At 36.5% G+C, this 262,263-nt stretch overlaps 1 protein-coding gene across 2 annotated transcripts; it reads right to left on the reverse strand.

The window, feature by feature from the left end:
• Positions 1–71,957: 71,957 nt before the first annotated feature.
• SNTG1 (syntrophin gamma 1) lies at positions 71,958–233,015 on the reverse strand. Of its 2 annotated transcripts, XM_050891932.1 has the most exons (17): positions 232,958–233,015; positions 225,622–225,756; positions 213,870–213,926; positions 206,807–206,864; positions 204,113–204,156; positions 203,964–204,005; positions 182,008–182,110; positions 180,504–180,586; positions 177,371–177,501; positions 171,378–171,507; positions 143,182–143,220; positions 122,987–123,103; positions 118,414–118,485; positions 103,106–103,258; positions 96,988–97,080; positions 82,186–82,296; positions 71,958–72,147 (listed from the first exon to the last, which is right to left on the reverse strand). In XM_050891932.1, the coding sequence occupies exons 1-17, from the start codon at positions 232,982–232,984 to the stop codon at positions 71,989–71,991; spliced, it is 1,554 nt and encodes a 517-aa protein (XP_050747889.1). In that variant the 5' UTR covers positions 232,985–233,015; the 3' UTR covers positions 71,958–71,988. The 2 variants fall into 2 exon arrangements, with proteins under 2 accessions (XP_050747889.1, XP_050747890.1); XM_050891933.1 differs by lacking the exon at positions 82,186–82,296.
• Positions 233,016–262,263: the final 29,248 nt, after the last annotated feature.

Raw genomic sequence — 262,263 nt, forward strand, 5'->3', positions numbered from 1 at the left:
CCATTTCCTCAGTATAGTACAGCTCTTTCACTCTTGCTGTTGGTGCACTTGTATATTGCACAATGTATTACTATATTCTCTTTCTTTCTTTTTCTCACATAAGGAAATGCAGCAGTCTAATGACTGGCAATAATACACTATAAGAATTAAGTGAAAAATTATGCAGTAGTTTAAAGTAGATTTGAGCACCTGAACTTTGGATTTAGCTACTGGAGAAAGTTACGAGGCACTTAGATATTCATATTCTTATTTTAAAATATATTTTGCATAGATCAATGAGTCTTCCTCTTTAAAATACTAAAATTTGTCAAATAATAATGGATTGGTTAAAAATTTTACAAATATAATATTACAAATACACAGTTCTGCAGAAGTTAGAATGATTTTGATCAGGATAGCTTATTGTATTTCAATATTTGTATCTGCAGTTCCAAAAAAGTGTCCTCTACATCTTTTCCACCTGATTACTCGTTACAGTGTCCATACTCTTGTAAGGTTTTGCTGCATTTTTTATTTTGGAAGCACCATTATAGGACTTGGTTTAATGAAATGTGTTGTTTTCAAGGCTATTCTCTAGAGTTAATATATTGATTTGTGGGGCATTCGAATATTTATCAACCTGTAAGTGTTTTCACTCCTAAATTCAAAATTGGCAAAGGCACTTAAGGCTGAATAACATGATCCAATAATGTCATATGGAAGCTTACAACAAACTCAACATTTTCTCCTGTGATTCTGGCTGGAAAATTAAAATGGGTTTTTCCTTGATAGATTTTATTTTTTCCCTAAACACCTTCAAAAATACGTGTAAATTCTAGGGGCTTCTTGTCCCAATATGTACGAAAGCTGTACTCCTGTGCTAGTTGTGATCATCAGATCAAATGGATTCAACTTGATGAATCACAGAATCAGTCACAGAGTGGCTGACACTGGAAGGGACCTCTGGAGGTCACCTGATCCAACCCCCCTGCTCAAGCAGGGCCACCTCGAGGCAGTTGCCCAGGACCATGTCCAGATGGCTTTTGACTGTCTCCAAGGATGGAGACTTCACAACCTCTCTGGGCAACCTGTGCCAGTGCTCAGTCACCCTCACAGTAAAAAAGCGTTTCCTGACGTTCAGAGGGAACAGCCTGTGTTTCAGTTTGTGCTCATTGCCTCTGGTGCTGTTACTGCGCACCACTGAAAAGACCCTGGCTCCCTCTTATTTGCATCTAGGTATCTTCATGTATGTATGTACACTGATGAGGTCCCCTCTGAGCCTTCTCTGAACAATCACAGCTCTCAGCCTCTCCTCATGGGGGGGTTGCTCCAGGAACAAATACTGTTGACTAGTTCTTCCTAAAAGGGACCTCTCTAGGGAGCAGAAAGCTAGAGAGGCACTGTCTGGATGGAAACGGGCTGTAGATCATAATCATAAAATCCTCTCACCCATCCCCAGAAGCTTTAACAATGCCTTGGTTATGAGAGCAGATGTAGTGAAAAAGAGGGATTTTGCAGGATGAAGCAGTAAAACTAGTCCATGAGACAGAGCCCTATGGCTCTATTTTGAGGAGCACCTTCCATTGCAGGAATTGACTATGTGAATTGGATTGCCCTCTTTCCACTTTTTCTTTTCTTTTTATTCTTTCCTACTTATTTTCCTTAACATCAATATTGGTATTGCCTTATAGTTAAGAGTTTTAATTGACAATTTGATACTATGTTAATTTTTTTTTTCATAAAGGCAATACAATTATATGATCCAGTTACAATTTTACATTTCTCTTTTTTCTTTTTTGCTTTACGTAAGTACTGAAAATTATAGGTTAACTTTAAAAATATTAGAAAAATAGATATTTAAAGAAAGTCATTCCCTGACCTCAGAGAATTTTTAATTATGCAAATGGTTCATTGCAATGCACAAGCTGAGAAAGTGCAAGAGCATGAATTTTTATTGCTGTTAGTTATTAATATGAACGGGATAAATTTATTGAAGATCTGGATTTTTTTTTTACTTCAAAGACTTGATTCCATAGGAGGCCCAGCAACTTAATGCACAGTGTTACTGTCTTGCTTCAGGTATTTATAGGAGACTTTTCTTAGCAGTGATTTCCGTATAATCCCCACTACATTCATTATGAAAAAGGTGGAGCATATGAAATGATTGTTTCCCTTCTTTGTTCATTCCTGAACTATCCAATGTGTCCCAGTGTGCACAGTTCAATCAGGAGAAGAGCAACCCATACAAGATATCTGTAAATGTAAAACTACAATCACAAACTGCTAATGAGGAAACTGCATCTAGCATGCTGGAGCTGTCACTCAGTGGTCAAGCTCCACTCGCTGCACACAGACAAAAGGTCTAATTCCCATTCTTCAGGCATTCATACGTCTCCCGACTTTAGCACAAGCTTTGCGTGTGTAAAGAATGCAAGATGAGCAGCAGGAAGCCCAAATTAAACTACAGTGCAATCTCTTTACTACTGCTCTTGCAACATTACTGATAAATATCACCATATTGCCTTAGAATGGAGAATGGACCATAACAGCAGATGGAAATAATGTAAATGGATGAATATATGTGAGGAGCTGAGATTAGAAGTCATCCTGATTATCATTTTTAAAAAAGAACAATTGACTCCTGTGACATTATGAAATGTCATATAAGCAGCTGTACTGAGAGCTGTGTAGGAAAAAGATTACACATGAGATACTGCTTGGTTCACATAAACTTCTTCCCCAGCAGCACTGAAATCAGCTAAAAGTGCTTATGTGTTTTTAATGAAAAAGAGGAAGGCTTACAGCCTCCGTAGATAGACAGGTTCATATAAATGCATACATTTATATAAATTCCTAATAAAATCCTGGTGACCAATGTAGATTCACAGAAATCCTGTTGTATTCCTGTGCATCTGATTTCATGACCCTGTTTGCAAATGTCCTTTAGTATAACAAGCAGTTGCATATTTTTACTAGATTTCACTTCAGGCTTTCTAGGCATAGTATATAATTGAAAACTCTGAGAATAATTATAAAAAAAAAATGCTTTTAACTGAAGTCACAAGCTGAGGTCAGCAAAGCCTATTGTACAGCAGCCTTGCAGTAATAAATTAATAAAAGAAATTTAGTCAGAGATACTAATGAAGTCATTAATGGGGAAGGTTCAATGTTGTAGCATCTTCTGAACTACTAGGTCTCATCAGTCAAATGAACAGATTTTCCTAGTCAGAAAACTAAACACTCTAACTCTAGCATGACTCCTTTCCTATTTAAAAAAGTCAAATTAATTGTATGTATGTTTTTTACTTCTTGTGACTAAACCAAACATATGAATTCATTTCAATTCTTTCATGATACTCTCCCTTGGCAAATGGGGAAAAAAAACCAACTTCATTTCTAATTTGCATAAAGACAGATTTATATTTTTTTTTAATAACCAAATAAGAAAATTTCCTTATTTTTTTATTCTCTCTGGGAGAAATTCAGAGAGTTTCACTGTAGAAGCTAGCTGTTGTAGACGCAGATCACACCAGCTTTAACCTTGTTATTGTCTGCAATATCCATCATAGGAGTCCTCTCCCTGGATATTAGGAAGCATTTCTTTACCGAGAGGGTGGTTAAACACTGGAAGAGGCTTCCTAGAGAGGCTCCAAGCCTGTCAGTGTTTAAGAGGCTTTTGGACAATGCCCTTAATGACATGCTTTAACCTTTGGTCAGCCCTGAAGTGGTCAGGCAGTTGGACTAGATGATCATTGTAGGACCCTTCCAAATGAAAATATTCTATTCTATTCTATTCTATTCTATTTTCCAACCTATCCAAAGCTAACAGCACAGACCAGACTTCCTTTTGGGCTTACACCTTATATGTCCATCTGTAAATGTGCAAATGAATCAAAAATACTGTAAAACTTAAGCTTATGGGTAGCCAGATAATGTGAAATATTTGATACAAATGAGTTGAAATTATATGTAACTGTGTGTTATACATACACATATATAAATATGTACATACAGTAAGTATATATTTTATATAATGTATTTGTAATGACTAACCTACCTCATTTAAATATTTGTTTCTGTTTATCTTGGAACTGATCTGCTTCTAATATTGGACAGAAAGCTCCTATTTATCTTTGAGCATTGCATATGTAACAGTACTAGTTACCACTCTCAGCTTTGTAAGTTAAATTAATCAGTTATCAAGATAAACTAAAAGGTCTAGACTTGTGGGAACCAGAATATTATAGGCAGGGGATACTTTCCTTTGAAACTATTTAATTCTCATGGAAAACATTAAATTTTAATTAAAAAGAGTAAAGGAACACTGCTGTGGTTCTCCTCCTCACTGGAGTATAGGACTCATGCAGGCTGGGTTTTGCAGCAATACATTTGGGACATGCAAACTCTCCTCTGGAGGGGAGAACAGAGAAGAGTTGAAAAATATGGGAGCCATTGACAAAAACAGACACTTGACCATCACAAAATTTTATGAAACTGCTCTGACAGAAGCCTGTATTCAACTTCTAGTGCCAAGTAAACTCTGATTTGTTTTTGTGTGTTTCCCACTTTAATTTCTGAAATGATGCAAAAGAAAAATGCTATGTAATCTTCCAAGTGTAAATGCAGTCATTAAATATATTCAACCATCTGGAGTATTTTATTTTTGCTTTCTCATGGATGCATTTCTTATATTCTACAGGCAATATCTGTGTAGGAAACACTGAAACTTGTGGAGATGTAATTTTCCTTTTATTACTGCACTCATAGTCTGGTTTGTTTTTCATCAGCATTACTTGCTACCCAGACTTTCTTTTTGTGTTCATTTGCTGCCCAATTTGAATGTTATGTGAGGTGCACAATTATGTCAGTTTTAGTTTGAATTATCAATACAGCTCTCTTAAACCCTTGTTACCACTTACCAACACAAATAATTCTCATCATATCCACAGTTAAATAAGGATGAGTTCAAAAGTATTTCCCAACATCCCAATTCATTCACTCCTGATATTGGAAGGATCTTTTTTGTGTACAATTATTTACTGTCTTATTTCATGCTTTTATAGCATGTGACGAAAAAGTGTTCCTTGAGGTGCCAGGAAGAGTGGTTTGTGTTTTGTCTGCGTAAGAAACACAGACTGTTTGTGTTTTCAAAATCATGGCAGGTAAGTAATGATATTATCAGATCCTTGAAAGTATTTGTTTGTCTAAACAAATCTCTCTGTTCCTTCAGGTGTGCCAGAAGAACGTTTTAATACTTTTCTGTCAGCTTAATGTCAAAGATTAGCATCTGTCCTGGTTTCAGCTGTGACAGAGTTAATTTTCTTCTCAGTAGCTGGTACAGTGCTGTGTTTTGGAGTTAGTGTGAGAATACTGTTGATAACACGCTAATGTTTTAGTTGTTGCTAAGTAGCGCTTATCTTCAGCCAAGGACTTTTCAGTTTCCCATGCTCTGCCAGCAAGCAGGTGTGCAAGAAGCTGGGAGGGAGCAGAGCCGGGGCAGCTGACCTGAACTAGCCAAAGGGGTATTCCATACCATGGAACATCATGCCCAGTATATAAACAGGGGGGAGTTGGCTGTTTGGGCATCGGTCAGTGGGTAGTGAGCAATGGCATTGTGCATCACTGGGTTTTTGTCTTTTTTTTTTCCCCTCTTCTTTTTTTGTTATATTCCTTTTCATGACAATTATTATTATTATTATATTTAATTATTATTATTGTTAGTATCATATTAGATGTTACTTATTAAACTGTTCTTATCTCCACCCACGAGTTTTACCTTCTTTCCTGATTCTTCTCCCCATCCCACTGGAGCGGGGGGGGGGGAGTGAGGGAGCGGCTGCATGGTGCTTAGCTGCTGACTGGGGTTAAACCATGACATGCATCTGACATGCCACATCAGGTTCTTCTACCTTTCCTACTGCATCTGAGCCAATGAGACCTCATTTCTAATTCTTAGTAGAATTTATATGTTTTACAAAAAAACCCACACAGACAAATTTGGAGTGAAATTCATGGAATCAACCTCTAAGTTGCAGGTGACTATGATTAGATGTACTGCCTTGAAAAGATGATAAGCTGCTTCTTGTCAGTTACTGAGCTAGAATATACAGATAGGAAACTTGTTCTCCTCCACTGAGCACATACAATTGAATGGAAAGCCTTCTTTTGAACCTTTTCCTGTGAGCATAGCATTTTCTATTTTCAAACCTACTTCAGCAGTTTGAAGACATTTTGTAAGCAAGCTAAATGAAACCTGAATAATCTAGCAAAGGTAATTTTTTTTTTTCTTTTTTCATAAGAGAGAGACATAATCTCTTAATGAAAGGATGCAGATAAATTCTAATAAGACAATACTAGGGAATTATAAAGTCACCCACCATGTGACTGAAAGAAAATAATTTTCTCTATAAAATGAACATTTAAAAGCTAATTAGTTAAAAATACCTATATATTTTACATTTTAGTTTTTGCATATTAATAACAATTAAATTCATTGCAAATAGAGGTAAAAAGTAAGGGGCTTTGGCTACACCATCTATCATAAGGCTCAAAATTCAAGGATTTACAGAGAGATGGAAGTTTAATTTTAGGCATTTTTTTCTTTAAAATTTGATTTCTTTTCATGGTAAATTCAAAGGATTGGTTTTATTTCCTCCAATTTCAGGATCGAGAATCAGTGTTTTCCCTTTTTTACCTACACACAGACATGTTGTTTCTCTAGAGAATTGACTTTGGCTCTGAAGAAATGGAAAGAACTAGTTCAAGTAATACCACTGTACCCCAAAGTTGCGTGTTTCCTGAATGAGTGCTTCGGATTAGATCCCTCTCACAACACAACTGGTTCACTATAATACTTGCTCAGTATAATACTTTCTAAAGCTTAGTATAATTAATTCCAAAACTGTAAGTAGATGCACAATAATTTTAAGAATAGGAAGTTGATCTTTATAGAGTAAAACAGATTTTCCCCTGAAATAATTATGACATTAATTCAACCAAAGTGTAATTAAGAAGCTATTATTTAAGATTAGTATAGTCATAATATATTCAGAGTATCCAGTACAATTCCTGTTCTGTCTTACATTTTCTTCTATATCGAAAGTTAACTATATTCTTCCTTCCTTCCACCTCCCTTTTTTTTGTGGGGGAGGAAAGAAGTAAGTTGCTATTTGGAAAAAAAGCATGAGCATTGAATATAAAAGCTCTCAGTTTTCTGAAATGCAAAAGACAACCATAAAAAATATTCCATCTGTGTTATTGTTGCCTTTTCTGACGATCTAGACCTGAGTCAGTGGTAAATTATTTTCTTTTGGTCTTTGATTCTGAGTCCTATGTAAATTAGTTATTCAAAATGAAAATTCTTTGTACAGAGGTTATTTACTATGAGCTGTATTCATCCAAGATTAATGAGTTTTCTTCTTTTGAGTAAATGTAAATAAGAATATCAGTTTGGTCTTAATTCTTGTATTTTTTTTTAATGTTAGTGTTACCAACATCTTTTACATAAGTTTACACTGTGTGAATCATGAGAAAGCTGGCATACCATATTATTTCATTTGCTTTTTGGCAAAGTCAAATTTATTTTTTAGTTTGAAAGTAACATCAAATTCAAAAGGAACGTATATTATTAACTGAAATAATGTTTCCCCATCATTTACAAGCTACCCCAGATGTGCAAAGGACCTTGTGTCTTCGTCGAAATAAGTAGATATAATTTTGTATGTGTACATATGCATACACACATATGTATGCCTCTGTGTCTGTATATCTCTATAGATATGGAGGTAAACCTATATCTATACATATAGCCTGTATCTATCCATAAAGCCATACGCATACATTTTCCTTAGAGCAGATATATTGTTCCCAGTTCAAGTGACCTAATTTTCTTCTTTCAGTAGAGATGAGCTTCTTTACAATTAGCACTAGGGAAAAGGTTATTCAGAGTATGAACTGATAAAGTAGGCATCTAACTTGTTCTTTAAGTTCATGAAAAAATTGGTAGGGTAAATTATTTCTGTACTGAACTCCATTTGGGTTGATTTTCAACATTACTTTAAATAATTTTTTTATGAGCCCAGAACATGTGTCCTACTTTCTACTGTTTTCATAGGGTAATAGTATTTCCAGCAAAAATGGGACAGTGCTTGTGCACAGGACCGATTTTACTCTGACATAAATTGGCACAAATCCATCAGCCTCTAATATTTGTGATTCCCATCTCAGTGTAGTCAAGTGCTGTCAAATAGCAGATGGAGGAAATTAATTATTAAACGGAGCAATAAATAAAAACTGTAATTTTTTATTAGTAATCAAATTAACGGGAAAGATTAATCCTGCCATATGACCATTTGGATACCTGAGGGGAAAGAAGAATTTTCAATTAATATCACATTCCCTTGACATAACAATTTGGGAGAAGAAAGGGAGGAGGGTTCTTCTAATTAATCAAACACAGCAAAACAGAATTATAAAGCAGCAGATTACTTTTCTGTTAATTTCTGCCTTGCTGTCCACAAGGGAGAGTCTCCTTTCACACACACTTCTGCTTATGTTCTATTCTGAAGAGTTCTAGTCAATAAAAAACCTTTTATTTCTTGGAATTGGCAAAAAATCTGTTATCGGCTATGATTGAGCAGCTTAATATTCTTCTAAAACAGAAAAAAAATTTTGTTTTTACTCACAGAATACACCTTTGACTTTCTTCAACGCATATCTTTGGCTGTGATGTAGAAGAAACTCAGCTGCAGAGGAAAGTCAAAGGTGCAAAAATGAGACACTTGAACCCAGACGTATACAGACATACACTTCAATTCCAGCCGTGAACACTGTATCTACAGTGTTAAGAATTCTGTCCTGCCACATTTATTGGTTTTGATCTGTCTGCAACCCCATTCAATTTAATAATTTAAATATTGGCATATGTGATAATATTGGCTAACTAATATACATGGATATACAATTTGCTTTCAGGTTGTGAGTCACAATGCACAAGCATAAAGGTAATAGCATCATATAAAACGTCTACTTTTTCCAGTGAAACTAAACACAATTTTGGAAAGAAAACACTGGGTCTGTAAGTCATGATATTATCACTAGAGCAGAACAGACTCCCCTCCTCCCTTGTTAGGTTGGCATTGGATGAAATGGAAGCTTGAACTACTTTCTCTAAAAAGCAAAACAGAACACCTTTGTTTCATGTTTGATAGGAAGAATATAAAATATAATTAAAAAAGCAAAAATAGTGAAAGTTATAATGATATTTATCAACAAATTTTCACCCTTATTTAGATATATATATCCTAAATTTATACATGTATGCATACAAAGTTTTGAAAATGTAACTTTGAAGGTGAAAAAGTGATGTTTCCATAAAGATACATCACGGATCTTCTATCCATTTGTCCAATCAGCTATGATATGATTATTCATTTAGTGAAAATAGTCTTGTAAAAACAGAGAGTGGGGAAAAGGATCATTTAAAAAAAAGTAAATCCTTTCTCTTTCCTGGTTAAATTTCAAAGCTGTTTGGGGTTTTTTGTTTGTTTTGTTTGGTGTTTTGGGGTTTTATTCTCTGAGATTATATACAGATTTTTACCATTTAAATAACTTTACTCTGTAAAATGAAACACTTTCCTCACAGCATGGAACAGAGGAAAAGATCAAATGCTAAATTCTTCCTGCTGTGAGACATTCTTGAAGGCTGAATTTCAACCTTCTGATCAGCTTCATGCAGGCATGTGAGAGAAGGATTGAAAAAAGAGGTGTTTGAGTGGCAGTCTCTGAAACAAACACTTGAAAAAATGTGGGATGGAGAAGTTAATTATTTTCATTTTTGTGCTCTAAGTATGCTTGCCTTTTTATTGACTTTTAGTCTAAACACAAACAATAACTGTCTTACAAGCACTCTAGAAGCTTGACTAGCTATAGGTGAGCTTTAATTTTACTGTATTTGAGGAGCAGAAAGACTAAAATAATTTTCAAAGCAAGGCCTCTCAGGAAAATATCTTTTTATTAGAGCAGTAGATGGTGGAAATAGAATTTAGCAAGAAGCATTATCTAAATTACTTTCAGCAGTTAGTTGTACTGCAGTGTTTACTACAGTGCTTAGTGACTGCAATTGATTGAGACTTAATTATGTTGATAAAATAATTATAGCGATGACCTCAATCACAAGTATCTTGTGCATAGTTCTCACTCTCATTTTCAGCATAGGCTGAAAATCAACTCCATCACAGTTTAACACTTCTTTATAAAGGCCTGTAAGAAGGGTTAAGAAGAAGATCACACTGAGAAAATGCCTAAAGATTACTAGTGAGACAAGATTTTAAGGTAATATCTTTTAATAATGAATAACTGATCTCAAAAAAATTGTCTTTAAATGTATGTTTGTGAAATAGATGATGCACAGAAAGCCTTCATAGGCATAAAAAATTGTAAACAAACATAAATTTTAAAATCTGATTAGACATGTTCAAAGGCACTTGTCTTCCATTTTCTATTTTCATTCACGTTTCCTAGCTGTAAGCCTAAAAAGAATCAAGAGAGTGGTAACTTAATTTTACCTGCAGAAATTTGACAAGAAACATGAATTGAGTGCATTAGAGTTTTTTATTTTCTGGAGTTTTTTTGTCCTTCCTCAGTCTGAATAAGACCTAAAAAACCAGACTTTGTAAAACGTTTCAGTCCTGGGGAGAAGTAAATAGAGTCCTTGATCATAACAGTAACTTTTTGCTTTATTTAATGAAAGCAACAACAAAAAGGAAGATGCTGGAAATTTTTTATGTCTTTCTAACAGCCTTGCTTTTCATTGCTGGATATAGAAAATGCCATGATCTATCTGAAACGATCAGCAGCTGAATAACAGAGGCTGACTCTCTGAATTACTCATAGATCTTCTGTATTTTCAATGGGGATATAATAAATAAAAACATATAGTATGTCTGCATATAACTGGAAGCCATGCAGGCCACTACGAAGAAAGAGGCCATCTGATTTCTTATCTCTTTTAGAGAAATATCACTACTGCAATGTGCTTTTAATGGATCTCAGATTCTGGCATCAGTGTTACACACTCTCTTTAAAACTGCATTGCCATCAAGTAGTCCATAATCGACTGCCGTTGAAGACAGTGGGAGCTGTAGGGCTCACAAGAGGATGGAGGAAGAACAGATGGACCAAGACTGGAGGCAGCCAACAGCCAGTCACATAATGAACAGCTCTCTTGCCAGGCCATGTCCCAGTTTTTCAGCTGTTGGGCTGTAATATTCATTTCTTCTATCCTCATGAACTACACAACTGTTTTGCCCAATATTTGCTATATGCCTCCTGGGCAAGCTGCCTCAGTACCTGCAGAAATAAAGCGTTCATGAGGAAAAGCTTCTGTTAATGCTGTGTTCCCAGCCTAAAGCTGGACTCATGATACAAACTCTTAAATAACTCTTTTCTTATAATTACGCTCATTGCTTTTATACCAGAGAGCATGGGACATGGACAATGGTAACTGGTTCAGTGTCCCTAGTCCCTGACAATTTGTTACACTAACTGCAGCTAACACTAGAAACCACATTGCACTAGCATTAGTGAGCCACTGGCAATGGTGACGTTTGGTATTTAGATGTGCAGTTTTCCACAAGGTCCAATGTCTTGGAAAATCAAGGTGGTGCCTTACACAAATTACGTTAGGGCACCTCCTACTCAAAAGAGAATTAGAGTAAGTATACGCTGAGCTGACAAGAGAATATGAGAAAAGCAGCCATGGGGGCAATACTTTCTTCTGCAATATCAAAGAAAATGTTATTTGGTCCCAGTGGCACATAAAGGTTTCAGCCAGTTACTCTATATTGGTTAATCAACTACCTTAGTGCACTGGATCACAACCTCTAATATGAAATGTCAGTCTGCATGTTTCAAAGACATAGTCACTATAGATTATTTATAATAATATGATATATTATTATATAAGACCTCCTATAGATTATTTCCTTTCATACTAGGACTCTTAACCACAGTAAATAGCAAAAAAACCCTGCTTGCCAGGGTGGCTCACTCTATTTAACCAGTTCTTCCTGAAGAAATGCTCTCTGTCACTTTTTCTACTTCTATTTATAATTGTTCCACTGAATTTAGGACAATAAGAGGTACAGGGAAGGGAATGAGAAAGATGGTGAGCCTTATGGAAGGAGAGGGTAGATAGAAGTCTTAAAAGCAAGTAAAAATCAAAGACAAATCTTCATGATAGGCAATGACATGTCAGAATATGCCCTCACTTAGAACATACGTCTAAGTTCAGAGTAAATTAAAAATACAAATTTAAGCTCTGATATTATCTACTTTGAATGAAGTCAAAGAAATTATTCAAAAAGTTAAATTTATGCTCTACCATTTACAGAGGTATCTCTGTAAATTTATTCTCAGGTTCCATTGGTGTAACTGTACAGAAGTTGCTGCTGACATAGTTACCTCTTCATTAACGTTATACTTGGTTTAGTACCTGAACAGCAATTTTTCTGTAAGTGGAAAAGGAAATATTATTCAAAGTGGCAATGTTTCCTGCATGAAATGATAATATTTATAAAAAAAACCACACAAGCTTTCTAATCCTTCGCAACTTGTTTGTGTATGTTCATAGGCAAAAAAGTTTAAGTCTTTAAAAACAACTGGGAAAGTATGTTATTTCGCGTGTTGTTTGGAGCTGTATTATTTCAGTAGTTATAGATTTACTTTATTGACAATCATTTTGCAACCAGTCAACTGAAACTGCAATTTGTACAGACTGCCATTCTGTGTCAACATGAAATATATTAGAAAGGCATGTGAGGTTAGTACTAATGTATACAAAAGATTCATAGCAGTCAAAACAGTATAACAAGGTAGAATGAAAGCCTTGTGCATTAATTTGCCCCAGCTTCACACAGAAAGTTATCTTCTGCTGTATTTACTCAGTGAATGCAGTTGGTAGATAGATCCATGCTGATGTTCACAGCTTTATAAGAAAACAGAAAGGAAAAAAAAGTTGTGAAGTAACACTTTTTAAAAATCTCAGATTTGAACAACATATGGTAATTATAGGTTCCCTTGTTAAAGTTTGCTTTCATAAATGATGCAGCAGTAGTGATAGGCTGTTTCACTTTTGAATGAAACTATCCCAATAAGCTTGAAGAATGCTGTTTCTCAACTATTCCAGCAAAATGAGAGATTGGTGTTGATTTCATAGTAACATTCAAAGTATTAGAGCTTTGTCTTGTGTGAGCAAACAGCTTGGGCAGTATGCACTTGTAAAATGTAAATGTAAAATTAATCTTCATCTGTTTTCAAAGGAAGGTTTCACATTAAACCAATAGTTTCTTTGGTATAGCCTGATTTATAGAATGTTCTTTTCCTCCAACAGTTTGTAGCAGATTAATTCTACTCAGACTTACATCAAGCCCTGTATAAGTGCCTATCGGAATAATGAGAAGAAGTATTATGAAAATCAGACTAATAGAGTATAAAAGCTATTGATTTTCTATTTAAATTGCAAAGACAGAGCTAAATATTTTTAATCCATACATTTTTTAGTTACCAAAACTGTTTAGACGACTTTGTAAGAATATCACTGGAGTAATGAATATGTACAACCTGAGTGAAAGATTCCTTTTTTTAATCATACTGTTCATGTTCAGTTGTCCAATGGCTGCATAATAGTTGCAAAACCATTCTATAGAAGCCTAACTGCAGACCAGGTTGATATATCCCCACAGTATAAACTGTACTGTACTCTGTGACCTTAGAGACTCAGGCTGTACTTGATTACAGTAGACCATTGGTGACATATTCTTTTTGTGGTTTATGTCCCTATTCTCATTTTATGTTTTTATAGGTTCATATATATTTTGTTTTATCCATGATTTGCTTAATCCCTGTTATCCTCACTTTCCTCATAACTCCAGATAACTTAGAATTGATTAGCAGAGTAGTGTTACCAACACAGTTATCTCAATAAAGTGTTAGGTTTCTTCTTCAGCATTTTCCTTCAGCCTTCACTTTCAACTACGCATTCATAAAATTAGAGAAATGATATCACAGCATGCCCTCTATATAGATGCCAAAATGAACTGTCAAGAAATCAGTCAACTGTTACTTCCAAAAGCATCCATTCATTAGCAACTAATGCTTGAATTCCTTGCTTGAATCAGTTTGCAAATAGGTGCTCAATGAGGGATGCTCGCTTTTGAATAAAAGCCACTCCAAGAAAATGAAGTTTAAGCCAAGGCAGCTGCCTTAAATACGAGCCACCAGATGGCAGCACGATTGGCAGTTCTTCCGTACGAAAGAAGGGGCTATATTGCAGAGAAAAGTACCTGGTTGGTGCGATGCTCTTCTTCATCTTTATGCACCAGTAAAACATATTAGTTACTTGTAGCTCTTTGCCTGGGATTGTTGCTGCATGACAGAGCTCCTGCTCACAGCGGAAGGAAGTCTTAATGCTCCTGCTTTTTATTCCAAAACATGACATGTGAGCTTGCTCTTTCCAAAAACACCAGTCCCTTGAGATTTCTTTTTTTTAATCATATTTCTCCTTCTTCTCTGAGGCAGAAGGATCAGAATCCTTTCCGTAACATCTTATGCTGAATTTGGGGGTTGTTTTTTCATCATTTAAAAATAATAAAAAGAGCCAGAATCAATCCGGCATCATTTTTCCCCAGAATTTAATCTCATAAGAAAAGAGCCCACAGAGCATCCTCTTTTTTTTTTTTTTTAAATGTGTACTGAATTTTTGTCATAGATAAGGCAGTTTTTGTGTCAGAGCTCAAAGAACCGTCACAGCCTCAACTTGGTCGTCAATAGTTAAAAAGATGTAAGGAATTATGAAGTGTTAAAGGAAGGTCTTCACACCTCTTATCAGCCCTCGTTCTGTGTCTGTCTCTGTGCATTTCCTCAGTGCTCACCAGCACTTCTAATAAACTTGCCCTCTTGGCCTTGCTAAATTTCTTTCTAGAAATCAAGGATCACTGTCCATCTCTTTAGCTTTATACACTAGCTCTGTGAACAGCCTTCAGAAATTATCTGGATTGTGTTTCTTCACAGGCTGTGGACAGACAATAACAATCTATTGACTACTCCTGCTTTAATGACTTAACTGCTCATAACTGTATCCATGTGAAGTGGCTACGTGGCTTTCACTAACCTGTTGCCTTTGCAAAACGCAAATGTTAGTTTGAACTACAACATGTATTTCCTATAGTCCAGAGAAGTAAATTGACTTCTCTGGAAGTAAAGGTAATCTTGAGAGATACTCTGATGTTTTAGAATTCTTATTTCGATTATTTGATTTGCACTGATGAAAACCACTTTTTTTTTTTTCTGTTAGACATATTTAAACACCTTCATTTTCTCTCTTATTTGTTTACCTAGGCTTTGGTAGAAGTCTTACCTGGTGTTTAAAAGAAGACTGTCATTGCCACTGAACAGAAGTTGGAAAGCTAGATTTTTTCCTCTTTTCTCTTTGACAATGTGATCCTTTGGTATTGTGATTTCTTGTGATAGCTTCTCTTCCTCCACATAAAAAAAATATATCCTAAATACTGTAACTGCATTTGTAATGGTCTCCAGTGAAATCTTAATCTAAACTGCTCAAATAATTCATACACTGGACGAACTGTGAAAAGTACCCATATCTCCAAAGACCCTGTGTGCTGTTTCAGAAGTGACACACTCAGGGATTTGCATTCCAGTTCTCAGCACTTAGCTCCCTTTGGCTCTTCATTTATTTATTATTACTTGCATGACACGGCCTGCAATGATTGATTTGAGCACAACCAATTGTCCCAACACCCAGTGAACAATATAAGCCTCTGTCAGACTGGGGAGAGAGAGAGACATCTACCAAAATGTGCTCTCTCACACAGAAGTGGACAATACCTGGCCAATGGCCCATTCTGACTCAGTTCAGCTGGAAGTAAGTATATTAAACACTATACCAGCAAAAGCTTACTACATTCACTACCACTGTGTAATAGGTTTAGTAAAAAGACCTTATCTTTCTGCCTCTGGCCTCTACAGTGAGCTTTTGGCCCCATGCAGAACAAATTCTGTTGTGTCACTTGCCCTGGCATTTAAAAAATCTTGAGTATCGAAAAGTGTTACTTGGGCTACAATTAGGAAAAAATGCTGAGCTTGGTTTGTTGGAAACAAGGACAGAGATTTTGGACAAAAGAAAAAGAAGGGGAAAGGACCGAAGCTGCATGCTGTCTCTCAGGTCAGGACAGGGAAGTCTAAGTGGTGAGCAAAGGTAATCATGACCCTGAGGGCAGATCAGGGCAGATCTCTTCGTCCGTTAACTAAAAAGACCCAGCTGAACTTTGAGACATCTGTTTCAGTTATCTTGTGCTAGAAGTTGCTGGAATACTGTCTCCTAAGTGAGAGCATTTAATTCGTAACTCAAATAGTCTCCCTCTGCAAAATATGAGGTGTTCTTTTCATATATATGAAAAGACATTTACTGACAGCTTTTCCCCCCCTCCCCCCTCGTTCAATAGTGCTACTCACTTTATTAAATCCTGCAGTGGAGAAGCTGTCCACTTATTTTTTATGTCTTTTTTTGCATTTAATGAGGATGGATGCTAGATGTCATGCTTTCTTGTTTGATATGATGACACTTACTGATAGGTTTCAACTGAAGTGTATATCCTACTGAGTAGAAGGACCCAGCTACAACACACTATTCGCCTGTCATGCTTCCATGTTGCCATTTAAATAAAACTGACCTATGTGTTAATGGAGCTATAACCTCTGCTTTAGGGTAAACTGCGGCTCAATCAAAAATAGAAATGGAAAAAAAAATATACTATGCAGCACAAGAGGTGAAATATTACTGTGGAAGGTAATACTATAGCAAAATGTTTAGAGCTTGGCAGCACATCAAAGTACTTGCTGGAATCATGGTTTCAAATTGAGCTGGAGTTTTTCAGGACAGTGTAAATACATATGTGTAGGTGCCTTAGGTCAGATTAAAGATCCATCTTTCCCAGAATCCTGCCTCTGAATGGGGTCAGCATTGCTTAGGGAAAACCTCCTTTTAACAGCACAGCAATGAAAAATTCTGGCAACTTGCAGCTTAGGGACTACCTCAGCCGGAGGATCTGTGTTTAATAGCACTTTCTAGGGGTATTTTTTCCATGCATTTATCTAATCTTTTATGAACTTATTTATGCTTTTGGATTGTAAACATCTTGGCAAGAACTTCACCTATTGACTGCTTGCTGCTTGAAAAACTGTCTTTTATGTGTTTGCAACTGTCTGATCGTTTTATTTGGTGTGTTCTTGTACGGTTAGAAAAAAATGATCATTCTTTTTGCTTTCATCCCACCACTTAAAGTGTCAATAATGCCTTTTCCTGGTCATTTCTCTTCTGTGATGAAGTGTCATAGTCTATTCAATGTCTCCTAGTACCAGTGCCATATCACTCCCTTGATCAGCCTTTATAACCCTCTATATATCTTTTCACTTTTTGAGGTTCAGGGACAGCACACAAATATTCAAGACTGGGTATGATCTAAGTGTATACAACACTGTAATGGCATTTTCCTTTTTATTTGCATATGAAGTCATGCCTACTGTTCACATTCTTTTGACTGAAGCTGATTATTGAGCCAACTTTTTTCATCAAACTAGTCACAAGACTTGTGAGATGTTCTCGAAGTAACACTAGCTTATTTATTGCTCATCATTTTCAATGTATGTATCTAAAGTATACAAGTTTTTTCTAATCTATGCAGATTCCTTTAAAAATATGCCTCTTACTGCTCTGTCACTCAGGCAGTCTGCTGGAAATTCCAGAAATATTTAGAAATGTCTCAGTCTTCCAGATTTTCCAAGCTTTCTTCATCACTACTAGTGAGTCTTCCAGTGTTGTAAAAGATACATTGTTAATGAAATGTAAGTTTAACTACAGCATGAAGCAAATGGTTCTTAAAATTCAAGTAAAGCATGCTGCAACTGTATGAGCAAATGCAGTAGCCCTCAGTAGGACAGAAATATAGAATTTCCCTTAAAAGGATTGTTTGTCACACAGGGGAATTAATCCTATTTAATTTTAGCCATCATTTTATACGGTTATGCTTGCATTCAGATCTATAATAAAATATGCCCTTCGCAGACAAAATTTTTGCTAGGTTTTGAGTACAAAGTTATGAACATCAGAGATAAAGAATCATATACATTAAAATTCAAAGAAAATTTCAGGTAATTTATCAGAAGCCATCACCCCACAGTGTTTCAAATTTTCTGCCTTCTTTATTTTAATGTAGACTCCATTTTTTGTGGCTTTTCCTTATGTCTCTGACAGGAAACAGAAGCCAAAATTTTTGTCTCTTGGAAAGTTCTACTTCATGATGAAGCAAAACCCTCAAATTTCCTCCTTCTATGTTTTCAAGGTTTAACTAAATGATTAAATTTATAAGAGGGTATTTTGAACTGCAGGACCGCACTAACATTTTAGGTGCAAATATTTAAGTAAACTGAATGTGTGCTTGGATGCATCTAAGAACATAACCAAGGTAAGGTTTGTATTAAGAAATAGTTTCTTTAGTTGAGCAATTGATATGATTGGAAAAATGGACAAATTCTCATGATGAGCCACCCGCTGGTTCTGACAGGCAGAGAAATAATCAAGCCAATCCAAGACCAGGTTGAGAACAATAACCTGTGAATTATGTTAATTCATTATACACTTTGAGGTAGAAAATTAGTTAGTGATAGCATGGTATAATGGGATACAAACAAGCAAAAAGATGACAGGTTCAGCAGGGGTGTATACAAGCACTTTGAATTTGTGAGAGAATGAACTTTTAGCAGCGGGTGAGAAACGGGAAAACTGTTGTGGTCTTTTGATATCTCCAGTCTCAGCATCATCTACCTTATGTCCACAGATTTTAACATTTAATAGAATTTTACTCTCCGTCTCATCTATTGAAGCTGCTCTGCAGATCTCCCTTAAAGATTCAAATTTTGAAAGCTGAGATAGATAGCATAGCTGTTACATGAAAAACATTCTTTGATTGCTCCTTGTGTGCTCCTGTCCCTTATAAGCTGTTTGCGTGAGTTCATCTAGGCAGCGGCTGGAGGATTTGTGTATGATAGGATACCCTTACTGATTTTCATGGATCCTACATAAGCATATTGTTTTCTTTCAGAAAGGTGAATTAACACACAGAAACTGTACCAGTGAAATTGCTGTGTACCACAACAAATTCTTACAAACTATCTGTAGAAGTTAGACCACAGAGTTACTAGTGAAAGAAAATTTTTCACAAAAATACCTCTCCATCTCTGACATCTCACTCCCGGTTGTCAAGGAGATGTCAACCTCTGTCTCTGTCTTTGTTGTGCAGCGGCTGAATACTTTCCTTTCCCAAAGTTAAGGTTATTGTCCTCAACTTATTTGATCCATCTGTGCCAGACCTGTTGAAAGTTAGTGTGCCTGAAAGTTGTCCACTTTTACAACTGTGTCATCTTGTTTGTTAGAAAGATACTTCTTACCAGCTTGGCCTTTCTAACTGCAATAATACTATTGAATGTTTGATTTGCCATTAGTTTGCTTGTTTTACAATCACAGCATAAAAAGCAACAAAACCTAGCAATTTAAAAGGAAGTCCTTAAAAAAAGCTTCAAACAGGTAGTCCTGATAGCAAAAGCCTATATCTTAAGGATGTTATATGTTTAAATGGAGTCCAAATACCGAGAAATGTTAACTGTATATTCCTTGCCTGGGGGGGGAGAGAGAGAGAGAAAAGCAGTAAGGCCCAATTTGCTGTTCACAAAGTGATATTTACAAATGGAAAAAAAAAAACCAAAAACAAATATTTCGTCATATTGCTTACCTGGTGAAATACAAAGGCAATATCAATAATGCAGAACATAGCAGAAAGATATCCAAGTAATTGCTGTTTAGGGAAGTAAATGATGAAGCATGAATTATTTTGAGAATGTAGAATCTGACTTTCAAGTGGACGCTGGCCTAAATGCTTCAACTCACCATGTAATTTTCAAGATTTCCAAACAATTAAGAACCTTGTGATATTGATTCTCTTATCATGAACTCAGCCAAGACAGCTCAACTTCACAATTCCATGAGAATAACCGTTTAACTTACTAGCAGTGAAATCATCCTAACTGAAAAGAATAGAACTAAGGCAAAGCTATAGAAATGTTACAGACTTGATCTTGTAAGGTGTGGAATATTTTTAATTCTCAGCAACTTAAATGGCAGTTTAGAGAGCTCAGCACTGCACAGGATAAAATCCTGTGTGTCTTTAAAAGGTGGCTAATTGTAGAGGATTTGAAATGAGGAAAGAATATAAGCTACATTAGAAGGAACATTACTTTTACAGTTTGAAATAAATTTACATTAAGGCATTAAATTAAATTAAAACTGCAATATCTGAAAGTAATATGGTCTTTTTGCAAATTAACTTAGAGTTGTTTTCTCATTAGTTCTTACATACACTGAATCTTTGTATTTTCCTTCTGCATTAGAAACAGCCCTAATATAGAGATAATTTGCATAGATGTGGAAGTATAAAATACAGGCAAATTGATGACTTTGCTTTCAATGGTTCCATCAAAGCATTATTCATGCCCTGTCTAGATTTATAAAAATAAGTTCTCTAGAAGCTGCTCCCCTGTAGTGAGAGTTGGGTTGTTCATCAGCATGAGGACAAATGGAAGGACCCTGAAACCTCTGCACAGGCTGACCAGAGCATGGTATCAGGCACATAAGAATAAACAGTTATTCACTGGTTAGTTTGCTTCCATTTGTCCATTGCATTGCTGATATTTGGACAGGTGGCATGATGTTACAGATCCCCAAGCGTTCCCTCTTTTGGTGAGAAGAAAGATGCAAGGAAGGGATTATGATTCAAAGATGTGCCCACCAGTCATAGCCTCCTGGAGCTACACTTTGGAAAAAGTGTGTCATACATCCCTTCTTGCTCAAGATTGTGCCTCAGGACTAGATTTTCCCTTTAAAATTAAGATGCACAGCAGGAGGTTCTTTCATACAAGTCAGAGAAAGTTTGGTGATAAATACAGCCTTCCTGAAAATAAAATACTCTTCAAAGTATATCACTTTATTTTATGTTACTTCTTCACACATTGCTGCAAATTCTTAGTGTTAGGTTTGAGCTATACTATATTGTAAAGAATGAACATGAATGTATGATTCTTTTTGTCTCTTTCCCCTAAAGATGATTGCAATTATTGAAGGATGGATGTGAGAATAAACAGAAAATATTAATGTAGTGATATAAATTTAAGAAGATGTGTGGATTTTTTTTATATATATAGCTATTGGGAAGCTCTAGTGATCTCCTGCCCCTGCCTCCCCCCTTCACCCCCATCAATAGTGGAAATATCTATTAAAAAGTGGCTTCAAACTTATAAAGACCTAGGCATAACTGAAATTGTCAATGGGACTGCTCAAATTGTTTAAAAGTTAATCTGTATGTAACTCTTTGCAGAAACAGGGCCAATAGCTGCATTGCTTTCTGTTTGACCTACAGTTTACACCTCTCGTTTCCATCAGTTAGAAACTAGAAATGATTAGAAGATTAAAAAAAAAATCAGACCAAAAGTGGTTCAAACAATTACTCTGTTAAAACATGTTCCTATATTTCTTGCTCATTCTAATTTAATTCCTTTTACATTGTCTTAACTTTTCAAAAGAGCTTTTTAGCTTCTTAACAGTCTGTTACTGTTAAAAGGCTATATAGTTATCCTATAAAATAATGGCTAAAGAGAGGTCCAAAAAGTTTCTAATAACTTCCATAGTTTATTGCCATGGCTTAAAAAAGATACCATTGTATTGGAGTGGCAAAACTCAATACTTCAATATATCCTCTAAATACTAGAGTTAAAAATGAAATCACTAATTAGGATTTTAGACAGCACGGTAAAAGCAAGCTGAATGTGGTGTGGTTTGGTTTTGTTTTGTTTTTTTCTTTTTACAACAGTTTTCACAAAACAAGCAGGAAAAAAAACCACCACGACATGATACAGCATGTTTCTGTTGTTTTTCGTAACATTTTTGCCAGATCTGTCACATCCCTGTACAGAAAATTCATAGTTACCACCCAGTCTTCAGATTTTCTGTCCAGCATTGGGAAAGGCTAAACAATCCAACCAAACAAAATACAACTTGTCTGCAGGGGAAGCAAAACATCTTTATTGCAAATAATGGGCAATAAAATTTTATGAAAGAAAATTGGTAAAAAAGCCACCTGAAGAGCTCCAGCTTTCAGCTGTTGCTGACAAAAAAGCTCTAAATTTGTTTCTGATGAATTGAAAGCTGTGTATGGTCTGTAGTCAGAAAATTAAATTCCTGCTACAATGTCAATAAGTGGCTTCTATTAACTGTCACACAATGATTCTGGAAAAATGGGTCAGTCATTAACATAATAAACATAATGCTCATTTGATATACAGTGAGTGCAAGATAATTACAAACTGTTTCCAATAATTGATCGGTTTTCAAGATCACTGAGTATCTATGCAGTTGTGAAAGCTAACAAATAAACAGAAAACATCAAAGCATATGATTTGCACAAGCTGGTAAGAAAATTCAGCATTCTCTACTTGAAGAGCCTAGGAAAAAGATTTCAAAGATGTTATCAGTTTCCATCTGTGAGCAAGGAAATGAAATCAGTCATCATACAATAATCGTCAGGGCATTCCTTTACTGACAACTACTTCAAAAGGTACCAGCCAAAGTTATTCTGATCTGTTTGACTGATGAAGTTGCAGAGACCTCAACAGAAAATCAATCAATCAGCCTTCTCTTCTGCGTACAGTACAAGTGATACAAATTTTGTTGAATAGCAAATCTAGGAAACATGTCATGAGCAGAAGCAAAACTTGCATACAAACTTTGTGCCTTATGCGAGCTTTGACTCCATGGGCGGAGATGGTCTGCATATGATGATGATCTTATGTAAATTTGATGATCTTATGTAAATTTTGATGATCTTATGTAAATTTAGCTGCCTGAAAAGTCATCGACATCTTCAAATCCAGAACACATATGTCCTCAGTCAAGGGTACTTATAAAATAAGCTTGCTGTTTCAAATACACTTAAATAGGGCAATCTATTAGCTGGACACTCTTTAACATCATGTTTGCCGCACTGTTGATCTATGCTTTCAAAAACATAAATTGTGACATCTACTTGCAATATGATTTGGTGAATCTGCATCAACCACTTTAAAAGAAAAATATAATTAGAACAACTGTGATGACCAAAACTGCGCAGAGATGATGTGGCAGTGTAATTCAGATGATGAAAGAATCCCTGAGGATTACTGTATGGAGGAGTCTCATAGTACAGTCAGATGAAATATCATAAAAGCTATCACAGTGCTAATCTTGAATCATATAATGTAGCACAGCTCTACACTGAGGATCCAAGACCCATTCCAAAGGCCACAGGTCAGTTCTCCAACATTGATAAATTCTGAGGGTGCACTTGAGGTCAGAAGTAATTTGAATTCTGCACAGTGCAAAGCAAAACAGGAAATCAGAACATTAAAAAGCAAGTGTTCAGTAACGTGTAGTTTTACCCATGGGTTGTTCTGCATATTTTGAAATAGATGAGCCCTCTAAGTAAAATAGCCAAGGGAAACAGGCAAGAGTTTGCTCATTAATTCTGATGGAATATTCTTCCACACAGTGAACTAGTGTATATGTTACGCCGAGTTGCTTCTAACAAACCTAAGTTGAATGCAGATTAAGGTTTAAATCTGGATGCCAGTTGTAGAATGGATTAAAATCCATGTTAGGACTCAGTCACTCCTCTCCTCAAGGTAATTGTATGGAATGACTTACAAGAAAGACATTTCTAGAAAGTTTTCCATATTTTGAGTTAAGACTGGAATCAAAGAGTGAGCTATGAAAGGAAGCCCTGGGGCTCACCCTACTCCCACATTTGATCAGCTTCTATCCTGGCTCCTCCTTCCACACAGACTCTCAGGTCCTTGGGCAATCCTCAGTGGTGTCCTAGAAACAGATCCTGGAGGGTGCTGTCCTGAGACAGTCTTTCTCACTGACAAAAAAATCTGTCTGTAGGTGTATGGCCATGCATATGTGCTCTTTGCAATTATGTATCAAGGTTCCTTGAGAAACATTTAGGATTTTAAAAGCAGCATAAATATTAGATCACTGAGAAAATTTATAAACTCTGATTCTTCTAGCTTATTCCCTGATTAATTCCAACAAATTAATTAGTTTTTCCTCTTACAATTTTTCTGCTCACTGGAGTTTTACATCCAAATATATTTCTTCTTTATAAGTTAACTTCCCACTCAGTAGGCTTTTTGGTGGATTCTCATTTTGCAGCTATTGTACAGTGTTTCTTGGGATCCTGGTCCAGATTTTAAAATCTGGCTTGGTAGCACAATATAGAGCTGACCTGGTGTTTTTCTAAAGTGTCGTAAAATAAATTTGCATATAGAATCTATAGGCTTCTTATATACTGCATGAGGAATACTGCAAGTTTAAGTACTAAATGCACAGAAGTCCTTGCCCAGTAAATGCATCTGAGGAGATACCTATTTGCAATCTTCACCACCAGTTCCAGTTTCCATGCCTCTGTTCTTAATATTCACTTATTATGTATTTCTCTCTAATTATGCATCTTCTAAAATACACATCACAACTACGTCATAGTTTGATTAACATAATTTTCTCTTTGACTTCGAAGTATGTCAACTTCTGTACTCAAAATGCCACATAATCTCTCCTCCTTTCCTTTACCTCCATTATTCATCCTAAAAATCTCATCATGGATGGCTGTTCTCTCAATGTAATGCATTCTGGTTTCTAGGACATCCTCATCTTTAAAATTTTCACATAGTCTTATCCTGGTTTATATCTTTGCTTTCATTTCCTTCTGTGACTGTCACAGTCCCAATGTTCTCCACAACCTTCCCACCTTATTGCTTTGCTCTTCTTTATTCATGTTTCCTTCTGACTTTTGAGAAGGTGTCTGTCATATGCCATCTGCCAAGCACTCCTCCTTTAAACTTGGATTTGAACGCTTTTGGTTCTTTAGAAGTTATTTTCATCTCTGGTAATTTCACTGTGAGCATCATTGTATTGTAAACTCAGTTAAGTGTTGGGATGCCCAGATTCTTTGTGTAGATGTCATGTCGTTATTATTGACATCTAATGAAAGAGATAAAATAACTTTTAACTACCTGCCATCAGTTAATAATCTTCTTTCTGTTTAATTTTTTATTTCTTTGCCATGGGAGACTGAGTTTATTAATGGTAGAGGATTGTTTTCCCTTATAATGTGCTAATTTATGTTGCTATTAGAATGAATAGACTGACGAATTAGTCTGATGAATACCTAATCATCTTGTTCAGTACTTATATACTGCTTTATAGCAACATAAGCCTTATCTTTGGAACCTGCAGATCAAAACTAGACCCACTGCCAGGTTTTAGTTTGTAGTAAGGCTACCTAGGTCAAGATTTTTTAACAGAACTCCTCTAATTAGCAGTGGGTTATCAAGACAAAACCCCAGTGCTATCAAATAAACGTTTACTGGTCTTGCTATATGTTACTAATGTAAAAACTGAAATGAACTTTATGTCACATTGTTGCTTGTTCAGTGCTAATGCACCAAGGAATTTAGTTTTTTTTTTTTTCCCCCCTTAGTTGAGTTGATCAGGCAGATGAGAAATGGACTTGGTAGTGGATAATTGAATAACTAGACATGGCCTGAGATAATCACCAACAACTCTCAATGTACATCATTTTGACGCTGCCTGGATCTAAACTGATAACTTAAAGATGAAAAATTATTGAGTCCAGATTCATCTTCAGGCACTTCCAATTCATGCTTACACAAATGGTTTTGTAGTAGTGAATTTCTGGCCTATTAAATAATTCACCTCTCTATGCATGCTATTATTCTATTACACAACTGCAAAACCAGAGAGGTACTCATTAAAAAAAAAAAAAAAGGTGTTTAAAAAAGTTTATAAAAAGTTTTTATACATGGAAATAGTCCATGTTTAAATGTATTTTGCTTCATAGCCTGCTGTCACCCAGGCTGTTAACCACCAAGAGAATGCCAACGCCTGTCCTGTTAAGTTATATGTACTTATGAGCTTAGAATGCTCTGTTTTAAAGATCTGCTTGATGTTCACTGGAAAAGCTAAACAAACAAGCAAAAGGAAGGTTTTCTTTTCTGATGTCTATTAGGTTTTTTTTTTTTCTTTAGTTTTAGTGTTTGAACTGAGGTAGTTATCTTCCTTTTAGATTAGTTACCAAAGAGCACTAATTTGTGAAACTAGATATTGCTTCTTCCTTACCGACAACGCTGCAGGATTTTTTTTCTTTGTTTAGTTCTTTTGGAGAACCACTGTCTTTTCAGATAAATAGAAGAGTATTTTCAGTTCATCTCCCACAGTCACTCTCCCAGTAATATAGAACTATAAACAGGCTTTCTAACAATAATACTAAAGTACAAAGAACTATTTCATCAGGAAGTACCAAGACCTATTTCATCCAGTATTAATTATACAATCATTTAAAAATGCAAGATTTATTAATTTACAGGAGGCACACCATAAAAAAATATTATTTTTATGTGTATACTTTTAAAAATTTGGATCAAATTCAAGCATCCTTTTAGATAAATCGCTTCTCATATCCAAGACTGAACGAGTATTTCAGGGGAATTTTTCGAAAGATAATTATCCACTCTCACTCTGTTTCCTTCTTCTCCCTTTCCTAAGGCAAGCTGATAAAAAGCAGAGCAATGCCATCACTGAAGAAAAAAAAAAGACATAGCAATTTCACAGTTTAAAAAAAAATTGGGTTTATTTTCACTGTTAATACTCACACAATAGAGCGAAGACACTCTGCCCAAGTACACTTGGAGGCATTTTCCTTACAAATTTATTCATTCTTTCTTTGTTGTTTTATTTGATCTAAAATAGCAGTAATCTGGCCTGTAAGTACATGTTTGCGCATCGTGAATGGAAAACACAGCAGCAGCCATTACTGGTTATTTTAGGGAAAAACTAGCATTTTGTAGCCATTTCCAGCAGGTTAATCTTCTTTCCCCTTAGATTTAGCAGGAAAATTGGCTTCTGTTCTGTATGAAATAGCAGATACACTACTTGGGTTAGTCTAGTAATAAATACAAAGAACTACTTGTATTTTTCTCTTTAATGCATCTCTTTATTTAAGAAATCTTAATCTTGTGAAGAACCATGCATTGAGGGGCAATGTTAATCAGTAAACTACAATAGGAGGGGAGGATATAAAGATAATGTTTGATAATACAAATGGAAGGGAGAAATAGGACCCCAGAAAAATGACTAGTACAAAAATAACAGCAGACTTCAATCATCAAAAACTGAATTAATCAGTGTAAAGGGTTTTTTTCATATGCACACGTTTTCCTTATAACTTGTTACATTCACAGTTTAATATATATGCTGTGTGAGCTCTATGGGTTGAAAATACCCTGTATTTAATAAAATAAGAATGAAATCCTACAAAATCATGCTGAGTTAGACTCATAGCAAAACAACAGCCAAAATCTCTATAAACTTAATCAATCTGTCTGACCAATACAGACATTCAATTAGTCAACAGCAATTTGTTTGGTGAACACACAACAATGTCTGATAGGTCAGTAAAGTTCGATTGTAGTTATGCATTTAGTTACAACTATTACACAGTTTACAGTCTGACTCAGTGCATGTTCACAGATCTACCCAATTTTTAATAAGAATCCATTCATGTTATTACTTATTGCCTTCCTCATTTGAAAAACAGTTTTCTGAAAATAACTAGGAGCTTGTGGAAGGCCTTCCACGGTGTCAATAACCTTGGTAACTTTGAATTCAGTTGCAATGATTTGCATCATCAGAAAAGCAATATGCTATCAAAGACAATACTGTCTTGAAAATTTAGGCAATGCCTACATGGCACAGTATTCTGTCAAGAGTCAAAGACTTTCAAATAGAGATACATAAGTCAGAAATACAGGGTTTTGAAAACTTATCAGCACTTTAGAAGCAAGTGTGTAGTATTTACCCTTGCTTCTTAGCAGAGAAATGCCCTAGCTGAGTCCTAAATTAATACACTGTACTAGTTCCTGAAGTTAAGTAAGTATTTTTTAAACCTGATTCTGATATTTCTATGGGCAGCCACTGAACTGTGCAGTTTTATTCTCAGTGCACACTGTTAAAGTGTTGAATATTCTCCACAGCACTAGATCTCTTTGCAATAAACACTTTTTTAGTGCCAGATGGAAACAGCTAGGCTGCTCTTACATGCACAGAGGTACTTAAGACATACTTTTCCTCAAATGGTACATGGAAAAAAATAAAATCTGGAAATCTTCTGTCTCAAAAGTACAAATGAATTTGAATGGGGATGTGTGTGTGTATATGTTATGGGAACAGTTGGCCATTTGTGAAACCAGTAGGCAAAGAAGACTCATTTTTGTGGCATGCTTTCAAAAGACACCTTTCAAAAAACATGCGTCTTTGCTTACAACGTGTCTGAGAAACAAGGTATTCAACATATCTTGTTTGTGTCATTTGTTTTATCTTTGCTCTGAGTGAACTGAGTCATTGACTTGATTGGGATGTTATTAGCATATGTCTGGAATTTAATGTGAATGCTTTATTCAGTTGTGATTTCCCCAAAGCATGTACACATCGCCTAGACGTGATACATTTTCATGAAATATTTATGTTACGTGGTAGCATTCAATGATTTCTGTTTGAAGAGATTTAGCATTTGAGAAAACAAACCAAAAGTATAAGTGTACATAGACTTTTTCCCTCATCTAGTCTTCCACTAGTACAATGGGAATAATGTAAATCTTGAAACTGAACGTTTTTCAATTCTAATCTCAGAGTTGAATCATTATTCATTCCAATGAAGCATAATCTGATGACATCAATGTCACTCTCAAAAGAAAGTGCCTCTTATGGGAAAAGATAATCTATAAACCTAGCGAATAAGAAAAGGAGTAAAACATAGAATTTGTGAAAAGTAATAGCATTGTTTAGAAATTAGACAGTTGATATTGTGTTGTGATCTGATGCTAAACAGGATTAAAACCTATTTTTTCATACAGCCTATTAAATACTGAGTACGCTATAGTACTTAAGCAGAGAGGGGAAAATTATTTTTTTAAGATTCACTTCAAAATGTAATTTGTCCTATGCTTACCTTTGATAATCAACAAGAATCCCTATAATCTCTAAACTACATTTTTAAAATGACAGATGAAGAAGCAAGATAAAACTTTTGAAACTGATGTAAGTGCTATTTTCAGTTCAGTTGTTGTCCTTTGACTCTTAGTTTCCATTAATTTTCAATGAGATACAGATAACCAAGTGCTCAAGTAATGTCTGAAAATGGTTCTAAGAAACATTTTGCCAATAAAAGCTTTTAGAAACTTGACCTGCACATCTTAATCCTAAATTCTTCTAATCTCTAAGCAAATGCGTTATCTCTCTTTTCAATAAAATTACATCTTCCAACAGAGAAAGTGCATTTGGCCCCAAGAAATCATGCTGTGCTTATTCCCAATACATTTCTAATAACCTTATATGTGAGCTGGAGTAGATTTGGAACTGCTTCTGGACTGGGTGGGACACATACGACAAAGGTGGTGGAATAAAAAGTCACTTTTTAGCACTTTTATTTGTACCACAAAAATGAATCATTTAAATCCCTGGATTTTAATAATGCTTTGTAAGCATAGTCCAAAGATATCGTTTTTGTAATTCTATCTGAGTAAAAAGTATTTGTTTTGGATAGTCTGAACACATACTGATTTTGTAGAATAAAAAGGAGATGGGAGGAAGCATCTGTAAATATTTGATAGGATTGTGCACAGTGGAATGGGAAATCTCACAAAGTACTTCTGAATACACGTTGAGTAAGAGGAGAATCAAGTGCTGTCTAAAGCACATGCAGACTCGATTTTTATAGGCAATGGAATTGTACAGAAATACAATTGATAAGGACAGTAAAGTTTCCATCAACTACTGTTCTGCCTGTTTCTTTCTTCCTTCCCCTTAACTGAGGTTTACTCTGCAATGTGATTGTCACAGGATCTCAGAACTTGGTTATGATTCCATGTAGAGACAAAATCTGAGAAACTCAGGCAAAAGCCTTGTAACAACATGAAAACATCCAGAGTTTGTATCTATACCTTTTATATATTGATCTGAGCAATAATTAAAACAAAATAGTCAACTATTTAAAGTAACCTAACAGCACATCATTGAAATAAAAAACCTTGAAGTAATGAATTAATCCTTGTCAGTCACCCCTAAGACTACCATTAGGATTTTGCACTCAGTGTAGAATACACACAGCTTTCCATTCTGCACAGAGCAGTTCAAGCTTGAGCACTGATCCTGAAATACCACTGTCCCAAAAACAAAGATTTCCCAGATTACCCATATGCCAAAATAGGACGCAACACTGCTAGGCATGTCCTGGTGTGCTTTATAGGACCTAGCTCTCTGGTTCCCATCTTAACCCACAGGCTCTTGAAATTATACTAACAGGTAGGTAGATGAAAAACTAAGTGTCAGAATTATGAAGAAAAATGACAGGAAACAGAAATAAAGGCAACGTAATCTCTACTCCATGTTCACAGGGTTCTTGAAGACATCTTCAATTTCTCTAGAAATCCCTAGAGTAAGTCTTTTACTCTTGTTTTTTCACATATGGCAAATCATAATTCCATTAGGAAAGAGTGAAAATTAATGTGAAATTTGAATATGAAGTGAAATGTGTTTTTCTAAGGCAACTTCGGTGCTAATGATACAATTCTTATTTTATTGCAGGAGAGGAGAACATGCTACTAAAGGCACCTCATGAAGAGTTTCTATGAATGTTCCTTTTTTTTCCTGTGATCTTGCTGCTGGCCAGAAGGAAAGTTAGTCTGTCAGACCTGAAGGAAAGAAGCAAAGCTAAAACTCAGCTGGGCCCAGAGTGTTGTAAACAGTAGCGCAAAGTCCAGCTGGAGTCCAGTAATCAGAGTTGTATCCCAGGGGTCAATACTGGGGCTAAATACTGTTAGAGCTCTTTGTTAATGACCTGGACAATGGGACAGACTGCACCATCAGCAAGTTTGCAGGTGATAAAACGCTAGGAGGAGTGGCTGATATACCAGATGCTTGTTCTGCCATTCAGAGAGACCTTGACAGGCTGGAAGTTGGGCAGAGAGGAATCTCATGAAGTTCAAAAAGGGGAAATGCAAAGTCCTGCCTCTGTGGAGGAATAACCCCATGCAACAATACGTGCTGACTGGCTGGAAAGCAGCTTTGCTGAGAAGGACCTTGGGGTCCTGGTGGTCAACGAAGATGACCACGAGCCGGCAAGGCACCTTCATGGGAAAGAAGGCCAACAGCCTCCTGGGCTGCACTTGGCAGAGCATTGCAAGAGGTGATCCTCTCTCTCTGCTTTGCACTGTTGGGGCCACATCTGGAGTGCTGTGTCCAATTCTGGGATCCCCAGTACAGGAAAGACAGGGACGTACTCAAGTAAGTCCGGTAAAGCATCACAAAGATGGTGAAAGGGACTGGAGCTTGTTTCACGTTCTTTTTACAGTCTGGATAAGAGAAGGCTCAGCAGGAGCTTATCAATGTGTTTGATTGATGAATGAAGAATGAAGAAGAGGGAACCAGACTCTTCTCAGTAGCACTCATTGACAGGACAAGAGGCAATGGGTACAAATTAAAAGACATGAAACTCCATCTGAACAAAAGAAAAAACTTTTTTACTGTGAGGGAGATCAAGCATTGGAAAAGGTTTCCTAAGGAGCTTGTATAGTCTCTATCTCTGGAGATATTCAAAATTTGACTTGACATGGTCCTGGGCAATCTGTTCTAGCTGATCCTGCTTGAGCATTGAGTGGGGGTGGCGGGGGGGGGTCTAGATGATCTCAAGAAGTCCCTTCCAACATCAATGATTCTGTGATTTTGTGATTCTGTGATTCTCTAAGAACAATTTTCCAATAATTTTTTTTATAGACCAAATGGCTTGCTTGTAATGATGTCATGAAACTGTGTCAAGAGCTCTACTAAATCCAAGATATATGACATCTACTGGCTATTCCCTGTCCATAAGGTCTGCTGCCCTGTCACAGAAAGAAATTAAATTGGTTTGATATATGTTGTTCTTGACAAATCCAATTTGGCTACTACTCATTTCCTTGTTCCCTTCCAGGGACTTACAAATAGTTTTTTGATCATTTGTAGTAGTACTGAATGTTGTCTGGCCTGTATTTCCTCCTTTTCCTCTTTTCAAATAAAGAAAGAAATGCTCTTCCATTCTCCTGGTGCCTGATCTATGTGAGATCTCAAAGATAACCCATAAGGATTCTGAGAACTCAGAAGCTATTTCTTACATACCCCAGGGTGAAATTCTTCTAGCCTGCTTGTTCTGAAAGCTTCTTATCTAAGCACCCAGTATGCTATAGAGTTTTCACTGAAGGCTGAGCTCTTACCCTTTTATTGTGGGAATTCATTCTATAAGTCAATTGATCAAAACTGACCATTTTATTAAGGTTTAATGTAAAAAAGATCATTAAACTTCCTTGGTATCACCTGTAGATATTATACCATTCCCACTAACTTATGATCATGAACATCCAAGTACTTTATTTTTTCTCTATATTCTCATGCTGTACATTCACATTTAATTGTAACCTACTTTCTGCTCCCTGTATCTTACTTCTTGAATATGCTCTTTCTCTGGAGTGAAAGAAGAGCTCATGATTTAGTCCAGTTCATCTCCTATCCACTTGCTATTTTTCTTCTACATTCGGACAGTGTGCACTTGTAACCTTAGTATGATTTCTGTAAGAACCTGCCAGTTCTCTTTCTCCCTTTGAATAAATTTTCAACTGAGAGGCTGCCAGTTTTCCAAGTTTATTGAAGTCTGCCTTCCTGAAATCTATTGGTTTTCATTTTCCTGTTATTACTTTTTCCTTTCTTAAAGATTACGACCTCTATTATTTCATGATCACTTTTACTCAATTTCCCTTGTCTGGTTCTTTGATGTTAGTTAGAGCACAACCTGAGTACTTTACTTATCATTAACTATGCACTGAACATATATATGTGTGTGTGTGTATGTACAGAGAGATAATCCCCATTTTACAAATAAGGGTATTGATATACATACAACCAAGATACAACGCTATCGTAACATGACTAATTACCAGGGACGTTTACCTTAAAAGTGTTGTCAAAAGTGTATACCTGAGCAGTGGTTTATGCAATTTATTCCTGACCTGCCTCTTTCCAGATAATTGTCACATCTGAGTCACATGGGTTGACAGTGCCTCACTAAAGTTTCAGTCATATTTCTACTTTTGACTTCAGCATAGTATTGTGCAAGAGCCTGCAGCAGAGCCTGCAGTAGTCTCCTTAGCTAGGCACTAAATAGTGCTTGCCTATAATTAACAACAGTTGTAACTATGCACCACTTGTTATCTGTAGAGGATCATCCATACAGCCTCTCCAAAACAACAATGATATGTCATTATCCAGAAAACTTAATGGGAAGCTTTATCAGATTTTATTTAGTTGTTGCATTGAAAATTGGCAATGTATGGTCACTGACCCATTAATAGATAGTAAGCACAGCTAAACCATTAGCAGCTCCCCTTAAAGAAATGTCCACCTCCAGAAAAACAAAACAAAACAAAACAAAACAAAATAAAACAAATCCTAACTTCTTTAGCTATCTGGCAATATCTGTGTGAGCTTATTCACTCGTGAAAAGTGACATGCCAGTCCAATCACTATGTTCTTGAAGAATGGCAATATCCAGAAGACGGAAAAAATGAACTCAATCTTTATCTATTGGTTTGCAACATAGGCAGATCACTGGTAAGCCTGGCAAAGTTTCTGATGGAACCAGGTATGGAGCCAGGTATTCATGATGCAAGAATTCCCTCTGACAATGATAGGCCTGATCTATAATTCTGGACTGGTTGAGCTGAAAACAGAACTGAAGAAAACAATACCTTGCTTGCATAATTTCCTGCTGGCCAAGAACATTTACTTGCCCAGTAAATTGGATGACCTGAATTAAGGTCCTGTGTCTGCCCAGGCTGATCTGAACTTACATCTCTAATTGCTTTAGGGAATGCCTTTAAACCAACTCTTAGATGAAAAAAGGAACGTTTTCTATTGAGGCTGTCATTGTGCTAAGCAAGCAAGAGTGATGGAACCAGAGGGAAGAAAAAACCAAGGAAGAACATGATTACAGCTTCACTGTTAGAGTTCTTACTCAAAATGAGATACACAACTTTCAGATTTGCTTCCAGGATTTGTTGTTTGTTTGTCTGCTGCCTACTTAAAATTGTGTGACTCACTTACTTAGGATCCAGAGAAAGGAATCTGGCTTTGCTCTCTCCCATCATGCAGTCACTTTCGTTTTCCTTCCTCCAGCCCCATGACTCTTTCTACATCTGACTATGCTTCAGCAACTGGGGAACTCAAAAGGGCAGGTATGTCCAGAACAGCTGAAAGCCTGGTGTTAGATAGGCACCTTGACAGTTATTACATTTAATTGTTAAATGCACATATTTCTGATTCTATTATTCCTTTGTTTAAGCTGGGAATTGGGGCAGACAGGGTAGGTAATTTTTTACCAATCTTCTCAACTCTGCCGTACAAACAAAGGAAGGATTTTTGCCAAATAGATATATGGAATGGCATGTTCATCATCTAATTCAATTAAAATGTTGAGCTAGAAGGGCTAATGCCGGAAACCATTGTTTACTTTCTTTTAGTATATTTGACAATGAAAAATGCTTTGAGAATAAGTAATGTAATTACTGCTAAATGCATTTCAGGGGTGTGGAAAGTACTTGTCAAGGAGAACAAATTGTATAGATATAAGACTTTACTCTTGATAACTTCACTTTTGTTGTTGAAGAATGCAACAATGAAATAAACTGTTGTAAAATATAATTTTCCAGGGATTTTACTTTTCTGTCTCAGCTTCACTGACTGGGAATTGCATTTCATTTTCAAAGAATAGGCAATTTCTTACATGTTATACAATTTTTGCCCTTGAAAACTGTCAGTTGCAATATCGAGGGTGAAAATATATTTTTAGTACCCAGAGAGCACGCAAGAACATGTTTTTATATATGGACTAAAATGAGGATGCCACCTGGGTAGCAGTAAGTATGTAAAATATATCAATTCTATAGCAATAAAATTTATTTTGGCTGAGAAAAAATGACCAGAAAATACTATATCTTCTACTAGAAAAGTCTATAATTTCTACAAAAAAGTGTAAAATAGCTTTATGGCATGTCTTCATTTAAATGCACCCTTCTACTCATTAATAAAATAAACTAATTAAAGATACATGATCACTTACTTGCTAGAGTTCTCGAGAAGCATCTGAAGGGCTCTTATCCTTGTTTAATACTACAACAGCTTGCCTGTAACTTTTTGTTAATGTTAAGGTTATGCTAGAAAAAAAGATTAACTAATTTCGGAAGCCTAACCCATGTACACAATGTGTATGGAATTTTCCACACGCCAAACTGGAAATTATCAGACCAACATAAGAGGGAAGTTAAGCTCTGCCTGTCCAAGTGTGAAAGCCATTTAACACACAGTAGCACTGCACAGCAGTCTACATTAGGAAAGCAACTTGACAGAGCAGCTAGGCTTTACCAAAAGTGTAATTTTACACTAATTCTAGGAATAAAAATCTGCCTCTGGGGAAAGTTGTCAAGAGCCTTTTAAGGATCAAATGTGGTCAGAGTCCCACTTTAGCCCTCATGGTGCTCATTGACATAAACTTACCATATCATTAGCAGCTATCTCAAGGGGATTTACCAAATTAAACACTGCTCTTTCTGATCTTTCGAAACATGTACTGTTTCGATACCATGTGCTGCAGAAAAATGTCAGAGAGCCACCACTGCTGAACCAGACACTTGAACCCTCAGATGTTTTATTACGTGTTATTCTTTCCATTTATTCATTTTGCTAGCTTTGACCTCCATTGTTGTGCCACTTGTTCAGAGAATTTTCATTTCATTCACTTCATCTCCTGTAATGATAATGGGAGAGAATGGACATCTGTGAGACCTAATGGCTGCTTGAAGAACAACAAAGAAATGTGTGAGTGTGGGGGTGTGCACAGATTAGTTCATGGTGATGAGAAACTCAGAATAAAACTTTTGCTCTGGGACCAAACAGACCCAAAACTAGTAGGGAGCTGAGCCCTGTTCAGCAAGTCACTGGCCAAATATTAGAGTCCAGAGCTCCTGTATAATGAGATCTGCCTCCTGGATCAGGAATGCAATGGACATGGAAGAAATTATATGGCATATTACAATAATATCTCTAAATAAGTAATACATGTGCCACAGTAAATCCTGTGCCATGACTGTGCAAGTAGTTTACATGGCAGTAAACACAACTGCAGAATAAGAGGTGATACTTTAGTCTCTATACCTGTGCAATTAAGAGTAGTTCAGCTAGATCTGAACTGAACTGAACACTCACAATCACATACGGATTGTACTCCTATTGTCACAATGACTTTTTCTTGCTCTCCCTAGGCAGGATTATCTTCTGGACACGATCCCTCTCTACTGTTCTCCCTAGGATTCTCTCAGCTGCTCAGAGAGTTCTGGATCTAAAGGTCTGGAGCCTGTAATAACACATTTACTGTTCACCGCACTCTGACCTACAAAAAAGTCCCTCACAACATCCTTCCGAACAAGTTGTCCAGCTGTGAGATGAGCAAGTACATGGTGCGCTGGGTGAAGAACTAGCTGAAGGGCAGAGCTTAAAGGGTTTTAGTGAATGGGGCTACACCCGACTGGTGGCCAGTCACCAGCGGTGTTCCTCTGGGTTCAATTCTAGGGACAGTTCTGTTCAATATTTTTATCAATGATCTGGATGCAGGTGTTGAATGTACCATTAGCAAGTTAGCTGATGATACTGAACTGGGAGGTGCCGTTGACTCTCTTGAGGAGTGACATGCCTTGCAGAGGAATTGTCCTGGTTTCAGCTGGGATAGAGTTAATTTTCTTCCCAGTAGCTGGCATAGTGATGTGTTTCAGATTTAGTAGGAGAATAACATTGATAACACACTGACGTTTTCAGTTGTTGTTAGGTAGTGTTTACACTAAGTCAAGGATTTTTCAGCTTCTCATGCCCAGCCAGCAAGAAGGCTGGAGGGGCACAAGAACCTGGGAGGGGACACAGCCAGGACAGCTGACCCAAACTGGCGAAAAGAATATTCCATACCACATGATGCCATGCCCAGTATATAAACTGGGGGGACCTGGCCAGGAGGGGCGGATCACTGCTCGGGAACTAACTGGGCATTGGTCAGCGAGTGGTGAGCAATTGCATTGTGCATCACTTGTTTTGTATATTCTAATTCTTTTAGGATTGTTATTGTCATTTTATTATTATTATTATTATCACTATTATTATTTTTCTTCTATTCTGTCCTATTAAACTGTCTTTATCTCAACCCATGAGGTTCGGTGGTTTTTTTTTTACTCTCTCCCCCATCCCACTGAGTGGGGGGAGTGAGCGAGTGGCTGCGTGGTGCTTAGTTGCCGGCTGGGTTTAAACCACAACAGAGATCTAAATAGATTGGAGCATTGGGCAATCATCAATGGCATGAAATTTAACAAGAACAAATGTCAGATTCTGCATCTGGGATGGAGTAACGCTGCACACAAGTATAAATTGGGAGAGGAGTGGCTGGAGAGCAGCCCTGCAGAAAGGGATCTGGGGGTGCTGGTCAACAGCAGGCTCGATATAAGTCAGCAGTGTGCCCTGGCAGCCAGGAGGGCAAACCGCATCCTGGGGTGCATCAAACACAGCATAACCAGCCGGTCAAAAGAGGTGATCATCCCGCTGTATTCAGCATTGGTGCGGCTGGAGTACTGTGTGCAGTTCTGAGCCCCACAATTTAAGAAGGGTGTTAAGGTACTCGAATGCATCCAGGGGAGGGCAACAAAGCTGGTGAAAGGGCTGCAAGGCATGTCCTGTGAGGAGCGGCTAAAGACTTTGGGCTTGTCTAGTTTGGAGAAAAGGAGGCTGAGGGGCGACCTCATTGCTCTCTACAGCTTCCTGAAGAGGGGAGGTGGAGAGGGAGGTGCTGATCTCTTCTCCCTGGTATCCAGTGATAGGACACGTGGGAATGGTTCAAAGCTGCAGCAGGGGAGGTTCAGACTTGACATTAGGAAGCATTTCTTCATGGAGAGGGTGGCCAAACACTGGAATAGTCTTCCTAGAGAGGTGGTGGATACCCCAAGCCTGTCAGTGTTTAAGAGGCATTTGGACAATGCCCTTAATAATATGCTTTAACTTTTGGTCAGCCCTGAAGTGGTCAGGCAGTTGGACTAGATGATCATTGTAGGTCCCTTCCAACGGAACTATTCTGTTCTATTCAAATATAATTTAGATATATTATTTTGAGGTCATAATTATCATTGCCTGCCATTATAAAATTAATTCCTTTCTCGCTTGCTTGCTTGATGCTTTCCTTCTACTGCACTTATATAGCTACTACACAAACAACGTTCTTCCCATCTATCATATTTACCTGGTGTTTCTGCTTTCTTTTTGTTTCCATGGAAACAAAGATGATTTTTAAGGAGATAGAAAGAAATGCAGGTCATCACAAAGCCATTCCTCAAGAACAGACATCTTGAGATATTCTAGTTTTGTCCAAGAATTCCCACCTTGCTACCTCCTAAGAGGCATATTTTCCCCACAAAGTCCTAGCAGTTCTTTTTGTGTTCTTCTATTCATACAGAAATTAACATGGCACCTTAGAGAGTCCCAACCTAATTAGGCAATGATATACTATATTTAAGTCTGAATAAAGAATAACACAAAAATCTTTACAGTTCAACCTTATTTACATGCTCCTACATATAAGAGAAGAGCCCAGGGGACTTCAACTAGGTGCCAGGGCAACTGAGAGTTGAGCACCAGATTGCTCATTGCTGCAACTCCTCACGTTCAGTTTGGCCAAAGTGCTCTGATGCCAAGTGGAATGTTAAATGTGAAGTTACCAACCTTATTTCTCCATCCAAATGTACTTAATGATGTTGTTTAAGTGGGATGTTCAATTTCTGTTCTCTTATTACCTTGAGCAGAGACCTGCTAGAAAATCCTTCTTTCCCTGACGTATCTTGATTTACTTTTGGTTGAAACTGGGACATCAGGTAAGGTGGAAACAGATGGGGAGAGATGATACATCTTGACCAGTCCCATTATACAGTCTGGATATAATTAAGCTACACCTGAAGTCTGGTATCCTTTCCTGGAAGCTGGGAAGCCCTGGTGAGTCCCACATCTTGAATACGTACTAAAAATTCCAGGATCCTGAGCATTTCCTGGGCAATAGGGATGTGTTTGCATTCCAAATGCCAAAACCAAAATGTTTCCCAATAGGTCTGAATTAGACAATTTTGTGACACTGAGATTCATACCCTGGAAGTAAGGGTGCTCTGCCCCTTACTATTTCACTATTCCAAGGTACAGGAAGATCAGTATTCAAGACTTTGCATACCATGAAGATATTCAAATCTGTATGTCCCTATTGTATACTCTAATGGTAATAATTGATGGTAGTAATCGCAGCTCCTGCTTCAGTTGTTCTCCTCAGTGCCCTCTCAGGGGTTTCCATTTCCACACCAGCTGCTCATGAAGTGGTTGCTGACAGTTTAACAGTTACAATACTGTCACTAATTTTAGGATTTCTTTATATAACAGCATGTAATTTTCAGTGATTCCAGAGATGCTAAAAAAAGAAAAAATTTAAAAAAAAAAAGCCAAATGAGACCTCACTAATATATTGCTCAGGATGGGAATTTAGTTATTTCCAGGTAAATTGACCCTAATTCAAAATTTTTGCCAGTCAGTAAGAAATAAAAGCCTTGGGACAAGGCAGGAGAATGATCAAGACATGGGAATGGATGTTTTAATGATATACAGCTATAAGGGACACCAAGGGGATCTGGGGATTCATGGTCAGAGCCCTTGCATCTATTAGAAAAGAAGAAAGAAATGCCTTCTGGGCAGCAAAATTGCCAGCAAGGGATTTCAGAAAAGGGAAAAGAGAATATTCTGTTTGGAAGGGTGTTCCTAAAATAATTCTTAAGGACTAATCTTGGATATCACAATAGACAGCCAAGTGAAAAATGCATAATGCAGTTAAAAGGAAAAAAAAAAATTAAAAAAAAAGAAAATTTAGCAAAATGAATAGTTCAGAGAATAATACAGACAAAGCTTTAATGCAGCTACATGAACCTATGGTAAGATCTCATAACTACTTGTATCATTTCAGACAGTACTGCTATGTGAGATGAGATTCAGAGGAAGATATCTTTTTCAGAAGTGTACTCAGAATAATTAATGTCAGGAAAAAAAGTGCTTCTTATTACAATATTTGTTTGTCTTGTCACCCCAGGACAATCTCTTTGATTTTCTGTGTACCTAAAGCCAATGAGCTGCTGTTACCTGGCTCACTGTCACCTTCTGGCATCTTGCCCTAAACGTGTTAGATGGATGTAAAGTCACTGAGAGTTCATCTGTGCTTGTTTTGTTTCTTTTCTGTGAAAACTTAAACCATTAAAGCAGAGCAGATACAATCCAGCTTTTTTGGGGAAGCCTCTCCCATGACAATTCTTTCTGCTCACTTTGTTTTTCCAGCACTTACCAGAACCGTCTAATAAGTTAGAGCTGGGCAGATGCAGTCAAGATCTCACTTACTGAGCAGTGCTTTCTGGTAGGCTTCACCCCATGACGGTAAAACAGTGTTGTTTAAAAAATGAAGCTCTCTGCAAAGTTGATGCCTCTTTTGCTGTAGATGTGGAATGAAATGGCACAAATGAGATAACCTTGCTGGTAAAGAAAGGATGGTCTTATCTTTGAAGCAAATGAATTATGACTGAAGAACTGGTTTCTTTCTGTCTTTGATACCATTCCTTTCAGGCTACTGAAACCAGTGCAACCCAGTTTTGTATTATGTGCACCTCATTTCCTGGGATTCTGACATTAGGTCTGAGTGGCTTGTTTCCAAATTCCCAAGTGCGCATACTCGTGGCTGATCTGAGAGAGTTCTGCCCTGAGCACTTGCAGATTTGCAGACTATTAAATTGTCCTGAAAGACTGACACCAAATGTGAGTGGACAATTTTTGCTTCTAATCATTCTGTCTTCAATTTGCTGCCTGCAAACAAGTAAAATGCATAGTGGTCTTTCAGTACCTTGTGAAAACAAATCTGTTACTATTTCAGCAGTGTTCAGATATTATAGCGATGAGTACCATAGGAAAACCCAGGAGATTTAATAATTGTCTTTTCAGAGTGGATTTCAAGAGCATGCAGTAAATAAGGCGTGGACGAGACTCTGAATGATGAGTAAAAAACAAAATATTGAATAGTTGTTCATCAAGCACTCTTCATTTTGTGCTCTGAATAAGACAGGAGACCTCTGTAACAAAGCAGTAGATGATAATGTAATTAAAGAGACCAGAATTTTAGTGTACTTAATACTACAATATCAGTATTGCTCTTTTAACAAGAGGGTTTTGTTGGGTTTTGGAGAGTTATTTTCTTTAGTTTTGAGGTATGGAAACTTGTGGTTACCACCTATGAAGGTAATGAAGAAGAAGAAAAAAAGTTGAAAATACATAAACAATATGTAGTAGAGAAGATAAATTGGGAGTTTTCACTCTGTCTTACACTCTAAACAGACAGGAGCAACCAATGAGATTTAAATGCACCAAGTTATGTCTTTTTTTAAAAGTCTGAACAATGAATAATTGCACAGCAGGATGAGCTGGAACATATCACATTGAGGTCAAGGATGTAGCAAGTTTCAAAGGTAGATTAGACATTGATATAGTTTAAGGAATATATAAAGTTCCATGTTTCAGTGTTAGAGCCTATCTCGAAAGGGGATTGAAAATGTACTTGTCTGGTAGTTGGTTCATAAACCAGCACCTACACAGATGTCAATTTTTTTGTGTCTCCCTTTGAAAACCATGGCCATTGACAGAAACTGTCTGAACTGTTTGTGACAATTCCAGTGTGAACTGATTTTATTTTTAAATTTCTTTTCCCATAAATTATCTTTATCTTCAGATATTTGTAAAATACATTTTCTATCTTCTTTCTTTTCTGCTCTATTATTTCTTAATATGGACAAGGTATAGGAAAGTTCTGTGATGATTTTTTACAGATGGTTAATTTATTTAAGGAAGTAAAAACATTAGAACTGAAAATCCTTTATTAATGAGAAATGTTTTATTGGGAACCTCATTTGGAGCACCAGACTTATCTTTAGACTTAATTCTGTGAATTATGCTGCTATTTTTCAGATTTTTATAAAACCTCTTCCTTTATATTTATTTTGGGCTAAAAAGTGCATGTCATTTATAGAAGGTGATATTTATGTGAGCATACAAAGTGACATTAATAATGTTCAGTTGTTGCAAATGAATAAAGCAGGCACATCACAAAAGTCAAGCTTTTACAGGAGTTATCAGACACATCTTTGAACCTATCAAGAAGTTCACATTTTCCATTAATAGTACCACCATGAACACCATTAAACACCTTGAAATTATCAGTTAAAATCCTCACTAACGGAACTGTCATAGTACTTTTCACATATAGGCTGCAGATCAGGTATTCAGGGGAAAAACAGACAAATGCTATTGTGTCCTTAAGGCAGATATATGTCTGACAACAGGGAAGTACATCTATTGTTTAATTCAGAGCATAAATTACAGTACATTGCAGAAAATGGAAATTCAAGTAAATTTACTCACTTATGTCCATCCTCTTTTATTTCACAGCTCAAACATTTAGGATTTGCTGCCTTAGCTGCTCCAAATCCAGGTGCCATAATTGAAGAAGGTGTGCTTTAGTTCCCAGGCAAAGGGGCTTAGGAATAGAAAGGAGAAAGAAGCAATACAAGTTATTAATGAAGAATACTAATGAATAAATGCACCCCTAGAGTAACAGCAGACAGAATCTGACTTTCCAGCTGTCAGTCACTCTAAGTGAGCTTGGACTCTATACTAACCATCACTCACTGCTTTTCAATCTGCCTTGGAAAGGTGGGGAAAAGGAATAGTGACGTAGGATATGTTGGGTCCTCGTTACTTGGTATCTATCTGCTAGTCGCAGGTAGCATCAAAAAAGGCTTTGAATTGCAGAGTGGCAGAAGGTTATTTTGTCTGCTTCAACTTGTTGGCATTTGTGGCACCATGGCTCTGCCACGGAAAGGGAAAGTCTCAGCAGGCTGCCGCTGCCAAAAGCCATTCTCCTTTAATACTTCCACTCTTGCTGCCTCTGGGGACTGGTTACAGAAGCGCCCTAGAAGAGCTGATGAGAGCTCGAGCCTATTGTGAGCACCATAAACATTTAAAAACCATCTACTGTGTAAAAGCCTAATTTCCCTAGCCCATTGGTTTTATTTTTATTTTTTATGTTTATGTTATTCCACAAAGCACTGTGTACCTCTCCCCCAGAAAGCAAGTAGAAATTAAAAGACAAAATACTGCTTGAAAGTAGCTGAGTTCATAAACTCTGAACGAAACATTCAAAGTTAAGTCAGAATTACTAGCGCAGTCTCCACTCATAACACATGCTGGTTTATTTTTCGGTTCTGCTCATTTAAAATTTCAATCATGAAGACTCTGCTATTCACTTGAATAACTGTTCCCCTTTAGGTTTGCTTCCAACACCCAAAAAGTAGTCAAGTTAGGACAAAATGATAGCTTGGAGCTTATAACTTGCTGCTTAGATTTCAAGAAACTTGACATATTAATTTAGCCACATGCCTGCTGTGATGTTAGAGCTGATCTCAGCCGTTCTCAAGTGAAAAAAACCGGTCTGTAACACATCATAAGACAGTGGCATGAGTAGGAGATCTAGGTCCTAGCTTTCCTTCCACATTAAGCTTCCAGAAGGCTGTAATACATTCTTTAAATGGAAACAAAAGATGATGGTAGATGTTAATTCATTGAAATATGTTTCAGATGAGAGAACTCTAATTACCAGCCGCTGTCACATTTTTTGATAACTCTATTACAGATTTTCAAACCAGTTTATGTACAGACTTTCCTAAGACATATTTGCTCATCCTGTATGGCCATGACCATAGCTGACATGTTTTTGCCTATGATGTCTTCAGCATTTATTTCAGGAGAATACATTTTAAATATATGTACAAGGATATGGATCACAATACTATTGTGACAGTTTCCCTGAGAAAGGTTAATAGCTTTCTCATTAGGCAGAAATAGTTTATCTGCTGGAAACACATGGCTGCATTTGACCACCTTTCACTTTTTTTGTGCTAGTTGTACTCATTAGTTGTCTTGCAGAAAGCTGTTAAATTATTGCATGTTTTTAACAACTTTAACTAGGGAAGATTTACAGCACAGTTGATGATAACAGTTTTAATTTTATTACAAGTGCCATAAGGTCATTTTATACTCTGAAGAAATCTATTGTGATTGAGTTTTTCTTTATATTTCCAGTAAATGTACTTATCTCCCTAGCCGAGTAATTAAAACACTTTGATAATAATCCAATGGGACCAGGAAACAATTTTGTGTATAAAGTCTACTGTGATTGCATTATTGTTACATCATATCCCAAGTCTGGTAAGATAGCATAGTTATCAGAGCCATCTGTAGTGTTATTTATCTTCTGTTCCAGTGGGATGATAGCAGACTTTCTCTGAAGTCTGACTACACAGGCTGCTCCATCTTCCAGAAGGGTGCAACAGACCCTTCTAGTGTAAAGTCCTGGGTCCCTTCCTTCTCTTCATACTCTGTTTTCAAACACATTTGATATATCCAAATGGATATAAAGTTTCTGTGCCCCTTGAGCAGCAGAAGAGACAAAACTCAAAACTTATATGATTCCCCATAAGAAAGGTCTGACCCAATGTTTTCATAATAGAAGACATATTGTAAGCCTTGACAGTAACAGTCACATTTTAAATGCGAAACAATGACCAGGCAGCCACCAGTTTACTGCGTAAACACATTAAGATATCAGTAGACAGGGATAAATTAAACTAATGCCTTGTTTCTAATTAAGCCTTTGATTTCTGAAGTGATTTTCTGTTAATATACAGGGAAAGGCCTCCAAGGCTACATCTATCCTACTAAATTAAACATGCCCAGTATTGTTTTCTGGCACTGAGACAAGCTGGCATGGAGTAGCCCTCACACATGCCACTACACTCTCTCACCCTCCAGAACAGGATGATGACATTCGATCTCCTTATGGCGAATGGTCCTGCTCAGTGCACACTCTGTAATCCTACCTGGAATTGCGTTGGAGACAGCCTGGGCCAAGTATGTGCCAGGGATCGTTTTAATCAATCATTTAACAACATCAGTAGGAGTATAAGACCATAATGACTGAACAGTGAAAGCAGTTCAGTTCCAGTGCCCAGGAATGTTCCTCAGCATCACTTTGCTTACATCACCAGCATCACTTTTGCTGAGAAACTTTCTATTTGTTGGCTGACTACCCTGCCGTCTATACTAGATATGTGTTTTCTCTGTCACTTCATAATAAAGGTCTAAAAAAGCAGAGGCATTTATTCAAAGTACTGAAAACTTGAAGGGGATTGTATTCCCTTGAAGTCATAAGAATTGCCACATCCCCCTTTTACAAGGGGAACATGACAATATATGAAGTCACATCAAATGTCTGGTTTGCTTGCAAACATTGTGATATGACTTGAATATGTCAAATGTATTACCATGAAATTCTATTGTATAGATATGCTGATATTTATTTAAAAAGGAAAAAAAAAAAGAGAGAGAGAGAGAAGGAGAAGTAAGTACTTTTGCAGCACTATCTTACCAAATTGGCAAAATCATTTTTACTGTTAAAAAAGTGGTCCGCCAGCATTTTCTGGTAAGGAATCCACTTAGAGATAAATACCTCATTTTTATTCCTATGTTACCACTATGTAATCCCATGACATACTTAGCTAATTAAATTGATTTTCTCCCAAAATAAAATCCAATTGATTTGTCATTCATAATCCCACATACTTTTCTCAAGTGGGAGCTGAGGTCCTTAGTTTGGGAACCTGTCTTTTGGGGTCAACTTTTGTAGCCTTGGTGAAGTAGACTACAGAAATTTTCTTGCTCATTTACATTGTTTGCCACTGATACGCACTTAAAGACAATATTAAAATTCAACATTTGTTATCATTCCACGTTGTTATTATATATACTGTTCCATATGTCCTGAAAATTGTGGTAAGATAAGATGCTGTGGTACAATACCATTTACCATTATAGTACAGTGAGTGCTCTCATAACATTACAGAGGTTTACTTGGCAATATGCATACTGAAAAGAACTCTAGGCAGAATAACTGCTTTTTACATCATGGGAGCCTTTCCTCCACAACTCAGGGAGCCTTTCTTTCTCTTTGGCTGAGAAGCAGCAAGTTTAATGTATTCTTGAAGTTTGGTTTCAAACTTGGTGAAACTTGGTGGTTTCAAAATCTACAGTTAAACTGAGGAGAAAAAAGTGATCCAAACTCTTCTTTCACCTACTGCTCAGATGGTCCCTTATATTAGATAGAAACCCATCTTGGTTGTTGAGGGAGACACTGCTGTATGCTAAACAATCTTTTAGGACCTTGCCCTACAGCTACTATCCTTGTTTGACTCTCACCAACCTCTAAAAGATTGATGAACTATTACATTTTGAAGATCAAATGTAAGATTAAAGTAATTCTTCACATATAATTTTGAATTTTGGCCCCAGTTCTAGAGTCTACAATGACAATTTATACAGATTGCTGAGCAGATGCAGAGAGCTATTGATTTCTGCAGGACTCATCAATGCATTGTTGCTGCTGTGACTCACCTAGAGCTACTCTGAAATAATTTGATAATGCTGTAGGCTGACCTAGTGGTTTCTATACAAATATTTTGACTTAAGTGCCTCTTACTTGGAATTGTCTGAGATGGGTCAAGCAGAAAATAGGAGATGACTCACGATACCCCACAAAAGGGTCATTAAGAGATAATGCCAGAACTATTAGATTTGATGCCTCTGGCCTCTGTGGACTTGACCTGAGGGGGGATAAAAGCCTGCCAACACAAACAAAACAATGAAGACTCCTTTGTGTTATTCAAAGGGACATCATCTGGGGCTATGACTTGATATCCAGACTGGAAAGAATCTGCCCAGATACATACAGAAACGTAGTAGTGTGTGTGGATTAGTCAGGCCTTCTCATGACCTACACCACCATTGTCATAGAATCATAGAACAGTTTGGGATGGAAGGGACCTTTAAAGGTCATCAAGTCCAACCCCTCTGCAATGAGCAGGGAGATCTTCAACTAGATCAGGTTGCTCAGAGCCCCATCCAACGTGACCTTGAATGTTTCCAGGGATGGGGCATCTACCACCTCTCTGGGCAACCTGTTCCAGTGTTTCACCACCCTCATTGCAAAAAATTTCTTTGTTATATCTAGTAAATCTACCCTCTTTTAGTTTAAAACCATTACCCCTTGTCCTGTCGCAACAGGTCCTGCTAAAAAGTTTGTCCCCATTTCTTATATGCCCCCTTTAAGTATTGAAAGGCTGCAATAACATCTCCCCGAAGCCTTCTCTTCTCCAGGCTGAACAACCCCAACTCTCTCAGCCTTTCTTCACAGGAGAGGTGCTCCATCCCTCTGATCATTTTTGTGGCCCTCCTCTGGACCTGCTCCAACAGGTCTATGTCTTTCCTGTGCTGAGGACTCCAGAGCTGGATGCAGTACTCCAGGTGGGGTCTCACCAGAGTAGAGGGGCAGAATCACCTCCCTCGACCTGCTGGCCACTCTTCTTTTGATGCAGCCCAGGACATGGCTGGCCTTCTGGGCTGCGAGCGCACATTGCCGGCTCATGTCCAGCTTTTCATCCACCAGTACCCCCAAGTCCTTCTCGTCAGGGCTGCTCTCAATCCCTTCATCCCCCAGGCTGTACTGATACCAGGGGTTGCCCTGACCCAGGTGCAGGACCTTGCCCTTGGCCTTGTTGAACCTCATGAGGTTCACATGAACCCACTTCTCGAGCTTGTCCAGGTCCCTCTGGATGGCATCAGGCATGTCAACCGCACCACTCAGCTTGACGTCATCTGCAAACTTGCTGAGGGTGCACTCAATCACACTGTCTATGTCATTGATGAAGATATTAAACAGTACTGGTCCCAATACGGATCCCTGAGGGACACCACTTGTCACCGATCTCCATCTAGACATCAAGCCATTGACCACTACCCTCTGGATGCGACCATCCAACCAATTCCTCATCCACCGAATAGTCCACCCATTAAATCCATATCTCTCCAATTTAGAGAGAAGGATGTCGTGGGGGACCGTGTCAAAGGCCTTACAGAAGGCCAGATAGATTACATCCGTAGCTCTTCCCTTGTCCACTGATGTAGTCACTCCATCATAGAACGCCACTAGGTTGGTCAGGCAGGATTTGCCTTCGGTGAAGCCATGCTGGCGGTCTCGAATCACCTCCCTGTCCTCCATGTGCCTTAACATAGCTTCTAGGAGGATCTGTTCCATGGTCTTCCCAGGCACAGAGATGAGGCCGACAGGTTGGTAGTTCCCATTTTAAAAATGGGTGCAATGTTTCCCTTTTTCCAGTCACCAGGGACTTCACCTGACTGCCATGACTTTTCAAATATGATGGAGAGTGGCTTGGCAACTACATCAGCCAATTCCCTCAGGACTCTGGGATGCATCTCGTCAGGTCCCATAGACTTATGTATGTTCAGGTTCCTCAGGTGGTCACGAACCTGATCTTCTCTTACAGTGGGAAGGACTTTGCTCCCCCAGTCCCCGTCTTGTGGTCCATCCACTCGAGAGGTGTGGGAAGAGAGGTTGCCAGTGAAGACTGAGGCAAAAAAGTTGTTGAGTGCCTCAGCCTTCTCCTCGTCCGTTGCTACCAGTTTTCCAGCCTTGTTCATCTTGGGGACACGCTTTCTTGGACCTTCCTTTTCTGGCTGACATAGCTATAGAAGCCTTTCTTATTATTCTTCGCATCCCTTGCCAAGTTCAGCTCCAGCCGTGCCCTGGCCTTCCTGACCCCATCCCTACACAACTGAGCAGCGTCCCTATACTCTTCCCAGGATACCTGTCCCTGCTTCCACTGCCTGTGCATTTCCTTCTTGCCCTTTAGTTTGACCAGCAGGTCTCGACTCAGCCATGCCGGTCTCTTGCCTTCCTTTCCTGATTTCTCACACCTGGAGATCGAGAGCTCTTGTGCTCTATGGAAAGCGTCCTTAAAGATCTGCCAGCTCTGTTCTGCTCCCTTGTCCCTGAGGGCAGTTTCCCAGGGGTTCCTATTGACTAACTTCTTGACCAGCTGGAATTTTGCTTTCCTAAAATTCGGGGTCCTGACTTTACTCTTTGCCTGACCCATATCCCTCAGGACTGTGAACTCTACCAGTGCATGATCACTGCAGCCAGGCTGCCTCTGTGGCAGGTACACCTGCCCTGATAGAAAGCGAAACTTCTTGGCCGTGGAAAAGAGAAAAAAACTAGAAGCCACAGTTTGGCGGTTGATCCACCGCACCCACATTGTGGAGTCAAGTTACGACCGTCAGGGACACACTTTGGTCAAGAATAGGGAAGTGTTGGCCCTCGGCCAATGAGGACTAACATGACTTTATTCGACCACAGATCCAATTCGACTAGGGTATAAACAGAGCCCCACCGGAGGGCAAATTGAGTTGGTCCTCCTTGGAGCAGCGGGTCTGCAGTCAGGGACTCTCCCCTTGAGTCAGGACACTGCCCAGGGTAACTCCTCGAGGTTGAGAGCCCTCGTCTTTTAGGTGAGTGATATGCACTTTTTTGGGTCATTAAGAATTCTTAAGTTGGTGGTGTAGTATTAATTTCCCCTTACATCATTGAACCTGTGGTTTACTAACGTTTTCCAAGTTCTAAATGATTTTGATTGAAGGATAAATTTCATTGAGTTTAACACCTGTTTAACTTGATTATGTGAGCCTCCACAACAGCCTCCAATCTTGATGTCACCAACTAGCTCACTTGTGTTGGTGACCATCAGGTCCAGTATTGCATCCCCTCTGGTAGGGCTGTCTATTACCTGGCTTAAGAAGTTATCCGTCAATGCATTCCAGGAGTCTCCTGGACTGCCTACAGCTCACTATACTACTTTTCCAGCAGATGTCAAGGTGGTTGAAGTCCCCCAGCAGGACGAGAGCCTATGAGCACAATGCCTCCTGTAGCTGGAGTAAGAAGGCTTCATCAGTAGGCTCCCCTTGATCGGGCAGCCTGTAGTAGACACCAACCACAAGGTTCCCTTTGTTGCCTTCATCTCTAATTCTTACCCATAAGCTTTCAACCTGCTCGTGGCTATTCTTCAGAGACAGCTCTTCACACTCTACCCATTTCTTGATGTAGAGGACAACCCCTCCACCCCTCCTTCCTTGCATGTCCCCTCTGAACAGCCTGTAGCCATCGATAGCCGCACTCCAGTCATGGGATTCATCCCACCAAGTTTCAGTAACGGCAGCTAGGTCGTAGCTTTCTAGCAGCACGGTGGCTTCCAACTCCTCCTGTTTGTTGCCGATGCTGCATGCATTGATGTAGAGGCACTTCAGCTGGGCTGTCAGCCATGTCACCTTCTTAGAGGAACACCCCTTAATTCCTTTGAGGTATTTCACTGGTGTTTCCCTGTTGGCTCCTATTACCTCAGGAGCCCCTGGCTTATCTCCGTAAGACTTCAAGTCCCCTCCAGTGTAGCCAGAACATCTCAAGCAACAGGCTGAGGGCCCTCGATAGCATCCCATCCCTCTAACCTTGACGTGTCATCCCACAGCTTGTCACGGGCAAGTCCGATATTATCCCCCTCCCCCTTCAAGTCTAGTTTAAAGTTCTGTCAATGAGCCCCTCTAGCCTGTGAGCAAAGACCCTCTTCCCCCTTTGAGAAAGGTGAATCCTATCTGATGCCAGCAAGCCTGATGCCATGTAGGCCATCCCATTATTGAAAAACCCAAAACTGTGGGGGTGACACCAGCCACGGAGCCATGTATTAATAGAGTGGGTGCGTCTGTTTCTTCCAATGTCGCTGCCCGCAACTGGAAGGAGAGAGGAAAAAATCACCTGTGCTCCAGATTCCCTTACCAACCATCCCAAGGCCCTGAAGTCTCTTTTGATTGCCCTTGGACTACATGTTGAGGCTTCATTGCCACCCACATGGAAGAGCAGTAATGGGTAATAGTCCAAGGGCCATACCAGGCTAGGAAGTTTCCTAGTGATGTCCTTAACCTGGGCCCCAGGGAGGCAGCAGACTTCCCTAAGAGGAGGGTCTGTCTGGCATATTGGACCATCTGTTTCCCTCAGAAGGGAGTCACCCACAACTATAACCCATTTTTTCTTCCTTGTGGAGGTGGTCGTGATATGGGGGGTAGGCCATTCTGATGTTGGCAACACCTCTGGTGTAGATGGACCGTCATCCACATCATCCATTGACTGGCCTTCCTTATCCAGAGCCTCATAGCTGTCGTACAGAGGCACCTGGGAAGGCAAGGTGGGCAAGGAGCGGATTCGCCTGCCGCCCCCAGCGTGGACTTGCCTCCATTCACTCCTTTTCTTTAAGCTGCTGCCTTCAGCCTGGCAGCGGGGGGATACAGGATCCCCTTGATCTTGGGTTTTTTCTGGTGGCTGTTCCTGTTTCTGTCTCAGAGAGGGCCGGCTCAGGAGCAGCTCCCCTCAGTGACTGACGATTGTCATTTGGAAAGGCATGAAGTAAGAAAACAGGCATATAAATTATTTGATACCTTATAACCCCTACTTTTTATAAAGCATTTTGGTAACATCTGAATAAAAGCACTCTGGTTTAAGAATTATGTTGGGTTACCTCAGCAGACACAGGATCATAAGGGAAGAAATGTAAATGTTACAAAACGCAGTGGGATATAGTCTTGCACAAAATAAGAAGAGATACTTCCAGTCCAAGAAAGTGGCCTTAATTCTGAGATTAGTGCATTTCACAACACAAGGAAAAAAACATGGCCACAAAATTACCACATAGTTAAGAAATTTGTTTTAGGTTATCCACAGAAAGAACAGGATCTATATTTGTAGTACATCTGCTATTTCTCTCCCTAATATTCCCATTGAAGCATGAGAGACTATTATTCATTATTAATGTTTTCTCTGCCAACTTCAAAGACTCAGACTTCCCATAAAATTAAAAGACACGGTCCCCCAATCCCTTTTTCACGTCCCTCTTGAATGTAATTGCCAGTCACCTCCAACTTATACGCAAGTCAACAGAATATTTCACCCTTCCTGTTCACTGATTTTGGTGAGGTACCTATTTGCCTTTAGATTTGCTAATATCTAGGAAATTGCCATCTTCCCACAGAGAGAGTAAACAGTTCCCCGACTAACGCTATCCCTTTATGTTCCCTCGTAGTTTCTTTTTCCTATATGCCTTCTAAGCATTTTCCTTCTTAATTTATCTTCTACTCCAATTTAAGCTACAATGGCAAGGAGAGAGCTGAGCTACCCGAGAAGGAAAAAAGGCATGCAGAAAAGTTACACAGGGCCATGAGGGAAAAGCTATGGGAGTATTTATTGCATAACTTGCACCAAGCCTTTTATTGTCATTATCTGGCCATACCTCCAGCATCACATTTACAGAAACACTGTGAAGGTCAGCAAAATTTTCACTGCTTGGGGCACTCATGAAAAGGATGACCTGAAAAGGAAAACATATAAAAGCCTCTTCTTTTCAGAAATAAAAAAAATATTGGCATGTGACACATCTGTTTGTTTATATTAGATCAAAGAACCATGACAGAAGATGTCTGGTAGAAGCTTGGAGGGAAGTAGAAAGTGTGTATGTAACCTGTTGACCACCAACGTGAAGCAGAAATATCCACAGGATTTACTCTGGAAACTTCGTCATCCTTTTTCTGCTCTCAGAACTCCAAATAAGAAATCCAGAAGGACTGGATTTAGGAACCTCTTTATTTCATAACTTTCATTAAATACATTTCAGACAGTCAGGTTATTGATCTTCACAAATTCTACTCCATTCAGGCTTTTTAAGGTGGTTACCAGTCTAGTTAACTGACTGCCTTAGCCATGTAATTTCTTCCATAGGTAATGGAAGGACAACCAGAAACAACCATTTTGGCTTATAATGTGGTAATCTGTGGTGACTTGCTGAGAAGCACTAAATAGTAAAAGGTGACATAAAAGAAACTGAGTTCTTCAAAAGGCTCATAGTTTGCATGCATTTTATTTTGACTAGGCTTCCAGAGATAACACTGTACTTTCTTGTTCTGATTGAATTGTGAACATATAGATTTCATTTTATAATTACTGATATTCCAATATTACTGATATAATTACTGACATATTGAAGTTATATCAAATTTCAAAGGTCTGACTGACAGCTGAACTTGGCAAAACTGTGGGATGTTAAAAACGAAAGCATTTTTTATTTAAAATGACGTTTCAATTTGCATTCTTATAAAAGCTTGTAACATAAGTTAGCTTATTAAGTTATTTCAAAAACAGATGTTCATTTTATGACAGTGTAGCTCAGCAGAATGATTCAAAATCTTCCACTTCTGAGTAAAGATTCTCCTTATGCTTAGTAAGGAGACTGTATTAGCGACTAAATTCGTAATACATATCAATAGTCATTAATATACCCCCCAAAAGACATATAAACAGGTTTCTAAAAGCTTAACAAAGAGGTACTAATTTTTTTCCTTAATTCTTTAAAAGTGGAAGAGATTGACAAAAAAACTATTTTCCTCTTTTTCAAGATCATTAAGGATCCAAACCTCTGAGTTTGCTGAAATGTCTTTATGAACAGAAGCATGAATAAATTTGCACAGGGCAGAAGATGATGAATTTTATTCATAGAGAAGTTTTTATTCATGATGAAAACACCGTCAGTGTTTTATATTTTTAATACAAAATCCTGTTACTTTTTAAGTACAGATGGATAATTTTATATCTTTCTCTATCATTCTGACTTACATAACTTTGATATGATAGACTTGGTTGAAGCAATATATGTCCATTCTCTTAAGTAGGCATGATCACTATTCTACAATAGATCTCAAAATATTTTAAGCTGGTATGCTCATTTTTGAGGTAAAGAAAATTAAGCCATGAGGCAGGTAAATTACTTGCCAATAGCAAACAAGTTAAAAGATTTATCCCACTGTATTCAGCACTGGTGTGGCCTCACCTTGAGGCCTGTGTGCAGTTCTGGGCCCCACAATTTAAGAAGGGTGTTAAGGTACTCGAATGCATCCAGAGGAGGGCAACAAAGCTGGTGAAAGGGCTGCAAGGCATGCCCTGTGAGGAGCGGCTAAAGACTTTGGGCTTGTCTAGTTTGGAGAAAAGGAGGCTGAGGGGCAACCTCATTGCTCTCTACAGCTTCCTGAGGAGGGGAAGTGGAGAGGGAGGTGCTGATCTCTTCTCCCTGGTATCCAGTGATAGGACACGTGGGAATGGTTCAAAGCTGCACCAGGGGAGGTTCAGACTTGACATTAGGAAGCATTTCTTCATGGAGAGGGTGGCCAAACACTCGAAGAGGCTTCCTAGAGAGGTGGTGGATGCCCCAAGCCTGTCAGTGTTTAAGAGGCATTTGGACAATGCCCTTAATAATATGTTTTAACTTTTGGTCAGGCAGTGGACTAGATGATTGTTGTAGGTCCCTTCCAACTGAAGTAGTCCTGTTCTATTCTATTCTATTCTGGAACACATTCCTATTTTCTTAAGCCCACAATTGCAATTCTTACTACATAGCTGACCCTCATGAGAAGCAAAAGGTTTTCTTTCAGAAAACATCTAATTCTCATTTCTGGTATTTGTCAGCTTTAATTTAATCCTACAGAGAAAAAATTAAAAATCGTATAAGGTACTACTGGTAAAGCAAAAGAGCCTGTAATAAACTACTGACTGCTTCCAAGAAGTGTCTCCTGTTCTTTCTTTACACCTCATATTGCTTTAAGTGTAAAGCAGCAGTTCTCAGACTGTGAGCTTGGCACCATGGGGAGACTTTGATCTCCTGTAGGGGAGAATACAAATAAGACAAGTGAAAAGAGAAAAGAAATGTTTTTACTTACCCTCCCCAATCCCCACTCTCCGCACTGAATTTCTGCCATTTAGGACTTGCAAAAAACAGAAGCCACTTGTGGTACATGGTATATTTTATTTCCCTGCTTCAACTTAGAGTGGATTAAGATCTGATAGCTAACAAGCATAAAAATGTTTCTATACATGGGCTTACAATGTTAGGAAACACTTCAGGCTGTGGTCAAAAGTAAAAAGTAGTGACATACATAAAAAATAAGTCCAGAATTTGTTTGCATTTTAATAAATTATTGACTTCAAACAGTTAGGGACACGGACATAAAAATTACTTCCAGGGATAAGAGAGAAGCTCAATAAATTCTTTGAGTCTGTCTGGGGATTTGGGGGAGATTCCCACACCTAATGCAGTGGTGGTAGCAGATATGTTGCAGGAGCAATAGCAATTTGAGAGAAATATGCAGGTGTGAAACCAAGGAGATGTCACCAGGATAAGATGGCAATCACCCAAGGAACTCAGCTGTAAAACTGAAGGACTATGGCAAAGGTGGATACCATTACAAACTGCCACTGAGACAAATACCAGCACTTAGCTCATCTCTAGTTTCCCATGTTTGCATCTACAAAAAAGGGCTCTGAAGGCGATCCTGGGAGCTGCAGACCACTGAGTCTCACTCACTGCTAAGGTGGATGAGTCTATAATAAAGAATGACATTACTGAGTATATGCATAAAATAGTATGCTGAGGAAGAGTCAAAATCTTCTGAGAAGGGAAATGCTGCCTCACTGACCTGCTGGACTTCTATGAGAGTGTCACTTAGCCCATGGATAAAGGAGAGACCATGGAAATCATATAACTGGATTTTAAAAAAGACTTTGATGGTGTTCCACACCCAAGTCTATTAAAGAAACTGCGCTGTCACCAGGTTGGAGGAAAGGATGTTTTAAAGATAGGAAGCAAAGGCTAGAACTTAATAATTTTCCCAGCTGGAGAAGTCAGCAGTGGATTCCACCAGTGACCAGTCTTATTCAACATTTCAGGACATGAGGAAGGGGCTATGCAGTGCATCTACAAGTTTGTAGATCGTATTAACCTCTTGCAAGTAGTCAAATGCCATACTAGCAACAAAGTACTGAAAAAGGACTCACCAAATAAATGCTTGGACTAAAAGGTACTACTTAAGCTTCAGTGGACATAGATATATGAAGTAATTTATCTAGTCTAAATTGTGGCTCCGTGAGACTGAATTTGGAACTGGAACTTAAGAAAGAGTCAAGGTTGAAAGTTTGCCAGATAATTGGCTCCACCTGCAGCAGCAGAAACAAAAGGTACCAGAATGGAGTATGCTCAGGATGGATACTGAGAGGAAGACAGAGGGTGTAATTTTGCTATTAAATGAAATCCTGCTGTCCCAGACCATAGCATTGTATATAGTTCTGGCCTCTACATCTCAGAAATGACATAATCAAGTTAGATAAGATACAGAGGACGCTTAAAACAACGAGGATAGAGCAGCTTCTGTCTGAGGACAGACTGAAGAGGCTGTGACTCTTCAATTTGGAAAGGAGGAGGCTGGGTGGGGAATATGACTGAGGTTTAGAAAATCATGGAGGTGATGGACAAGGTCATTTGAGCACCAAATCCAACTGGGCTGAAACACAGGCTTTTGATCAAACTAATATTAGGTTGGTTTAAAACATACAAAAGAAGGTAATTCTTCACATAATGAGTTTCTGGAATTTAATGTCACAAGAGTTTCTGGGAGCAGACAATATTGGCAAATTTAAAAGGGATTAGGTAACTTCATGGACAACAGGTCTAAAAAGAGTACTAAACAGACAAGGCATGGATGTGTCTTCCATCATCACCAATACAGCATTTCTGGATGGTGCAGAAGTATGAAATATCTCTAAATATCATTTCTTATTTCCCATCCTTACAGATTTTCCCTTAGGACTGGGCGTCTGACTGATAAAAACCTCAAAGCCCTCCTTGAGAAGGGGTAAAGGCTAAGGGAAAAGAAATCAGCAAAAAGCCAGCAGTCACAAGGAACAACAAATGAAGAAAAGGAAGAGGGTAAAAGTAAAAAATATAGAAATAAGGAACTTCAGAGAGACTTTGCACAAAGCACCCTACCAGAACCCACAGCTCCCTCATGACATCCAAGGAGACAGTGGATTAAGTTCATACAAATGTTCATTAACAAAAAAGTCAATAGTTGTCAACAGATACCATACAGTTAGGGACTCAAAATAGTAAGTTATTGATACGTAGGGAAATCAGTTAGCAAAAGGTTTATTTTTAATTGTGACCATCATAGAACTGAAAAAAAAAAAAAGGGAAAACAGATTTTTTTAGTGTTTTAAAGTGAACCATCTTTTGTACAAAATGGCTTTTGCTACTAGGTTTAAAAGAATCTAAAAGAAAAGGAATACTTTAGTCTCTTGCTTATTGATTGATTTTCTTCATGAAAAAAGTAGACATCTTTATCTGAAATAAGTCTGGAAACTTTTTTTTTCTGTTGTCTCAAAGGTACTTGACAGATCAATTTGAAAAATGTGAATAGGATTAAGTAGAGGATTTGAGAGTATAGGCTTATGACTCATCACCAACATATTAACTATACTTTTTTTTAAAGCAGTCTCTTTCCAGTGGAAATGGGTATCTGTCCTGGGATCCCTGGGTACGAAATTCCAGTCCACTAATAAGGAAACTATTGAAAAGAGCAACACATTAGGAGAAAAAAAAACAAAACAAAACAAAACAACAAAAACCAGAAAAGTGCTAAGAGAAGTTAATGCTCCAGGTAAAGTTATTACTGAAAAAAACCCCTAGCAAATGGTGTCATCAGCATCAACACATGTAGGAAAACAGTTTAATGAAAATAACATAACTTAGCTGCCAGGGCCCAGGGACTATTGGAGAGAGCACAGTGCAAACCAGAGAGATTGTCTGAAGAGATTCTGAAAGCATGAGATTTGCAGCATTTTTTCTTACGGAACTTGAAAGCTTCATCTGCCCATTGTGGTACTGGAATTCCACAAAACACATGAAAGCGCATAGCTTTTGGAATAGATTATCTTAAGTTTTCTTTTACATCCCAGACATATTTTTCTGACCACATGTTCACACAAAATTTAGTAACTGAAACAAAGTAAGCAGTAGAAATAAGGTGAATAACAATAATTTTGTGGCTTCATTTGGTCCCAGGTTGTCACACATTGTCTCAGAATAATACTTCAGCCTCAGTAAATTGCACATAAAGGTCAATACTTTGCAGGGTTGAGTCAACATAAATAAATAAATAAATAAATAAATCTGTAGCCCTGAGGAAAAAAACACATTTATTATCTTAACATACACAAAAAGGATCAGAACTCGTAAAAGAAAATACAGTCCCATTGACAATTTTTTTTAATTTTATCTCAAGTAAAAACATCAAGAAATGTGATTTATAATTTTACAGAGAGCAGCAATCATTTTATCTGTTCTTACCAAAACACACCCTATCTCTCCCCCCCTTTTTCAAACACTATTCAGAATATAACAGTGTGTAACCAAACCAATCTAAGCTGAATGTAACAAACATCCTTTCACAAAATTGAATGGAAATACTAAAAATCCAGAAGCTATCCCATAAAAACTGTTGTTTCAGAAGTGGGAGAGGACAGATATATGAGGGCAAAATGTACAAGAATCACGATAGCAATATAATATATGAAATTATTCTAATTAAAACATTAGCATATAATAAAACACAGCATATCTTATTCAAGTTATAGAGACAGAAATCATATTATTAAAGTTTAGTATTTAACAGGAAAGAGTTTATAAAAAGACCCTCTTTCTTTTCTGCCCCTCTCATGCAGGAATGGACTGAAGACTTCCAATGTTCCTAAAACCAAGCGTAGGTACTATCTATCATAAAGCTGGAGAATTATAAAAATAACTTTAGGATTAGAAAAAAAAAAGGATGTAATACTCTAACATCCTCTCATCTGGGGGCATGGGAGTTTGGAGCAGATGCCTTCCTGAACTAGCCTATGACACTACGATTGTCTCTCATCTTTGCTCAGTTTTGTGAGGCCAGTGTTTTTTCCCATAAAATAATGGAAGGGAAGACCAGAAGTCCCCCTCACTCAGATTAGAAAGGATCAGATTGACACAGGCCTTTTTGTGAAGGACACAGGAACAGGACAGCCTTACTCTCAGAAGGTGATGGTACTCGCTTGTACCAATGGACTCAATAGACTTCTCATGCATCTGCTCATGGGCTCAGCTGCAATACCTCGCAGCGGCCAAATGGCAGGCGTGTAACACCACTTTGAACAGCCATCTATCGTTTTACAATAAAGCTACCACACTGTATTTGATTTAAGTTTAGCCAAATTTATGTATTTACTATGAGGCAGTCTGATGTATTATGTATCAGAAGTTATTTTTCTTTCTATAGAAACAGCTCATAACTCATACTTTAAAGCTAACGCTGAATATATATATAAACGTAAAATTTAATGTTCCTGTTCATTAAAACAAATGCTGTTTTGCACAAGCTATTAATAACTTCAGATAATTCCCCAGACTGCTAGCTGAGGTTAATCCTTGCAAATCAGTTTTTTGTTGATTTTGTATTAATTTGCACTTCCGCTTTTAAGAGTTTAAATGTATTTACATTAAATAAATGGACTCACAGGAGTTCATTTATGCACAGGGAAAAAAGGTAATGCCATTGATTCATTGAGCTTCACCTGCTCCTATTTAAAAAGAAAACAAAACAGAACCAAAAAAAGAATACTCCACCCATTGAAACTTTTAAAATTCTTTGTTGTGTTATTTGTGTTCCAAAACCTCTGCTCACCTAAAGTGAGAATGGGCTTTGAAAAATGTGACTTCTCTGGCCCAAACAGAAAGAATTATATAGAATCTAGTGCTGATTTTGTCATTGGAGTTCTGTCCCAGCCAAGGCTGCCTGAATATAATCCAACTGCAGGGGTTAAAAAAAAGAAAGATTAATCACTCAGAAATAAACTGTCTGATTGCAAAGATGGAACAAGACTTGATAAATGCTGGAGATATTTTACCTCTGGAAGACCATAAAGAAAAGGTTTCCTATGAGCCTTTCATTCTTTCTCCTTTGCCCTTTACAGGGCTTTTTATTTTCTTCTATTCAGTCATGGCTGGAAGCCAAAAGATGTGGAAAGGGAAGGACTGGCATATAAATCCTCTAACCTGCCTCCCAGAAAAAAAGATTTGCATCCAAATCTGCATCTTTACCTTACACCCCTTGGAGCTGTCTCACTGAAAGCTAACTCTTAAAATGATGGCTCATTTCTCTCTGCCTCCCCTTCCCCATAGTGGAGCAGGAAAAAAGAGAAAGACTCCTGGTTTATCTTCTGGGTGATAAACTGACCTGTTCCTATACCCCAACCTCATTACTGATGAGCTGAGAGCTGATCACACGACTGGAAGAACAAGTAGGTCCATGATATACTAGCTTTTCACAAGATGCCTGTGAGTCACCAGCGTGATGCAGCCATGGAAATAACTCATGCAACCAGTCACAGTCTTTGCAGACAGTCGACAAATATTATGGCCATAGGGCAGGACATAAGCGAGATCATATCTGGAGCATGGTATAAGGTGCAGAAGTATTCACAGTCAGGGAAAAAAGTCAAATTGGAACAGATTTAGAGTAAGACTGCATCCCATTAGGACGGTATGGAAACAAGCCAGGCAACCTGATTAGCGAATGTCTGCACTGAGCAATGAAGAGCAGTGCAGAAAGCCCTGAGCTGCCATGGACTTTAACTGCTCTAGAAGCAGTATATCACAGTGTGGTGCTGATGAGCTGTATTTATTATCTTAAACTGCATTAAAGTGGATGAACTGCTTCTGGCCCTGAGCTGGTATTGCTGCAGCACAACAGGTAGACATATCAGCTGGAGTCAGCAATAGCTCAGGAATCTCTGCACCAAATTTCACTGCACTGCATAGACATCTTCTGTATGAGCTTGGCTTGTGTATTCAGGCAAAATGAAAGCTGTCAGGGCATATGACTGCTTGCTATAAATATATCGAGGAGAGGAGGGGAAAGGGGGGACTGACACTAGCGCTGGAAAAGAACTATTTAAATTAGGGGATAATGCTGGCACAAAATCAAATAGATATAAACTAGTTACAAATAGGTTTAGGCTGGAAATTAGAAGACAGTTTCAAACCATCAGAGCAGTGAGATTCCAGAAGGCTTTCCAACAAGAGGAAGAGGGCCAAAAAGCCTAATTACTTTTAAGATGAAGTTTAAACATTTGTGAGAGGGGTTATATGACATGACTGCCTGAGGAAGCTGGATAAGATTCAGTGACTCAGGCTGTTCTTCCTAAATTTATATTCCTCTGAACATCTTCCTACCATCTCACAAGCCCCTTGGTCCTTCACAGTAGGTCACTAGGTTCCCCTAATCCTCTCAGACAGCTCAGATCTCTTTTACACTACACCAGCACTGGGGCCCTCGGCCTCCCTATCAGGGAAGAGCCCCGTGCATACTTCTGTGAAACTGCTCCCAACCACATGAACCACCCAGATATGAGTTCCCTTCGCCTTTGAGTTTCCATGTTAACCATAGTCTGAGCTCCTGTTTCTTGTGAAATGACGGAAGGCCTTAACCTCATGCTTCTTTCAAGTATTTGTCTTCTGGCGTGAACAGAATGTAAGTTGTTTGTGATGTTGCCCTGCTCTGAGCCTTTGCTGCACGCGGTGGTATTGCAGTGCAAAGACCACAGCCAACCACCCCACTCTTTCTCTTCCTTGCTTCCATGAAGGGGTTTGACCTTTCTGAGACCCTTTGTCTTCCCTCACTAGCCTCTTGAAGCAAAATAAGAAAAAGAAAGAAAAAAAAAGACATCTAGCTAAAAGGATTTTGTATCTGTTCAAAAGAGAAAGGTGAGAGTTTGGATCTGGCCGCATAAGAAGTTTATCTCTTGTCTTTTCACTGAAGCTCATGGTACTCAATGGAGCTTTTTTTGCCTTTTTTAGAACCTCAGTTTCTAGACATATCTTCACATGGCAATATCAGCAACTAGTAAAAATCTTTCTAGTCCTCCACCCTGCAACAAAAAAGTCTGAGAAAAGTTCAGGTTGCACCTTAGGTAGTCCAGAAAAATACAGAGCAGGTAAAACACTATTATCTTCTATGCTTACAATTCTTCAAGGCCAAATCAGAGAGTATGGAGTGGCAGCGCTGCCACACACCCTCTTCCAGCTGCTACTGTTTCTATGCTGTGTCATTTAGGAAGAAGAATAAATCTCTGTTTATGGCCTCTTGAGTTTTAAATCATCTCCAGACTGGTCATACATAGCTGCTACCATAATCACTTGGGCCAACCAATGTTTCCTTTTCACCATACCAGTGATGCAAGTGTGAATGCTCTGAAGTTCACTGGTTCTCTCTGAAATCAGATTTTTTTCCCCATCCTTCTAGTAATGAGCGAAATTTATCTTTTGATTCACAGTATGTTATTGAAGGACAATGAAACATACTCCCTTTTCCTCGGTCTCAGCACCTTAAGCTCTTTCCTACATCAGAGGTACTCAAAATTTTCATCCTCACAACAGTGTATTCAGTGCTTTATGAAACTGGGCTCTTAGTGTAGCCTCCTTCATTTCCCATCCTGAGCCCCCTGGACAGCAGGATCTGATCTACACCTATCAGTTTTGCAATTGTATCTTGGTTAATTTCCCGAATGTGTCTGTATAAGGACAAAAGGACCATGGTGCACTGAACGAGCATGGACGAGCACTGAACCTCTAAGGAAGGCTCCGTGGTGGCATGGCTATGGTTCAGCACACTGGGGAGCCTCCACTTTGGGACCAGAAGCAGCATAGGCTCATCTGTGCCGACTATGTGCCCCGTGCTTAGACAGTCCCCTGAAAACACTGAAATTTCCCTAGAGAAGATGAAGTGATTATCCCTTACGGATCAGTGCCTGAAGTGTCAAATATTGCAGTTACTGTACTGCCATAAATGCATTTACCAAGTGAATGCAAAAAAAGCAAAAGAAAGCAACTGTCCCTAATACGCTGGTAACATTTTTATAAAAGTGCTGTAATTTGTTAGAAGGGAGATTACAGACTGGATTCCTCTGTGCTCAGCCATTTAAGGTTTTCCTTATATCTTAGTCTCCTTGCTGAACTTAATAACAGATCTACCTAAAGGAATAGCTTTGGAGGGTTGAGGTGGTAAATGGGCCATACACAACACCCAACTTTTCACGTGTTGGGTTCCTGAAAGGTCAGACCAGCAGAGGAAGGTGAGACCGCTGCCAGGGGAAGGAGCAGAGGGAGAAGGGTTGCTGCTGGGGGACTGGAAAGGGGCTGGCTGTTCCTCCCAGTAGCAGCAACAACAGCTCCCACCAGCAGGACATCCAGCTCTACGATTTGCCTTCTGGTCTAGTCCTTTCTCTTCCTGTGACCAGATTAAACCTCCCTACCCCAGCATTTTTAGACTAATAAAATTTTGTCCACAGTGTTAAGGAGTCCTGAGCCAGGTCTGGTAGCAAGCACCCGTGCCATACATGGCAAAGAAGGAAAGGGCTGGGAAGAAATTCTGCTCAGAGTTGCAAGAAGAGCATGCACGCAACGTACATAAAGCACGTAGCCAGCAAACCCCAATACTCACTGTATGGTAAATCCCTCTCTTCACTTTCGTGAACAATTGCGTAGCAATATTAACTATACCACTATGGAGACTAATTTTTTTTTCTGATAAGGAAATTAAGTGATATAGTTTTCTATTTGTAAAGGGAATTGTGTTTGAAGAATGCTTAAAAAAATAAAATGCTACTACTTCATAGGCAAATGTAAGAATAGCTAGTGTCAAAATACTGAAAAAGAAACACTAGAACTGTACAACTTAATCATTGATAAGATGTGAATATCATACTGTGCTAACTTTTATTGATCAAATGCACAGGTAAATAGATCACAATTCATTTTAAAAGTTGCAAGAATAAATTGTTGTAGGGCTTGGAGAACAAGTATGTTAGCTGTGGAACATAAGTACTGTGAATTTAAAGAAACTCATTCAAGGACTGTATCTTAAGACATTTTGATTACAAGAATTTTCATTTGAGGTCAAAATCTGTGGGGAAGACGTAAAAGATGCTAGATTAAAAATGATAATTGAGAAGAAAATAAATATTTCCAGAATGAACAAATCTTTCTGTTCTATGCGAGTTCATGCTCCCAATATAAAATGTAGCTCCTATTTAAAGGGCAAATGGAAACAGTAGCTATAACAGGATTCCTGTACATTTGGAATATACTTACTTCCAAGATTTTCCTAACTTTGTAATAGTCTATGGTTCTCTTCACCTCTTTTTTTAAAAACCTCTCTTTTCTCATTTTTTTCCTGGCCTTCCACTTAAATGTGGTATAAAAACAAACTTGAGACACAGGAAACTAACTGAAGTGGTGTGACAGAGGTACATATGTTTGCTAACCCACATCAGCTGAATCACATCTGGGAATGAGGACAGAGGATTTTTTCAGCATAAAGTGTTCGTCACACTTATAATTACAACAAACTTCATATTTTTTTCCTTCTCTTCATGATGCTGAAAGAGCTGGGGCCAGCAAGGGAGATTTCCTTGGACACAGAACTGAGGAAGGCAACCCCAGCCTGAGGTCCAAGAAAGCCCTGGTGACTGCTTGCGGAGTGGGAGAGAAAGGTGACAGCAGCACTATCACAAGGGAGCTTACCTGGCTTCTCCACACTGGGAGCACAAGGAAGGCACCAAAAAAGTGCCTGCGAGATGTGCACTGCAGACTCTCACCCTAAATTGTTGAAAAGGTACAAAGGTGCCTAAATAAAAGCAGGGGCTCCCCTTCTTCCAGCTTCTCTTCCCTCAGTCAGGGAAAAAGACAAACAAAATTGAACTCATCAAAGTTGGTTTTGTTCTAGTAGTTGCAGCACCATTTGAAAGTTGTTTGATTGCAAAGATGTAGCAAAAAATACCTTCAAGCACTGCAATATCAGGCCCAAATTCATTCCAACCAACACTAAGCAATTAAATGTCAATGGTATAATAATCTGGTGGCTGTGTGGCAAAATAATCTGGTTGTAGGTGAGCTTCATAGCCAGGGGAGAGGTGGATATTTCCAAAATCCTAGTCAGACTTTAAGCAGGTGACATGCCTTGTGGAATGATCATACAAGTAAAGAATCGTCATTATTTCTATTAAATAAACAGTTAAACATGGTGTTGGGAAATAACTTTACTACCCCAGGTTCTTCAAGTATTTTCTTGATCTCTCAGACTTGGCTTTCAATTATATAAAACTCATACACTGTATGACCGAATGCAAAAGATTAGTTAAAAAAGTATTTATTTTCTATTTTTTTCTGTTCTGTTCCATTACAAAAAGAAGCAAAACAAAACATAACAAAAACAAAACAGAAGATAGCATTTTATTAGTGATACATTAATGAGCTTAAACAACTAGGTGACTTATGTTTGTCACAAATACATATTACAAACAACCACAAAACCATAACTAAAAATGAAATAAATAATTTGAATAGTTTTTCTTAAATTTTTAATATTTATAAAATATATAGCACTTTCTATTACATTTTTTCAGTCATTTTTATCCGTAACAAATTAAAACTTATGACATATATCGCAAATATGCTGACGGTTTAAGAATAATTAAAAAATCAAAGTTCCTGGAGGTATGAAATAGTAAATCGGTTAATGTTTATCAATTTATTATCGTATATCCAGATTGTGCATATCCTGCAAAAATAGCCATTTCTTCAACTAATATACATATTTTTCTTTATAATATTATAAGTTTTTAAATGTAAAGCTTCATGGATTTATGCTTCTGTTTTATAGTTGTGCCTAATACGTAACTTTCATTAATATATATGGAATATCTTCCATTAGTATATACTAATATACACCCACACACACATACACACACACACCCACACACACACACACATACACACTATGCATTATATATTAGTATATACTGAATAATAAAAGAATTTCTATAATATATAGTTGGGATTCTTGTGGAGAAAGTTGTTGAAAGTGGAAGGCCTGTACACCATAGTGAAAACTGACTAGGTTATGTAAATGAAAGCATTTAGTTTTACATTGTTCAGTGTATTTTAATAGATTAGGTGATGTACTGTAATAATATACAGAATCCAAACAGAAATTTCTTTTTATTTCAGTATTCCTATGCTTTTCTCTATGATTCCAACAGAATATGAACCGCTATCTCTGCTAAACTTCCTGAAAACAGAGCCAAGCAAGTAGAAATCTGTTGACATTACAGATCTTATTCCAGGAAAATACTAAAATTGCACTTAAGAACCCTCCAAGTCAGGAAAGCACTTAAGCTCAGATATGACTATTTGCTTTAACCTGAATGTTAATCACGCACTCAAGCACTCTTACTGGTACACGGATGCCCTTGCCATAATCCTTAATACGGTCCCTTGACTGTGTAAGAGGTTTAGAGGCTCTGTTATGTAGCTGAGAGTACAGTTTTGCTGTCTGAGCAAAGCGGGTGAGGGGACAGGGAAGTGTGCTTGGGGACCTCAGAGCAAATATTCAGGTGTGTATCTGTGGTAGATGGGGAGAAAGATGCAGCAGGGAGAGGGCTGACCAGCATGGAGTAGCCTGCTTGCAGTCAATACTGTCCCGGTGTGGCAAGGGAAAAAGGTGATGCACCTGCCCTGGGCACCCATCAGCCACCTTCAGCTTCGTTCTGCTCCTTGCCGCAGCGCAGCATCCCCGTTCAGGCACTAAGCTCTGGCGGGCTACACTGTGAAGCTCAGCTTTCTAGGGTCCTTCAAGCACCCACGGTGCATGAGCAGCAGCTGCTGCAGAGACAGAAACGACTGGCACCAGGACCTGGCAGCCTCGCTGTTAGCACCTCAGAAGGTTTTTTTCCTCTGGACTCATTTCAGTTGGGTCATACGCTCTGAAAGCCCATCAGGACCTGGAACTCATATAGGTGTGATGCATGTTTAGTTTCATCCTAAAAACCCAGTTCATGTGCTTAAAGACTGCTCTGCGATATGAAGAATAGCACAGTCAGTGGCAGCAGGCAGGAGCCTGGCTTCAAAAGCACATTCCTGATAAAATGAAAACACTAACGTAGAAGCACCTCTGGCTCCTTAGAGAGAGACAGACACACACGCATGCACCTTCACAGATCCTAAGCTATGTTCCTGCCTTGTATTTCCCTTTTGAGAGCCTCAAGTCCTACCTTAGGCATCTAAGACAGGTACTTAAATTTTGGGAGCTTGAGTGAGTCTCTCATGCTTCCTATCATGCAGAACTGGTCAGAAGTGCAAGTCCAAAGTAGGGACTCATAATTGCCCAAGGTTGAACATTTTAAACTCAGCTTAAACTTTTTTTTAGATGCTACTCTTTTTCAGAGACCAGTCCCTGTAAGGAAATGGAAAGTGCAATACAAGGATTAGTGTTTAATATTAATAAAATTATGTTTTCCAAAAGGTTCCTTGGAATTGCCATACCTGAACGAAAACTGGTCTTTCTTTTTGGCATAGGGAATACTCGAGGGTACTTAGACAATATGTAGCAAAGCTGCTGAATTTCTAAGGGCAGAAGCTGAACATTCACAAGATCTTCAGGCTTTTTAATATTTTGTTTGATGTAAGAAACATCTTAAGGCATTGAATAAACCAAATCACATTTAAAGTAATAGGCTGCAGTATTGACAACTACCTACTCATGTTTAGCTCTCCACTTTGAGGTGTTCTGATAAAGTCTACACGCACAAAGTAAATACATTTTTGTGGAATCAAGGACTAATTTAGAAAATAATATTTTTCATTATTCTCATCTCAAAGCATATTGATACTGTATATTATGGATTTGCATTCTTATGAATTCTAGTTTGAATAGACAAAACTTCAAATTACTGGTTTTAAAAAATAACCCACTTACAACTAGTTTGCCTCCACAAACTTCTTGCTGCACTTAATTAACAAAATAAAATGGCCAACATTTAAAAATATGCTGATTTTTATTTCAAAGGTGCCTTCATGGTACTGGAATGCAAAGCTCTCTTGAAAATCTGGAACTATATTTTTAAACAGATGTAGGAAATTAAACCTATTCATTCACTGATGAAATCCAGAATAACATGTATTCAAATCGGTGACACTTTCATAATAAAATTATGCTAACACTATAACCTAGCACATGGTTAGTTCTGTGAAGGTCTGATCATCTAAAATTTCCATCATAAATCAAATCAAATCAAATCAAATATATTTAGTTATACTTAAGAGTACATATTTTTGGTATACTATATTACATCACTTCAATAGGCACAGTACTATAAAGAATTTTTTTATTGAACTTATTTAAGAATATCATGACATAAAGAGAACAAATTACATTTTATGCTATGGGTTGGTTGGTTTGCTCTTTTTTGTTGTAATATTTGCTTTCACTTGCATACAGATTTTTAGCAAAAGCTGATAGCTCATTATAATTGTGTTTTTTCATTGTCACTGTGTTGACTTACAAAATACTTATATTCATTATATGTTACGTGTGAAATGAGAGGCTGCAACACAAAGCCTGGGTTTTGACATATGTGTATGAAGTCCACTATGCTTTAAATGGGAATCTCCTGTAGGTATGTAAATAAAAATATAGCCATTTAATATGTTTGTAAATTACATTTTGCTATTTCAGGATTAGTTATAACACAGAGTTTAAAATTTTCCCTCTTTGGTTCAAGACTGAATTTCCGACCAACTTGCTTTAAAAGGGCAAGCCTGGACACAGTGTCACCTCTGAATATTCTGTGAGGCCAGTGCACAAACCCCTGCTGCATTTACAAACCAATGCTGACCTGCAGTCAAGGCTATGGCATTTTATATTCTTACAATATCCCTTTTATCTTCTTGAAAATAAAAGTATTGATTAAGTCCCACCAGTTTAGCTCTTTGAAATATAGGCATTTAGAAAAACAAAAAAAATCAATTTACAGGCTAATGTTTGTCTCTCAAATGTTGCGTATTTAATGCCCAGTTACAAAAGTCTCATTGATGAATACAGCAGTTCTACAAACAGAATACTTGACAGAGATCTTTAGGATACCCTGGTGGAGTCCCAAAAGTTCATGTCATTAGCTCAGTTCTGCAGAAGGAGCATTTGTTTAAAAAAAATCGGGGCGGGGCTTTCATATCATGGAATCCCTTAATCTACAGCAATTTGCAATTACATACTTTCTGCTGTTCTGGGTAAATGTTATGTTCATTTAAGCACATTAAACAACGTCCGTTAAACAACTCTCAGTTTCAGTGGTACAACCGTGCACATAACATGAACGTTTGAAGGAAAAACATTCAACTGGCAGCTGATTAGTTTTAGATTCTGCTATTACCAGCAGAGCATTTACTGAGGTGTTAGCACATGCCAGCACTGTGATAGCTGAATGCCACAGCAACGCACTAAAAGGAAGGAGATGATTCGGGAGCACAGAGGAGGAGAACTGTCATTAACAGATTTCGGGCTTCTGTTTTCAGCGTTGTCAGTGCTCTGTCAAAATTTGTGTTTCCACTATATGCTTTCTTGACAAGGACAGTGCCTGAGTTACCATCGCTAAACCCCTTAGACTGTTGTAGCTTTGGATTCAAAATATCTGGAGCTTGTACTCTCTCAGGAACAAACTCAAGATCCCATGGACAGCCACGGCAGTTTTATGTGTCGTTCAGAGACCAGGATGTGACCCCCTTATTTAGGGACAATTCATATAAACAAACACAGGATGATGACTATGAAAAAGTTGGATTTTGATGACACTTAAAGCGTTTAATAGCTGGATTACAACATCATTCCATTGTATTTAGCATGGAAAATAAACGTGTAACCCTTGGAGGTGTGCTAATAAGAAGTAAGCATGTACTGAAAGTCATTTGAAAGTGACAAAGTCCCCAGAAAATATATTTTCAGATTATTTGGAACTAGTATCAAGTGCGATCAGCTATACTTCAAGGCAAGGATACTCTCACACACATAAATCCAAAGACTTCTAATGCAAAGCAAAATAACAGAGACATGATTTGCTCCTACAGTTCATTCATCTTTTGTTCCTGCCTTGCATTTTGAATTGTTCCCATTTTGAAAAAGCTTTCCTCTGGCTTCACTTCTGAAGTTTTAATTATCTTAATACGTAGAAAGGGATGTGACAGAACCAGTCTTTCTGCTAAACAAGGCAGATGGTGTCCGTAACCCTTATGTGCCATGTGCTTTTCTAACAAGTCTAAGTGGGGAAAAAAAAAAGGGGGGGAAGTTTTGATTTCAATATAATAAACAGAAACCCCACAAAGTACTATTTAAAATGTTATGCACACACTGTAGCTGCACCAACTGTTCTTCCTGCAGTTTTTTAGGTTCTCTTATCCTGTCTGGCAAAAAAAATCCCTCACTTTTTCTGTTGTTTCAGCTGTATCCTACACATGCTCCCACCATTTTTCCATCTTCACTGATGTGTGTAATAGCACAAAACTAAATTATTTTGCAAAATGATATTTAAATAAAGTTATTCATTTTAAATTTACAAATCCCTCAGATTTCATCATTAAATGATACTCTGGAACTTGTATGTGGTCCAGAGTGATGTAATATTCTTAACATACAGACATTATGCATTCTGTCATCTATTCTTTACAGGTTACCTAATTTATTCCTGTCTTTTACTAACAATAAAAAAAAAAAGAAATTATTAAGAATTCAAAGGGTGGACTCATTTTTCAAGCATAACGTAGAATGTCTATTTTGTTGAGAGCCTGAGTGGAACAGAGGTTCTACTTATGATGTGAAATCAAGGTTAAACATGGAAACAATGTATTAGGTGGATTGTCTCTGAAACAAGTTCAACAGCTAAGTCTTGTGAACAAAGACTATTAGATTTACAGAATTTAATTCTTGACAAAAAAAAGGAAGTAAATAGCAGACATGATATTTTACGCACTTGCACTTAATTTGCAATTAAAATTATATTCATATCACATTATTTTTACTTGAAGAAGAGAGACTTAGTCATGGAAAGGTGTTTTGCTTTTTGTGGCTTGTTTGTTTGTTTGTTTGTTTTTAATGTATCAGTCCAATATGGCTATATCTTTGTTGTTGTTATTGTTAGACTAAAAGAAAAAATAGAAAAAAGTAGCATGATTCCATGTCTGGACACAAGTATGGATTTACAACAGTGCTTAAAGTGCTTTCTTATTTAAGGAGATACTTACACAAATGCCTTTTCATGCTTATCTCCTTGTCACCATGTACTATATGCTTGTTGCTTGCTCTTATGTCATTTATAATATAATGATAGGGTATTAAGTTCATACTCAGAGTTTAGTATATTGTCATAAAAAACATCTGAAAACAGGAAAATGACAATTCTATTTGTGTATTATTACAGCAATTTGAAAATTTTATTAAATACTGAAGTGCTTCATTTCGTCATTTATTCCTTTGCTTCCAGTGTTGCTTAAAGCACTACGTAAGTACAAATAGATCATACTAAAAGCATATCCATCCTATTCTGGGGTTTCAACTAGGATTATTTACTGATGTCTTGCAGAACAGAGATGAATTTATGATCCCACGTGACCATTTATCCGCTGATGCTGCAAGATGTCTTGCCTCCAGGATTGGTTTCCATGTACATGGTTCACCAAAGGTCTACATCTTATGAATATTTATACATTGTTATGTCTTGTTGTTAAGCGGCAGTGCTCTAATGTGAGATGTCAAGTAGTATACTTTAATTTGCCAGTACCAGAAGTTGTGGGAGCAGCAGAAGCTGTGGCTTGACTGCCTACATACAAAGGGTCCAAACAAGCCACTTTGGCTGCAAAGAATGAGTGGATACAGTGAAGGACTGCAAACAGGTTGGAAAACTCCAGCTCCTGGAAGTCAAAACAAAAAGATTAAACATGAAACAAAAGAACAGCTCACAAACATATACCCAGGAATGAACCGCTATTCAAATAGCAATAATTTTAATAGTTTGGTGTAATTCTGCTAATGTGCCTGACAATTCACCGTTATAGGGACTTAGACATTGAGCTATCCCCATTCAGTAAATAATTGTTTGGAGGCTAAGATGGACAAATTTCTGAGGTAAGTGCCTCCACAGAAATATGAGATCCTACTGGCTAAAGGGGAAATGACACTATATAATATTTTTTTTGCCTCAGGTTAATGCAAATGGCACTTTTGCAGGTTAATTTAGATAGAAATTGAATGACTGCACCGTAACAGTCTACACATCTCTGGACTGCTACTGTATACGCAATGTACCCACAAAGATCAATAATGTTGAGTTCCACATATGTTACATTTGTCATCACAGCACCTCACACTGGTAGCTATCATCTTACCTATGTTGATTCTTTAAACAAAAAAAAAAAAAAAAAAAAAAAAAGAGACACATTTTCAAAAAGTGCTACTATCACACAGTGATATTCTGGATCTGTTTTCATTGAGAGGGTTACTGTTATTGGACCGAAAAAAGGAACAGACTCCATGTTTTAAACTTATTAGCAATATTAGACAAAAATCCTTCTTTTTCTACTTTAATTTACATTTCTTTACAGCTCTTCAGCATGTGATTAGACTAGCTGGGACTCTTTTAGACACCACTACAGAGGAAATAAATAAAAACTACATTTTTTTACATACATAAGTTTGCTCCTTTGTGTCTAATTGACTTTATCTGATCAATCTTTTTTAGGTTATCTTCAGTATGTGTTTTTGGAGTTCGCATTTAATCAATAAATATCTGTTGTCTTTGAAAGCAAACACTGAGGTATTTGAATACAGGTAAGTGTAGGGATGGTGGCGCAGAGTTGCCATCTTTCTGCTTTGATTCACTGCCTACACAGATTTCTTCATTATAATATGAAGCCAGTAATAGATATCTGTGCTATATTCTATTTGTCTTTCTGTCCAGCACTGGTATTTCCAGGCTATGTAGTGCCAAGGGTTTTGCTTTTTTGTTTAGAAGAATATTGATAATGTTGTAAATTCAACAAAAAATTGCTGGAAGTCTCAAAATGACATTAACCTGCAATTTTCTGCCTCTTGAGATTTCCTGGAAGATATTGCTTCACGTAATTCATGGAGACGTTCACAAATCCCTCATGTGCGAGGGGGAACAACTGCTTGAAAGCAGACAGCTGCATGTGCAGAGTGTCCAGTGATGTACTGAATGGGTGGAGCTTTGTTCAGTTCTCTTACAACCTGAGCAGATGTCCTTCAGACATGCTCAGAAATGAATTTATAACATCCCATGAGCTTCTTTAAAGTCCCCTAACTACCAATTCTCAATAAAGAAGATAAAGTGTATGCCAAGTTTCACAAACCTGCCATCTGTGTCCATTTAAAAAAACCTGTTTAGAGACATTCTCATTTTTAAACACTGGGAAAAGGGCAATTTTATCACTATGCCAAAGGTTTTTTTCCTCTCATATTTCAAAATAAGAAAATTTATCATAGATAGGAAAACAATGGAAATTCAAAGATGAGGAAACAAGGAATTATGGAAGCTATTTCAGGATAAGAACCATCAATCAGTCATTCAAATTAAGTTACTTTTCAGTTAAGTCCTTTTTATTAATATAACATTATTTATCCTTCTGGTTCTATAAAAATAAAACTGATGCTTAAGATGAGAGAATAAATATTTAGTGGAACAGTGAAATATTTGTAATATCAATTCCATGTGTTATATGTAGAAAGACTACATTTCCCCCTATGTCTCAACAGGATAAGCCTATTAAAACAAATATTACAGTTTGAGAATTGTTCAAGTCAATTAGGTAACCCTACTAGCTGAAAGTTCTTACTATCCTAATTACGGCTACTGGACACTGAATTTTCACAGTGCATTAGTACAATTATTACCAACAGTTATCACACGAGTTTCTGCAACAGTAACACATTGGGAAGATCCATTGCTCAATGGACCTTCAAGGAAAATGGGTGAGGCAACAGAACAGCCTCTGAAGGTCCCATTGGATTACTATTATTGATAGTAATGATGCAACGCAGAAATTACCTTGACTGCAAAGATGAGCACTAAGAAGTCAGCAAATGCTAGATTATTATTTGCCATGAAACTTTATTCCTATTTCAATGTAGGAATGCATATTTAACTGGAAATTAAAGTAATGTGAGGCACAGTAGGCTGACTGGTATGTGGTGAGTACATACAGGCCTGATTAATGGCTGCAGCTCAATTCACAGGAGCCTGATTGATGGAAACGGGATCTATCAGGAACAACACTTTTCTGGCTTATTAGCCTAATCACAAGAAAGCTTAATGAACAGATAAGACTTCATGTAGAGCTCCTGACAGACAAAACGTTCCCTCACTTCCGCTGAGAACTTGCACTTTCAGCTGCCCACAGCTCTGTGCTACTGCCAGTAGAGAGAGGGGAACCCACAAGCTTTTGTGCATGCCTGGCCACCCCTGGTTGCTTTCGTATATACTTTGTCATCAGTCATCCTCTTGTCTGAATACACTTTCATCTAGGCAGAGTATTGTGTATTGCACACCCAGCTTCAGATCAAGTTTCAAATAAACAAACAGGCAAACCCTAAGAAACCTGAAGAAATATGCAGTGAAGGCATTAAAGTTGCTACCAGTAGGGAAAAGCAAATGCTCTGAATCCCAAAAAAGCAAAGAAATCCAAACTTAAGCCACATCTACTTGTCCATGCACAAGTACGCTATTTGCTATTATTCCAGTTTCCAGACTGTTGTCTGTATACCTCACCTAAGACCCTGTTCTCCTAGGAATATTAGTGTACCCTCTGGTCTTCAAATTGTCTTTCTAAGCTATCTCTTGATCAAACTACTCTCACCCTACACTGCTGTCATTATACCAGACATTCCCAGATTATTAATATGAACATTCACAGTTTCTGCCGAGGACAATGTAAGTGGGCAGAAAGGTATGTGAGAAAGATGCAGTCACTGACCATGGTCAGAAGTGTATGGGAATTCTAGTAACCTTTCACAAAGACAGTCTGGATTGAAAGGGCAGAGATGGAAAGAGAAAACAGAAAGAGAGTGCCCCCAGATGAAACAAACCCCAACTCTTACTGCATTATAGTAATGATACAACTACATAAACAATACATCTACAAAATCAAGCAATTTTAAGTTTGTATTAATGATACAGTTAGAAAAAATCTTTTCTTTCATCCATATATAAACTGCTGATATGAGAAGATATTTGTTCTTTCATCAAATGTGGTGTTACATGGTCTCTCTATATTAGCATAGAATCTGATCTAAAATAGATATTAAACAGATAATCCATGTGCAAGACATGGGGAAACTAAAAATTGAATCACACAAACCTACACAGGTCAGAAATCTGAACTCAGAATGCAGTCACTGCAATTGAGCAATCACTCTGTAAAAATCCTAAGGAGGTATACTTAAAACCCATTTAAAGATGATATTCTAAATTTGAAGAGCACTGTGATGCTCACCGAAAAACCCTCAAGGCTAAGAACAAGGATTAATTTAAAATTATATTTTGGAGAATATACTTGAAATGAGCAGAAATGTCAGTCTGGAAAATGGTGCAAGCACCCATCAAGACACCTTGCAACACTTGAAAGCGAGCATTTTGTTCACATTACAACAGCAGTAACTCAGGCTATTTGTCTTATTTTAGATTAGATTTCTATACAAGATAATTTCAAGTACAAATTAATTGGCATTAATTACTATTAAGGTAGTATTAATTAATTCATAAATATTAATGCTAAAACCTTGAAGTTACACTTCTTCCTTTGCTGATACCATATTTCTGCCCTCTTCTGTTCTCTATATTCAAATAGGCAAAGACAATTGACTAGATCTTCATCCTGATGTGCTGATTTTTGTATTCACTGCGGTTTTGTAACACTCAGCTTAGGGATTCAGCTAGTCTGTGAACAAAAGCTAACCTGATGCAGCACAGCTGTGTGACCTCGCCTGAGTTTTTCTGACAAAACTGTTGAGCTGTGAAAAAGCCCTGCAAGTTGAGAAAGGTGAACACACAAACCGAAGTGTAGCTTTTGAGTTATACATATGTTTTACAAGGCACAGAAACTCTCAGTTCACAGAAATTACTGACTGGTGCATTTACCTACAAAATTCAAATGGAAATTGCATGTAATAAAAACAGCGCTGATGATTTTTATATACATTACATACTCCTGTGTTTGGGACCACATATATATATCTCTCTCAACACAGGATCTCTCATAGATTTAATACACTCTTCATTTTTGTCAGAAAACTATAAAGCAGTTTCTATTGCAGTGGTCCAATACTTAGCCAGGTAAAATTGAAGAGCGCAGCACTCTGAGTTTATTACAGTCCTGAGATTGTGTTAGCCTCTGGAAGCTGCTGTGATACTGGGGAGACACTAATGGATCATTAAACTATAGCTAAACAAATAGGTAAATAGATAGGTAATGTCCTGGTTTCAGCTAGGACAGAGTTAATTTTCTTCCTAGTAGCTGGTATAGTGCTGTGTTTTGGATTTAGTAGGAAAAGAATGTTGATAACACACTGATGTTTTTAGTTGTTGCTAAGTAGTGTTTATACTAAGTCAAGGATTTTTCAGCTTCTCGTGCCCAGCCAGCAAGAAGGCTGGAGGGGCACAAGAAGCTGGGAGGGGACACAGCCAGGACAGCTGACCCAAACTGGCCAAAGAGCTATTCCATACCATATGACATCATGCCCAGTATATAAACTGGGGGAGTTAACTGGGAGGGGGGATCGCGGCTCGGGAACTAACTGGGCATCGGTCAACGAGTGGTGAGCAATTGCATTGTGCACCACTTACTTTGTATAGTTTAATTCTTTTAGTATTGCTATTGTCATATTATTATTATTATCATTATCATTGTTTTTCATTCCTTTCTGTCCTATTAAACTGTCTTTATCTCAACTCACGAGTTTTTTTCCTGATTGTCTCCCCCATCCCAGGGGTGGGGGGCAGTGAGCGAGCGGCTGCGTGGTGCTTAGCTGCCGGCTGGGGTTAAACCACGACAGGTAACTAGATAGGAAGGTGCCTAAGCGGATCCCTTTGTGTCTTATAGAAAAGGAGAAAGCTTTGCCCTTCTGTGCTTGGTTTTTTCAACCCAACCCCAACAGCTCAGTAAGAACGAAAGAGGCTCCACGTTCTGCCAAGCCGACAGCTCTATTTTCTAGCTCTCAGTCAGAAAAATTCTGTCTGACTGTGCAAACTTGTGCAATATCTCCTGCTGAGTGACAGCTGGGAAATAACCTACAGATTGGAATGTCTATATGGGGTATCAGTGATTAATGTTGCCCCTAAGTGGTTTCCTTCTCAGAAACCACTTAGACCTTGCCTTAGAAACCTTCAAAGTTAGGTGTTTGCATCCAGGCACCCTGCCATGGACCCACTGGTGTGACCTATGGTAATTACTGTTCAGATTTTTCAGACTGGAATTGCTTATATCTACAAGGAAACACTTCTTTTATACTACACTATATATCTTTAGAGTCACACGATATTACTTACAGAGAAGCCAAACAAAAGCATCAGTACAAAGTCTCTACAGAAAAAAGGGCACTATTTCAACAATATCTGAGAGAATAATGCAAATGTTTAAATACCTTAAATTATTTTCAAGCTGAAAAGAAGTATACCTGGTTAAACTGTACCTAAATCCATAGCACATGTTGTGTGTCTCAAAGCATGCCATTTTGAACTTTGTTAAGTCAGGCATGAAGCACACTGTAAAAAATTTTGACAGCATTATAAAAATATTAGTTAATCAGTGTCAGTGAAGGACTTTCTATCACTTAGGAATATAAACTCTGGTGGCAAGAGTGTTTCTCAAAAAAAAAAGCTGACTGATGAATGGATGTGGTTCTGCATTTTTTCTCAAAAAGTATTTTTCCTAGATTCTTCTAACATTAACAGTGATATCTCTGTATATTCCGCCAGAATACAGAGGAGATGCTGGACAATTATGAAGAGAGTATGGCTAAAATTCAAAATGCTGCTGCATAATTATTTTTTTCCAAGCAACGTCCATGTACAAGTCTGAATGTATTTCTAGAATAATAACAAATTTATCTAAATTTTGGATCAAAATTCAATAGCTAAGCACTCTGACAGTCTTAATTCTCTAGATAATGAATAAGTGTTCTAAAGCTAAAGGATGTTATCGCACAGATATAACATGCCTTAATCACACATATCTGGGATAGCATGAGATACACAAAATGTGCAGCATTGTAAATGAAGGACGACAGGAAGCATTTGGATTTTGATAACTCATATTTCTACAGGAAGGAATTATATAAAATCATAGAATCATTTAGGCTGGAAAAGACCTTTAAGATCATCGACTCCAACCATAAACCTAACACTGCCAAGACCACCACTAAACCATGACCCTAAGTGCCACATCTACATGTTTTTTAAATACCTCCAGGGATGGTGACTCAACCACTTCCCTGGGCAGCCTGTTCCAATGCTTGATAACCCTTTCAGTGAAGAAATTTTTCCTAATATTCAATCTAAACCTCCCCTGGCACAACTTGAGGCCATTTCCTCTTGTCCTATCACTTGTTACCTGGGAAAAGAGACCGACACCCACCTCGCTCCGACCTCCTTTCAGGTAGTTGTAGAGAGCGATGAGGTCTCCCCTGAGCCTCCTTTTCTCCAGGCTAAACAACCCCAGTTCCCTCAGCTGCTCTTCACAAGACTTGTTCTCCAGATCCTTCACCAGCTTCGTTGCTCTTTTTTGGACACGCTCCAGCACCTCAATGTCTTTCTTGTAGTGAGGGGCCCAAAACTGAGCACAGTATTCGAGGTGCGGCCTCACCAGTGCCGAGTACAGGGGGACAATCACTTCCCTAGTCCTGCTGGTCACTCTATTTCTGATACAAGCCAGGATGCTATTGGCCTTCTTGGCCACCTGAGCACACCGCCGGCTCATATTCAGCTGGCTGTCGACCGTGATGAAAGCAACATTATTTAAAGAAAAATAAACAACAACAACAAAAAACCTATGGCCAGACCACCTCACATTTGCGGGGAGTAAGTGAATTATAGTGCATTAAATACAGTCACAGATTCCGTCAGTGCCATAGCTGAAACTCGGAGATGGAGGAAAACAGACCTTGGAGGCAAGAAAAGAAGGAGTTTCAGATCAGGTAGGCATATGCCATAGCAGGTTCTGCATAGAGTGTGTTAGTGTTAATGATGAAGGGGAAGAAAGCACTCTCAGTTCTAGTGACTGTCTTAAGCTGTATCAAAGTTACCTGCCGTGCCCTGCTTCCACATTACTGCTTGGGGATGCAGAAGTGAAGAGCCCTAATATTCTGGGGCAATGGCTCTCCAGATTTTTGGTTTTGTTCTCAGCTGTGAGCTCTCATTTCAATATATTCTGATTATTCCCCATGTAATATAACTGGCAAAAAATTATCTTTATGTAAAGAAAATGTTACATTGTATTTCCCCTTACAACAGTGGGTCTCCAGGCCATCTGAAACACGGAGCTGCATTTAACAGGTGACGATAGCTGTGGCCATGAATATTCATCACAACCTTTAACAGATGTTTCACAAAATTCCCATCATCTGATTCCAAATGAAGCCTCCATACCGCATGCACGAAACCTGGCATTACAAGCATTTCTGAAAATCTGATTAACATTTCCTAATGACTCAAGAGTTCCCAAATAGCTATACCTCTAACTCTGTAATGCTGGTAAAGTCCAAAAAATAGAGGCTAGATTTTTCTACCTCTTCTCATGCTGAATAGTGCTTTAAATCCATGAAAGGCTTAAAGGATACTGAAGGGGCCTATCCACAGAATTTTAAACCAACCAGAGTTGAAAAAAATATGACCCAAGAATCTTCACATTCATTTTATAGCCACATTTATCTATATTTCTTAGACTAAGCAACATACTTCATATGTAAACAAATTGGAATGGATAGAAGTGCTCACTATAAATGCCATAGCACCTTCCAAAGGCAACATAATCTGACGTCTTTTGATCATGATATAATTGGTATACTTTGATCACCAAGAAAATGAATTAAAAGTAACAAATTTTTATTTCCAAATTGATCAATGTGAAAGTTTAAATTTATAATAAAGAGAAGCAACCAGGGAACATGACAGCACATTAATAAGCATGCTATCAAGTTTCTGTAATATTCTGCCTTCATAAGGTAGAAGGTAGAATTTCTACCTTGATAAAAGGTAGAAAGATGAAATTTCCTAGAAATAAAGCTATATTCAGTTTGAGTGGGAATAAAAATAGGTACGATAAAGGTACCAGGATATCTCTAAGGCTTATAAAGTGATTTGCATGACAGATTCAATGTCAAACATGAAAACGTTTTGATGCAAACTATTTTTCTTCTTCAAAATCTATATTTCATACTTTGTTTTTAAATTTTTTTAAAATTAATTTAGTAGTAAAACTATATTCTAGTTTTACAGAAAAAAAGAAACACTGTTCCATTCTTGGATTCCTATGAAATTTCTTTAGTCCTAAAATCATGTGTTAATATAATGGCAATAGCAGACAGATATTAGAAAAATAATGATGAGTTTCATCCTTCAGGTGTACTTAGGAGCTGAAAGTTTCCAATTATTTGCTCAAGAGAAAAACATTAGGTTGTTAAGTTATGTTTTCTTATTAGAGACAAAAAGAAATTCTGTACTATTAAAACAATTTCTGAAGGAAATCAGAAGTAAGAAAATATTTATCTTTGAGATGTAGCAGAACATGAAGATATTGAAAGCCACAGTCCACCACATTTCATTGCTGTTGATTTAATGCGAGCTTTTACATACCTTTATTGTATTGAATACAACATTCAAAATCAAGTAAATAGCTGTTAGGTAGAAAATAATTAATACCAAACATAGAGAGACATGCAGGAAGGAAAAATAGCTGCTTAATGTAGCTGTTTGCATTTAAACTCATGACTGCCCCTGACACAATGCCTTTTTTCTTTACATACTTTATTATGCTGTGCATATTTAGCCCTTTTAGACAATTCATTTAACCATTTCCTTTTTGCTCATGGAACTGTATTGTTATCACATTCATTCAGCAATTTTCTCTCTGACATGGTCAGGAAAAATGGTATAGCAAATGCTTCAAAAGCAAGGCTTAAAGACGGCCAAGAAAATAGTGTTTAGGTTCACACAAAAATTGGGATTCTCATCAAAAAGACCTTCAACTGGTACTCTAAGGCAGGTCCAGTTATCAAAGATCCTGGGAGATCACTTCTCCTCACACACATTTGGACAGTAAATGCCCTATTCTCAAAAGACATAAATCAAACTAAGCATAAATCTCTCAGGGTTACTGTTTTCACAAATTAACTCTTGAATCAAAAGCACAACTGAAAATACAACTTTTCTGATTTTGAATCAGACACAGACACAAAGCTTCAGTCTTGTAAGGGAATATGTGTTTAATCCACACTTTCTTGCTCTGAGAAATAAAAATAGATTTTAGACCTTTGCTGGGTTTTGTCCCCAGGTTGACTTAAGGATATATTTTACATCATTTCTTCACGATATGAGTATAAGCTGAAAATCAGGGCATTCAAACTCTCAGCCGGCTTTGTCAAAATGATAAAGAAGAGAGTTGGCAAATGTGCCTAAAACCAGATATAGCGAGTCCTGGTTTTAATTTTTTTTTAATGTAATTACACCTTTCAAAAGACTTTAAACTTGCAAAAATCCAAGCAATTGATTCAGTTTTCTTTTCTTGGAATTTCTTTGGTTTTCTTTGCATTCTTTGACTTTGTGCATTAACCTAATATTTCTAAGTAATTTAGTTTAATTTACTCCTCTGTTCCCCTAGCTGCTTTGATAACTGCTTTTAATGTACATTACCTTTATAAAACAAACAATGTATTGTTTTTACCTTTGCTTCAATTTGTTTAGTATCTTGGTTTTGGAACAAAAATTTGATTTTGCTCTTCCCATCATCTGAAGAACCTTTGAGCTGGGAAAACTTGTACCTCCAAAGTACGGCCTAGAGGAAAAAAAAAGAAACATAAAAAACCATACACAAGCAAGTCAGTGTAGTTATCATTGAAAATTGTATTAGAAATAGCCAATCTCCTTCCAAGGGAATTTTTAACCCCTCTGTGGTAGATAATTAAATCAATTTAGTGTTATGTGGTCTGATGTCCCTTTGATCATATGGATGTATTATACTTTGGCAGTGTCTGATTCAGATCAGTCAGATTACATTTGTGAAATTTAGTCTGAAATTCCCTTATCTATATTTAATCCTGACTAAACAAAAAAAGAGAGGGTTAGTAAATTCATTGTCATGCCAAAAATCCAAGATTTTTTTCCACTGACTATCTGTGGATTCCCTACTCCATCTGAAGTGATAACTTGTCATAGAAGTCCTCTCTTTTTCTTTCCACATTAAAAAATCTAGTTGTATTAACATAAAAGGCATATCAAATTAAAAACAAATATCTATTTTTAAATGATAAAATAACAAAAGGAAACCCTGTAATGAGAACTTATTTTGAGTTTACTTATGAGAGCTCTAATCAGGAATTTGAGCAGATCATTAATTCTAAGCATATCAGTGGCCTTTCAAGTAATTATATTATGAATTACATTGTGTCTTGTTGACAAAAAAGACAGATTGCTGTACAGAATAAACATGCAATTAATAAAATTTACAGCTGGCTAGAAAAACATCTTTTTTTTATATCTAATGTGGATTTCTGTAGAAAAAATACATTTCAAATTACTTTGCTCAAAAATGGAAAAGAGCTATTTTTTATTGTAGCTATTTTTATTAGCCTCTTTTAAAGATATCCCCACCACAACCCTCCAGATATTTTGAAGCACTAACATTTTTCATTGTGATTTCAGTAGTATTTCACATAATTATAAGGTCATCCTTACTCACATTGTGCTGTTACTTTGAGGAGACATTAATTTCACATGCATCGGACAACACAGAAACTTAAGGCAAGAAGTGGTGTTCCATTTTCTTTTGTCTAAGGGTTTGTAAATAACTTCCTCTCAGTGGCGTAGGATGACACTTCCATCTGTGCCCTTTGTCTATATCTATGAATGATTTAGTATCTACTTGAAATTAAACAGAATATGAGGGGGGTCAAATTTTTAACTGTCCGAAATCTATGCAGGTCCCTTTGCTTCAGGATGTGTTGATCTCTTTATGTTAATGACTGGCAAAAATCTCTAACCTGCACCAAGCTAAATAAAGTTAACTGTGTTTGTTTGTCTTAGTAACTTGAAGAGGAAAAAAACCAAAAGGACAATATCTTAACTGTGCACAGTACACAAAGCAAGTTCTAGAATTATTTTCCCCAAAATTCTCTCTATAGATTTGCCCCTTCCAGATAAAAAAACCCCCAATCTCAGCACCACTTTCATTCTCTGTGTGTATGTGACAGGTGAGTTCCCATCTACCATAAACAGAGTTAAGGACATTCTGTTTCAGATAAACTAGAGGAATTTGGCGATTTATGTGAAACTATATCATATTTGTTTCAAATGCTGTCCTCCTGAGCCCACCAATCTGAGCTACAGAAAATAGAATAGCTTCCCTTATCTCTAAGTGTGTGCAATTTCTTTCACCTTGTTTGATCAATGATGTTTACTTATGTCCTGTAGATAGTGAGTTAACAAAACAAAACAAAACAACCCAGTATACCATTCAGGTGGCCATACTTCCTATTTACATTGTAAACTCCTTTTTTCACAGACCTATGTAACTCAACAAATCTTGTCAGAAGATCAAGACCATTGCCTTTCTGCAGGAACAGCAAATCTATTTAAGCATGTCATTTCCTAGATGAGAAATGTAAAGGGCATTGATGGTCTCTTTATCTCTGGAGAACAACAATCAAAGAAACAAGCTATCATCTTTCTCTTCTCTGATAATGTACAGGGAGGCCAGGAGAGAGGCGGAATAGTAACAAGGACCCTTAGATGGGCAGGCAAAATCCCAGGGTACCTGGCCTTATTCCCAATCAGATTAAGTTCGAGTGAAGATGAAGGATGTACAGAACTGCAGCACTTTGGCATTTCCCATGCAGTTTTGCCACTCGCTTCATTCCCACTCAGAGGAAAGAGAATGACAGTCATACCAAACCACAGGCGTAATTCAAGAACACACTTCAGTTTATGCATAACATTGGTTTTGGAGAGCCCTACTTAGCAATGGCTCTTACTTAAGTATATTGCAAAATCAGGTCTATAGTGTGGAGGGGATGAAATCCTTCTTGAGACTAATCCCAACAAGACTGCACTTCTTCCATCAGAATATCAAAACAAGTTCCTAGAACTGACAGTTCAACAGCACACTTCGCAGAGACTATTAAACACTCTTTGTCTAAAGTGTAAGGAATAAAAATGCCATTGACAACGCATAAAATGATTCCCAAATGAACGAACTATCTGTTTCTTTTGAGTGATTTTCAACAAATTGCACACATTTTTTCCCAAAGATGTTCACATGAAGGAGGGTTCTTTTTGCAAAAATAAGAGTGGGGAAATGTTGTGAGTTATAAGCGACTAGGTCAGGAATACAAAGTATTTCAAACATTCAAGCTAGTCATCCTGGCTACTTCTTTTGTTCTAGAGAATTTCTGAATAACAGTTCCTTCATCCTGGTTTGAACTGGGATGAATACTGGTTCACTCTGATACACTCTGGATGTGTCTACACCTCAATGTACCACACTACATTAGAAGTGTAACAACTAGCTTAAATTAGATGTCCTAATTCTAGATAGCTAAAATTGGGTGCATTAGTTAAGCATATGCCCAATAAGACCCATTTAATTCCTTGTCTCCTACCAAAGAAGCCGAAGTGCTGCCCTGCGTAGCCAGAACTGCACATTTTGCATGATAGGTATACATGCATGTAGCAGATATACAAGATGATGCAGAATGCTGTGACCAGCAGTCAGATCACTCTCTTAAAATACAGTATCTTGGGGATGCCTGGGTTACTTCCTCTTGTGGTTTCATATGTTCTGGGTGGGGTTTTTTTCTTTTCATTTTCATTACTGCAAAATGCATAAGCAATGGACAGGGACCAGACCTATCCTTTTTCAATTACTACCTCATAGGGCCAAAGTAGAAAGGAGAAGCAAGACCCACTCACCTAAGCACCCAGTTTCAGAGAGATGTGTAGCTACAGCAGCGACATAAACACGAGAGAGAGATTCACATGTTGTTATCTTTCATGTTCCTATGGGTTGACTTCAGTGTCGCAGTGCTCGCTGTGGTGACTGTTCTGAATTCTAATTTTAAAGGCTAATTCTCCTGCATTAGGAATGGGCACCCTTGGGGATACTGATTTATACCACTGTCAAAGCCAAGTGAATGAATTTTTCATGTTTTTGAACATCACAGTTCCTCAGAACCATTTGTTGAATGCTTGCCTCAGAAAGTTAACATAGGCTGATATAATTTTGTACAAATATGTATCTATATTTATGTATAGATTGACTTCTAAGCAGTAAGTACATTCGTAAAACATGTTGGCTTTTTCACAAATTGCCAAAAAACTAAATGTGTGTCATATAAATTATTCCTAAATCAGTTTTTATTAATTATAAAATACTGGTTTGAAGGTGCAATGTTACTGAGCTCTACACTCTATAATACATTCTGATAGGGCTTCTTTCAGTTAATAAAAGCAGCCTGTTCTCTTCAGGTGCTTTCCTTGTATAATCCTCAGTAACTGTGTGTAACCTTCATCACTGAGAAGATTTTACAGGACTATATATAGCATTTTTAGGAAGCCGTAAATTTTCATTTACCCTAAAATAGATTTGACAGGTGGACCAGGTGGCAATTCCTTTTAAAGCACAAATTGCGACCAAATTCGAAAAGATTCTGTGGTAGATGCTGGCATCAGCTACTCGTGAGGACCCTGAGACACTTCTCAAGTCAAGGCACACAACCTTATCGTGCCTTGATGGAAGACCAAGATGAGAACTCAGTATGCACTATTTATTGCCTTTAAAAGGGAACTCTCAGTCCATGAGTAGAGACAGACCTTGTGAGTAACAGGAAGCAGTCCGATTTAGAAACTGGGGACCAAGGTAACAGCATATACTGAAAATACCACCAGCTTCACAATTTGAATACATCCAGTGTGGTCATGGAAAATCTGACATAGTTAATCCATGTTTTGAGAAATGCACTGTAAGAAGACAATCTCATTGAACAAATACTGTATGTATCATGCATAACATTGAAAACAACCAGTAAGATATAAATCATTTTCCCAATTATCATTCATATATCGCTTAGGCTACTTTTTACGTTTTATACCATTTAATAAAATTAACTTCAAAGAATACCAGAATGCAATGCAAACAAATAAACAGTGCAGACAAGCTGACAAATTAGATTTAAGACTTCTCTTGAGATGCTATTAAATTATTGTAATAAGAAATCATCAAAAAGTGAAATCCTGTCTTCACTGAAATTAATAGGATTTTTTTTCCTTTGACATATCTGGGACCAAGATTCTCCACCAATACTTTTTAATGAGAAATACTCTATTTATAAGTAATCATCTAGGACTCATTTGTTCTAGCATTTGTAACCAAATTACTGCCTATTATCTTCTGCTAGTGTTATTTCGCTATAATTACCCAAGGATGCTCTCTGCCTGCATATTTTTATTTTATATATGGGACATAATAATAATACAATAATAATGCAATACATAAATGGCACATGGAAGAAAAGCTATTGACTTCAGTACCTGTAATAATTTGCTGATGTTCCCCACAGTCATACAGATGAAGAAAACTATATTGCTTCTATTCTGAGCACTAGTGCTAAATCTAGAACACATATTTTGCAAGGGACCTTAGAAAATATTTTCACATTCATATCATATGTCAGTTTGCTACTCATTCTCATCATTTCAGAATCCTGGACTAAACTACATACAATTTTGATGAGATGCCATCAAACAAAATCACTTCCCATCTAGATAATGGTATCAGAAAAGTGGGAACGCATCGTAATTATCTTAGTTTAGGGTATGATCAGGAGTGTTTGTTAGGGTTTTTGTTTTGTTTTGGGTCAAGGAGCTTGATTTACCCTAAACAGAGACTGGATTACCAAACAAACACAGAATAAATAGGTGCGTCCGTATTTTTCTTACCATACTCTAAGGAACATGCATAGAAATACGAGTGTCTGACTAGTCCATGGCTCTGTGATAGCTATACGATTTAGCAAGGATATACAGGGCATTTTGCATTGGCACTAGGAAAGAAAATCTGTATTTTGTCAACCTGAGAGTCTCCAACCAGAACAGAATTAATTTGTGTCCTATGGCTTCAGTGATGAACTACCTTCAATTTATTATTAAACAGTCTTGCCTCTTCTATATTGGATTATGCACTGTGGACCAATTCTGTTCTTGCAAAAAGACCATTTACACTTAACAAACTTGTGAAATAGTGTTTGCACCACATACTGCAACGGCATCATTTTACCAGCCAGTGCACATCACCAAATACAGGTTTCCTCTACGCTTTCCATTGACATGAATCATACAGGTTTTATTATGTAATAGCAAACCAAGTCTGGCCTTCAGTAGGATGCTTGGAAAAAACCTGGAAGAGTCTGTCAGTGTTTTATAATGATTAGACAGCTACAGCTCAGACCATCTGTAAATGGTGGAGTAAATAAAGAAACCATCTTTATTAAGGAAAGGATGTCAGAGGTCACTTTTCAAATATTAGTTTCAGCAAATCCCTTTGTTGTCTTTTCCATCACATCTTCAAAAATCTGTAGCTGTACTTTTCCAGCACTGCCTCCTTTTTTTCTTGATACTCTGACTGATTAAATCATTCTTCTATTTAGCTTTTTAAGGCAATTTTTTATATTATATATATTACAGAATTATGCTAAATTTCAATGGACACCTTTCAAGCTACTGTTGTTTGTCATCTGACTAAAATAAGTGGTACTCCTACAAGTCAAACTAAATCAAGAGCAGATGCCTTGTAGGTCCTTATTTTCAAGAATAAAAGTAATTGGGTCTTCGGGCACCTGGGATACACCTTAATTTGGCTGTTTGTCTCACACCTAATTGAGAAAGATTGCGTTCTTGCAAAGTGACACTTTGTCCATACTGATAGCAGCAGTAGGGAACTGAGTAGGATTAAGATCTTGTTCTTGCTCAGTTCTACTGTGTTACCGATCTCTGGAGAGTGTCTTACTACAAAAGAATTATGTTCCAAGGCAATTTCCTTTGTCAACTGCTGTGGCTTTATAACTGTAAAGGGAAAGACAGGGGAGGACACAGAGGATAACGAACAAAAATGAGACAAAGGAGAAAAGCAAGAAAGTCAGCCCTAATAAAATAACTGTTCTTGTCCATTACTGAAGTTACATCGAATGTTAAAAGACTACATTTTATTTGCTTAGTACTGATGGATGACCTACCAACATTTGTTTGTTTCTAGCCACAGTACATAAGACTGTACGAACCATGCTTGATGGCTTATATTAAAGTTATAGTAGCAATTTGTTCAGCATTTCAATTTCTAAGCATGGAATAAATATTTGTTCACAAGAGTTACATTATTAAATCTCCACCTTGAAGCGAGCCTGGTTTCCTTCTCCCTTCTCTATTACTGAACTTTGGATATCAAGGGGTTTTTTACACGTTGTTTTATTTCAATATGTTGTATGAGTATTAGCAGCATGAAGAGACAGACCTTAAGGTATACATCCCTAGAAAACATGGAGTTTGTTCCTAAAGAAATTAAGAGAAATTCTGTTCTGTGTTATTTAGTAGCCTTTTGGTATGAAAAACAAATTAAAGATATCTGCAATGCTATTTATTGTTTACAGTGTATTCTCTTTTTTGATGAAGTGCGCAAGGTGTCTGCGAGAGAACAGATGACAGGTACACTGAGCTTTGTTGATATGCACCTCGTGGGCCATTATGGAGCCTTTTGTTACTTTGTTCTAGCATCACCATATAATTCAGCAGCACTTTAATTTATTTTCAGTCCTATAAGGGATGATATTTTTCTCTTCTGACAAATATGTATTTTTGACTGCTGCTTTAATGAGCAGTAAATGTAATGGAGTACAGACATAGCACTTTGCAGAGGTAGGTGTATTGCAATGTACACTCACACAAACACATACATATATTATTCGTACAAGCTATGATGCAAATATGCACATTATAAAACAATTTTAATGAATATGTCCATTATAAACAGAAACATATATAACATACATATGTCTATGTATATACACCCATACACTTGAAGTGTAGGCAATTTTTTTGTTAGAAGCATGTTAGAAATAAGTTATTGAATGCCACTTGAGTAAGTAGTTTTATACATTGGATTGCTTTCAGAACAGTAGTTAGATGAACTTCTGTACATGTCTTGTTATGCTTTTTAATCTATCAGTTTCCATTCTTAATTCTTAAGGTGGTTACACTGGCTGCAAAACCTTATTTATAAATGCTTTTCATAATACCTGTGTATGTCCCTACCTAATATAAATCGTCCACAAAAGAATTACATTTGCTCATTTAAACATTGACGTCTATATACTATCTAATGTTAGACAAATGTAGGACGTGAATTGATGTGCTGTAATTGTGTAGGACTTGGGAAAAATGTTTTCCCCAGTAGACATTGATACACAATGCTGCAAAAATGGCCTAGGGTAAAATTTGGTTCATAACTTCTAACACCTGCAACAGAACTTTTTGCATCTTTTTAGAATTTTCATAATTAAAAAAAAAAACCATTTAGCATCTAAAACATCACAAAAGAAAAATTATGTCTGGAGTAGATGCCGTATACTAAGACACCTTGTAGTGCAAGGAGTAACTAAACAGAATCTGGAAAACTTGATTAGGCAGCCAAGAGAAAGAAGAATATCTAACTTGTATTCACAAAGACTAATGAAATTCACTTTTGGTAGAATACTAGCAAGGAAGAAAGAGGGAAGTTCAGTAGGATGTTATTTGACATCCTGTATTTCAAATAACGCAAATGAAATTACATTAAAGCTGGCGGACATTTTTTGAAGAAGTCCCCAGTGGAAGAGATGCTGTGGGGACACTCTCTAATGATCGGATTTAAACTTCCACGTATGCCAACACAGGAGGCAGGTGGCCTTTTCACTCCAGGTATATCACTACTGCAAATGAAGGACCACATGATAGAAATTAATCATAGTCAAACATTTGCCAATGTCTGCTTGGCCTACGTGTCGCAGTTCCCTTTCAAACTATACATCATTAATAAGAAAAAAAGATGACATCTCGCACTGGAGCTTTGGCCCTAGAGAATGCTACAGAAGAACAAGAGCACAAGTATACATATTATTACTATTTAATGTGCAGGGAGAGAAATTTTTTTGTGTCTGTAATTACAGTTGGTAGTTTACAAACTGTTTAGCTGAATTAAGAAATTATTTTCTGAAATGTTGGAAGAATCTGATTTAACTAGGTAGTCTTAAAAACTTCATTCTCCTTTCAGGAAATCACAATGGTTTGTTATAAAGCAACATACCAAACGATCTAAATGATAAACTACTGTTGGCTCTACGAGCTATCAGTCAGAAAATGAGTAAGAGAAAGCAGGGGATATGCAGCAGAAACGGCTATGATTTATGCTAGTGCTGTTATAATCACATCACAGTACAGATTTGTTCTGAAGAACTCAGGTTAATACTTTGTGTACTCATATTTATCATAGGTCTGTGCAGACATAGAAACAATGTTTTAATCGAACTATGATGTGTTTGACTTGAAATACATTTAGCACAGATGACAGTTTTTAACCACTAATTTTGACTTATATAGTTAAGTATTATATAAAGATTAAATGACAGTAAACAAGGAAACAAGCCACCCAGGGTTGTATGCCTTTTGTCTGGAAACCATAAGCATAATGAGAGTCATTACCCTCTATAAACTTGTTCATGAGCATTGGTAGGGAGTTTGCATTTTAGAACGTTTGTGAAATTTTGACTGCAATTTGTCAGGCATGTTGGTAAAAAAAATCTATTAACTTGAAATGTAAGAGGGAAAAAACAATTTAAATATCATTTCATTTATTAAATAACTTGAATATTGGAATAGCTGAACAACTGTTAAAATCATGAGTTGAAGAACTTGGCTTCACTTCAGTTTATTAGTGATTATTCACTATTAAAAATAGTTCACAGTCAATTCAGTAGTGATTAAGAAAGAAAACTTAAAATACCATGAGCACAGTGCTAAGTATAATATAGAAATTGCCTGAAGATTTACTGAAGACCCACTGCATCAAAATATAAGACAGGACTTCTCAGGTGTCCTCAGAAACTACTACTTAAGCTTTGTGTTCTGGGAAACATGAAAATGTCATAAATAAATAATAAAAATAAATGTTTAATGATATTCATTAGATCTGTCCTCCAAGTACTTGTCCAAGACCCCCTTTGAATTCATTAAAAGATTTTGCACCTGCAGTGTTATTCTGGGTGAAGTGAGAGATGGACTGAATGAATTACCTGACATTGAACTCCGAAGTCTATAGAATATGGCTTAGAGTTAAGATTTACCCAAAAAAGAGTGGTTGAATTTGGTATGACTAGTGGCAAAATAATAGAAGTGAACATGTACAAGAAAGACATGGACCTGTTAGTGCAGGTCCAGAGGAGGACCACAAAACAATCAGAGGGCTGGAACACCTCTCCTGTAAAGAAAGGCTAAGAGAGTTGAGGTTCTTCAGCCTGGAGAAGAGAAGGCTCCAGGGAAACCTTATTGCAGCCTTTCAATACTTAAAGAGGGCTTATAAGAAAGATGGGGACAGATTTTTACCAAGGCTTACAGTGACAGGACAAGGGGCAATGTTTTTAAACTAACAGAGGGTTGGTTTAAATTGGACATAAGGAAGAAATTTTTTATGATGAGGGTGGTGAGACACTGGAACAGGTTGCCCAGAGAAGTTGTGGATGTCCCATCATTGGAAGTGGAAAGATAATAGTTTGTACTGATTTATCAAATACTGATTGTAAAAATTCATACAATTTATAAAGAATTAGATGCAAATATTTTTTTCATGAACAGTATGACATTTTAAATAGCGTTTTTGTCTTTAATACTGAGTTTGTTGATTCATGTGACAGTTGCTAGGACTTCTGTACAGTCTTAATGCACAAATGTATATGTAAATATTAATAAGATATAGATAATTAAATTTAAATTTTGTTCATGTTTTCCTTATCCTGCCAACTGTTTTCCATTCTTCATTGTTTTCTTGGATCCTTCTTAGAAAAGAGATTTTGAACTCCTGCTTCATATGAACTCCTTCATTAGGTGGAGAAATAATACTTTTAGCTTATGTGACTAAACACTTCTAGTTTATGTTTCAGTTTATGTGAATACAGCAATATTGTTGAAGAACATTACCAGCATAGACACAACCCACACCTGACATCATCATAATGAACATATCTGAATAAATTTTTGGCTGAGAGAATTGTAATCTTTATCTTTCCATAAAATGATGGAGACTAGGTAATGGTTTTCTTATTTAGGTACTCACTAAAATGTAGTTGACACACTTAGGGCAGATTTGAGACAAGTTTTCATCCTATGGCTTGTTTGACAATTTCAACTGTAGCAGTCACTTGGCAACAGATTATGTTGCATTATACAGTATTGTTTCTCTTCTAATGCAATTGCATTAGAGCCATCCTTATCATCTTACACTGCCTAATGCCTGATTACCTAATAAAACAGTATGTCCTCTTTTTTATCCATGGTCTATACTTTATTTTAACACAGAAAGTAATTAAGGTGCAACACTGCAGGTAGGTTTCTGAGGATACTAACTGCATTTTGCTTACAACGCTGAAAGTTTTAAGGTAACACAATCTGCTTCAAAATAATATGTAGAGAAGTTAAAAATAGTATTTTTACCTCTTTTATATGCAAACATTTTCTCTGTAAAATCTTTTTTGTGAATGCTATGCACTAGTTTACTTATGCTTACACAATTTATTTAAGTGACTATATATCAGAAGCCTGAAAACATTTTTTAAGGAAACTGTTGACAACATAAATACTGTTCTATCTGATTAGAAAACTTGGAGAGTTTCTCATTTGATTTGCTTATGTACAACTTCCATTCAGGTCACAAAAATCTGTATCCGTATTTGTGTGTACAAAACCTTAACTTTGAAGGGAGCTGCACAGCCTTTGTTGGTTTTGTTAGACTTTTTTTATTTCTAGATGATGTGCTTTTTAATTGGTAACAGAAGAATATAATGAGTTTTGGGGCACCCAAAGACTTGCATTATATGTTCCATGAAACATTTGTGAGATGGATGAAGGAGTCTTCCCAAAGACTGGTGAACAGTGATAGGAAGACCTGCAAGACAGTATGACTAGCATATGTGACAGCTCTTAATGACAATTACCAGAAGAAGATTCCAACAAGCTTTTGCATATTGCTTACAGAACTAAAATATTTATGATTCTTGTGGGGTTTATGCTTTAAAGGCTCCATTTTGGGAGGTCCGGATTTGTAAGTGAGGAAAAAAAAAGGTCTTGAGGTCTTCATATTATAAGTCTGTAATATGTTTAATAGTCTCAGTTATTGCTATGCATTTATCTTCTTGAATTTCCAATGTACAGGTTCTCCATGCCTACTGAATGGATTAGTAAGTGGCATATCTCTGGTATGCATGCTATCTAATAGATCAAGTATTTTTAACACAGTGCCTTTAACTTAAACTGTACTCTCTGCTTGCCTGCCTTTCTGTATCAAAGAAAAATGAAACAAACCCTGAAACCTTCAGGATTCTCTGTGTACTGACTCCTGAGCTTTACCAGCATGGTCCCTCCCGCCATTCAGGAAAATAAAACCCACTTTTAAAAGAAAAATCAGCAAGCATTAAGGCAAAAACGATTTTATCGCTCCAAAATGAAAACACAGAAAGTGCAAGAAATACAGAGAAAACATGGACAGTGCCAGTGGAAAAGGTGGAAGGGAAACTAGGAGATAAGTGTAGCACTGAAAAATGGGAAAGGGTATTTTTTCAGGGTGAATCACTTCTGCCACAGCGTGCAGCTCCTGGGTGGTGTCAGGAGCTTTGAGGACCAGAGTGACACAGTAGGGGGTTGGTGATAGATTTGACAGATCAGCAGGAGCCCCCTGCTCTTCCTTGCAGCCTGTATGTAAGTGTGGTGAGTGAGTGGTACCAACTGAGAGATTTCTAAGGCTGGTCTGGGTCCAATAAATGTTTTATGGGCTGCTACCCACTGCAAGACTGGCAGGAGAGAAGGAGGAGGAGCAGCACTGTATGTCAGTTGCAGATGACGCAAAATGTACTGCACTTTCTCTAGTTACAACTACAGTCTATTCACTGCAATAAAAATATCTTTCCTCCATTTCATGAGGAATTCTACACTTGTCTGTTCTGTTCACATAATGCCTATGAAGCCCTTCTCTTCCTGAAGGAAATCCTTTCATACATCTGCTACTCTTTCACACTTTGATGAAACCTCTTAGATTCTGTAAACGTGTCCTCTTTCATCAGTATTTAGACCCTCAAGATCCCCAGACACTCAGCTGCGGTTAATGCTTGGCTTAAAATTTCAGAACTTTTTGGACGCTGAGGCTAGATGCCACCCCAGAAGGAACAGGTTCATTCCATGGTTTCATGGCTTTACAGATGAAGGGGAGAGGAAAAAGTAAAATTGCTTTTTTTTACTTATGTAAACTCTTACAATGCTTTATGGGCCTTCTCAAGCTTGGGAGACCTGGAAGATGGAAAATTCCTTCTTGGGTTTCTTCTGGTTGTGATCAAGTCATCAAAGCTTCACTCCAGTGGCCTTGCATCGTGGATCTTCTGCTACTTGGTTGTGCAGTGTGGTTTTAGTTTGAGTAGGTTCTCAACCTACCCAGTCAGGACTCTTCTGGCTTGAAATGGAAGTCAGATGCTAATTTTTTGCTGCACCTGTTTTAGTGGAGTTTATAACGTATTTTTAGTACTCCTTATGTGACTTGGTAGGGAACATGGGGCAGCAGGAAGAGAAGAGCTGAATGCAAATCTGCTGGCAATGCTAACAATTACCTTAGTGTTTCAGTAGTCAATTTTAATACTGGAAATACTTTTCTGCTCTTTGCTATGAAAGAAAAAAAAATTAAAAATCTATTTGTGAGGGCAAAGAAGAATCTGTTTTATAAGTAATATTGTTCACCAAGATGATGTCTCCAGAAATTTCGCACAACTGGAAAGGCACAATGACTTATTTGAGAAAGCAAGACAGTGAAGTTATAGCTCTACTAGGCTTTTTTCTATATCTGGAAATCTGCTGTACATGTTCTAAGGACATACCAAAAGGGTACCACTCTCTTCAGCCATGGCCACATGTATGAGGGCAGGTGTGCTTGTGCTTTGCTATCTGAAATTTGGTGTATGCTTGTACTGCAGATAATGGCTTTGAAAGAGTCTGAAGTCTTTTGAGAATCAGAGCTGTGCAAGAGCTTTGAAGGAGATGCAAACTATCTTTATACAAAAGCATTGCTATAATATTACTGGAGGGGGCGGAAACTTACACGTTTTTTTCTGAGCCACTGCATTTTAATTCTGTTGCACTGATTTTTTGTGTAATACCTCCTAAGTTGACAGTTATGTATTTCACTGATGAATCATGCAAGACTATTTGCTTAACAAAAAGAAATATGTATACACAAGTATTTGAATTTCAAATTCACCACATCTTGTGCGGACAAACAGTAGAATGGAGTGGGAAGAATAAAAAGGTTCTGATTAGTGGAGTAATGTGGTGGGAAGACTTGACTTAAGGTAGAGGATAGGAGCATATTCTGGAGAGAAAAGGGCATTTTCAGCCATTGCTGGTGGCAATGCTGCAGCATCTCAAAGGAAAACAGGTATGAAGAGAAGTGGAACTCAGAAAAAATATTTCACGTTCTCCCATAACAGCAGTGTCAAGTAGTAGCAATAAAGCCTGCTTACATTTAGTACTTGTTAACAATTAGTGCAATTGCAAACATACGTAGGCTCTTGATGATTTTACTGAGATTTGGATTTGCATTAATATAATCTGGAAATTGATGCCATATTATTCACTTCATATAGCAAACTATTTCATCAGTTGTACTGAGCTTTTTTAAGGCTGATGGGAAAAGCATGAGACATACAGACCATGGCTGATTTCTCTTTTTACAGACACCTGAGCAAAAATATCTAAAACATAAACTGAGAATTGCTGTAACAACACACACTCCCACCCATGACACCGGAGAAGAGAAAGGCAGGTTCTTTCCAAAGCTCACAGATCAGCTTGAAACCAAGAAGATCATTTCCTCTCAAAACCAGGGATGCACCAGCGAAAGAAACATCAAACTGAATCAGTCTGGGCTTTCATGTGAAATTAAAGAATGAAGACTTGATGCTTGTTTCAGATTGATATTGGTATTGACTTTTCAATAACAAGCACATAACAGAATACAACTTCTCACATCATTTAGAAATCACCCCCGAGTTTAAACTAAAGCACGAGAGATTTGACAAGAGATGATCTGTTGCGGTAACAAAAAGAAGTACATTTTAAGGATGTACTACTTATCCCAAAATATAAGAAATAACGAGGAATAATAATAATGTGATGGAAACAAGTCTTAGAACTTTACCTTTGTGGCAGCATCAAAACAGACAAAGCCCATGCTAAAGTCGATGGTAAGTCCCATAAGATGACTCTCCAAAACACAGGCATATGTTTTGCACTGTAAAAGAAAAAACAGAGAAGGTAGTTACCACAGAACACATTTCTTCAAATTCTTTCTAGGACCAGTATTTCTGTGTCTTTATAATGTTTATATATCTCAAAATTATTATCATAACTAAGTCATTTGTGTGTAAATAGGTCAATTTATTGCCAGTGTATTTCAAATCAAATAATTTGTATCAGTGATGAAGTTTTCTAAGTATTGTAAAAAGAGGCTTTGCTTCCATTAGGGAAAAAATAAATTAGAATGAGAATTGCCTCAGTAGTTTACTAATGACAGCTGTTAAAAGGCAAGTTTCATTATTTTTTAACTCTCTTATTTGTTTTGGTAGCCGGTAACTTCCTCTAATGTTAATATATTCCTTTTAGCTTTTTAAAAGAAAATAAATGCATTTGTAAAATATCTCTTTGGTATGCTGTTTATTGTGGTTCTGTGTTGTCCTAAATCTTAGTTGAAAAGGTAGTATTTCATACCATGTAGTAATTGACGTAATCACATGAAATATCTTTTTTGCTTCAGCTAGTGGACCAACATATCTCAAAGGTTTCTATAAGAAACCTTGAAATCCTGAAAGACTTTCTCATTCTATGATTTTTTTAAATCTATGCATCTATTTATTTCCATAACATCACACTTCAATACATGCTGTGAGACACCTATTAGTGTTGTTTTCAGGATCAAAACTATTGCTGTGCCTGAAGGCTGACTTCAGGCACAAAATGACAAACTTGTATTTTTCATCACAAAATATGCAAAAAAATTAAAACATTTCCAAATCTGATGTAAGTTCTTTAAATAAACCATTCTTATTTTACAGAAATTTTACCCTCCAGATTAAATGAAATATAGTTATATTCTTCAAATGTTACTGTAGCCACTAAATATATGAAATGAGAACAAAGACTTCCATGATCTATAATGCGTCAAAGAACCAAAATATAAATTGTAAAGATGGGGACAATGGAAGTTACTAAATTATCAGTGTTACAAAAGTATGTATTATTGTTTTTGGCATTTTGATTATCAAGGATAAATCACATGCCTTTACTTATATATTCTTTGGATGGGCTCTTTGGATTCTAAACGGTCTTCCCCAAACACAAGAAGCTGAAAGGCTCATTAACAGCTTCTAAGAGTTGAAACAGACATTGTAGTGAAGGAAAACGGAAAAGTTCATAGCTATATAGATTCTTTGGTTATTTTAAATTTGACTTTCTTACACTTCAATATAGATTTCTTTTCTGGAACTGAAATATTTGAGTGAATTGCTTTCATTGATCAAATCAAGTCTCAACTACATACAAACAGTTGTTGGTTAATCTTTGTGCACACACCTTGGAGCTCTAGAATCCAGGTTTCAAACACAATGATATCCATCACTGAAGCTGAAGGACACTCCCTGTTATTTTTCAGTGGGGCACAAGGGCAGTATTTAAGCCAGTCTACAGACAAAGCATGGCCATCTATAACTCAGAAGTAAAAACAATCCATGACATGTGCCTTACAAGATCATTTTGTGTTATTGCTGAGTAACAGTAAATCATACATTACTGTGTGATCCACCAAAGGTGTCCAACAGCTATAACTGTCCATTAGTAAATGAAAGGTTTTCTACTGCTGCTGTTGAGGTGGAAAGCAGTGACTGGTCTATTCTTGTAGCTTCCAACACTGAAAGAACTTTACGTACTTCACCAAATGTATAAAATCTGAATTCATACAGTATAGAGGTGCACTTGGTCATTATAAGTATTAATGCATAAACCTCCCAAATTTTTAATTACAAAATCAATGATTCAGCTCTATGGTGTTGCAGTCATATGGTATTTCTGTTTATGTTAGCACATAAAAGTGGCTTTTTTTTGGAGCGGCTACACCATAAAACTGCAATGAATATGTAAACTTTGATCGTAAATCAGTCTTGTTAGAAAAGGAGAGCTTATTGCCTTTGGCAACATCTCATTAGTAGAAGAAAAGAGTGTAAAGTAATATATTTCACAGTGACTTACTACTTAATGAATTCACGTATGCAAAAATGTTCAGGTTTTGCATGCAAAGCAAAAAATGTACAGTTTTGTATGATTATCTTGCTAATTTCCTACAAGATGCAAACTACATTTTTATTTGTAGACCTCCAAGATATCTAGAACAGACACAGAGCCTTTACTGAGAATTAAAATTTGGCAAGGAGAGAGTATATCAGGTTTAAAATATGTACTGCCGTCTAACTCATCTGACCTCGCACCTCAACACCAGAGGTCAACCTACAATGCGCATTGCAGCACCACGCTGAGCTGGCACAGCTACCTCTGCTTAACCAAAGCACTGTGCCTGGGCTAATTAGCCTCATTGAGAAGTTAAGATTTATGAGAAACAGGACATATCAGTCTTGGTTCAGTGCTGCACTGAGAAAGCAACCTGCTTCCCAGACTGAAAGGTTTCTACAAAAGGCAGTGCACAGTTTGTGGAGAAATATCATGTAGTTCAGCTCAATGTGGTTATCGGTAGGAAGAAACTGCATTGTAAGGTGCAGACCACCAGAAGTAGCTGATTCTTTACTTATTCTTTACTTATACATAAGACCAGTCTATGCCTTTGGACTATGTATTCCATGATGTTCAAAACAATTCAGAGAAGCAAAAATGTGAGAACAACAAAAGGATCTCTGTTACAGCGAGATTTTAGTTTCTTTGGGGAAGAAATGTCCTTTGCTTTATGCATGTGTTGTATGCACTTGTACATGACTTTGGTCACAGGTCAGAGCAGGAATGTGAACTTCCTGACACTCGTTAACTCTGTTAAGATTTTTCTCATCTTTATTTTCTTTCATTTGTCTTTTAATTCAGACATCTGGAGAAAACAAAAATGCAGAAATTCTTCCCAGGAGACTTGATAATTTAAAATTTCTTATACATTTAACAAAAACTTTAAATCATTAAAAGTGACTATTAATAATATATACTGTGGATGTTTGGCTTTGGTTGCTGATTTCTCACATAGAGCTCATGAAAACCTTATCAGAACTGAAGCATCCCCCTCCCAAAAGAACCAGAAGATATTTCAGCACTCATTTCTTGTTCTCTCACTGAATATAGAATCTTCAATTGGGTTTATGAATAATTCAGCGGGTCAGGCAGGGGCTGAAGAAGACAACCCAAAGTTGTTCCTTAGATTCTACTCCCTCAATATACACAGTTTAAAATATGGAAAGAATGATACGTTGTAAACCTAGTGCAAGCTATCTCTGAAGCTAAGGGAAACCATACTTTAAGTCCAAGATTTAATTCAGACTTTCAAACTCAGATTCAACTTCAGTGGAGACAAACGTTGAAGTACTGTAACACAAAGCAGCTTACACAAGAATCCTTATATTAGGGAACAAACAACTACAATACAAACAAGAAGGACGGCAAGAAAAAAGTTCATGATGGAAGTGGTAAAAATTTTAGCATAAAGTAGCAGGAACACAAAGGGAACCTGACAATCATATATAATTGCCCATCATTATGCAAGCTATAGTAGTCTCAGATTCTTCATGTAACAATGCTGTGAGATAGTAAGGAAAAAGGATCTCCATTTCAACTAAAATTTTTTTCTTTTGATAGGTAATTATGAAAATGGATCAGCATCTCTTACTACTCTGAAGAAAACTAACTAAAGAGTAACACACCACAATGGCACCACTACAATATTGTACCACACATTACTGCTAAACTATTATCAGCTTGACTATCTCTCCTCTAATATATTTCTTTCCTAAAAAAAAACTGCTTAATTTTTATTTTAGATATACCTCTGACAGAAGCTATGAATTAGGCTTAAACAGAATTTATTAAATATCTGTAGTGAGGCATTTAAAAAATATTTTAATTTGTGATGTATTCTTTAGAATTACATCAGAATAGGGCCCTGATTAACCTCTCGTGGAGGTTAATGCCAATTTATACTCATTGAGTAACTCTGTTATTATTTGTATGATTATGGAACAGTACACAACACATTTGAATAATTTTAAATGGCAGTTTTAAACTGCAGTTATATTTTCAAAATTATATGATTTCATAGTAAGACAAACCTGCACACAGCTGGATTATCATTCATATGAAATATGAATATTCATAGGAATATGATTGCATAAAACACAATTCTAGTAAAAATGTACAGCTGATGATACCTTGATTTTGAACCTGTCACCTTTTTTTCTCACAGAGCAATGAAAGAACTTGTCGGAGACAAACTAGTCAAAACAGATTTTATCTGAATCTGCAAATTGGTGGCTGAAAGCAGTAATGGATTGCTGAAAGAAAAATGAGGAGGCCAAGACCAGTTATATTAAAAATTAATATTCTATTTTTTTTCCCAACTGAGATATAGAGAGGCAAGAAAATAAAGAAAAAAAGGTGAAATCATAAGTGTGAGTTCCACAATAATAATCTATCATGAGAAGCCTGTTTGTTCACCTTCACAAATTTGCTATAATCAATTAGTATCAGGAAATCATTACTTTTGAGTTCATAATTGCTACTCTGAACATCAGTAGAGTGAAAAGAAAGGTGGAAAGGTTAAGGTTAATCTGAGGTTAAGATTATTAAGGAAATTCTTTTTGGGAAACATGGGAGTAATTTTGAATAAATTAATTACAAAACTCGAGAGAAAAATCTAAACTAGGAATGCTACAGTATGAATCAATATTAGAGAAGAACAAATACGAAGTGGCTTCTGAAGAAAATTGCCATATATTCTTTTACTGACGGCACAGTACTGCTTCTACAAACAATGTTGCAGTCAGGTTATATGAGAAAGACAAAGCATCTCAAATATTTAGTAGCAGAGGATATATATTGTTGCAATTTTTATACAGAAAAACTACACTTACATTTTTCAGCACGACAATCAGAGTTCAAAAGGTAAGAATAGCTCCTGTAAAAGGCAGCAGAGTGCATGAACTTAAAGATAAAAGTTGAACCTTCTTCGACTCCTCCTCCAACAAAGGTAATACGCATCAAAACTGACAGCAGTGTAGTTTTTGCAAAATGGATCGTCATTAGTATATACCAATTCAGTTCATCTGCATGTGTTGGTTTATAGGTCAGAAGAGGGCTACTATATAACTAACAATTTGTCTAAATAAAAAACTGTCAGTGCTTGCATTCCCAGGAGGACGCAGAAAACGAGTGCAGGGAAAGTGAGCATTAGCTAATACTTGCACAGGCTAATATGCTAATATGACTTTTGTAGGCGTGTATACAGAATAACTCGTGGCAACATCAACTAAGGCTGTTCCAACCACATGTATTTTTTATGATTAGAACATCCATATAACAACTAGGATTAGGTGAATTATAATTGTGGGGGGTATTTTGTTTCTCCTATTTTAAATCAAAAAAACATGACTTTTTAGTCATGTGAGTAAAACAGAGCTGTCTTTAAACACTCTGATATGTAATTTTGCTATAAAAATTCGCTAGTAATCTGTACCTCAATGTCAGCCATCTCTGCTCTGTCATCTGACAATTGAGTAAATACACAAGAAACAAGAAATGTGTGAAAAAAGAATAATGTATATGAGGTACAATTTTGTTCTCGTTTGCATCCAGTAAGTACTTCTCACTCAGTGTACTCTCATTCCTGATTATTACAAGGACAATTTAATTCCTGCAAGGTTCTCTTGTGTTATCCAATATCAAATAAAGTAGCATGTAAGACAGTATGTAAGAATATCTAAACAGCTGTTTATGTCCCTGATTTATAGATTGTTTTATTCTTCTGTCCATGAACTTTAGTTAACAAATATGTATCACCTAGTCGTAATAACTCAAAGATTGTATTTGAGGTGATCTCTTCTGAATGTTAGATTGCAAGCTGTTTGGGAACACCAAAAGGGTTTTTATGCAATGACATACATAGAACAATAATAATGTGAGAGCTGCAGGAGATCAGAGAATTTCTTAAATTGCATCATTATTTCATATAGACCTAATTTGTTAATGTACCAAAAGGTAATCATCAAGGCAGTTGTTCTCACCTGTATCCGTTCAACTTCTAAAAAAGTTGCTGTTTGGAAGGCTTTTTCCCATACTGTTAGGTCAGACTCTAGTTCCACAGAAAAGTAAAGATCTTCTCCAGATTCAGACTGGACACTGAAGCAATGTTTCCGTCGGTCCAGGAGATCACTGTCCTGATGAAAACCTGAAGTTATATAATCTGGCATACATCAATTAATATTTTTAATTGCAAACATCTATTGCCTCAAACCTAGCATTTTTAAATGGCATTTTTAATGATCTAACACTGTAGTAACTACTGAGAGCTGAGGGACTGAAAATTAGGGGTTTGGTCTAAACATTGACATTTCAATGAATTTTAAACAGAACACCTATATTCAAAACGGTACAGAACAACATAGCATATCTGGCATAACTTCCAATATTTTAACAAATCACTTCTCAAAAATGTTATCAGCTATACACTTTTAAATTAGATAGATACGTTCTATAAAAGGTGTCCACTTCCTATTCACGTGAGAGGAACACAAATATCAGCTTCTCTGACCTGTTTGACTCACCCACCCTACTCTAGAAGGCTGGCCAAAGGAAGTAAGAGATTTATTTAAGCAGTATGAAAAGTCCATCTGTCCTATTTTCCCTATAGAGGCTAGACAAAACAAGTTCATATTTCAGGTGGCTTACAAAATCCAACATAAAAATTGTCTATAGCTGCATACTGCCAGTAGAGACTATAGTGGCTGCCAGTGGTTAGGTTGCTGGCTTTGGACCTGGAGGAGGAAGTTACTTTTGGCTTTACTTTCAACACAACACCACACAATGGATATCAGGTTGTAAATATATAATATTTAATGATTGCTAGCATTTGTAATTGGCACTAAATCAAAGAATAACCAAGTTAATCAGGAAATCCATCACTAAAATGTTTTTCAATTTATTTATTTTTTTTTAATACGGGATGCTTTATGCTAAAATTCTGGCATGCAATTTGTCCTTGTGAAAAATACACTTGCAGAAACAGTTTTAATTAATTTTGTCCCTATTACGGCAAAGCAGCTGTCACAAGCCACAAGCTCACCAGCAGCCCTTGCAAATACACCTGGAAATTTGGGTATATGGAGCTTGGGTGCAATTTCTACAATGCTACCCCATAGCAGAGGGCACAGTTGAGATCAGTAAAGGAGAGTCACAGGACAGTATTGCCTTCTGGTTATACACAACTCGAATAGACCAAGGGCACCATAACCAGCTGACACAAGCTGGAAGAGCACCTTACATTGTTCAAGCCAGCTCTCTCTGGAGCAGAGAACCAGGAACCTAAAGCTGACCGAGAATGGAAATATATAAAACAGGAATCTGTATGAAACTACTACTCTCAGGCAGATAAGTAGGTAATGGTAAAGTAAGCACAATTTTCCTCTTTCTTTTCATTCAGTAGACATGTGACAGACCTGCTCAAGAAAGCCAGTACAGCATGCATTCAAGAATGCTCCTGGTTCAAAACTGCTTTACAGTTTCCAGAAGAATCAGCTATGAAGGCAACACACCCTCTCTTTGCAATCACCATGACAAAACCGAGTTGCTCAGATTTTAAAATGAGCAGTCACTGTGGAACAATCTCTTTCCTTACTTCCATCAAGTCCTAAGCTTAGTAGCCTAATAGCATTGTCATGGATGGAAAAATCAGAGTGAACATAGGCTGTTAGATCTTAAAAACAGCATTTCCAAAAAAATTAGTATTGTCACAGATTTTTTTTCTAAGTGTTCAGAGGGCTGTGTAGTTGAACTAGCTAGATGTAGCTAAATAATAGCCTATGTCCTATGACAAATGCTTTTGTCTCTTTTTTCTTTTTTTTTTTTCTTTCCACTCAGGCCCCTCTGCTAAAACTAAAGTGCCAATTCTGCTCACAGTATGTTTTGACCAGCATTCAAAAAGGAGGTCATAATGTCTAGGCTGCTGTTAATGACACCTATGCTCTACTGCACGCTCAGCCTCAAAGCACACAGAGCAGCAGCAGCACGGTGATGAATGTTTAATCTTGTGGATGTGTGCAGCAACATAAAACATGTCATCTAGCACCTGACTATACAAATCCCATCAATAGGAACTGGATGAGTAAAAGCACTGGCTGACCCTCACTCCTCCAGGGAAGAAAAGCTACTTTGTATAGTATGACAGCACTTCTTGCCTAACAGGTCTTAAGCGGGGTCTTAAACTCATTACGCTCCCAGAGCTACACCTGATTGAATGGGCTTGTTGGTCCATAACCAAATGGACCTATTCAGCATGGAGTCTGACAAAACTCATGTGTAAGGTACATATCTTTCCCAGGGAAGGTTTTAGTTCTTCATAGCTACAACCTCAGAAAAAACTACAAATATTTTGAACTCATCTTCACCTATTCTTCACAACAGTCAGTAGAAAACAATTAATTATTACTAGTGCAAACTCTTAACCCTTATTTGAAACAAGACTATGGCACTATGTGGGATCACAGGAATCACTGTCATTAAAGCAATTGAAGTAATAGCCCCTGTTTTTAAATGGGAGGAAGTTTAGTGCAGTGCTCGGTTCCAGAATGCATATCTGTATTTAGTTGGGCACAGTTAAGGTTTGATGCTTTTAAATTACATTGTTAGACTCTCCCACTCTTACAGGCTTTTTTCCTATTGAGAAGAGTATGCTGGCTATGAAAAAGGGATGAGGTCTAGCGTAGACTGTGAAAAATGAAATGTTAAAAGTTTTACTGAGATTGATCTCTGTTAAAATGTGTTTGAAAAATACAAAAGTCTCAGAAAAGTCTTTGAAGTGATTTAATAAAAGCTTGTGTATTTTATTATCAACTTAGCTAGCAATAATCGTACTAGATTTTACTAAGCATTACATCAAACCTAGAGGATGAAAAGAGAAAGAAGAGCTAAATGGGATCTACAATATTAATCCATGTTTTTGCTATTTGTATATGAAAATGAGAACATTCTTTGATTTAGAAAAGATCTAATCAATACTAGGTAGCATTTCCCCTCAGTGGTTTATATATAAAAAATTTAGAATTTCAACTACTACATCATATTGTGACAAACAACACACCCAATGTACCCATTTATTATTGGAATTCACATTTTGTGAAGTTCTTATTTGGAATGAAAAAAAATTCAACATTTCCACAGAAACAATAATTTTCCACAGAATAATAATTTCATTTTTTGACTAGTTCTAATGTATGTACTTGTGATTTTGATATCAATGTCTATGGTTGAGTACATGGCAAGAAAAGTTCAAGTCAAATATATTTAAATGTTGTACTTTAGTTTTAAAAAAAATGCTGATGTACATATGAGGTATTCCTTTCCTTCTTAGTGGTATTTCATTCTACCTGTAAAAATAATTTGGTGCAAGGCTCCCTTTAGTACTGCTTCTGCTCCTTTTTGCTGCAAGATCTTTCTTTAGTTTTTCATTTGTTCTCAGGCATTTAAAAAGTTAAATCTGTATTCCAAATTTCTAGATCTAACCATGTTGCCATTTGTACAATGGATAACTGCAGGAAACAATATGTAGGCAAAGCTAAAAGATAGCTATCCAAATGTCCTTGTAAAGGTTGGAATTTAAAGCAAAATTTTTTCTTAGGAATCCAACTGAGAATTGTCCAAAAGTCTCTGCAAATTTAAAATAAACTTGTCAGGAGTCTCAAAAACCGGTCTGGATTAAGCAGGAATCTTCATTAATTAACTTTTACCAAATGGTTATTTCAGCTAAAATATAAAATGTCATTCTACCCATTTAAGAATCTGCTATGACCCTGTATTTTTACAATTACTTACTAGTCAATGACAGACATGAGACAATTTGATGTTCATTTTTTAAGAACTCTTTCATACCATTAATGATTAGCTGTACCATTTGCCCCTGATGTTCTCAATGTGAATTAATAAAGATTCTCTGAAGAGGAACAGTCACAAAACTTGTAGCAGTATGCTAATTCCCTACGGGAAGGAAAGTAGTCCTGCTGAAGGATGGGCTGTGAGGGAAGTCCTTGGCTCACACCCAGCTTCAGGGTAATCCAGCATCTCTGCTGACAGGATGGTATGACTCCTGCTTGCCTAATTAATAATGATGTCCATGTTAAGTGAGAGTAATAAATTTGTCTAAGGGAACCAAGCATGGCTCATTAGGCAGGTCCTTTCAAATTAAGGCAGAATGCTTCTTTATCACTAAGTAGTGACATCGCCTTCTCTTCTGCAGAGGTAATCTTTTCTCTTTTGAAAGACTGCCCTCTCCAGAAGCAGTACTGCTCCTTTTCGATTACTTGTGTTTTTTCATTTTATGTATGATGAATGCATTAAATACCCATGTTTTGGCTATTATTTAAATCCGCTAAGATGCAAGAGACCCTCAACTTTTACTATGGTCAGTGACAGTTGAGTCTTCTATTCTACAAAGGTCTGTGCAATAGAAAAAAAAGCTAGGTCTACCAGTTTCATGCTCATGGCATGATTTTTACCCAGGTAATTTGGCAATGGAACAGTAAATATTAGTGACACTGGCGAGCAGTTTTTGACATGAACAACAATTCATGTAAGATGTTCAAAACCATCCTAATCAGTTGTATACCTAAACAGACAAAACAGACCTTGACTTTTGAGATAATTTTATTTCAGCTGTTAAAATGAGGTAAATATTCATGCTTGTGTTATTAATTATAATAATTCTTAATAATACACAGATGAGAAAACAAACAAAACCTGTTTTCTTTGTTGATTACACAGTCCTGCAAAAAGAAATCTGTCCTATCATAACCAAGATTCAAACCTAGCACCTAAATTCTCTGAAGATAAAAAGCATTCTCCCATCAATTCAAGAGTGCAATAACTCCAAGGCAACTGTAAAAACTAATTACATCATGACTTTACACTTGCTGGCATCAGTGCCCTGATTATTTTACTGTTTGTGTCTCCTTTCACTTATAAACTCCATCTACATAAACATACATCCTTCTTTTGAAGGGATTCTAATGATCTACCACTTTATCTGAAACTTTGGGTACACTTTTCTTGAGCATCACTGTTAGTTGCTATGGAAATGGTTCTAATAGCATTTACAGGCAGCAGGGAACAGACCCACTCCAGAGTGAAAAAAAGATACTGCTTCTCCAACATATCCTCATTAATCAAGTAATAAATAAAAAACAATCCAGGCAGGCATGCACGTGTTTGTACATCTCTCATCTTATTTGGACACTTCTGAATTTTGATGTTAAAAAATGTAAGAAAAATGTTGAAATTGCATGTATTTATATAAACCAGCATATTATTATATATATTTAAATAAACACAGAATGACAGCTAAACTAAAACTGGACAGAATATTTTTTAATGTCCAAATTTTATGAAAATACATTTTCTCAAGTGGAAAAATAATTATAATTACAGGATAAATTTTAGTTTCAATTAAATTTCCATTAGACAGATTTGTCTGATTGCTTGAGGAAACAGAAATGTTCACTCCCTGTAACCTATTAGGTACAGCAGTAAGCTCGAATTTCTTTCCTATTCTGCCTGAATAGGAAAATTAATTTCCTATTCTGCGTGATTAAAAGATGATGCAATCTCAAGGACCCTCATCTGAATCAGAGCAAGAGTCTGAACACAGGTTTCTCCTGGGCCAGTGCCATAATTGTGCCTATTTCTTAATGACCTCCACTCAGAAATGTGTTTATTTTAATGCCGTATGAGGAAAATTTTCAAAGTTTTCATAAAACAGACTAATGTTTTGGGGAAAGAAATTATTCTAATACTTTCCAGAGAAGCATTGGTGGTTATTTTCTGCTAAAGAGAAATCAGAGACTAACGTAATTACAAACAGAGATTAAAAAATGTGTTGATCATCTCTTTGGAGAGTTATTAAGGTTTTGTACCTCTCCAAATTTTGAGGCATTATTTGCTGGAAATTTTAAGAACAGATCCCAGAACAGTAAACATAATGATAATAGATAGCAATGCTAAAGAGTGATCCTATCTTTTTATTCTGAGCCCTTGTTTACAACTTTCTCAAATTTAAATAATTGTAGCTGGGTTTTTTTTCCGTATTAGTTGCCTACCTGAGGATATTTTTTATTTTCACGTTATAGTTAAAACAGCTGAATCTTTTCTGTGAAATAAATGAGGAAAGGGAATGAAATTGGTTTGTCCATGTTAAAAACAAAGAAACAAGTAGACAAGCAGAACCACCTCCTGAAACTGCTTTTTGGGTTGCTCTGGGGCCTCTGTTCTTTGGAACGGCAACTACTGCTTCGGGGGGAGGAGAGGAAACTTTTGCTACCCTTGAAAAAAAATACAAATTAAGATCTACTGAAAAATTTAGATGTTCTGGGCAAAATTTGGCTGTTACTGTTTTGGAGATTTCATTCTGAACATCCTCCATCCCCATGGTGTATAGGAAGAGAAGAACCTTCCCTACTTTTCCCAGCTGTTAGGAGATGTTATGCTACTAGCCATGGGAAATGAGAACAGGATACACTATTTCTCCTTCAAGAGGCTATGTACCTCTTCAAGAAGAGAAAAAAGCACCCGACTCAAAAACAGAAATGGACAGAGAAATTATGTGGAAGAAGAGTCCTTATAATTCTCACATGGTGAAATTTTTGTGGGTTTTTTGGCTTTTTTTTCAACTTTAGATGCATTTGTTTTAAAGGTAGGAAAAGGCCTTTTAAAGGTCTTCCTCATGAAGGACACAAATAATGGAAGGATAAGAATTAAATCTGATTAAATAAAAGGCTGGAAAATTACTGGATTATTCATTATAATAAAAGCATTACTTACATGACTGCATACTCTTTTTCTTTTTTTTTTTTTTTCCCCAACAGAATTCCTTGCTCAAATAGCTTGTCAATACATTATGGCAGGCTGAGAATAGATTAGGGTAGCATAGTGAAAGCATGTGTGTTAGATATCAATATGTCAGCAAATTTGTATCAGCAAATGTGTAAAAAATGATATTTTACGTGTACTTGCTAATAGTGCTCTGAAAAAAATTCGAAAGTGCCTATGGAAAAGAAGATCCTATCATCAAACAACAAGATAAAAATTTGTTAGGAAATTAATATTTCTGTTTTCAGTGACGGCTCTGGCTGTTGAGAGTAAGTAATACATAGACCTCCACTGTGAAGAGAATGTGCCAAAGGAAATTTTGAATAGTTGACGCTGAGACAGGAACAATTTATTTCATATAAGGAATGGAACAGATCCAGTGAAAAAATACAGTGTGACCACTGTTGCATGAAAGCCTGTAGTCCTAAATTCTTTATGCAATAAAACAGCAAAATCTTATGCTAAATTTAATTATTGCAATAGTCAGAAAGAAAGACAGGAAAAAACCTCAAATAATTAAAGAATGTGACCAGATAATAAGAGAAAATTGATAAATTAGAGAAAAATGCTACACAAAAATCTACCAAAATTGATGCATCAGAACATATTAGTGGATAAAATACTGACAATCATGCATCACTCCAATCTTGAGGAATGATGATTAGACTAAGTCAATGAAAGGAAACCTTCTGAAACTTTGGATAAATCTTGAACATCTGGGATGTAAGACATATACTTGTCTTTCCTGAGTATTCTCATTCAGTATGTCTATTTCACACTTTATTTCTGTTCTTTTTCATCATTCTTTTTGCCTTATGTTAAAAGTTGAATTTGGCTTTGCCTTTCAAGGATGTTGCAACACCACTGTCGGTTTCATAACTAGACAGGCAGCAAAAAGCAATTTCTTAAAGAAGAAAAAGCTGATGCCTTTAACCAACAGAGAGGTTGCAGGAGTCATTTAAACATACATTTTCTGTATCTGTTTTTCTTTTCCTCTGTGTGCTTATCTTGTTATTTCTTCCAGGAAGCAGGATCAGACTCTGAGATTGGCAGCCCCAGCCCAACACAACTGACTCATTTTTTCCCCAAAAGGTGACAGTTTATATTATCCTAATATTGCATAAAAAATGTCAAAAAAAGTTTTTTTCTTTAAAATACAAAAGAAACCTCTTTAAAGTTAAACAGAAAAAGCCTTACTTAACTTTACATTTAATATATTGTTTGTCCTTCTTTTTCTGAATCAAATAAAAAGTTAACAAGCCTTTATACAGTGGCAGTTGTCATGCATCTATAACACTGCCTCTTTGCTTTAAAAAAAGACTCTTACATGGTGCTGTACAGTTACAGGAACATCAACTTCTTTAACACACAGGGCCCATTAGATTTATCCAAATTAACACACCACAGATTAGGGATTGTATCACTATGTACATGTTGAAAAGAAATGAACTGACATCACATACAGACTCACAGAAAATACGGATGATCGGGCCAGAGGTGTGGTCATCTACTGCATATCTCTATGTGAGGCAGGAGCAGCTACACACCAGCTTATGCTTATAAGGATCCAGTGATGGAAATGCAACGGCCTTGTCAGGAGCTCTATTTCAGTACTGAATGATACTAGCACCTGAGAAGTTTTTCTTTACTGTATAACTGAAGCCAACTTAATGATGGTCTTAATGTCAGTGGACTTGGAGATCATTTATGACTTTCACTATTTTTCTTCGCTTATAAGGCAACTGTAATTCTAGTTAGAGTGGGAACAGATCCTCTTTTCTTCGGAAACATTAAATACTCCTAAATTTAGACCAGGAGGCAAACCAAAGACTGAAAATTACTTCAACTGTTTAGAGCTGAAACACTCAACAGTTTAGCACTTTTTCAAAGAACTGGAACCTGGCTAAACCCTGGCTGAAAATCTAATTTTCCCTGGATGCAGCATTAACCTATTCATAAAATGGATTCATTACTTATGCCTCCTAAGCAGTTTTGAGTACGTGTGAAGTACTTTAGTGGAATCACATCAGGATGCAAGTCTCAGCCATTGAGCAAACTATGTTAATGACAGACCTCAAAATACGTTCTGTACCTTCACTTTATATGTTTATGTGTCTATTGGCATTAATTTTAAAATTTATCTGAATATATAAACATTTTCTGTAGCTTCCCATGCTTTCTGTATCATCCTTTTCCCATACTTGACTTACTTATTGGAAATGAAGAACAAAATTTAAGTGGGAAAATCAACATAACTGCATTTGAGGATTTGACACACACTAACAGCTAAATAAGGAAGTAAACACAAGTATTCTGAGACACCAAGCTGGTCCTGATTAAGATAGTAAGAAAATTATAGCTGCACTGATGTGAATGATGCCAGCTATAAACATCAATGATTCACCGTCCTTACATATTGCTGGCATAGACTGCCTTTCACAATTATCCTCACATTTCATTTCAGAGCTGATTTGACACCTGAATATGATTCCTGTTTTATGCTGAATAAAGTATGCTTTTTATTGTAAATCTCCAAATATTTTTGCATGACACATTGAAGATAGAAGGCAGGTGACTGAACTATAGAAAGCATTTTCTCAATTAAAAGGAGATGCTTGGATGAAGCTGAAGAACATTAGTAACTCAAGCAAACAAGGCAAACTTGCTTGCAGAGAAGTGCAATCTTTTATATTATTCTTCATAATTTACGTGAAAAATTTAACAAACTTTTTTCTACCCCCATATGGAAAAATCGCTTAAATATTTAAGTTATTTACAATTTATCAAAGATACTTAAATCTTGTTAAATTATACACACTTACACATGCATGCACATGCATACTCACTCAAAACACACATGTTAAAACTGCATATCAAAAATACAAGAGGTACCAAAAAGACATATACAGTTCAACCAGCTTTGAAGTACTGAACAGGACAAGGCCATCTGCCCATTTCTGAAGCTAGTGATATAAGTACCTGCTTTTCTGGAGTATTGAAGATTTGACCAATCCTAGCATTGGATTTAGTTGGCTGTTAATGGGGCTTTACCCCTCAAAACAGGGGACAGGGTGAAACAAGCTTCTTCCAGAATAAATCATAAATATTTATTCATAGCAAATTCTACCACCAGTTTTGTTGAAAGTTACTCATAGGTACATTTTAATGTCAGAAGTGGTATCATTAGATTAGCTTGACTTGGATCACGGATTTTCATCCACATGCTAGTGTTACTGTCCCACTAGCATTAGTTTGAATAAAACTGGTGGTAAAAGAAGAAAGTTGTTTAAAAGCTATCAACTTCTCTTACCAGTACCTTCCACCAATTAATCATCAGAACTTTTACAGTTTCTAACTTCTTCCCAATTTGAACTTGCCTGACTTTGATTTCTACTCACTCTTTCTTTTTACCTGTTTCTTTTTAGGGTTAAAGAGTTCTTCAGTGCCTTGTATTTTCTCTCTGTTAAAGTACTTCCACCCCATAATCAACAGACCTATTGAGTTTTTAATAAAATACTTCATATGCTTATCAATTTATGTATTTGTCACCCCAGGTCTTAAGTTATTTGCATCTCCATAAATGTTCCTGTTACATCAAACATAGCCCACTGCTGTTTGCCATTATTTCACAATGAATAATTTAATCCAATATAATTAAAATGTGATTTTTGTACTTAGCCTGCTTTACCTACTTTGTGTGTCAAAAATTATTATTTCAACCCAAAAATCTTGACAATGAAGAGCTTTATACTTACAAGATAGGTATTTTTACATGGTATTTTGAAAACTTTCTACAGAACCTTTTTTTATGATCCACTATTGTTTTGGTAGTATACGAATGTGATTGTTAGGGTTTGGGGTTTTTTTATACTTTTTTACTATCTAAAGTAGTAAATACTGAATTAGGGGATCAATGCTCCTTTGCTGAATTTATGTCAATAAAACTGTTTTTCACACAGTCAAAAGAGAGCTTTTTAAAATCTACTTTTATGCTTCAAATTTTAATGGTCTTCCTGATTATTTAGAAGGTCTTAATCACGGTAAGAATAGTGACTTATTGCCTTGCTTAGGGCAAGTCTCCTCCTCTTTCTTTTCCTTTTAATCTGATGGAAAAACAAACAAGAAAAAAAAGAATACAGTAACAACAAAATAGTGATTTACTAGAGGACTATTAGAAATGTGAATCCACTAGTTATAAATCACATAATAATCTCTGACATCTCTGATTAAGATGCAGAAGATCCTGCCTTTTAGGTGCTTGAGGCTGAGAGAACCGCAAAATTGAAAACGGTGTCCCAGTTTCTTATATCATTCATGAGAAGAGTCAGAGCCTTTGGAATGGATGCTAAAAGAGCAAGCACACTCCACACATGCAGGCAACTATGAAGAAAACATTGACCATGGTGGCAGATGAGTTCTGAGTTTTATTTAACATGTTTGGACTATATTCCCTTCCTGACAATTAAATCAGTGAAGTCCTCTGCTGGGTGTAGACATTAAGTGTTTTAATATTTTCACTGTCACCAGAAGTGGTAGTATTCTCTCATACTGAAACACTGAAATATTAATGTGTATTCAGTAGGATCTGGTAGTTCATATTCTCCACTGTAGCACTTCTGTCATGAAGAGAACTTAGAGAAGTCTCTCTGAGGAAAATTACAATTCTATTTAAAAAGACAAACTTAAGGTAGTAAGTCTCTCTAATCAAAACTGCTCTTGTGAAGTTCATCAGAATTTTAGTCAGAATTAAAGAATGGAAGAAGGAGAAAAAATGCTTTCAGACAGATTTAGTAAAGTCCTGTCCTTGTGGCATGAGGGACAGTTATTGAAGTTGCCCGTATACAGCAGGAGAAAATACCATCATGCTTGGGTGAAAGTTGCATCCTAGTTTCTAATGATTATAAGTCTAAATATGGAAAAAGGTTTTGAAACTTCTCATTCCAATCTAAGCAAGCCATGTAATGCAGATACATTTTGATTAGTAAGTGTTGTGATAACATTTAGTAATTCACTTTGACAAAGAAGACATGACCCAAGACCCACGTTCTTTCTAGCTCTACAGAGGTGTTGTGGCAGTCCTGACCAACACACTCAGTCCTGCACACAGATGATAAATCTTCTGCTCCTTCTCAGGACACCCAACAGCCTGATCAATATAGAAGGAAATATGCTTTGGAAACATTAATTCTAAAGGACTACTTCTCACTCCTGGGCAAGTTCGTACGAAGGTTAGCACAGACCACTTGCAAGTCCTTCTACTTAACGTGAAAATTAGCCACAGCAGCTGTATCTATACTAACAAATTAAGCATGTGTGGGACTGTTGACACTATATCCAGCTGGCAAGAACTAGACCACATCCATACTATGAAACTCTTTATCCCCCTAAAACAGGGTGCTCACATGCAACAGTTCATTACAAATGCTCCTTTGCCCATGATAACTCTCAAGCTATGCCAGGAATTGTTTGGGAGAGTGCTAGATGGTCCATTTGGCCCAAAATCCATGGTAGTGATCATTCTAAAATAAGTTAACAATATAGATGATGGCGTTCCACTGTCTGGGAATGTTCTATGATATTTACTCCTAGTGAAGCGTAGACTGAACAATCTGAGTTTAGCTGAGATTATGGAACTAAATCCACTTAAGAGACACTGAATGATGATATTGTCCTGCAAACAGGCATTACTATCTTCCTGGATTTATCTCGGCCCAATGACATGTGATTGTCTCTTCTGAAGTAGAAACACAGAATAATTCTATCTATCTTCTCAATTTTCCTGGAAAGAATGACAAGAACTCAGTCTCTGCTATGGAAGAACAGAAAGTGCAGGAGAGGGAACACTCTGCAGTAGAAGAGCCCAGGTTTCTTTTCTTCATTTTTTCATTAGGTTTCCTGAGCTATCATGTTATCTATCAATCTCTGAGAATATAATCGCTTCAAACCCTCTTAGCCTGCCCTTTTGCCTTTCAACTCATTCACCAAGGAAAACAAATTTATAATGAAAGTAGCATGTGAGGTACTATAGAAGGGAAGAAGTTTGAAGGCTATCACAAAGCACCAGAGTAACTTTTTTTAAGTTGCCTCTGATTCAGTAACATCCATGGGGCTTGCAAAAATGTGTCTAGAAACATGCACTGCTAAAATGGAGACATATATGATGCTGACATAAAAGCTGAACAAAACCTTGACTCTCTACAGAGGTTCAATGTAGTAGTAGTAATGGCAAGCTGTTTTTCTTGGTTTTACTTGCTTTTATATTTAGTGAAACCATGGTTAAGTCCTATCGTACCTGCTGCAGAAAACTAGAATATAGTGAAGATTAATACTCCGATGTCAGAAGCTGTAATTTCATTGCAATGATTTTTCTACTTCCATTTTTTATTATTTACAGGTTTTAGTCAGCTAAAGAACCCATTTGAAACATTTCAACACTTCATAAGCTTGACCATGTTTACAGACAATAAAGGAATAACTGAATATGAATAATGTGATAAACAAACACATAAATGATATTCCTATATCACTTAAACTGGAATTGCCTCTCTGCTGGGATGTCCTCTGTTAATACAGACTGAGAATGGAGGATCTACACCTCTTCCTAGACAGTTTGGAGAGCTGGATGATAAGAAAAAACCAGCATCTTTGCACTCTTTTCTGAGTTGCCACACAACAGTGCCAGGAAGGCATTGGTTTAGGTTTTACTACTTTGTGGACTGACTCCTCGGCTGTAACTAACTTCTGCTACACGGCTGAAAAGAGAAAAAAATCCCTGCATTGGTATACAAGAACAGAGGATAAAGGAGAAGGGGAAAAAAGAAAAATCGCTAAAAATGAGTCAATGAGAAGTGTATCAACAAAGGAAAATGGTAGAAGAAATGAAAAGAAGGACCTTTAAATTACAGAAAACTATATGGCATAGATTCCGTACATTTCTATTCAAACAGTATAATAAAATCTTTGGATAAGACACATGGAAGAGTCCTCCTGGCTCCAACAGGCTTACTTCTCAGAGAAAAGCTATCATGGTGCTTACTGTTTTCCAGGCTCAAGGCCTGAAGTAATCAGAGGTTACTGGGAAAAAAAATAAATGTGCATGCCACAAGTGAGATTTTTCATCTCTCTCAAAGCCTGACTGTGCTCTAGGAGCATTGTTCTTACACCCTCAGTGCAATGTCCTCACAGAGTGACTAACTTTTCCTGTTAATTCTCTCCCTATGTGGCCACTACTAAAGAGTCAATGTTTGCATACACTTGGTAGTTAAAGGACATACCACAGCGACGGGATGTGTTGCATTTGGGATGTTCTACTCCTTGATGAAGACTCCAGACCTCACAGCCAACATAGCAGTAAAACAACTCCTTTCACTTTTCTGTTCCGTATTGCTAGCAGAGAGGTTTTTTCCAGAGGAAAAATTTGGTTTCTTATTTTTGAAGTCTCTGATGTAAAAAATTTCTGAATTTTATGGAGCTGTTCCATCTGTAATCTGCCTCCCTAAGGAAAGTATAGTGAACCTATGTGACCTACAAAAACTAGGAAATGTACCATGTATGTCAGTATAAGGTCTTCCCAATGGGAAATACTTTTTTAAAATATGGTTTTTCATACTTCTTTTTGATACTAGTCTATCTTTGCCTAGATGAAACTCCAGAAAAGACCAAATTACCCTTTACATAATTTTGACCCAAAAAACCCAAAAGCAACATACACAGGAAAGCACTTCAGATGAATGGAGAGACAATTTTTTTTCATCTCTTTTTCATCTCCTTTTCCTCTTCTCATGTTTTAGATTGAGAAATGCTGAGCATCTGGAAAACTGCTTTTCACTATTTTTAAAACAGAGAGACGACCATATATATTAATTCTGAATGAATTCAGAATTAAAAATTAAATACAATGTACAAAAATGGCCCTATTCAATTTGCTACTCAGAGCTTTAACTTTCCAAACATATTTCATTATCTCTTCCCATTTATTACAGTTAAGGCAAACTGAAGAAATTGGAAAAAATAAGACAAAAGTTTTCAGAATGGTATTGCATATTTTAAGGACTCTGCTCTCAGTCTTAGTGAAATTTTACATTGCAGCCACTGTTAGTTGCATCAACATATTTGAAAGCAACCAAATTGATTGCTATTTCTTTAGCTCCTCAGTTAGAAAAAGAAATGTTATACTGGCTAAATGTGACATGAAAGTAAAGCTATAAAACCCACACAGCATTATGGAGAAATAAAACAGTTTCCTAGCCAAAATCAGTTTATTTCTTTCCAATTTTGCCATGCCTTCTAGTTTGGCTCTGTGCCTACTGACACCAGGACTTCTGATATTGACTTCAAAGGGAAAAAAAAAATTATCTCTTTCTGCAAGGAGGTCACATGCAGTTTCCAGTTGCAGTGTTATGCTCTGGCTTGTCAACTGGTCTGACAAAGTGGTAATTTATTTTATACTTTCTCATCATACCTTGAGAATTTTGCACATTATCTCATAAACTGAAAATGTTTTCTCAGCTCGTGTCCAATCCCAGGTTGTGACCTTGGAAAAAAACAAACAAACAAACAAACAAACAAACAAAACAAACAGGAAAAGGAAGTAAGTTATTTTGTCTATATCAAGAATTAAGTTTATTTAAAAAAATAAAAATCTATCGCTAAACCATTTACATCCAGTATGATGTACACAGAAAGACCAAGCACTGCCTCAGAGCACTAACTACCAGGGACCAGACTGTTCCATCCAGGCAGTGCTTAGGAGACTTCCTGCCTGTCTCCTTGTGCTTACGACACAGTGCCTTTGCATGCAGGCTGCTCTGTGCTGAATGATGAGGCTTCCCCTGGGAACTGGTGGGGGTTGCAGTGAGATCCTGAGAGGATGCAGCCCTCGAATTCCTCTCATAGAGCCTTGACTATAAGAAGGCATCTTTCTCACCGCTTCTCTCCTTGTAACTGCATGCCACAATTTGCTCCCAGTCACCCACATTGTTTGCAAATCCATAAAACCAAAGTCTCCAACCTTGCAACGTCCCAGACACTGACCCCACATGCCTTGAAATCCTGGGGAAAAAACTAACAGGAAACAACAGAGGCAAATATACAGTTTCTTTTTTTCTTACCAAGATTAATCTACTCCTAAATTCTAACAAACTAAGATTTGAAGAATAGTCTATTTCTCCTCTTTGTCTTAGGATCTGACAATTGTTTTTAACAGTATTAATTTTAAGCAATTATTTTACACAAAAAATTGCATAGATAAAAGAGTTCAATAAAATCATGCAAGGGTAAGGGTTAAGACTTAAATAAGACAGAAAGGGATAGAGTCAAGGCGATATCACAGCAATCTACAAATAACTTTCCAAGGAAACTGCGAGAAGGAAAGAGGAGAATTATTCACAGTCTCCAAAGACAGAACACACAAAATAGAATGAAAATTGAGGCTATATATGAAAAAAAATAATCTTAGTGGTAAGAAGTTTTGAACAGTGGCCTAGCTCCAAAGGAAGACAGTTGTATCATTACAGCTGTTAGACAAGATGAAGAGGCTGATGAAGACAGAAGTTTATTTGGTTTTCAAGATTCAAGAATAGAAAGTTCTTTGAAAAATGTATCATAAAATGGTACCCACAGCATATGAAGAAAATATTATATGAGACCAATTTATCTTTTATCTAAAGAGAAAACAATCATTAATAGACACAACATGGCTGAGAAGCATCTATCGGTTTGAATGCCTTGGTATAAAACTGTCTTGATCAAAATTATTTTGGTTGTGTAAGAAAATTCTATCCCTAACTAATTTTTAGTTACAAACACTATTGTAATTGAAACTGTTTTGAGGAAATCACAGTCAGGAATGAAAAGTTCAAAAATACAGTGTTATAGTTCCTCTTGTATTAGAATTTTATTTATTTGCAGTCATCCTCAAACTCAGTATTCACTGTCTTATTGAAGTATGGGTATTAAACCAGATTTCTAAGGAAGGGAATGACTAAATACTGAGAGTCAACAAATTGTTTGATATAGAATAAGGAAGTAAAGAAATATTGGAAATATACAATCTTTATGCCTGAGTTTTAAGAAGCTATTCAGAGATATAATGAACAACATGTAAAATGCTTTTGTCAGGGAAAGGAAGAAAGGTAAAAAAAAAAAGCTGCTCTTTCTACTGTGGACAAAAAATTAACTTTCTCACCATGAATAGAGAAATGGGGAGAGGAGTCTTGCTACAGCTCCACTGAGCCCAAAACACCAGCCACACAAGCTGAAGTCATATTGCTCCATCAGGGCAGGTAGTTACTATTGCTGCTGAAGCACAAAGCCATTCGGAGCTATATTTAAAAGCTTACTGTAGGCTCCATGCTTTGGGGGAAAATATCAGAGCTCCCCCTTCTCCCCTAGTTTTCTGCTTTTGTTTGTACTTATAGAGGGACTTCTTTTCAGGTCAAAACAAAACAAAACTCTTTCTATATAAAGATATGTGCAAAGCAAAAGCAACTGTAGAATTAAGACACTCATAAAAATTGCTTGCCCTGTTCACTTTTAATATTTTAATTTAAAAGCTTGAGTAGTGAGAGAAACAGTGTTAGCAGCTCTTTCTCAACTGAAGTCCATTCTCACTGAGATTTCCAACTATGAACTGTAAGAAAGTGAAACCCACCAAACTTGACACACTTAATAATTCTAAAGGAGAAAATGTACCAGGAAATAACAGAAAAAGAAAAAAAGTAATTTTCTTTAAAGCTTTCAAAATGCAAATAAGATACGTTAGAACTGCTCATTTATCCGAGCATGGAAAGTAGAAGTACTATTGATCAAACAGATAAAAATAGAGGCAGGGGGAGCCCGCTGATATACACTGTTTAAACACATGCTTTCCTAATGTGTTAGGCTTTGGCAGAGACCAGGGAAATACTTTCATTTGATTTTCTGGTTAAAAAGTTGGCAGCACATCTCTGTTCAGAAAACAACTTAATCCAAGGAGTTTACACTGCAAATATAATTAAAACTGTTTTTCTTCTTATAAGTACACTTTACGCATCTCATAAATAGAAGCTCTGAAACTGCGGCATTGAAAGTTTGTTCTTAATCTTTTGTAATCCCTGGAAGAGATGAACACATATACCTGCAGAATAGCAAACATAACTGTATGTGTAAAAGTCTCCATATAGGAAACAGGATTTTAGAAGTCCTTTTAAAAGGCCTAGTGCAGTCTTTGATAAGAAGATAATTTTGCTGGGCTTATAAGTGTGCAATTATTACACACATTACATGTTTTTAAGGTAGCTCTATAGGAACTCTTCCTCTGTTTGTCCTTTAAAAAGCATGTTTGTCATTGTGCTTCCCTCCTACTCCATGGAGAGAAAATATTTTTCTCTCTGTTTGAACTGTCTTTCTATTTTAGAATAGGAACCAGAATCTGGCAAAACAAAATCATGTTGTGCTTGCAGCTCAGCTGAAACAAGACCTATAAAGACTTCAAGGATCGGTGGCTTATCTCATACAGCAGCAGCTTGCCAAAATTGTCCTAACTCACATCACCCTGGTTCACAGCCCTATTACGAACATGTTCCTCCCACACCTATTAATCATCACCCATTACCTATTTACCAACCAGCAGCATATTACTCCTGGAGACGTATGATTGAAGCCTCAGTAAAGAGGCTTGTAGTTCCTTCCATAGCACTTAGAAAAGAATAATCTTCCTCTTTTGTATTGAACGGGAGCTCTCAGCATTGTTTGTGCTTCTATCCAGTGTCTAGAATGGAGGTGGCTTTATTTGACGGGCAGCAAATGCTCGAGGTAGGTCTGCCAAAGCCAGGAGAGCCGCTTTTGAATTAAGGTGCTTGGCAGCATAATCTGACATTTTAATCTGATCCTGAAAAATATCCACCAACAAAAGCCAAACTCCCATTACTAGCCATAGGAGAGCCAAACTCCTACAGCAGTGAACTAGTGCACCAACACTGAACACACAAAGTTTTCAGTTCATACTTCCTTTCTTCATGTCTTTCACATGTTCTTAAACACTTTGCTAAACAAACATGAACAGTGACTGATGAATGATGTAAAGACTTGCAAGCTGGCTTTGAACTACCTCAGGAACAGGCTGCCCAGGGAGGTGGTAGACGCCCCATCCCTGGAAACATTCAAGCTCATGTTGGACAGGGCTCTGAGCAACCTGATCTAGTTGAAGATGTCCCTGCTCATTGCAGGGGGGTTGGAATTGATGACCTTTAAAGGTCCCTTCCAACTCAAACTATGCTATGATTCTATGATTCAGGCAGGAAGGAGCTACAGCCTGGATCTGGCAACACAGGGTTTAGCAGCAGTCCGAGAGGTCACCCAATCAACAGAACAAATGAATCCACACCACTCTCCTTGCTGCCGGTATGGGACTGCTACTGGCTCCTTAGCTACTGGCTTAAACATTAGCTAGAGGATATCTCTGTTTACTGCAGTTTAGAAGTACCATAAAACGGTGAAAGTAAATTGCTGAGTATGAGACAACAGCTAAAATTTTGCCTAGTGTTGCCAGTCAGATTGCAATTAATATATTTAACCTAAACAATTTCATTTGCTTCCCTACCTTCCTTTCGGTGCTCCCAAGCAGCACAAAAGTTACATTCAGGATGAAATCTAAATACAGAGATATTGCCATTTCCACAGCACGCAAAAAGCTTTGATATTTCCCCAAATCTCAGCAGTTTGACTAGAATGATAATTCAGTGTAAAGCTAACCATCTTGCTTCAGGCTTGTTCTGCCTGCCAAAGGAAAACGAAAAGCCCCCTTTTAGCACAAGTAGATTTTTCTTGTATTTTTCTAAGTGGGGGAAAAGAAATTCTTGTTAGATACCCAATCATCTGATGAACAGCTATTTTCTATCCCTTCTATACCACATACCCTGGAACTTTTCAGTGCTGTAAGTTGCAATCCTGTTAGCTCAATGAGTGATATCTCATTGTGAAAGCCTTGTACATATTACATGAAATTATTTTATTTAATAACATTTACTCCCACTAAGGATGAGAAATATACTTACTGGAGGTGCTATAAATTTATACAGGGAAGATCCCCTCAGTGCTAGAAACTTTGGTGTGTACATTCGATCCTGAAGGGAGTCTTGTTCCCGTTCTTCTGTCCAGCCCATGTAGACTATCTGACAGCAAAATCAATAGTGTTGACAAATTCCTCAGACACTTTCTTCAAATGAATTACAAATATTTCATGCAAGTAAGTTGATGTTTGTCAAATTTTACATAGCTGCAAACTTTGAACCACTGAAACAATATGGTGTATTGCCAGTTCACTTACAATCACATACTTGTATAAAGGATGCCTGTTATGACAATCCAAAAACATCAGAACAAATATTTATTGTACTAGCAACAACACAAAAGCTAAACCACATACTCAGTGGATGTTGAAGGTCTATTATCTCATTAAAAGCTCCCTGAAGTAATTCTACATATTTGCTGACAGATCAGGTCAGAGAAATTTAATGCAAGTGAAGTGTAAGGAACCACTAGGCAGGAATACAAAATCAAGTAACTGTTGTTACACTGCAACGTAGATACAGTATCCACATACAAGTTCACAATTATGCATTAAACAAAATGATCTTACAAATTTTATTTCCAGATAATGACAAGCTTTTTTTTTTTCCCCTCTGAAAATCCGTATGTAGGAGTTTTGAACCTCTTGCTTAGGAATAGCAAATTAACAGACTGTTTTCAGACACTATTTTGAACAGACTTCATCTACAGCTAAGAAGTAACCAGAATGCTGTCGACTCTTACCACTACTTGCAGATCTTCCGACATAGATGTATGAACTAGAACTTATTCAAACCCATTTTAGGATCTAATTCCCTACCTATCCATCTATTAAGTTTGAGTAATTTAATATCAAATCCTCAAAGAGTAACAGAGTATGAGTCACCGCTATGCTAACTTCTGGAGAACATCTGAACAGGGAGTAGACACATGCAACTTCTGATTTATAACCATGCCATTAGTAATAAAATACAATTTCCAGTGTGCACTGGTACACTACTGCTATGGAAAATAGATCGACCCATATTTCATACAGTGCTGCTAATGGAATAGATCTATTTTTAAATCTCTTTGTGAAACTGATTTCTACATTAACTAGGCATGGGGCATGCTCTGTCTTAAATGTCAGTAATGAACATGTAAGGAAAACAGTTTAGGAAAAATAACTACAACCATATTAATAATCAATGAGTTAGTAAGTTTACCAATGGTATAAATGTACGTAAAATGAATGTTTGTATGCATGTTTTATCCTTCGAGATTTTGTATGTCACATACTTTTTAAAAAGCGATTTACACAAGTTTATTTCATTACTGTTGGGAAGAGGATCTTCATCAACAGTTCATGGAATACACATTAAAATAAATGGGGGGGGTGTCTGTTGTTTCTTTTTTTTTTTCCCCTGTCTTTTTTTCTATTGCATTGTATTGTAACACACTGGAAATTAATGTTTTTTTCAAATCCCCATGTATGAAATGTACATTACTACTCTCCATCACAGTTTATTAGATATTTTATGGTCTATAAACAGAGGCAGGGAGAAGGTCCATTCCTCTAACACTTACTTACAGTGAAACCTCAACATTTAATTCTTTTGCCAATAGCAAACACTAATACTGTAATATAGTTTCAGGTCCAATGAATAACATGTGTTTAAATATCTGCTGCTTTGGTGATTAAACAAGTTTATAAAACTCAAAAAGAAGACAGAGCTGTATCACAACACTCAAGAATCAAGCAGAGTGCTCAACACTATATTGTCGTGCAATAACTAAAAAGCCACGTTCTCCGAAATCTCATTCATTCCTGAATGAATAAATAGTCAGAAAAAAACCCAGCTGACAGGTACAGTAAGAGAAGTTTTAAATTATTTCAATTCAATGTTTTTTCAGATTTCCCTCATTTCTGCTGTTTCGTATGTTATCCAATGCAGGATAACATATGGATCCCCATCCCTCTGACCTGGTAGGAATTGTAGAGCTCAGTGACTGAGAGGGGCTACACAGAAGAGTAAAATTAGTATAAAAAATTGTTCTACTATGTGCAGAAGTTTGGCACATTTTCCTCTCTGTAACTGAAAGAGAATAAATGATCTCTAATTTCTAGCAATTGAGACATCTATGTTTTTAAATTAATTAAACTGAATTGATTTGGTTCTATCTTGATTTGTTTCATTAAAATCAGACATGTAGTAAGATATCATCTTGCCTGATGATATTTAATATCACTGTAGCACTGTATGTAATCTGTTTTCAGTTAGTGTTTTTCTTTTTCACATTCCTCATTTCTCTTTCTACTATTCATCAGAATAACAGGATACAGTCACTCATGCTGTGCAGTTGTATTGATATTTCACATTCGATTGCCTTAATACTAAGGCAGCCATGAGATTTAAGGCAATTGCTCCTTTAGATATTTCTCCCTTGCCTCTGTAGATCATGAGGAGAAATTAGATTGATTTTTCAGACAACCTGCTGTACCAAGGTTATATTAACAAAAAGGTATTTCTCCCTCAGACTAAACACCTACTATTAAACACACAGAACTGTTAAGCAAAGGCTGTATGATTATAATTAGGAACACTTACAAAGTTGTTTGAGTGCACATGCATATTCACGTGTGGATTAAAATAGCATGGGCTAGATTCTGGAAAACAGGGCAAAACTGAACAAACACTTGATAACTATTTTACTTATGTGTTCCTAAAGTGGTCTCAGTTTATCTAAACACACTGAACATGTGAAGTTAGAGAAAATATTGTAATATGAAGCTGAGAAACTGTTGAAAATTTTTCACTTATGAGATAAAATAGAGGCCATGTTCTTGAGACTTTTCTGTTACTGGTAAACATTTTGACTTCTAAAAAAGCTTTGACTATGAACAACTTCAAGAAAATTATTTATTTGGAAAGGGATCTTAACTTTCCAAATTAATAGTTCATGTGTATATATGTACTGAAATAGTGGATGAATACGAAATTTGACTTGTGAGTTTTGGAACATATCTTAATGCTGTACATGTGGACTTGGCCCAAAATATGGAATTTCATGAGATTGTATTTGAAAAGAAATGTTTACAACCACAGACACATGATGAATGGAAATAAATGTGAATCACAAATAGACAGTGCATAGCATGCCCCTTTATAAATTTAAAAACCAGGTTAGTTTTTTAATCTTAGAAAAGTTCTTTTGAGTCCCTATAAACTGCTGACCATTATCAACAAAGGTGGCAGTGATGGGGAAAACAGATTTTATTTGTGATAACATTCCACTTAAAAGATAATTTTTGCAGTCCTGGTTTCTAACTTACCTGAAGCAGCTCATTCTTCAAAATCAAATGGTGACACAAATTAGTTAACTTAGTGGCTGCTGGTTCAGTAACAAAGATTCAATAAGTTATTATGGTTTATGAGTTAAATCATGTACAGTTTAAAAAAATCTATATCTAAATGATAAATGAAACAGGACAGTTTCTTCAGTCAAAAATCCATAATCTCCTAATTTAGTATGTACTTACATCACATGAACATCCTAATCAAGCAAGATAAATTGCCATAAGTTGCCATATTTCATATCAGTCCAACATACTGCTAAAATGACTTAAATCGCCTTGACTTTCAGAGAGACCTATCCAGAGTTTTTACACACATTTTATTATATTTTAGGAAGAGCAGTGAGGTAAAAATACAAGAAAATTTCCCCAAAATGAAATGTAAAATGTATGTGACATTAAATGAGTGAGGTGATTCAAAGATCAGAACAGATGCACTGACAACTTTTTATCTTGGAAGTCTCATATTCATACTCACATTATGTGAAACAGTGCTGTAGGACAACAGGATATACATGGAGTCAGAAGACAAATGAATATGTCAGACAACACAGGGGAAAAATGATGAGGGATGAGGAACTCAGGTAATGCTCTCTGCCCTGGTTTTAATATCGTTTTCTCTGTATCACAGTCTCAAAATGCATTATAGTCAACTGTTAGCAGGAAAAAATAAAACCACACTAAAATGGAACAAAAAGTGTGACCGTAATGCAATCATTGGCAAAAACAGTCCTGTATTTAAAAGGTTCAGGATTTTTATGCTAAGTAAGATTTTTTTTTTCAAAGTCAACAGAAGAACTAATCATATACAATTTTGAATGAATGCTAGAAAAATTTTGCTCTACTGTACATACAGTCAAAATCTCTCCTATCCTATTTTTCAGGTTTGTGAAAAGCCTGGTAATTTTTCATAATTTTTTTTTTTTAAATTCCTCTGAATTATTTTCTATCTTCTTCACAAAGTCCACTAAAACAAGGCAGTCTGCATAAGAAAAATAATCTCAAAGAAAGAGAAGACAAATGGCAATGAAAGATTGTTTTACATATGTTTCAGATTAGATTTAAAATAATTCAAAGCCTCATTTGCTTCATTATATTTTGTGACAAATAAACATCAGTAATGGTCAGTATTTTCTAGAAAATTATGCCACGAAATTATTAACAGCAAAGGAACAGCTTTGGCAAATATCCCCTTTGACTTTTATTTCTAAACTTCAAAATTTAGACATGAACTATTTTTGGTTTGAAATCTGGATGGACATGGTCCTGGGTAACCTGCTCTAGGTGATCTTGCTTGAACAGGGGGGTTGGGCAAGATGACCTTCAGAGGTTCCTTATGACCTCAACCATACTGTAATTCTGTGAAATAAGAAAAATTATGAATGTATAAAAACAGAAAATGATTGCTTGCAAAATAGTTTCCCCCTTCAGTTCTCCTCTGTTGTATCTCCTCCTTTCTATTCTACGTGTTTTAGAGCTATCACTGACAAAGATCACCTTCTTGTTTTTGAACCACCTACCTACTAATAGATTATTCATTCTCCCAGCATTTCACTTATTATTGGAGATCATAAAATTATTATGGGAAATTATAAGACTACACATTTATTGTATCTCATATAGCTTAATTTCCTTCTGGCTAAGAACTCATGTTGTCATCTTGTTACCAGACCAAGGCTGAGTACAGGTTTTCCATTTGGTTTTGTCCTGTTCTGTTTTTTAAATGATCACACAAAAATTAAGGAAATATTTAGGGGTCTTAAAGCAAACACTACCAGAGAAAGCAGAAAATACTTCTTAGTTATGGAAGATTCTATTTCCCTTATGCTCCAGATAACTGAAAACTGATATCAACAACTGAAAACAGAGTATATTTGCTTTCTTAGCATACAATATCATAATCAGAGTGAAGACACTTGTTTAGGGTTACAAAACTTGCCTGGACCTCTGCAGACATCCGTCCAACATTAACAGCACTGCTTGAAAAACCTGCATTGCAGTTTACATTACATCCAACAGCATCTCATGAGAAATCACCTACTGAATTTACGAGCAGGCATGAGGAGGGCTGTAAATATTAATCCAGGATAAATTTCTGGGTTTTTTGAGGGTTTAAACTGATAACAGTGCAACATAGAAAGCTCAACACTCAGGTGGCAAGAAAGTAAACATCATCTATTCTAAAGCCTAGTATCTTGACTGTGTTTAGGACTTATCTTTTGATTAATGACTTTTTTTTTCCTCTTCTAAATGTACACAGTAAAAATGTAATATATTTTTAAGGCTCTAAAATATAAATGGGTCAAACAAAAAAATATTTCAGATAATCGAGCTGGAGGGCACGGCCTCTCCTTTCCGATGAACAATGTGTCACATTCATCTTTGTCACCTCAGGTTAGACTACTGAAACATGCTGAATGAAGAAAAAGATCAGAATATTACAAGTCACTAGACAGTGTCTTTCAGACTTTTGATGGTGCCACCGAGCAACCAACTGACGTATTTGTCTTTCTCAGGTACCAGTGCGAGTGAATCACTTACGGAAACATTTATTATCATTCTTAACTCACCCCAGGAGTAGTTTTCAATTAGATTTCAATGACTGGTTCCAGATATTGTTTTGATTTCCATTTTCTGTTTCTCTGAAAAGGACTGGTAAGCAGAACTTGGACAGGACTAGTGCAATTTAGGCTGTCTGGCTGTCTCTGTGAGATCATACTACTCATGTAGCTGCTTTGCTCACATCCTGAAAGCCTGCTAAATCTCTGCTTTCTGAGCTCCATCCAAAGGAGAAGGTAATGATAAAAGTGACTGACTATACAGAAAATGCAGTCAATGGGTAATAGGTTAGACTTGTTTGAAATTACTTTTAGTAATACATGTTTTGAGTTTGCATAACATTAAAATCACATTTCTATAGAATTAGATGTTTACACTTCAAAGTGCTCACAAAGCCAGAATAAAACTGCAAATACTCAGTGTATACTTAAAGCTGTCTTTTAAGTCTCTGGTCTTGCTGCTTGCAAAATAAACATATCTGACAGAAATCCCTTTTTTGGTAACAATGACTTCACAAGATCTGACTTGGAAATATTTTTATACCTTTGTAAGATTGATGTTTGAACTATTCACAAAATTAGCAGTGCAGATATATATGTAAGTATACAAAAGTCTGTTTAGACTTAAAATATTATATTTAAATACTTTATCCTCTGATGAAATGAACATCAAAATTCTATGGAATAATGCTATTCATGGCTACTGGGTGACAACTACTAGGGAACCAAATTTTTACTTTCCATTCAAATGGAAAGTAAAATAGTAATTTAAATGGCAATACTTACAAACTGATTAAAATAGCTATTAATGTTTGGAAAATCTCTTTTGCTATTTATACTGAGAAACAATTACTTTTTGTCCTATCTGATTATCAAAAGAAAAAGACTTCTGCAAGCTTAGAGTGTTCTTAAGGTTTTCACAGGGCTCTCAGAGAACACAATTACTACTTATATACTCCCAGAATAATAAATATAATCTCCAAAAATATTTTAATAAATTTAGACTAGAATTACATTGCCTTTTAGCAATTCATTCATTTTTTTAAGCAGTCAATGCATGTAACTGAAAGAAGAAAAAGTCATCAAGAGGTGAAATTTTATTTTCAAAGTACAATCAGTTTTCTGCATAAATCCACTGGTTTTCAGCTTTCATAATCCATGTTCAGTTAATGAATTGTTTTGAATGAAGAGTGTGACTGAAGAAGTAGGAGTAGTGACATGGGTTTTATTTCCTTCTTTACCAGCATCATGATTTTGCTGTGAGAAAGAAGGTCTAGGAAAGGTCAACTGGTGGTTAGGTAACTTCTTTTTATTATGAAAAAAATTGGTAAAGGTTCAAGGAAAGTTGCTAATTTCTAAGAACTCACAGCATCAAGGGAAGGACTGCACTATTACAACAAGCTAAAACACTATTTGAACCCAAGTTTCACATTCACAGAAATGCACAGAGTGAAGCAACTATTTGAGCCAATTCAAAAATAATAATATATATAATTCTTCAAAGATTAACGACTACTGCAATCAGAAGCATGATGGCAAGTGATACATGACACTGTTGGGTACGGTGTTGCCAGCATTTCTTTACAACCATTAATGGGGATGGATGTCTCTCTCAAGCAAAGTTAGCTATTGAATTTTCTTATTAAATTTCTGGACATCAGTATCTCCAGCAACTGCCAATCAGTGCATAGCAGCAAAGTTTACTAAGAGAAGGGAAATAATGAAGAAGTCTTATCTACTGGTGGATTAGTCAGAAATAACTGAAGGCCACACAGCTCTCCTACAGAATGTGAAAATCTACAGATGAGAAGTTTTGATGCATCTGCACAGTGTCTTTGGTGGATCAGTAAAGAATACTCCCTAAGGTCAGTCTAATGACCTGAATGCCATTAGGAAATCAAGCATGTATTTATGCTTATTTCATACTTCCTAGCCACATATCATCTGAGTATTCTGAAACCCATAGATTTTTCAATTTTTTTTTTTGCTTTTAAAAGGATTTTCAGTGGATTTTGAATGGCTTATGAAGACTACTTTTGAAAAAATTACAGCTGAATGGATAAAACTTGCAGCATTTTAATAAACTGGTCCCAAAGAGTATTCATCTTTCACTACAGCTAAATAGAGATAACATTATGGGTCACTCCTTTTCTCTTTCACCTGCCTTCAGAGTTTGAACTTTCAATCACAACAGCCTGAAAAATAAACTATTTTTATATATAAAAAAAAATATTCTGCAATTGAAATCCAGAGTATGTATCTTGCTAAATCTACAGAAAGAGATTTATTCACTATGTCTGTCTTGTGGCATTATGGCAAAGAAATCATGTATCAAAGCACATTTGATGTCTTTTAGTACTTAAAAAATACTGAATTGAATTATTTCTCTTGGCAAGTGATGTTACGAAATCTCCATTCTTAAAGATATTCAGAACTTGACTGGGGAAAGTCCTGAGCAACTTGATTTATGTTGGCCATTCTCTGAGCAGGATTTTGACCAGATGACCTACAACTACTCATCCAATCTAAATAATTCTGTGATTCTGTGAGTCTTTGATCTCAAAGTAGTCATATCCATCTTTGAATCTGTTTTAAAATAGTCCTGACTTACTATTCTTAGCAAACCAGCTTCAGCACTGCTTTTATTACAGTGCCACATTATTCTTCGGTGGCACACACAGTACTACATACCAAATGCAGTAGTTCACATTTCATAATCCATTTGTAGCTGTCCAGGATTTTCTAAACTCACCCATTTTGTATCTACCCTAATTTTCAGTGGGGCAGGGTATCAAACTTCTCACTGCAGACTTTCATCCTTAAAATACACTCTGGAAAGGAATTTTTAGTACAGACTGCTTGCAGGTAAGGCACCCTTGAGATTGAAGACAGTAGGACTCTTCTATTGCTCATAAGCAGCTATTGAGAAATGAAAGATTAATCCTATCATCCCTCCTCAGTTGTTAATGGGGCGGGGGGAGAGATTGGTTATGATTTGTGAAGGACCTTGATATTCTATGGAGATCGAGGAGGAAGGGAAAGAGGAGGTGAGAAGTCAGATGAGAAGAGAATGGAATTGGTAAATATCTTGAAATTACTTGAAATTCAATTGACTTTCTAAACAGAATGGAAAAGCTGGCATGTAAAGGACTAAAGTAATGATGTATAACTTGCACCCTTACACATTCTTAAAGTAAATATAAATCTTCCTAAATTAATTACTAAGAAAGAAGGAGAAGTGGGCCTACTCTGGAATGTACTTTGGATACCACTTTATGTATCAATTTTCAAACAGTGGTATCCAACTACAGCTGTGTTGAGAAAGAGAACCAGAACGCAGTCCCATTCTGAAAGACAGTAAGGTAGAGGAAACCTACTGCTAAAATACCTCCTCCAGGAGCTAAGAAAAACCTTAGGGGATGATCAGATCAAGAACATGATATTCAGTATAGTCTACATAATATTGTTTTCATGCTTCTCTTCATAACTTATTTTTTAACAAGCTGATCTTTTTTGCTTTGTTACAATAAAGCCTGTTTTAATTTGCCTGGTGTTTAGATTGAACCTAGGCTATCCTGAAGGATCTTTTGCTGGTCATATGTCAGCTGCAATGGCAGCCTACTTCAGCAGGAGGGGAAGGAGAGGCTGCCATATTATCTCACCTACCACCGTTAGGGCAGGCTTGTGGGAGCAATAGGTTGGAGTGATGAGTGACTACTGCTTCTGTTAAGCAAGCACCATAAACAGTAGGCTGTTAAACAAATAATGGGAAGCAGCGTGACTTCTGGCTATATATTTAAAGAAAGCAGTTAGAAACTGCATACTGCTGTATCTTGATCCTGCTGGACTTCAGGGGTACTCTCAGCATGCCAGTTGGATTGAATGCTTCTGGACACTCAGCACTTACACACCACCAGAGCCATCAGGTAGAGACTTGTTTTAGAGAAAGAAGCCAGATATCTGTCTGGACCTTGGTCAGAAGTTCGGGGCCACAGGATTGCCCATCTACTGCTTCAGGCCCTTTCGCCTCTCCAGACCTGCACCATTTTCCAGAATCATTCTTCATAAGTAAAGGTGGACTTTTTTTGGTTCTAAACCCAGCGTCACTGAGAGATATTCCAACAAGGAAAATGGTTTTTATTAAATAAATAAATAAATAAATAAATATTTTTTTCAGTTGTCAGCTCCTGAGAATAATTTATCTATTTGCCGCTGCTAAATTTCTATTTGCTGTGTCACAAAATAGGATGGACTTAATAAGTTTTGTTTCCCAAAATAGTAAGATTGAAAGCAAAAGTTCTCTAATGTGTTAAACATATAACAGATATTACTCACTAAACAGTGTCTCCTTACCAGGAAATATAACTGATTAAAAGGACAAAAAAGTGTCCTCATAGTATGAATTTCTAGGGGATGTTTCTGTATTTGCAATTCACTACATTTTTTAACATGTCCCATCAATTTTATTGTCAGTTTTCCTTCAGACATTTTCAGTGATTAATACTTCTTGGGGTTTTTTTCCTTCTTCATTTGTAGGTAACCCATAAATTGTCAATTGCTTTGTACTATTTTACACATCAACTATTTTCAGAAATTCAGGTAGCAACTGTATCACCAGTACCATGGACTATTATTGTGATGAAAGGGAAAAGATCAATGACCATCTATGGTCCACAGAATTCTGTTTAGCCCCTTCTCTTAGAAGTTCAAGAGACTAAATATTTTTCCTTTCACAGGGTATGATATGAAGCACCGTTCATCTGCATAGATGTAAAATAAGTGAATGACAAAAAATGAAATGCTTATTCACCTCTCCTCTTGAACTAAACTGTAATTAAAAATACTTTCTGTAAGCCTTTTGAGTCCCATGTGCTCCTTCAATAGAACATCTACAGTTAAAGTATATGCTTCATTGATTCCAATTAATATATTTAGATGATACAATTCCCTGAGGAATAATGTGTGTATAGGCTTACTGAACACCTTCATTCTAATCTACTAAAATTAACGTTATTCTTGGGAACTTTCACACTCACTTGATGCAATAAAAAAGACATTACAATAAAGCCTTGCAATGTTTTTATTTCTAGCCTCAGCCTCCAATGAAAATCCTAAAATGGCCAGACAGAACAAATTCATATCTGGTAAGCTATAGATATTAACAATTCCTGATTTAAGGTGAGGTTAGAGAAAAGAAAAAGTTTTCCCCATACTTAATCTTTCTAAGTATAACTATAAAAAAAAGATGACATATCTTTTGTGGGTATGGTGACTCAATTTCTCTCCTTTTCTTATTTCCTCTCTTTGTTACCACTTTTCAGGAACTTGTCAGATAGCAAAGAGGTACAGGACATATGCATCATTCAAGGCATCTATTTCTAAAGAAGGATGCTGAAATTTGTTTCCTGTCCTCCTGCTTTGTTGGCCTGTTTGGATAGCAGCTAAAAATCCTGTCTAACAATAAAATACATGAAAAAGATGCAATCATTTATTCTATTAGAATAAAAAATGGCCCTTTCTTGATTTAACATTTGCTACTTATGCTTCCAGTCTCAGACATCATAAATACCCAACACCCCCCCCCACCCACCACCCCCAAACTGTCTTTTCAGTTGCAGGTATCCCTTTCACTGTCCTATTTATGTTACACATCCCATTTCTTGGGTAAGTGGCAAAATATCAGATCCAAATATGTTTAGAAACTTAAAGCAGGATTTAATTATGTCATGCATATAAATAGAACACAAGGATAAAATGATGCAACAAAAGCAATCCCTTTGATTGCTATTTAAATTCAGTGGTTTCTCACTGTCTGACCTCATCACAGATACAGAATTATGCTTCTGGGAAGAACTGCAAGTATTTATCCATATTAAGGCTTTATGATAAATCACGAAGCAATGATTCCTCTGCCTAAAACTGCTGGGGGGGTTTCTGATTTGCAAGAACCCTGGATGCATACAGGCAGGGTCAGGTTCATTAAGAAATGTTAAGATCATATTGTTGCAAAAAATAGCAGCTGAAGGGAAAGCCCTTATTATGGCAACCCAGCAATTACAGCACTCGCAAAGTCAGTGTGTCAAACCTGTATTTTTCATCTTCTAACCTAACCATCAAGCTAAAAGCTGAGGTATACAGCTCCTGTTGAAGCTATGACACTATGCAGAAAGATGTGCAAGACCTGTGGGATCAGAAAGAGTCTGATTTCACACCTGAGAGGAGCGTAAAGCAAGGTGAAAGATCTGGTAAGAACACCTTAATCTGGAAAGCAGTAGATCGAGCTGTCCACTTACCAGTTTAATACTTTTAAGCCATGACTGTCACCCAAAAATAGGCATAAACATTTTATTTCGTAAAGTATATGTATTTATTTATTTATCCATTTATCTATCTATATATTTATTTAGAGCACTAACTTCCATTAATTTCTTAGAAAGAGTCTTTGTGGAAGCATTCAGAGCTTTGAACCTGACATGAATGAAGCTTTGACTCAGACCTCTAAGCCACAAAGAGAGAAGGGCTATCAGACTTGTCCTTGTGAGCTGCCCGAGGTAGTGCTACACCCCAGCTGTTTTGGATCTTATCCCAATGGTTCTCTGTTCTTCAGGAACCAAATGGGTAACAGCTAGGCATCACATCACTTCCCTGCAGACTCCTAAGTCCTCTCTGTAATCTACCCTTGAAATGTCACTAAAATACGTACAATATCTAGCAACTCTTCTTCCAGAACCAGAAAATAAGTAACATTTGTTTATCTGTTTATCGATTTAGGATTCCACTTAATAACACCTAGTTGCGGAACATGTCTTTTTATTTCACTCAATTTTAAATGTCTACAATAGAGCAAGGCATTTAGACTCCCCTCGTTCACCTGCCCTATTTAAACCTTTAGTGGAGAATACAGTACATTCATCCCTGTATTGACTAAAATCTGAACACAGACCTAACACGTATCTGGTCACTAAATCTGGTCAGGCAAAACCTACCCTTACTGAAAGCAATTTTCAGGGAGTGACATTAATATTGCAGAGAAAAAATTAACTAACTAATACTTGTTATACTAACGAGTTAGTATTAGGAAAAAAACATGAGAAGATAAATGAGAAAAATATGTAAATGAGGATGAAATCTATACTTGAGGCAAAATTGAATTTGCTGGACATGCAGAAATGATTTGATACACAGCTTGAGACTTATAGTTTGAGATTTAAATAAGAACTTAGTCTAATCACTCTTTTCTATCATCTAAATTTCCAGTGGGTGTCCAAATTACTTCCATCCTCTCATGAGCTATAGGGTATGCAGCCCTAGGATATAAGTGATGCTATCCAATAACTGCATCAAGTGACTCACAACATGAATGTTATCTAGCTCATTGGGTAACCCACTATCTTCAGGAAGCAGTGTGACCTTCCTTTCAAAAGTCAACATGGTTTCCTCAGCCTAAATTCTCAAACAATCTATGGTGTGTATTGCCCTTATAAAACTTTTTTATGTCCTGAAGTTCAAAAGCTACTCTGGACTACAATGTAAAGGGAAGAAAAATCTTTTATTGGCCACAGGAAGCATAGTTTTTACAAAAGAGAGTGCCTCAGAAGCATCTAAAACAATTAAAGAAACTGCTCAGTGAAAAATATTTCATGTCAACCAAACAAACATATTTAGATAGATAGATAGATATTCCTTTTATTTTACAGAAAGCTCAATACAGTATTAATAAGCAATATAAGCCTTTCAAGGGTTTATGTTATGGAGTAATAATCCATGCCGAGTGCCATAGATGGCTGACAATACAATGTGGGGAATTAGCACAGCATAATTTACACCCTATTGTGCACTTCTGCTTAATTTAACAGCAAGAACTCAGATCCCCCTGTGTGTTTCTATAAACATTTAACAATAGAAGCTTCATTCTAGAGATTTTCCTTCAAAATAAACCTGATCAAATCCTTACTGTGACAACAGATGGTGATAGAGCAGATGTACCATAGGACCTGAAAGTTCAATAACTGTCAGTCAAGAGCTTCAGAATGACTACTGTGAGGAACTACAGTAATGGCATATTGAAAAATAATTAATTCAGCAGTCATGCAAAATCAGGAAGGGAAAAAAAATTTTAAAAGGCAACAATACACCTAAGGAGAGGGAACAAAACCACTGTCCTTAATGTACTTCTAGAGTAATTACTTGATTTATTTTGAGGACTTGTCACCTTTCAGTAGAACACACTGTTTAATCATTCCACTTTAAAAATATTAATACAATAGCAATGTCATCTTGAAGGTTATTATTCTGCAATTAAAAAAAAAAAAGGCATGTGCTGTGTTTCATACAGATGTTGATCACTAGAACAGATGTTGTCCTATCAGTCCACCTGAGCAATGCAATTCACCTTTTTAAGTGTAATAGAGATGCAACACATCTGCAGCAAAGGACACTAGCTTGAGTGACAGGCAAGCCAGCCACCGTGACATTTGCGTGTATTCACATTTATACAGCATTTGTAAGTTAGGTTTTATTAAATAAACTCACTAAGCTGAATTTTTAGAAGTGATTTTAAATGAGATTGTTCTAACTGCATAACTTTAACCAAGCTTAACAGCAGCCTATTAAGCCAGAATATGAAGTGATATTACATAGCTGATCTAGTACAACTGCATGGAGTTGTTTTTATTAGATTATATCAAAAGCAAGAGAAAATGGGCATATCCATGTATATTTGTCAACGTCATCAAGAACGTAAATATGCCTGCAAAACACTGGGATTCATGACAACTGAGTGCTGCGGAATCTGACATGCACAATTATAGCCCAGTTTCTTGCCTTAGTGTGGCATCAGTTCTTTATGCCATGATGTTGTTTTAAAACTGAGTTAAACACAGCTGTGGAAATGGAAACACTCTCTGTCTCATTCTCATATAATTCTCATTACAAACTGTTAACTTTGAACAGGACAGCTACCAATTCTTTTCCCATAAATGCAGGAAAATTCTAGAGGGAAAGATTCTTCTTAAAAATTAAAATTAAAATTATTTAACGGAATATCTTATCTTCTGTAGAGACAAGATAAATCTTTCAAAAATGCTCATGCTGCCTGTGGATAGAAGAGAAATAGTGTTCAACTTAAAGGATTATAGCATTCTTCCCCATTATCCTTTTTTTGTGAATTCAGCATTGATGAAAGGTGGAGGGTTATACCCTTTGAATTCATCTTAACACAGATGAGACATATAGCATGGAAAAAGAAGTTTTAAATACACTGCTCTGCCAAGATATTCTAATCTCTGTTTCATGTGAAACCTTGAGGCTCAACTTTTGTCTGTGTAGTAGAGAAGCAAGAGGCTATTTATTGCATTTGTGAACATGTATGTGAACACAGCCATAATCCAATAAAATGGAAAATCAGCTCCCCGGGTTTGCCAGGTACTGAATCTGCTTTGTACCGCTAGCTTGTTCAGTAAAATAAGTTAAAAGTGCAATCAGAAAGTTATGACTTTCCCAACCGCAACTTATAAACATTGTAGTTACTTGTACATGTAGGGACAGGAGGAGGTGAACTGAAGGGCAGACTAAGATTTAGATCTAAACCTTGAATTCCACTGCATACCTAAACCAGATGTAACCAATTCATCCTCCTGGCATGGCAATCAGTAAATGCCAAATCCCAATAAAACCCAAATAGCAAATGAGGGTTATAATGTGTCGTAAAATCTCCAGTAGCTGGAGCCAATACATTTGGTTTCCCACCCTGAGAAGGATCAGAAGATTTTGTAAGAAAGACTATCTAATGCTGATTTCCCTAGATGCTATCAATTCGATTTTCAGCTGAGATCAGAACATTTGCAAACTCATGGTGGCTCACGTAAAGACTGGGAATTGAAAAGGAATGGGCAGGGCTTGTCCTCAATACACCACCACAGTTTATTGAGGTAGGGTGTTATTTTCCTGTCGTTTGGAGCTGACATTTGCTGTAATCAGTGCAACAGCTGAACAGCAGTGGAGTTCCAAGAAAAGGAAACATGCCTGTGTTTCCTCTCCCATCTTGGCTGATCAAATAGAGAAGTCTCTGGCTGAAACCTTGAAATATTCTATTCTTCATGCCTCTCTGCTATGAGGTCTTTATCGTTTTTCCTCTGGAATTATGGAAATTTTGTCTACCACACAGTATTATTTTTAGTGCATATTTAAAATACGCATTATGTTTTCAGTACCAAATTATTTAAATTTTTTTTCTCAACTACTTGCTGATATTCTTTTAGATGGTACTACATGTAGCCTGTGCATATAGTACCAATATAGAAAACACAACCAATATTCTCATTTTTTACCACCTTCAAGTGTTCTTTTAATCATTGTCAGCTCAGAAAGGGGAAACTTTATTTCCCTCTTCTCCCACAATCTTCTTCAACAATATTTTGTCTGTGTGGTCCTCTTCCAGCATTTTTCGCATCATCTTTCTACCACTATTAAATGTAGTAACACCATTCTCAGAACTTCTTATTGCTTCATGCTGTCCATATAATTATTACTTTCTTATCAATACTCATCATCTTTGAACTTTTAATTTCCAATAAATGTATCTTATCTTTCTAATAATTTTCCAGACAAATCTACTTTCACAACTACTGCCTTAAAGGAAAGGTGCTACATTATGTGCAGTCAACAAGTCTTTTCTAATCACTTTTTCTCTTCTCTTTTTAACTTATTGCAACATTGAGACATTTGGATAACACTGTCAGTGTTACAGTAGCTTCACACCTATATAGGTTCATTTGTTTCCTTATTGTAATGCTAATGGATCTGTCTGTGCCAATATTTTCTTCTCCAAATCAAGAATAAATTCATAAAGGAATTCCAACTGGATTGATTCCTTGACTCTAGTTTGACAACTGCCTTCCCCCCTTTACCTTTAACAACTAATTAAAATCCACATATATATACAGATACTTATATACATATTAATTTTATTTATATATGCATATGCACATATATATATAAAAATTCTAAGTGAAAATAACTTTCAATTACCCTGCTAGTGCTCATAAAAAAAACCATAGGTATTTGTTAAGTGAAATTAAGTATCCTTTTTTTTTTTTTAAGCATTATAGGATGAAGACAGCAGTCAAAAGATTAACTTGCAATGTTGCCACTGTTGATGGAAAATTCTATGGAAAATTTTGCTTAGACAGACAAAGGTGTAAAATCAAAACCTTCACATGCATTTCTGATACTAGTAATATCTAAGTGTGAGAAAGATATTAATCCCCTTAGTAACTGGATATTTAGCAAAAGGAGGATATTTGAGAGAAAAGGTTAAATACTGAAATTTATTGGTATCTATCAGGAATCTTTTAGATATACGGGAAAGAAATGTAAAATATACTGTACAAATTTTGTCACTGAGGGAGAACTGAAAAGCCACATGATCATACAAACCTTTTCCACCTGTATTGATTAAAGATAGTACTCTAAAAATTCTTAGTCAATAGACGTTTTTCAGTAAACTGACTTTGAAAACGTTTCGTTATAGGTGCTTAGAAACTGTCAAAGTTTGTCTTATTACTGCTTTATATTGAACAAGATGCATAGGGCATACAATAAGACATAGAAGCATTTCCATCCTAAACAGATAATGCTTGTAGTTTGGACTAATCATTTTAGGCAAAATATATTGTAAGAAAAAATCTAGAAGTAAAATCCCAATCAGATCGGTTTCAGAGTTCAAGTTCATGATGTGCTTGCAGAAAGAAGTTAAAACTAGCTATTCAACCTCTTAGAAAAAACGTATTTTATTCAAATAAATGTCAAGATGACAAAAGTATTGAAGATGATAATTTAATATTCAGATAAATAATGATGTGTTATTGTAACAAGTAAAAAGGTCTGTTCCTTCCCTGGATATCATGTTAATGTCTGCTGCATATCAGAAGACAGAAATTAACCTTACATCCATGTAGTCTTTTCTGACTCTTCTCAGAAATACCTTATTTAACTTAAATTAGGTGATATTTCCTAGCTCCTTCTACAATAAAAACCCACAACCCTCTTTACATAAGGTAAACCCAAAAGGGAGTCTGCTTTTGAAATTAATGTTCCCTAAAATTTCAAGACATCCACAGATCAATAAACCTTTTTCTTTTCCAGTATTTGATGGGCGGTGAGACCTTATCAAATCGGCCTCTCTTTTCAGTTCGATCTCTTGGCTGACTTTCTTGAAATGGTCCATGGTAATTCCTTTGGAATATAGTGATTGATGCTGATGAGAGAAAAATGCATTAACTACAGGCTGCCCTAACAGATAACATGATCAACAAGCTATTCAAGCCAAGAAAGTTATTTTTGCTTTCCACTGGATTCCTAATGAAGAGGAAAATGCCTTACTGACCACAGATGCCAAGAGTTCCAAAACAGCAGAGATCACTGAATTAATATGTTAGCTTGGTGGGACATTATAGCTGTTGTTTAAATTTTTTTTGTCTTTTTTTACAGTAATAAAAGCAAAGAGATAAGTTCAGAGTAAATCATAAGAGTGAAAATGGAGCTAGTTAACTATTTTTTTTTTTTACTAAGCATTTTGTCCTTCCTTCTTTTGAGACAGGAGCATTTCTTTGCCACTGCCAGCAACTGATGTTATAGAAACTGTTCTGAAAATGCCCAGATGGAAGTGTTCCCTTCAATTGCTGAATGTGACAAACCACTTCCTTTCTGTGACTTCAGGAGGCAAGAGTGAGATAAAAGTATCTTAAAATCTGAGTAATTGTAGTGCAGACGAAGAATTCAGAATCAAGGGCAAATGAAAATGTAACTAATTGTTTATTATGTTTTATTTATTCTAACTTCATTTATACATATCCATATAGTTACTACTATTCTTATTCTTCTTATTGTTATTATTGTCATTCATTTAGTATGATTTGTGGACCTTCTCATGAAGAAAGCACCCAACAAAATAGTAATATACCCCTCCCTTGTGGGTTACACTCAGCACAATTCCATATTAATGATTCCATAATAAAGTTGGACCAGAGACAGGGAATTGAGAAGTATGTTGACTGGCTGAAGACGTGGTGTAAGGGAGGTGAAAGCACTTTTCTTCCTCAAATCTGTCCTCTTGAAGTTTACAGCTCAGTCCTATACACATTTCTCTCCTTCTACAAGGAAGTAATTTGTTCCTTCTGATGAATCAGATTTCTCTGTTTCCCTTTATTACAAGTTTCTTAAAAAGAAACCCCCATTATGTAATAGTTGTCATACACAACACATGCATACTTAATTAACTGGTTTAATTTACCAGAAACGTACTCTGTGATAAGTAGCCCACCACAAAATGGTCACGTTTTCACCTGTTGTGCTGTATCACAGAACAATTAATGGCATTACTGTAGTATGGGAACAGACTATGTTCCAAATGAATCTTTGATCACTTTACAGTGTACTGAGCTTTACCCTGAATATTTTTATTCATGCTTTGTTTACACAGTTTTCTAAAATATATGCTGATCCTTTTGAGGAGGTGTGGCTGTTGTCCACTCTTACTACGGTCTCTGGCAACTAGAACCTCAGAATTTCAGCCTTTAACTTCGAGCTGCCTGTAGGTTTGCTTCTTCAAAAAAAAAAAAAAATTGTGGAAAGAACAGATTTCTCAAGACATACAGCTCTATCCCTTTGTCCCATGGATCCAATCACATGATACACAGCTGCAGAAAAGAGCAGCAATTGCGCTCATGATGCATTTTGCAAGAAACCATGTCTATTCAAAGAATCTTACTCCCTTTTTTTAATACATTGCAGCGCCTTCCAGTAATATGAGACTGCCAATGGATGACCTTGGAGACAGTCAGATGATTCAGTTTGTTCCAAATTCTGCTACCGGCCTGCTCCATAACCTTGCGTAAATATTATTTTTTTATGCCTTCATTTGGACAATAAAATTCATACATTTTTAGAATTTTAGAACATTGATGGATACTGGCTAATTCTGTAAAGCATAACAATCCCATTCCCCCTTTTATAGTAAAATGGGTAAGATGCAATCTGAAGAAAACTTATATATATATATATATGCATTAAACAGGTTAATTTGAAAAGATTAGGAATGATCTTACTTTGACCAAACAGTCCAGTTCCCTTTGACTTTAGGAAAAAAATACCTATTTTGAGGCAGCAAGGTACTCTCTAAAGAAAATCTACTGAGAATTCTTGAGCTAGAATAATGCACAGCTACCACACAATTAAATACAGTTGAAATGAGAACTATAAATGAAGCAACCCCAAATTTTCTTTTTCTTACCTGCTGGTTTACGGGAAAATTCCTGTTGATTTTTTTTATCTGTAAAAATGAATAAAGAAATAGATTAATACTGAGTCATTAGAAAAAAACCAAAAGACTGGATTTTAGAGACATATATCAGACACTCCCTTCCAAATTATATATGTTTAAAAAAAAAAAAAAAAAAGAAAATCTCCTGCAGTAAAGGGACTGAAATCTTTGACAAGCTCATGTGAATAATGGGACATTTCTACGGTCACTGTGTGGTTCATTCTGCTGTTCAGAATACAGGAAAGAAGAATACATGCAAAATTATTTCTGAATTCTACAACATCACGTCTTTTGCTTTTTTCTGATTAGAATCTGTAACATAAAATAGAGTATTTAACTATATAAGTAATTCAGAACAACTTACTGCCATCCACCAAAGTCATCAAGCTTTATGCAAATTCCTTTCCTTAAAGAATGATGGAAAACTGGGCTGTAATAGCCTTTGAAACATCCCTTACTCTACCCTTGTATCCTAGGTGCAATATTAAGTGTGTAAAATCAGCTTTGATAATTGTTCAAGTTGTTTTTTCTTAAAACTTTCAACAATACCTCTAGGTAAAAACTAAAGAGAAAACCAGTCTGAGACACCTGATTCATGAGGAGTTTGTATTTAGCCCTGCAGATCATTGACTCCATCTAAATAAACATTGCCAGCTTTCTGACACAAAAGCGTCCAATACAAGGAGAATTAAGTGTGGAACATACCCATTCCTGCCAGTAGTAGAACAAAAATGTTCTTTTTTATTTTAATCATAGGCCTGAAAGCTTTTGAGCAAACTTAGTAAATCTACCATGTGCATTCATGACAGATACTTAATACCTAGAATTTATTTTTTGCTCTCTTATGTTAACTCTTCACAATTGTTTTTGTAGCTATGGGTAAATGAGTAAAACACATCTTTAAATTAAAGCCATTGTCAACTAGGAATCAATTATACAGCTCTGAAAGCCCTGAAACCACAGTGTAACATTTATACTGCTTCAACTAAAGGTATGATATCTTTTTAGAAGAAAAGAAGAATCACCACTGAATTTCCTCCAGTGTTTACAATATCATCTCTAAACAACTATATGCAGAGATGTGAGTGGCACTGTGTTTTGCAGACTTTAAAAACAGACTTTGCTGCAGTGGTAACCTCTGCATTCTTCATGCAAATACTGAGCAAGTCTGTAAGTCTGTCACTGACATCCCACAGTTTCACTATCAAAGGATAAGAGTCACTGTCAAGAACATGCTGACAAGCAATTTCAGTTGGTTTTCAAATATATCCTGAATTAAAAGTGTCAGAAGAACATTTCCACCCTCCCTTCTTGCAGGTACCTCAGCTTCAGTTTCCTCCTTTCTTCAATGTAAGTTAAGGGGAAGCATTAGACGAGCTAGGACATTTGGTGGACAAAGTATTAAAATAAAATGAATCCACACTTTATAAGATACCAACTATCTTACACGATTTCTTAAAAGAAAAGGTGGATGAAAACCACAGGTTTTTGACAGAAAAACAGAGATTTCAAGACTTCTGGGATTTATTCCTAAATCTGACATGAAATACTTCAGCATGATAAATCCTGGTTTGTGTTAGTAGGTGCTATTAAAATCCTTGTCAAAACTGTGTATTTCCTTCCAGTTTAAGCAAAGACTACAGACAATACTGTGAAAAATTTAAGTTACGAAAGAACATTGTCAAGAAAAACAGATTTTACTGTTCTAAACAAAATACTGAAAATATCTCTTTAGGGGCAAGTTACAGTTACGTATTAAATACTTTGATAGTATTTTTGTTTATTTCATATATAGAGATTAAATTTTTCAACAGAAATAAAGTATATTAGGAGCCTTGTGTACTTTTAAATGCTGCTGGGAAATGTAAATGCATGATCCAAACATAATTTTCTCATTCACAAATTTCCAGCTAATTTTTTAAAGTACGATGTAAGCACGTACATTGCATAGTTGTTTTAACTGTTGTTACTTTGACGAATTAAAACAATCATGTTTATCTTTCAGGTAATATGGTGATGATTTCTTGAAATGTATTAATTTTAATTACATTATAGTTTGCAAACTGCATTATAGATGTTCAGTTCTACCTGGAACTAAAAATTGTTAAGTTTGATTAGTTTTAGGAACACCCTAAATGTGTATCATTCACATGCATAAATATTGGACGTTACATAAAAACCAAAAAGTTCTACAATTAGGTAGCAGAAGTCACTGATCTTTAAGATTATGAGATATACTCTCTTGAGAATAAGGAAAGAAAAACATTAGCCAACATTGTTCTTCCCAGCATGTTAAAAAATACACTAAAATTTAATCTACAGATGATCTAGATCCACCAATCCTTAAGAATCAAAATCTAAATGTAAATATTTTTCACAAATGAAAAGAGAAAAAAATATCTTCTGTTACCTGATAGATATGCTAAAAGAGAAATGTTCCTTCAGTCTTCCATAACGTTACTGAACTCATTGTGATACTATTATTTATTAAACACCATCACAGCACACAACACTATGTAACTGATGCAAATGAATAATGTTTGTTTTCATCAGAGGACACCAGTACAATATACTGTAAACATATATGCACGTAATATTTTTAAATAAAACACCCTGACAGATACTACACTAAGAAAGAAAGGCAGGCGCTCTGAGAACATTCTTTAGAAAGATGTGTTTATCCAGAGCAATAAAAAATCAGGAGTGGCACAAAAGGAGAAAAAAGGAGAAGCTAGTAAACAAGTTCTGTTCTGAAGGCAAAGATACAGGAAGCATTATGAAAGTTGAATTGAAGCTAGCAAGAACTACCTGCTTCTACTTCATGTTCAAAAAACAGGTGCTGAGGGGTGAAATTCTATTCTGGTTCAACTTCCATGAATGCAGATTAGGAAAAAAAATCTAAGAACACTGTAGAAAAAGTAGTTTGGGATTTGGTGATCACCTAAACATGGAAGGAGGAAGAAGGCATCAAAAATAAGGTCTCTGCAGTATATTGCATCTGACTAGTAAATAGGCAAGTGATGCTGCCTACAGGACCAATAATGGAAGAACAGATTTTAGTGGAAGCTATGACAGAAGAATGGTTTGAAGCATAATTGATTGTGATAAGGGTACAAACATATATGACTAGATACGTTCCAAAAATTCAGCTGGCCAAATATGTTAGGAGATCATAGCCATGAAGAATATTGGACAGGGAGATGATATGAAGTGAGACATAGAGAAGAATGCACCATGGCCAAATTCAGTTAATTTTGTGTACTAGATGTTGCCACCACAGATGGATAGTTTTCACAGTGATGGCTGTGCCCGCTCTGCAGAAGAAACAAATAAGAACATGGAACACATCACTCCTTAGCAGGGTGAGCAGATGAGCAGGCTTTGGCTTCAGGTGTGCACAACGATTGCAACTTTTTGTTTTTAATTTAATTTTATTTTATTTAATAGTTTTCATGCCAGAGAAGCAGTAATCCAGAAGAATACCCTTCCATACTATTATCTTTTTCTGTGAATTGTACCCTATTATTGTTGCCCTCTGCTGGAATGCAGCTGATGAAGCTCACAAAAACTGGGTTTTAAACTTTCACATCTGGTTGAAACTGAACTGAATTGTTCAGTCCTCTGAGAGATACTATTTCAGACTTTCTTTGAGCAAATAGCACTGCAATAACTATTTTCAGTTTGCATAACAGGATTTTAAAATGTAATCTCAAAACTGCTATTTATTAGGGGTTTGTTTGACCTTTTTTATCTATTTGTTTTAATGAAATTTGCTATTCCAATGTAATCAAAGGATCCTCATGAGATGATGAGGAAATGTGCCTTTCAATGAGCACATACCACCCTAAGGACTCTTAAGGGCAGTATGATCTAGAGATAAGGGCACTGATTCCAGGTTTTTCCAATTCTTAAAAATTTAAATAGAAGCAATCATATGTTTGAAAACTCTATGTGTCCCATGCTTGCTTTAATCCTATTTCCTGAAAAACTGTATTGTAAATGAGAGGCTCACAGTTCTAATGTGATACTGGGAAAGATGATTAATGACAGTGTGAGTCTCAGGTATCACAACTGGTCCTCTGCAAGAAGCAATAATATAGCAAGTGTTAGTTGTCAGGACAGAATGCTTGACGGAGACCATTCCCTCGGAGTACCTACAGGAACAGCCAAGACTGAAGGGCAACATTTGGAATGAGTGGGCACCAGCTCCTGCCCAGTATTTTGTTGACTGAGACAGTAGATCGGATTCTCCCACACTTTCACGTATGACTTAATCTACCATTTTCTTGCAGCCTGTAGATGTCATGTAACTTTGCAGGTCTCCTTCCCTATCAGAAGTTTTCCAATTAAAAAAGAATCCTTTATTATTTTAATTTATGCTGGCCATATATCTGGATTTCCCAAACAATTTAGACTCTGTAGCCTTCTTCAGCAATTGTTTGCATTACACAACTGCTGATTTACATTCATTAACAGCTAATTAAAATATAATAGCTTGACAAGAATGTAAATTCATTAAATAGTTCTTAACTTTATCTCGTGCATTACAGCAACAATACACTTCATGCCATTGGGATGTTAAGTGATTGCGAATAGGTAGCAAGATCATTACAATTTGGAGCACTTTGGAAAAAAACATGAATCCATGCTGTGATAATCTTATGTTAATGAATGAGTAAATAACTAACATTTGGAATTATTAGTTGGTTAGTCTTATTTTCTGCCCTTGCTAGGCTTTTGTTTGCTCAGTGTGATAGGTAAGTTGTGGTAAGGTTGTGAAATTTTGTTATCCACGAGTATATGTGCATTGAAAAATGCAGGGAATCGGAGAAAATTTGAAAGAAGCATGCAACAGTTCACACGAAATATATCATATGTTGGTGAATACATTCAAATATATGTATAACTGCCTATAGACTGAATGTAGGAATTCTTGATGCTGGTTTTACAAGCTGTAGTAGATTTTAGAGTTTAGGCTGAAAATCCATATAAGCTATGATATGCAAAGTGATCTGGCGATGTGTTCTGGAAAATATGGGAGCATAGGAACTATTTAATGCAACATTTATGTCTGCCTCCTGACCGACCAGGGATGACGCCATTCTCTGTTGTCTGTTGATCACATTTTACCCGTTAAATGGTTCAAAGGACAGAAAGATTGGGATTACTGCCATGATTTCTAGTATTTTCATGCCTAACTCAGATTTTTCTCAAGACTGGATTGCAAATGCACTCAGCCTGAACGGACTCAGCATCAAGTTCCTTTAAGGAAGAAAGGGAAAAAACAGAATATATGAACATTCATATAGAGAGGCTTGATACAACACTGAATAATACATAAGCATAACCATGACGTCTGCTTTAGAGTCTGTTCCTATAGATTCCTGTAGGCTGAATCATTCTCACTATGGTTTCTAGAGGAGAACAAAAGCGAGAAACAAGATGATATATGTTCCAACTTATATAATAAATGTTATAAAATCTCTCTTAGGAGTCAAAAAAATTGCAAAAAGAGATCAAATACTTTTAAAGAGTCTAGACAATTAAGACACAGGAGGCATAATTCAGGAAGTCCCTTATCAGCTGACTGAAGAAGTCCCAAAGTAGCAGTTGGCTGGAAAGACAAAGGGAAATACAACTATACTTCTGCTATTGCCAGACACAGGACTAGATGGATCTTTCTTCTGGTTAAATATTAGCAGTTAAAGTTCTCGTGGATCATCTTAATCCATCTGGAAACTACAATTTTTCCTTTGAATCCTACATATAAGTAGAAGAAGAAAGCCTGAGATAGTCTTGAGGTCTCATCTGGAAAGCAGTCCTATAATTCTACAAGCCTCCTTTTAAATTCTTGTACTGACTGCCCTTGTATTAGTCAGTTGTACAAAGTATACAGAGAGCTTGCATGTTTTGGTGAGCTCCCATACCTGCAGATATTTGATAAATACTTTTGGAGACAACAAAGCATAGCTAGTAAGACTCAGGAGTGCTCTCCCAAAAAGCAAATCAGCTGAATACAAATCATTCCTAACAGAGGTCTTGAACCGATGTATGGAAAAAAAAGATTTGTATATTGAGTTATTATCAATTTATGGCATGGAAGAGCACTATCAAAGGACAAATGGCCATCTGAACTATGACTGCAAACCTGCACACCATCAAACTTCTTTTATTTGCTTTCTCACTCAAAAGGATTCAGTGATTCATTGAACACCACCAGCACAGCAGTAATGCACGGATATTACAAAGAAATACCAGATCTGTGCCTATTACATGAAAGTATAGTGGGAGCCCTAAGGACAAAAGCACAAAACCTAGTCTTCACACATCTGTGATGTTCCAATAATAGGACTGCAATTACTTTTACTTAAATTTAAAAAAAAAAAGGTTCACGTAACAGATGACTGACTTCATTTAATCCTGCAATATTTAACACCTATTCCTAAGTCTGGACATTACCTTAATGATAATATTGCCATTGTGCTTCTTTAAAGAAGATACTTGTGTTACAAACAACACAGTTTCACAACAGTGAATCTCCATAATTAAAATAGAGCAGCAACATGCATATTATTAAAGGGACAATGGTAACAACCGAAAGCCAGTGCCTGAAAAAGCTATTATGGTCCCATCTGAAAGTGAGAAACATACGTCTCTCTACTAAAGATTTACTAGAAAGACTGTGAACAACAAGAATTGAAAAAATATGAAAAAAAATGACCCAGAAGGAGATACAAGAAGCATTGCTTCAGATAATGAAATGCAACTGGATAATTGTGGTTTATATCATAATAGTGGTTGCTCATTGGAGTATGATTACTGCAGTTTCAATCACACTAAGAGTAAAAAAGCTGGTGTAGGTAATCATCAGTAAAACATCTACTCACAAAATAGTGAAATATATTCCTCTTGAGTACCTCTTTCATTTGCAATTTAAAACAATTTTACTATACACCAAAGAAAAACAGTTTGCAATGGAAATCCATCTGAATACTTCATAGGTATTCAAATCCATTTTACTTCTTGTTAAGAAAACACACATAGATTCCCAAGTAAAGATGTACTGTGCCCAGCAACTTTCAATCCAGTATTCCTTTGAAGATATCAGGGACTTCCATCTGAAATATAACTATTCCAGATTCCCCTAGCTAATCTTTTTAAAATTATGATTTCTAAGTCACTTGTATTCAAAATACTTTAAATAGAAACCTTATGTATCTTCTGTAGCTGGAAATACCAGACTCTAGAAGCTGTCAGAGGCCTCCAGAATACATATTTTATTATTTTTCTCTCAATTCTCAACATTCAAGGGAAGTTTTGTTGAAATTCCACACTATTTTTCAATAATGTTTTACTTAGCTGTTTCTATATTCTTCCTCTATACAACAGTGATTAGGACTTATGTTAAAAATTAAATACAAGAAATTCTAAACTTTCAAAACTCTCACTGCTAAAAGAAAAATACAACAGGGAAACAAGTTTAATAGTTGGAAGATACTGCTTGGCACCAGAAATCTACAATTCGTTTCCACAGACTATCATTGACTTATTGTGTGATCCTAAACTTCCAGACTTTACTACATGAGTTAGTTTAAAATAGCATGCTTGAGTTATTATACTTTAGTTTAGTTTGACTGAGAACACAGCAAAATAACATTTAAAGTTGAGAATACAGTAGGAGTAGCAAGTCATAATGACTGGTTTAGTAGATGACAAAATGCAAAAGAAGCAGTTACATCCTCAACACGTTACTAGATCAAAACACCAACACCCCGGAGCTTCAAGTTATCTGCACTTGTCAAAAGAACAAGGTTAAGGCAAAGAAAAGAACTAGATTTTGAAGTAAGAGCACAGTGAAGAAAACCCTGGTTCACTCTCCTTCACAAAATCATGACAATAATACACATCTGTCTGTACAAACACCCATGAGAAATGCTTGAATATAAAAACGGTTGAAGAGGAAAATAATCTTACTAAACAAGTGTGCTAGACATCATTAAGAAATGTCATTGATCTAGTTAGAATTTTTTTTGGAGGTGGAATAATCTTTTTCAAAGCTGATATATAGACTAGGGCGATAAACGTAGTATGCAAGACTGACATTTATTTAATGCACTATAATATTTGTGCTTGTTATGAAACTTGGATGACAAGAAACAAGACAATATGCATATAGAAAAAAACAAGGCTGGGTGTTTCTGTCTTTTGGAAAGTATTTATTATAATTTTGGTAATTGATAGCAGCTAATAAGGGAGTTAAAGTCATGAAGGAAAAATCAAATCTAAAAATGAATATGCATTGTATGTACCTAGTGTTAGAGTGACACAGCACTCGAGGTGATGAGATTGGTATTTAACAAGGATAGGTTTCAATGGGAATAATTATCTAAATGCAAATAATCAATCAGATGGTTGATTATCTGGTTTAGATGGTTGACTAACAGCTCTGAAGCTCTTAGCCCCTCTGTCCACCAGTTATTACTGCAGAATAAGCAACCTCATGTCATTCTTCCAGCAGAATCCAGATTATTAAATTGTTAAAAATTGATCTATATGTCTCTCCTAGTTTAAAACATCAGATTTCATACTTTCTGATTTCTCAAGGAAATTAAATAATGTAGATAATTTCAATTTCACTTTTCACTTACCATTTCATTACACCAAAACATTTAGACAATATAATATCTAGTATATAGTATTTACTTTCAGAAGTTTTCACACAATGCCAAAGAAATGGAGGAAAAACTTTAGTCTAATGGTAGGCATACTAGTCTTATCCTAGCATTTCTGAATGCAGTTGCAAGCACTGATATGAGTACGTTCACTCTATGATAATACAAAACAATAGAAACTTATGGCTGAAAAGCAACTCAATAGATCAAAGCTGTCTGCCCAATCCATTTGTGCAGTCCTGCCATGATGGCACTCTCAATGCCTTATGAATCAATCTATTAGCAAGTAGAGCTCTACTTAGCATTGGAAGTTTTCCTTATATCAAAACAGACTCTGGTTGCAGTTTAAGCACATTACTTCTCATGTAATCCATCACAGAAACAAAGAAGAAACTGCCTGCTCTTTGTGTAGCTAAAAGTTGAAACATTATTCTTTTCTTCAGGCTAAGTAGTTCCATTTCACCCTGTATTTCCTTGCAAGTTCATGCTATTGTCAAAGAAGCCAAAGCCCTCTTTGGTGACACTGCTTCTGCATACAAGCATTGTAGGACGCATTTTTCCTGCATGAGCAGGAGGATTGACTAGCACATTACAACAGCTCTGACCCCCTCAGCCTTGCTCCAAGAGTCTCGTAGTCACTTCTGATCTGCTTAGAGTCACACTGAAATCAGTCATGCCCACATGAATGAGCAATCCCAGTTAACTGTCATTTGGCTAGATGGCTTTGGCAACATCCCTCAGATTTAAGCTCCTAGGAGACAGAAGGCTTCCCACAATGTTAGGTCCAGTCACTAGACTGAATTTTTCATCACATACAGGAGTGAGTCACTCATGACCAATACATCTCTTCCTCATGGAAGGTGATCATTAATCTTACAGCTTTTCCAGCCTGTCAGGTTTTCATTCTATTTTTTCTCCACTCTGTCATTAGGCTTGAAACTTCAGTTACTGCGGGCAGCATTGTAATGCATCACTGCCTGAGAAGGGACCATTTACCTGTGAAGAAGACCTGCAAGTAGAAACGTCTTGTTAGCCAGGTTTTCCTCATTCACAGTAGGTGCTATTGTGGATCTTCCTGGCTTGTTGCCAATCATCTTATCGACACCCTCCGATTCCAGATTTCACTCAGTTTGACAGCTTTCTTATATAATTTCTCTACCTACTTCTTGAGGGATTTCACTAGCAGGTATGCTGCAATTGAGGCATCCTCCTCCCTCCTCAGCCTTCTTTGGGAAGGGAACTGCAAACCATAACTCCTATAAATTCAGTTTAAGATTTGGATTGAGACTTCTATAGTTTTGGTTCCCTTCTAAAGTTTCCACTTGCATCATTAGCAGGTGCTGGAAGAAAAATACCTCATAACAAAACATATTCTGATCATCAGTTTGCTCTGTATACGGTATACTTGTGGAAGCTCCTTACTTTCCTTGTTTTCCTTCCCCCTAAGAGTCCTATTCACAGTTTTTGAGTTGCTTCTTTACTCAGTCACATGGCTCCTTGCCTTTTAGGTCCCTCTTGCCAATCTGGTCTTTTCACTCTGACCTGGCTGAAACAGAATGAGGGGCAGTTTGTTGAAGACTGCAGCTAAACCCATTTTGTTCCTACGCTCTCAGTCTATCAGGAGGCTTCTGACCTTGCCTATAAAGAGCTCACAGTTTGCGAAAGTTTGCATTATTTCAGGACTCCTCACTTTGGTAGAGATAACAACATTTGCAGTTCACGCTCTGGCATTTAATAAGACAAAAGGGGTAGTAAAATGGCAGAAGAAATGGGCAATTTTACACAATTACATATAACACATGAGACAATTAACCCTCTTGACAGAACCTAATGCCCCGTAGAAATGTAGCTAGTGATTTTTTAAAATACATTTAATACTTTTACCATAGCATGTTGGTCTAAATGAATTCCTGCTGGCAAAGTTCAATAAATTGGCCAGTTGCCAGTGGCATAGACAAATACCTTTACCTGAGGCAATGAAGTTAAAGAGGCTTTCTGTAGTCTTTACAGGTATTATATTTTCCACCACCCCACAACCAACCCAAGTTTGTTTACTTTAGTTTGAGTGGATTAAAAATAAAATTATAGAAACACCTAGTCTTTGTTGTATTGTGTCACATTTCACTTTTTCTGTCTAAAAGAATTACACACTTTTATTCTCTTGGAGCTCTCAGGAAGAACAGCAATATTTATGAGACAATTTGGCTGGCAGCAGCAGATAACAAACTGCTTGTGAGTATGCTAAAAAAATCACCTGGTATTACATTACTTAAATAATTTGGTTGACATAATATGAAATGTTGAGACATTAGGTTCACATGATAATGAACAAGGTATTAACACAATTGCTAAATTTTATACTAAAAAAATAATTAAATATTTTCATATGTTACTGTGAGACAGGTATAAAAACTTTAGTTTTTCAGTACTTGTTTCTGCTGAAAGCTCACCATTCATCTGTATAACTAATCATTTTAAATTTCACTTGAATCACTATAAAATTACTTTGTAGTACTGATATATTTAAAAGTCATGTCCTCATATTATGTAAAATACTTCTGGTCCCTCCTCCTTATACACAATGGGGCTCACTGCACTCTGCATTCAGATTAATCACAGACTCACTCTAGCACTGTACTCAGTTATACTCTGAGCTGGTTTTCAATGAGAAACTCTTCTGCAATAAAGCTTCTGCATTGCCGTAAGTAGGAAAGACCGGACTCTCCTTAACCTTCTTTCTCTTAACAAGCTGCTGAGCCATTAGCTTGAAAAGTCTCGAATTTAGTTCCCTTCTAAAGAAGGCAGTTCCGTCTACGTATCTCCAATTTCACCTCATAACTAAGAACTCATTATAAAATACTAAGCAAAAGTCCTCGTAAATACGGGTTTTCTCAAGTCTCTTCTGGTATTTCTGAAAAGGAATGCTCAAATACTGAGCAATATGGTCATATACAAGCGTAAAGAGCTGTGTATCTGTGGGACCATGGCTGAAAGGCAGGCCCAGGGGTAGAATATGTCAAAGTACCAAAAAGGGTGGGGTACAATTTTTTGCAGACACTAATTAATTTTCAAGCTCAGATTTTTTTTTTTTTTTAAGAAGTGTGTTAAATACTGAACTACATTTGAGGACTATTTCAATTTTGACAACAATAATGTTAAATTGACATAGTAGTAACAGATGGTATATTTTTCTTGCCTTGGATATGACCTTGTAATCCTTAAGAGTTTTGAATAATTAAGAATCAACAGAATTTTCTACAACCTCTCATGAATTACCAATTTCTTGGCATTAAGAATGAGTAAGACAAGCACTGAGGACACTGCAAGTAAATTTAAAGATGACTTTTGCTTTAATGTGCATTTCAGACTTGCCTATGAGAAAACTATGAACTTTTATTGAATTTCACTGCAGTATACTGGGCTAAATATCATCTTTGAAAATCATTTTTCAACAGAGAACAAAAAAATAAAGGTAAAACAAATTTCAAATCCATTTAAAAATGACATATTTCTGCATGAGTGAGAGTTGTCACATGGTATATAAAGTTCAAGAAACATTTTTAAGATCTTTCATTGAAAGTGCATCTGTGTCAATACATTTCAGAACAGCAACTCACTGTCTAATTGCATTTCAGCAGTAAAACAGATTGTTTAGTTAAAAGTATAGATTTTTGCTATATCAATAGTTCTTGTAGTCCAAAGGAAAACATGATGTCATAAGTTAATAAATGCATTTTTTCAAGATATCAACATGTGTCAACTTCTCTAAGTTTCAACAATAAAAAACAGTATCAAAGGAAGAATCATTCTTATGACACTTCAATTACTGGAATAAATTAAACTAATTATTAATTTTTCCACAAAGCCTTCTCTAATTGCTCTAGTGAAATTTTAGTTATCAATCATGGACATTATCTTTCCTGAAAGAAAAAGGCATGGCACACACATGCCTAGAAAATTACTACAGCACTTACTGTACTATTACTACACATTATTACTTACTGTATTATTACTACACATTTAAAAGAAAAATCAGGAAACACATTATTCACCAAAGGTATAATGAACCATGAAGACAGTGGCATGAGTAGAACACAAAAGCTATAATCTACAACAAATGAAACGCATATGTCAAGCTGCAACAAAAACAGATGATGTATAATGAGTAAAATTGTATGTGGTTACATTGTTATATATTGTAACAATGTGGGAATTAGCTGTATAAACTTGACATTATAATAACACTTAAAATCGTAATATATATCAGAATGGTGTGTTATTTGGAAAATTTAGAACTGAACAAAGCAATTAAATATCTGAATAATATCATGCCTATTCATAAAGCACAGGTTGCTGTGAGAACATAAGCTCAAAGCCCAAGAAGAAAAAAATCCCAAAGATAAATGAAGGCAGAAATTCCTGTATCAAATATAGAATTACTCTTTCACTATGAGTACTAACTGGTTTTAGCAGTAATTAGGTGGGTATTAACACATACAATTTGCAAAAGATTTAGTTTTGAGCTGGTCATGACTGAAGAAAATAGTAATGAAATTAAGTCATAGCTATATAAAGACAGTTTTCACCCTGAAACCATATTCATTGGGTGTTCTAAGTCACACAAAATTTATCATTTCTACTTTACTACTATTTATTTCATCTAGAAAATTTCTGTACCTAGCAAATGGATTTAGAACAGAAGTTCAATCTTTTGTAGCTTATGAGTAATGTAATTAGGACACAGTTGGAATTATAGAGAATGCGTATATTTAAAACTCTTCTCGTTAATGTATAGCTAGTCCCCTGTCTGGTCTCCAACGTGTTCTGACATTATTCAAGATTGTCTCACACTTATAAATGGTGACAATCATCTGTTTACAACTGACCTTTTGAGTAAATTCTGATCCAAAAGAGCACTCAAAACTTTGACTTTCTTGTCATTGCCTACCAATAATTTTCTTTTCAATATGCAGTGAACCAACCCTTTCCTTGGCCTCTCTGTTATCACTGGTGTATGTCAAAACTATTTCTTTTCACCCTTACTGCTCCCCAGCTGAGGAAATCTCATCTAGTCCTACCACCTTTCTGGTTCTACATACGCATGTGATACTTCCCGAGCCCACTCTTACTAACAAATTCTACTCTGCTATTTCTTTCCTGTTTGAGGTTAATGAAGAGTTCATCATTTAGCTATGTCCCTTCTTGCAATTTCTGTTCTTTCCAGTGGACTAGTAGAGTATGCATCTTACAGAAAATATGGCTCTCTATTGATTTTTGGTTATACAAGTATTCATATATGAAAATGTAAAAGAAGTTCTTTAGTACCGGTAACACTGTATTGGTAGACTCCCCTGTGCTCTACAGGAAATACTACTGAAATAACAGTAGTAAACAGAGCAAGAGACAAACAATATAGAGAACTGCTAAGAAGGTGATGACAGACTGATAAAAAGAGTGGCGGTGTTGAAAATAATCCCATTATTAGTATTAACTTTTCTTGTCTTCCAATGCTTGGGATAGAAGACACCAACACGCAAAAAATGTAAGATTTTTTTTTAAGCTGAAAGGTTAATGCTTCTGGAGCTAAAGGTTTCTTGTCTATTCAATTCCAAAACAAAAAAAAAAAATGCCTCAGAGTTGTAGTTCTGATCAGATAAAAACAACATGGCCAGTGGAGCTACACAAACCAGTAATGCAGCAAGTTGATTTTTTTATTATTTCCTGATGACCTGGTCAAGACGCAAACTGCCTTCTAAGTCACTCCATTGTAAAGAATGAATGGTATTATAACCAGGAGCAAGTGGGAAGTTCTTGTGAGTCTGTCTTTAGGGTTTAAAAAAAATGTAAGCATAAAATGCATAAGCTGTGATTTCTTGTGATTTCTTGTGATTTGTCCTATGAACTTACAAAGGTAATGGGAAGTAGGTTTTGGATCAGAAGACTAAATAGAGGTCAGACAGCTATAATTGCTTTAAGCTACGTTTGGCCTGCAACCTATCCAGCTATGTAAATGGCAACTTAATTTACTCGTAGAACCATCTGCAGGTGTCAGAGAGTTCTAGTTGCTATCCAAATCTAGGAACTATTCTTTTTTTATTCAAATTGCATACTATATTTTCCTGACTTCTTCTCATTACATTTTGAGATGAAAATGCTATTTATGGTTACTGTTTGGTAAATGAATGTGCTAATCTCCATACCGCTGCAGCAAGAGTAGCTAGCTTAATTAAGGTGCAGGCATACTTTGCTAAATAGTCAGGAGAGGTATACTGACTATCTCGTTAGGCAAATAACTTTAGAAATAATCTGTTTAAAACAGCTTGTCAAGAGCCTTTTAGAATTTTTTTTGCTATAGCATTTTAAAATTTATAGATTATGTTTATACAGCAATATCAAGATCCATTTATGTTAATCTGGTGCAAAAGGAAATAATTCTGATGTTAAACATGTATACAGACTATAACTTATCAATTATTTAAAGAGGAACTGAAAAAGAATGTTTAGCTCCGCAACTCCATAGGGGTTATGTCAGCCTAAGGACATATTTCTTCTTGTGAAACACCCTATTTATGATGTTAAAAAAAACCCCTTTAAAATTAATATTGCTACTGTTACAAAATGAGGCAAAAATTTAAATAGAATGCACATACTATTAAAATACAACTTTATGAGTAGCCTGTGTTCTTCTTCCTGGCAAAGAACAAAAAAAGTGGTAAAAATAATATATTCCCTCCCTCTAACAAGTGCATCATATAAAAATATGTAGAGTTGAATGACACTGCTCACTGCTGAAAGCCCAAACATCTATGTAGTCATTGTTCACTTGTACAATATTTAATAATCATAAAGGTAATGTCATTCAAGTTTTGCTTCTTATTTGCATTTGCATTTCCATGACTCCTCTTACAATAATAAACTGCAAGAGTTTCTTTGTAGACATCTGGAGTGTCTCAGGAAAACTCATGAGGAGAAAAATCTTTGCGACACCTCAGAATACTTCATGTAAGTGACTAACAATATTAGTACAGTAAAAAGAGAATCTGAAACAGTAAAAGAGGTGTCTGAACGTCAGTTCCTTTTGTCTCTTTGGCAGTACCTTTCCTCATGAATGGTCTTAATTGAAATGATATTCACTATTCAGTGGACATTTTCCAATAAAATCCAAAATTTTCCAAAAAAAATAAGTACCACATATGAGAAAAGGAGTATTTTCTTCTTCTGAATAGTAAAGCAATACAATGGACACTAGTAGGAGTTCTTCTAAATCTACACAGCAGCTGTAGGCTGGTATTCCAGTGAAGAAATATTAAGAAATGTCCAGTAAAACTCGTATTTTCCCTATACAATAATAAGGCTATTATTTTCCCCAGGTACATCTGCACCTGGGAAGGGAAAGCAGCAGCCACAATGAATGGGAAGGCAAACAGGAAAAGGAAAACAACAAATATTTTCATTTACACCCTTTATTCAGCAATGACAAAGTCCATTGCTCATAAAGAAAAAAAACATTTTGCATCAACCTGGCTTCCCCAAAGCAATGTGGGCTAGTTTTGCAGTAATAATTATGCCACAAATTAAGAAGCCTCAGCACTCCAGAATGGTGGGGAATACCTCCTGTGATGCGAGAGCATCTCAAGCATGGATTTTAATTTGATCTCAAAACCTGAGAGACATTCTTGTTAGTTTTTAAAACTTTTGTGGATTGCAAAGGAAGATCTAAGAAGACAGAAGAAGGCAAAAGGGTAAAGCAGGCGTATCTGACTACAACATTCACAAATATAGAAAATCCCCAGTTGCTCAGTTGAAGACATCTACTTAAGGCCTGTTTTTGCTGATCTTTCTCTTTCAAGGCAGACTTGGCTGCAGAAGTTTGTGCTGACTTTTCTCTTCCTGCCTGTATATCCAGCCTACGTTCCCAGCCTTTTAGTTGTTCTAAAACTCTTTGGGGGATTGCACTGTTTACGAGATTAGTGAACTGAGTTGGGTTAAAAAATCTGCAAAAATAAAAGCTGCACTGTAGCATAGGGAGTGAAGTGTCTGTGTCCAATTTGGTCATGGTAGGTAATACCAGAGTACCCGCCCATGATATGGGACATACGGAACTCAGGCTGCAGCAGATAAGCACATATCTGCTGCACGTAAGCAATACTCCTACTGGATGAATCCTACCGGATAGCCTGGATGAGAGCCCTGCCTCCTGCTAAACAGCATTGGCATGAATTTTACATGTGGTTCAATGGACAGCAAAGAGAACAGTCTCTGGAAGGGGCGGCAGAGCCTCAGCCCTGCTCTGTCTCCGGACATCCTTTGGCCAGGGGTGAGACAGATGGCACCAGGCTTGCAGGCTGAGTAGCATGGAGAGCTCCTGTCTCTCATGTCAGGGTGACTCTTCCTACCTGTAGGCTATTATGCTAAAGTACCCTCTTGCCATTTCCTATTAGAAGTGGGAGAGGTAGATACTTAATTCAAGGAGATTTAACTACCCTCTGGAGATGTCTGCATTCTTTATATAGTTAATGGGATAGAAGCAAGTGCCTAAGTTAGGAGGACTGGTTCACTTTCTTCAAGTCTTAAAGACATTTTCTTCTATCCATTGATTATGTAGGGAGTTTGGGTGGAGAGGATCTTGCCTTCTCAGGGACAAACACCTAACATTTCTGTGAGCTCACTTAATTTAGGCAAATTAGATTGAATTCCTACATTTTTACAAAAAAAGTAGTTACAAAAAGAGAAGTCTAGTTCCTTGGCAATCAGATACCAGGAAAAAAGAACTGCTAAAACTCCTCTGACAATGTTAAATCAGCTGAATTATGTGAGAAGCCGCAGCATGTTGACATGCTATAGGAAGTTTTTCATCCTTTTTATTACCTTACAAAATTACCTTAGGAAATAAACACAATGAAAACAGTATTTTCTGCTAGGCAGGCAACGGATTCTTCCCTGGAGAAAACTGCCATAAGTTTGCGTGATCATTCACCGATAGACTTATAAACATTTTTGGAATTCGGACATATACTATTTTACTCTGCTTTTTTATTAAGACTCCTTGTCTGTACAAACAGGAAACCTACGAAACATGCAAATAAATCACCTCTACCTAGATTAGTTGCACATATTCAATCCACCTCTGAACAATCTGATCTAAAGAAAAAATCACTTTATCCTGTTATCTAAATGGTTGGTGTATTATTGACACAATGGGCTACAAAAATACTTTTTACCGATACTCTATGTGGTTTCAATGCATCACGCTGGAGAGTAGTAGAGTATCCATCAGTAATTTGAAATGGAAATAAAGTTTGTCTTACGACATTTGAAAAGTAGCCTTATGAATAAAACTGGAATTTATCATGTTGAAGAGCTAAATTGTGTATCTGCATTGACCTTACATCATCTTTCTGCTAATATAGCTAAAAGTAAGTGTAAGGATTAATGAGCATCAAGTTCTTCCTCAGTTGCTTTTTATGTTGTATTTTATGATACTGAACCATTAAGTAGTCACAGGTGAGATGAACAGGCATTCTTTAACTACCTGGTTGCCTCCTTTCCAGAAGTGTTTTATGATTTCCTCATTCTCTATATCTAAAAATTAGTGACTACCTTTCCTACCACAGGAGATCACATATCAAAATAGAATTTAGGAACCCAGTATGTACACTTTAGTCATAAAGTGCTCTCTTGACAGACTACCCAGGCATAACTGATAATTGGCTCATAAAAAAAGCAAAATTGGGGAATAAAGAATTGATTACCTGCATCAAATATAAAAATGTATAGTCATTTAAATATCTATGAAATATATGTGATTAATACCTTCTGAGACATTATTCCATATAGCAAAGGATTGCAGGTTTGGTTTCAGAAAGAAATGAAGCAAAAAAAAAATTGTTTTATACATTTTTTTATAGATTTAATACATTTTTCCTTCTTAACATTTAACACCTATTAAAACTTATTCTCTGTGTACGTATTTGCATGTATATGTACATATATACACACACACATAACATTAAAGCAGTTTACCTCTTTTTTTCCCTTAGTCTTAATGATGAGGTTTAATTCTATGATCTCATACTGTTCTTTCCCCAAGGTGAAATAACCCTGATGAAATTCAGGATTCTATGAAGAACACTGCATCATTGGGACCTCTGTTTCACTTATTAGCAAAGTTCAAAGTTATTTGTATTGAAGAATCAGGACAAATCCAGAAAAGCAAAAAGGCCCTCATGTTTAAGGCAGCTGCATTCCCCAATAAATCTATTTTTATCCACTCTTTGCCAGCAAGTTCCTAAATTAATTCAAGAAAGCTATTTAAACTACACATTTTTATTCATGAACAATAACTTTTATAGGATTCCTAACCTGAAACACTATCAGAAAGGGTGGAAAATCAGGCAATTACAAAGAAGTCAATGGAAGCTGTGCTTTATGTTACTTTCTAAGTTAGGGTTAAGATCAAAGTTGTCTTGAGTGATTCCATAAATGCAGTAAAGAAAATTTTCCTTTGTTTCACTGTACCACAGTCCTGATGAGTACAATTAGGAAAATACCTTTTTTCAGCCTGTAAAATTGTTAAAAAAAATTTTGAAACAATTAAAAAAAAAAAAAGAAAAAAACCAGAAATCTCTCATACGGTCATTATAAACAGTTCAAAAAGGTAAAAATCCCCAAAGGAAATTAATAATTCTTCAGTGCAGCAAGTCACAGAGTACCATGCATCGGGAAATGAGAATGAAACAAAGTGCTTCACTGTCAATTTTTCAAGCTTGACTTAATGACCTCAATGATAGTCTTTGAAATAAGTTTTGTATGCAATTACCTCATTTTCTGAAATAAACAAACTGGTGAAAAAAACCCCAAAACAACCCTGCAATCATGGTGATGCCCACACAGGCGATCAGCACGGCTATAATTTCAGACTTTCCAGACTTTCCTCGCAGATGCCTGCCACTTAACTACGCGAAGTATTTTTAGGAGATAAGAAACTTGTCACAGAGTTTCATAACGTGTTTTGTTAGCAGAGAAATGGCAAGTCCAAAGGATTTGGGGCTCATTTCCTCTGCAGCACATTCTGCCTAGTGGTCATTTGTTGTTTTGCCTATTTCCCCATCAGCTGGGCTTGTTTGCCCCAACCTCTTGAAACTGTCCCGAAATGACTGAAATTCCTGTGTTCTCCCCCAGCCCTCTGCCTCTTCCTCCGAGTCCGTTCTCTTCCTCAGGTGAATATAAGCTGTGCACTACCAGAATGCACTGGATGTCTATAGCACTTTATGAAGCAAGACAACCAAATGGAGAAAGGGCTTTCAACACATTAGCCTACTAATGATGTATTCCCTGAGGTGTTTTATGGCTTTTTGAGTGCATTTCAATTTCTTTTAATTCCTTTTTTTCTTTTTTTAATTGGTTGTGGAAGAAAGGCAAAACTTTTGATGTAACCACCTTTTAGAAATATATTTTAAAACAGAAAAGGGATGTAAAAACAAGCTAATCTTGCTTTAAAATACAAATAATGATATTCATGTTTGGTTTTTTTTTTAAGACAGCAAAGAGGAGGGATACAAAAAGAAAGGTTATTGTTGCCTAGCCTCCCAGTTCCCAGTTGCTGTTTTATCAACAGCGGTTCGTGATTCAATGGCCCCTTTTGACACACTCTTGCTTAAAATAAACCAATTGTGGAATATTGAACAGTTTACTGCACAACAAAAACTAAGTTTAAGTAGCTGGAAGTCTCCAACTGCAACTGAAAGGGCAGCTTGGCATTTTGGCAGGAAAGGGCAACTTATAATGCATACTTTCTTTTTCCATGTGCTACCTCTCTGCAAAAACCCAAGCGGCTTACCTGTGTTCATAGTCAGACTGCTCCTACTTCCTTTATTCTTTTCATCATTTCTATGCCACCTTAAATCAATGAAGAGATTTTTTTTTCTCCCCCCCCCCCCCCAATTACAGGTTCCTTGCTACCTTTCACCAGGGTGGGATGTTGAGAGCAAGTATGAGATCCCTCCAGAGTGTCTCGTAACTAAACAGATTATAGTCTTTATTATAGTGTGTCAACTTAAGCCTTCAATAATAATGGAATGAAGGAAGAGAAAGAGTCTCAGAGCTTAATATAAATCCTACATAGATTAAAGAACGTATTGAATATTCTGATGTTTTGCTTTTATTTAAATACTAGTGCAAGGCTACAATTTAATTTGACTCCACACAAAATTGGATGAATCAGATAAAGTGCAGGGATTCTTTGCTGTGTGACAGCATCACATATAAAACTGCAAAAATACTCTCTTTGCAATAATGTGGCTTTCTTTTTTAAGGCTTACATTTAACAGGTAAATTGTGGTTCTTCTATTTGAGAATATTTAAAAAGAAGGGCTTTGATTTTATTGTCTCTAAGGACATTTTTTCTCTTAAATTGTATTTTAGAGCTGTAGAGTGGTAATTTATAGTAATACAGATGGTAATATTTTTATTACGTATTACTGACCACTGTAGACTTGTGATACTATGTACAGCAAAACTAGAAAGATATTACTAAAAGTAGCATTAATAGATTTAACATTTGGGAGAAGTTTGGCACAGAAAGGCAATTGAAGTTTACAATGTATATTCCAAATCAAGACTGAAAGACTGCATGTCTTAATGATGAGTGCTGTCACCATAATCAGAATGTGTCATAACAAATGCTCCAACTATGAAGACAGAAGTTTCTTGCTACACACTTCCCAGATAAGCTGACTATTCTGGAAGAAATATTCTGGAAGCAATATTTCCCAAAGAAATATTCTTTTCTTGCACTGTTCTCCACATGCTAGACATTGTCCTTTAAACTCAGGTACATAATAAAAGTGTAGATGAAACACACTGGAGCAACAGCAGTACATTTTGGCAAGACTTATCTTTTCTTTGCAGCTAAATCAGTACACCCAAGAGGATATAAAATATCTCACAATTCCTCAGTCAACAAGATACAGGCAACAAGTTAGTAAAATAAGACATGCAGCAAATTGCCCCAAATGTAAGTAAATATGAGACAAGGCCATATGCAACACTTGATAACAGTGACATAGAAACAGATGTGGTTTTAAATGTCAGACTGGTAACATCCCACATTAAAAAAGGGAGGAAAAATAGGAGAGATTTGATTTATGCAATTTTGATGCTGCACTGACTACATTTATTCACTTAGATCTATGTGCCTTAAGAGAATCACATATGGAAAAGAAAAATGGCAGCAGTATGTTACAAGCATATCCAGTTCTGAGTTTTAAATGTTCCTACAGAGACCTAAATATCAGTACTGGAATGACTACCTCTATAGGCTCCTTTTACAAGGTCGAGAATGGGATGAAGAACAAAAAATCAAAGTGTCAGAACTCTGTAAACAACTGAATGCCTAATACTGCTTAAAAAACAGTTGAATGTACATTTATTTAATAACGCTTAGTTTATCTGAGTAGTTCTGTCTTGGGAAAAGTAAATCATAGATGTAAAAAATATTCTATTAGTAATACTTTGAAGACTTCCTATAATCCTCTGTTGTTTTGGCCTTCATTTTAGAAGGCTTTCAACTTCTAACTTACAGACAGTATTTGTCTTTTGCACTACTACAGAACGGATCACTGGATGAGGTTTGATAACAACGTTCATCTTTTTGGATTTGCTCCAAACATGCATAGCTTAGTAACCAACAAAAAGTTAAATATTATTGTAATACACAATTCACAGGGCATCTAAGAGCATAAAATCCCTGAAAACTCCAAAATGACTAACATCAGAGCATCCTGATGGTCTGCCACGGTATTTCAACTAAAAAATTAAAATGTGAAATCTGTTCACTTCATATGAGTGACATTGATTTATTCATGTAATATAACATTCCACAGTATGTTCTTACTGGTGGTAGCATCCACCAGAAAAATGAGGCATGTACTACTAATTTATTTCAGTAACTTACTGAACACTGAATGTGGTCCTGTGATATTTTACTCTTCCCACAAGTGGAACAGATCATATTATTCTAATTGGTTTTTTTCCTCCTGTTTTGTACTTTTTTACTCTCCTTCTACCCAGTGACTTACAGAATCCCTATACAATTACCCAAACTTCAGCATTGTGAAGATAAGGTATTATTGTTCTCTCTTCTCCAGTGAAAGTGAGAAACTTAGTAGCAGTTTCTTTCATTAGGCATTACATTTTAAGCATATGATTAAAGCCATGATTTGAATTGAACTTTTGAACTTTGTTCAAAATAAAGGCTTAAATTCAGGAAAACACATACATTGTGCCAAACTCATAGTTTGTAGACCTCTTAATCCTACTGCTTTCACACCATTGTCATGTTCCACCATTAACGTACGTGTGCCTCATTAATTTCACAGATACGTGTTATTTTACCTAGAAAATGTACCATGATGGAATAAAGTGAAGTTAATGTGAACTAAATCTTGCAAGATCTTATGGATATTCTCAAGATAAATTTAAAACGAACTTTTTGTCACCTCCTGCTTGGCAACCTTACCTCAGTTGCCTGTCATTCCTGTCTGACGTTCATGTTGTTTCTTCTCTGTCAAGTGCTAGCTTCAAGGTAAGAAGCATAAACGTGCAACTGTGTCCTGGTTTCGGCTAGGACAGAGTTAATTTTCTTCCTAGTAGCTGGTCTAGTGCTGTGTTTTGGATTTAGTAGGAAAAGAATGTTGATAACACACTGATGTTTTTAGTTGTTGCTAAGTAGTGTTTATACTAAGTCAAGGATTTTTCAGCTTCTCGTGCCCAGCCAGCAAGAAGGCTGGAGGGGGCACAAGAAGCTGGGAGGGGACACCACCAGGACAGCTGACCCAAACTGGCCAAAGAGCTATTCCATACCATATGATATCATGCCCAGTATATAAACTGGGGGGAGTTAACTGGGAGGGGGGATCGCTGCTCGGGAACTAACTGGGCATTGGTCAACGAGTGGTGAGCAATTGCATTGTGCACCACTTGCTTTGTATAGTTTAATTCTTTTGGTATTGCTGTTGTCATATTATTATTATCATTATCATTGTTTTTCATTCCTTTCTGTCCTATTAAGCTGTCTTTATCTCAACTCACGAGGTTTTTTTTTTTCCTGATTCCCTCCCCCATCCCAGGGGTGGGGGGGCAGTGAGCGAGCGGCTGCGTGGTGCTTGGCTGCCGGCTGGGGTTAAACCACGACAAACTGTTGCAGTGTCTCCCAAGGAAACGATGGAAGAGGAAAGGGAAAAGAAGTATCATTGCACTCACTATATAAAAATCTGCCACAGAGAAAGCAGTGGGCAAGAGTGACAAATACTGAGTCGAGAGGATAAATTCCCAAAGATTCTATTAAGCTATATCCTAGAAGATGCTAACTATAATGTACTTTTTAATTATTCTTTTGTTACAAAGACTTAAAGCTTCTGGGTATTTTTTTTTCTTTTTTTTTTTTTCTTTTGGCAGCACTTGAATAGAATATTGTGGCACCCAAATAATTTCCAATTGAATCAAGTTTGAAAAAGACCTTGGGTAAAATCTCATCCCTGCTAAAGCCATTAAAAATTTTGCCTTTGAGTCCCTTGAAAATTGTACCACATAAATTAAGGATGTATTGGCAACAGGTGGATCTTTATAGAGCACATGATTTTGGAGTATTTTCTTAGACTCTTCCAGGGTGCAGTTTCTTTAAAAGTTATGCGACCTACTGGATACTGTCATCATAAAATTCTTTAACAAAACAGATGGTAAAGAATAGAAATCAGTATCAATTATCACAGAAATTAATACAGTTTAAATGTTCATGGAAAGGCCAATAGTTCATAGCTGAATTGGAACAGCAGAACTGAAAATTCCTAGTTGGAGCATGGGTGAGAAAAGGTAGAAGCAGCAGCTTGTTCCCCTTCTAATCATCTTTGGCCTGCCACCCAAACTGCCAACAAAAAGAGGTAAAACCCTCTTCTACCTCATCAATTCATAGAGGAATTAGAGTTCCCAAGTCTAGGTTCAATTTAATGTATTCAGATTTCAGCACATGAACTTCAGTTTCAGGATTGCTTAGACTAAACTTTGGGTTTAATATAAACCCTCTGGGTTTTGAGGCTATTGCTAAAACTGATGAATTTTTAACACAGATGCAGCTCAAGTGACTCACGTTAAAGAGGAATCCATCTTCAGAAATGAATGATCTTTATGGATTCATCACATCATCATTATAGTGTGATATTAAGTCACTTCCAACAGTGCATTTCTACAGTATGCATTTTGGTTGCATACCAATATACAAGTCAATTCATGTTTTGTAATTTTAAAGGGATGTATTTCATCTCATATGTAATCTTTCCATGGTTTCTGGGGAGCTAAAGAAATGAAAATTAGCAGTATCACTCTTAGTATTCTGCAAACAGTGGAGGATACTAGTTCTAATTTACTGAATATGAAGAAAAAGAGTGCATATCTGAAATCTGTCTTTTGATGAAAAGTCAAAACGAAGTCAACTAGATCAGTCAGCATATTGATATTTTTATTTAATCTCTTCTTTAATAGTCAGAATATATTTTTCTATATCTCTGCATTAAAACGGTAACTATCTTGTTGCATAATAATACAAGTTTTATCTCACACTGTAAAATGATTGATAGTCTAACCACTGCACGCAAAATGTGTTTGCCTGCAGACACCATCTTCCAGCCTCCATTACGTATATTCAGTTAGCAACACTGCCTTTCAAAGATGATGGTGTCAAGATATTTTGGTTTTGCTTCTACTCCTGTCTTTTTGTTATCTTCTTGCTCTCTGGTAGATACTGGCTACACTGATGATTCTGCAATTGAGTCACATCACCTTTGTGTCAGATGTGGACATATTAGATCATGAGAGAAGAGATTTTGACATTATCCTTATAAAAATTTAATTGAACTATAGACTCAAACATGAGATTTTGGAGACAGGGACTCACATTTTACAACTGTAAGATACATATGGGAACACAGGGAGAGAAAGCCATGTTATTGCCACATACATTTCTGGGGTTTGAACCATGAGATAATTTTTTTCAGCCAGCTTGTGTGTGAAAAAGTAAAATAATTCGGATTTTCTGCTTGAGACTAGTATGCTTTTTGTCAAAATATCCAGGCATTTCTTTGGCAGATTTATTCAGAGAAACTCTCTCTGGCCCCTCAAAGACACCAGTGATAGGATATACATATCTCCTCAGGTACGGAAGTCTGAACTCACCACCTTAAGGTCCCTTACCAGTCAAAGGAAAGAAAGACACGTCCTGAGGGAATTAATCTCATCATAAAACAGATGTCGAAAGTAAATCATAAGGATCACTCTTCAGACATTCTGCTTTAAGACATCAAAAGTTAGGCAAGATAAATCCCACCCAAATCTACAGAGTCCAAACTTGACACACTGGTAAAGGAAATGCTTTCAGAAACAATTTAGTTTTTATAGTCTTTCTTGTTTTCATCTGCTTCCTTCTTTTTCAAAAGGTACATGTGAGAAAGAGCATGTAAGTTAACATTTCTATGAGCTACACGGTATTTAAATGGAACAAATTATTTTCCGTAACCTCTAGATAGAAATAAGAAGTTAATTGAAACTAAAAATCAGTCAATTTCTCCAAAAGTTCAAATACAGTCCTACACTCTCTTTGTTTCTTTGGTACTGGATGCCACAGTAAGGGATAATGACTGTGAATAAATGCCTCTCTCAGACGAAAAAGCTAACATCAACAGTATGTGTATGTCAATAACCATCTTGTGAAGAAAGAAAATATAGGGACCTCTCATCACATCTAATCATTGTTCCAAGCAACAATTTGGGTTTTTTCCCCTTCTGTGTTTCTAATGTTTCTTATATTCACTTATCACATATGCTGTCAAATAACTAATTCTTTCTGGCAACTGACAGTTTAAAAGAAAAGTATATTACAGAAAAGACAGTCTCACTGGTTTCCATAAATTCATATGGACTATGAACAATTAGGACAGTTCTAAAAATAGATTCATGGATAATTGTCATCAGCCTTAACTCTCACAGTTACTTTACAGGATGTCTTTGAAATAAAGTAAATACAAAGATTGGCATAATAGTTGTATAATTTACTATTTCCATTTTATAAAACTTCAGATACATTGTTTCTGTATTTTATGGAAACTAGTGTAGAATTGTAAACTGTATTCATTTTTAAACTGAAAATATATCATGTAACAACAGTGCATTACCAAAATTCAAGTTACACTAAGCAACCATAATTATAGTCTCATCAGAGCTACATAAAGCATTATCAGATAAAATTTAGGTGCATCTATCTATTGTTATAAGTAAACACACTACTTCAGGTAGCAAGAATCATTAATAGTCTGAACTAAAGATGGCAAGAGAAAAAAACAGCACCCTCATTTGTCAGGACGCCTAGTGAGACAAGGAAGGTTCTATACAGCAACAGCATTGTAAGGATGAATAAATAGCCATAAAGTTGGCTTGTACTGAGTGGAACCTTGCAGATGGTGGATGAATTCATGTCTGTCACGTTTTTATAATACAATGACTTTTACATATTGCTGCCAGATGGAACATAGTTTTGCATCTTGAATATAAATCTCCAAGAAATACAACTTCCTTCAATGTGTTCCCTGTATCTGAAACAAAAGCAAATTCAGAGGCAGGTTTGGGAGGCTAAAGCAGATTTAAGGAAATCTGAGAGAATATAAATTAAATCCTCAAGGGCTTCCTTGTTATAACTCAATTCAAAATAATGGAGTTACCCATGTGTTCTTTATTTTTTGAGGAAAAACAGGAAAGGTATCATATAGACTTCTACAGGAAAAACTACATGTCATCTATCAAATGCAAAATACATCCTAGGCAGGTCCAGAAGACCTTTCAATCAAACTTACTAGTAGTTTGGCAAAACTTTTGCATAACATTTATTCTTGCTTCAATAAAAAGAGATATCTATGCCACAAGATCAGATCATAAAAGTACAGTGCATGAAGCATAAATGCATTTAAACTTTGCTGATAATGAACATCTGTATCTATACCACAGAAGCACCTTGCCCTTCTCCTTGTGTTAAATGATACCTAAACAGACCTAGTATCTAATTCAGATCTGATTATACCAGTCTTTATATAGATGTGCTTTCTCAAACTAGCAAGAAAGTACAGAATTTTTTTCTTTTATATGTGCTTACTCATCACACCTGACTTTCTCCTGTGTGTCTGGTCTTTGTTTCTAATCCTAGCTGGTATGGCTAAGAAGCAAATAACTCTGATAGCAATGAAGTGAACTATATGACTGTAGGGGAGAATATTTTCCCATTCAATGATTTCTCACAAAGTCTGATTTGATGACAAACTTGAGTTGACTTCTCTCAGACAGCCTCAAGCATTGTTTATATGCAGATAATTCTGTGTGTGAACCCATTAGGCTTTTACGACAGTTATAATCAAATATGATTGGGAAACCTTCTGGCTTACTTGGATCCATACTTACATTGTGCTTTGTGAGGTTGGAAATGTTACTCGCTATTGCTTGTAGCCAGTCAATACAGTCTTCAGCAGAGAGACACTGAATTATTCCACTGCAAACCCCATCCACAGCAATTACTTGGAACGCATTTTGCCTATAGACATGTCATAACAGATCAGGTCAGAAGAAAATTTCATCTGTTCTAGCATATCATCTTAACAATACTTGTAGAAATGCTTTTCTTTCAACTACAATGAAGGTCAGCCACTGAACACTGATAAATTGCTGGTTTCCCTGTTTTATAAATACCTGACATATTAAAATGATCACGCTAAAAGGTCAACTCAGACTATATTAAGTTTCCATAAAGCTATAAAAAAATTCCATAGACTAGCTCCACGGAACCTTGACCGACACTGCGTGACTTCAGAAGCTAAACAAGTGAAATAGCTGATGCATACCAAAGAGTTAATACTTTAATACTGCAGATCACAGAGAAGAAAAGTGTGCATTGGACACTGTAGGCAACCATTTGCGAAATTCAGTGGAATACCAGTACCTTTTTCTCAACAATTTTTCTTTCATTTTTCTAATACATTGTTTAAACATAGTAGGACTCCTGTCTGGATACCCCTTGTTGGCTGCTCTTGGTTATAAAATTTTGATCCTCTTCTAAACTACTGACAGAAAAGCTGGAGAATTCAAAATCGATCAGGTAGCATTAATGATTTTTCCATTTGAATTTCTGAATATAGTATCATTAGCAAAATACACTGGAATGCCAAGACACATCCAATGACAAAAGCAGTGGCCACCTGAATGCCTCTACCCCAGCACCAATCTGGGCACCTACACAATAATCTGTCATGCATTACAGACTGACTTTCCACAGCTGAGTGCTGAGCAATTACAGAACAAGAGAAAACTTTCAGATGCTAAAGCACTAGCAGACCTAATTTCTTCAGTAAATAGCCTTCTTGGCTAACAGCCTTTGGAAGGCTCACAGGTCTCTGGCTTCAGAACGAAAAAATCTCAATATTAATCCATATCCCAGAGTAAGATTACTAAACATACAGAGAATACTAAGTTCCACTGCTGGCATTCTGCTATAAACCCATCCATTTTAGTGATCAATTCATGGTTTAAAATTAAGTACATCATTCAGATTCTTTGAGAACAGCTCAGGCAAAGTGAGTGTTATCTTCAGTGTAAAACTGAGTGTCACTGATGACAGTTTCTGACATCTCAAGAGAGATATCCATTCTGCAAAGTTGTTGGTTTGTTTTGTTTTTTTTTTTTACCTCTTGAAATTATATTCTAGTGGTATAGAATGTAGAGCTAATAACTATCTCTACCATAAAGGTCTTTGCTGCATCTATGTCAAGTACTGGCTTTTCCTTCAGTCAGGAGAAGCACTAAACATGAATTAGAGCCATGGCTTTGCTTTGAGACTCCCATCATGAGAACTAGCTCTTACAGGAGGATAAAGATTATATATCCTAACATGACCATGCAGAGACCAGTGGTTTATCTAAATCCATCAGCTAACTTATCAGCTTAGTTGCCTTTTCACACAGGTAGTGATTTTTCTTTAAAATCCCGAAGGTACAAATTGAGAGCTACTTCTTTCAATGTCTCATTTTTACAATAATTCAGGTAAAGTTTTTGAGAAAGATTTATTTAAAATATCTTCAGGTAATGTAGCTAGCATTTATTTACTATATCCTTTATTTCAAATGGCTATAAATATAAATAGTAAATTCTTCCAGCATAAAATTCTAAGTAAGTCCTTACATAAAGAGCATAGCATGATGCTCAAATTTGTTGATTATCTCTTTCAAGAAAAATAGCATTATTTTCAGGACTCCCCTTCTTTCTACTCAGCCTACTGTAAACCAAACTAGGAATCCAAGGAATCTATTAATGTGTGACACTAACCTGCACAAGCAAAGAAAACCCAGTATGTTCCAGATTCAATCCTGATGCACAAATTTCCCTTACACTACAAACACAGTGAATCTGATGTATTCGGGGCATCAGATTGTTCCTACTGTTTCTAGGTATTGGATACGTACACATACAAAACCATTCGTCCAGAATGTTCTTGCCCAAGTATCAACAAGCACAGACTATAAGAATGCATGGCTACCTAGTAAGTTATTCCTGAACGTGTCTGGGCAGTAGATATCCTTAGCCTTAGATTATTGTAACAGTATTTTCTCGAATTAGTCTACCAGCCAAAGTCCTTACTACCATACAAACCTAAAAAAATAATGTGTTAAATACATGGTTTGTATTAAATAGAACAAAAAGTAGATTAATCACTTTATAATACAGCAAAAAGATCAGATGAATTCTTATTGAACTACACATCTCAGGTTCTGTGCCTTCTGGAACTCAAGAGTTATATTTTAAATTAATAAGCTTTCCAAGATTAACCTGAATGCCCTCTGGAATTTTATATGAATACCCTCTGGAATTCATGCGTCTCAAGCATCCAACTAGAAAAGCTAGAATATGAGGCATAATACTGTATGTGATAATGATATGATATATTTCTGTGCCAGTCTTTTCAAACTCTGAAACGTAAAAAGTTATTAGGCTTTATATAGTGAAAACAGCCTTGTAAATATTAACTACAGAAAATGTAATGAATTAAATTCCATTTAACGTTGCTGATTACATTATTTTCAATATCCTTTCCTTAATGTTGCTATTTATACAGATTCTTTTAAAAACTATCTACCTTTCTCTCATAACAAATTTTGAGAGGGAGTCACATTTTAAAATGTTTACACTAATTTAAAAGACTCTTATAAACTGTCCTGCTAGCAACATAAAATGTTGGTTCTATGCTTTTGTGAAGAAAACTCCACTTCCTCTCTCATATTTATACTGCATTTTTATTTCCTTTAAGTACTCTTACTTCCTCATGTTAGACAGCATAGAAGGACACAAGGAGAAAATTATCAGAGCAGTTATTCAAGGTTTGAGTATGAATTCAGGTATTTTGTTTTATATGAATATACTTTTAAATTTATTTTCTGGAAATTCAAATCTCAGGAATATCAATACTACCCAAAAATCTTTCTCTGTAATGTACAAGTTCTATACTGTGCACTTTAAGCTTGTGTTTTATTGATGCAGAAGACTGAATTTTAAAATCCTAGATCTATGAATAGTTGAATATGTCCTCATTTTCCATGTGAGTAGTTCTATTCAATTCAATATCTTATCTATCTGAAGTATACAGCAAACAGATCTCAGATTTGACTGTTATGACTTTGGGCCCTTTATGCTTCATGCTCTTAATTATTTCTATTTCAACCATTGTTAAACACTGAGCTGAAGGTTTTCGCAGAATTTAATAAAAAACCTCCTGCCTCTGTGGTGACTATATCCTGTTCCCTTTCAGTTCAGCCAATAAGCCGTTGTAGTCTTTGGTTTACACCTTGACTCCCTGGGCCAGCCATTGTTCCTCAATAGAACAAGGATCATGCAGCCAAGTAAATATGATTTTGCTATTACCAGTCAAAAGCTGCAGGCTGTTTTTAGCTTTACAGTTATCTAGTGGTGAAACGACTATTGCCTAATGTGCTTTAATTTCAGCTCTGTGAATAGGAAAAAGGCTGGCAGACCTAGGTAGTATACTTCTAAGAAACAACAGCCCTTAGAATTAACTGAGGCCGTGGAAGGCTTTTGTGCAGCTTTCAAATGTTTGCTGAGAACCAATGGGAAGGAAGCAGGCTGTGATAAAAAACAATAAAATTCACCCCACACAAACCCCAAACAGGTTGAAGAACACTCCTCTTCCCCTAGTTTCTGGGGGAGATCATAAACCCACCCCTGGGGCAGATGGTATCACTTGACTGTAGGACCCATAGAAACACTGGAAGGGTGAGCATAACAACAGGTACTGGTGAGGTTCTTTCATAAAACAGTCTTGCCAGAAATATTAATGAAGCTTTTCTGTATTAATTAGGTAATTTAACATGTGTTTGAACCAAGGAACAGGAAATTTTAAACCGCTAATGCCTGATGAGCCATCAGGGTATAGCATAACACACTATTCTTCCCAGACTCACACATCTAAGCTGGCAGACAAGAAGGCTACACGGGAAAGCCAGAGTTTATTTCAGTTAGTAAGGCCTCACAGCCTCACAAATGATAAGTCCTTTGTGCTTATTTTAAGAGTTAATGTTTCTGATGAGTTGGAAGAAGTAGTAATGGAGAAGCATGCTCTATACTGTAGACACCTGTCCTCCAGTTAATGACTTACATGCTGGAACTCATAGAATTTTTTAGTATTAGAATTTCATTCTTATATATACAGATGATAAATTAATCCACACAATACCTCGGTATTTAAACCTTTTAACAAGTATGATCTTATTTTTATACTACGCCTTGTTGGATTTTGTAGCTACTTTCTTTTCTATTTAAATGCATAACATTTGAAAAACAGTAATCATTCCAGAATATTCTGGTCTTCCTTTCTGATTGCTTCTGATTTACTAGGATAATATTAAATTAAACAATGACAAGTTGTAGGTCTATATGATGCAATAAATTTAAACCTACTATGAGCTTTGGTCAGCTTCCCCAGTGACTGGGAGACAAAATGGCAATGAAATTCAATGTTAATAAATGCAAAGTAACACATATGGGAAAAAATAACCTTAGCTATATGTAAGCAACAAAGAACCTTACTGTAGCTATAAACACTGAGGAAAGAAATGCAAGAGTTAATACAAACAATTATCTGAAAACCATCACCTTAGTACTCAGTGACAGTCAAAAGGTAATAGATTATTACGAAGTATTAGATAAGAACAGAGAAAAAAATTGAAAACATCATTATGTCTTAATACAAGTCAAGAGGGATCCTCCTTGCAGTCCTGATCACCTTGTCTCATAGAAGATATATTAGACTTATGAAAGAAACAGAGAGAATAACAAGGATAATCAGAGCTATGGAACGGTTTCCCTAAAAGGAGGTAACAGTAGGGATACTTCAAACCAGAAAACAGAAGACAGTCATCTGAAGTTACAAAAACGTAAATCAGGAATGCTTATTTAGCATTTCCCTTGATACAAGGGTCAGGGCCCAGAGTCCACCCTCTTACCCCTCCTGGGTGCCCGGCTGCCTGTCCTTGAGGCCAGCTCTGCCATGGCATGGCTGTGGGATGTGGGATCAAGCTGCTGTGAAAGAGCTTGAGTGGGGGGCCTGTCCCTCCCTTCACTCGGGAGCTGCATATCAGCTCTGGCCCTCGCCCTTGGTCCTCGCCTGAGTTTGGCTGCAGCTATGCCTGTGCCTGGACACGTATTCCACTGATTTGGACCCGACCTGTGGGCTTACTTCCCAGCCTCACCTGACCCCCACCTCACCATGATGGCCTCATCTGAAGACCACCCCTAGGCCTGCTCTGCTCCTCCACAGGAGGCAGTCGGACGGGACCCTTGTCTGCGTGGACACTGCCTCATCCAGCCCCGCTGCCACCCTCTGCTCTTGGCTCGCCTTCCCCATGGGGCACCCAGCTCTTGCTGCTCCCAAACAACAAGATTATTTCACCCAATGAAGTTATCAGGTGAGAGGTTTAACACAAACAAAAGGAAGTACATTTAAAAAACATAATTACATTGCAGAGCTCCATGCCACCATGCATTGCAAAAACTGAAGGTATAAAAAAAAGCAGCTTAGAAAGAAGCTTTTGAGGACAGGAGCATTAGCAGTTATTAAATATGATGACCGACGTGCAATCTCAAACTGAGAAACGTGCTGACCACTAGATGCAAGTGGGAAGATGACATGTCTTCACCACATACCTGGTCCTGGCTGACATCAGAGCAGAATGTGGGCCGAGGCGGACCTAGATAGACCTTTATGAAAGCTCCTATGTTTCATGTCTCTGACAGCTGTGGTGGAACTAATAATGCCTTTCCTCTAACAAGGCCACTCCCTAAGGCTTGTATCTGTCAACCAAGTAGTCAAGTTTCAACTTTCTGAACTTCTTTACCTGCACAAATCTGATCCTGGAAGGTACTGGGAAAACCGTGAATGAAGAAGTGGAATTAATCGGAGATCACACCACCTTTTTTCCCACCTAAGTCCTGGGGATGCTGGCCATGAGGAACATGATAATGTATCCTGAAAAAAATTAAAAGGTCCTTCTCAGTTTTAGGCTTCATTATAAGTACTGAGCAGATTTGGAAAGAGAGAGATAGACTTCATAGACTTTATATTTCATTTGGCATTGCGTGCCACTTTCCCCAAATCATTTGGCATCAGTTTTAGCTAGCACTGGAGAGATTCTGAACTTTTTCTCACAAATAAAACAAATCTATATAAACCTCAACATCAATATGCTTAGAGGAAGTGTGAGGAACAGTATTCTAAAAACCTAGGGAAAACAGATTGTGTCCATTTTTTGAAATGAGTAGTCATGAATAGAGGTGAATATTTACTACATATCACATCATCAGCTACTAGTTTTAGACCTGTACCCTGAATAAAGGTGATCTCTAAATTATTCACTATACAACCATAATTCAGTTGTTTCCTGTGGCCCCGTACACATTTACATACACGTCTATTCTAATGACATCACCTCAAAACCTGGTAATTGTGAATGGGATTTAACATGTGATGAAAATTGTTTAGTCAAAACGACATGCTTATGATGAGTAATTTAATTTTACCTATTTACACAAGACATTACTTATATGAAAATTGAACTTTATCATGCCTATGATCATATCTACAAAGAATGAGTATTTAAATATCTACAGTCTAATTTCACCAGTATTTTTAAAGAATAGATCTGAATGAGAAATGCTTATAAAAAGTGAAATGATCAGCATTTATTTTTAAAAATCCAACACCTCTTCCTTTCTTTATGAAACGCTTTACAAAACAGTGCTAGTGATTATGTTATTTTTCTGAAGCATGATTCTCACTGAAATGCATGTAGTACTTTTAGAATATCAGTAAAATTGTACCTGCCGATCCTGCATCATTTATAATTTTTTAATCTCAGACTTTATATCTTTTCTTACCTGTATCTTCTATAAAATAAATATTACAAAAATTAAGTACACCTTGTATTTTTCTAGAGTGTGATTTTTATATAAGAACTATGGAATTATAAAGCTTTGCCAACTTGAACTTTACTTGTACATATATGTTCATATATGTTTTATGTATATAAAATAAAACATCACTGTGAACATCAATTTAGCTGAACAGCAGGCTTTTCATAAGTAGATTCACTTATTTAAAACACTGAATCTCTGGTGAAACATTCCATAGATTCAATCCAAATAAATAAATGATTGGCTAGGAAGACTAAGCTAGGATGTTGTTTTGAACAATGTATTGAATTTTTAATGTTTTCTGTCTGTTTTCAGGAACCTTTCTTCAGCTGTGATTAAACTTGGGGAAAAAGCTGAAATGCAGCAAAAAGTTTAGATGCAAACTGTAGGCCTAGATCTGGCTGCAACAGAAATGCTAACCCCACCTTTAGTCTGCATAACCCTCTGAACTGTTGACAAAAGGCCAAAACCAGTCCTGTCTACTCAAAATTCTGGGTCAGAAGTCTCCTTCATGTGAATCACCAAGGCTATAAATTAAGAAATAGACTATGGTTATAAGTCACAGTGCATTCTAGAGAATATTCTGAGAAAAAGGAAGGACGATGGCATAAGAGTTGTACATAATTTAGGAATTCATAGAGAGGTCTCATTTGGTTTTATGAAGCATTCTATTCCCATTTCAAGGGGACATCTGAGATAAGAACTACATCCTAGTCTTCAACAGAAGAACTTAATTTAGAGTGAATTATAGACTCATGATATCTGATTATATTATTTAAACTGAAAGAAAAAGACTTGGTTTCAGTAAATTATTTTCAGTTCAAATAGAAACTGTAGCTAATTTACATCAGTTTTGATACCTGCAGAAAAAGGATTCACAAATGAAAGCATGTTTTTTATTGTAAAAGCAAAGTTAGAATTGAAGTGGCTAGCAGAATAAATAAGTTTAGGATCTGCTGCAATAGCCTTTCAACATACATACACATATAGACTGCTGAGATAAGTCTGCTTCTGGTGTTGCTGTACTAGTTATATATAATGCATATATATATATTTATTGTTATTTGTCCTGCATTAAGACACAAATTTTATTGTTTTTATCCCATTTTTATGAATTCTAGCTCCTATAAGTGTGTATAAGCCCTAAAGATTTCCCAGATTATAACCAGGCTTAAAATCTATGCTATTGACTTTTAAGTCACCGGGCTCCTATTTAAAACTTTTACCAGTAAAGTATGAAAGAACAATAGAACAAGCTGGAAATTAGAAATGGCAAAGTCTACTGAAAAATTCTTACATTTCTGTTTTTTTAATATTTCTGTAATAATTATGCTGTATACGGGTTTATTTATTCAGTGCTTTTTATTTTATCTGTATATTTTCACCTATCACAAAGCCAAATATGCAGCAAACGCCCTTTAGAACTATATAAAATAATGGAAATTTTGCATTTCCTGACTAAGAAAATTGTTAAAAGCCCCTTGTTTCACTTCAGAGGCATCTGTTACTAAAAATCTGATCAGACATCTGTAGCATTTCATCCTAGAGAGACTTTGTTCCATAATGCTATCATTCTTCAGTAAGACTTTAAGTGTAAATTACTATAAGTAAAATGCTCTCACTTAAAAATAGGCAAAAACATGCACCTTAATCATCCTTTGCCAAAAGTTTTAGATAATAAATGAAATAAAAATCATGGAAAAATATTCTGAAAAACGTTTTCTACTTTTTCTTTACATAGATATATTTTCGTTTTAATGATTTTAATTCCTATGCTGTGGAAATTATCTAGAAGAAAAAACTTTCACAAAATCCCTATTGCCCAGATAAAAATAGTAATCACATCTATCAAGGCACAATCTCAGCTGGTACAATTTGTCATAGTTTAATTCCCAGCCATAATATCTGGCAGCTCTTCTTGCCCTCTAAGGAACTGTCTATCTCCATTGTTAATTAGAGCTCCTCCCATGTTGGTGTCCTTTATTAGGTACTTCCACTTAGCTATTATAGTATTCTTCTTCTTCTGTGTAATTCCATCAAAGAAATATAAGCTCTTACCGTGTTGTTGGGGTGGTAGTTGAGATGCAAACCACTGTCACATAGGGGAGAGGATGTGCCACTGCTTTGGTCACTGGGAGCACCTAATACAAATATGAATTCACAAAAAAATCTTCATTAATCTATAATGCTATAATTCAAATTTGTGTATGTCCGTATGTACGTATTCCCCTGTATTCCCCATTGGTTTTGTCATATCTAACATTCATTTACCTTCTCCATTCAGCCAGTACCTGTCTTCTGCTTTGAGTGGAGTGCCTTTGTAAGCTGAGTGAAGGCTCAAGAAACCCTCCCCTGGTGCTTTGCTTAAAAGAGATCATAGTCTGTTTAGTAAGAAAAAAACCCCAAAAGTTTTTGCAAATTTGATAATAAAAGGGAAGTGTGTACCTCCTCGCTTGGTTTTCACTTGAAGGAACTAGTCAGACAATGCTTTTGTTAGTCTCGATAAAGCTTACAGTTCTAACTGTTCTTGTAACAGCTTAGGAAATTTCAGTGCTACACCTCAAAAGTAACATGACAGGATCAACTCAAATGCGTGTTTGTGTGCGTTACTCAGAGCACTCTGTGGTACCACAACCTTTCATAAAAGGGACAAATGTACTGGGCTATATTTTTATTTAAGAATATGGTGATCTAAATTTTTTCTTGTCTCACTAAAATTTAATACCTAGACAAAAGATAAAAATAGTATTTCAACAAATGATTGTATAAAATATTATTTCATAATTTAGTTTATTTAATTCCTACTAACTTAAAATCAAAGGCTAAAAATATTGAAAGAAAATCTTTATTGTTTTGTTGCTTAAAAATTAAGCAATCCATTTTACCCTCTTAGGAGCAAGAAGCAGAAGAAAAGCAGTGGTGACAAAAGGCACAGGATGACATACAAATATGCTTAGATATGCTGCAACTGTCTCTAATTATGCACCCACACTTACAATTTAATATAATTAAAGGATGACAGTTGTCTCCATATGTTTCTCATGGGGCTAGTTGACTAAAACTCAGTTGGACTTAAACAAAATACTAATCATCCCAGAGTAATTTATTTTTAGGTAGACAGACGCTTCAACCAAAGCCTCTGAATTTTAAATGGTAAAGTTAAGCCCTCTAAATATACACACACAATCTCATTTTCACATTTACAAGACAAAACTCTTTCAGACTAAAATGTTACCTGATGCTGCCTCAAAAACTGCTTTTAAATACTCTGCATCAGGATGTGAGCTACTGTAAACCAATGTAATTCCACTGTTTTACCTGCAACTTTGCTGATTCACACCAGCCAAATGCCTGGTGATCTGTTTTTCAACCAAAGATAGCAATTTTTTGCTTGAGGTGAATGTTACTACAAGACCTGACAATACGAGCAGCTCATATTCAGGCAGCAATGGTGACTGAAAAAGCTGCCATCCATCACCCTCAATACACAGTAGGTTCAGAAGCTGTAAGTGTTCACAAGCACTGAACTGAGTTTTCTTTTGGCCAAGTAATAAAGGCTTACATGCACAATCTTCATTCAGTGGCAGTTTGAGAAAAGCAGGTGCTCTTTTCAGAAAGGACACAGTTAGGGTCACTTCTTCCCCTGCGTTGCGAAGGACCTGAACCTGGAAGAGAAATACAAACAGGACAATTTGAAATAAATGTATGATCAAAATGCATCAGCAGATGTAAGCAATGCCACACACCTTTCACATACCAGAACATAACTGCTTAGCAATTTATTGCAACAACTTTTTTTTAAAAAGAAAGCAAGATGTAAAGCTTGCTATATGCTTGTCTGTTGTGTTTCTAGTCACACATGCAGGTAATGGGGTGGGGGGAGGCATTGGCCTCCTATAATAGCATGGGCTTTGCACTGTGCCATCGCACCACTTGCTCCCCGACACTGTTCAGCTGTGCACCTCCTTCTTTCAGATCTGGCACCATCCACACTAGCAGGTATGTATAAAAAAAAAATTCTGCCCCCCCCCCCCCCCCCCCCCCGAGGCTGTCTCATAAATCTCCAACCAAAACAATAGCAGTAGTTTCCACAGCTGTGCCATAATCCTAGGAGTAAGTCTTTCCAACAGCCAGAGTTAAATTTAGCTGAAGCACTCCAGCATGGATGAGACACCTAATCTTCCTTACAGCCACAGAAGAAAAGTACCTATTTTAAGCCTTAAGTCTTAGATAAGCACAAGCTTGGCTTTTGCCAAAGGGCAGCTTGCATTTTGGACATACATAGGAATGCATAAAATCACCTATCCACCTGTGAATGCTTTTAGCCTTCCTGTGCTCTCCCATAACTGCTCCTGTGGCTCTTGTTCATGCCTTTAGCTTTTGTGTGGTACAGCTGACAGACACCTCAAGACACATAGCAGAGAAAGGGAACCCCAGGCACCCCCTCAGAGTGGCACAAAAGCAACTAAGCAAAACGCTATACTTAACAGTGGAGGAATAACATTTGAATTGGTTTATAACATGAGAGCCAAGAAGCATCAGGTCACACAACTCTGTTTCAGAGAACAACCATTTCCTGTTTTTCTGGCTCTATAACTTCAAAATTCTTCAAGTTTAATTTAATTTAATTTTGGCTTACAAAGACAGAAGATTGCACCATGCCTCTGAGTGACTGCACTCACACTGTGCAGAGAGCCAGCTCGCTGGGAGCAGTGTTCGGAGAGACGCCACACAGTGACATATTAGACAAACGTTTTAAACTAGCTGTGCTGGTTTTCGCTGGGATAGAGTTAATTTTCTTCATAGTAGCTAGTATGGGGCTGTGTTTTGGATTTGTACTGAAAACAGTGTTGATAGCACAGGGGTGTTTTAGTTACTGCTGAGCAGTGCGTACACAGAGGAGTCAAGGCCTTTTCTGCTTCTCACCCCACCCCACCAGCGAGGAGGCTGGGGGTGCACAAGAAGCTGGGAGGGGACACAGCCGGGACAGCTGACCCCAACTGACCAAAGGGATATTCCATACCAGATGGCATCATGCTCAGCATATACAGCTGGGGGAAGAAGAAGGAAGGGGGGATGTTCAGAGGGATAGTGTTTTGTCTTCCCAAGTAACCGTTATGCATGATGGAGCCCTGCTTTCCTGGAGATGGCTGAACACCTGCCTGCCGATGGGAAGTAGTGAATGAATTCCTTCTTTTGCTTTGCTTGCATGTGCAGCTTTTGCTTTCCCTATTAAACTGTCTTCATCTCAACCCACGAGTTTTCTCACTTTTACCCTTTTGATTCTCTCCCCCATCCCACCAAGGGGGGAGTGAGCGAGCAGCTGTGTGGTGCTTAGTTGCCAGCTGGGGTTAAATCATGACACTAGCATGTATCTGCTCCCTTTCTGCTGTGTTTTAATGGTAGCTGGGTAACACACAGGTAACCCTTCTGTCATGCTGCTGCTTGTGAGAAAGTCTTGTAAATAATTTATGGAGGATTGCTATTCTTTAATCTATGCCTATCAACAACCTATACTACAGATTTAGTTACATGCATGTAAATAACTATATGGAGGGATGCTTTCACATGGAATCACTGCATTACATTAAGTTAACTTAGAGCAATTCTTCAAGAAAAAACATCGACTTTGCCTTTAAACACAATACTTCCTACTCCACACTGGTTGCTACAGAGGAGTAACAATATGATGACAGAATATTTGATTCAGTATCTGAAATCCACTCTGAAATTTTAGGCTCTATATTGTTTAAAATAGCACAGTGGTTGTCAAGGCACAATTTGCAGTGTAGTGTGTATTTATATGTATGTGTGCAAATAAACACACACACACCACAACAAATTTCATCAACTTAAACTGCATGCCAAAAACTTCATCTGTAACATGAGCCTCTTCGATGAGCACTTCCCAGTTCTGATACATTTTATACCTTAGAATTCCTAAGTAGTACTTATTTCATAGAAAGATGACTTGCAATCTGCAGAACGGTAGATCAAGGCTCCGAAGTCCTGAATTCCATCAGAGAAACCATACCGTACCCTCAGCCTTCATAGAAAATTCATCCTTCTCCTCTCTTACGTAGCAGTCACACAGTTCAGAATAGTCATAGCCAAAGCAGAAACTTACAGGCATGTATTCTCTATTGAAATGACAGATGTGGATAGACAAAGTGCAGGAAAAGTACAGCTACTCTCTGCCTTTTTAAAAATATTTCTTTTTACTCAAGAATGGGGAAGAAATAAGTGGAGAAGTTACAGCATTACCAACTTTAATTTATAATGTCACCTTTTAAGATACCTAAGAATAAGTGAATATCATTTGTGAAAGAAGCTGAGACAGTAAACTCTGCCTCTGAATCTTTCTTCCTCCAAGAGTAAAACAAGCCACAAGGCTACATGATTCCATTTGATAATATATTGTTCTGTAAAAGCTAGAAGTTGCCCTAAGTAGTCTACTGTGACCTTTTTCTCTAACCTCTCTCTCTCTTAAACCTCTTTATCTCATAGGATGAAGAATTTAAGCTGGTACACATTTTAGTTGAAATCAGCAATACTTATTTCACTGAAGTGTATTTTGGAGTGTATGAAGCATATAATCCAGAAAGTGACTCGATTTTGACATGAAGAATAAAGACTAAAGAGAGATAAAAGATTAAAAAAGAGAAGTACTAGGTAATGATTACAACAAAGAGGAGACGAGCTATCGATCCCATTTCACTTACTTCCTAGTCATTAACAAAGCCATTCTGGGAAATAAAGTTAGCTGAAGAAAATGGGATTTTTAATTAAATTTATTAATTGTCTTTTTGTAGCTTTTAGTTGAAAGCTTTACTGTTATTTTACATTTTGTGTCTTTATTTTACAGAAAAAATGAACAATTACTGAACTGTTTTAAATCGAGTATGCCCTACAGGATTCATTTACTTTGTGTCCTCATTCAACGTGTACACCATGCCATACCGCTGTTCCTCCATGCAGAAAGAGAATGAGGTACAATAGGAAATCTACTCTTACTGAGGAATGTTTTTAGTGGTATACCAGAACAGCTCATGTTCGTGAACGGAAAATTAATTGATAACTTCTATTAAAAAAGATAACAGCCAAAAGTAATATGACTAATTGTCACGGAGAGTTAATGTCTATGGAAAAAAATACTTGAAAACAGGGAGTGAAACAGTTGGTCTGGAAGATACAATACAGTACGAATTTCTAGAGTTTTACAAACATGAATGGAATTCCACCAACAGTCAGAGATACTGGCATATTATTTCTTCTCTCTTCCTCATTGCCTAACATCAGTTTAGCTCAAAACTTTATATAGAGTTATTTTGGTAAAATGAGGACTGTGTGAATGTAAATGCATTGCTTGTTCAGGCTTGGAAAATGTACACTCATGAAAAATGAATTTATCTGCAGAAGTATATCCATGTGGGCCTGAAGAATTGGCAGCATATTCCACTAACAAAGCAGTAATGAGGTTTTATCACTGAAGTCAATTCATGAACATACTGAAGAAAACAGTTGTCAATCATGATATAATTCTTAGATAAGGAAATGGATAGATATCTGCTCAGCCATCCTGCTCTCTTACTTAGAAGAAAGCTCCCTCACATTTATTGTATATACACTGCCAATACCTCGTCAATCAAGCACTATCATTGACAACATATGTGTTCGTTATTTCTGGCAGTGATAATTCTAAAAATATTTCAAGGTTACTTTCAAACATAAGAGGGAAGTAGACTATCTAAATCCTTTATACATCTTTTTCAGAGTTACAGCATATTTTCTGATTTATAAGGAAACCTTAGAGCTAGCTTGATCAGAGTAACTAACTCCAGATTTTTTTGCCAGTACCATCATATATTGTACGGCCAATAAAAATGACTGAAGACTAAAAAGCTAGGGACTATTTTCTACTTCCTGCAAACAATGAAGGTTTCTTAAGAATTTGCAGTCATTTAGAGGACTTTCAGGATTTTTCTCTTTTTGCAATGTCTACTTCCATATTTTGATATTATTATGTTAAATCCCTTAAATTTCTGATATGTTAGTCCACAAATTAGAAAAAGGTGAGTTTTGGTTTGGGAGTTTTTCCCCCGTTCAGGGGTAAGGTGTATTTTAAATAGCAAAAATAGTGAACTGTGCAGATCTTGATTCACTGAAGGTTGAACAGTGGCATTAAAGTGGTACCACATTTTTTTCCAGTAGATTAAAAAAACAACAACAGGTCACTGGAAAAAGTATCCTAATTTTATTCCACCCCCACTTCTTATTCTATAGAACTGTGTCTGGACCTTCCAAAAATAAATTTTACTAGGGATACTGCATACAATTGCTGATTGATCACTGATTTCCATGATGATCCCATCCCTTGAAAAACTATTCCAACATTGTGTAGAATACAACTAACATTTATCATCTTGTTAAAATTAGCTATTTACTTGATGAGTGACTAGTCCACAATTGCTTTCTTTTAAAATACAAAGTGGCTATTTTAACAAACAGTACTTCTATAATAACTGTACAATCAAATTACCAAAGATAATCCTAGCCACAAATAACAATTCTTATTAGTCCTGGAATAGAATTAGAGCCTCATGCTCGCTGTGTATAAATGGTAAAAAAATTTTCAATATTAATGAAATGTAGCTGTGTAAGTAAGAGATTTTCAGTTCATTAGTGCTAATAGAGAAGGCATTTCTAAATTTACATCAAATAAAAATACGTAAAACATTTGCCCTAATATGTGAAAAGATATAAATGGACCCAACTTCTACAAAGTGAAAAAGAAACATATTTTTGGAAGGAATACTCATTTTGAATAAATATAGAAACATTATTTCAAAAATTTCAAAACAAAAATGCAGCAACTAGCTACGATTTTTTTTATCATATATGAAGAGTTTGGTGAAGATGAGATAAATTCATAGTGCTAAATCCATGGAATATTTGCCTGACAAAAATTTAACTCAGTAGTACACCTAACATTTCCAAAGTCTGACAAGATTATATCTCCCCACCATAAGCCATGGAAAAACTCCCTTCGGAAGACATCTGTATGTCTATGCATTTGATCTGAGAATTTCTAAAGCACTGCATCCCAGATTGCAGAAAATGCATGACCAGGCACCATTAAAAAGATTTGCTTATTCTCTGTATCATTGAAAGGTAATAATCTGTTTTATTTCCAGAGGCTGTACTAACTATTCAAGATGTATGGTTTTTTTCTATAAAGCCCTAGATTTTTAATATTTTCGAGATCTTCTACAAAGCCCTAGATTTCAGGCATATGAATTCATCTAACTATATCAGGTTTTTATTTTAATAGTTAACAATGAATAGTAGTAACACTTAATGTGTTGATACAGATGTTGTATGGATTAAATAATGTAAAGCTATTTAGTATTGCTGTTACTACTTGATTTAATTTTTTTATTTCATCTAGTGAGCAATGCTAGCTATTGATTTGTTGGCACGCAGTGTCTAATGAAGTCATCCCTGTAACAGGAAGAAGCTGTGACACTGAAAAGTCTTAACAGCTCCTCATCAACATTATGGCTATATATTAAATTCCTGCTGCTGTTTTAGAAATCATATATATATCTAATGTAGAATGAGTTGACGTGAAAAGAACTACACAAATAGAAACATTAAATGCTGTCAATAAACTTTCTTATGCAAAGCGTAAGCTTACTACCAGTGGGATCAAGAATTAATTTACCTCTACCACAAATAGCCCTGTATAAAGTTAGGATAATCATGAGTGAAGTGAGACTGGCAAAAATAACAGTTGTGCTTATCTGAAACAGTAGCTGTGTGAAAGAGTGAAATTAGAAGAGCCAGTGTTTCTGGAGTGACAGTGACTCTATTTCCATGAAATTACTGTAATGACTGCAAAGGGGGCCATTTGAAGAAGTGAATTTTATGGTGATGTGTGATATTGCTGAATAAAATCTCTACATAATAATAACACTAGTCTGAATTTTTAATAATGTCTACAATGATATTGCCTTTTAATTTTATAAAACCTTTTAAAGTCCCAGTTCAAGAAAACATTTGAGCATATGCTGAAGTCTCTCTCAATATATTCAGGAAAGCACTGAAGCGTGAAGTCCCTCTGACTTCAGTAAGTATTCTTTCCTGAATAAGACTGTAAATCCCCTCTTAAATTACCAATGAAATTTACCCACCAATGAAGTGGTAAAGATTTAAACAGAAGAATTACATAGTCCCCAAGATCTGTGTTCTCCTGAACTGGAGCAAATTCCACTCTTCAGTGCGCTTTAAAGGAAAATACAGTTCTTTGATGAATACCTTGAATTACAAACATCTGGGGGGAAAAAAAAAAAGGAAAAGTAGAAGACACCGTCCTAGCCACTGTGCGTTACACGGTGCACTAGTATCAAGTCCATCAGCAGATACCACAACATGCATTTTGGTACAATCACATAAATGCCCAAAGCTAGAAGGCTCAATGCATGCACACAACTGTCTTGAATTATGTTTATTTAAAAAATCAACTGTTTTATTCAGTGAAAGCTATGTAGTTATATAGAATATTTGCACTAAAAACATATCACTGTATGGGCAGTTTTTAATTCCTTTGATCTAATATTTATCACAGCATTTGCCAACAAGGAAAGTTAATCAACAAGTATAATAGTAAAAACTATCAAAGCTTTTTTTCCTTCAGAAAATTTCTCTAACTGATATACAGAGCAAACTAGAACATCATTTTATGACAGCAGTTCCTACTCAGGTTGCACAACTCCAAGTATACTTCAGACCACAGTCTGACACTACCATAGTTATAGGTTTTAATTTTTTGCTGTCTGGTTCCAGAACCTGTATTAGATATTTAGATACAAACCCAAATGGGCTGCACACTAGAACTGGGAGCTTCCTCAAACAAGGCAAAAGGAAATGCAGGGCAGAATGGTGCACATGTTGAGGATGCAGGAAGACGTGCCCTTCTATTCAGAACCCTCTTCTGCATGTATCTTGCTACTGGCACTGTTTTAAAAAAGTGCAGAGGGATGCAGTAAGATTAGTAGTTACAGCAAAGATACCCTACTGAGCCTACCACTAAGCAATTATTCTGAAAAGTGGCAAATAGAGGTTTATGGCTTCTCAAGATGACACAGGAATTGAATCAAGGTAGCACTTACTCAGTGAATGCTCCAGCTACTAAGGCACTATACAAAAGATCATTTCAGGGCAACATACACAGAGATTCAGAGTTCGATGCTTTTTGACAAGTCCCATCAGACTGACCACTTAGAAACAAAATTATTCTTGATGCCAAGCAACAGCACTCATTTAAGCTAGAGCATCAGGTGGTGTCTCAGATGGACCACGTCATATCAGTCATCTTATAGCTATATTCAAGCTTCCTTCATTGATCCTTGCCCTACCTGTTTTCACAGGCTCATGGGCTTTAGACAGAAAGGTACCAGAACATGCAAGCTCAAGACTCCTGTATAAAGCATTAGTAGAAAACTAAGTGATCTGCCTTTAAAAATAGACAGATTTCATCATGTTTCAAGCTTATAGGCAAAGTAGGCCATTTATATTAGCTGACACTAAGAGACATCTACAGTGTTTCCTTCATAGGAAATGACTAAAATAATCAGATGTAAGCAACATGAGTAAGTGTAATGAGGAGGTAGGAGAAAGAGATTAATTTCACAAATAATTTATTGGAAATATAATTAACTCACACACAAAAAATCCATCAGGCAATAGAGGACCAAATACAGGTCACATAGAAGACACAGACTCCTGTCAGTTCTTTCTTCAATGCAGTTCCAAGGTAAAAAGAGAATATTGTCACTTCAGTGATACATTTACAATCAAGTTGGAAAAAAGAATCTTTTTAAACTTTTAAATCTAACACTTGTGGAATGGAATACTTACAAATTTGTCTAAAAGATATGATGACAGTTTTCCGGAAATCTTTAAACTTTCTTATGCTCCATAATCAACACTAAAATGTTCAGTAAACTTGCAATCAGAATAGTAATAGACTGCAATTATTGCTTAGTTGCATGTCTATCTTTTCAAAAGTAATACAGGAGTGCCTCAGAAAAAGATATCAATGCAAACACCTGAGGAAAAAAAAAATTATGAAAGTAAAAGTCTGCCAGGAAAAGTTTGCATCATTTTCCTGTTCTTCTTTCATTAATCTTAGCATCATTAATAAATATCACCCATAAAAAATACTGCTATAAGTGCTTAATTTGCATTCTTAAGTCATGTACCCTAATTTTGAATTCTGTTTCACTAAAGACTGCACTTACTGGTCATCACAGTTCATATTAAATCATTAGAAAGCCATTACTCCAATACAGAAACTACGAACAGCAAGGAATTAGAACTTCTTAAAATTTTAAGTCTATGAAAACTGGGAACACCATACCCTGGAGTCCCTGACCATAGGTCATAGGGGACACCATAAGTCCCTGAACTGAAACATTTCATACCATATTCTGAAAAATGAAAAATATTAATTCCCTGTATAGATTCCAACTCTAATACATTATTTGCCGTGATCTATCAGTATATTCTTTGACTCATCCCAGCTGAGCTTCAGAGTGTTGATTCTAATGCAAATGTTGATTCTAATTCCAAACAATGGGTCTTGTTAATGTTTCCCAGTCTATATTCCATGGACTACTATTGGTCTGGGACTGCGGTCCACAGAAGAAATAAATACACAAAGATGCATTTATTAGCCATTCAGCTCTACATGATATGCAGTTACTCATGACAAGAAAATACCTATGAAAACACAAAAAAATTCAAAGAACCAGAAGACTCCAAACTCTTTCCAAGTTTCATGAGCTTTTTCAGTGTATCTATATGTAGTGAGTACACGCCAGAGTTCAGAACTGCCTATCTTTGTTTTCACATTACCTACTCCGTGTATGGCTCTACTTCTCTAGGATTACTCAGCTACACTAAACGATCTGTGTAGTTACACAGTCTTAAGACGTCCTCTACTTTAAACTCTCACAGCTGTTTCACTTTTTGAATGTTATTATATATTCAGCTGCTGGGCACCTACCATCTTTTGGAGTTAATTCATGAACACATATTTTTGTAATTATATATTTAATGAGTTCCAAAACAACTGGCTAAGATAAATGAGGTAAATCGCTTAATAATATTGAAAATGTTAGAAATACCAGTAGAACTGTTCCTAGTGTGGTTGAAACTAAACAGCATTTATTCTACAATTTTTTTAAAGATATGAAATCGGAAACTTGAATTCTTTTGGACAACACAAGACTTTAAGATAGTTTTCTAATTGTAAATTACAACTCTATGAGACTGATAAAATCACCACCATGTATTTAGGTAAACTACTCAACCCCACCATCAGTCAAATATTATAAATCCATAAGCCTAATTCTGGTTTCAACTAGTTGTATTAACATGTACATTTCATCTTCTACCAATACTACACACATGTACATTTTGTCTTCTACCAATACTACACACTCTCATTGGTATGATAGCTCAGAAATTTACACAGGCACCCAATTTTGTTTGGGATCAATTTCACTGACACTGTCCAAACCAAATATTGACCGAAGCCAATTCGGGAGAAATGTGTGATCCTCTTAATAAACAAAACAAAACTCCTACTGAAATGGAAGAAGCATTTACACCGCTGTTATAATAGCATCTAGTGATTTCTACACAGCTTTGTCAAAAGGTTGCACAGCACCCTGTGTGCACCGATGCGTACAGCCAGATGAACGATAGTCTATCTCATCAGTCTACAGAGGATTTCTTACTTAAGACACAAGGTTTTTGGACTTCATAATAACTCAAAAAAGCTGTCAACACCTGTAGAACATTAAGCAACCTCCAGAGGCTTTGCACATTTACCTTCAAGGATCCATGACATAAAAATTCAAAGATTTTTTTTTTCTTTTAAGCAAAACCTAGGCCATATTTTAATACAGAGATAATACGTAGAAATTCCTCCTACTCATCATATCTGCACAACATCCTTGTGAAATCTATTTTTGTTACTCATGAAAATAGTATCATTTTAGTGGGTTTTAGTCCAATATAATATAAAGCACTAAGAATAAGCCAGAATCGTAATTTACTAATTCTCTGTAGGCTACCAATCAATTTTTGGTATTGCTATTCTCTAACAAGAATTTCAGATAGCAAAAGATGGATAAAACCATCTTTAAATGAAAGCAGAGAAATTTAATAAGAGACATTCTCTTGGACTGAAAACAATGAAGATTATTTAGGGTATAGTATACAATAATATCCACCATACTAAATATTCCATCAAAGATTTCCCTGACACATCTTTAAGCAAGTTTTTGATTACCATCCAGTAATCTGCAAAAACACAGGTTATACTGGAATGACACTTTCTGGTGATAAGAGTTGCCACAAAACCACTCAGTGCTGGATATAGGCCAGAGCTTCAGTCAGGAAATTACTAACAAACTACATGGAAAAACCAACACAACAGCTAATAATATCAATATATCTTATGTAGAATATTAAGATTTCGCTTGTGGCCTGCAGGTATTATGGCATACAGTGCATGATAATGCATTCACTATTCTAGAAAAAAAATAAGTATAGTGTATGAGCTATCCAACAGTGTATGAGAACACAACAGATTCCAGCAGATAATCATAAGCTGAACTGAAGAAAAATATTGTGTATGGCCTCTCAAAACCAATAGCCATATTTCAGCAATTAGCCAGGAAAACCTTAAAAGAATGACTTAGTCACTTAAGAGTCTCCATCCCCTATACAAAAGTCGCATAAAATATTCATCATAATGAAAAAGATTAAAGACATTATCCATGTTACATGAAGAAAAATAAAATAACATCAGCTATATTTACAGAATAAACCAAATTGTTCCATATTTATCTGCATGATTCCTAGAGTACCCAGCTACAATTGGAATAAAGATCACTAGAAATCCTTTTATGAACGGATACATATTTTTCTTTTGCTAGAAGACATTAAGCTAAAGCCAAAAAGCTTCAGATAGAAGCTTTTGCTTTTTCAGCAATAACTTTTTTTTTTAAAAAAGAAAGAGTAAAAATCAAAGTGAAGTTGAAGGTGGAAATGTTTTTTTCTAGTAAGCTGTAACAGAAACTGGACAATAACTTGGAGTTAAGGTCTCCAAATTTTGCAGGTAATGTGTGCTCCTCAATAGGAGGAAATAATTCCAATCAAATTATTCATTTTAAAGGATTTTGAGTTCTTTCTTTTCACAGTTCATCATACAGCACTTTTTTTTTTTTTTCATTATAGCAATGAACTTGAAGGGTCTGAGTTTTCTAGCCCTGATTATTAACAAAACAATGAAGCTGCTTTCTTATCTATTAAATATATAAGAATCCCCTGCTCCTTCAAACTGTTCCCACACTTCAAATTTACCAGAATAAGTTCTCTCACAGTTGAGTTCTATATGAAATTTCTAACACATTTACTAAACAAGTGCAGTTTTTAATGTATGCAATTTGTGAAAAGATCATTAGTAATATTCAAAATGCATACACATTACTAAACTACATAACATGTCAGCTATTGTTCCTGTTCCTAATGCTTGAAGAGTGAAAGTCATCCAGTTGACACAGCATTTTAAAGTACATGCTTAATTTTTAAAATCTTTTATGAACAGAGATAGGTCTAAGATTGTTGAAAACATGGCTTGAATATTTTGTCTGACTAAGCAGAGCCCCAGTTCTAGGGGAAAAAAGAAAGATCAGTCCCAGAATCAGAGTTTGCTCACACTAATCCCATTGCAAGGCTGGGGTCAAACACACAGCTAGTGGCAAATTTCACATTTACATATTCAATATAAAATTTGCTGTTGGCAAATATGACCTTAACATTTACTTTTCATGAATAGTCACACTAATCAAGCACTAGCATATAAATGCTCATGAAAAATGAATACAAAATGGTCTTAAAGAGTTTGAAATCAACTTTTAATTCTAAATTTGAATAAATATTAATGTACAAGCCTATTCCTATTTGTTCAGTTCTAAATGTTATCAACTTCACAATGACATAAAGAATAATTCTTGGAGAAATTTGTATTTGAAGTAATATTTTAGATCAATATATGCAGTTAACTCTGCTAAGCTTCTCGGCAGCTCAGGATCTAATCTTTGAGAAAGATATTTTAGTACTTCAGGGAATGTACTCAGTGGTAAAAGTTTTCAGCTGAGAAAATGCATAAGACCATACTTTCATGCCATTTAATGCAATGGCAGCCTTTCTGCTGCAGAATAATTGTACTGCATCTAGCTGAAATTGAGAAAATGACTTTGTTCTTCATAAATATTTGTAAAAAAGAAAGTCTCCAATTTAGTAAAATACTTAAATTCATACTTTTAGGCAAATACATACGTATTTTGCTGGACTGGGATCCAACATAATTATCCTGTAATTTGAAATTTTCACAAATAATATTGCCTCAACACTTTTAGGATCATTTTCATCAGCATCTAAATTTTAAGGGTCTTGGCAAAACTGAGTGTGGAGGTACTCACACCGGATATTAATTAACTGGAGGACATTTACAGATATTTTGGAAAGAAAAGAGATTAACATATAATTCCAAGGAAGTAACAAAGCTAATTTGTATTTCAGCATAATGATGAAAATGTGCTGAATTACAAGATTAATCAGTTTATAGCATGAGGTCTTCATGACTTTCAAAGTTAAGTATAAATCTGATATATTCATCCAAAATGATCAGGCTACTTATCCCACTGCAACCCTTATTTTACCTTTTCTTATTTTGCTAATTAGGTAATAACCCCATGGAGATCCATTCTTGCCAGCAGTTAATTACCCTTTGAGACTATAAAATCTTATAAAAAACATAATTTATAGACTGTTATATAGAGTGGACGTGTTTTCTGAAGCAAAAATTGCAACATCAACAATAAAAGAAAAACAAAATGCTTTGTAGAATTCTGTTACATTGCTGCTAGGTGAATATGTCAGAATATCACAAATGAATGCACAAACTACAGGCCTCACTTTTCAAAAGTCTAGGCCCCTCAAACCTTAATAATTCTAGTTTTACAATTTTCTCTGTGCTGTCGGTTTCCACAAAAATTCAGAAAACAAGCAAAACAGTTCTGATGCTACGTAACTCAAAGCTATCTAAGGAATATCTACAGAGAAAGAGGATTCAAAAAAGCACAGTCCCATTTAGATAACACTTTCCTGTTGAGATATAAAGATTTTGGTTTTGATACCTTCTGGGATATTAAAAGCTGTAGTCGTAGCAGTAAAAGCAAAAAATTTAAATGTCTTGGTATTGCCAAATTCCAAAGCTCCCAGTGTTTTAATTGGAAAAAAAAAAAATAATGTCTCACAGATTTGTTGTTGTTGCCATTGTTGCAGGTGATTCATTTTACTCTAAAGCCTCACTTACTGATTGATGGAAAGATGCTTTATGCAGTCTGTAAAACCTTGTAATCTTTCAGGGTGAAAGACGTTTAAACAAAATATTTTATCTGTTAGCATTCATTACAGTAAATGCTAGCTCTCACCAACTCGTCTATGCAATCAGTGATTCAGAAATAACACATTATGACCTGAAGTGCACAGGGGATTTTGAATGTGTTTTGTATTAGATTTTTCATGTAAATATGAAAAGATGAACAAAAGAAGTCAAAAAACCCTTAAGAAGACTGAGACATGGTGAAGATTTTGTGAACCATGACTGTCTATCCATTTAATATGTAAATACTTTATACATTATAGTATAAGAAGGGAAGGCATTTCAGTATTTCAGGGAATCTAGAAATATCCTCAGTACTTTCTACTGCACACCAACATGTTAGAATATGGGAGTTTTTTGATGTGGAGCATTCCCTTGAACTTTCCTTTTAATGGTTTAGCATAATTAGAACCTTTGAAATATTCTGAATCGGTACTGGCTTGACAAGGGCATGTGAAGTGAAATACAGCTATGTACATTTGCTAGACCTCATTTATAGATATATGTCATTATCATGGTAACGCCGCTTCAGCCTGAGCAGTGACTGTTTCCCATTTTGCTCAGAAAAGTACTAACAGCACAGGGAGGCAACAACTCCTGCAGCTCTCTGCACTAAAATCTAAAGAACAAATAACCTTTGTAATTTTTAATGAAGAGTTTCTTCCTTCTGTAACCACACCTGCACCAAAGTTTTCCTTGTGATCTGTGAACCTCTTACTACTGCAAGCTGTTTTAACGGCCACAGTCTTGCAGAACAGCTAACAGGAAACAGCACCAAACTGAACTTGTAGAAAGATACCGGTACTATCAGGGCAAAAGAAAAAAAGTACACACCTAGAAATAGGCCCAGTGCTGACAAACAGATACCAAAACACCAGTACCATACTGTACCATACTAGTGGTTGAGAAGTATGGGGTGGGCCATCTGGAAACCTCCATGTATCTGGCTGGAACAGTCCAACACTGGATACTATTGAAAAATTATATAGAGTCCATTCTCCTTTCCTCTTCCTCCTCCACCGAACAAACTGTCAAAAGACAAAGACCCATTGTAGAGAAAAAAAGAAGACCTAAAAATATGTACAGGTGTTAGATAACCCCTGGATAAAAAGTTTCTTCCTGACACCCACCTGATTTTACAATAGCCAGAACAATGACAATTCTGAAGAGTTAAATCAGGTATTGTAACTGCTGGAAAAATGTCAGAAGACTCTACATGTGTGCACATTTGCACTTCTTTGAGCACACCTCTTATTTATGACTCCTTCTGGCTAGCTAAAACAGTACACTTGCTCTATTTAGTCCAATGTGCTCTCTTGGGCCCATGTCAAGCCATAAGAAATATAGAGGTTGCCTTTTAGAGGTGAACATTTGCTTTCAGTCTATACCACATGGTTGTTACCTGTTTAAAGAAAACACAGCTGTTGCCAGTTGGACAGGACTTTCTAGTCCTTATGGATAAATAAAATTCTTTTAATAGTGACCAGGGAAGATAATTTTCATGCCTACAGAAGGTTTTGTTTTTCCTACATTAAATTGGAGTGTTTTGTGTATGTTTGTTTCCTCTGCCTTTTGGAGGCTTTTGATGCTCTCTATGCTAATCTTGTCTAGTCTCACTAGATTATTATGGAGTAGTTAGTCCAAGTAAAACAAAAAACTCAAACACCTAGCCAAAGTGGACTGTGCTTTTTCAAATATAAACCACACAGAAACAGATTTAAAATAATTGGGACTCTGGTGCTCTACCAGAAAGCCAGCCCCATTTTCTTATTTTTTAATTATTGTACAGTATTACATCTATGCACAGCAAAGAAAAAATGGAGTCCTTGTACCAAAGTCAAACTGAGGTATAGCTCCACAACTGGAACATGCTGTGCAGAATGAAATCTTCCAAAAAGTCTTCTGGAGGGTAAAACACACACAGGTACAAACAAACATGAAAATATTTCTATTTGCTTCCTAAGGAAGCAAAGAAACCCTTACTGTCTTGACAGTAAAATATCAATGTAAACAAGGTCACAAACGAAGCATGTCTGATGGTACACACTTTAAATCCACTGCTTAATTGTCTCTTTTCTTTGCAGCTCAGGCTTTCAGCATTAATAGAGCTGCATGACAAAGGAGGAACCAATGGCAGTTATTTGAAGGATGTTGCACTGTAACTGGTGATTCAATCTTTTGCTCTATCCCACTAAACCCTAATGGATTTTTGCTTTGAGGACTGTAGCTATGTAATAAGGAAATAACAATATTAATCATATAGACTTGGTATTAGTCATGCTGGCATAGTCTACTCCCTTCTATTAAAACTCAGTAGTACTGATGAGTAGTTTTAAAAGATGAAATCTTAATAAAATGACTAATATATCTACAGGTATCTTGAGAAAAAGAAATGGAAATATAAATTAGGAAGACAAGCAAGACATTAATGTATTTTAAAAGTGTAACATCATAGTGCTTGAATAAATTCAAGCCTTTACTGAGTTTGGCACAAAAATTAATTATTTAAACACTAAAAACCCATAGCTAAAACCAGATTAGAAAAGCAGCTGAATACATGTTAAGAATACTGCTCCAGGATATATTCTAATCCAAAGAATTTCCACCACAGAGGAAAAAACAGTAAACTATTTACACCTGCTAGGTTCTTTTCCACTTGATGGACACTTATTTCAAATCAATGCTGAAATATTTGACAGATTATTATTAGCTCCAAATTTCATTAACTATAAGGACATTGTAAATAAATTGTAACAGATGTTTTCATTAATTGCACCACAGTAGCTAAGGTGACATTAGCACTTTTTTTATTATCCAAGTCTCAAATAGAAAACAACAGCTGTATGGAAAAAGCAATAACTTGGCCTCTTCTTAGGAAGAAAATATTGGATTTCCCAAAATTTTACATTTCACTTTTAAATTCAAAAGTTACAAATTACAGATTGATCATGGTCTTCTCTTAGAAGCGCTGACTATGCAGCTTCAATATTTAAAGTCACCATTCAGTCTAGAGGGGAAAGGATTAAATGGCTGTGCTATGAGTTACGCAGTACAGGATATCTGCCACATAATATGAGAAGGTGGTAATCTATATTTGCAGGTTGCTGTTATCACAATCACCAAACAGCACAATATTAATGTAGATATCCTTTTCTAGAACGGATTCTGAAGTACTTCGTATAATTCAGTGAGCCAAACCTGATAATAGTCTAGGTCTCTGTTTCACAGTTAAGGAAACAAAGATAACATAAAAACATAATTTACCAAAAGACACATCTGCAAAGTCAAGATGGAGTGAGATTTCAGCTAATTTCGTTTCCAGTCCTGTCTTACAAATAGAGTATGCTTGTTCTTCTGCTTAAAAACATCTATGAAAAACATTACCAAAACTATTCATAATGGGTTTTTACAATCAGTTTGACCAAAACCATAGTTTTAAAACAAAAAAATCAGAATAAGAGTTTCATCAGCTGCACATGATTGCAGTTAAGCAACTACAATCCCTATACTGTCAGTTTCATGTAACATATATGACTCATGGAGAGCTAGCACAGTTACAGTCCTGCTATAAATGCAGAGAAAAGCGGGAAGCAAAAGATACAATGCAGTGCACGTGGATGTCGCATGTCAGGTCGTTCTGCTGGAAAAAGATGCCTTGTGCAAAACGCAGCTGATGGCTGAACTGAAACATGGTGCTACATGCTGCAGCTAGCTCTACATAAAATCCACCGAAGTCTAAACTTCTATGCTGTCTTGATACCCACCTACCTCTACATGAGCTTTTCCTGTTGCTTTTCAAGGAATGCACAAATGCCACATTAACTGCCACATACAAACTATCATTTTTCATTAGAAACATTCCCCGAATTTTCCCTAAATACAAGAAATAAGACATTATTTCATATCCATATTCATTTAGTTCTATTTTTAGTTCTATTTTTATTTCCTAAGAGAAAAACAGATGCTAAGATCCAAAGAAACCCCAGTGATATGTAACCATAGTTGTTGGTACTACCTGAGATGCTTTATTCACAACACCAAGAAGAGAGACATATTCTTAAACATATCAGTGTTCATTTGACTGAAATTCTTCCTTCTTCGTAGGCCCCAGATGCTTTGGTACACTATAACCCTGGGAACAGTAAGAGCGGTAGATCCAACACAAGATTTTTGGTAGTATGCAACTGAGTTGACTCGTACTCTCCTACTCCGAGCCACTCAGTAGTAGCTCAAGGGAAGTAGCTCACAGCAGGGCCTCTCACTCTCTCTCAAAATTTTGTCTGTTGTTAGTGGTATAATGGCTAGACCCAGAACCACCAAAAATGTCCACATGTGCTACAAGAACAGCATTATGTTGGTTATTGCCTATGTATCTTTGTTTTTTGTTTGGACAATAAATGGAGGTAAGGGCTACAGATACATTAGTTTCCAAACTACAATTATATTAGTTTCCAGCCTTATAAATAACCATATCCATTGTCAGCCCTGAAAAGACTAGGCGTGTGGATTGACAAGCTATGCATTGTTGGACCATATTAATTAGACAGAAGCCTAAACTCATAGGTCTGTCTATGCATAATCCTAATTTCAGCCTTTAAAAAGTCTTGTAAAATGTAAAGGACAGTCTACTGGAAAAGGAATAATTAATAAATCCAGAGTAGAAAGAGCAGAAACTCATGTAAATTAACAGATATAGTGGCCTCTCCTTACCTCTACGTTCAAGTTCATACTGCATTTTTTGAGTCAAATTGCCAGTATGATGTTGAGAGATATTTTTTAAGAGAATTGCTAGATGATTTTTTTTCCTCAACCTCCTCCCATGCTGATACTTCACCACAGAGAGCATGTATTTATTTTACCATAGGAGAGCACTAAGACTGAAGTAATGTTATGCTGTACTCAGGAGTCTTTACAACCCAAGACAAACAAAAAGTTGACATTCAGCCTTTGATAGAAACTCATAATGTGCTTTCATGATATGCATAATATTCTCACCTTCTACAAGCACAAAACTAAGCTCAAAATTAAGTGATTCACCTAAAGCTAAAAAAAATCAGAAGGGAACAGTGTAGAGGCCTCCAGTAAGGTACACTAAGAACTGACTAAACCTACCTATCCAGTCTTACAAAAGTCTTCTCTATTTATCTATCTATCTGTCTGTCATCTATCTGCCTACTTACGTATCTATCTATCTATTTGTCAGATTCAGGCTTCAGATTATAGCATATTTCTTGGATAACAGGATTTGTGTATCACTGAATACTGTATCACCAGATCTAATAACTAATGGAAGACAATAAAAACAACAAAGGAGCGCCCACAAGTGTTAAGCCAACTAAGTTCACTATATATTGGGGAAAGATTCTTCCTACTATCAAAGATGGCACTAATTTGATTAAACTACTTAATTTTGAAATTCAAATAATTTTATACGTATAGTATAGTTATCAGTAAAGCACGGTGAAATACCATGGCCAACTAATCATCAGTGTAATACAACAGGCTGCAGTGATTATGCCACAGGTCTTTTCATTGCAGAGCTATGAAGATGTGACACATGCTTAAACTATTTCTACAAGCAGCAAGAAGTTTTGGATCTAGAAAAAGAATGAACACTCATAGGATGCACACCGCAGATACAAATCTGAATTTTCTATGGGCATCTTTCATCTTTACACACTGAAAAAAATTCCACGCTGGCTTACAATGAATACTTTCTAAGGCATTAAGACAACGCAAAACACTAATATATTCTCACATAATATGATACCCGCTAAGTCTTAATTAGTAACAGAAAAAATCAGAAAGAAACAAAGCTCTGAGCTCATGTGCCTTGCATAGCCATTTGAAAAGTACCTAGATGCAATAAGGATTGAAAATTAAGTTTCCACTACTGTTCGACTCCCTGCTGTGAGCAACTATGCTCCACACAATTCCTATTTTCTCTGTTACCTTGAGATTAGAGCTACAGGTCTTGTATTTGATAAAGACCCTGCAAGAGAGAAGTGCTAGAACAACTCAAACTGCAAAGGGCATGCTGTAGACAAAATCCCGCCTATAATTCCTGCTGGCAGACCAGTTGATGTACTTGCCCTTTACTCAGGGCTACGCCTAAAGCCACAGATTACTGCAAAATGCATAACCATATCTATCATTACTACAGCAGGCTTTACAACAAATTTACTCCACAAATATATAATATATGATAGTGAATGTTTCTGAAAAAAATAGATTATCAGAGTTCATTTACTTTGGTTTTTATATTTATTTTATAACTCCTCTGTATATTTTAGTTTATAAGATGTCATATGGACATTTTATCTTATTTAAATATTGCTCAATATTTGCTATTAATTCTTAAGAATTATTCTTAGTTAGAATAAAGATTTAACTTAAAATTTATCTGCTTCTTAAACTCCTAAAACACTTGCACATACACAAATGCACAATCAAAACTGGTAAGATACACTTTTTTTTTTTTATTCAGAGAGAATTATCTATAAGGAGTTTGAGAAGCAGATTATGTTGGACAAACAAGGTATAAAACAAAATTTAACATGATGACCCTTGCTACTCTATGTCAATCTGCACCTTTTGGCTTTTCCAAAATCTCTTTTTCTTTTTTTTCCATGGAAGTGTTTAAACCTGATCATAAATACCCAACAGATTTATGCATAATTGTAATGGTTAAGAGATTGTCTCAGAAAAAAGAAAAAAAAAAAATCCTGGTGTTCTTACCAGTTTTCAATATGCCTTTGAGTGTGCAAGTCTACACTTTTAGCAATATCTTTTTCTCACGTCTTGAAATTCCAACAGCCTATTTAAATCCCATTGAGAGATTTATCATATTAATGCATATTGAACCAAACAAGTGTGGTAAGCTTATATAAGATTAAAATCTGATCACTGTTGCACAGCCAAAGCTTAAAAGTAATATAAATACGACTATTAGCCTGTGTATACGGAAGGTGGTATGACAAAGGCTCTGAAGAGTGAAGCATGATTTGCAGCACAAATTTCCAACACAAAACCAGTGCACAAAAGCACTCTGAGGAATAGTGCAGTGATGTAAACTTTCAGCCAGCACTAACTTGTTCATCAGAACTTCATCTTTATTAATTCTTGCTTTCTATACCTGAATGGCATATGTTCAATGAATGTTGTATGAAATATAGAGGGTCTTTGAATTGAAGTTTTAGAAAAGTACACTTTCAAATACAACATTACTACGTTATTTTAAAAATACAGGTAAAAATTCTATGGAGCTACACAGGATTTAAAGATAAATTCTTTGGTAATCTTCTCATTTCTGGCATTCTTTTCTGAAATATAGGGTTTCCTACTTCTGAAAGTACTTAAGAAGAGTCAAAAAGTCAAATATAACAAAAGTACATGATACTTTTAGCAAAGCTGACTTACCAAGGGAACCAGCCTGCTATAGAGCTCTCAAATACACATGGCTTCTCTAGAATGAATCTCCTTAATACATTGTTATTTTAAACCCATACTGATAACAGCTTAACTGAAGGAGGAGAGCACCCTCATAAGTAATAGCCAGGGAACGAAAGGCTGATGAATAGTTTTGTTTCAATTTTTAAATAGGATTAAAACCAACCAAACAACGAGTCTCCAACGTAGTGCAAATTACAGCTTTTGAAATTAAAATGACCTCACACAGCCAGAAACACGTAGCACTGTTGAAATTTGACAGCTATAAGCCAGAAGAAGAAATGTTGGAATATGTACAGCTAAAATCTGCATAATAAAATAATCACCTTTAATATAGAAAAGCCTATCTGAGAACAGCAATTACAACAAACTTATGACAAAGAGATTGCACTAAGACCTTAGACGCTTGCCATGCTAGAAGGTACAGTCATATTTGTTTAGGAATAACAGTAATACAACTGATACCAGCGCATTGCTATCAGTGTACACTATCATTTCAATAACTACAAAAGACAAAAAGTAGTCTAAAAAACAGAAAAGCTCACCACTTCTTCATGCCTGCATTTTCTCACATTAATTCCATTAATCTGTTATTAAAAAGATAAAAAGAAGACTTACTCTACATTTCATAAGTATAGATTTCATTTCACTTTTCTAGAAAAATATAAACAAAACAACTTGCAATTTTACTCACCTGTAGAATTGCATCTCCTATAAAGAGCAAACCTGAAAGTTCCGCTGAAAACAGAAAGCATATTTTTCACTCATTTTGTACAAAACATCCTACATTTCGTGTACATGTATTCCTATTTAATGTTTTCACATAATCTTTTAAAAATGTAAACAAAAACTTAATAAAAAACCCAACATACAACTTCCAAATAAATTATTTGGATGTTTTTTTTAATCCCAAAATACTGGCATATCAGTGTTACAATGAAAGAGTCCATGAAGCCTAAGTACAAGACTATAAAACATCTTCCATCAGTCACTAGCACCTTTCAGGCCATTATGGTGAGGTATGGCATACTTTTATTATAGAAAATGACTGCAGGACTAGGTCCTATTTGCCTGTGAAAGATCATTTCTTACAAACTCTGAGGAAAAAGGAACATGGAGACTCCAGAGCTACTTATGAATGACAAATTTAACTCCTAAGCTTTTACCAAAGATACTTTAGATCCTGCATCTTTGATAAACTCAGTGGAGTATTTATGCTGGATAGCAATTTATACGCTGAAGAGCTAGACAATCAGTACATTGTACAAAATCACCAGCCACAAATTGAATTTGATTTTTAAAAAAAAGCTATACCCTATAAAATCACAAGGGGATTTACAAAATCTAATTCTACAGTTGCAATTTCTAAATATTGTGTTGTGTTACAGAGCTAGCTAATGCAAATATACTTTATAAATACACAAGAAATATAACAAAGATTATTAAACTATCTACAAAGTAATAAATAACCCCCAACATAAGAACTAAGGAATGCTAACAGATTATATGGGATTATTTATCTATAGTATTCCAAAACATCACAGAAGACACTGTCTAGAAAACACTAGAATTGGAATTGATCAAAAAACTTTACTTATTTACATGAGTTGTAAAACTGGAATCAATATCAACATAAATTATGATACTCAAGTACGTGTTCGAAGGACTGGTCTTATTAGCTAGATGTAACAAAGCATGCTTAAATTATTGGAGGACAGACATTCTGATTTATTTTTTTCTTTTTTCTTAAATAAATGCATATCTCAATATTCTTCTTCAGACACCGGGCTTGCATGTACTAACACTTCATACATGACTTCATAATGTGCTAGCCTAAGCACCTTACATGCACCACTGGTTTTAAGAATTGCATCAAATGTCACATTCTTGTTTAGAGGTCCAAAGAAAGAGCTGGAGTCAGTTGGGAGGCAGACAGAACCAAGCCTGCAGAGTTTTGAGGTACAGGCTCTGGGTCAAACCGCATTTTCTGTATCAAAGATCCCTAGTACAGACACATGGCATGACGCTTTCTCCTACACAAGACATGTCCCTCAAACCTAGCTCTCTAAAAATCAGCAGTATTTTTATTGAAAGCAGTAATGGAGATTATATCTCAGCTAGGTATTGAGGTTAGAAATAATGCATCAGCTACTGCAGAAAAAAAATGACAAAAATAAAAGAAAACAGTGTGCACTTTTGTGTGCTCAATTAAACTTAAGTCTACCTTTCTTATTTTTCCTGCAGTGCTTAATAGCACTTTAATAGCTAGTATAGGTAATATATGCCACATTGTTATGTATTACATACTTCTATGTACACTGAAAGGAACGGAGTCACAAGTATAACTTCTTAAGGTTAACCTTATTGCCTTCCTTAGGGGCTCATTCCATGCTACTCTATAGCCTTCCTACATACAACTTTCACATCTACCTTTCAGGGTTGGCTTTCAGTTCCCAATACGCTGATTCCCCTGTACCTCTCTTTATCTGTGTGGGTGAATACGAGATTTTTTTTATGCTGGCACATTTTAATTGTGCAGAAGCAGCATCCTAGAATTATTGCATTACAGATGAAGGGAAATGCTTCCAGGTTTAAGCTTCTGACCTTAGACAAATGTACACAAATATACACAAACATAACAGAGATATTAAATACACCATACTAGTACAGATTCACAACCTTCATCTCTCATCACTGCGCACGTCATGAGCTGTTTAACCATTATCCATCTTCCTAGCAGATTATATCATTCCAATAATTTCAAAACATTGCCAGTTAAAAACAATACAGAGATTCAGCACCAGCTCTGCTTCTATTAAAAATAAGTATGGTTAAGACCTCATGCAGTACCAGTTTTGCTATGCATGAGCTGCTGCAAAGGCTTACACAGCACAGCATCTAATGCTGAAATAACATAGGGGTATTATCAAGGTTCTGCCATTACCCACCCCTTTCTGAGTACTACCCTACTAGCCAGTATAAAAAGACACGCATTCTCTTCTTTTGTTACCATGCTTTAATGGCCAAACATTTGATCTGCTACAGCTTCCTGGCAATAACCGTTTGGAAATAACAGTCAAAAAATCATTAACTTTTGTTAAATTTGTTTAACATTTTCATTCTCTAAATACCTATTTCTCTCCTTAAAAATGCTTTACAAGAGCGTTTTTTTTTAAAAATCATGTTGAAGACTGTTTACAAAATATTCCAAATATAAATTCTGTACTTTTTCAGGGAACAGTTCTGAGGAAAAGAGAGATCATAATGACAGGGAGAGAGAAATGGTACACTAATAGTGTTTGTTTAACAGTTCCTGAAGAACCTCAAGACTTAATGCACCTTGCTTTAAGGAGCATGTCAAAACACAATGTACTAATCTCACACCCACCTCTTTGTTCTTTGGAAATCTTAGAAATGACCACTGGAATATTATGTTCTGCTCCACCCTGAAAACAGAATAAATGGCAATCTCGTCAGTCACTGGAAATATCTTTTTGCTTAAAATTATATCTTACCCTTTCTCTAACTGCAGTTTTCAGAGAGACTGAGAAAATAACTCTGATTCTGCATTTCCTCTTTTTTTTTTTTTAATAAATATTTGATTGGGATTAATTCCTTATTGCCTCTCATAAAGAAGTTCTCAGTTGCCACCATTGGCTCAGGAAGTGAACTGAATGTTGTTCAAAACTCCACAAGACTTGAAGAAAAAGGACATCAGTTTCTGTGAATTCTGGAGAGCTTAATGTATAAAATCGTGTCCTGCAAAAGCAAAATGGCCATCACGCTACAATGGCAGCCACGCTGTGACCACTTAGTTTTCATGCTGGCAAGAAACAGGTAAACAAAAGCCCAAGAAAAGCAAGTTTGGACTTTCATCTCAAAAGCAGCTTTTATTTGTTTCCGTCTCTGTCACAAAAGCACAAAGAGTGTGCAAAGCAGTGGGATAGGTAACAAGGAACAGAAAAAGAAACATTAAGAAATGGAACAGTAGGTGTTCAATAAATGGGGGGAAACAAAGGAAAGCCGGACGGTAATTTAACAGTTCAACAGCATTTCAATGCTCTTGCTTCATTCAGTTTATCCTGTTGGGACTGGAAACGTTCATGGTGCTTAAGAATAAAGTATTAAAAAGAAATCTTAAATAAAAAGGAAACTCAAAGAAAGATAAAGGCAAATATACACAGAGACACAAATATTTTTTTTTCTCTAGAGAGTATCAAAGTGTAAGCCTGAATGTAACCCATACAAATTCAGATCATCAGAAATGTCAGTCTGCCACACTGTTATTTTGCCTAGAAATCCTGGTTAAGAGTTTGCTTACTCTTCTCTTCAGCAGCCAGATTTTTCTTTGGAAAACAATGGCTTTCTTAGGTCCGGGCATCCAGTGTCGAGGTGTGGAAAGGACTGACATGGGTATTTTGATGGTTGAAGGAACAGTACATATCCCTTCTTAATGCAATAACCAATTGTTTGAAACTGAACAGACTCCTGCACTCAACACCTATTTCTGTCATGGAATAAAGATGAATTTCCTGTGAAACAGCAGAATTTTAAACAGGATTAATGTTCCTTCTGCTAGTGGCTATCAACGCAAATGGTCCTAAAAACACTGAGTTAATAGGGATCTCAGTAATATTACAACAATTATATGTCTACAAGAAAAGTTCTATTGGCATTGCATGAGATGAGTGTTGACAAGCACAGAGCATATTGATATTTGTAGCATGGACTGAATACTCACTCCAGAAAGACCATGAGGCTATCTTCATTTCAGTCAGGCTTAGAGATGTGTTCAGACTATGTAAATTGTAGCATTATAACTTGTTGAATATCTTTCAATGGGTTTTACCAGAGGAACAGCAATAGCAAAAGTTGGCTTCACTTAAGATAATCAGTTCAAGCTCACTAAATTTATAAGATTTCACCTACACCCTCCAGATTTTTCCTTAGTCATATGCACATTTAATTTCTTCCAAATTTTTCAAACAAACAGAAAAATAATTGTGTCATTTCCCTTCCTAAGCCTCCAAAGTTACCCAGAGATTGCACTATCCAGGACATTTGAAGTTCAGCGAAAGGGTGTAGAGTGTCAAGCTCAGCATAGCTAACATAGGTCCTTTTTTCTCAGTAAAATGGCCTCCCTCCCTCCCTAGACTCAGCTCTCCAGTAAAGAGGGAAATTACTGTTATTACTAAGCCAGCCTGCAATGCACCCAACATGATCATTCCTCTCTCACTCACTATATCTACCTAAATCCATTTACACTGCAGATTTGAAGAAGCATTCAGTAATGTCCTACTGAAGAAAACGATCTCCTCTCACTGCATCCCAGTCTGGCCAGTATGAAGGATTCCTTTTAAATTAGTCATAGGAGGTGTTGCCTGCTAGTCTAAGAAACAAAAATGTAAAATGGGAAAGAGAAAATAGTTGACCACCTATCTATACCTAGTCATCCTTAGCAATTTGCAGCAAGCTAAAAAAGCTGTATATATTCTGCAACATCTTGTTGAATACTACTTCAGATTGACACTGCAGCCTTGCATCCTGCATCCTCCATACTTGATTCTCTGTCCTGTAGAAGCAAAAGTGTATGTGTGTCTAAATTCTGGTTTTATAGGCTCAGGAGATACTCTACTGAAGAAACCTCTGGAAACAGAGGCCACTTTTCCATTGTTTTAAATTTTCCCTCCCTCTAGTGTAGACACGCAGTTATAACCTCAGACCAGAGGAGGGACCAAAAATATGTCAAGTAATGGTGTTGAAGTCTTAACGGCTCAGACCTCTACCAGACTCTAACACTGATCTTTGTAATGCAGATTTTCTTTGTCATTTTTCCTTAAGCAGGCAAGGATGAGCCTGGAATAAAGGTAGCTGCCCACCTGCAGAAGTGCTCCTGCTAGAAGAGGCAGAGGAAGCTCTAATCACTGGCAGCTGTTTGAAGCTCACTGTCCTGGATCTTGGCCATTACTGGTGGGAGGTCACCCACGCCTCCTTTCAAAGTGTCACATGATACAGTTCTAAAGATTTTCTCTTATCCCAGTTTTTATGTATGAGGTTTTTTTCTGAAGTTTTAGTCATATGAAAAATAGGGCAACTGAAACTAATAACTTTTATTGACAAATGAGGGTTTTGTGTTTGGCTCCAACTATAATAAGAAAATTACTATTTTGTTTTTCTAAGCAGACAGCGTCTATAAAAAATTAGACCAATTGTTGGACTTTAGCATCCTCAGAGTTAGACAATATAGGGGACATTTTTATTTCATACTAAAAGGTAACATTTATTCCACTCACAAAAGTGGGACTGCTTGTTTTAGCTTTAAGGTCTAGTGGCACAATATGGCTCATGTCTTTGAGGATAAATTACCTTCCTAACTGAAAAAGGGTGACTTTATACATGTTGCCTATTGGAAGCAGACCATGTAAAGCTCTGAACTGTGTTCATGGACTATCTTAGGGAATACTAGTTGGTGTAAGCCAAAACTATGCCAGGAATCATGCTAGCAATTAAACAATATGGACAATAATGTGCCAATATTAACTGGCACTTTTCAACTTTTCTTTTTGATAGAATAGCGTAGCTGGAACCAAAATGCCTCTTCCAAAATGCATTCTACACCAACTTCCACAAGTACACAAGCCTTTAAAGATGAAAAGATGAATTTTTAAACTAAAACCTAGATGATTCATCTATTAATTAAAGGTTTCTAGCCTTTTTATTTTATTTTTTGTTTCAATTTGAAACAGAGAAAATGTGTTAATAAAAAAAATCACAGAATGAATGAAGAGGAAGAGCACCATCTAAGTATGTACGTAAGTGTGAGCAGGACAGGTGCACATGCTTACTTTAGAGATTTTTTTGGTTGAGTCAAACTTTGAAAAGTCAAACCGAATCTCAGCAGATCTGCGATGCTGTTCATCATTTAAAAAGAACGATCGAAACAGAGGCAGGAAAATGGCACTGTACGGAGTCCTGGTAGCCAGGAGTCAGACTGTAAGTGCAAACCTTAATTTATTTAATGAACTATCAATTTTATTGCCTATTTCCGCAAGAACACTATGCTCCAATTATTGAGAAACATGATGTTCTTTCAGAAGTCATACACTTAGCAGCTTCTTGTGTCAAATCTCTGCATCTCAGACTTGTCAGAGATGTGATAAATGACTGAAATACTACACTACACTTACCAATTTCTACATCTAACTCCACGGTTATTCCTTCACACAGAGAGGTTTATTACTGAGGGCTCTAAAGGGGCTTCAGAAATTAGAAAATAATTCCTTCTGAAGAGTGTAAAACAGATCAGTTCTGCTTCAGATTCAATCACACTTTTACCATGAACGCCAGTAAAATGAAGTACAGCAAAACACAACACAGGGTTTTTTTTGTTCTTTCAAACCTTCAAAGAGTGGATTCTAAGCAACTTTTTAAAGGGCTGAAGTTCGGATCTTGTGTAAAGATCAATCCCCCAAGCAAGTTTTTTTAAGCAGTGACCTGAATCTCTGGTTTTTACAAATATAGTTACAGCACCCAGGTTATAACACAAAAGAAGAGAGTTCCCCTCGTAGACAAGTCACCAAAAGATAACTAGACAGTTTCATTTTGGAATTATTAACATTTTGACCTCCTGCTCTTCAGGAAAAAAAAAATAATTCCAAGGCTCCAGAATACATAAGGTGGGATAAGACACTTCCAAAATTTACTCAAGAGAGAGTTAAAAGGTGACTTGATCATGTGAGATTTCTGATAGCAAATGGGTGTTTAAGCAGAAAAAAGGCATGATAATGCCCTAGAGCTGAATGCCAAAACTAGACAAATTCATATCAAAGCACAAGCAAATATTTTAAAGTGAGGGTCATTAATCACTGTACTGCTATAATTCACATCTCAAACACCACTGCCAGAAAGTAAGTCCTCAGATAACCCCCATCTTTAAATAATCTGAGAGTAGCAAGACAACAGGAACTACTGTAGTACACAGGGTTGTGGGAGAGAGTTACTGAAACAAGGAGGAAAGGCCTCAGTCCTCCTCACTCCTACAGGGTGACTTGTAGACCTCTACTTTAAGGCACTATTACGAAGTAATTACTTTTCTATTTAAAACTAATAGTAAATATAAGTCCTTTATTAAAGTTCAGGGATCTTCCAAAATAAAACAAAACAAAATAACAAACTATTGTTCATCTGCAAGAGGAAGCATACCATGATTGAACAGCACCTTTTAAACAGAAAACTGGCACTTTTCAGAATATTTGGAACTGACACTGACACTTCATGGCATACCTAAAAAGTCCATTTCAGTGAGTCTTCATAAAGTTTGCCTACCAAACTACAAAAAACATTACTTTAAGTTCCAGTTCTAAGTTGTTTCTTACTACTAGCTTAAAATGATAATGGCAGATTATACTGATTATTTGTTTTAGATTGTGTTGGCTATCCAATTGCTTGTCAATCTTTTTTTGAGAATGTAAGATTACTAATAAAGGGATCTAGCAAAAGAGGTCCCATGGTCATTGATTTTTAAAAATAAATCATTTTTAAAAAGTAAATCATACTGCTTGATACACATCGACAGAATATCCCAGACCCTAGAATTCTACTTGCCATTTTCATTATCTAATCTACACCATCCAAGTAAGTTTGAGTTTCCTTTGTTGAAAGAGATCTCTTTTCAATTTAATGACATCTGTTGAAGGGATTCCATCACCTGATTGTTAGTTTTTCCAAAGATTAAAAAGAAATTGTCTATTCACATCTGCATTTATGTAGCTTCACCTTTCCACTACTTAGATTAATTCTGATCAAAATATCTATGCAATAAATTAAACCTAGAAAATATGTTTAAATAAAATAATTCAATTTAAAGCCTTTATTCGTAAATTCTATTGCAGTTGCTTCTAATACACTTGATATAGTTCTTTATTGTTATTTTTTCTATTCAAACAGGATCTTATTAAAAAAAAAAAAAGGGATAAAATCCCTTCTAGGCTGAACTCACAATCTGTTTTGGCACTTTTAAATACTTTTGCAACTTCCAAGAATTTTCTTCAGAACAATGGATATCTTGATCTAAAAATTTAAGAATATCTTGCTCCACTAATTTAAGAATGACAATTGCACATTCATTATTTAATTTCTCAATGATACTCTATTTTATACAATGTACCTGATACTTAAATGTGATCTTGAGTTTGTCAGCAATTTTAATTCTAAAAGATAACCCACTGTAGTGTATAACTAAAAAAATCAATTTTAGTGATTCTTGACGAGATTTGCTCTCCAAACCTCAAAAGTCCTTACTGTAATCAGTTATTTCTTAGCACCAGCTAAATAAAACCTCATTCACTCATATACTTGATTTTATACTGACACGCATTACTTCTTTGTTATTCAGTGAAATGTAACCTATAATGATATTGGAGGAAAATAACTTGTGTACTGTTGACTAAGCTCATGAGAAACTTTAGCCACAAAATAGCAACTAGTTTTTCTTGAACAGAGGTCTTTAGTGGGTCAACAAGATAACAGCAAGTGTACCAAGACATATTTCAAGAACTAGTATTTCTATTCAGCAATATTCTTATCAATGACAACACAAATGCACATTAATCCCTCTTCTGAGTCACTTCTTATAAGGTCAGTACTAGCAGGTGTTCACAGGAAAGTCTATACTTTCACTTTATATGCATAATTTAAGCCCCTTTGCATTCATGTGAAGTACACTTCACTTTTTCCATTGCTATCTTGAGACTGAGGACTGCTGTGTTTAGAAGATAAAATTAATGTTGTGTTGTCTACACTGAGATTCAAAGATAAGGTAAGGTTTTCAAAATCATAGATTACGATGACAAAAATGATTAACCTTCCTCCCCCTCCTCATCCGTCCCTCCCTCAAAAAGGATCACCTACACTTACATATGTTCTTAAATCTTACTGAAGAAAGCAAAAATATGGTAACATGATGAATTGCTGCCTTTGCTCAATCTACAGCAAAATAAACAATATGAGAAAGCAATAACACTTTCTGTCCTACTAATGAATTGTAGTGAATTAATGTGATATTCTTTGTAGGAGAATTGATGATGAACTTATTGGCTGTTCCATGTGCCTGCCACTGTAATTTAGCATTCATTAATAACCACTTAAATTAGAGTGCTGTTGAACAAAAGCACAGTCTGTGCAGTTGCAAACACTTTTCAACTCTCATATCAAATCTTATTACAGAGTTGCTCAGCTTGAATCTTAAGGGAATGATCTTTCCATTGCCTTCCATTCCATAGGGCAGTGTAGTTGCTGGTTGCCTACCATGACAGTATCTAACATCTTAGAATATGTTTGCTCTCGTTTCTAGTCCTCTAAAATATAGTTTGTCCTCATTAAAAGTAACATTAACTATACACAAAGACACTTTTTGTGTAACGTAGTATAGTAGACCAAAAAAATCATCCTACCTTTATACTTAATCCAAATCCTCCTACAGTCTGTCTTCTAATTGTTACTGTTCTTTCCTGGGAAAAACAAACAAACAAACAAACCAAGTTTTGTTAGATTTAATGTTTTCTGCCATAAAAATCTATATTCACATTTCAATAAGTTGCTTCTGTGCTTCCATCCTACATTGATTTTTCTTGTTTTAATAAGCTTGTGAAACCTATGCTACAGAGGAAAAAGACAAAGTCTGGAAGAAAAGCAGAGGTCCTGCCTCAGACAAAAATTCATTTGTTCAATTCATACCATACTAGCAAGTACTGCAATGCAATAAGAACAGAACTGTAGAGTTTAAGAGTTAGTGCACAACACATGCATTTCAGAGGTCTTAACCTCGACTAGTCCTAAATTGGTCCCATATGCAGACTGAGCCCTACATGCTGAAGTACATAAACTGCACTCCTGTAGCACATTTTCAATTTAGTTTCATCCAAAAGGAATACAGCTTGTGTACTCCCAAGACCACTCAGTGATGTGAACCAAAGCATGGCAAGTGCACATGATCCAGAAATTCATTTCAAAGCACAGTCCTGATCGAAACTAAAAACTTAATACAAACACAGACACTGTTGACCTCAAAGCTGTGGTTTAAAAATCGTAACCAATGATTTAAAGGGTGTTGTTACAGACAGAATTATTTAAAGCAGCCCATTTTTTTCCTTTTATTGCTCATCCTAAAATTCTGTAAAAACTGTAGGCTACTATCTGTCTTAGATATGAACATTTACAAAAAAGACTTTTTTTTTCTAGTCTGTCTTGTTGACTTTATTCCCAAAGATCATTTAGAATTAGTCAATTTGGTTACTGGTGAAAAATCTTAGTAGCAGATATACTGTATGTCCAGATACGAATATATGGAATATATAGATTTTTTAATGCCCTCCACATGTGGTCTAGATTTTATACTCATTTCATTATATATATTGCATAGCATAAGTCTGCACACATATTTTATCAATATATGTTCATATATTTCAACACAATCAGCATAGATTGCCAGTGTCAGTTAGATTTGAGTAAGTCTCTCATCAGAAACATACCAGTGACAGAGAGGATGAAATATTTACAGAGCTATTTTTTTCCTCCTTCCTTCATATACAGAAAGGAAAAGAAAGGATGTAGGGCTACAACATAAGAGTTTTGGAAAACTGATATTGCTGAATTTGGGGTAAAATTCAGTTGCCTTCTTTCTTTTTCACATTTGTGACAAATCTCAATTGTGTAACTGCAGAAAGAGCAAGAATAAACTAGTCCAATGTTTTGGATGGCAAGACAAAATGGATTGCCTAAATGAGGCTTTCCATTTATTCATTTAGGCTAATGCTTGTAAATGTTTAAAGTAAGAAAGAGGTATATAATTTTGCTGTTAAATGGCCAAATGTTTCAATTTTCTTTTTTTCAAATTTGAAATGCATGAAAAAAAATACTCTTATATTTGTAACCCACAAATGAATACGTAGCATGGCAATAAAGGAATATATGGCTATCCTGTTTCATCCATGTGCTTCTGCACTGTTCAGAGGGACCAGAAGAGCCTTCTCGGCTCTCAACTCACATCTTCTAGGAAGGAACTTTCATAATGAAGTTCCCAGAAAGTGGTTTCAGTCCACAAAGTTATTTCACTTCAGGCTACAAACTGTACTTAGAAAACCTTTTGTCTGCCAGGAAGTTTCAGCCACAGGTAACGCTGCAGACAATATATTCAGGATAAACCAATATAGGTCACAGTCTGATGTGTGGTCTAAGCTGAGTTTACACAAACAAACATGAAACACTCAGCTGTAGCTCCACTTGTAGCTGTATTTTTCCTGCTAACTCCACCTCATTTCCAGCTCCAGCTTGTGTTGAACATCTAGTTAAGAACAGAAGCTTGACTTGTACATGTTAGTCAATATATTCTAGTATTTTTGTTATACATGCTCAAATCAAATAGAAAATACTTGTGTTACCTAAGATGTTGAAAAATAGCAACCTTTTAATAAACTGGCTTGATAGTATGACATTAACCTTGAATGGAATAAAGAATATCACACTTTACAATTAAACTTCAAATGAAGTAGTATGCTCAGTGACAAACATAAATCTTCATTAAAATTTGTAGTTCATGATATGTCAGTAGTCACTGTAAAGTTTAAACAGTGGCATCTGAATATATTCCAAGCTGGAGCTATGCTTTTAAAAAGCCTAATAGAAAGCTGTCCTGCAGAATATTTCTGTCCTTGTTGTTGTCTTTCTTAGCACAACACACACACAAGTACCCATATAGGAGAGTCAATAAAATATTCTTTCTGGTTTTCACTCAAGCCAAGTCAGAGCCAAGCTAGCCCTGAAAACACCTGATTTGGGGTCTTTTGTGCGTTTACCAGTGCTGTCTGACAGGAAACTAGAAACGTTTTACACTGGTGTCCGGCATCACTTTTTAAGAGAAAGAAATGCATACTTCAGAAATACTTATCTAGCATAGCAGATCACAAAATAGACAAAATTGTGTAAAAGTGAGCAAAGGGAACAGAAAAGTTTCAAGCAACCGTAATTTTCCAGCACAACATAACTTATCAGAGGGTTTCATCTGGTATTTTTTTCTAGATTCTTTTCTATCTCCATTGAGAGTAGACCTTAAATATTTCAGGTCTGGATTGTTACTGAACTTTAAAAACATACTGCAAACTAGATCCACTCTAGTGATGTGTTACATGTAATGAAGGCATTGCATTGTATTTAACCTAGGCTAATTCAACACACTTCTCGGTCTTACAATAAAGAAATATTACTTTGGTGTATCTTAAGTGTAAAGACTTACATATTCTTCACAGCATGATAGCTAACAATTACAAACATGCAAACAATTAATGATATTAAAAAATACAAATCAGAATTACATACAAATTATATATTTCATTAGTAAACCATCAATAATCCCCTAGTCTGTAATTGCAAAACTCACATAAACAATACAGTGAAACAGCTGTTCCAGAACCATCAGAAGCATCACACATCTCATACACCAGAATTTTGGCTTAGGATCAGACCTCAGTTCTGATCAGCTCCTCTTTTTTCTACCTAGAAGTTTAGAAGAAAAATAATAGGACTCATCTAACCAAAGTTAATCCATCTAAAACTGAGCCATTGGCCAAGGCAAGTTTTCTCCTGTAATTAGTAAAGAAAAATAAATACATTCAATCCAGGTGAGCCAAAGCAGGTGCCCAAGTTAGGTGATAATCATCTTCATCATTTATGTCTTCCATTGACTATAGAGCCAGGATGTCAAATTTAACTTTGGAAAGACAAATCCCTCCCTTTACAGTTGCAAAGTAACTTGAGTAAGTATTTTGATGGTAGATACCAGCTTTGAAATGTTTTGCCAGAAAACTCTTTTTATCTGAGTAAGTTTTTCTTTGTGACTTGCATGTGACTTTTTGTGACTCGCAAAAAACCCAAACCAAGCTTCGTTTTCAGTGCTGTCTTCAACCAAGGTGAACTGAATAAGCCTTGTCTGCAAAGCACTACATTTTAATGTAAAATAATATTTTTAATATCATGAAATACAATAAAGAAGTTTGACCAGCAAACTGAAGCAAATTATTTTGTTCTGATGCCTTTAATTAGCATTTCAAATGAACAATAACAATAATATAATGCCTTTCACTGGTCTAATAGCTTTAAGTTCTTAAAATGCTTTACAACTATTCATTAATAAAATATGGCAACAACTCTGGAAGGCAATACGTTTTGTACCAGTAAACAAGTGCTCTAAGTATCCTGATTGACCATTTATGCTGTTCCAGCTTAAAGATAGTGCTGCTCCATTGATTCTAACTATCTGCTTAAAGTAAAATCTAACTAAAAATCTGTGTCAGCTGTAGATTTGACTATTAATATTTTACTTAGTTTCGCTTTCCCCTCTATTTGCACAGGGTAGTATTCTATGATTGAATTTGCAATAGTTTTGCAAATTCCAAAAGCAACTTAATCTCCAAGTTTACAAAATAAAACTTGATTCTGATGAAAAGCTACTTAGTTCAATATCAAGACTACACAAAATGTTGTGTGAGCTTGTAATTCCATTATCACATTTGTTATCTACATTACATCAAACAGGGAAAGTTAGAGCTCCTAGGATCCTTAAATCCAAGACTTAGAGCAGTGTTTTAGAAGCTGCTTCCTGGAACAGAACAAAAGTAGTTATCATTTCATTGAAAAACTCAAAGCTGCTGCCAAGCTGTCAGCATTTTCCATGCCTGTAACTCAGAAAATTCCTCATCCACACATATGTTCATTGATTGGAAAGGAGAGCTAAGAGTTTTGCCAAAAAAATTCTTCCTCAGAGCTATGCAGTGAAACAGAAGCAATGTTTTTTAGGCTTTCATTAAAGAGATATTAAAATTTCTCCTTAAAATCCATATGATCTTCTTGAGATCACAAACTTCATCTTAAATGAGATTAGAAGTGAAGAATGACCGTGTGAGCACACAGCAACAGTAAATAGGAGAGGAAAACACAGAATCCTATGTAATCATTTACTATTTACATTTAGTCAAGAGTTAATATTATTTTTAACAGTTAAATCTTAGGGCACAATAAAGATTCAAGTAGAGACTGGTATGTGATGTAAAAGAAAGTTTTATAATTGCTTAACTGAGTCTTAACAATAATGAATAATTAGTAATACTTTCAAATTATTTATTCTGTATAATATAAACCAGTAATCTAATGTGATCTAATAATCTGTCTCTATGAAAGTAATCAAATAACAGTTGAACAAAAGGACGAAGAAACTGCAAAACTCTTCATAAAACAGAGTTAACAGCATGTGAAACTTCAATATTCCATTACTCAACTTTTTACTAGGATATAAATACTACATTTTCAGTTTGGCACACTGGTATGTCTGGTTATTCATCTTACAAGAGTAAAGGTATGAAGAATTAATTTGTCCAGGTCCAGACAGAAAACAAGACCTCTCTTTTCACAGCAGACAGAACAGACACCAAGGTACCATACATACGGAAGAGCATGGAAAAAAGCTGAATGGGTGCACAACAAAACAGTAGGTGGGAAAAGAGGAATAGACATGGAGAGGAATCTACAATAGCACAGTGACATGGAAAAATGTAGGGAAAAACAGGAGGAAAATGTTAGAATATAATTTTTAAAACATGATAATGAAATATAAAGATATAATCAATACATTGGCAGCAACCCCATGGATCAATCTGTTAACATTTGATACCATAATATCTTCAAGGCCATGCTCTCATGTAGTTTATCAGCTATTAGTAATGCCACTACATTCTGAAATAAGAAATGTCATGAGAATTCTTTTTTTTCATTTAATTATTTCATACATTTTCAAGAAGGGAGATTTAATATCCTCTTTTTGGCAATGCTTTGCTCTTTCTTACTGGCATTTCTTTGGATTAATTGACATGAGCAGTCAAACTTTACACTCATTCTGAGTGTAAAGGACACAGGACACAGGTCAGTCACATTTCCAATTTGAATTAATAGTGTTAACCAGGTTTGCCAGCAGACTTGCTCATCTGCTAACAACTTCCACCGTGTGACATTCGAAGCTTGTCTCCTTATTTCAGTTCCTCTTGCAGCTGGAGAAGGTCGGCAGTAAGGGATGGCAGCAGAATGCCTGGTCAATTGGAAATCCCCCATCCTCTGCAGCCGTGCTGGAGACCGAGGACGGTAAACGCAGCTGTGTTGTGTAGACTGTTAACACTGACTGGAACGAGCAAGAGCGCTCGACCCTTCACTTGTTCTCACTTCAAAATGTTCCCAGTCCTACAGCATATGCCTAAAAGCAGAAACATTCACCTAAATATCTACTTATAAAAATTCTACTCCTAGGATTGATTTATTTCAAAAGTACTGCATTTCTTAACATAGAAACAAAAGAGAAAAAAAAACACAAACCCAAAGTCAGTATGAATGTGAATTCCCACTAGGCTTGGTAACCAACACTCTGTAGTTCCATGATAGCTATAGTTTCCAGCTACTGCCTCACATCATACACTGCCATTGATCAATGCTTTGGGTTCTCCAAGTGTTTTCTGGTTTGCAATATTTTTCTTTTTTGTGGGGGAAAAACCTTCTTCCAATGAGACAAAGCTATTCTGCTCTTTCAAACTCAGCTTTACAAATGGCAGTCCTGTGTTTGAACCTCAGCAGATTGCTATGCTTTTTATTTTTAAGTAGCTGCAGAAAAATAAGCTGGCTTAGGTTGTCTCTAAATAATCATATTCACATCTGTCAGTTCTAGGTTGTCACTTAAAAGCTGTCCAGATTGGCAGGGGAAAAAAAAGTTACCATCTGAAAGATATTTGACGACTTCTGTGAAAAAATGGATTCACTCCACTGAATAGCTGACAGATACCAACATGATTAAAAAAAAAAAAATCACCATTCTTACTGGTAGCTTTGTGAACGTTACAAGAATGGAAAGTGCTTGAAAGGTGACCTATCTGTTCACATATTTGCAATTCTCTCCAGGCCAGGGAGTTTCACTTTGGCACCGTTCATACTATTCAATCACACATCAGAATCAAAATAGTAAATAAATACAGACATAAATACAATACAGAAAATAAATCAAAACCATGTTTACTATTTTAAGCTTTTCACTTTTTTCTTCATTTATTTTTCTACTCATTAACATTGCTAATGTTAATTGAACTTGTTTTACCTACACCAAAATACATGAAAAGAAAATTTTAAACTCTCAAAACAGAATGATCCAATGTAACAGATTTAAAATTAACTCTCAGGAAGTCTCCAAAACTCTAAAATGTGCAAGCAAGGGAAATGTAATAACTTCATCTGACTGCTCAGGCAAGTCACAGTTAAGTGATATGTTCTGAATTTAAACTTATACTTAAAAATTAATAATACCTTTATCATTTAAATTAAAAAATCAAGAAAAACATGCTATTGTGCAAAGTTTATAAGCTGTAAAACTATCTCTAACGCAACTTATTTTTTTTTAATACCATATAGGCTTTGTATAGAGTTACAAATCTTTCAACACAGTTGATTTTACAATAGAAAAATAACAACTTTAAAAGTGATACATAATATGTTCGTATCTTTACAAGAAAAAGAAGAATGATTGTGTGATTATTAATGCCAGAAATCAGGTCTGCCTACAGTTCAACAATTTAAGTCAGTGTTACTTTCTGACCTTGGAAAAGGTGTTTTTTGATGAAAGTGTTTTCTCTATCAGAAAACCAATTACAGTCCATAGGTTACATTCAGATACATTTGTATCAACCTCAGTTAAATCCTTGGACAAATGCTATACTACTCCGAGAGCTGTTGCTCTATAACTTCACAAAAACGTGCATTCACTTTTTATTAGTATTGAAATTATGAATGATCTTCACAAATCTCCCAAAAAGATCCTTAATTTAAAAAAATGCTAAAAGAAATTATTAATGTTTAATTAAATAATGCATTACTACACAGCAGCATAGAATTACTCGAAAGAAATGAGACTCGTGTATGTTATCGTCAGGTGTGTTTGCAGTATTTTGGAAAATCTACGACTCTTAACAGAACCTTTAAGAAAATTTTGTAAAAATGCAAACTGTCCTGGTAGCTGAATTTAGCAATTTGCCAGCTGCTCACAGTTTATTTTCAGTCTCTTAGAAAAACAGTAGCTGATTCAAATCATCCATCTTGTCAGATGGTATATTGTCATATCCTTGATTTATGGATCTCACATGCACATACACTGTATTAGAAAAATTCCTGAGTACGATTAGCAAACAAATAAAATCTATTAAAGAAAAGAAGGAAAAAAAACACGGCTCCCTAAACAGATAAACTACTTTTCTTGATAAAACACAATAATCCTTTTACTTGAATTTCAGATGTTCATGAAAGGTGATAAAAATTGTGAGGATTAACTCTAAAATAAAAAATCTGATTCTGGAATTGCAAAGATTAAAACTTTTCCTAGGAATAAATCTACTGAAGAGTCATATTTCAGATCAGACACGCCATATCTTAGGCTATCCCCTCTCCCATCATAATTTTCAGCAAGGTCAGTATTAGGCTGTACTTGTTAGTCCAGGCTATTGACCTATACACCTAAAAAGACTGGGAGTTGCCTTATTGCACATTGTCATTTGGAACACCATATCGTAAACTTTTGTGAGTATAATTTCATGTAATTCAAGAAATATGTTTAAAAGGAAATATAAAATAAAGATCTTCTATACTTCTGCCATCAATACTGATGAAGTTCCTACATGGTTTAACTCATCTGTTTTCAGGCCATTTCTTTTTCAGGTGAAAAGAGTAAAAATCCTAACTGTTCTGTACTACAATAAACTGTCATGGAGATTTAGGATAATTATAAGAAAGCTGTCTGTTAGCAATACCACAATTATGAAAAAAAATATTTTGTGAGGGTCCAGTACTTCAGGGGAGAAAAAAGTGTACCTGACCTAACAGTCACCAGTCTTATCTTCCAGTTTTCCCACAGAGAGACTCATGGATATCTTCAGAACACAGGCTACTCCAACTCAGGCATACACTTCCCATACTATAAAGCCTCTCTACAGGCAAGGATTTAATTTGGATCAGTAAAGACACTGCCTTCTAGGCTTTGAGTTTCACAAAACGTTCTCATCTCACTTTTGGTCATTCGCACTGGCGTTCAAATCTACATCAGCAGCATCAGATATCCACTAGCAGCGTAATGCAGAACCCACTATGTTTCTATCTCTTGGAAAGCAAGTCTTTCTTGTTGCACACAAAGAAATCTCTGTAATACTTATTGATGCAACTGATGCTCAAATTTAGATCTAATCTGTGATTGTTTGAACGATCTTTGATGCTTTATGGAATTGCTACAGGTACAACTGGACCCTCACTAACACTATCATGTTGTTCAGCCTACTAAAGAAACAGGTGCTTTCTTTTTTAGTGTTTAACACTGTTCATGTTGCTTATAATCTTTTATGCATTTTATTTTCTTACTCCAAACGGTATACAATGAAAGAAGAAACAAGGTTCCTTTGCACCTCTTTCGTTTTGGGAAACTAGAACTGCTTTCCACCAAAAAGGAAGTCTCCTAAACTAAGAACTAGGTCCTTATCCCATGTACTCCCATTAAGCAGCACCTCATTCCTAAGGAGCCACTGATTTCATTTAGATTGTTCTGCAGGATGCAGATCAGGATACCGCTGGCACGTTAAGTGCCTGTTTAAAGTCTGTCCTACATAGAGGAGCATGCAAATTGATTCAGACCCAACAAACAGAAGAGATACTGTTCTGAACTAGAAACACAGTAATAGCTTTTTGTTCCTTAACAGTGCATAAGTGATTAAGTAAAACCTTATAATCAAATTATTTGATGATTATTTATTAAAACAGATTAAAAAGAACTTTTACTGTAGCTATTTGTCTGTAAAATTTAACAATGCTATTGTTCCTCAGTTACAAATTTTATTTTTTTTCTTTAGAGCTTATTCTATGAGGCATTCAGTGTCAGTTGCTAATGAAAACACTTGCTCTTGCTCTGTAGAATGCATGTAAAAGAAAAATAGATGTGGTCAGTCATCTAGAATGACAGAAAGAACAAAACAAAATCAACCAAGCAAAGTAAAAGATAAGAAAAACAAACAAACAAAAAAGAAACCTAATAAATCAGCAATAAAAATGAGGAAAAAAATGCAAAAAAAAAGGAAGCCTGTGGGACTTGTCTGATCAGGCTATACAATCAAAGCACATGATTCCACATGATTTAAATGACCTGTGACAAAAGGACAGTTAGCTGTCTGTGAAATGCCAATCATCCTCAGTTGGAATGAACCTACTGATTCAAGACCTAGTCTTAATCCCAGAGGAAATCAGGGTAAGGTGCTCAAAAGTCACTAGCCTAACAATGACACTTCCAAGAGAAAAGAAAATCCTCATCACCACACTAATATCAATCATTTAATGAGTTATGCATTCAATATGCAAATAAGATAGGGGGAGCGTAATTGGTGAAGCAAATCATCCACTGTTTTCTACAGTGCCGTTGCAAAACCAAAGAGGGCAAAACTGTAAGAGAAAGCCTTGCTGTGAAATGGAAAAAAATTAAATATGCATTTCATGAAGACATTTAAATAACAACTTCAGCAGAAGTAATAAGATATTACAACACAATAATGAAAGTCATATTTTTGAGTGATAAAATCTTTTAATAAATAATGCCAGAATGGGGCTGGTGGAGAAATGGTGCCACAGTGTGTGTTGCTAATTGAACAACTATAGCCTGAGCTTGAACTCATAATTTCTTTCTATCTGGGCTGCTAGATGTCCTGTATGTTGAGGAACAATACAGTCTGATTGGTAAAAGGAGCATCTATATTCTATATAAAGCACACAGACCTGTGTTAGTAAATTGTATTTGTACAGCATGAAACTGTCAAAAGCTAATGTCAGATTTGTCATGCAAATAAACCAGCCTGTATGGAGACAGTGGAGGCAGCATGTTCCTCTTGTTTCAGAGAAAACCTCAGAACCATTCACCTTGAGGTGTTCATAACAGTGAGATGGATTCTCCTATACATTTTCCATTAATCTTCCACACTGTTAGCACTGCTAACGTTCTACCAATTCATTTCTAGTTTCTACTTTGTATCTTTTTATTATACTTGCATTTAGAGATACAGGGATGTGGCAACAGCAGCAATTAACTAATAAAACAGACAGACATAACAGCAGTCACATAACATTTGCATAAACAGACATTACACTACTATGCCTCACAAGATGTAACATGAAATCCTATGATAATTTTATTTAGCTCAAAGGGAGAGCAGAATGTTTATGATAGTTTCCCATAAATCTTAAAAATATCTCTACAAAATATAATTACAGTATCTATAAAAATGTCTTTAGAAATGAATAGTAAATGGTTTCTATTATTTTTTTAGCTATTTTCTAGAATTAAATAAAAACTTAACATTACAATAGTTCCAAAGCCTACAATATTATTCTATATAACATTTTACAGATCTTCCAAATAATTGTCTACATAGCTCAGTTTCTTATCCACAAAATTCAATACGATGCTTAAATAAGAAATCTGACACATCATGTAAAAACAGTAATACATAAATCACACTATTACACTGTTCCAGCTGAAGTCCATCTTTATTAACATGATGTGCTGGTAAAACTAGTGACCCTCGCAGCATGGACTGACAGCATGCATGAAGTCTGGTGGTGTGCTACCATACGAAGCAACTGGAGCAACAGAGGATAGCAGATAACTCCTTTATCAGCAAAGCCCTACCATAACAGTTACCCATCAACTGTCTTATCAACTCCACAGACAATACTCAGATATGTAAGTACATTGAGCTATCTGTATTCACTGCAAAAATCACTGCTTGTGTCATTCCTATCGCATCCAGTGGCTCCAATATTCAAGGGTGAGTGCAGAGAAACAATACTGTAGTCATGCATGTAACTTACTCATTATCTTATTGCTGCTTCTTAGATGAGTATTGCTAAGATTTACTCTCAAAAGATGATATATCAAAATACACTTAGTGTTAACAGTATAAAATGAAACAGGAAACCGTGGGAGTAAATGCATACATATGTCTGTGCGTGTGCGCGTGCACACACACACACACACACACACACACACAGAGTATTTTTGCTTTGTATAAAGTACATCTTAAAGAAAAAATAAAAACTACTTACACCAGAATAGAAAGGCTCACCAGACACACAGATCACATCCTGCTCCTGGATCATCAAAATATCTTTGGCTAAGTGCAGTCGCACTTTGAAAGGCTCCTGGTTACCATCCTGCAGCAAACAAACCCCTGTCTTTGTCTTCAAAGGAAGGAATAAAGAAAAAAAGTTTTCTCAGTTAGCACTTTGCATTGCGAGAAGCGGTATTTTGAAACAGAATAGCCTATAGATAGGTACAGTTACCATAAATACGTCAACAAATACCCAAAACTATTACCAGTGATCACTGTATTTATTTACTGTCCTCAGACTACAAGAGAACGATGGTTACAGTAGCAACTAGCGAAGGCAAATTTTGCAATAATAAGGTGCTTTTCTGCCCACGAAGAATTTGTGAAACTTGAAACAATTTCAAATTCCTTCAGAGCAGCTGTGCTCTTACTTTCCGTCTTTGTATTAAATGACGACATCTCATTTGGACATGAAATAAAAGTTGATGTTCCATGTATTACACCAATTTTGACACAGAAATACATACAATAACACCTCCAAACTAGCCAGATGTGAGCCCTGACAGCCTACATGAACCTGTTGTGGGCTTTTCCTGATCTGTGAGCACAACACTGACTTACACTTTTATGTTCCTTTTCAAATGAGGATGCTGAAGTTAAGAATAAGAGAAAAGAGATCAAAGAATGCAACTCCCTCTAGTAACTTACTTCTTGCTCCACTTCCGTATTTTACGTTTATGGTTAGAGATCAAGAATTCTGTTGGATTCTTCAATATACAATAAGTGACTTTCCAACAATTTAACAGTGTCTTTGTAGTAGTACCTATTTGTGCTACTTTTTGGGGCATTATACATAAGAGGTTTGAGCAGTGAAAGTCTGCATGTGCAAGTATTTAATAATTTTTCCCTGAAGGCTGTGTTGAAAACAGCACTCTTTATAACACTTCATAAATGGACAAAAGTCATGTTGGTAGAGCATTTTTGGTATGAGAAATTTGCTTACAATCTAAAAATTTAGCCTTACAACATGTAATTTACTAGTATTAGATACCTATACCTATTTGCATAGATACAGTTATATATGTATGCATGTATGTATCCCAGAAGAAAATTCATATATAAAAGGTATTTAAAATCTTGGACTCAACAGTATCAATAACAAAACTTCAGTTGTCTTCATTCAGGTCAGATTTCAATCCTGCGTCTGTAAAAAGTTGGCTTGAGAGGAGATCAAGGAAACAGAAGTCTTGCTGTGAACTTTAACTGCCAAGGTTGACCTGGCTGAATCTGAGGGCTCTTTCTCAGACAAGAGTTTAAAAGAGGATTTGGAAGATCTCCCCATAATGTGCTCTGATACCTTACATCCATAGCATGGAGAGAACACAAATATGGAACTGACAGTAGGCAACTGGCAGAAGAAAAGTTTAAATTGCTCTCAAGAGGCTTTAAAAGAGGTGGAAAGGTCGAGGACAACCTTTAAATAGTTCTAATGTTCTCCACTGACAAACTGTTCTGTCACTTCTGCTCCATGCTCAACACTCAAACTTCAGAAATTGTTTTCCCTTGGACACCAGTAGCAAATGTGTATAACTCAGCCATAACTTTGAAAGTGGCTCTGATGTTGTTTTTATTCTCTTTAAACTAAGAAGAAAAAATGAAGAGTTCCATACACTGAACTGACACTGAGGTCAGTGGAAACTCTGGTCAGAAGACATTGTACAGCCTTGTTCTAATATTTAGATGTCTTTTTTTTTTAAACAGAATGAGATAGAAACTGATTGACATGGATAGACAAATCAAATAAATGGATCACAAAAGGAGTTAGGTTTTCAGTACCACTGAAAAATTCCCTCTCATATCATACACAAAATGTTATGACATTAAAATAAAGAGAATGTAAAATAGTTAAATTCCCCTGGTCCTCTCCATATAACTTCTGCTTTACAGACTAAGATTCCTCCTCTTTCCATGGAGTTGTGAAGTAAGCAGTAAGTGACAAAGGAAGTTGAACAAAGCAGGCTGTAAATAACTATGGTCAAACAAAAGGGGCTAGCCTACAAACATCTACCACTTATAAAATGCCTTTCTCCTGCAGAAAAGTTTGCAGACATGCCTTTCCTCCTGCCTGTATAACTGGCAACAGAATAAATTCTGCCTCTGATATACACTGATTATAGTAACTCTGTCTTGACTGCACATTTCTGATTTGGTCAATAACCCTATAAAATCTCCAAAGAATCTTTCTGCAAAAGCTGAGGGGCTTCTTTGTGGGAATTAGAGGCATATAACCATAGCAGACACAATTAGCCATTAGAAAAAAATTAAAATTCAAGTTGGTTTCTAAATGCATGTGGGCTGAGCTTATTCAGTCTGAATAAGGAAACTAAGCTTGGGAACAGCAAAATATTTTGGCCCTTGGAAAGATTGATCGCACACAGTCAGGGATCTTATTTACATCAGACACTCTAAAATGTAATGAACCACTTTAGTGTTGTTGGGCTTTATGAAAGCTGGTTTATGATACAGTTCAAAATTAAATCTTCAGTTATACTACCTCCTTCCCTCTCCTACCTGAGAGCAGCATTAACAACCATGTAAAGGAGAAGAATGTAGTAGTTTCATCAGATAAGCTCAAGAGAAGTCTTTGAGAACAAAGACTGGAATTTAATTATTTTATTATGTTTCATTTTTGTCTGCTGAAATTTCTTTTTTCTTCTCTTCCCCACCCCCTTCAAAGCATCCAGTAAATTGAATCAAATAAAGATATGAGCTCCTGCATCCTTATCCAGAGCTGGAACTTAGGGAAGATGTCCTGTATATATGCTTTCATGTAAATTACTTGGGCACATCAACATTTTTCATCCATGTGGCCCCAGTATAATTATTCTGGTTGCAGGGAGATCATCTGTCTAGCCTATACCTCTGCCATCTCTTACACTTGAAGAGCTTAGATGGTGTGCATGTGTGTGTGTGGATGAGGTGTGGGGGTACCAGGTTGTGGCTGATGTTAGCTTTTGTTCCCATTACTAATTTTTAAGAGATTCCATGAGAGGGTGTGCTAAAATTTTCCCTTCAAGCCTTCTACATTTCACTGGCAGAGGGCTCTGCTCTACCCCTGACTTAGCATACGGCACGTCAGCCGAGATACTGTAACTGTCAGTGTGAGGTCATGCAAGGCATCCTCTTGTGCTCAAATGTATGATAAACTGCATCACCTTACAGCAGACATGGATAGAGAAGCATAGTTCAGCTGATAACAGTTTGTTAAGCCAATACACCTTGACTGTATGTTTGAGCCAAAATCACCAGGAACATTGCCCTGCTTACATTTATACCATCCTACTTTCTTCATCCTATTTATAAAGTTTGGCACCTGTTGTAAAGAGGGCAAGAAAACTTGAGTGTTTGAAGTTGCACATGTTTATGACGTGGATGAGGTAGGCTAAGGAATGGATATGGAAGCAACATACAGCGGTGAAAGAATGAGTTTCCACATGGGAGAGGAGTCAGTGACTGCAAGCAAAAGCAGTGATGAAGGAAGGTAGCAGTACCTAAGTGACAGACGCAGTGAATGTTGCATCTGCACAGTACTGCCTCTGTCAACTCATTCTACACCCTTTTAAGTTGAGTTAGACAAGAACACTGATGCGGCAAGAGCTGATGTCCTTGGCAGGACCTTAGAAGCGGCTCACTGTTCCTGAATTAATATAACTACAAGAGGGGCTGAAAACTGATCCCTCTTTGCTTTGCCGCACCAGTCTGTGTTGAACTTTCTGTTTCAGACCACTATTAGAGAACAGTATAGGTCCACAGAGCCCTCAAGGCAGACTGCTTCTACAAAGAATATGGTCACATTCAGATCATGATCATACTGCCACAACGGTATTTTCTTTAGTCGCCATCGTCACGTTCATAAGAAGCTCAAGTACTAGACGAGGTTTTGGTGATAAGTCTGACAAATTTTAAGGTATTAAGAAAACTGTATTAAAAGCAACAGCTGAAAGGTATATGTTGGGAATTGAAATACCTGACAGAATGGATGATTACACCTTATACTGAACTCAAGTGAACAATCATATTAAGTAATTACTTAATACTTGGATGGTGCAATTCAAAGGACAGTGTCCACATCAATGAAGAAACAAAAATGAACCCTTCTGGAAGTCAAGAAATAGATAAAAACCACAACTGTTAGATTACATGACAAAATCTTGTCTGCATACACACAAAGGAGTACAGACAGACTATGGCAGATGGGGGAAGTCCAAATAACACCCTGCCCAGTTCCATCAAAGGAGACATCAGCCTATTGAAGGCTCATCACCACAAGCCCAGAGGAGCACAGGAGCACAATGGCAGGCAGGAACCCAAATTAAGGACTCAGATGAAGGGACACCCGGTCTGGTCCCCTGCCAGGGCTGTCCCGGGACAGCCTCAGCCCCAGTGTCCAGGTGTGAAATTCATCATGGCAAGAAAATGCCAGAGCACCTTTTTGGACTGGGTGGGGGTCACTGCCTGGGGGCATGGGACACATTATGGGATGCAGTTCTGTATTGCACAGGACTTATTATGGGATGTTTAGGGAAGGAACCAAAGGCGAGGAAAGGGATTCAGTGATTTGGAGAGGAACAGGTAGGGGAAAACAGAGGGTTAAGAGGATAAAAAGGGGTTGGTCCCATGTAAATAGTTTTCTGGTCAGTATGCTTGTCTGGCCATGCCCTAGGCCTGATCAGTGCGGTCTGTCCTATCCTCTTATTAAATTCCTTTCTAATTCTTTTCCTGAGTGAGGGATTCTGTGGTGTGTGATCGTGCATGCGTGTGTGTATGTGTGTGTGTGTGTGACAGTCTGTACCAGCAGCTGGAGAGGGGCTGAGGCTTCAGGGGCTCGTATGCCCAGCTGCCAGCAATTGGAAAGACTGTGATCCAGGGGTAGCTGCTGGGCAGACTGTCTAAGCCCTGCTGCTGGAGGCATCCACACTGTACATACATATACATACATTCTCACGAGTGGACCTCCATCCTGCTCAGCCAGAGAGGGGAGCAGGATGAGGCTGTCAGTTCTGTCTCTGTTTGTGCGAGTGCTCTGTGTGTCGGTATGTGATCTGTGTGGCTGGTCATGTACATAAGTATATACATATCTATGGATACATGCAGTGTATATGTGTGCTCTGTGTGCATATGCCTACTGGGGATACACCCTCACCCTCACTACTGGTTAGACCTGGGCACACGGAGCTGCAGCAGCCTCCCCTCTTTTGGGCTTTCAGATCCAGCTCAATATATTTTCCCCCGAACAAAAACCAAAGTAGATGATGCCTTACAATGACAGTGTTGAGGTTTTAGTTAAAAATTACACTATGTGTAAGCATAAGGCTGCTGATGATTTATTTAGACACAGGCATTTGATGAAAGTACGTTGAAAGTCTGTATTCTATTAACTTTGATTGGTTTGGGAGGAAAGCTGTAGATCATAGTTTTCAGAATTTCTTGGAAGTGACACCACTGATTCTGTGGCACAAAGCTCATTTTACACTAAGCAGATAAACTGGGGTTGAATTCACCTGATTTAATTTTATTAATGTAAAAGCTAAAGGAGCTTCTTTAGGGTGCCCAGATTACAGAGCTTTTTTAGGATGGGTGGAGTCATCCTCTCCCTCCCTTGTCTATCATGGAAGCTCCAACAAAGCAGCTGATTTTTAAAGAGCTAAATTTGCAATCAATGCCCCCATTAGAAGCTAGATACGGAATGAAACAGATCTGTCAATGTACTTGCACTGTAAAGGCTAAGATAGAACTCATATGCCAGGTCATCTTTCTGTGGCTGCTCTTGTTACTGCTGCTGGGCACAGAACGAAGTTAATTGCCACTAAATAACCTATACAAGCACACAGTTTAAATAGTAACATAAAAATCCTATGAAAATAATATGTATCTACATCTTTTCCTCAATAAATGCATTCAAAAAGAAATTAAAAAAAAAAAAAAACAAACCAAAATGCCCTTAATAACATGCTTTAACTTTTGGTCAGCCCTGAAGTGGTCAGGCAGTTGGACTAGATGATCACTGTAGGTCCCTTCCAACTGAAAATATTCTATTCTAAAAACCAAACCTCAAAACTAACAAGAATGCTTTTTTCCAGGCAAATAATCTGGGATATACTGTGTTACAGAATTTAAATTGTGCATGGATCTTCTGAGGTATTAAAGCCTGATACATACCATCCTGGACAAACATCACAGTACTCTTTTCCAAAGGCAAGTTTCACTTTAATATTAGTATTTGACCCTACTACTCCTTTCAGAATGCTGTCGTGATTTAATTTCTTTAGTCTGCTTATTTTTTCTTCCCCTGTAATATATACCAATTGATTCTCAGGTCAAAATTGGTTTTAGCTGCAGTTAGTTCTTGGTTCTAGTGCTGTTCCCATCCCTCCACTTCTATTTTTTCATGGGAACATGGTCACACTTAAAGATATGGCCAGTTTTCTTGTTCCCAGTCATAACTTCCTAAACATTGTTTGTGATTCTCAGTGTACAGGTAATTGTCATGATTTTTTAATCATAATAACGCATCGACATCATTACGTAATTTAGTGTGAATGGTTCTCACTGTGTCTCAATTCCTGAAGCTGTGAAAACGCATTAAACCAATGTGTTCACAGACAATCATTGAGTAAATAACATGCACTTTTTAATGTCTACAAATACATCTCATTTACTTTCTTTAAGGCAAAGTTAGTATGAACACAGAAAGCAAAGCACTTCCCCCATCTCTAGTGGAGGGGGGCTTAAGTACTTTGCATTGACATTATGAAACTATACCTATTTTAAGCAAAAATAACTCTCTTACCTCATCAAATCAGAATGGAATTGCTTTTCATTTTGGTCATCTTCACAGCTTCCCTTCTCTCCCCACCCACCTTTTTCCCATACTTCTACATTTCCCCCTTGATTTTGCTGAACAGCACCAGACAGATTTCTGGCTCCATTGACGTTTTTCTTCATGTACAGGCTGTCAGATATAAACACTTCACTAAGAGCAAAGCTCACACAAAACATAGCTACCCGCACCTACATTGTGCCTAAAGAGGTAAATTGGAACAGACAGAGGTAAGGACTAGTGATGAATACACCTGGGCAAATTCTTTCATCTTCTACTAGAAAGTCTGTCTGCCACCATAAAGCAATCAGCTGAATAACTTATATTTGATTATATAATTCCTCTCATTTCAGAGAAAAAGGGTAAAAAAAGGATTTTGCATATAAAAAGGATTAAAAGTTCATTGATTTTGATTCTACTATTGTTTGAAAAGAAAAATATCTGATCCTACCTCTTCACAGGCGGTCCTGAAATCCATGTGCTATGACACAGCAAGTGATATTTGTCTAAAATGGAGAGAAAGATTTCATTAGAATGAAAAAGATATTGCAAAACATAAAAGTTATCTGTCTGAGCTGAGCAATTGCACTTCTCTTTGTTAGGTCCGGTTATAGTCATTGCTTAAAAAGAGAAATGATCAAAGTTGCAACAGGATTAGGAAGTATAAGGTGTTAGAAGTTGTTCCTGGTTCTTATAAAGTACACAACCTGGTTTCATTGAATATAATCAAAGGAATGCTTATGTTCCCACAACCTCCTCCCTTCCACGGGGCATTCAAACTTACTTTTCTTATTGCAAGTGTAAAGTTCTTTTTTTGTGGGGTTTTTCCCCTCCAAAAGTAAGAGTATACTGGAAAGTAACACAAATGGAGACAATTAAGTGTTGCTCTTCAGAATACCCTCTCTCTTCTAAAAGACTATTGTTTTTTTTCTTTTCTCCCCTAATTAAAAACCATCATGCATCAATACCTTTTGTCTCACATTTTATTAACATACATAATCTCTCCAAGGAAGCCAGTGTCATTTAACAGTGTGCCTACTTTGCAGAAATACTTATGAGTTGAAAAAACAAATGTTAGAAAAGTCAGGAATATGTGTGAGTGCTGGCAAAATGTCACAGCAAATCCTGTGATTATTACTCTGCCTGGCCTTTACCTAAAGTGTATTCATCCCAATGCACACTTATGCATTCATTTATTTATGAGATAAAGCCACTGGAACAGTCTGTTATCAGAGGATAACAACAGTGTCCTGCTGCTGGTTCTGCAATAGAAATACTCATGCATCAGCCAGTAACATTTCCAGGAAACACTTCCCGGGCAAATGTCATGGGTTTAACCCCAGCCGGCAACTAAGCACCACGCAGCCGCTCGCTCACTCCTCCCCCCCGTGGTGGGATGGGGAGGAGAATCAAAAAAAAAGTAAAATTCTTGGGTTGAGATAAGAACAGTTTAGTAATTGAAAGAAAATAAAATATAATAATAATGATGAAAAGGAAGATAACAAAAAGAGAGAGAAATAAAAGCCAAGAAAGAAAAGTGATGCACAATGCAATTGCTCACCACTTGCTGACCGATGCCCAGCCAGTCCCCGAGCAGCGATCTGCCCCCCTCGGCCAACTCCCCCAGTTTATATACTGGGCATGATGTTCCATGCTATGGAATACCCCTTTGGCTAGTTCAGGTCAGCTGCTCTGGCTCTGCTCCCTCCCAGCTTCTTGCACACCTGCTTGCTGGCAGAGCATGGGAAACTGAAAAGTCCTTGGCTTAAGATAAGCGCTACTTAGCAACAACTACAACATCAGTGTGTTATCAACATTATTCTCATACTAAATCCAAAACATAGCACTGTACCAGCTACTAGGAAGAAAATTAAGTCTATCCCAGCCAAAACCAGGTGCCCAAATTTGCCCCATTAGCCTAAGTTTAAAATAAAATTTAAAAACTATACCTGACATAGTACAAAAACGTAAGTCCTAATAATAAAACCTCTTAACCTCTTAATTAAGTCTCTTAATTTGTTTTGCTGTCCTGGATGCAGTTTTATTAAACCCAAGCGCACGCACACATATGAGGTTAATGTTCTGTATTTACTGAGCTCTGCCTGGTTCACAGCCTGCGCTCTAGACTGATTTCTAGCAGAGCTAGCCTAGGTTGGCTAGGTTACAATGCAGGAATTTAAAAGGGACCCATCATCATTCCTTCCTTATCAGCTTTACAAGTGCACCAAGATTCAATAAAGAACTGTATCTGTAATCCTGCTCTCAAAGCGCTCATAAAAAACAAGGTCACTGTTACAATCTTGAAGACTTTTCTCTCTGGTGGGACAGTCACTGTGCAATGAAGTATGTTTCCTTGTAATTTTTATGAACACTCTTTCCAGGTTCTGAGTAAGCTGAAGTGGGAAGGAGGCTTTACTCACCTTAGCAAAGTATTCTGAGGACTTTTTAGCCTTCTGGAACCATAAAGTTATGTATCTTTAAAATACAAACTGAAGTACTGCACAGTGTTCTCCTTTCTTGGGCTCCGATTACGTCAGGTCAGTAATTCCTACTGCAATCAAAAGTGTATTCACTTATGTTATTTTCTGCGTTATTAATAAAGTTCTGTAAAGTTTGGGTTTGGGCAACTTTGGTTCCACAGTCAATGACAATTCCTCTTTGGTTCTTTTTCATCTCCTCTTCAATCTAAATTCTATCTAATCCAGGTCATTTCCACAACTCAGTATCACTCCGTTTTCTTCTTTTTGTTGTTTTTATGTACTATGCATTTATTTACTTATTTCAGAAATATTTGTATTAGAACATAGAACAGTCAAGAACAACTAGGCTTCGCAGCATCATAGCTGATTGTATATACAGCTCAAGATCTAAAGTAACTTCTAATTCTGCTCAGACAATAATTTAGCAATCTTAGAGGTATGAAGCTTCACATGAATACCAAATTCTCTATTGAAAACCCCTTTAAACCCCTTTTTAAAACCTTTTTTTAAAAAACCCTTTAAAATAACCCCAACATTTTAAACACCAGTGCCATTAACTCTAGTAAAATTGCTTAAAAATATTTCTGAAAGGCAAGAGCCATAGTTCTCTGCCCTATGTCTTGAGGGCTCTCATGGAAAACAGAGCCCTTGGCCTTCAGAGAAACAGTCCTCAAACTATAAATATTGCCTCCCACTACCTGTTGATACTTGATGAATCTACCTGCCAATCACCTTGGTGATACTTCCTTTTTTCCCCTACATGCTAAATTACAAATAGGTAAAATAAAATATACAACAAATACTGTCCTGACATCCATCTCCTACCGAAATAACTTCTCTGGTTCCCACAGAAAGGTTACACACAAAGTTTCCTCTGGGAAAGCTGGTTTGAGGAAATTTTTCATGATCTGTGACAATAGCTTTTACTATTAAAATATTGTCTAAAATGTAAACCTGGAACTACATATTTCTCAACACAAAATCATACTCATTGCAATGAGTGTACCTGTTTCTCAGGTGTTCAACAGCTCAGTTACTAATCTTTGCAATATAGCTGCCACTGCTTCTGTATCCCTCTGTTTCCTACCAATTCTCATCTGCAGCTGCACAGAGAATTTAAGCCCATTATCAATGTTCTTTTTCTGACTATCAGCAATTCTATAACACTTGATATTTTACAAACAGCACATAGAAGGTTTGATGACAAAGTGCAGCACCTCATAAATCAGCTCAGAAACGTCATTGTTTCCAGCATTTACACCCCAAATCAACACTCTAGATGATTAAAATACAGGAATACATATCATGCATTATGCAGAAATTTTATGATCTTATGCTGGTAAAATGCCCCAATGATTAGTAATTGTCTCCTCCTGTTAATACATGAAAAAAGGCAGAAAATAGAAAACCAAGTAATTTTAAAAATAAAACATTTGTAAAATGATAAACTGTGAAACCCACTGCTGACAAATATCCCCAATCAGCCTCTGGCTAACCTCTGCAACCCCCTTATTTCTAAATCACAGCCACTTTCACCTGAGCACCTTTCCAGCTCTCCTAGGAGCTTCCTTCAGTCTCACCTAGACAGCCCACTGGTTACCAGCGCACAGCCCCCTTCAGCCTCAATATCTGGCATTTTTTAGTCCCTCCCCACCCCTAGGTTGCTTTGTGACAAACTGTGCTCCAAAAGGTGAGAAAGAAGCTGCCTGTGGCTTTGAAGGGAGGAGGTGCAGAGGAAACTGCAACAGTGTCAGGATGGAGTAGGGTGTGCAAGCACAGGGGGAGGCATGAGCAGCATGCATTACTCAAAGAGAAAGAATGGCTCCAACAGCAGTGAGGTTTCCTCTGAAAGGGTTGGGAACCACTGCAATCAAAGATACGTAAACAAGCAAGCTTTGAAAAGTTACTTTCCTTCCTTTCGACTTGATTTGCGATCTGCACTTCTCCAAAACTGAGTTACCAAACTTATTTAGCTCATCTCTGCTGATAGATGTAAAGGAAGTAACACATGACAGACAGGCTGAGAACACAATTTGACACCCCCTTGACAGAACAAGCAGTTATTCAATACTGAAGAAACATTTACCGAGCAGTATTATTACAGCATTTGTGTTCTAAAGGGAAATCAATGGCTAAAACATAACGGTCAAGTTGAAGGCTATGGCAGCCCTCAGAGACAAAGCTTCATTTAGGATAATGCACTGAGCACTTGAGCTATGCTCTGATCTTCTTATAATAAATCAGGTCATATTCCAGCGCTATAAGAGATGTAATTTCACAAAGTCCTTCCATGACTGAACACTCCAGTATACTTAATAAAATAAGATAGCAAACAAAGAAAATTTCGTGCATGCAACAGTAATAGGAGACACACTGTGGGAATACCACAAGCCAAAAAATACTATTGAAGCAATAATATGAAACACTTCATTCTCAAGGTTACTGGTGCAAAGTAAGAAGACAATATTGTATGCACAAGCAACAAGTTCATGGATAAATGATGTATTACCAAATGCAATTTAATTTAGCATATGATAATACTGCAGCTTGTATACTTCTTACTTGCTGGAGATAAGTCACAAGAAATTCTTATTGTCTGAGAACTGTCTGAATTGTTAACTGGGAAACAGACTAAAACCATGTTTCAAAGGCACAAATATCAGATCTGCAACTAATTGTGGTAGTAGTTCACTACTAAACTTCATGTTTGCCTTTTCAAGTCCTTCTCCTGCCTCCATTCTTACCAACATCTTTTGTGCTCTACATTTTGGAGATGTCTGAAGGAAATCATACTGTCATTTTTGTGTATGTTAGGAAATGAAACATACACATCTATAACTCTGCAGGGGCTTTTTTTTTTTAGCAATAATTAAAAAAAAAAAAACCAAACCACCAAACCATCTCTATTGTAAATAGGGAAAGAAGGCTTAGAAATTATCCTTACATGTAGCGTAGCTGGTCCTTTGTGCTTTATGGGAAAGAAAAATATTTTGGGGAAAAAAGAGGCATTACTGTAAATGCAAATTCCACGAAGGCATATTCATTCCATCCAGCTTGCCACAAGGTGTTTAGTACTGGAAGAGTGGTCAGGGGCATGCAGACAGCACAGTAAATCAAAGGAGCAGTTTAGTAACCACAGATTAATAAAACCCTACTCAGTTACTGTTTTCCAGCACACTTCAATTATATTTCATTTGAAGTTTGAACACTGAGTTACTTATGTTTACATAATGATTTTTAATAATTTATGATAATAACATATTGGACTTATCTGGTGAAAAATTTCTCAATGAGCTGGGAACAGATGGTCTCTAGATCCAAACAGCCTCATACTTCCCTCATAGAGTTCAACACATGAAGGGGGATCTATATATCCCTTGCACAGAATTACAGCTTTAATAAATTAATTTAAGTTGAAATATGCTCATAAAGCTGGAGGCCCCGAAGCTGCATGTACTTCAATCTACCTGACAGTTCAAGGACTGAGATCAACTTTGAACTCAGCAAAGCTGTGCACTTCTTTGGCAGTGAGGAAAATAATCACCTGACAAAGCTTTTTAACAAAATGTCCAGCTCTTAGCAAAGCTCATGCTTCAAAAGAATTGAAGTTGGCAATTAGTAGCTAACAAGGTTTTTAATGTTTAATTCATTTTACCTTGGTTAAAACAAGAATGATATTTACCTGCCACTCATAATTTATTATTTTAGTTGCAAGCATTTGTAATCAGAAAGCTCAATTAAGGATTCACTGTATAAACATCAATTTTTTCAAGAATCAGTGAGCCACAAGGCAGTATTAACTGAATGAACGTTATCTTGGGCTCCTGTTTGTTTATCCAGTACTGTTTGCACTAACAATCATCTAGTGCCCCCCAGAACAAACACCCACAAAATGACTTAATGAGCAACCCAGTCTGTTCCGGCTTGGCAAAAGCAAACTGATGGAAATGGCAAATAAAAAACCAATGCAACATGCAATCTTTCAGAGGGAAAAAGCAGTATTACCGGAGAATCATCTGAAAATGGTGAGATTAAATCCCAATGGGCTGCTACTGCGTTTCTTTACGTTAAATGCTTTATGGCAAACTGGAACAGGAAAGTTTGGCTTTGGGTTAAAGCCTGGAATGTTGCTAGGACAAAAAAAATCTTTGTGTGATTTCTCGCCTTCCCCATGTTAGCTTTCGGTGATTCACTAGAGATGTCTGAATATAATTACGTACTTAATTTCAAAGCGAGGTAGTGCAGATGTCAGAGCCCCAGGGACTAAATGGCTCCTTATTCTTAAGTGCTCTGGAGGCTGCATGAACTGTTTCATGATTTAGACCATTTCTCACTTTTGCCTCAATAACAGTGCCTTGTATCAAAGACGAACAGAAGTTCTTCTCTGACTATCTGGCACTGCAGTCTGGTTTTTCTCTCCATTATCTCTTAACACAGAATTTCCTTATAGAAGAGATACTGGGATTCCCCTGCCAAGGCAATTGTTTCCCAGTCAAATATAAATTTCATGCTTCTGGCATTATGCCTCATGCTAATAGTTTGGAGTGTGACTTTCCACATCATATTGTATCTTCTGATTTCACTTACGTAAAAAAAAAAGAAAAAAAAAGCATTGTACCAATCTCCTGAAGGAAGTAAGGAAATACATTAATGGTTATAAACACTCAGGAGACTTTAATTTGCAAGGTGCTTGGGAATTGCTTGGATACTAAAGACAGCTAAAGACAGGAATGCTTCCACTTCTTCAAATACTGAGCATGCTTTTTCAAATTAACAAGCAGGTAAGATAATACTTAATGACAAGGTCACAGTTTAATGTAAGTTTTGTCTTTGCCTTACCCCAAATTTAGGACATTTATTCACAAGCTGATATAATAAAACACACATTTAGCCCTGTGAGGTCCAGAGAAACTAGACTTCAGAATGATGTGGTAATAACTATATTTCTATATATTTAAATAATCATAAAAGTTTCTAAAATTTTCCTATGCGAGCAAAACAAGTTGGATTGATGCAAACTAAGATAAACTGATTCACAAATAGGGAAGTGCAAAAAATCAGTATGACCACAAACCGAGATAAGCATACAAAGTATTTTTGAGCTTTATGTATCTGCAGACCAAGCAAATATATGCAGCATATATAATAAGGGAGTGGTAAAGTACACTTAGTGAAAGTGTTTGGGCTAAATATATTTCTTTAGGAACTGGATTCTGTTTTCACAAAACTCAGTCACAAAATCCCTGCTAATCCTAGCTCTGCCATTTCAGATTCAGACTAAAAAACCATGAATGCAATACCAGCACATAATTTATATTTCCTCACTGATAACATCACTATCCCTCCATTTCTGTAGACAACTGTAGCCCTATTGACTTAAAATTTTTAAAAATTAACTGCTGTTGATACCCTAGCCTGCCATGTTCTTTGAACAGTGTTTTGGATGTGTGTATTAGAGGATATTTGTATAAAAGCATTTATGATTTTAGCAAAAAATATGGAAAAAAACAATGGAATACACTAAATAGAACGGAATACAATGAATAAAAACAATGCAATTCTTAGAAGGTCTCATCCTTTCAGAAATTCTTTAAATGCCAGTATCCACTTGGCATAAAAGGGCATTTTTACATGCTAATGATTACATGAGTGTGGACAGTCTAATCCAGTAAAGATTTTCCCTTTAATTTCCCCAAATGGAACAGTATTATAATGTCAATTAAAAGACAACAAGTGTTGTAATTCCTAAGTACAACAACATGGCATACCATTTAAAAAAAAGATTATTTTATTCTGGTATGCTTTGACTTTCAGAAAATGGAAATAGTATAATATCACATATTTATTTGAGATTTTCAGATCCTGTATAAATAACTGAGAGAGATATATATACCTGTATATATGCACATGTGCCAGATCCAAAATTAACTGCAGAAAGTCTTAATGGAAAAATAATCATTCACAGTGAAATTTTAAAAATCTGTATTTCCTTCAGATGATACATTGTAAAAATCCTGCTTAAAAAAATCAAAATAATAATGTACAATAAATAACGAAAATTAAAACCAGATTAAATGAAGAAGGGACATGATACCAGGCTTAGTACAGAAGACTTTCATTGGATCAAATGAATATGAATATGTTTTACTTCCAGTTTACAAGTGTATAAAGTAGCACATATTTCCATTTTGTTAATTGACTGAAATGTTTCCCATATACCAAGAAAAATGTAAACCAGGATTTCTCAACAGATGTGACACCATTTCTGCTCATATGCTACAGTTTGAATCACAAACTCTAGCACGTCTTGATAGAGTTTGAACTAACAATATAAGCATAAGTGAAAGAAATGACAAAATCTAATCTCAGAGAAATTCAGAAGTTTCATTAGCTTCAATGAAAACAAAATGACAAGTCATTTGAAATTGCCCCAGGACAAAAGAAAAAAAACCAAGTTTCATTTGAAACTTCATAACCAAAACAATATTTGATTTTGACTCTTCCTCATTTTGACGGGATTGAAATTAGTTGAGTAAGGTCAAAACATTTTCATTCTATTTTTTCATTTGTTTTTATGAAATTATTCAGATTATTAAAAAGAATATTCCTATTCTACATTCACAAAATCAAAACACTGTCTGTTATATTTTAAATTACCAGGTTATCTATCACAATGTAATAAATTTGTAATTGGTTAGAGATAGAGCAGTGGCAGTGTTTTAAGATGCTTTCCTGTTACGTCCATAAGTGTGAATACAAATCTTGTTCTGGATTTGCAGCAGAAGCTCCTAACTGGTTCAGACAGAACTGGATACCTTGTTGGGATGGGGTGTCAAATGCAGCAGTGAAAGATACTAGACTTCATCAGGCCTTTCCACCTAGATGGTAACAAAAAACACAACAGCCCAATGAAAAAAACTGGCATCATTTAACTTCCAGTGTTTATTTTCATATTGATATTTGACTTGGAGCTTGCTTTCTACTTAGTAATTATCATTGTCACTGGTTGTGCACCTGCCAGTCAGTTTTCTCACTACTAACTTGGAAATGGAATTGGGCTATCAGGAGTAAAAAGGTTTGGGGAACACGCCTGGGAGCTATCTAGTAAGATGGGCAGAGCGGCAGCTTGAGAAGCTGTGAGGTAACACTGAGTCAGTGCAAGCTGGCAGAACAGAAGAAACCAGAGATACTTATTTTCATTAAATCAACACTCTTTGCTGAGACACAGAACTTAAATGACTAAACTCTGGTATCTGAATCACCTAGGTGAAACACCAGAGAACAAGACAAATTGGAGATTATAGTAGCAAGACTCCAGATTTCTTATTTAAAGAGGGCTAAGGAATCTCTGTGTTGTACTGCAGCTTAGACAAACCGTTGTTTACTGTGTCAGGTCATTGATCCTTGAATGTCACTGACTTTTCATAGGCTTTTTTCTTCTTCGTCGTGGTTTAACCCCAGCCAGCAACTAAGCACCACGCAACCGCTTCCCCCTCCCCACTCCCAGTGGGGTGAGGAGGAGGAAAGGAAAGGAAAAAAAGTAAAACTCGTGGGTTGAGATAAGAACAGTTTAATAACTAAAGTAAACTATAATACTAACAATAGTAATAATGAAATATAATAATAATAATAGTAATGAAAAGGAATATAACAAAAAAAGGAAGAGGGGAGGGAGAAAAAAAACCAGTGATGCACAATGCAATTGCTCACCACCGACTGACCGATGACAGAACCGTGATCCGCGCCTCCCGGCCAACTCCCCCCTGTTTATATACTGGGCATGACATTCTATGGTACGGAATATCCCTTTGGCTAGTTCAGGTCAGCTGTCCTGGCTCTGCTCCCTCCCAGCTTCTTGCACACCTGCTTGCTGGCAGAGCATGGGAAACTGAAAAGTCCTTGGCTTCAGATAAGCGCTACTTTGCAACAACTAAAACATCAGCGTGTTATCAACACCATTCTCACGCTAAATCCAAAACCCAGCACTATACGAGCTACTAAGAAGAGAGTTAACTCTGTCCCAGCCAAAATCAGGACATTCTTCCTCGTCTAAAGTATGAACTTACAGATTTTCCATAAGTAACCAAGTTAATCACAAAAAATGCAAGGAATAATTTGAAAAATTGATTGATTAAAATTAATGTGATTAAGCGACCATTTGACAGCTTTAGACTGAAGTCTGAACTGCAACTCAGCTTCTACTACCAGGTCCTGTAATCAACTGTGACCTTACCATCTAAGAAGAATTCCTATGACAACAACCATGCACACACTTCCAGTGGTCACCATTAAAAAACTATGCATCTCTCTGTAATCTCTGGGACAGCATAGCTATGGTATAGAGAGCGCCCAAGGTTTGTTACAGTTGCTGCTACAGTGTTGCCTTATCTGTAAAGTCACTTACAAAGACTACCATTAAACATTGATTTTCCTCAGGTTCAGGAAAAAAAAAAGTAACCTATTTCAAATAGTTGCCAGTGAAGGAAGGCCGAATAATACTGTGCATGAACTAGGAAATTCTAGCCATGAGAGATATCACGGTCATGGTTTGCATACGTCTTCACTGCATTTCTCTTTTTTCAGAGCAGATACTTCTATATAGAAGAATTTAGTACTTACGGAAAACACACACCAATAACTTGGCTCAAAATTAATCAACATAATTAGATCTTCCACTTGAGTTTTTACACGATTGCAGCAAAAGCCTCTTTAACTCCTCTGGAATCCAGAAAGCAAGAATTTGTAGCAGTACTGTTGTAATATCATCAAGTCAAGTTTATTTATTGTCAGACTGTTCCTGCAATAGTACATTGTCAAAATGTATAAAAAGAGAACTTGAGATATGCAAAATATGCCACATAGGAAAACACAGCACTTAAATTACTGTAAAATTAAAATAAACAAAGCTAAGTAGCCAGTGAGAAACACTTAGAGCTAATCAGAAAATATCCCTCTGAGAGCAGTACCCCTCAGTGAAAATCTTTCTGTATGGGACTAGATTGGACTGGGATGGTGAAATGGTCATCCCAGCTGTCCATACAGCCCTCTCCTGCAGGCTGTTAATCCTGCCATAGGGGTATAGCAGTAAGTTGCAAAGAAACACCAACTACAGCCTGCTCCACTTCTAAAAACTGAGATTGATTCAGACAAACACTGGCTACTGGTAAAATGTGCTGGTCCAGGAACACTGAGCTCCCACACAATGATACCTGGGCAGGGTAGATGTGGGTGGACAGGTATAGGTGCCATCCTTATTTAATCAGTCACCTCGTGGGAATTACTCATTTTGGTTATCTCATTTTCTACCTAATTGACTACAGCTCAGTTTAGATTTTACTTAATGTGTTCTTGAGCTCATTGAGAGCCAGGATGCCAAAAAGTGAAAGTTGTAAGAAATTTTTCTTTGTCTGTAAATTCTTGGACACACTCATGATGCAATCTAATTATAATATGGGTGGGACTAGTATCAGTAACTCCTTCTATGATTGTCTTTCACACTCCACTAAATGTAGATGAGAGCCACTAAATGTAGATGAGAGAAGATGATGAAAATTTGAACTGTACAGTCAAGCAGACTGGAAGATGCTGAAGTCATGTTGAGAAAGTGTTACCAGGACCAGAATGAGAAGAATGTGGAAGGGAATCTGAAACTTAGTAGATCAGCAGAAAGGAATTAGGGTAGGCCAAAGTGAGGAAGCTTGTGGGCCACAGGCAATTTGAGGGATGAGGAAGAAGGAGACAACCTTCAGGAGAGTGAAAATGAAGGTTTGTAACCACCACAGAGCACTTGCCTCCAAGGATATGTACCCAAAAATCAGATCAAAATTGCCCAAGCATAGTAGCGTTACACCTGTTTTACTGTACAGAATACTAAAATTAAGCAACATCGGCAAATTTATTGTATATCGTTAAGCTGTTAGTATGGACCCTCGTATGGATTTAGTCCATGCCAACTAGTACTCCCCAAAACAACAGGCTACACGATTCAGGAGTTAGCATAAGGATCATTCTCAATAGGCAATTTTTTCACAGCCACCCCACTTCGGAGGATAAGGCAGTTAAATACCATGGATGTAGGCTGTCTTATGCAACTACCCTCAATGCCAGAAGCCAGTTTCATTGATAATGATAAACAAACTAGGAGCTTCATGTTTTGGAAACTGACAAAAAGCGGCAGAACATTACAGCTGGTACACTAGCTTAAATGACAGCTCTAAAGTTTCCAAGCCTACCCGTGAGAACACCAGAAGATACCTCATTATGGGTTACTTTTTACGTGAACTTTTTTTTACAGTGGGTTCCAGTGGAAAATTTAGATTGTGACTGTGTAACTGAAACTGAGTCATAGTGTATATATGAAAATATGACGGCTTAAGTTTGCATAGCTATGCTTAATTCAAGTATTTTCTAACTTCTAACTCACCTGAAAGATTTTAAACGTAAGTCTTGAAATCAAATGGGACTCAAGTGTAAAAAATTCCACTGATGTCTCCAAAACTCACAGGTATAGCAGGTGTACATCTATATTGGTACACTAAACAGTACCAAAGGACTTCTGCACTTCAGACACAGTCACTGAAGCAAAGCAGGAGTTTTGCTCTTCCTTTTTACTTTCCAAGACTCTCAGTCAAGAGAGTAGGGGAGAGGATAAAGTTCAGGTCACGATTTCTTTATTCACTTTAAAATCTATTTCAGGGAATAGAAAGGTTATAGTTTAAAGACACTATCCCCTCACCCTGTGGGGATATGGAACTACAGGCAGGTATAGGGTTCTTTTTCAGGTATAGGGTTCTTTTTCAGCATACTTTTCTCCCAAGGTAATGGAAGTAGGAAAGAAAATTCTCCAAACTATCCACAAAGTGTGCATGTGTGTTAAAAAAAGTAACACAGTGCCAGTCCGAGAAGACCAATGAAAGAAGAAAAAGCATAAAAAGGGGAGAGAAAAACATAAGAGAAGAGGGAAGAGATTGTTGATAAGAAGGGCAAGGAAAGAAAAAGATGTGAAGGAGGGAAAGATGGAAACATGCTTTTTAAAAAATCATTTGCATTTCCCCATTACATATTATTTTTCAAAATTGTTCTTATATAAAAGTCAGCTTGATCAAATCCATATGTACTAAGATAAATTTTGTTATTTTTTTCATCAATAGCATTCCATATTCTAAATATGACTGATAAGCTGAAGGGAAAGTGTTTTAGGTATATGAAAGAACCTAACTTCTTTACATTTTGTTGGGTTTTTTTCCCCCTCTACCCTCAGCAGACCTGGGAAACAAAAGATTAAATGTGGAGAAAGAGATGTAAATCTTAGGGATAAGCTGACTATAAGCAGTAATGTTGAGAAGAGAGGGTTAGACACACATTAAGAGATACTTTCCTTACATCTTCAGTCACATGGTTATGGTAACTGTGCTGTATTTTAAAATCTTTTCACAACATTACCAGAACTATAAAAGTTCATTGCTTATGACATGCCTACTGAAAACAAATTACTTAAGTCCAGTTTTGGGTACAACCTGAATCACAATTGTTTAAAAGCATTCTCTATCATTTTAGAAATATTCAAGTGAAAGACAGATACATAAAGAGAACAAGCTCTGTACAGAAGTCCAGTGACACACTGAATTAAAGCAAATCAAGTCAATGTTAGCACAACACACTAATGCAGGAAATCAATATGGGTGTTGCGGGGCTGTACGGCATGTTTGAGGATCTGGGATTTGGCAAACCTGTCAAAGGAATGATTAAGGCAGGAAGCTCAGCTAAATTAAGATCATGCAGCAGAACAAAATACATGACTATTTTTAGAAACCGTTGACGTCCACATAGCCCAGGGAAAAGACTGGCCTCTTACTTTCAGTGTAAGTGACAGCAATGCCATCAGGGTAAGCTACAAGGACATACTGAGAGTAAACGGCAGACAAGTTAAATCTGAGACATATACAGGATAATGTGAAATGATGGGTTAGCAGAAGTTCTGTAAACTTAATGTCAAGGACTTTGCTGCCCAGAGTCCCCAAAATATAAGTTTTTTTGCCAGTAAATAAACATGCCAAAGTGCAAGTCAGTCTAGGAAATCCTGGTATCAAGCAGCTTTATCTGAGCTTGACACCATATAAGAAAAAAACAATTTGTGAAGTATAAATACAGACATTGAGTGGGAATCCTTTGCGATGGTTCTAGCTTCAGAAGTGTCGTTCCAGACTTCTTGTGTCTGTGATACTTGATCTTATTTAAAAGAATTCTTCATAAAGCATAACTGACTGAGCCTGGTTTAAAAAGAACTGAAAACTAGAATGCTAAAGAAGATATTAGAGTGTTTCACTCTTTGGGAAATGCTTCTCCTTTGAAAACTGAGATTTCTTTTGTGAGCTGCTGCTATTACCTCTCCTAGCAACAGCACAGCTTCCAGGTTCTTGTATTTCTTCATAGTTTTAACAGCCATCACCCTCTGTTTAAAAAAATGGTTCACTCAATGAGAAATATTTAAGTTTCTTGCTGTTTAAACCAGTCCAAAGCTTATGTTCCGTTTTTTTCTGAGTACTCTATTCCTTCTGTAAAAATAGCAGCAGTTTTCAGGCAGCAGTTTTAACAATGATTAACAGTCAACCTATAAAATATTGTGAGAGCCCAGAAGAATTGCTATGAGAATTTGTAACCTACCACTGGAACATGAGCATGATTTGGGAGAGATTGTAAGGACTGACAACTAGTAAATATACTCCAAGGTTTTCATTCACAGTTCTTTTGGATTCTTACAATCAGGTGGTGGAAGAAATAGAAGAGAGAGGACACATCTGTTAAAAACATGGGAGAAAAGACTTTCATTATTAAATTTTATTTCGTTAGAGGTGACATGTTGATAGTCCAAAAGATAAAAAAGAAATATCCTTAACGTATGCAGTCACATGGTCTTCTACTATCTCCTCTGACTTTTAAAAGAGACTTCGGGAAAATCAACTTGCGAACACTTTGCTGCCATACCTGCAGTATAATGTTTGAGAAAACAGTAGGCACTACCTTCTTGATCTTGGTGTAACTACAATTACTGCAAAACTGTGGTTTTTTCACTTTAAAAAACAAACCCCTTATGGTGTGATGGTGTGGTGGGTTGACCCTGGCTCGACTTGGGGAAAAATTGATTTATTACTAGTCAAATCAGAGCAGGATAATGAGAAATAAAATCAAATCTTAAAACACCTTCCCCCCACCCCTCCCTTCTTCCCAGGCTTAACTTTACTCCTGATTTTCTCTACCTCCTCCCCGCCCCGAGCGGCGCAGGGGGATGGGGAAGGGGGGTTTGGGTCAGTTCATCACACGTTGTTTCTGCCGTTCCTACCTCCTCAGGGGGAGGACTACTCACACTCTTCCCCTGCTCCAGCGTGGGGTCCCTCCCACAGGAGACAGTCCTTCACGAACTTCTCCAACGTGAGTCCTTCCCACGGGCTGCAGTTCTTCACAAACTGCTCCAATGTGGGTCCCTTCCATGGGGTGCAGTCCTTCAGGATCAGACTGCTCCAGCGTGGGTCCCCCGCAGAGCCACAGCTCCTGCCAGCAAACCTGCTTCAGCGTGGGCTCCTCTCTTCACGGGTCCACAGGTCCTGCCAGGAGCCTGCTCCAGCGCGGGCTTCCCACGGGGTCACAGCCTCCTTCGGGCATCCACCTGCTCCGGCGTGGGGTCCTCCACGGGCTGCAGGTGGATATCTGCTCCACCGTGGACCTCCATGGGCTGCAGGGGGACAGCCTGCCTCACCATGGTCTTCACCATGGGCTGCAGGGGAATCTCTGCTCCGGCACCTGGAGCACCTCCTCCCCCTCCTTCTTCACTGACCTTGGTGTCTGCGGAGTTGTTCCTCTCACATCTTCTCACTCCTCCCTCTCTGGCTGCAACTGCTACTCCCCTGTAACTTCTTTTCCCTTTCTTAAATATGTTATCCCAGAGGCGCTACCACTGTTGCTGATGGGCTCAGCCTTGGCCAGCAACAGGTCTGTCCTGGAACCTGCTGGCATTAACTTTATCGGACACAGGGGAAGCTTCTAGCAGCTTCTCACAGGAGCCACCCCTGTAGCCGTCCTGCTACCAAAACCTTGCCACGCAAACCCAGTACAGATGGGGTCATGAAACTGCTCGTGCCAGTCCTTGCAAGGATTGGGACAACTGTCTTCACAAAGTCTGAAACAGCCAAGTACCTGAGTTTCTCCTTTATAGTCCATCTTTTTAAGTTCAGCTTAAAAAAATTAAAGGAGGAAGGAAAGTAAACGCCAAACCAGTCTCTATTCTGTCTGAAGTTTTGAGCAAACTTCAGTTCTGCTCAGTATCCTCCAGTAAAAACACCAGAATAGCTCATAAATAACTGCCTATCTGGCCCTTTTTTAAAAAAGTAAACCTTGTAATCCCACCTTTCATCATCTAGGATCTAAAGCGTATGCTGCTTCTAACTTTCCCTTCAATTGAGCTGGGTTTCTCACTTACTGGATTCTCCCTCCATTCCTGATGCACCTGACAGGTTATGGTGAGGTAAGGTTATATGAACATACAGCAACTTCTCCTTCCGTACACGAGGGTTTATCAAAGGATTTAGGCTACTGTTTGACAATCATTACATTCTACTACTGTCCTGGTTTCAGCTGGGATAGAGTTAACTCTCTTCTTAGTAGCTGGTACAGTGCTGGGTTTTGGATTTAGTGTGAGAATGATGTTGATAACGCTCTGATGTTTTAGTTGTTCCTAAGTAGCGCTTATCTTAAGCCAAGGACTTTTCAGTTTCCCATGCTCTGCCAGCAAGCAGGTGTGCAAGAAGCTGGGAGGGAGCAGAGCCGGGGCAGCTGACCTGAACTAGCCAAAGGGATATTCCATACCATAGAATGTCATACCCAGTATATAAACAGGGGGGAGGTGGCCGGGAGGGGTGGATCGCGGCTCTGGCATCGGTCAGTGGGTGGTGAGCAATTGCATTGTGCATCACTGGGTTTTTTTTCCTTCACCCCCCCCTCCTTTTTTTTTTTTTTTGTTATATTCCTTTTCATTACTATTATTATTATTATTTCATTATTATTAATATTATATTTTACTTTAGTTATTAAACTGTTCTTATCTCAACCCACGAGTTCTGCCTTCTTTCCCGGTTCTCCTCCCCATCCCACCGGGAGTGGTGCGGGGGGGGACGGGATGGGGAGTGAGGGACCAGCTGTGTGGTGGTTGGCTGCTGAATGGGGTTAAACCACAACTACTAAACCCTTCTATTCAATAAACAAACACAACATTTAGCAACTTTTCTTCAATGATTTATTTATTACATATAGAATTGAGAGTTCTTCTTCCTCACTTATGAACAGACTAGTCCTGCTGCAGGCTTGAGTAGTGTTATGTATAAGATTTTTAAGAGGACCCTAGAGCAGCAGTGAACTCCTCAAAAATGGTTTAGATTTGCCAGTCCAATGAACTTTTTTGTTCTCCTTCATGGGAACAGGGCAGGAAGACAAAGCTTGTCTCTTCAGACCTTCCCCAACAGAATGCTGGAGTGTATGTGCTCTCTTAGGTTCCCAAATTACACTTAGCTAGACTGTACTGCTTGTCTTCAAAAGGGATGCAGACAATGTCTGTAGCCTATTTTTGTGGGATCTTTCTATATGGGCACAAATAATAATGTAAAAATATTACTCTAATAATAAAAATAATAGCATCAGTGTACAGAGCACAGTACCATGTTTGGTCAAAGAACTCAGCTGCCTATCCCATCATTACGAAGTCTAAATAACAGGCTAAAAAGAAGTTTTTTCCCAGACAGAGTTCCAGCATCATGGGATTTTTCAGTCTCTTTCAGTATATTTGACAACACTCAGCTGCCTTAGGAATTCCTCTGTCCCTGGACTAGTTGCCTGTAAACCCTCAAGATACCAACCTTGCAATAGCCAATGCAAAAATGCATTATGCTGTCAAGCTTATCAGATCACCTTCACTGCCTGTGCATATCTCCCACCACTCCATCTAGAAGCCTGTTCTGCTATAGCTTCTGATCATCTTCCTACACTTCCTGGGGAAGCAGCTGTGGTGTCCCCCAGATGTGTTCACCCAACACCACTTCCGCACAGCAGTAGGCCAGGTAGGTCATGGTTGGGCAAAACCACAGCAGGAAAACAAACAACTTCTATTCCAAGATCTCTTCCCATGTAAAAAAGTTTCTGGTGCTTTTAATGGAGGCTTAGGATTCAGGTTCTAGAGAATAAGAACGTGGGGCAGTTATTCACAGACCACTTGGACTTTCAAAAGGTTTACATGCAAAAACTATTTTTTTTACTTTTTCATCAAAACTCGTAACCAACTGTTCCATTTGCCCCACAAATTTCAAGTCTCTTGTTCAGAAACTTAGAGACTAAAGTAACTAGTAACAGTATAATCTATCTGTTCATTTAGATACTTTCATAGAAACTCTACGGTGTAGGCCCATTCCTAGTTCTGTACTCTGGAGTTAAAAACATCTCAGACTTGGAAGACTTACCAGGCCATGCCTACAGCTTTTGTTCCCATTTTCTGATATTCATCATTGGGGACCTATAACTCTTTAACTATATAACTCTGCCATTAGGGGAAATATAGGTAACAGTTTGTGCAGTGCCTATTGTAAAACAAGCAGGAGTGAGCTGGACATACGGATTTTCCTCGTATGTCCTTCCAGACCTGTGATCTTCCACTTCCAAATCTCCCTTCCACTGTAATTGACAACACAGGATTCATAACTCTGTCCCTTCTGCTGTTTAGCATAGGGGTTCATATTTCAAAACTGCCTAATAAACCATTATGGCTTTCAAAAAAGTGATCTATACTTTCAGAGTCAGGCATAATTCTATATAATTGATAGAATCACACTAGGATAAAGCTGTGATGAGATCAAAATAAGGTCTCAAAATCAATACTTAAAAGTTTGAAGATACAGTAATACAAGCTAATACATCTTTATCTAACCATCACTTAATATCTGATGGAATATTTCAAGGCTTCACAACATTATCTAAGGAAACAGATAAAGGGACATCATTTTATTACATTCTGTTCACTTTTTAAGTCAAGAATTTAGCAAAGGGGTTTCTTCCTTTCTTTCTTCCTTTCCTTCTTTCTTACTTCCTTTCTTTGCCAAGAAACAGCTTTGTGAAACTAGCACTTAGAAATACTCATGTTTAAAGTTAGAAACACATTTAAATATCTTGCTGAACTGTCTTCACATCTACTAAGACTGAAGTTGAATTTTCTTCTCCCTATATGCAAAAAAATTATGATGCTAACTTCCAGAAGTAATAGATTCAATAAGACTTCTTAACTTGATGGTAGTATTTGAATTACAATTTTGATCATATCATAAAAAATAAATGTTACTAGTGCATGATATAAAGACATCAGATGACATCTTTGTAGAATAACAACAAATCCTTGGAACTTAAGGAATCGGAAATAGTCCACGTGAGCAATATCAAGTAAAATCCCTGACATTGACTATTACAGCAATTACTGGAAAGTCTCAGGGAGGGAACTTTCATATTTACAAGGCTGCATAGTACAACACATAAGTCCATAAATATGGCTCAAAGTACTTTAAAAACAATATAAACCAGTCTAACTGCTTTAGCTGTCACTCAGTTGGTCTGAGCCACAATGATAAAAGAGAAATTATATTTCAAAATCTAACATTTAACAGCTTTAAAAGTGGTTATCTAGAAACTATATTTTATGCTTTCCTCTTTTTGTTTGTTTTGTTTTCTTCTTTTATCCTTTATTTTAAGGGATATAGAATAACAACAAAAAAAGATGAATTGCAGGTCATAAGATGATACTTTACTAGCCTCTACTGTTGTGGGTGAGACCACTTGCAGTGATTGCAGTAATTTTCAGGCTTTGCAAAAGACCACATGCTTCAAAACTGTAATTCTTTTGGGCTTCAATGAAGTTAATCATGTGCCATAAATTTTATGGTCTCTTTTCCTTGACGTCCATTTTCAGCAGAGGTCATTTAAAAAAATAACCAATAAGAACAACAACAAAAAAATCAAACATACTACTTTAATTGATTATTTCTTCATCCAAGATATTTGGACCATGATGAAGCTGAAACTCTAATCTGTAAATTATGTGTGACTGAACTGTGTTTTCTATATTGTTTGATCTTAAGTTCCTTGGGGAAGCAGTCATGAATTGCACTGATTTGCATAGAGCTAAGAATACCAAGAAGCTGACAAATAATAATAAATACATAAAATCTGCACTCACTTATCCTTTTCACTTCCAATCATTTTGCTTGTGGCATCTTACCACCTCCACAACCTGCTGATATTATCCTTATTACTCTTCTTAAATTTTTATGTCTCACTCCTTATCTTTTTACAAGTTATATTAGGACTTGGTTTCAGTTTCTGCTGGAGTTCCTCCTAAACTCAAATTCCTTCTATTTATGACTGAAAGTTATGTAAAAAAACTGAATGCGGTGTACGATAAGGTTTCAGAGCATCCATTCTTAGATTACATTATTAGAAAGACCTTGCAGTACACAAATATTAAAAAGCTTAGACTGAAAGAATTTGCTGTAATGCTCTAGCTTCAAGTCTATAGTTTTCTCATTTCTAAATTCTGAAGATGAGGTATCACATTTATCAACTTTTGGACAATTGCAGGTCATTTAATCTAATATACCCAAAGAGCTACCTAAACATTTTTTATTCTTCTCTTCTTCCTTTTAATCTTCCAGATAAAAGAATCATCTCCCAAAATCAGAACATAGTTCAAAACCACAAAACAAAATGACACTGGAATAATACAGCTGAGTGTGTTTCCCACACCCTAAAGAAAGAAAAAAAATTAAGCATATTTAATTTAGACACTTACAGAGTGATGCAACCTAAGTTTGACCAAATATAAGTGGGAAGAAGTTTGAAAACTGCCCTGTAAAATGCTGAAAAGTTCTGCTTCAGAAAAGGAAGAAAAACTGCAAGATGTGATACATTGCAGAGTCTGCTGTCTCAGAGTCATTAAAAGAACATGTTTCTCAATATGCAGCTCATTTGATGGATGAGCTGCGTCCAGGATGAAACCTATTGCTCATAGATATATTCTTTTTAATATGACATCATTGCTTAAATAAATGTGCAATCAGCTTGTATTAGCTCTATTTGAATTCAGGCACTTTGCCAAGTTCTTCATTTTCTACAACCTTTCTTTGAAAAGAATGCATAATAAACCTGGTAATGCTTAGCAGCTAACTGTCCTTCACCTACTACACTGACAAATGATGCAGTAAGCTGTTGTGGTTTAAACAATGCAACAGGTTTGAGAAATTGCTCTCATGCTTGTTAAATCAGGAATAAAGTGAGGCTTTACCCCCTCTATGCTCTGTGCTCTGTAACCCCCCAGGCAGACACCTTCAGAGATACTGTTCTAAAATATGGAACAAAGCATCTTAGAAACATGTGCTACTTTGAGATTAAAATTCAGAGGGCCATTAAATTAGAGCACTGACTAATACTCCTTCCTTTTTTCTCTACCACCTCTCCTTTCACATTTCACGAAACCATGTCAGGGCTAGTCTGCTGAAGCAGAATTAGAATTCCAGAGAGAAGATTTGAACTGCTGAAATGTTCAACATGTCAGCGTGTTACAGATCCACACTTCTGCTCTACAGCAATAAGTAGTACAAGGTCTAACTGCCTCTTCCTGATCCTCCGGTGAAAAGAACAATTGATGTCAGTCACATTCAGCAGGCACCTACTTACTGTGTCTTACCCTGGCAATCCAGGCTGAAATTAAGTGCTGCAAGACCATTCAGAGACTCTGAAACTGCCTCCTAAAGGTAGGTATGGTATACGAATTGAACAAAATATATATAGCTCTTGTATATTAAAAGCATTTTGCAAAAGCCAGTAAGAAACATCACAGAACTTTCTTAAGGATTCTCTTGATAATAAAGCCGATCATGGAAGGAAAACTTAAGAGAAAAGGTCAATATATACAGTTTAACATGGAAATTAATGTATTATTTAAAACATTTTGCAGTTTCTGCTGTGGGGTTCAGTGAGTGAAGAGCTCTAATCTCAGTTAATATGCTACAGAAGAATATCCTCCTTTTTCTGTCCGCTATTCCTTCACTAAATAAATTCTAAATCAATAAATAGAAAATCCTATATGCATGTAACATTTAGCTTTAAAATCCAAATGCCAAAAGGCATGAAAAGCAGGTGCAGAAGTATCTCAGGACATAGTTGCACTGAATAAATTAGAATGAGCATATCAGAAACAGATAACGCAGAGAATTTACTGTTGCTTTCAATGTCCTATTGTTAACTCACAGTCACCTAACCAAAAGCAAAAGGCCACCAGCTCTGCAACTATCAGTCAAACAGCTCATTTAAGATTAACAATAATCAATTCACTTTCATCTGTTGTGGATAAAAGGGAATCAGTAAAGGAAATTAAGCACAGCAGGATTTGGTTCAGGTTCAGCTCACCTTTTTATTCATGAAAATCCATTAATTCAGCTGGGTTTTAAGAGTAAACTTGGGGTGAGAACATAGCCACAAACCACAGGCGCGGTGGCTCTCATTTGGCTCTCACTGTCCTCTAACTCCTCAGCACACAGACAACACAGGATGCCTGGTGACCCAGGGCTTAATACGAGGTTGTGCACCACCCCAACAATCACCTCCTTTCCACACTCCCAAATTCACATAGAGGATGTTCAAAGTAACCGGGTGGAAGAAGGTATTTGAAGAGGGACGACAGAGGGCTGCGCCGAGGCCGTCCCTTTCCTCTTGGCTGTGAAGGACACATTAACACTACCTAAGCTGGTGCACAGGGAGCAAACATGAGCTGGAAAAACTCAACAGATGGATCCGTTTTATTTCAGGTAGTAGGACCCAACCAGACCACATAACAATGTATGTTTGTACACAGTTTTCTTAGTGAATGAATTCTTCTTTATGCTGCATGAAAGAAACTGTAAACAGTTAGCTACTCCTTCCTTACTCAATAAAAAAATAAATAGTATTTAAACTGTGTTTAGTAATTACAAACTTTATTGACTTTTTTTACTATGTTATACATCATACAGCTTGCTCCAAAAACATATTTTTAATAGTTCTCCTTTTCATTGACAGTATCACATATGCCATAAAATTTAAAATATTGCTGCAGCTGGAATTACGGCTACAATTATGGAGGATTGCTCAGTGACTTCAGCAATAGCATAATATAAATGCTACATAATAATTCCATTTCCCCTCCAAATGTTCAACCAAATTAATTTACACAAGTACATTGCCCTTTTCCTCACATGCCACTGAAACAGTTGCCCTGGAGTGAAAGCTAATCGCTCTTTAGACTCAGTGTTGTGCAACTGAATGGGGTGAGGCTTTCTCATTGAAATGCAACGATCGTACAGCAAACTGTTGCACAAGTGACTGGATAAAAAGTTGTTTCTATGAAAAAGTTGACTTCTATGACCACTGTTAAAAAAACTTTGCATCAGCAACATGAAGAAAAATGTTTTCACAAATGAAAACCTGCGTGTGAGACAACTACAATAATGCTGACCAATTTCACTGGGTAAGGGAAAATAATGACCGAGCACAGTAAAACCTAACCTCAGTGCTAATAGTTTTATAAATACATGCTGTATATTAAAGTTTAGTATAAAATACAGCATTCAGTATGAAGAATAAAGTCACTCTGTCTTTATAGCAATGTAGCTGAAAGCATGGCTTGTTTTAAAGTTTTATATTGCAATGTCTAACACTAATTTTCAAAGGACTGGGCAGGCATTTATTTTTATATATTCAAATCTTCATCAGTAATAAGATTTACTCTGAATATGGAATGAATTATACATCTTATACATTATAGGCTATTTAATGCTTTAAAAGAATATTATTTTGGTAATGACCACATTTCATGATTTTCTGTCCATTTTATGAAATCAGACGAAGTTAAACAACAAAGACAAAATCTATAGCCAAGTATCAGAGAAAACCCAGGTAACTTACAAGTGGAAACTGTTAATTAACTTGTCCTGTATTTTATTTGTTCTCAAATTTGGCTTTTTATGAATTCTGCACAAATCTACCAGACACCAAGAATATTTTAATATTGCTAGTTATGCCTTATTTGTTAAGAGTTTTGCAGATGAAATTTTGTCTCTGATGATGTCAGTGGAAATTTTGCCATTATCTTCAAAGACACTAAGGGTTTCACTTTTCTCCACAGGTTATTCTTGGTTAACAAGGTGTTGAGTCTCGCTGTATTTTCACACACCCATTGGAATCTTTAAAGCTATAGTAACTGACAGAACTAAGGAATCACCCCCAAACCTCTGGTTCTGTAACAGATGATAGATTGGCATTTTACACAATGGTACAGTCATGACACTAAAGCCCCACAGTTTTACTTGCACCAACGGTTGTAAGAATATGTTACAGGGACTGCCGTTATCAGAAGAGTCTTCTGCATTTGTCTTTCATTGGGAGACCAACATTCCGCTAGCCCCACAATCTTCATACAAAGCATATCACAGTAAATATAACTGATGTTTTCACTTATATAATTGACAGTAATGACACTTCTTTTCATAGTAATCGAATGGGCATCTGTTAGAACCCATCAAAAGAGCCTTGCTCGCCAAAATGCTTAAGCAGAAGTAACAAGTTCTGATTTTCAAAAGAAAATGTCATTCATTATGACTCATATAATGATAAAATGTAACAATATTAAAACAAAATGCTTAAAAGTTATCAATTTTTTTAGATTAAATAGCCACAAATTAAGATTATGAAATGAAGAAATAGCACAAATGAACAGATTATCTCATGTGAAGAAAAAACAATATTTTGCATTTTTATGGCCACTAATGATGATTCAGCTTCACTACAATGTCGTTGATAGGGTTTTATTTTAATTTATAATCTTACATATGCTTCTCTTCAGAGACTGAATGATTTCTATTTATTTTTGAAATTCATGGAACCTACTTCAGTCCCAAATTTACTACTAAACTCATTAAAAGGAGATCATCCCCATTTTTTTAAATAAATGTGAATTGAAAAAATGTTCAAGTGACCTTTATCAGCTATGTTTTATCATCTGTATGACAAAGTTCATCCTGGGACCAAAACAAGGGAAATCCCTCAGACATGTATGAAACTATATTTGTATGTTATTGTTAACGAAAAGAACAAATTCCTTCTACCTGTCTTTCCATTTCAGTTTTGAAGACCAAATAGTTATGTTAGTTCAAGCAAGCTTTGGATCAGCAAACAATGCTTTAGAACTAACTCTCTTAATCTTCTGTGATATTTGCATCTTAGTCACTCTCTTTACTTCAGTAATAAGTAAGCGATAAACTCATTAGCAGAGATGTGGCATAGAAGGTCAATCTGCCCCAATTATAGCAGACAAAGAAATTGCTGTGGGGGTCGATAGAAAACATGCTAAAAGTCTTAAAGAGTAAAGAGTAATCTTCTCAAATTCCATCAGTCATATCATCATTATCCCAAATTACATTCAGCCTATGATTATCACAATCCAAAGGCACCAAAGCAGTACCTTTTCTTTTCACTTCTGGGCCATAATCTGCTTTTTCTGGTTGCATGAGGGCCTCTCCTGTTCACCATGTTGTCGTGGTTTAACCGCAGTCAGCAGCCAACCACCACACAGCTGGTCCCTCACTCCCTGTCCTGTCCCCCCCCCGCCCCACTCCCGGTGGGATGGGGAGGAGAATCAGGAAAGAAGGCAGAACTCGTGCGTTAAGAACAGTTTAATAACTAAAGTAAAATATAATACTAACAATAATAATAATAATGAAATATAATAACAAAAGTAATAATAGTAATGAAAAGGAATATAACAAAAAAAAAAAAAAAGGAGGAGGGGTGAAGGAAAAAAAAACCAGTGATGCACAATGCAATTGCTCACCACCCACTGACTGATGCCAGAGCTGCTATCCGCCCCTCCCGGCCAACTCCCCCCTGTTTATATACTGGGCATGACATTCTATGGTACGGAATAGCCCTTTGAATAGCTCAGGTCAGCTGCCCCGGCTCTGCTCCCTCCCAGCTTCTTGCACACCTGCTTGCTGGCAGAGCATGGGAAACTGAAAAGTCCTTGGCTTAAGATAAGCACCACTTAGCAACAACTGAAACATCAGAGCGTTATCAACAGTATTCTCACACTAAATCCAAAACCCAGCACTGTACCAGCTGCTAAGAAGAGAGTTAACTCTGTCCCAGCCAAAACCAGGACACGTTTTCAAAGACTTTGCAAAGTCAGTACAGGCACTTTTAGGACACCAGCTAGCCAATGACTTCATGGATAAAGGGCATATATTCTGGCCCTAGCCCCCTAAACAATCTCATCGTCTCACTCTTATTTACAGAAAGGTTCTTGTTAGCTGGGACCACATTCTTTCCAAATTTACAAGAAAGTTCCTCCATTTTTTTCTGATAAGTATCCTTTTTGAATGCTCCCTAAGGCTTTGTCTCTTATTTTGTTTTTCAGTAAGGAAAGGGTCCCATTCCAGGTGTGTTTTGTTTTTCTTTTTCAGGTAATTATTAGTGAAGGCACTATCAACCACAGTTCCCACTTACAAGTAAGATGGTTACTAACTTCCTTCTGATCTCTCCAGTGGGCACCTCTTTCTCCAAGTAGTAAGGACAAGCTCATGGTTGAACCTCTAGAGTCTTTTCGAAAATTCTTAATAAGGGAGCAATATCTGACACCTCTTCACATTGCAGTCTTGCAACCACTTTTGATGGAGAAAGCTTTTACCAGGGCAAAGCTCTAAAATATTGTAAATATGAGAAGTTTATCAATTCTATTTTATTATATTTATCTTTTAGCAGGTATAAAAATAGTTAAACAAGAGATATGCAATCCCAAAATGTAAGTGTTATCATTCACTGTATTCAAATGTTAATAATGTCAGCAGAATTCATTGAGGTTTTCCTCAACCAATAAAGAAACCAACATAGTAGTCTCAGTATTTAATTTATTTCTTACTCAGAATTTAATTTCCTGTCAGCCTTTTGTTTTTGCAAAGTGCTTCAAACCTGATTCACACTATATAAAAGCAATTGACAAACTGGGCAGCAGCTTTTGGTAGGACTTATGAAATACTAGCATTAAGCTCGTATCAATTTGTGCTTTCATACAATTCCCTGTCACTTTTAAAGCTCTGAACTAAAAATGAAATGAAAGTGTCCTTTTTTTTGTTTTAACTTTCCTACATGTTTCAGTTTTTGAACACAGCTGCCTGCCACTGCATACGATATGTATTAGTGCCATCACTAGTAAGCAGAGGATGGTAATTCTGTAGTGTTTCTCAATACTAGCTTTAGAACAGAACACATCATATACCAGGTTAACCACTGTAATAAAAAATTACACAGCAAAAGTATGAAGATAAGCAATCATATTTTAAAAGACTGGATTAGTCTTTAAATAAGTACAGAGAAGATTCTACTGTGATAATGCAACATGCTGAACTTCAGTAATATCTCTACATCTTCTCTAATGTACTATCAAGGCAGTCTTTGCCTCGGGGAGTTAGAACTCCCCACAGCACTGATCACATATTTGGTAAGCTGCTGTGTTTGCATGGTGTCCCACCAAAATGAGTAGAGGATCAAACAGGAACAGCAACCTGGCAATGTGTAAGAAACTACTAAATGAGTGCCTAAAAGACAGACATGGAAGACAAGATATTCTGCAAAAAATGAAAGAGAATGTAACTGACAATTATTTTTTTTCAGGAGCAAGCTTTTAAAGGTTTGAGAGACCCACTGAAAAAAAAATCCACAACTGAAAAAAACATTATGTGCATTACCTTTATTATATGTGCCTGTTTTGGAATATATTTGACATATAAAAGCAATCTAGATTTTTCAATAAGCAGGAAATGTGAAACAGTGGATTTTTGCAGCTTACCGTAGTGCTCTGGGTTTGTAAATTCCAAAAACCAGAGCAACAAACACAGACTCAAAATCACAATTTTAATGCTGGACTTTAACTTAACCTTACTGAAAATCTCACTGAGGTTGTATGTTCCTCAATGATATAATTTATCTTTGAGAAATATAAGCAGGATGTACCAAAAAGAAGTTTGCCCTTACAGTAGAGTATATTTATCCATATGAGAAAGCCTACCAAAGAAATGAAAATGTAAGGTAAAGCCAAAGTCACATGATCACATCCACGATTAAGCCATCCAGTCACCAAAAGGAGAATAAATATTTCTTACTGTTGTATGTATCAATATCTCAGTAAATGGACAGTATCAACCACTATGGTGAACTGATCTAAAGAGATAGTAGGAAAGGTCAAAAGCTGATGACACATTTCCATTACCTTGCATCTTACCTTCAAAAGCATCTCACAGTATTTTCCACTTACTAATTTGTAAGAACATATGAAGAGTAGGCTTGGCCAGATTAGTACACTAGTTTTGAGAACACAGACAATGTACTTTACTGAAAAACAGCTGTTCCCACTGTGCTGTACCGAACTGTTCTGGTTTTTTTCTTTGACGTTGTAACGTTCAGAACTCTGCAATATCTGAAATATCACTGACAGTAATGTTAGTTACTATGTACAGATCTTCTTTACTCCAGAGACTGAGCTGTGATTCTAATGTTCCTCAACACAAGTTACTACTAAAGTTTTCATTTTAATTTCAGAAACAGAAGGCTCTGTCAGCAGCTGAAATAAGGTTTCCCTAACTTACATTGCCAATGGAGAATGGCTTGAGATAACTACAATAAAGGAGCATTTGTTCCATCCAATCTGCTCAAGCACTACAAAAGCCTCCTGTGGTCCACAGTTTATCGTTTCGGGTACAATACATCAAAAAACCAAACATGGAGCAGATGGAGACAGTTCAGGGGACAGCAATAAGACTGATCACCCATCCAGAAAATATGGCCTATAGACTGTGAGAATTTAAGTCATTCTAGCCCAGAACAGAGAAGACTGAGAGCAGGCAACAAATACAGCCATATACTTTTATATATACACACATAAATACATATATGCATATACGCACATAGAAAAAGAACCAAGAGAATGGAAACAAACTGCTGTCCATGTTTAATGTGCATAAGCCAAGAACTAATGGGATTAATTCACAGTGAGGAAGATTTAGGTTACATACTAAGTATGTGGTAAGAATTTTCCAGTAGTAGAAACCCTTAAGCAGTCCACAGAAATCAACTGCCTAAGGAAGCTGTGAACTTCTGTCACTACAGGTGTTTT

This window comes from Gymnogyps californianus, chromosome 2 (genome assembly GCF_018139145.2).
Source record: "Gymnogyps californianus isolate 813 chromosome 2, ASM1813914v2, whole genome shotgun sequence".
NCBI classification, from domain to species: Eukaryota; Metazoa; Chordata; class Aves; order Accipitriformes; family Cathartidae; genus Gymnogyps; species Gymnogyps californianus.

Coding starts and splice junctions, on each gene's coding strand:
- SNTG1 (XM_050891932.1), bottom strand. CDS start 232,984: ATGGATTTCAGGACCGCCTGTGAAGAG. Junction 143,221..171,377: donor CCAACCTCACAAAGCACAAT/GTAAGTATGGAT, acceptor TCATTTTTACAG/ATAAAAAAAATCAACAGGAA. Junction 123,104..143,181: donor ATTTTCCCGTAAACCAGCAG/GTAAGAAAAAGA, acceptor TTTTGCTGTCAG/ATAGTCTACATGGGCTGGAC.